Source organism: Passer montanus, unplaced genomic scaffold (assembly GCF_014805655.1).
Source record: "Passer montanus isolate IOZ18808 unplaced genomic scaffold, ASM1480565v1 scaffold4, whole genome shotgun sequence".
In the NCBI taxonomy this organism is placed as follows: Eukaryota; Metazoa; Chordata; class Aves; order Passeriformes; family Passeridae; genus Passer; species Passer montanus.
The window spans coordinates 7,084,700-7,373,057 of NW_024368818.1; the positions used below are offsets into that span (position 1 = coordinate 7,084,700).

The following is a 288,358-nucleotide window of genomic DNA, read 5'->3' on the forward strand; positions in this document are numbered from 1 at the left end:
CCTTTCCCATGGCTGATAGTGAGGGTTTGCTAGTGTTATGTAGTGGAAAAGGTGCAAAGCTTGGTATGGCTGCTGTTTGTTATACACCAGCACTCCAGGTCTCTGTGTAACTGTGTGTGTTGGGATATGTACTGATTACATTTAGGAAACAAGTACTGAGACTTCATGGGATTTCACTAGAGTTACACCGGGCTGTACACCATTAAACATGTCAGAGTATGTCCCTTATCATAAGGAGAAGGTAGTTTTAAGTATGCAAAAGAAATTACTACTTTACTTCATCTGCTAATACTGGATTTATAAAATGCATTAAGTAAGCCTTAAGCCTTTCATAAGTGGTTTGTGGCATCCATAGAATCAGAGGCGAAGAAGGGCAGGAGATAATTTTATCTAGCTGATCCAAAGAGAAAATCAGGTACATTTGTGGCATTGGCATTCCTAGATCTGTTTTTCCTCATGAAACATTTGGTTTCTTATCTTTAATCTGATTTGTTCATGATTCAAGTTCAGTATTTCTTGTCTGTTACAGATCTGTGAAACATGATTTCGTTCTTCAGAGGCTGCTTTTGCGTATCTGAGGACTGCAGTTAGGCTGTCTCCAAATTCTTGTCTTCAGGTTAAACTGTGCATTTTCTTTCAATGTTTTCCTGTAGGTTATTATTTTCTATTCTTCTCATTCTTTTGTGCTATAGAGTCTCTCTGGTTCATTAAGATAGGATGTGATGGAGTCTCGAGAGTGGATATGATATCTCAGAGAGTTGTTATCACTGTGTCTGACAGGAGAGGTTGCTGCCATTCTTGGTGGAATATCCTCCTAGTCACACACACACACACACACACCCCCACACACCCCCACACCCCCCCAGTGCAGTCCCTCTTTTCAGGAGACTATGACATAGTGAAGCCCATGACTCCCTGCTATCTTCAGATCCTCTCCTGCTCTCAAGTCAACAGTTTGCTATTATAGCAAATTACACCCAAGTCTGTGTTCTTGCTCTTATTGTTATTGACTTCATTTCCTTTTTATAGACCTGTTTTATTTTCATTTTGATGAGATGATTTTGAGTTCTACTTCTGCTTTTACATTATTTTTTGCAACCTCTTGAGTCATGTGCAAAATTAAGGAGCAATGCTGTATTGCAACAACTAGCAGCGGGTGCCACATCCATGTTCACCCTGCAATATCTGTGTGCCCTGACTAAACTGTTCCCCTGCTGTCACCTGGACTGTTGCTGATGGACTGCTGCAACTTCTGATCCCATTTTTCTTGCTACAGGTGTGTCTGCTGTGGGCACCTCAAGTACCAAATGCAATAGGAAGGGTTGCTTTAGTGGAGTCAGAAACTAGTATCATCTGTAAAAGGTGAGATGGAAATGAATTGTTATCCAGGATTATATTCTGGTTTTCCATAGGAAAAAAATGGCCTGAAATTCAGACATTGCAGTTATGCCTTTCTCATTCAGGTCATCTGCTTGGCTGGGTGCCTTCCCAGCCTCTTGCACATTCAGAGCACTGAGGGGGCAGAGGGAGAAACCGGAGAGGCCTTGATGTTGTGAAAGCACTGCTCAGCAATTTGTGGAACTTTGGTGTCCTATCAGCATTGTTTTCGTCACAGATCTAGTTCACAGCACCAAACAAGCTGTGCCCTCTGCTACTGGCAGATAGTGGCAGGGCCACTGCTCAGCAGGAGTTCTGAGAGGCTTGGTTGAAATTATGTGCCATGAGTTCTTGCTGTGATTTACAGTCAGGTTGGTTGAATTTAAAAGTATATACTACTGGTCATTCCTGAAAACTCTGAAGAACATAATATCAGGGTTTTAAAAGCCCTGAACAAATTGATAGGCTTTAGAAGGCAGAGAGGAAAGAGAATTTGGCTATTATTTCTTTTAACAAACAGCACATGGCTTCTTGAGAGGTTCCTGTTCATCAGCTCCCCACTTTTATTGAAGTGTAATCTTCTGTGGAAAGCTTTTGAATTATTTTCTCTTCAGTGCAAAATTACTTTGGCTAGTATTAGAACAGAAACAGATGATATGGAATTCATCTGACATCAGTGTGAGGAGTTCTCGTCTCTGTCTATAGCTGTCAGCAAGACTGTGGGTAAATAGCATTTTATACTTCCTATCAAATAAAAAAACTTTTAAAAACTTTGTTTTAAAGTAGAAAAAAAAGAGAATAGCATCCTCTAAGGAAATCTTAATCCACAGGACCTTGATCTTCAGAGCTCACAAACATGAACTTTGTGCTCTGAAGGTTTTGACAGACACAGCTTCCTCTGACAGCTGCTGAATCTATTGTCTGTTTGGACCAAGTGAATTTCCTCCCAAGCCTTTGCACATGCCCTGCCCCAACCTGGGATTTGGGTTGCTTAGGGCATCTAGAAAATTCTCTCCGATTCCAGCTCCTTTTGCATCCCTAGGATCCCATCCACTTCAGTTGGACACATCATCCTTGATGTGCTCTTTGTCCATGAACACAGTTTTAAATGATTTATCACTACACAGTCTTTTATTTTTAGTTTCCGTGCAAAGCTTCCAAATCAAATCTTGATGGGAACTTCTGTCTGTGATGATTTTATTGTCTTCATTTCCACTAATGAAAACCAAGTAGAGTCTTGCTTAAACTGTGTGGTTGTCTTCCTTAGTGTATTTTTTACACAAATCAAACATGAATACAGGTAGAGGAGAACAGTAATATAATTCTGGCATATTAAATAATTAACTTTAAAAAGATCAGTGAGTCTCTTCCTAACAAAACAGCACTGCTAGAAAGCTGAGATTGTTTTTTAATGTTGGGAAGTGAGGACATGCAAGAGGATTGTGAGGACTCACAAGATGTTGTGAGCTGGGTGATGCAGTTGGCACAACATAAGGATGGGATGCCATCCTGTGGGGCTGGACAAGCTTGAGAACCTCATGAGGTTCAACAAGTCTAAGTGCTACTTCTGGGTCAGGGCAATCCCAGGCATGAGAACAGACTCGGAAAAGAAGTCACAGAGGGCAGCCTACCCAAGAAGGATGTGGTGGTGCTGGTGGATGAAAAGCTGGATGCAATATGTCATTGTGTGCTCACATCCCAGAAAACCAGTTGTATCCTGGGATGTATCAAAAACAGCGGGGCCAGCAGGGTGAGGGAGGTGATTCTGCCCCTCTGCTCTGTTCTGGTTTTTATCATCATGTGATTCCTCACTTCTGATGCTGCTGGCCCTGTGGTGTTTCATGTGTCTGCATTATGTGGGCAATAAAATTGTGATGTTTCACTTTCTTAAATTACCCCGTATGCATTACATCTTCGTGCAACTCCCGGTTGATGTGTTTTCTCTTCTCAGAAGATTTGTGGCTATGCAGTTTTCATTGCATGTTTTTGGGTTTTGTTTTGCTGGGTTTTGTTTTCCCCTGTAACACACTGACTGCATTATGTCTTTCAGGGTGCCAACCAGAGTGCTTCTCCTGCGTGGCACTGTGCTTAGCTACTCTGTATATGACTGGCTGTCAATTAAGTAGACTGGTAGTGCCTGATCCTGGGGAGTTCTTGGAGACCTGTGCTGCTCCCTTTCCTAAGGGCTGGGGTCTGGAGAGAGGGTTTGTTTATTGGAGATGGGCTGCGTGGTTATTGTCTCGCCCTCCTGAAAGGAGTCTGCTGTACAAGAGGACAGGTCTTGGGGAATAATATAAAAACTATCACTCTCACTTTCTCAGGAACTGTGTTTCAGTTCTGTTTTCTCAGAAACTGTGTTTCACATCTGGATCAGCTTATTAAGGATATTTACTAATGAAGCCCCAGTAAGGTGACACAGCAGCCAATTATTTTTTTGCACTGAGTTCCCACTTGTTTAATGACTGACAGCAGGACCTTTTAAAACTGCAGGCCTGACAACTTTGTAATAATCAGTTATTTCAGTTTAGTTTTTAACAGCATGTTTAAATCCCAACCTGAATCCCCAAATATAATCACATTACAGACCAATTATCCTGCTCGCTGAGTCACTTTGTCAGTTTGACAGCATGCCTGGCAGAAAATTTCGAATCCTTTCAATTCTTTGATTAAAGAAATGAATTAATTCAGAGTTTTATTTTGTTTGGAGATATGGAAGTCTGACTCTCCCACTGATTCATAGTCACCATTTGAAGCTGGAGAGTTCTCTTTTGTGGTAAATGTAGAGAGTAGTCACAATTCTGGGCAAAATCTTTGTTTTTTCCATGCTGTGGTGCAGATCCCTGTATTTGAAGGCTTACTCCCTGATTTTTTGCTTGTATTGACCAGAGGTTGACTGTATTTCATTCTAGCAGACATGAATGGCCAATGAGACAGGTAGTCATGAAGAGGGAGTGGATCCATACAAAGGATGTCTTCCTGATGTATTATCATTTAAAACAAATATACAAAGAATATAAAGATGTGTAGAGAGAGTTTGGAGCAGGGAAAGAATCCTTTTGAACAAGCAGGTGTTCAAGTTGGAAGTTAGCAAATATTCATAGTGTTTGATCTTCAGAATATTTGGTTGGCTTAGAAAAGTTGGGTATCTGCAGCCTGCAGTGAAGACAGTGACCTGTTAAAATCATACTATCATAGTTCTCTGTTTGGTATATCTTTCTACTCATAATGGGAAGGGAATAGTATTAGTTTTGGCATTTTGAAACCATTTCTCAATACCACAAACACATTATGATATTTACAAATATTGCACTGCTATCTGCATGTTGCAGACCAAATCAGCTGTTGCCCAGTCACATCATTAGGGCATGCATGTCACACAGAGTTAACAAAACCCCACCCACAGCAGAGGAAAGTTCATAATTTTCATTCCTGTGCTGCTGAAGAGGAATTACATACAGGAAGGTTAGAGCTGGGGCAGGGTTCCACTTCGCAGTGTGCAATCCCCACTGGGCAGGTGTGGGCAGCACATGTGTTTGATGGGAGGGATGATAATGCACTCAAAATTAGGGAAAGGGAAATTATTAGAGAGCTATGTAAGGGCAATACAGGAATGTAATGGGTTACAATCAAAAGAACTAAATTGTGAAGTGGATCCAGTGACTTCTAGGCTCATGAAAGAAAAGGAGAGAAGTTTAACATCTGCACTAAGAGGAAGGCAATGATACCATGGCGTCATTCCTGAGTTAGGAAGACTCTCAAATAACTGATGATGCCTGCACTAAGAGGAATGATACCATGGCATCATTCCTGAGTTAGGAAGACTCTCAAATAACTGATGATGCAAAAGAGATATGAATTAATTTTAGCTTTTAACTTTATAAAAATAATAATTTTGACCAGACTCTAAACACAACTAAGTTTTCAAAGGGGAGAATAGTTGTCAGTAGTAAGGAAAGAAGAGGTAGAACAAAATATTCAGTAACTTACATGTGTGTCAGTGTCTAAAAAATCAGCAAGAAACTATCTGGATGCTGTAGAATATTTGTGGGAGATGTGAAAATGCCATTAATAAATATTTACAGGTACATTGAAATATGGCATGTGTAAAGCTGCCTAGACCTATATTCCATAGCTTTGTTCCTGTTCTCAAGGACTTTTGGGGGGGTTGGGGGAAGAAGCAAGCAAGCTTTCAAAGAGAATACATTTTTTTTATGTTCTCCTTATGAGAATCTTCACAATTCCTTTGAAAGTTACCTTTCCATCTCAGCAAATTGTCAGTATTTCTACTTTGAGTTTTCTGTCATTATGCAGTCTAAATAAAATTCATCTTTGAAAAATTTCTTTCAGATAGAGCTTTACTGCCAAGAAAGAGAGTATAATTTTCACTTTTCTCTTGGGGGTTTGTGCAGCAGAAAGGTTGTTTTGAAGTGCACAAAACCTGCTCTTTGTGCTGGGTAATTTTGCACCCTCCAGTGGCCATGAAGCTTCTTTTTTAGTCCCAAATTCCCTGAAGTAGACAGAACACATTGCTGCAGAAAGTAAAATGTTCAGATTCTGAAAGCTATCTGTGTGCTTTTTGCCTATAATCAAATAATCCACAGCTGTTTCCAAAAGGATATATTCCATTAACTCTGTGCTTTTATGAAAATTTTCTTCTTCTTTCCACTGTACTCTACCACTGCTGGGGAAAAAAAAGGTAAATCTCACATGTGACATTCTGTTTATGTTTAATAACTGCCATAAGTAGGCCAGACTCCTGCAGCATTTTCTGGTCACCTTTGGCAAGTTTTGTAGTATCACAGAAAAATGGCCCTTGGGAATTAAAAATAATGAGCTGTGGTTCCATATCTGCATCTCTTCCTTCTGTTGGAACAAGCCTTCCTGAGAGGAGAAAGTGCTGACACTGTTTGTGTGTTCTTACATCAGCAAGAGGTAGCAAAATTCTGAGTACCTCAGTGGTTGCCTGGGTTTGTTCCCAGCTAAATCACAGGCCTGCTTGATTTTGTTTGTCCATATGTGGAAAGAAATATCTTTCAAATGTCCATCAGCATCCCCTGGAGGAGACCCTGATATGTGACTGTGGAACTGTAGATGTATTTTGAGCAAGACCCCTTATCTCTCTTGAATTCAGTTTTTACATTGAACAATTTACCTTTTGTCTTCTGAGAAGCCACCAAAGGCAGTGCTACCCATGCTGGCAGCTAATCCTCAGCCTTCAATTAATCTGTAATGAGTCAGAATTTGCTTGGAATTTACTTCTCCAATTTCACTAAGAAATATTTTAAAAAGTGTAGGGTTTTTGCTACTCAGCAGTGAGATGCAAAGAGTAGAATACATCTCAGCTTAAGTTGGGGGGGTGATTTGCCACCAGTATGGGGAAGATGTCTAAACTCCTGTTACAGTCAGCAGAGTGAGCAGAGCTGAGAGTGATTCAGCTCCTCAGAGTGGGTGGTGTTCTTGGGATGAGTCAGTGGATTCCAGGCCTGGTCTGTCCTGTCCTGCCTGGCTCTCCATGGGCTGTGGTGGAAGTTGGACACCTGCCTCACACAGACATCCTGCGTTGTAGAAACCCAAATCCAAGAAAGGTGGATTGTAGCCTGTATGTTTATGTAGAAAATGGCTGTCATTACTTTTTACTCCTATATAGGAGTTATATCCTTTGGAATGTAACCTCTCCTGGGAGTCTTGCAGTGCATCCAAACACTATTGAATTTTCTTGTGCTGAGATATCAGGCAAATTGTGTCTTATTAAAGGTGGGAATGTTTAATATGTTTCACAAATTGCATGTTAGATGTTTGGTAATATATTTTAATGTCCTAATGAGGGATAGGGTATGCAGGGAGGACTCAGCTCTCCTCTGTCTAGAGCCACAGGATCTTAACTGAGGTCAGTTCCCAAAAAATGAGGGTAAGTTTTCATATAGACCAGTAGTTGTATTTCAGAAGTCAAAGGAATTTGATAAGGTCTCAAAGGACTTGCAGAAGAAAAATGTTTTTCTAAAAACAGACTAAAGAAAACCTAGAGACCTGCACTCTTTTAACCCATACCTTGGAACTGGGAAAAAAACAAGTAAACCACTAATGGTTGATGTATACAGGTAAGAAAAAAAACCAAACAAAAAGGATTTTGAAAATTCCTCAAGACCGTTTTTTTGTTTGAATGGCCTACAGAGAAAGCAGTAGATATATTTGGAATTTTTATGATTCTGTAACTCATGTATGATACTTCCATAATCAACCTAGGAGGATAATGAAACCCTGGAAATGTTGGTACATTCCACTATTCAATTCACATCTTTGGTATAGCACTGCAATCCAGATGATCAGTGTGATGCTGTTAAATGTCATGTGGTTGTTAGGTTTAGGAAATTTGGTTTTTATAGCTTTAGCACAATCCTGAAAATGTGAAGAACAGCAAGGAGGTTATTTTGGCAGAATGGGAATTACTTTGAGTTTGTATTTAAATCCACAATCAAGATGAAGGACCTCTTAAAAATATTTTGCTCAAGATGAAATGAGGCATTGTAGCAACACGTGGTGCTTCTGAAGTGTAGTTTTGCTGCCTTTCACATAAAAACAAGATGGTAAAATAGAAGAGGTGATAGAAAATAATGAAGGATGTAGTTTGGACAGAAGCAGTCAGATGCTTCTTCTCATTCTCTCCCTGTCCTTAATGAAAAGAACATGATTTTTTTTTTTTTCCTTTCCCCAATTAGGTCAAATTTAAACATGCCAGTTGCGTTCTGCTGGTTCCAGTTCTCAAGTTCTTCTTGCACAAATGGTGGTATGTATTCCCCTAGGTCACAGCAGTTGCCTCTCCCTCTGACTGGATAAGCCCCTGTATTTAATTTTTTGCAGACTTTTATGAACCATTTTATTTAATGATTTCAATTGTTAAGGTTTGTTTGTTTTGTTTGTTTTTTTTCTTTCCCTGGGACAGGCCGTTGAACAGGTGAGATCTCTTGCTTCACACCATTGTGGGTAATATGGGACTTTCAAATCATCAGAAATCCCAGGGGATAATAGCTCTGGTCTCTGTACCCATGCTGAGTGCAGCAAAGAGGAGCTGCTGGTGTGGAGCTCTGAGCTCTTATGCTGACAGTGAACCTGTTATTTCAGACAGGACATGTATCTTTGGAGGATCTCTGTTCCTTGTGGCTCATGTTTCTGGATGCACTGCAGGAGCATCAGGAAATGGAAAATTTAGTAAAAGTAACATACAGCTGTAAAGGTCAAGAGTTTGATTACAGATCCTTGACAGCTTACATTTGCAAAAAGGGCTCTATTTTTAAAAAATTATTGCTTGAGGGGCTGAGAAGAGTCCCTGTCTCCAGACTAAACAGCCCACAAAGTGGCATCTGTCCTCCAAAGTTCCCCAAGCAAAGAGTAGCACAGATATTTCCCTAAGCTTCAGAAGATTATATGATTGTTTTGCAGATCTTGACTGCCACTGTGATTGCAATTGCAGCAGAAGAAGTTTCCTCTGTTGTTCTGTTTTGTTTGTTTGTTTTTTTGTTTTTTGGTTTTTTTAATAACTTTATTCTGGTGGAATGGCTCAAGACTTTAGGAATGACAAGCAGTGGGATTTCTGACTTTGTTAATTCCTGGTAATATTGATTTCAGACCTCTAACTCAGTTTTCTGTTAGCATGATGAGTTTATTGTCTAATAGCTATTTCTTTGCTGGAAAAAAAATGTTATTTGCAGAACAGAGAAAATAATACACTATTTTATTACTACCTGGGTCTCCAATGGGATGAGATGAGAAATGCTGTGATTACACAGAGCAAGAGCAGTTTCTGTCCCAAATACACCATAATCTATGGAAAAGAAAAGACTCTCAACCTGTTATTGAGAGATGGGAAACTGAGGTGCAATCCTTCTGTTTTCTTTTGTTTTGTTTGTTTTTCTTTTTTTTCTTTTTGGTTCTTTTTTTTTAATAACTTCATTCTCGTGGAATGGCTCAAGACTTTAGGAATGATAGGCAGTGGGATTTCTGACTTTGTTCATTCCTGGTAATATCGATTTCAGACCTCTAACTCAGTTTTCTGTTAGCATTAAGATTTAAGGGAGAAATCGGTCATTTATGTGGTGGTACAGGATGAGCCACCTAAAGAAAATGACCACTTCCAGGTTCATTTTCCATCATTAAGCACTTCCCACAGTGCTGTTGGACACAGGCTTGAAAATGATGCTGTTTTACTCTGTAATTTGGAAGCCAGAAGGAACTGTAGTTATCCAGTTGACTGATGTCCAGCTTTTATCTGAAATTTGCTAATAAAACACCCTTGTTTTCCTGACTGCCTGTAGTCTGCTAATGCTTGCTCCTACCTGTGGCAGAGCCTTGATTAATGGCACTGGTGCTGATAATGCTTCTGTGCTAGGAAGTCCTGCCAACATGAAGAGAAGCTAATCCTGAAAGAGACACAAGGCACAAAAGGGGAAGCTGCTCCAGGCATGCTGGCAAAATTGATCAGAGGGGACAATGGAGGAGCTCTGCTGGCCCTGGAAATATGCTGGGTGAGGTTGCTGAGGGTGCTTGGAGAAAGTACAAAAATGTTTTTTGGAAAAAAGGAAATAAGGAAAACAAAACATTGGAAGAGCAATTGAGAGAAGAAGCTGGGAGCAAATATTTTCCCTCTTATTTTCACCCCAATCAATTTGAAGATTAGGAGAGACAAAAGAGTTTTCAAGAGGTCTGAGTCATCCCTTCTAATGTGGGGGAGAAATATTCTGCAGAGTCCTCTCTCCTCTTTAGGGTGTGCTGCTGGGAATCAGTCTGTCTTACTGAGGTACTTTAGGCCTTGCAGAGAAAATTGGAATTGCATTACATCTACTTGCTGCCTTAGTACAAGCAGAAAAAAAATGTGTTGGGGGTAGTTGCTGAGCTTGCAAGCACCCACTTCTGGTGATTTTGGTTTCAAAGGTGGCATGTATTACCACTGAATAATTAAAGTTTATCCTAATTAATCTGGACCTACAGATCATAGTGTCTCTGAAATACATTTTCTCCATTAATTAGTGATTTTAACAGCGTGGTTAGGTACGAAAAGTCTGCATTTCCCTGGCAGGGGATTTGCTCCAGCTTCCTTTAATGTGCTTTTCTGAAAGAAAATCAAATTTGATTTTCTTTTTAAAAAATCCTCATTTGGCCAATCATTCTTTGTGAAACTGTACTACAAGAAGTTTCTTTGGATGATTAAATTGAGGATACAAAAAGAAATAACTCAAACACGTTCAACCCAAGGAGATGGAGATGACTTTTTCACCAGCCTTTTAACCAAGCTGGTATGGCTTACCCAACACATGGGCAGCAGCTCAGCCATAAAGATTTCCTGACAAGTCCAAGGACTATACTGGCTCTTGACTTGGCTTTTTCTGTGCTGTCAGGACAACATCACCCAGCAAGGACTTGTGCTTATTGATTAATTACGTTTTTCTATTGAGGAACCTCAGCACAATTTGACCCCTAAGGAAATGTATTCCTCCTGTGCAAAGGAGTGACTCAGGTTTTTGTAGCTGTTGGGCCTGACTAAAAGTATATTACTCACTTTGTATGAAAATTAATGCTGGAGACATATGACTCTGTAATGGCTGCTCTGCCATTTTCTGCAGCCAATTTTGTGGTCTTTGTCTCTCTCTCTACCATTATTAATCTTGTATTTTTTAAGGGATTTCCAACTCACTTATTGAAATTTACATCAACTTAATGTTCAACCTTCAAGATGTTGCCTAATTTTCTTAGAAGAATTACCCAGGAGTATAAAAAGATGCAGATTCCTTAGTCAAAAGCAGGTTCTCCTGAGACACAACATTTCTTCCTCTTGGCATTATCTGAGTTTGCATGAAAAGCCTTGGGGAAGGAGGGAAACCCTTTGTTGCAGTCTAGATGTCCTCTTACAGTAGACACCCTATGTACAAAATAAGATTATGCTCGGCCTAAACAGCTTAAAGCCCAAAGAAAATGAGGCCCAAACTGATGAAATAAGTTGGGGGAAACTGACATTTATGGATAACAGGACAAATGCTTCCTGCCCAGCTGTAGATCTTAAGTTGGACAGGGTGCTGGGCCATCTTTTCCACACCTTTATTTTGCTAAGAAAGGTTGAACCAGGTGATCCTCAAGGTCCCTTCCCAACCTGGTGTTCTGTGATTTTATGACTTTTCAGCCCAAGGAAATTACACTGACACTGGAATGGTTTTATGTTCTTTCTCCCCATTGCAGTTACTGGGACATGGCATCTGGAACTGCTACAAGGAGCAGAAAGGAAGATCCATAATAAAGGCATCAGTTTAGGTTTAAAACAGGTTCTGTACCGAAGTGGAAGACACAAGATGATGCTAAGTACTTTTTAGACCTATTACCTTATTACAGATGACAGAGGCGCATTTAGATAAAGCTGTATAGGCAGACAAGCAATATTTACAGAAGAAGGGCAGTTGGGTGCTTAGGCAGTAGTTGTTTTTTGTCAGGCCATTGTGATGAAATGGCAAAAATATCTGCATAATGCGACTCTGGTAGATGTAGTACAAGTGTACAAATACAAGACACAGATACTAGCAAGATGATGAAATTATTGCTCCTCCTCGGTGTCTTGTTCTTGTAAAACCAGATGTGAGACCTGAAAGCACCATGAGAACAGCAAATGGTGCTGTTCATATAATCAATTTTCTATTTTTTTTTTTTAACTATAGTTGAAAATAATTCCAGAGAGAAGAATGAGAGGTGATTTTTTCCCTAATGTTGAGATACTGCCCCCACAGTATCACCGTTGCAGGCTGGTCCTGGGAAGCTTTCAAAAGATGTCCTTACCCCTTCAAACACTAAGGAGAAACCTCACCTGAAAAATCAGCTGCATAGATAACATAGTTTAGGCAGAAAATCTCTCACTTTGCTAAAATGTTCTGGGTAGAGTGCACTACTGGAATGGTTGTGAAAGGTCCAGGTGGCTGTAAACCTCCCTGGACAGGTGATTTTTCCTCTTCTTCAGTGAGGCCACCTTCACACCTCGGCAGGGGATGGGGTTGGGTCCTTCATGGACACCCAAGGGGACCTGCTGTGAGTATGGGCAAAGTGGCATGGATGCTGTGGTGTCCCCACTCCTCTTTCCTGTGAGTAGACAGACTATTCCTACATCAGCTGCAGAATCCCACAGAAGGAAGAGAGCTGCTCTCCACGGAAATGTCCCTGCAAGCACTGCAGTGAAGCTGAGCAGAAGGAAGTCTCCAGTGCAGCAGTAAGTGTTAGAAATTGTGTATCCCAAGTCATGGCTGGGGATGAATGCTATTTTTGCTAGAAAATCAAACAAGAAAATATAAAATATGAAGGGATAGAAAAGAAAACAGGGAGAAACATTAATACCAAAGAAATGACAACTGACACTGGTTTGCATCAGTAGAGATTACAGCCCTTCTTTTACTAATGGACTTTCCAGAGGTAAAGAGTTACATCAATTTATCTTGAAATGACACTTGCCAAAGAGCAAAGTGTCCATTATAATCTCATTTAATAAACTGCTAGGCCACCTAAATATGCTTTCTGTCTGAATTATCCACTGGAAATATGTGCTTTAGCAATTCATTAAACTTCCTTCTAATTATCTGGATACAGGCAGCACTCTGCTATGGCCCTGCAGAACCACGGCACAAGAAATTTTGTTCTTTTGCTCAAAGTACATGTTTGTTACTGAAAAGGGGCACAGAAAGGTCAGAGGGATGTACCCTTCCTTGGATTTACTGGAATTGTTACTTGCTCAGAATTAGCCATTACTTCAGTACAGATTTTATTACAGGTCAAAGACCCACTTGTGGAAGCAAAACCAAATCTCCTACTAAAATAAAAAATAAGAGATAAAATCAGATACAGTATTTCTACTTCAAGGAAAATATAAATAAGTACTTCATTAAAGATGTTCTAGAGGAAATAAGCTGGCTTGGAAGAGTTCTGAACTTTGGGGACATTTGCTCAATGCGGAGCCAAGTTCAAACTTTGCAGTTTTTCTGAAGGGAATGTGGTGGTCTCAGAGGATGAGAATGCTGATAAGCACCAGACATCTCCTAGGCTGCAGCATCTCACGATGCAGTTTAGAGTGGAGTCCAACCCTTGCTGCTTTTAGGGAAGAAACAAACTTCCCAGGGGACTTTTGGGGCTGACCTCTGTAACAGAGGTAGTTTGTTTGAAATGCTCAGTGCCTAGAGGTGGGTTCCTGATGTCTGACATGAACATTTTTCAAAACTTTGAATACTGCATTTTCCCAGGTGTGACAGCAATGTCCAAAGGCTTCTAATGCACCAGGGCAAACCTTGGAATGAAAATGGCACGATCCAAATATTCTGTGTCTTCTTCCAGTGCTATTGGGAGAAACAACAGGAAGATGTCCAAGGTGTTTTTCATCCTGCTCTATTTCATTACTCACATTTATTCTCTCACTCCAGGAAGGGTGCTGCAGGTGTTGTGACAGCTGGGGGACAGGAGTCTGACCTCTAAGAAGTGCACTGTCACCTCACTTAGCACGTGAAGAGGATGCTGCTAATGTGTGTGCTCGAGTTGCAGCAAAGATTAGAGCTTGGACCTTCCTTCTGCTCCCTGCTCGCACAAGTGCCAAATGCCACAGGAGCCCTGGTCCATTACTGTGGTTTTTATGTATGAAGTCTGTCACCAGAACAGACAGTAAAAGTGAGACAGAGCCCCTGTGATAGAACAGGGGCTATCAGCTGTCTGCTTAAAACCAACATGCCAGTATCATCACAGGAATGCTCCTGTTGTGCATGCATTGGTGCATGTCTGAGCTGTGGAGAGACCCTCATGGTTTGTATTTCACTCACTGGAGTGTAAATTACTCAATAAATCACTGAATTGCCTTTACTACCTGCTCCCTTACCAAGGATTTTAGCTTGAGGATATCCCCTGATGCATTTCTTTACTGTAGTGAAACTCCATACTAGGACTTTCTGAGGAGGAAAGCTGTTGTTTTGGGTCAAACAAGACCACCATCCCTCCCCTTATCCAACAAAACATGTACCAGGTGAGCCCTGGGAGTTATTTTATTGCTAGTCCTCACCCCCCAGATGCTCATACCCATCCATATGTGAACAACTGGTGTTACTTCATTAACAGCTGTTGCTGCACATCACCTGTGTCTTTTGGGGAAGTGTGGCTGGGAATATCTTTACATGCAGTTTTGAGCACTGTGCTTGTTCTGCCCAGTGCATGGGGAAAGGTGGGTGCTGCTGGCTATTTTCCACCACAGATGCCTAAAGGCAAAACATGTATGTAGTGAGGGATGTAAGATTAAACATCTCAACCAGCTCTTGCTGGTGCATCAGGGTGAGTAATTGCGCAAGAAGCAAGATGATTATGGAAGAGCCTTGGCTTTCCATCTGTTCCATTCAGGTTTTCCTGAGAGAAGAGTGGTCACATGCTGGTGTGAGTGCACAGGAAGTGAGTGCTTGACACTTTGTGGTGGGCTGTGACAAACTCTGAGGTTCACTGCTGCAGACTAGTGACACACACAGTAGAAAATCTGGTATTAGTCAAATGATGAATTTGAAGGAGTCATGGACAGGGATATCTCTTCCAGCATTTCACTGTTAGATATCCTCTGCCTGGAAAATGGGATAGTTGTTGTTCAAGAGGATCTGCCAGGCATTTAGATTCAACCCAATCAAATGTTTTTTTATGATGGGGGGGGACTAAGACCTGAGTGGGAAGATCATTAAATGACTTTGAAGAGTAGTTTTCTTGCAGGAGCCTCCCTGTTGACAGAAACTCTTTCATGTTTAATGCCATGTAAAGTGCTGTGTACAGCAACTTGCTTAAGTGAATGAATAATGAGTAATATGAAAGTGATATAATAGTGCAAAGATAACATAAAAACCCTTGAGACAATCATGACAAGAATTCCACCTTTTTGTCTCAGTGTATTTCAGAGTGCCCTAGGGGAACCTTTTTTCCAGAAGAAAAGCCGAGTTATGCATTTTCCGGCAATATCCAATTGTAGAGAGAGTTGCCTGTAACAAAAATTGAGCTGCCTCCAGAGTGCCTTTATCTCTTAAAATTGGAAATCATCCATGAGGATGTGTGACCTTGTTGCCAGATCACATATTCACTGTTTCTCTTTTGATTTTAAATCTGGTACTCTCCTAATATAATAGGTGGCTCTGTGGCAGTTACCAGTTAGGTGTTGAATAAGAAAAGCATATGGAAACTGACCAAGCTGGCAATAAAATTATAACTGCTTGGACTTTCAAACCTCTGTTTTCAAAAACTTGGCAGAAAGGGTTAAATATGCTTGCAAATGTACCTATTGTGAGGCTTTTCCTGGCTGCATGCCAAGTGGCAAGCAGTTCCTTTAGATGCATAAGGGCACACGATGGTACAATTAATGCTTCAGAAACCTCTGGAACACCTGAGATCCCAGCAGGGATTAAGCCTTGGCTCACTGGTGGTACTGAGGACCATTCACAGGCTTCCTAAGCAAGCAGTCTTCCTTATCAGAGAGAATACTGCAGCAAACAAATTTCAAATACATGATTATGGGCAAAGTCTATGAACTTTACAGAGTTGAGGATATTCTCCTTCCCTCCTCCTATGTCTTTCTCAGATTTCTGCATCCTTTTTGCAGTCCTGGGACTGAGGAAAGTGTTTGTTGAAATCTTTGCAATTCTCTCTGGAACTCTCCTAGTTCTCCCTGTTAGTTTCTTTCCTCCTTGAGTCCTTCCTGCAGATGTGCACCATAATGCTCTCCAACCAACCAGTTCCTGCATAATGCCCTGTGAGGTCCAGGTTTGTGGCTAATCCCTGCCCCATACTTGTTATGTCCTCACCCTCCAGGTATTGCCTACAGCCCCAGGAAGCAGCACAAAATACAAACTCCAGAGAAGAGCTGGGCAAGGGGTTTGGATGCTGAAGGAAATGCTGGTGGGTTCAGGAAAAATATCTGTGCAATGGTACTACATTGTAATGCATGAGAAGTACTGCAGCCTTTGAAACAAAAATCCTTGGAGTGCCTCTTCTGCACGGGACACCTGGAGACATGCTGAGAAGGCTGGAAGGAGAGGCATGGAGCTGGGACCACAAGCTGCATGGTATATTTGAACTTATTTGTGGATGGATGGATGGCTGGATGTCTGATAGTGATCCCTGGACATCCTAAGCATTATAATGGAAATAGGATGAAGAGTTCCCCTTCCTCTCCTTTGAAACTACATTTTCTGTGAGGGCAGATGATCCCTCTTCTACTTCAATGTTCAGCCTTACCAACAGGTGTGGGAATCCCCTCTGCTCCCTCACAGGAATTTTGTAGGTTATAAATTTGTTACAAAGCTTGATCAAAATAATTACAAAGACCCTTCTTCTGTGAAGTGCTGTAGCCATGGGACTGGGTACCCTTGACATAATAAGACAAAAAAAAAAGTACACTTCTCTTGGTGCATGGACAGATTCAAGGTTTAATGCTGTGTAGATGCTGGCTTAGGGTGTGGAGTCAGGCTTACTCACAGCAGAACAATCTCATGTCATTGAGAGCTGTGTCATCCCACTTTCCCTGGGGTTCCTCCACCTTTGTTTGGAGCCCACAGATGGCCCCAGAGGTGCAGTTGCTGCTCCATGGGCCGAAGTGACCCCACGAAAGTCCCCAGCCCTCCAGGTTGGTCCCGTTGGAGCAGGCGAACCTCACGTTGTTGACAGCCGTGTTGTCACCCAGGTACCGCCACCTTTCCACGCGCAGCGAGAACGACACCAGCTTGTTGCTGGGGCAGAACTGGGCCGTGGTCCAGTTACCCCACCTGCCAGAGGAAAAAACAACTTATCAAGGCTTGTCCAGCCCCTGCAGTGCTGCAACCAACACTGTGAGCTGCCCTGGCAGTCCTGGGGCATGGAACGTACACAGGGATAGCAGGTCTGCGGGAGCACTGTTTCATTCTCCGTCCCCATCATCCCCTGGATGCCCAGCCACCACCATCTCCGGTCTGCCCTGCTCCTGCAGACCCCCTTGGCAATTTCAGGCACTTGCTATGTCCCTGTTACTTAATGTGCTTTCCAAAGTAAGCATTTGAGGAAAAGGAGAAAGTATAGCTTTAAGATCTGTAATTTCTGGTCTTTCCTTCATTTTCCAAAGCACTTCCCTGGGACCAGACCTTTACCCAGAAACCTTCACACTTTGTGGCCAGGGGGAACTCACCCACCTCCTCAAGAGGGATGTTGAGCCACCTTCACAGGGGGTGTGGCTGCCTACAGAGAAACCATTGCACTGGTTTCCCTTCAAGCTCCCCAGAAGCTGCTGCCCTGGAAGAGGATGAGGAGGATGAGAAGGAAGGCTACTCACCACCCCACGGAGGACTCGATTACTGTGCCGTCTGTGCAGTGCAGGCGGACGCCGTTCAGAGCCGTGTCATCACCAAACATCCAAAATCCCTGGAAGGGCTGGACCTTGGAAGAGGGGAAGAGAAAGGGAGAGGTCACAATTTCTAAAGAGGTGATGAGGTATGGCAGGAGGCTTTGGGGACAGAGCAAGAACATCAGTGCAGCTGAGCAGGGCTGGGAGGCAGCTCCATGACATTTCTCAGGAAGCCCATTTTGCTGTTGCCCACCTCTGATTTTCTCCAAGCTGTGGAGCGGGCGCTCTGGAATCAGGAATGCCTGGTGGGCTGTCCCAAGCCATGCCCACCCTCTCACCACGTGCTGTGATACCCAGAGCTGGGGTGCTGGCAGGTGGGATTTGCCCCTGGAACAGGCTCTGCTGTACCAACCCCAGGAATTTTGTTACCGAAGAGACCCCTCTGCTCAGAAATCACCTACTGGCAGGAGCCCGGAGAGATACTCTGCACTAGAGATTTCTTGCTGAGAAGCCTGCACTCTGAAGATACAACACAAACTGCTGTGATGGGGCAAAGTGCTGTGGGCAGCCCTGCTAAGATCAGAACAAAATAACATTGTCTCACAGCAGGGTTTGTTCCCCATGCTGAAGAAGGAGTCAAAGCTTACCTTCAATTCAAATCCCTTTGCGTAGCCTCTGGGGCAGAATTGCTTGTGTCCCCACGAGCCCCATGGACCTCCATTTGGCACCCTGAGGACAGACTCATACTGCCGTGCCTCCGCGCCCCGGAGGCAGCAGGAGCCCAGCAGGCAGAGGATGCCTGGGATGAGCAGCTGCATGGCAGGGAACCGGCTCACCTCGGCGCCTCTCTGCATGGAGAGGCTGGCACAGGGGAATTTATTGGCTGGGAGAGTGGGTGGGAGTCCTGGGAAGTGTCAACAAAGTTCCCGGGCGCGCTCCTTGTTGCTATGTACTGCTCCTGCTGCCTGCCTGCCCTCTCGGGAGGCCTCCTGGGGTGCCCCGGCTGGGGACTCGCAGGGCTCTGAAAACTTGAGGATGCAAAGGAAGGAAAGTTATTCCAGGCTTCAATTACCAAAGGATGGAATGGCCAGCTTCTGCAAGAGCCACGTAGTGCAGGTGAAGGGGGAAATGTTGCTTTCAGCTGAAACTCTCTGATGTTACCCCTTGGTAGAATGGTAAAGGTCCTCAGGTACTGACAGCACCCAAGAGGAGCCAGTGAAGACAGAGATGTCTTACTGTGTACTGCATCTCATAGGCAGCAGGAACATGTCTGAAAGAAAAGAAACACAAAGGAAGGGCTGTGTGAGCAGGGTCCTGCTCAGGAGAATGGGTAGCTCATGGATATTTTGCCACTCCTGGTGGCATAGAATTTTCTAAGCTTGGGGTGTTGACTGGATTTCTTCATAAGAGTGGCTGGAAGCACAAGCAAGAAAATGGGCTGTTGCCAGAGGTCTGTGTCCAGTGAAGATCTGTGAATAAGTGATATTATCAGCCCCCTCCATGAACCACATTGGCTGCGTGGTCAGGCTTTCGGGATGTGTGGAAAGCTAGGGTTGGGTAGTGCCAGAGATACCTACAACTGTACATGGATCTTAAAGTAAGCACTGAAGAGCAACAAGGTGGAGAAGGAAACTCCAGGATGACTGATGCCAAAAAAATAGAGATGTTTCACAGTTTGTAGTTACATTCACAGAGCTGAATCTTTCTCTGTTTGAGTCCCACTTATTGACAGGGCCTGTTTTCTCTGTCTTCTGCTTTCACACATCCTCTCCTGTTTCCTCTCCAACAGTCTGAGCTCCAGCCCCAGCAGTCCTGCCACTGCAGGTGACAGAAGGGAGATCCTGGTTGCAAAAAGAGCCTGCTAAGCTGAATTTTGTTGTTCCTTTTGGCTGTGTAGGGAGGAGGTGGCAGAGACGGTGACACTGGGTCGGTGGTTCTGGGATATTGCGGCAGGAAGCAGTGAAAACTATTCACACCAGTAATTAAATGCCTGTGGGAGAAAGTGAACACTGGGTGCATTTCTATAACTTCACGATGGGGAGCAAGAAAACAAACAAGGAACTAATCTCAGCTTTATATTTCCTCTCCTGTCTCTCATTAATTTTTAACTCTTCCAGAGTGATAAATCTTTGTGGATCAAAGAACTTCCCCTTTGCTTCTCTCTCACCTCTTTCCCTACAGAAAACTTTCCCAGCTCTAGGAGGGAGGAATGGACTGAAATAAAAATTATGGGATCAGTATCAGCAGCTGAATTTGTGCTGCTGGAGTGCAGGGCCAATGAGTACTTTTGGGTAGGCCTGCTGATACACTGAACTTCCCTGAGCATCCAGTGATGTCTCTAACATCCCTGCTAGTTAATATTTTATCATCTGGGCAAGCTCTTGCTCTTCACCCACTGCTTCTTTTTCAGGTTTCTAGTCAGGCAGAAAAGTACCAGCTTGCAAGCCTAGGGTGGGAGAGTTTTTAATTATGTAACTTGGGAAAGCTGGAGTTTGAACTCTGTCTGGCAACTTCTCTGCTGGTAAGCTCTGGCAGCTAGTGGTAGGGTCATATGTGACATGTCCTTTCTTCTTTTGATCAAGCTATTGGAAGGCCATGATAGCATTAGACTCAGCAACTGAAGACATGATGGCCAGTGCAGAGTGAAGATCAGGTCTCTAATTTTGCAAGCATATAAACCAAAAGGAAATATCTTTTGTTTTCTTTTTTTTTTTTGACAACTTAAGTCCTCCATGCTATGACAAAAAATAACAGAGTTACAATGAAGACAAAATATTTGAAAACAGTACAAGCACTCAAAGGAATCAGAAATCAGCAGAACAGCAAGAGGTGGTCACATAGCCAAAACATCAAGATTAAAGAATGAAGTGCTTGCAGTAGCCTTATTGACATTGCATGTATGCATTTACATTGTAGATAGCTAAGTGCAGGTTAGGTGAATCCCCCTTTCCCTAGAGCAGAAGGTATCTTGTAATTTACTGCCCATTTATAAGATGATGGGGCTCTCCAGGAGCTGTGTTCTCAGCTGACCTTCTCTAGCAACATAAACATTCTTAGATGGTGGTGAGAAACAGCCACTTTGCATTGCGTGTGGGCTGAAAACATTCCTGGAATGGCCTTTGTAATGTCATTGGAGACAAAACCAGTTAAACTCTTCCCACACCTATAAACTAAAGATAGTTCTTTGATAAAAGACCTAGTATCAAGAATTCTTCAGTGCTGCCAAGGGCATCAGTCAGCCTTTGAAGCTGACTGACACTGTACTCCTGCTGCTGTCATGTCAGTTTAAAAACAGATGCAGTGCCTCAAAAGGTCTCTGCTCCCCATGTCCCTCCATGGGTTGCAGGGACACAGCTGCTTCCCCATGGGCTGCACCTCAGCCTGCAGGGGAATCTCAGCTCCAGTGTCTGGAGCACCTCCTGCCCCTCCTCTGCGCTGACCTCCATGTCAGCAGGGCTGTTTCTCTCACATGTTCTTACTCCTCTCTCCAGCTGCTGTGCAGGATTTTTACCCTTCCTTGAATATGTTTTAGAGAGGTGCCACCAGCATCGCTGGTGGGCTCAGCTGTGGTGAATGTGTCCTGGGGCAGGCTGGCATTGGCTCTGTCTGACATGGGTGCACCACTGGCATCTTCTCACAGAAGCCACCCCTGTGGTTTCCCAGCAAGGACTTCACCACAGCACAGAGATGCAGCACACACTGGCAGATCTCACTGTAGTATCTAAGCTGGAATAAGACACATGTAGTTACTCCCATCACCTTTGGAGCAAAGTTTTAAAATTGACCTCATGTTTGCCCCTGTTTAACTTTCCAGTAATTTTAAATGACACATCCATCACTGCTATGATCTTAGCTCTTCCAGTTTAGAGACAGATCTCCTGAGTACTTATTATCAGTCTTAGTCATTCGTTGCTATTCACTCTGTGGCTTTTTTAGTCTCTCTTCTGAAGTAATTTTGATTTCTACCTAATCTTTCTTAAGAACCCTAACCCCCAAGAATGGTTGGAGCCATTTGAACACAGTTTCTTCCCCTAGAAGCATTGGGCAAATAAATAATTTTAAAATGGTCATATCTGCTGTAATCTTTTATAATTTCAGCTGGCCATACAAATTTTCTAACAAGATCCTGAATCTTTGATGTGAAGAAACATTAATAGCATTTATTCCCTTTGCCATTTGTCTCTCAAAGTACTTTTTGTCTGCCATTTTTCCACATGCAATCTACCACCAGATATGTTACTTCTGTTTTTTCCATCTGGCTGCAATATTAGCACTCACTGTCTCCTGCAGCCTCCTTTACCTTATGGTATAACACTGACAATTTTCTTTTACCCTTTCCCAACTAAAAGTTAATTACTTGCATTTCCTGGTTCTGTACTTCCAGCACCACAACCCTCAGGCTGCTCCTGCTGCCAGTCAGTCTACAAACCCATGGGTTTCCTTTGAAGACTGCCTTTGGGTGGGAAGAATGGAGAAGGACCCTGTGCAGGGTCTGTATCTGTGGTTTTTCAGAGAGCAAGGGGAACAGAGAGCCAGGAGCTGCTCCAAGCACTCCTGAGGACCTGGAAACAGAGACCTACAGCATTGTCTCAGCCCTGAGATACAGAGAGAGATGGGCGTTCTGCTGATGGTGCCCACAGCCAGCCTGGAGAGATTACTAGGAGAGCTTTTCTGGGGATCTGAAGAGAGGATGCAGGGGGGTGTGCAAAAGTGAGTTAAAATTAATTGATAATTAAGTGCTTCTCTTTGTGTATGGAATCTGCCAAGAAATTTCTTCCAGGTGGAGCCCTGGGAACTTTATCACTGGCAAAGTTTTGTTGGTATTTCATTCCAAGCAAAGCCATATCTCTCCTGGCATGATGTACTGCTGCCAGCTCTTGCTGACTTTGAAGACTGAAAATAAACAAATTTGACAAAAGACTTTTTTGGTGGGGAAAATAATCTTCAAATCTTGACTGGATATGACCTTCAGAATCTTTATCTTTCTTTTCAGTTGTCCCTCCTCTGAGCAGGGCTCAAGGTTCTTTGAAAAAGCCATGTCTGCTGAGATGTTGTTTGGGACTAAATTGGTGTAAAACTAGATATATGGCAGTGTTACTGCCATAACTGTGACAGCAAAATTCTTCTCTGGACTTGTCCTCTGAGTTAATTCTGAACACATTTCTTGCCTGATTTATGCTCTTCCTCACAGTTTACAGAGTCACTTCTCTACTTTAATCAATTTCCAGACATTATCTCATCCCTTCTCTTTCCTAAACCACACAGATTTATCCTTTTGAGCTCTTCCTTTGCACTTCCTTCTGGTATTTTCTGTGTTGTCTGGGAGCTTTGGATATTTGAATAGCTAAATCCCCATTACTCTTGTCTTCAAAGTCTCAAGATTCTTCTTTAATAACATCCCTCCAGTCTAAAACCTGAGTTTCAGATATTCTTGTAGCTGTTATACTCCAAGGGCCCAATTGCTGATTGCAAACAGAGGGGAAGAAAAAAACCCAGAACACCTCATAAGAAAAATACCTCAGTCACAAATGAATTCTTGTGAGACAGGGTACTGAAAGTGCAGGGGCAGTAGGTAGATCATGGGAAAGGAGAGATTCTTTACTGTCATTGCAAATCCCTTGGTACAACCAAGGAGGAGCAACCCCTTTGTTAGCCCAGGAGCCTCCAGGGGCACAGCAGGGACAGGGCTGTGCTGCTGAGCCCCATTTTCCTGAGCACAGGAACTGAGCCAGCACAAGCTTTGCACATGAACAGTTCATCCTGAGCCTATGGAAAGAGCAGTCCCTGCGTAGCTCCTGGCTTTGGGAATGAGAGAATTTATACTGCAGGAGCTGGCAGCTCTTTTGAGCTGATAGGAGAAACAGACAGACTGGTCCTAAGTTACATCCTCAGCTGGCCAAGCAAAGGTGCACACCACAGGTTAATACAGCTTCTGTGGTCACTGCTGCTGACTGCTCCTGTGTCATCTGAGAGCAGCTGGCAGGGTGGGGACAGCCCCTGCTCAGTGCAGCAGCAGGACAGGAAAGTGGCAGTGGTTGCTGAGGACCTGGGAGAGTCGGGCAGCTCTTTTGAGCTGACAGGAGAAACAGACTGACTGGTCCTAAGTTACATCCTCAGCTGGCCAAGCAAAGGTGCAGCCAGAGAGCTTTTCTTGTTTAATGGCCCTGTTTATGATCCCATGTCTTTTGCCTTTTGGCCCCTGCCTTCAGCAGTGTCCTGCTTTGGTGGTCCCCCCAGCTCATTGATTGTCTTTGCCCCAGCCACTGCACGCACTGTGCTCTTCCACCTTTCAGCTCCTCCCTGGGACACGCTGGCACATGGGAGGTGATCTTGATTTGGTGGCTGTGTGACACACCCACAGCATAGGGACACACATTTATGACTTGCTATGGCTCTGACTTCTAAATGAAGCAGATGACATGCATTATGTATTGCCTTTCCACTCTCAGATGGGGAACAAGTAATAATCTGAGTTTAGCTTTGTTTCCTTCTCTCTTGTGCCTGACTAAATCCAATTTCCACAGAAAAGTTTCATGAAGAATGAGCAGAGTGGCCTCTGAGAAGAAATTCATGAGCAGGGAAATGCCAGGCCAAGTCATTATTAATGGTGGTCTCTAAAATAAACAACAAGCTTATTAACTTTGCAGGCCATGGCAAGCTGGAATAGGCTGCAAGTACTTTGGAAGACACAGCTTGAGCTTGACAAATGGTCTTGTCAAATTGGAGAAATAGTTTGAGAAAAATAGGATGCAATTCCATTGTAGGGACAAGGGTGAGCTCCCACCTTCTGCAGAAATAAGCAGCTGCATGAAGAAAACCACCTGCACTGACATCACTCTGCAGAGAAGGGTCCGGGGGTCATAAAGGACCAAAGGCAATGTGTGAATCAGCAGTGTCAGGTGGTCTCTGTGCTGAGAAATAGGAACCAAATTACAGCCTACAAGAGAAATGGAGTGAGTTTTCTTCTCAGCAAGTGTGAGCCCCCAGCAGGGCTGCTCTGCTCAGCTGAGGGCACTGAACTTCCAGCAGGATGTGGCCTGGCTGGATAGAGTCCAACAAAAAGGAACAAAAATGGTCAGCAGTCTGGAAAACTTGATCTGTGCATAACGAGACTGGGAGCTGGGACTGTGTAACTGGGCTGTAGGGATTCTTGGGAATGGCCTGCAGCCAGTGGGAGCATGTGGGAAGGACAACTCAGGGAGCTCAGGGGAGAAAATCTACCCAGGGTTTTCTGTCTTGTCCCTCGCTGGGCTCCCTCCACTTCAGTCAGGGGTCTGCAGCCAGTGCTGCCGTGGGAGCATGTGGGAAGGACAACGCAGGGAGCTCAGGGGAGAAAATCTACCCAGGGTTTTCTGTCTTGTCCCTCGCTGGGCTCCCTCCATGCCATGTAGAGCCAGGCTGGGTGGCAGCTGTAAGGGACCAGGGGGGAGGCTGGTGGCTGTGCAGACACTCCTGTTCAAGGGGAGATGCAGGGAATAGGTTGGGGAGGTAGGCATTGCTCCAAGAATTAGAAACCATATCCCAGTGGGAGCGCAGTCACCTGGGGTCTGCAGGGAGCTTAGCAAGTCCCCAGGCATTGCAAACAGCTCACAGCTGCTGCAGGAGAGGGACAGCATAAGAGCCTGCAACAGCCCAGAATAGTGCTGTACAGTGGGAGGGAATGGTCTGGATTCTGTCTGTCTGAGACAAAGACTAGTGGCTGAGTACTGCAGCAGGCTAAGGTTGGCCAAGGGATATCCTTAATAAAGATAATTAAGCCTAGGGAGGCTGCAAGATTATCCCTGGAGGATTTTCTGGGAAAGTTTGAGCAGAAATACATCTGTTGTTCCTAATGTGCAGTGATTGCTTTGGAGCAGGAAGGCACCAGAAGATCTCCTGAGCAATTTGCTCTAGACCAATTTGCTCTAGCAATTGCTCTAGCAATTTTTCCAGACCAGTTTGCTCTAATCAAACAACTAATTCTGCAAGCCAAGAGCCCATGGTGACCTTCAGCTGCTGAGCTGTGGCAGAGCCCCCAGGAGCTGCTCTCTGCTGGGCACGTGTGTTCTCCTGGGACTGGTGGGCACCCAGGTGGGAACAGCCTCATGGGGAGCAGTGCAGCTCTCATGGGCATGGCCAGTGTGCACCACAGGGACTCTGCAGCCACGGCACTCAGCTGAGGTATTGGTTGCTGGAGGTGAGAGTGTCACTGTGGTGTTTTCTGAAAAATCCCTTCACCAGGATTTCTTCTCCTGGGAAGCTGAGAAGCCTCAGAGAGGAATGTGAATAATAATTATCTGATTGCTTCTCCTTGTGTTTTGCTGCTTTGGAATGTGGTGGGCGATTCTTTCATTGGTTTCATGTGAATTGTTTTAATTTAATGGCAAATCATGGTCCAGCTGTGGCAAGGCTCTGAGTCAGTCCAAGTTTTTATTATTCATTCTTGTTAAGCCTTCTGATGTATCCTTTTCCTTTAGTATAGTTTTAGTAGAGCATTCTTTAATATAGTATCATAAAATAATAAATCAACCTTCTGAGAGCATGGAGTCAGATTCATCTCTTCCGTCGTCCTGGGACCCTCACAAACACCACAGTGAGAGTAAATGCACAGGGATGGGAGAGGGATGCCAGTTCTCCCTCTCAGCCATGCAGGATCATGTCACACTTGCCTGTAGGCTTGCTGGGAGCAGCTTTCCCTGGGGCCTTGCTCAGCTGCTTGCCTCGGCCCCTGCACCACTGTGCTCCCAGGTACCCAAGCCTCCATCGGTGCCTCAGAGAGGGGAGTGTGAAATATCAAGTGACAGGAGGCTGCACAAGTGAATGGGTGAAGGCTGCTGCCACAAACATCATTACAAAGTGTCTATTTTCTCTGTATTTCCAGGATAAAATTGGGAAAACACCGAGAAAGGGGCAAAAGCAGCCTAACAGCTGGGATCTATTTACACAAACTGTTAAAAGAGAACATAAGTAACCAGGGCCACATATACATTACAGCACATGCTGTGTTTATTAGATTAAGTATATGAAAATATCTGTTAAATCACATATTATTGCATGTGTTATGTTTTACTGTGAGGATAAGTCCATCCTGAATTTCCCATCCCCTCTGCAACTGGCCAGCAGACTGGAAGTCCTAAATAATTTCAACATTTATTAATACAAGCTGGACTAGAGCTGCAGATAAGAAACTGTGGGACATCAAATTCCTGCTGCCTGGGGAGTCCTTTTCCTGACCAGCAATGTGAGCCTAGCAAAGGGTAAATGTCCCCCAAGCAGCACTGAAGAAAACAAAGAAATAAATCCTGCCTAGCACTGATATAAAAGGAATATCATGGAGCAAATTTTCTGGGATACTTGGCACTTTCCTCCAGCTACAGCATTGTTCATGGAGCTGGTTGAGCCCAAGTGAGCCTGCCTGAGCACTGGCACAGATCTGGCTTGGGTTGTGGTTAGGAAACACCCCTTCAGACTGGTACCAGCTCTTTTTTAATTGAGCTGACTGTTTTCTGAGTATTTCTTTCTCATCCAAGCTTTAAAGCTGAAGTCCTGGACTTGTCTTCTGCCTTGCTCTTGTCTCCCCTGTCATTGACTTCTTGTCTCCAGGCTACAGCAGAGTGTTCATTTCTTGCAGCAACACAGAATGTAAGAAGCTCCCAGCATCACAGGAGGGAAGAGCCCAGGCTTGTTTTGAATTAATTTATGCACAAAGGCTTCCTTTTGTCTGAGGTACTTTTAGCTAATAGATCCCTCACTGGCCAGAGCCAAGGTCTAATTACATGATAAAATTGTGCAGATGTGGCCACAGAAGAGACCCATGATGTTAATAGAGTGTTTTTCCACAGTGACTTGACCCAGTATGGAGAGAAAATTGTGGTGGTATTTGTTCGAAAATTTTTTTTGTTTGTTTTTTAATTTTTGTAACTGCATCTCATGTGGGGATACAGTTAAAATAAAAAAGACATCAGTCTCACTGGTGAAGCTACTGTGGCCAAGCTGGTTGGACTTGAATTTCAAGGAACCCATGGGCTTTGCTCTTCTATACCTGACTGTGGGTGAAAAAGGGACAAAACGACCAAAGCACTGAGGAAATTCCCCAAAGCAAGTGTTACTCAAGTGAAGTGTGCAGATACCATTTGTAGTGTTCAAAGCCCTTCAAAGACCGAGTGCAATCCTGCTCGGAGGAATAGGTAAAGATGAGGGAAACAGAGGCTGACTCTAGGGCATTTTTGTGAAAGATTTTCTTAAGAAATGTCCATACATTTTCAAGAGGGGGAAAAAAATCCATATTCCACCTGCATAAAATTACTGAAAAACTGGACATTCTGAGGGAAATCTAGATATGAGATATTTTTTGGCATGTAGCCTGGGAACGGTGAGCTGCTACAGCCACTGCAGGTGGTGGTACAGTGGAAAGTCATGTCCTGGGATCAAGGAGGGTTTTCAGGGCGATTTAAAGACATGTGGAAAGCTGGCATAAAACACTACTGGCAGCAAAGAAGGCTTTTACCTTTAGTACAAATTCAATGCATCCACTAAAGTGATAGGGAGGATTTCCCCTGGTTGCCCAAGGGTCTCATCCTTAGGAACAGGGATGACGAAAATGTGCTTTGTGCTCCTGCTCCCTGGAAGCAACAGGAGAAAAGGAGACCAAGCCCCTGGGTGTGCTGTATCTGTGAGCTCTGACCTGGTGCCAGCGCAGCCACTGCTCCTTGACAGAGCTGAGCAGGTCTGCAATGACCTGTCCTGGCTGCCACTGACACCAGGCTCTGGAAGGGTGGGCAAGCTTCAGACAGCATTTTCCATCAGCAGCTTCCCTCCGCTCCCTGCACTGCCTGGCAGCCCTAATGGGGAGCCCTGTGGGGGCTTCCAGCAGTTCTGAAGACGGGTGGAACCTGGGGTAACCCCAAATGAACAGAGGATTAAGTACTTGGTGAACAAACCCTTCTGCCAAGGAATGCTTCTGTGCAAGCACAGTTTCCCTGCAAGCAGTGTATAGCTGCATTTTCCTCCCCTGGGGGAAATAAGTCACAAAGTTTTATCTGAGCACAAAAGAACAGGGACCATAGCATAGAAAATAGCAGAGAGGGAGATTTTTCATCAAGGCACTCACTTTTTTATCCTGAAATAAGCAAGCAAGCAAGAACCCCAGAGAGAAGCGGAAGGACCAGGTGTGTTTGCTCAGGCAGGGTGACACACCAGCAGCCAGGGACACCCAGACCTGCTGCTTGAGTGCAGCCCACACAAACCTGAAGCAGTGAAGAGAACCACTGAGAAAGGGCTTTAACCTGCAGGTGATGCCATAAAAAGAGTAACAAGAAGCTGTCTGCTTTCTCCTCTCCCTCTGCTATTCCTGAGGTCCTTCCTCAAGGGGGCAGGGACCACCCTGCAAGTGCTCTGGTATTCCCTCAGCCCTTGTGCTCAACCCGAGGGTCTCTCCCCTGTCCAGGATGTTATGAGGGATGAACACTGGGAGAAGAGGTGGACACAGCAGTGTCAGGGTTTCAAGGACATGCCAAAACCAGCATGACTGGCAAGTGCATTTAGGCACACTCTTTGGAGCAGTGAGATAACGAGGCAGAGCCCAGCATGGTCATGATGAGTCTTCCAAAAGAAGGAGCTCTTGTGGCTATCTGAAAACCTGCCTGTGGGAGCAAAGAGAAAGAGTTGGCTGGACTTCCTGTAGGAAGGTACGGATCAGCTGCAGTGGCAGGCTTTGGTGGGGACCAAACAATATTATACTTGCTAAAGAATTTAACCCTTTCTTATTACATGCACATAAATTTACAAACATGTATAAAGATGAGGTGTCATTACACCGTGGTCTCTGTGAGAAGTTCTCAGGACAGGTGATTTTTGTGGATACTGCCATAGAAATTTCAAGCCTATTCAGAGACTGCCAGCTCCCATGAGTGTGGGGCTTACCTCTGCTCTGAGGGGGCTCTGGAGAGGAAGGGAACAGGAGCTTTGTGCCCATTGGCTCAGCTAGGAGGAGAGTGATACAAACCAGCATGGATTCAGTGCAAGTTACAGTGGGTAGGGATGAGGGAAAGTGGCTTCTGATAAAAATTAAATTATATTTATAAATTGTTTGAGTCTTTCAGATGCAGTAGAGGATTCTGCATCAGCGAGGAGGAGGGAGGCAAGGAGCAGAGCAGCAGAGAGGAGGAAACTGTGGAGGGGAGGAATGACAGCTGTCCTGACCAGGTTCCTTTCCAAAGATTTTCAGTGGGTTGTAGCTTTGCCACATTGGAAAGGCTTGTGGTGAAACTTGTGCTGTGTACTTGTCTGTTCAACTTGGGGTTCAGCCTTTCTTGGAAGGAGAATTTTGCAATGTTGTAAAATATCAAAATTTCAGCAACAGGTGTTTTTGGAACAATGTGAAGTCTGGCAGTGTATCCATCATATGAATTCCCTCTCCACAATACTTTGTCATCTCTAATTGGCATGAACATTGAATGCAACAAAAAAAAATAATAAATTAAAAAAAAAAAAAATCACCTCTGCAGATGAGCCTTGGCAACAATTGCATTAATTGGATGGCAATTCCATCCCAGCTAAGTAAACTCCAGCCCTGAGCAGAGGAGGAGTTTTGCTGCAACAATGGTTGCACAGCTTCACTGGTCTTGCTGGAGGACAGAAAGGAGACACACAGCCTCCCCTGTTCCTGAAATCTACTTCAGCTGTACACAGACAGTATAACTTCAGAACTTCCCAAATAAAATACAGAGGGGCCAGAAATCAGACATGGGGAACATGGAAGAAAATAGGCATACATGGAACAGGAGGTGGGAGCTGGGGTGAGGGAAAAGCATTGCCTTTTCTAGGATGCAGGATTCTCTCATGTCCAACATCCCTTCCATAGCAATTTTTTTCCATCCCCAACAACTGGCTGCGAGCCAGCATCTCAGGTAAGGAGATAGGGGAGCTATAGTATGCCATTGGAAGAGAAGCTTCCCCTTACCCAGCAAGCACTTTGGTGCCAGCCAATATTGCCTTCTCCAGGTGGGCTTCCATGAATTCACAAAGCTGGGGGAAGAGGTGGGAGAGGGCCCTGTGTTCCACAGTGCACTGCAAGCATGTGAATGATACCCTCTCCTGGACAGTGTCTCCCTTGCCTTCTGCCCATGGCTGTTCTGGCCTCTCCTTGCTTTGTCCGTGTTCAGCACCTTGATGCCAGGACAGAGAGCTCTGCTTCCCCTGTCTGTCTTTCCAACACCTTTTCTACCTCCTCAGGACTTTGCTGCTCTCTGTAAGCCTCAACATCACCCATGACAGCATGAGCTAGTGGGATGTGGCACACATGCTCCATTTAGTGCTACAATTTTAATCATGCTGGGATAATTGTTCCTCTTTTTCTTCCCAAGGCTTTGGGCAGGGGACACAGCAGACAGTGTTGCAAAGGGGACTGGATGTCAGCACCAGGATCAGGTGCAGGGAGTCAGGGTCTAGATATGGTGAGTCTGGGATGCCAGGTCACCCAGAGAGGGCCTGGACACCTAAACCTGTGTCCTGATGGTGAATGCTGCCTTGGCCATCTCTGTCATGACTCCCTTGGTGGTTCAAGGTCGATTATTTCACTTACTCATAAATGAATTCCTCATAATGGATTGTTGTCTGAATTGTTTGCAATGAGGCACTATGGTCTCAAGTTTAGACCAGCATTTTCTACAAGCAGTTGTATCTTTGCCTTGAATTATTATACCCAATGTAATACTCAAAACTTTGAAATATAGTCAAAGAAATCTAGCACTCAGAGTAAATGGGTGCTACTGTCTTTAGTCTGTGCACCTTGGTGCCTGGACTATTGCATGCAGAAATGTCACTCCCTTGTTTCACAAGGAAAGCTAATGTTGGTGGAGTCCTTGGATACCTCAGTGAAGAACACTATGGAAACTCACCAAGCAAGCAGGACCTTTCTAGATCAGGGTTTTAACAGAGTGTAAATAATAAATGGCTGGTGGCCCAAGCAGCTACCATTGTTTGTAGGTGGTGACCAATTCTTGCTCTTGACAGCTGTGATGGAAGTTGGGTGAGGGACATAGGTCTGGATCAGTGTGTTTGCAGGAGCTGAAGTCAAGCATGCAGCAGGCTCAAAACCACAGCAGAAATACCTATTCATAACTCAGCAGGACTAGCCTTCATGTTTCCACTCCAAACTACTCCCAGGTACAGGATATCTTGGGTTAACCTGTGCCTAACCAGTGTTTCCTCCATATTCATCTGTTCCTGACAGAGACCCCAGAGCAGCCCCTCAGGCAAAGCTGCTGCACTGTGGCAGGACCAGGGCTGCCTCCCAAGTCATCACTTCACTGGTCAGTGGTGAGGGCATTGGGACCTGGATTTGAAGGCTGATAATTGAAGATCTGAGCTTTTAAGGTGCTGCAAGATCAACTGCAGCAAAGCTCATTAGCACTTGGTGAGCTTTAGGAATACAAATGAAATCCAGAACATTATTGCAGTGCTTAAAGGCTTTGCAGCATGATTGCCAGAGGTGGGTAGCTAACTATAGACAACAGGACCTTTCCACAGTAAATTCCCTGGATCAGCATGACTGTCTGTAAAGAGTTCTTGTGGGAGACAAAAGACTCTTGCTTGAGTCTTTTCTCAGAGTGCAAACATTCAGATTGCAGTGGCCAGCAGTAATTGCACATGGAGGTTCCCAATGACCATCATTCATTTCTACCTTGCTCTGGAACTGGAAGGGGATTGTAATTCCATGTATGGATTTCCTGGAAGAATATGGACTCTCCTCCATGGGTAATGGCCTCAAGACTTTTTTTGTCAAAACAGGAGGCATAGTCTACACCATCACGTTGCCTGGCTCTGGGCATAGATCAGGGTGTTTGTCAGCATGCAGCTTGAAGTGATGGCTGCAATATTTTCAACCAACACCTGAATTGCCTTAGGAGATAAGAACTCTTGAAGTAAGAGAAAGGTGTTTACATATATTAAACATTTTCAGACATTTTGACATCAAAGAAAGGTATGCTCTCTTCTTTCTTGTCATCCTCCCTTTCACCTGTTTTCAGGATCTCTTAATAAATTATTTTATTTAAAAAATAAAGGGAACTTTGAATGATCTGGTACTTATCAAAATAATCTGCCAATATTCAGCTTTATTTTCAGAGCTTTTTGCAGTTTCTTTTTTTCTTTCTCTCTCTTCTTTCTCCCTCCCTCCCCCAACCCTCAGTAGAGCTTAATCTCTTTTTTTTGTCTTGGCATTCTTGAGCCCCAGTTTCAAGGGGGTGGAACAGGCCTGTGGCTGTGGTTAAGGATAGGTTTCCTGAGAACTTTTCCCATTGAATTTTCAGAATAGGTTGCTAAAGTTTTCATATGTGAAGTGATCTTTAGTTGAAGATTTGCAGTGGGTGTAAATTGGCATTTGGTCTCTGGTTGTCAGTAAATCTGCACTGCAGGAGGGTCTGCCTCTCCATTTCTTTGTGGAGCTTTTTGTTAATTAGCAATTTGAATCAATAGTAAAAAATATTGAAAGCCTGTAAAAACACATATCAAGCCATGTTCCACAGGAGACAATTCTAGGTCTAAAATTACTTGATATTTTTATTTATTTTATTGCACAGTAGAATAGAGAGTTTGCTTATTAAATTTATAGACTGTAATTGCTGCTTTAAAAACAATAATGTATGCTCAGCCTACTAGATAACTGTCTAAATTTTCAAGGTAAAGTTTTATATGAAAGCTGGAGGTTGTGGACAAGTGGGAAATCACTTGAAAATAACTTCACAACTAGGGGAGCACCACCTCTACATGCAGGTCATCTTTACATCCCATTATTTCAACTAAGGGGAGAAATTATCTCTCCTTATATCTGAGAAATGTCTATTCTTATGTTATTTGCTTTAAAGCTTCTCTCTCAGCTCATGTATCTAGGAAATCCCAGCTCTGTTTAATTTCTGATATCTCTCACTTATATTTTTTCCTGCCATTCAATTTTCTATTTATATGAGTCAATTTAGCAAATGAGAAAATGAGGACCAGATAGCACATAATTTGATTACTCATTTTCTCTTAAACATTTACCCTTATTACTGAAAACTAATTCTCATTCATCACTACCGTTTTTAGCCTGAAAAAGCCTAAACAGAGTCTGAGGTTGTAAGAGTAGTTCAGATGGGATTGTGCCTTGGTGTAGTCAGTGGTGATGAACAGATGATTTCAGGGAGAGATTCATGTGAAGATATCTGCTCCTATCTATTGTTGTTGTGTTGTTTCTCAGCAGCTGTGAAGGGAGCCCACTGCAGTTATTTCAGATGGAGACATCTGCACTGATGTCTGTGTTCCTTCAGAATCTCACCTCTTCTTTCTAAATAATGCAACCCTTTGCTTATTCATATTTTCATGGAATTGAATAGATTCTTTATTGCCCTTTTAAGTTTTTTTGTCACTTTTTTTGGCACTGTGATTTCTGGGTTTGCTGATGTACCATTTCCATGAGATAGTGTGTTTTTGCAGGATGCAGTTAGCTGTGGAGTGTCTTATCTACATCCCAAGCTGCAGGTGAGGAAGGTTTGGCAGAGCCAGGCTTACAATGGATTTATACCCAATTGTGATGGTCAGTTTTGGCATCAGAGCTGCTGAGGAACATGGCTACTGAGAGCTGATGGGTGGCAACCAGTGCCTTGGTAACAGTGTGGGAGGAGTGTAGAATGGCCTAGAGCACACAGAAGCACACAATCATTCATCAAAACCATCACCCTGTATTTATTGACTTCTCTTTTAGGGAATGCTGTTTACTTCTCCTATCTGGAGTTCCTGGGCACCTGCTGCCTTCAATCCTTCCTACAGCTCACTCAAAAGAGTACAACATCTCAAATGATCTCCTTCCTTTGTGCAGCAACAGGTTTACATGAATATGAGAAACTGAGAATATGAGAAAGACCACACAAAACTGCCAAATGAAGTTTGTATTGCTAAGTGTGTGGTATCTTCAGCTGTAAAAATTAGAAATTAATGAATTTTCAAGAGCAGCTAATACAAAATTTTTTCAATAACATCATAAAATAAGCAAATTTTGTATGGTAAATATTTCTGTATGTCATAGACAATTTTTTTCTATGTTCCATATAGATTTTAAATATGTCATAACATCACAATAATAATTTTATAAAATCAATATATTGATTAGTATTATGTTAATCTGCTTGTGAAAAAAATTAGAAGTTTCTATAAAAACTAAAAAGTAGTGGCAAAAATTTTATGCTCCTCTGCCTGCAAAAATAATTCTATTAAACTGGATGAATAATGAAAGGATGAAATACCCTGCATAATCATATTTTTGCTGTAGTCATGTTTCATTAATCAAATTCATCAGTTTTCCAATTTTCTTTAAAAATATTCTGACATTTTAAAGGATATTAAAATACAGGAGAGGGAGCAAGAAAGAGGGGTGGATGTGTCAGTAAGAGATCTGGATCTCACCATTGTAGACTTTTTTTGATTTTGGTAGTCTGTGTAAGCTGGTCTTTGGAAACTGATTGAGGCATCCAAGCAAAACTGACACTGTTAAGTGGTAGCAGAATCAGTGTCCGCTCTGCACGTGTTCAGTGCTAGTTAAGTGAAAATCAAGCCCAAGGCGTCTCACATTTGGCAGCCCAGCTGTTAACCAAACATGGGTGTTTCCCATAAATGGGAAAATGATCCTTCCCAGGTCCTGGACTGATAGTTCTTTAATAGTTCTCTTCTTGGGCTTGGGTTTTCTCTTGGACCTGTGAGTTCTGCACAGGAGTAATTTCTCATGGCCAAATCTCTGAAGGTGGCCTCACCTCCTGCCTCGTCCTGCTCCCCTGCACACGGTGGGCTCACTGTGCCCCAGGATCCTCCTCTGGTGATGAGAAAAGGCAGGAATCTTATGATTTGAGCAGAGTCTGAGGGGGGGGAGGATGGGTCCTGCCAGGCTGTGGACCTGCATCACTGCTGCTAGAGGTGAAGTGATCAAGGGTGATGGTTTAGGGCCAGCAAAGGAGAAATGAGAGGGAATCCTGCTCCTTTTGTAGCTTCAACTATGTCCCAGGCACTTCCTTCTGACTTCTTCTGCTCCTTTCCATCCATTTGCTGCCAAGAGCAGGTCTGAGTGTCCTCGGCTGCCACTGTGTGACCCTGCCTGAACAAACACACCTGGTTTGCCAGATGTGATTGCACAGTCCTTGTGGGAGAAAACACATCTCCTCTGGATTTTGACATCCCTTTGGAGAAGCAAAACAAAAGTTCTGATTTAAAAAGGAAAACAGGTTGTGCTTTCATCACGTGCTGTGCTCTTTTAGTGCCTTTCACTAAAAGGATCACCCAACTTCCCATCATCTTAATTTGCATATATTGCCACCTGTACAGACCACTGACAAGTGTAAGGGGAATGCAGAGTCAAGAATGGGAAAAGCAATATCACCCTTTAGTGGGTCAGGAACAGACGGAGCAGAACAGGAATTGGAAGAGAAGCCTAGAAGAGGGAAATTCTTTGTCTTCTGTTAGTTCAAGGTTTGGCACCTCATCTTGCTTTAACATCCTGAGGATCAAGATACTTCTCTGAAATATATTCTCTCTTCTTTGCTTGTTGAACTGGGAGAAAGCTTCTGCCAGATGCTGCAAGAACAACTAAGGGTTTTCTGAAGCATCGGTTAATTCTATGCTAAGGGAATCTCAGCTCCAGGGTTTAAATTCACCTCTCTCTGCATCGTGACATCCTCGAAGATGGTGCACTCAGGCTCAGTGTGACCTTTCTACTTTTCCCCAGTGGCACTTAGCCCTGAGAATCACTGTGGGCATCCCAGCACATATGACTTTGGTTAAGCTTGTTGCAAAAGCAAAGCAAACAGTTTTTTATTGAGATTATAAGTCTCTTGAAAAGAAGAATATTAAAACCATAAATTACCTAATTTGTTGAGATTCCCAGGAATTCTATTCAGCAGAAGGTATTGGGAGACACAGGGCTTGAGTTTACTTTCTCTTTGTTCCAGACCACGTGCCTTACATTTCTTCATCTAGTCTGACCTTCCTTGCCAAACAGCAAGAGGTAAAATGGTTATGGCAATTACTCTCAGAAGGCAAACATTCCCATGGCCAAATATCTGCGTAGCCAGGAGCAGAAAATGATATTAAGCTTATACCATGAGCACAGCAAGGAGCACGTAGGTGTTCCCATAGCCCTTCAGTGGTGGTGGATACACCTATGGCCACAGTATGTGCTGAGCTCCCAGAGGATCTCCTCATGGGCACTGTGAGCAGGGCAGCAAGTGCTGTGTCACTGCCTGGGTGGAAACTATTGTTCCAGTGGTGTTTGTCAACGGGCTGGTAGGAAAGGCAAGCAGCCTTGGACGGGCACTGCGAGCAGGGCAGCAAGTGCTGTGTCAAAACTATTGTTCCAGTGGTGTTTGTCAACGGGCTGGTAGGAAAGGCAAGCAGCCTTGGAAGGATATAAATTCCCCAGTCCATCCACCAGCTCTCCTTCAGCAGCTGCAGAGCACGAGGGATGAGGTTCCTCCTGCTAGCTACACTCGTCCTGCTCCTGCTCTGCCCCCCGGGCACAGGGGTGCGTGATTACACCTCTGTCCTCTCTGTGCCCAATGGAGGCCACTGGGGCAAGTGGGGCAGCCGGCAGTTTTGCCATCATGGCTATGCCAATGGATTTGCACTGAAGGTAAAATTCTCTCCATTCCCTACTGTCTCCTGCCTCTAAGGATTTTCTGCAGCTTTTTCCTCTTCTTCAGTATGAGACTCTGTACATAAAGCTATGAGTGTTCTGGCAAGTGTTGCCACTGTAGCTACACCAGAAAAGTCTGCATGTGGCTGATGTTGCTGGGAGAAGTCATGTGGGTGTGAAAATCTGGATTCTGGGAGAGAGGAATTCACCACCAGTGTCTCTCCTGAGACTCTGAGACACTGCCTTACCTGAGTTGGGTCAGAAATAGTCAGAAAACACAAAGAATATGTTACAAGGGTTAGGTGGTTTCCCAGTCACGCCCATCTTTTCCAATGTGCTTTCCAAGACATTTTCTCTTTCCCATTACAGAAAGGAGTGGGGCTTCTTATGACAGGCATGTAAAGGACTTTTCCTGGGTCTTTTTCCCCTTGCCATTGCCTCTGTCCCTGTGTGACTTCCATTGCAGGTGGAGCCTGACCAGTTTGGAAGGGATGACACGGCTCTGAATGGCATACGCCTGCACTGTCAGGATGACTCAATAACCATCGAGTCCTTGGTGGGGGAGTAAGTGACACTGTGGTTTCTCTCCTGTTTGTCATGCACCAGCTCACAAAACACCCATGGGTGTCACTATTTGCAAGGGTCTCTTCTCTCTGACTTGCTGTATACATAGTGCTGTAGTATAGTGAATTAAACAAGTGGTTAGGGGTTGTTTCTCATTAATTTTGAGGGTTATTAAACAGGGTTACCTCACTTTACTACTTTTTGTTTGCCCTTGGATTTTCTGCAGAGCACTGTGAACACCTGACTAATGGTCCCAGGGTTAGAGTCTTTCTTTGGAAGGGTTTCTAACCACGCATTTAGAAACTTCCAGGTCCAAGCCCTGGCCATGCTGCAGGGAACAGCACTGCACCTCTGGCTGCTCTCCCGGCTGCCTGCTGTGTACCTGTTACACATGTCAGGGGTGCATCATAAAACATGTGCTCAGGCTGCCCTCAGAGTTTCCACCAGAACCATAACTATCCAGTCTCAGGCTTCCTGGTGTTTTTCTGATGAGATATCAATGAAGAGAAAAGTACATCTTTGGAAGGCAAGGAAAACAAAAGGAGAAAGTAAGGGGCCCCCGACTGCAGCAGGATGCTGTGTCAGAGAAGTGTTAATCAGAGCAGCATGACAAAGAGAAGGAGCATTTCCCAGAAGCTCACAGAGCCCAGACGTTTTTTCATTTGCTTTTTGTCAGGTGGGGTTCCTGGACCAGCTTTCAAGTTTGCCCTGGAGGCTACCTGATCTCCTTTTCACTGAGAACAGAGAAGTCCCAAGGAGCGGGTGATGACACAGCAGCCAACAACATCCAGTTCAGATGCTCAGACGAAGCTGTGCTGGTAGGTGATGGACTGTCGTGGGGCAGCTTTGGCCCATGGACCAACAGCTGCAAGATATGTGGTCTCCAGACCAAGGTAGAGCCCCCACAGGGACTCCAGGACGACACAGCACTCAATGATGTAAAGTTCTTCTGCTGCAAATGAGCACTTGCTCCACCTTCATCACCACCTACACATCCCATATCCCACAGCAAGTGAAGTATCAGTAAAGCTTTGCTCTAGCTTTGTCCTGGGACATGCCCATGATATTTTGACTGCTTGCATCTTGCTGTTCTGGCCAATGCCTTAGATGATGATGTCTTTTACAGCTACTGCTTCGTTAGCATAGCCAAATCATTGTATCCTGTACTCTGGTATGTTGCTGTGAAAATGCTCAATCTCTAGCAATTGCTCAGAGCTGAGAGACTCTCAACTTTCTTTTTCTCTGACTGGCCAGTTTGTTTGAGGTTTGGTCTGCCCATTTTTCCCTTATTTGAAGTAATACTTGGTCTGTTGATATGACAAACATATCTCTATATAAAAAAACCCAAGAATGGGTATTTGAGTCTGTCTGAAGCTTCTGGCCAAAGCCAAAATGACTAATGAGAGCCAAGCAGGGTGAAACAGAAGTTTGAGTGAGCTCATGAGAAACATCAAAGGTTTGCTGTCATTGCCCACCCCTAGCCTAAATTGCCTCAAGATTTGTACATGTTTTTTGCAAGCAATCTGTTAGCTCCTGTCTGAGCTCCTGCCTTAGGAACCATGGCTAGAAAGTGTGTTTACACTGTGCATTCATCTGTGTGGCACTGAACAGCCTGGGTGGGTTGTAGTTCCCCAGGCCTCCCTAGCTGCTGCTTTGCAGTGTGCTCTGCTGGCTCACCTGGCTGCTAGTGCAAAACATTTTCATGGGACTTGGATTTTTTTTGTTGCCTCTGGGCTTCATGCTTTATATAGAACGGGGGAGAATCCAAACTAAAAATAAACTCTATGCCAGTCATCCATTTTTTATGCTCCAATTTGCTGGGTAAGCTGGAAGTTATTATGTTGTCCTGATATGCTAGATGTAAAGATTTTACTCTCAGTTCAGGGTAAAATAATGTTTGGAGATCATTATCACTCTCAATCAAGCCACCAAGCCTCTCTGGCAAGAGCTTGAGAAGACTTGCTGCCTCTCTGGGCACCTTTTAGGAAATGTAGCTGTCGCTTTTTCCTCAAAGCAATGGATTTTGCATCTTTGTGTTCTTGAAAAAGGTAGGGCCATGATGTTGGCATTCTCCAGGTGACTGCTGGGGTTGGGCTGTGGGGATGTTGTGTCCGGGACCAGAGCCATGTGGAGCAGCTCAGAGCTGATGGTGGAGGCTCTTTCTGCCAGTTCACATCCTCTCCTTAGCACACACATGGTGGTCATCACCATTTTGGCTTTTCAGGCATACAAAATTTTTCATACTGTTGCTTACCTCAAAAAGTACTTGAATAATAACTGAAGCACTTCAGCAAAGCTTCTGTAGTGCAAGAAGAATCTCAGAAAAATTCCTGCATCTGAATGATGTTAGTTAAAAAAAATAAATTCATATGAAATTTTCTAATCAGACCTTCTGCTGCAAATTTTCATAGTTCTGACTTGTTTAATCTCAGGATTTGACTTATTTCTTAACATTTGGTATTTCTAAATTATCCTTTAACTGCTTTCTGTCTTCCTCTTGATTGCAGACATTTTAAGTGCACAAATGCTTTATTAAAGTGTCGTGGATTGGCCGGAAATGTGTTTCTAGGAAAGTCTAAGTCCGGCCAATCAGTGGCCAAATTCAAAATTGGCATTTGATGTGGCCACTAAGAGTCTGGATACGCCTAGCAAAACAAACTCCCCCCCAGCCAAAAAAAAAAAAAAACCCAACAAAAACAAACAACACCAAAATCACAACCTTTTTTTAACAAGGGGAACCAGACTAAAATAAAACTAAATTCTGATGCTATCACAGTTAACTGGAGTTAGCAGTGTCCACACCATATCTTAACTACCAAAATGACTATTTTCAAGCCCCGCAAGAGGACATATTTTAGTTTGCATCTGGCTGCTTGGCTTTCATTTTCCTGTGAAACAGGAATAATTTCAGCTTGCAAGCTGACATCCAGTATAATTAGTGAGGCAATATTTGAGGACATAAAAGCAAAAATAGCTGCACTGATCTAGGCAAAACAGGCTTAATTTGATGAAAGTGAGCAGGAATCGTGGTGACACGATTATCTGCATCATCTTCCAAAGCCTGGGGAATCCCCTTGCCGAGGCAGAGGCAGCTCCATGCACTTCACAGAAGTCTTAGAGGGCCAACTACTGGTCACCTTCCACCAGAGCACGCTGGACAAGCAAAAACCATCAAGTATTAATACTACGACACTGTGTGATCAGTGCCACCAGCAAATCTCACAACAGGACATTGCAAGGGCTTTTGCTTTAGCATGTAAGTTGTGCTTTTGTGAAAGATATACTGAGTGAACCTGTTTTATGTGCAGCCAATTATGTGGGGGAAAAAAGGTCAGGTAGTTCATCATCTCCATGTAGAGGAGGTTTCTAAGAGAGTTAATTTTGGAATGACCAATGCCACTTGAAAGGGCTTGAAAGAAGGAATGGCATTTCTTTTGAGTGACTTGTTCAAGAAGCAATATCTGTTTTCTTATATATGTGATCCACATGTAAATATAGATGATGGAAAACTGGAGCTTCATATTGTGCATTTCTTCTCCAGAGGATAATTCAGGCTGGAAGACTCTGATCATCTGCTCTTTCTTTGCAAATGAATGATTCAGTTAAATTTTGAGGTTTCACTGTGGGAAGAATTATTCACAGTGCCAGCAAACTGACCTTCTGTGCTTTCTGTTATGTCAGGTGTAACACAGCTTCCTAACAGAGTGTGAATAGACACTCCAAATGAGAGCTGTTCCAAGAAATGTTTGGAAAACAGAATACCATCTCCTCCTCACATACTTTCTCATGTACTTATCAGCAACTTGAAAACTGAATGGCTATTTTTTAATAATCTGAATATTGATGGACCAGCTGGGTCTCCTCTGATGGTCCACTTGCAAAACATGGGTCGTACACAAACTAGAAAGTAGGTCTCAGGCATTTACTTCACTCAGAGTGGAGAAATCACTCTTATACCAGAAATAAAGTTATAAAACCATCATCTGAGTGTGCTGGAGCTGTTGTGGCTGAAAATGTGCATAGCTGGAATCTGTGAGTGGCTACATCTGCATGACTCAAAAAAGTGACTGTGTGTCTCTGGCACATGTACAAGTCAGGAAGATGTTGCTAAGGAGCTAACACATAGTCCCTGTGGAATGTTGGTGGGACTAGTGGCAACACCAAGGACCAAGCAAGAATTTTCCCTGAATCTACGGATGACGTGGCAATTTTGGATCTGGAGCATGAGTAGGCTTGGGGAAGGCAAGGAGGAGTTTCCACTGATCCATGCATACGTGGTACAGCTCCCAGGCAGACTGGCAGAAGCAGCAGGCCTGGAGCTTTCCCCAAGTCATTTTTAAAAGCCAATTCTATTGAATAAGACTGAATCAGACCAAGACCAGTCCTGCTGTTAGCAGTGCTCCAGTGAGCCAAGCTTTGAGTCTGCCTCTGGGAAAGATGACCATAGAAATCCTAGCCTTCATGGCCATATTGTTCCTGTTGCACAAGGAAAATAGATATTTCATACATCAAAAGTTCTTTGAAGCTTAAGTTGTTAGTTTTTGTGAGATCCAGGGGAAACATCTGAAGATGCTTTAGCTACATTTCCTTGATAATACTATACATGATGAGTGCACCATGCAGCTCATGCTCAACCTGTCATAGCACGGTTTTCCAACCCCATAAAACCAATCCTAACTAACTAGTGTGATTGCCAATGAAGAAACAACTAAAACCAGGTGGTTTTGAATTTTCTGAGTATCATTACTTGGAAATGCTGTTGCAGAATGTGAGGAGCAAAGAACATTAACCTATGGATCATGAAAAGAAAAACATCAGGACTCTGGAGAGGTGATTCATGAAGGATTGAATTCTGGCTTCCATGCTCCCCCACAACACTGTGGGCATGACTTTGTCCTGCAGGTGTGAATATCTGTGGTATTGAGCTTGAACAATTTTTGTCTGAGGAGCTGTTGTGTGTTTTGTACCTGCCTCCTCTGTCTTCATCTCTGCAGAAAGGGAGCTCAAGGCAGTCCAGGCTCCAGCAAGTAATGTTGGAAGCTGCTGTCCTAGCAGGAGGAAGGAGTAGCTGGCTCAGTGAAAGCTGGGGGAAGCACATGAGCTGTCTGGCAATGCATAAACACGATTAGCAGCAAGGCAGCAACACCAGATATATAGAATACATATTGCTCCTGGGCAGGTAATGTAGAATATTTCTTAGAGACTTTTGCATTTGCTGTGTGTTTCCTGAGCTTTCCATGTTCTACTGGAGCAAAACTTGGTAGACATCAGTCACTTCATAACCCCATTCTACACAGACTGACTCTGTCCTGCTTGCTAAGGCTTGGTGGCTTTGGCACCCTACCTGGGTGACATTTGGCTCCACTAGCACCTGGGCCTCTCCAACAGAGAGGCTTTTTTGAAATCTCCAACAGAGATTTCTTTTTTGGTCACTCAAAACCAGTTCAACAGTAGCAATGAGGTAGTGGTAGTTTGGTGCATTCCTTAATGAACATAAATGAGCAGAATGGACACCAATGACCTCTTTAGCGCTGTGTAGAGAAGGGAATAAGTGACAGTGCCACAGGAACATGTGCAGGAGTTTATTAATTCAGTTTGTGAAAAAGAACATTTTCAAAGGGAACAGGACAGCATGAGAGGTCGGGTTACTGTGTGAGTCATTTCAGGATCAGGTCCTGACAGGCCCAAGACATCCTCTTTGTGTTTCTGCTGTTCTCTTTCTCAGGGGGAGCCACTGTCCATTAATGACTTAGAAGTCCAGGGACAAAACTGTGCATAACTGGCTTCATTGCAATCCAGAAAGGGCCACTCTTACCCTAAAGGAGTCTCTTCATGCATTCAAAAATAATTTAACCAATTTCACTTTTGCAAGTAGTAGAAGTAGATTAAAAAAATTGATTCCCCAATCTGATGTTGTGTCTAAAATGACCTTCAATCCTTGCACCAGCTTTTTTTTTTTAATGTCAGTGAACTTTTTATAGTGAGATAACCAAAGCTAATTTAAAAAGCAACTTTCTCTCTCAGCTTTTTCCACTTGTCAAATAAGACCACCTTTAGTAATTCTAGTTTATTGCTATAGAATCCACAACATGGCTAGAAGTGCTGTCAACTGAAAACATGAAATAGATGCTAAAAGTTGATTTGAACATGTTCTTTTCTGAGGAGAAAAGACAAAAATAAATTCTGTCTCTTGATAGCTACAGTGTTTGTACTTCACTGTGACAGCAACCTCTGTGTGCTTGCTGGGAAAACCAGTGTCAAGGGGACAAAGCTTTCCTAATTTTAAAGGAGACTTCCATCTCAGGAAAAGTAGTACCTAAATGAAGAAAATATCACTTCTATATCTATTTTTTTTTTCAAACAAATAGCTGGGAACACACCAGTGTTTATGGAAAAAATGTAACTGGGTTTCTCTTCTGGGTCATGCTAGTGAAGTTGCACATCTCTGAAGTAGGGGAGAAGTAAGAAAGACATAAATTTAGAAATCATTACTGTATAAACAACCTGATGAAAAATTTCCTTTCAAGTCCAACCAAATGACTGCAACTTTCCATGTGAGACTATAACACCCATGCTATGGTGCTAAGTAGTTATCCAGCAGTACCTGCTGAGCCTCACTCCTATTAGAGGTGTAAGAAATCCACTGGTGTCCTCCTGGGCTTTAAAACCCAGCTGGAAGTTTATCAATGGGTTACCTCAGAGGTGGCTCACCTTGAATGAGATACAATGTCACACTCTTGCTTGTTAAGCAGGTTTTTATATAAGTGTTATGGTTTCCATAGAAACATAACTAAATCTTTCCTCCAGCATAATCCCCAAAAGCTTTCACAGACCTGGAAAATACACAGTGAATAGTCAAACCATTTTTTATGCTGACAAAAAGAATGCCACAGTTGTCACCCAGTCAAGTTTCTCACATGGGGCAAAATAAGTTTAAATCCCACACAGCAGAATTGCCTTGCAGCATTCAGACATTTTCTGGAATCCCATTTCCCTGCAAGTTCAGTTTTAAAAACCTCTAGAGAAACCTTACAGAACTGTGTGAGCTATAGGTGGGAAAGACCTTAATTGTGTTCCCAAAGCATGTCAGTGAGTGCAAAACCCACGAGAACAGAAACAATAATTATGCTGATGATTCTTCCCCAGGCCTGTATTGTCTCCAGTGGGACATTTTCAAGTGTTCTTCATGACGAGTTTTAAACTTTCTCTTTCATAGCTGGGACTACCAGCATGTAGCAGGGATTCTCTGGGCACAAGGATTTCCCCCTAACAGTCTCTTTCCTCTTGTGTAGTTTCACCCCACTTCTCTTAGCAGTTTAGGACCCCATTCACTGTCTTAGGTCATGGCTGAAGGCTTCCTTTAGCTCGGGGAAAAGGAGGTTCAGGAGGGACGTTATTGTTCTCTGAAAGAAGGTTATAGCCAAGCAGGTATCAGTCATTTTCCTCTTGTCCTGTCCCTGGCAGCCAGGGACAGGACAAGAGGAAATATCCTCAAGTTGTGCCAGGTCCTCAAGTTGTGTTCAGGTTCAACATCAGGAAGAATTTTTCCAAAGGGTGGTCAGGCACTGGAACAGGCTACCCAGGGAGGTGGTGGAGTCACCAGTCCTGGAAATGTTCAAGTAATGACTGGATGTGGCTCTTAGCACTGTGGTTATTTGGGTGATGGTGTTTGGTCAAAGGCTGGACTTGATCTTGGAGGTCTTTTCCAATCTTAATGATCCTGCTAATTCACTAGCAGGATGCCTTCTTACAGATCTGTGTTTAATCCTGGCTGCTCTTTTAGAGTCTTCAAGAATGTGAGCAGAGCAAGTTGAAATAAAATCCTAACAAAACAATAATGATTCATCTAATTAACACTGTATGCAGTTATTTTTTTTTAAATTTAAATAATGTGCTGCTGCAATTCATGTAAGCAACTGAACAGAAGTTTAATGCAGGTGCATGGATAGTTTTGTCACTTTCAACACTTAAAATTAAACAGAAGCAGGTGTTGGGCTGAATTTTCTTGCTAGAATGATTTATTATGAATGACAGATATATGAACTGCAGTGCCCTCAGGTGGAACTTACCTGAGTGAATATGGACACCTGTAATTTATAGTCCTGTATTTATCAGTGACAATGTCCTCATCTTCTGCTTCTGTTATAAAAACAGGTCTGATGTTTAGCAATAACCTAACCCTGTTTCTTCTCTGTTTAAAGGGTAAAATGCAGTTCTTTCAGCTTGCAGTTAGGTTATACAATCCAGGCAGAGAAAGAAAAATCTTCCAAGGAGCTGATTGGGCTGCTGGCTGTGGGTGACCAATGGGTGTTAATGGCTTGGTCACAGCCCCCCAGACACTGGGGGCTCTCTGTGCACGCCGTCCCTTCTGCAGAGCAGATGGCCTTGTCCACAGCCAGGAGCCAGCGGGTATCAAGGGCTGGACACAAAATTCCCAGACTCCGCATCATCTCCACTTCATGTGGGAGCATGGAACAGTTGTCAGCTCTCATTACATTCCTGTGGGTGAGCTCAGTGCCTTCCCAGCTGGGCTAAAGCAGGACTGGCTGGTGGAGACCTGAGGAATGGCAGCTGCTCTGGGGACTCTCTGCTTTCACAAGGCAAAATCTGTCCCTGGTTCACTGGCTGTCCTGCACACTTTCCTTGGGGCAGAGCAGACAGGGAGGGAGAAGGGCTGGCCCTTTCATGCCCCTGGCATGGGCAGAGAAGGAGGGGCTGAGCAGCTCTAGTTAGAGCTGTCCTCCTTCATCCTGGGGGTGACACCCAGCTCATGAGGACTTGAGAGGGGACACAAACACTGTCTTGAAGCTAAAACAGACTGAGAAACAGCTGTGAGATGAGCTGTGAGATTATTGTTTCATGTCCCCATACTTGCCTCCAAGAGTTACTTCCTGAAACTTTGGGTTTTTATTTTTTTTAAATCAATTAATTTAAACTGCAGTTCAAGATAGCTTAATGTCAGAAAGTCCCTGGCAGGCTGGCAGTTGATACAGATTTGCTCTGGCAAGGCCAGAGGTATCCTAGGAGCTGGCTGGGAACTCTGCAGGGATGATCTACACATCTCTGCCAGGGTTATGTCCCAGTCAAACTGTTGAGCCTCCAGGTGAAGGGACTGATGGAGGAGCTGAACCCACTACACAGCATCAGGTAGGATGAAGGGAAACTGTCCCTTGAGGCAAGACCCCAAGCCCTGTGTTGCATGGAGGGAGGGATGGCAAAGAGCAATCCCTGAATGAGTAGAGGATGGGGACTCCTGTGGTGGGACCGATTGGATGCTTGTGAGCTATTGCAGCAGGAAAAAAGCTCCTTCATCACCTGTGCAGGACCTCAGCAGGTGAGACCAGAGGTTGTATTGGGGTAGAAGTCTAAGGTGGTTGAGCCTGATCCGTACTCTGGAGCAGTGTGAGCCTCTGAAGTGGTGTTTATCACTTCCAAAGAGCTTCCTGCTGCTCTGCTCCTGCTCCTTTGCACTGGGCTCTCCTAAGAAGAAGCTAATCTGGATGCATGTCCCTGAGCTGCAGGTATCAGAAGGTAGCTGTGGGTAGCACTCTTAGATGTGTTATGTGTGTTCCCACTGGGAGAAACCATCCTGTGCTCAAATAGCCTAGAGTCTATGAATACAGGAAAAACATGGATAGGCAATGGTGGGTAGTGAAGCAGTGTCTTTGATGATGTCCAAAAAAGCAGTGGAAGAAATTATGGCATAAAAACTGCAGGAAAATCAGGAGTGAATAGACAATTATAGTTTAAACTCCTCTTCCCAAGGAGACCTGTGAGGTTTTTTGCATAGATATTGATAGCATTCAGTATGCATTGTCCTTTGAGGGACTAAGCTTCATGACATGAATAAAGAGCAGTAATACAATGAAGTAATTTAATTAGAGCATTATTTCATACAACAACATGACAAGTGTCCTGTTTCCATTTGCCCTGGAAGCTGTGTCCTTGATGTCAGCACTGACAGTGATGCTGCAGGAGCAGCATCAGACTGGTGGTGATATGGAGAGCCAGACTCTCTGCAGTGCTGGAATGGATGCACCAGCTAGGAATGGCACTGCCCGACAGCATCACCTCTGGATGCAGGCAAATGCAGGCCACAGCCATGGATTTTGATGGCTTTGTGATATGTCTGATGAAAAGTGGGTCTCTGAGACATTCTTATGAACCTTTCTCCCAATTTCTGCTAGAAACCATGAAATAAGAGGAGCCCCTGTCATGTAGGATATGTACCCCAATTAAACAAGGAACAGAAAGCTCAGCAGGATAGAAAGTGTTTCTCTAGCATTACTGCAGGATTGTGCAGTAATGGAATTGTGAGAGAAAGGAAAAAACATCACAAACTCCACAAGCAGAAGTTAAATTCGTATGAAAGACCAGAGGCATGCAAATGCCAATGTCTCCCTCTCAAGTTTTAGAAGATAAAGCTATTAATCAGGTAAACTGCAAGTCAGATCTCATGCTTTGGCTGATCCAAATGGCCAAAGTTGGATGACACTTAATTTCATCTGAGGTGAAGCAATGACACCAGCTCTCCCAAGATATAGGACTGCAGACATAGTCCAGATCTGCTGAGGAGTCCTAGTCAGATTCTTCAGATGTGAAAGGAGTGGAGCAGCAAGGGAAAGTCTTGATCCACCTTAGAAGGGAAGTTCACTGTCCCTATGACAAAACAGACCACGTGCCTGCAGCACTTGTCAGCTTCCTTAAAGACCCTAGACACACTGGGGCACACCTAACATATCAAGAACTTCCAGAGTGTTAAGGATGCATACTTTCCATTCTTGTAGCAACATTAACCCCAAAGAAGTCCAATTTCTGCTTAGATTAAAGGACCCTAGGAATCCAACATCTTGGGAAAGAACTGTTTAGAGCCACATTACAGCAGCTTAGATGACTATTTACTGTGATGTTGCAGTCTGAAGTGAATATCGCTTTTATGACCAAATTTTGATTTGGCACCAAGTGCCTCTTTGCTAAACACCTGTGAGCCAAGGACAAGTTTGCGTTAGAGCTTGATTTGGGGATGCCTTAAAGCCTGGATACTTTTTCTGGACTTCTACTGAGGAGAAGTGGTGCTCTGCTCTTTCCACAGCCTCTTTCTGTCAGTCACCATGAGGGTACCAAGTGCTTCCTACAGCATTTTTTTCTTGTGGACCATGATAATCAGCTCCAGGTGATCTTCAAATGAAGTCCTGATTGGTTTATTCACAGTCCTTTTAGGCACTTGCAGAAAAGGAATAATTTACCCATCACTGGAGTTTGAGATATGCCATCCATGTGCTCACTCACCCTGCAACCTCTTTATCTCTCGGAGCTGTGAATCATGCTGATGATGGCTGGGTGCCAGCACAGGCAGCAGTCCAGCCATTAGTCACCCTGTGGAGCACTGAGGCCATAAGATTCATCTGAACTCACCAAGGTACAGCAAAAACAAAGGGTCTCCAAAGGCAGAAGTCTCCTTCTGCATGCTGTTGCAGGGAAGGAGGAGAACGCATTGTTGGGAAGGGCAAGACACCTCCTGAAAACCTGCCTTACCTGCAGGAGCATCTCTGTGATGTCTTGGCTCTTCCAGCTTCTGCCTTCACCCCCCACTAAGGGCGTTTTGAGGAGAGGAGCATTGGGTCCCCAATGACAACAGCTGTCCCCTTGTAAACCAATCCATTTGTCAGCAGTGACTCCGAGCAGAGAGCACACTTGTGACCTGTGAGCTGCCTTGTCAGTGTGCAAACGCCACCTGTCTAAATGGACTGGAGAAAAGCAGCAAACATCTAACTTCCCAGCCCAGAGTGAGATTCCGCTCTGTTGTGCTTCCAGCTAGGGCTGGAGGATCATGAAAGAGGATGTGCAAACAGTATTCTTCAAAATCCCTGATCTGTCTTGAAGCGGTTTGCTGTGTTTTAGCTGACAGCATGAGCCACATGCTATCACAGACACCGACCATGTACAAAGTGCATGACCCCTGCAGCAGCCATCCTGCTGGGCTCACCAGTTGGGCAATACCTAGGGAAGTTCTGCAGCAGTTTCTCCTCAATACTGTATATTATACTGGGTACTACCACACTGTGTGTATGTGCAGCAGGGGATTCCATCAGGGATGACGTGCTGCAGATTGCTACGGTTGTCTGTCAATACAGAGCTCTTCTGCAGAAGGATGCTGATATGAAATAGGCCTGGAAGATGGGGCTGCAGGAAAGAGGTTGAAGGAATGCAAATTGTGTGGAAATACGTGACTTGGATGTGATGAGGCCTGATAAGCACTAGGCAAGGATTTTATAGACTGTGCTCTACACTCAGCTCTGCAAAATGCACTGTCACTTACATGTCATTAATACACTGGGTACTCTTTCAGTGCTTCACTTCTCACCTCGTTCTCCCTTAAATGAGGATCCATTTCCTCTTCTGGCCATTCCAGCCAAAAACGATAGCAAGGGAGATCTGCATTAACACTCGGCATCTGCTGCTGGTCTCCACTGAGTGTCCCAGCTCCTCTCCTGCTCCTCCAGACAGCTCTGGCTGCTGAACCACACTGGTGCTCTCCTGTCCTGTCCTACTGCAGGATTGCTGCTCTTCACCTTTGCTCCTCACGTTTTCCGTGATCTGCTCTGCTCAGACTTCCCTGCACAGCAAGGCCAGAAGGAAAATCCCTGCCATAGATCAGATATCAAGGCATGGCCCCCCTATCAAAGGTGAAGTTGTGGAGCAACCAAAACCTTTGGGAATACTCTGTCTGTGTTTCACAGCCCTGCTCCTCAGTTGCTGGTGTTCTACCAGACATAATCCCATCCAGGAATTGTAATAGCATGTAGGAATATGTATCTTTTAACAGATCAAACTTTAATTTATCTTAGTAAACAATTGTGCTCATCTTGTTTTAAGTTAAATATTTGGCTCAAAGAACTTAACTGCACAAATATAACAAAATCTTACAAGAAAGCTGGAAAGAAACTCTTTACAAGGGCATGTGGTGAGAGGACAACAAGTAATGGATTTAAAATGAAAGAGGGCAGGTTTAGATTAGATGTTAGGAAGGAATTCTTCACTATGAGGGTGGTAGTCATCTAAGCCAGGATCTTCTGCTGTCCTGTTAGTCTCTGAAGGTGCTTTTGGGGAAGAATATGCTTTAGCCTAAAGCATGGGCTTTATAAAGGATGCAGAAAGGCTGCTGAAAAAACAGAAAGCACAAAAAAACCCCACAAACCACCCAAAAAAAAAAGTAATATGTAGAGAAAATGCTGAAATGCGGGAGCTTCAAAGGTTTTGGGATATTCTGGCTGCTGGAAATAAAACAAACATTGTTTGACTGTGACCTGGAAAACCCTGATAGGAAGCAAATATCAGTTAGTGAAAGGCTCGTTAAGCTCAGGGCAGAGGAAGGTATGATGAGTTACAGTAGCTGGTTGCTCAAGATGGAAAATTTGAGTTGGAAAAAATAAGGTGCTGATACGATCTTGACATGAATAGCTGTTAGAGCAGGCAGACGGGGAAAGAGCAGGGTCTCCACCTCTGGAGGACTCCCAACATCCGCAGGATATTCCTCTGGAAGACTCTGACTGAACAGAGATTGCCAGATTTGGGAGGAGAACAAGAATATCCTGTACTAGCTGTGACATCTCTGGTGAGGTGAGGGAATCCACTGTTCCCAAAAGGACTTAAACTCTCTGGATCAGTGACTAAAAGGAGTGGGATCTCATTTCATCTTGCTGCAGCCATCAGTTGTTGCGTTGGAAGTCCCCAGTTTAGACACACACATCAAGCAGAGGCACATGCAGAAAGGCAGGTGTACTGCCTGTCACTGCACTGAGCTTGACATCTATGGGAGCTACAGAAATGCAAAAATCTACTTATTAAATTAAACCAGTACCACTAAGGTGTTAATAGATAGACTGGTCAGTTTTCCAGAAGGATGATTTGCTGCCAGAGGTGCCATTTTCCTTTAAAATGAACCATTGTGTGCCAGTAAGCCTTGTACAACAAATACCAAGAAGTGGTTTGAGTGGAAGATGCAGAAAATAGGGCAGCCTAATCAGAGGCAGGCTGAAATCAATCTCCTGCTGTCCCTGACCCAGAGACTCTCTGTGCTGGGATCTCTGCTGCATAAAGACAAGGCACGTCCTTGCCTTTGCACTGCAAGGAAGGTCATCAGGGATTTACAGGAACAACACAGGAGAATCTGAGTCCTTACATTTGCATTCTGAGATTCACCACAGCATTAACCTCTACCCTAGTAGAATGAACTAGTTCCAGCTTTATGCTACAGGTTCCCCTGCTGTACCAAATTCAGGTAAGGGATTAAATTACCTGTGCAAAAACACATATCTCTGCATTCAGACATTGATTTGGTGCTTGCCTTAATTTTCACACTAACAAGATAAATGCAATAATTTTAGTGTATGAAAGAAATAGTAAAATTTGCAGGACCATAATGAACAAACCCTTTTGAAGTGGCCTGACTTTCTCTCAGGAAAAGCTATTTTTGTCTGATTTTTTATGAAAATAATAAACGTATTTTTGGTGGCCAGCCACTTCAGAAAATAAACTGCCAGTGTTATGCTGAGCTGATCTATTAGTATGGATACCAAGAGGCACTCTGCTCTTCATTTACATTGCGAAGGAATGGTTTCACATGCTAATGCCCTCTTTCCATCAGTGTCCTACACATGGAATCATAACAGCATCTTGCAGTGTTGCCTGGGTGCTTGCAATTGTGCAAAATCTCAGCAGAAATCCACTGTAAGTCCTTACCTTTCCCTGCTGAAAAGTGGGCAGCTTTTTAGAAAAGACCCCAAACTACCTCTGAGCACAGCAACCCCTGGAAGATGCACTATTTGAGTTCAATAATATTATTTTTTGTAGGGTTCATGTCAATTTTAAAGAGCATTTTAAAAACGCGGAACAGTTATTTCCATAATTACAGCTACACCAGCTTAATTTACAAACTCCTATAAATCTGTTGACACATGGTAATAGTGGTATTTAATCTTTGTTCTAATATCAGATTTATACTGGTTTGGTACACTCAGTGCCTTTCATTGCCAATTTCATCCCAAATGCCCTTCATTTTTCAAAGGTGGGTAAAGGAAAAATTTGTCTAAGCTGTGAATGTCTGGAAATGCACCATGGTGCAGGCTTTATTCTGGGAGAATGAAACAATTGTGTCAAAAGGGAAGGGAAGGGAAGGGAAGGGAAGGGAAGGGAAGGGAAGGGAAGGGAAGGGAAGGGAAGGGAAGGGAAGGGAAGGGAAGGGAAGGGAAGGGAAGGGAAGGGAAGGGAAGGGAAGGGAAGGGAAGGGAAGGGAAGGGAAGGGAGATGACACTTAATTGACAACTGCTCAGAAACTTAGACTGGTCATAAAATGCTGAGGCTCAACTATACAAAACCACACACTCCTTGTCCCCTGTGATCCAGAGCAGTTAATCATTCTTAGACACCCTTGAGAATCTGGGCCTGAAATTCTGATTTGAGAAACAAAAAACTGAAAATGTACTCTTTTTTGCATCACAGTTTGCCCATGGAGGAACCAACAGATGCACTTTTGTTAGCAACAGAGTGCAGACAGATCTCTTGGTACTGAGAGCCATAAGTCAACTGCTTCTGTTCTTGATGCTGCAGTTATTCACACTCTTCAAACTATCAGTTTTCTCAAAACAGATCAAATTATAACCTCTAAAATTCAATCCCCAAATAAACTTATTTTTAAAATACTAGCAACCATCACCACATAGCAATGCTTTCCCTCTTACAAGCAACAATCCTTTTATCAAGAGGAGCAAAAAGGTAAAGTATACATGGCCTTTCTGCCCATAATGAAATTCTTCATTAGTCCAGAGCACCCACAGAGCCCTACTGGAGCCATGGGTGATGCTGGGTTTCGGACTGGTGAGCCTGGTGTTCTGGTGAGTTTGGCTCCCCAGGATGCACAGAGAGCCCCAGGATCAGCAGGAAGTCAGGAGCAGGGGTGGGTGATTGGATGTGTAGCACAGTCCTGGGATGCTTCTTGTCCCCTGGACCCACTCCAGGCAAACCTGGCCCTGCTGCAGTGGCAAGGGAAGCCTGGGTGCAGCCCTGTATTTGCATGGGTCTGACACCCACTGTCAGCAGAAGTCAGAGGTCTCCAGCCTTGGGCTGAAGCAGGGTTAGTGAAACCTTGCTGAGAGTAATAGGAGCAATAATGAAAAAAATCATACATCTAAGAAATTAAATACATGGTCTGAAATATTTTGAATGTAATTAAATTGCACTTAGAGTTTTCCCTTACATCAATCAAGCCAGCTATTAAATATTTTTTATGTGAACCTTAGGAAGATTTGATGCTATAAACCATTAAACTCAGATATTATAATTTCCCCCATGGCCAGTATGAACATTGTATTAATCATGCAGCACCCACTGCAAGCTATTTCTACCGCACTGCTTTTGTCCAGTATCCTAAACTATTACCATCCATCTACTACATGAATTTCCTGTAATGGATTGTAAGAAGTCCTCTGTGCAGCACGCTGACTGAGTGATCAGAAGAATTGGATTTTTTCCTTCCTTTTCAACATTTTCTTGCATTATCTTTAGTGACTCATATGGTTCAGTTTTTTCCAGGTGTGCTTTAGGGAAAAACAAAAATAACCCATCTCCAGCACAGGCTCAGCCTCTTAGGAGAAACTGCAAGTTTTTTGTTATTACTATAAACAAGATTTTCGGTTGCAGAAGATCCAGTTAGAGCCATTACTGTTCCCTGTATCCTCTGGGCAGGAAGTCTCTTCTCAGGCTATTAATTGCTTGCTATTTTTTTCCTATGGAAAAACAATAAACAAAAAAACCAAAGGATCCTCATTGGTAATGCTGTTCATATTACAGATTAAATTGCCAGAGGAAATATATAGTTAGACATATTAAAATTTTCCTGTGAATCTATACATAAACATACAGATTTTCATTCCTGTCAGCGCAGCCGTTTGCAGGTCTGCATTAAACAAAGAATTTCAATGCTGTGCTGTAAAAGCGTCACTCAGCAGCTCTGTTGCTTCTGGGTCTGATGGTAATAGATTGTCTAAGAAATCTGGACACGTTCATTTTGCCAAGGGATCGTGTGTTGCTGGAGGTAATGCACATCAGATGAGATGTCACACTCTCAGAAGAAGTGCAGAGGCGTTTAAGACAAGCCAAATTCTCGGCTGTTTATATTCTTCTTTACCAATCAGGGTATCAGGATGCAGACTGAATTTATAAATACTGGAATGGGATTTGTTGCATGACAGAGGCTCTTGGAGAGAGACATACAGGTTAGACCTTTTGCCTTATTATGCCTCAAAGAAAAGTGATTATCTGTGTTCACAGTTTAAATTAAATAAATATGTTTGGTTGTGGAGTGATAGAGAGATTTCAGAAGAAGAGTGCTCCAGACAGCACGTGCTGAGGGTTGTCGGGGGGAAGCAGAGAACAGCAGCCAGCTGTGTTTTGTGCTGCACAGGTTTCTGAACGCTTCAGAGCAGCCCTGAGAAACTATGCAAGTTTTAGAAACAACTGTCTCCGATGAACACTAGTTCTTGGCTCCTATTTGAAAGCCGGTTTTGGGTCACTGGCAACTTCCCTGAATAAAGAGTGATGAGAAAAAAATCCCTCTGTTGGGGATTAAATGAGAGCCAGAGACATGGCTGTAGTTTCCTTGTGGCTGTGGAGGCACTGGTGGAGCAGGGAGGGAGGATTATGGTGGGGTGTTGTACTGCGTTTAGCTGGGGACAGCAAGAGCAGCAGCACGAAGACAGAGTCTAATGGCATCTCCTTAGCTTTGTGCCTTTCAGTCCTTTTGCCTATCACGGTTTGACTAATCCTTTAAATATATTTTGCGTTCATTTCTCAAATAACCAGCAGACATATGGTGCTAATGAGAACTAGAGAGGGTTTGTTTTTTTAATGAGCAAGAGCAGCTGGTAAGCAGAACATAAAATTAAAAATGGAGGGAAAAAAATAAGCTCAAGGGGATAGATAAGGTTATTAATCACAGCAGAATTCCTCAGCTCTCTCTGATGAGAAGCATCAGGTGGAGTGGGACACCAGTGACCTTGAGACAAGTATGTGACAGCCTTTTGCACTAGGTGAAAAATAAGTGACTGTCTGATACATTCAGCTCTGTCACAGCTCTCCACAGCAGCAGAGATGCTCTGCCCTGTCCCTGTGCAGGCAGCCTGGCTGGTGGCAGCCCCTCCAGCTGCCCCAGACTGTCACAGCATGGTCCTTCATTCGGGAGGGAAGCCTGAGACACTTTGTGGGTGCCATCTGCAGAGGCCCAGGTGAACACAGACCAGCAGTGACACATCTGAAAGGGAAATAATTGGAAAGTGGAAAAAATTGCTCCAGTACATTCAAGGGGTAAATTTGCCATTTCTGAGTGGTGCTGCATTGCTGGGAGGATTTGTGGCAGATGCTCACAGCTTTCTTTAAATGAAACCCACTTCATTTTCTGCTATTTAAACATGTCATCCTAAGCAATACAGAACAATAAGGGACTTTCCCAGGATGCACCTCTGTCTGACTGAGAGGCTCAAAGTAACACAAAGAGCCCTCCTGCCCAGCAGCCCAAGATTTCTGCTGCACCACACTGCTGTTTTTTAAAATCAAGCCTATTTCATTTAATGACTTGAGGCAGACAGAGCCCAGCTCACAGCTTCAGTGCTAACTTACATTCACCAGGACGCATACGCTTTTCAATACTGCTGAGTCAATCTGCCCTTTCCACTCAACAGAACTTCTCTGGATTATCTTGAAGCCTGCTCCTGCCAGAAGCCTCCTGCTCACATGGTTACTGCTGGCCTGCTGTCCTGCTCCATGCTGGACAGCACCTGAGTCACAGGCACTATCCATTCTGTGATGTGGGGAGCCCCAGGCTCTCAGGGGCCCTGAGCACCTCCAGCTGCACTGCTTCCATGGCTGGGGTCATCCCTGTCTATCAGAGCCCGTGCCTTTTCCAGAGAAACATGTGGTTTTTGTAGGTATGTCTGACTCTTAAAGTCAAGTTGTCCTCTGCTCTTTGCACGTGCCTGGACATGAAAGACAGAAATGATCTGGTCTAGTTCTAGATGTCTGTGTGAGAGCCAGTCTGTTCCTGCAATCCAAGGATAGAGGAAGAAGGTGGGATTTTTCTCTCCTGATACAGACACAGCAGTCTGGACACATTAGTAGCTTTAGAGACCTCTCCCTGCTGTGGCCATGCCAAGGACAAAGGACAGTCCTATCCCTCCCTATGCTTACTGGAGTACACTTTGATCCAGTAACTGTGGGGCAGAAACACAATTGTGGTCAGCAGGCTAAGGACATTTATGGACACCAGTGTTGCTTTCAGTGTTGGTCCTTTTGGTGCTTACAGTGGTGGGGAGGGACAGGCATGGCCCTCTAGCTAACCTTTATTTGAAAGGATTCAGTTTATATCCCCTGAGACACACTTTGTGATGTGCAGAAATAGTGTGTGGCTGCAGTGTGCATTCTTGATCTGATCTGCAGCCCTGGTGTGGATGTACCTTAAGAGCATTTAACAGACTGCAGTATGAACATTACCCACTGCTGGCTTCTGTGACATTATTGATCTTATAATTATTATGCTGAGGGATGATGATTTATACAAAGAAAAAGCAGCCTCTTTTCCGAAAAGGATCATTGGTAAATTACAAATCCCTCAAATTTTTCCCAGAACATGGCCTTAATTTTCAGAGTCAAATGCATGCTGCAGTAAAACGACCTCTCTGAGCAGGAGTCTGTGCCATGCCTTTTCCTCCTTGAGCAGTGCTGTCACTTTTTACTCCTCTGAGGTGTACTGAAGGTTGCTTTTTCTTATAATTGAGCAGAATGTAAGGTAGAAGACCAGCCACTGTAACAAAGGATTATGACTTCTTTACAAGATGAAATCATAAGAATCTGGCTATATAGGAGAAAGTTCTTGTTTAAGCATGTAATTTGAACAAGTAGCAAAGAGATTCCTTGCAGCTGAATGACACTAAGTGGCTTCTTCCATTTAATAAATATAAAAAAATCTGTCTAGATTGGTTGTATGAGTAATGGAAGCACTCAAACCCTTTAGGGACACTTTTGCTGTCTTGCAGGCTTGGATTCCTTTTGCGCCTAAGATGAGAAGAACTGAAAAGGCAACAGTGGGAGATGATTGCTGCTGCAAGCAGCAGTGAAGAATGAGTGCAGATGTATTAGGTTTTACCCCCTACATGATAACAGCCTTTCTAGGAACAAAGAGATTCTGTGTTCCGTGGGATTTGGTGGAAAAGATGGGTGTGAAACTTCAGGGACATAGCTGAACATGCTGGGTTCAGAGACAGAGGAAATCACTCCAAATCCATTTTCTTCTTATATCAACCTGTAAAGCCTTTGGTGGACATAAGCATCAGGCATGCTGTGGCAGCCCAGCTCTGTGCCTAGAAAATGCTCTCCTGCTGCATGCTCAGTCCCAGCAATCTCTTCAGGAAAAGACTCCACGTGCCTCACTCTCACCAGGACCGACAAGTGCTATTTGAGCTGTTTGTGCTGTGAGATTCCCACAAGCCCATTGTGGGGGATGCACATTTTCAAGATCTGGCTAAAGGCAGCCCTCTCTTGTTCACTCCCCTAAGGTAATCATAGCGCTATTTCTTGCCACATGCTGTGCTGAGAGGGAAGGGTCCCGTGGTGTGCCTGAATGCTGCGCAGTGTAAAGCAGCACAGCGCTCCCTCTGCCTCTCCCAGACCCCCCTCAATCTCTCAGAAGGGAGAAAGGGCTCACGTAAGAGGGATGTTTATGCTGATGTTATTCAAATGAGCAATGAACAAATAAAATGGTATTTAGGCGTTGCCTTTGCTTCTCAATACATTTCTTCAGGCAAAATTACCCGCAGGGTACTTAAACCTCCTTGGGGGGTCTGCAGCTCTTGACAATGTTTTCTTTCCTGCCTGCTACATTTTTAGGGGGAAAAAAAAATTTCTTTATTGTACTCGCACAGCCCACAAACTTGCTGAGACACAGATGTGAAATTCTTGTCTTAGAAAGAGCAAGGAGGAAAAAAGAAATCTGAAAATAAGGAAAAATGTCAAGGGAGACATTTGCAATTATACAAAGTTATTCCTTCTGATTTAAATATTTCTGTAACTTATTCTGAAATCAGTGCTTGTAAGTAAGAATAAAAACTCTTTGTATGGAACAGCTGCTGTATAACAGGTTTGTGCAGAATAGAAATATTTCAGGGTGAAAAAATCCACACTCAGAGGAAACAGAATGGCTCAAACTATGGGCAAGTGTATGGAGGCTGCTATGAAGAGCTTAGCATTTGGAAATTCACCCTGGTCAGTAGAAATGGAAACTAATTTCCAGCTAACATATTTTCTGAGGCCATTTGTTAGAACCTGTTAAGCTGATATGACCTCTCTTTCCAATCTCAAGAGGGCAAATGCTTCTATTTCCTATTTACAGGGTGTTAATCACCAGAGCAAAAAGCAGTCTTAGCCATTAGACTGGGGGAAAAAAAAGCCTAGCCACAGAAGTAGGTACAGTTCCTGCAAGGCAGGGCAATAGAATTTTGTAGGAAATTTGCACAGCCATGAATCACTCATTGGAGAACGGTTTTCACTGTAGTCAAACTTCCATGAGTTTATGCAAGTACATGGCTTAGTTGACTTTGTGTGAGAGTCAAATCAGTAAATGAGAGGTGTCACAAAGCACAGTCAGGAGAGGGGTTGCCTATTTGACTTTTGAATCCACTTTGGTGTGAGGGATGCAGGAAAGGCATTGAGCCTCACCACCTGAGCCAAGGACAGAGCACTCATCAAGGGCAGGTGACTGATTTGACTGATTACAGGATAGAAAGGCAGGAGAATAATATTGACAGATCACATCAATTTAAGGAAATGAAATTATTCCAGGAGAACTTTGCTGTTACTGATTAAGAACCGAAGGGCTGCTGAGCATGGACTTATCTCAGTCATGTTAATTTCTCCAGCATAGTGGACTAGTTGAACTCTTCAATAAAAACCTCACTACTAAAATCCAGAACAGATTAGATGACAACCGTAATCTATCAACCATGATCATTTCAGCATATTTTGGAACCAGGAAATTTTAGCTAACTGTGACTGGGAGCTATCTGAGTTGGTGAGGAGGTCCATCTTTGCCGGTGGAGAAAAGCTCCTTTCTATCCTGCTGCAGCATGATTAATATATCCCCCCAAATTATATCTCCCTCTCAGGAGATCAGTTGGAAAGTGTTGGCTGGGAGCAAGTCTATAGACCTGCAGGTCAGCTTCTGACTTAACCCTGCAAGTCAGAAATGGCAGAGCAGGCAGAATTACAGCTGTGACTCATCTGGTGATGTTCTGGAAGAAAGCCTGTTGTGAGAGGGCTTGGTGGCTGTCAGCCCCTGTGAACTGCAGGACCACCAGGACCTGGAAGTGTGAAACATCTCTCTCTGAGTTCACAGAATCATAGAACATGCTGAGCTGGACAGGAACCCATCAGTATTCCCAGAGTCCAACTTCTGGCCCTGCACAGGACCACCCATCTCACACCAGGTGCCTGAGAGCGCTGTCCAAATGTTCCCTGAACTCTGTCAGGCTGGTGCTGTGACCACCTCCCTGGGGAGCTTCTTCCAGTGCTCATCCCCCTTCTGGGTGGAGAACCTTTTCCTGTCTAATCTACACTTTCCCTGACACAGTCTTAGGCCATTCCCTCAGGTCCTGGTGCTGGTCATGAGAGTGAAGAGATCCATGCCTGCTCCTCCTCTCCCCCTCACGAGGAAGTTGCAGCCTGCAAGGAGGTGTCTCCCCAGTCTCCTCTTCTCCAGGCTGAACAGACAAAGTAACCTCAGCAGCTCCTCATAAGGCTTCCTCTCAATGCCCCTCACCACCATCATTGCCCTCCTTTGGACACTCTCCCATAGTTTAATGTCTTTTTTACATGGTGGCACCCAGAGCTGCCCCAGCACTGGAGGTGAGGCTGCCCCAGAGCAGAGCAGAGCAGGACAATCCCCTCCCGTGCCCACCTGGCCATGCTGTGCCTGGTCTCCCCAGGACAGGGCTGGCCCTCCTGGCTGCCCAGCTCCAGTGAGAAAATGTCCATGCCAGATATGGCTGCACTCACAGGCAGTGTGTGAGGTCAGTGGCACATCCCATCTTGATGTCAGTGCCATGTTTTCAATTGTTGTGAGGCACATGTAATGCAGAGCACAGAAATCTGTGAGACTGTCCAAGACTTCACTAGAATGACTCCCTTCTCCTGTGGAGACTCAAGCTGGTAGCTTCAGATCAAGCAAGAGGTTTGTACATGTCAGATCACTTGGTTTCACTCCAAATTGATGGTATAAACATGCCAAACTCTCTTTGCATGCAGCACTTGGGAGAATACCACAACCTGAAAGTTCAAGGATCTACAAAGATTTAGACATAGTGGTTGCTATTCCTCTTTTCCCACTGAGAAGGTGCTTTTTATTCCATAGTGCTCTCATTGCCTTGACCCTGACCCAACTGAGACCGTGGGCAGCCTGTGCTGTACTTGCTACTTGAGCCTTACCATCAGTGGTTCTCATTTATTTGGTGGCCTACTTCCAGCTGTTTTTACCTGCAGCATAGGAGAACTGGCCCATACCTCTTCCCTGCCTAAGATGAAGCCCTGTGTGTGCACTGAAGGGCAGTGGGCCATGCTCCCCTAGTGACTCCCAGCTGGCTGACAGCTTCCCATCCTCCCTGTGTGCTCCTGCTAGGAGGTGACACTGCAGACACCACCGCACAGTCCCCTGGCAAGGCCCAACCTGAACAGGATGAGACTGATATCAGCTAGTTGTGTTAGTTTCTTTCCTGAGCAAGGAGGAAGACACACCTTCCTTTCTTTGCAAACTGACTGTACATGCTGTAAATTATTTCCATCGTACTCGTTGTCTGTATTACCTGCATTAATCCACTACAGCGTGGGATGAAAATGTGCCCCTGAGACTAAGCATGCACGTAACTTTGACTACCAGCTGCCAACATGGATGCAAAGTTGTCTCTTCAAACTACTCATAAAACCCTGTGGATAGTGACACTAAGTAGCTCTCTTTTATGCAATGCAGGCATTACTTTTTTTTTTTTTTAGTGTGTTGACACATCATTATATTTCTCAACAAGGCAAATTAGAGCAATGATATGAAGTTTTGTCTTGAGAGCCTGAGGATTTTTTATGGTTCTGGGAGCCTGCATTAAGACAGACTGTAGAATGGGGTGTAAATATTATAATGATGAGTTATTTCTTCCTGCTTGCTAAGAAGCAGCAGAACAACTGGTAGAAGCCAGCATATCCCATATGGATTACTTCTATTATATTTTAAGAACTGCTGCATGCACTAATTGCTTTTAGTTCATAGGGACCAAAGATAATGTTATGAATACTCAAAGGAGAACTTATGTTTTGTACATGACAGCTATGGCTAAGCATCTCCTTTCTCCTGCTCTTGCTGTGAAGACACCCAGGTGGGATCTTCCTTTTCTGTTTCTTTTTTTCTGTTGCCAGTTTTGATGTCACTGTGAAGATGTGCAATAGTCTTGAAACACTTGTTCCAGGGTCTATCTGCATGACAACTTGTCCCAGAGGCGCCTACAAGGATGGATTGTCCATGTCCTTCTGATTGGGGGCAGATGGGGTGTGTGCTGCCAGAGTCACTGTGGTACAGCCTGCACAGCCCTTTCGTCTCCTCAACCCCAAGAGCTATGGGTATCATTTTGTCTGTGAGAGCACAGCCTTTATAAAGAAAGAGGACTGGGATTGGGGAGGAGTGCAGCCACCATGCCATGTTACCCGTTTTGGGCACAACTTCTCCCTGCTAGCACCTGCTTCAGCCCATCTACTCTGACTAGCCAACAGGCATCCAGACAGACTTACTGTGCCACTCCCTACAGAAGGGACACTTCCACATGAAAGCTGACTAAGAAAATGTAGAAATTAATATTCCACAGGACCCCCTCATTCCCTGTGTAGAAACCTACTTGGTTTCCCTATCTTGTTTCAAAGAGGTGTAATTAAATAAAAAAATAAACAGGGCTGGAGCTCCTGAGGCCTCCTGCAAGTTCACTGTGCCATGGACATTTGTAGTATAAACTTGCACACTGCTAGTTGCTGGCATTTGCTTGGGCTGCCCCCCACCTCCTTGGCAGGGACAGGGGTGGGTGAGCACAACTGCACCCTGATTTTCCGATGGAGAAAGCCTGACCACAGCAGCAGGTCACAGTGCTGTGTGCTCTTAGCTCAGAAAGAAACTGGAAAAAATCTCCTTATATACATTTAACAACATATAGGCTTAGCAGAAATTTCTGTTCAATAGGTGCTACTGTTATCTCATCCAACCTTCTGCAAACCACATCATTCTGCTTTGCACCCAGCAGTTTGTGTTTGATCACAGTAGGACTTGTCTTTTGCCACACATAATGTTCAAAAAAGCCATCCAGCCTTTGTGACACTACAAAGGGGGAGAGAACATACCATTTTTCATGGTCATGTGTTCTGTTGGTTAACCATCTTTGTTCTCATAATTGCATGCCTTATTTCTAATTTAAATACATCTGACTTCAGTTTCTAGCTGCTGCAACTAATGTTTTTCTCTGCAAGATGAAGAAAGAATGTAGTATTGAACATCTCTGCAGTAAGGTCACTCTCCAGCCTCTTCTTTGGTAAAACAACCACAATGAGTGCCTTAAGCCTTATGACATATTTTCCATAGTCCTCAAATAATTTTAATTTAATATTTTTAAAAATATCAATTTTTTGGTCAGGTCCTTGAGTTGACCAAATTATTCCAGTAACAATTGCTGTAAACAAGAATGATCTGAGCTGCCAGCCACTGCCTGCTCCTTTGATGTGCTCCTGCCATCCCCAGTGAGACCTCACAGCTCTCAAGCTTGTCTGTTTTGACCCCTTGTCCCTGGTGTTTCAAAAACCATGGATGCTGCATCTCTTGCTCCAGGTACAGAGCTTGATATTTGACTGTTCCCAACACTTCATTTTGAGTTTCAGTTGCTGTATTTTAAGGAAAAGCCAGATAAACATCTGAAGAATGAAATCTCGTTTGAAATCCTTGAAATCTGGGTTTCTCTCTGTTTTCTCTACTTTAATTAGTGGACTATAAAGGCTCTTCTTTGTTAATTTGCTTTCTAATTCCTCAAATGTACCCTCACAACTGGGAGGTCAGAGCCATCAAGAGGAGTGAAAAATTATTTTGTGGGAGCCCTGGTGCTGTCCCTGGGGTTTCAGCATTCCTTGACAAGAGTCCCAATTCATCCAGCTTGAGGAGGACTGAAATCTGTGTCTCCCCCTCCCTGGGTGATTGCTCTGATCACCAGCTTTTTCTACCACCTTCAGCATAAAAACAAGGAATGAGGCAGTGTTGTGTACCCAGCAGAAAGGCAACAACTTGGGAGCAGAAGTCTGTTTTAGAAGATGCATCTCAGGCTCCCTTAGGTACAATGGTAGAAAGGCAATAAACTTAAATTTGTTCCAGACCTGACCTTAACATTTGAATCTCAGGAGGCTAGTCCAGGTTTGAATCCTTAGTTGGGTGTCCAGAGGTGCTATTTAAGCCCTCTCACACAGCTGGAATCAAGATCCCATGTTTGTCACACCCCCAAAAAAATGTGGTATTGAAGGACCTGAGATGCGCACACTGTGAGTGCAAATTACGCTTTCTTAAAGAGTATTTTCTTTTTAAATGGAGAATGCGTAGTGGACAATATTGGATTAAATTCCCCCAAATAGTAAGCATTTTCTCAATACAACTGTTAGTGATAATAAATCCCTAATTAATGGTAAATATAATTGCAAACCCAGCTTCTAAATTCTTCTCTTGCGGGCATCAGCATCACTCTGGGGAAAAGGTAGTTTAATGTTGTAAAAGTACAAAATTTGGGGTATAGTTATTTGATCTTCAGTTTGAAATTACTTCTTTGATCTTTTGGTTGAAAAATAGGCAACTGCTCCAATTGGGAAAAAGGAAGGGTCCATGATTGAATAAATAATGGCCAACAGCACACAGAATTCAAGCATTCATGCATTAAAGTATAATACTGTGCACACTGGCATGTCTCATAAACACCTTTGGATAGAATGCCAAGTCAGCTCACAGCAGTCCCTGAAAGATGAACCATTTGTGTCGTGTGTCTTTTGATTAAAATAGCTTTGTTTCATAATTTGATTGCATAATGTAAAAGAGATCTGAAGTTTAGGAGCCGTATTTAATGAAGAAAGGAAAAAAAATGCAAACTATATTTCTAGATCACAGGATGTTAATGCACCAGGTATCAGCTGTGGGTGCAAATTTTTTGTATTTAGAGAAGTTCAATAGGAAGGTTTTTCCTTCGGGTGCTGTGCAACTTTTGATTGCCTTCCCCTTACAGTTCTATGATTATTTTTTTTAAATCTAGGCAGTTAATATCAAGACACAAAACACTGGTTCCCTGTCTTTCTCTTAGAAGCATTTTCTAGTGTTGTACACATTTCTGACTCAGCCAAGGTCTTCTCAATGAAAAGCTAAAATGAGTCTGCATTGAATTAATTAGTTCAAAGCAGCCTGCACTGTTTTCTTACAGCTGTGAATGGGCACTAGGGCTGGTTACCAAACCTGGGTGAAAATGTGTCTGATGTAAATGGGATTGCTTATAAGGATTTGACTGACTTGAAGCAAATCTATTTAGTTTCTGCAAGTTTTGTGCTCTTTTCCTCTTTGGAAGGGAAAGTTTAGACACTCTTGAGCATTGCCTTTACTTTCCAAGCAGTACAACTGGGCATTTAATGATCTGCAGAATATGATGCATGAGAAGAAAACAGTCACTGACACAGAACATTTATAAGAATGCTTCTAACAGAAAATCATAACATAAAATTCCATGTTTCATTTCACGTCTTGTAATTCTGGAATATCCATCTCACCATGGTCTGCCTGGCTCTTCACTCCTGACAACTTCCTAAGTGCACCCAGGGGCAGAACTAAATAAAAGCCAAAATAATTCCAAGCAAATAGATATTTGCCTTCAGCATTGCTTTTCTTTCTCCAAAATGAAAGCATTTACTTAAAAATTCTCATTGAAACCAAAGACAAAACTTCTGTTATTACCTGTCATTCAGAAGAGAATTTCTTCAGCTCCTACTAGAAATCAGAAGAGTATATAATGGCTATTGAATGCATATTGCTATTTCTGTCAAGTTGGTGGGACCAGAAGGACCTTTGATCTGGCCTAGAGTGGAAGTTATTGTATTTGTATTTAATTTAAAGTTGCATTGAACAGATCAAGAATTGTGGGTAGTTTTATTGCATTTCTGTAGACAAAGAAATTTAGATCCCATCTGCTGGGTGTTTATAATCTTGCATGAAACACAATAAATTGCTGTAGCATGCTTTAAAAGAACATATCTGTTCTTTGTACAGATAGAAAAGAAAGTAAGAAAATATATTCTTGAAGAATATTTGCTTATTTTGTATGCATAAGTCACTGTTCATTCTTGTCCTTCCCCTTGTGTCATGCAGAGCATGTTTGGCTTCACATGACCTACACAGTCCAAAAATCCATTGACACACATCACAGATGATCAGCTGGCTAAAAGTGACTCAGAAGCAATGGATTCTATGGATTGCTTCAAAACTTCTAAGAAAAGGTCCAGATTCATTAGGAACATTTAATTTTTGGTGATGAAAGACCATTTTTTCTGGGGAAATCTTCCTCAGCTGCTGCATTTAGGTTACAGCAGGCTGGATCCATATTCCCTTAGTATTTCCTCATTTGAATGGATTGTGGTTTGTTTGCTCCTTTTGGCTTCTCTGCCCAGAACAGGGTCTTTGTCTGTCTCCTTCTCATGAGATGAAGGTTTGCAGGCCAGCAGCCCCAGACCACCTGCACTGAAGCTGTGTCTTCAGATTGTCAAACGTTTAAATACCATTTTTTCCCAATAAATTCTATCATAAGCAGATGGAATTTACGGTTTAGTCTCCAGGGTCAGATGCATAAGAGCAAACTGTGCCCAAGCTTTGTAGACTCTTTCAAAAAACTGGTCTTGCTTTTACCTCAGAGCTGTATAGACTGTGGCTCAGCTATAGAGCACGTGTACACAATTCAATGCCTCATTTCCCTCCTCCTTCATGAGTCCTCTGGGGAATACAGTGCACTTCTGCAGATGGCTTCTTCCTCAACATGTCTCCTGCATCCCATCTCCTCCCTTCTTTGCTGTTTCCACAAATGAAATAACCTCATTTCGGCAAAAGTGGATCCCTCAGCTTTTCTCTCCTTCTCAGCTTCCATTTGTTGAATAACTCTCATCAAGTGACTTGCTCCCTACCAGAACAGTCTATTAGTGACTAGTCAGTGAAAATCCACTTCTTAGCAAATTATATGCTGAACCAAGACTTCCACCCCCATTGTCCCCACCCCCAAAATGTAGGGTGTCTTTAATGGTCAGTCTCCAAAGTTCATTAGCTTTTCTCTGCTGGTCATATCCAGGTGCAAGCACTACTCCTGCCATATTCTGGGGATTTTCCTCTGTGTGAGGCACCCCACTGAGAACACACAGCATCCCCTGAAAATACTACCATGTAAAATGCCAAGAATTCAGAAATTTCCTCAGTTTTGGTAACTTAAGTGCTCTGTGCATGAAGTCCAGTGTGTTTTAAGCAGCTAGGTCAAACCAGTCCTTCAAGACTGTATGAAGTGTCCCATCCTTTAAAGCTTTTTCTTTCTGAGGAGGAATGATAGCAGTTTTCAATTTTTAATCTTTGTGGCAGTTTTCAGTGAAATAAGTGTGACTGTACTTCTGACTTTTCCTAAATCTGCCTTCAATCCTCTTTTAGTAAACATATGTCAAAACCAGCTGAGGCTGTGTTAGGTACAACATTTACTTTTCTTCATTTACCTGTAACAGGACTGACTGCTGTAACATTCTTGATTTGTACATGACTGCTAACTTTCATTCTGCAAAGGGCAAGATCTGGCCAAACGATGCTCTTGTACCTTCCCACTGGCAAGCTTGGTCACCAAATACCTGCTTGTTTTGTATATGCCAGGTTAATTTGCTGTACATATATGACTTTGCTTCAAAATCCCTACAAAATACAAGTTCCTTTTACTACACAGGCATAATTCTCTTATTTTTCAGTGCCATCCATTAACAAGCTACTAATAATAAGTAAATTAATAATCAATTTGGGAAAACCACAAAGAAAAGTAAGCAGCATAAGAATGGGTGATGCTTCCCAGCAATCACAGCTTTTTCGTACCACACAGGCTTTCTTGTCTTTTTTCCCCAAGTCAACTGCCAGAACTATTTCAGACAGATGCCCCTGATCAGTAACATCAGTAATCTCTTATGTTTCCTACAGATATCTTCTTCTTGACACAGAGATTATAAAAGCAGTACTCTCAAAGAAATTGGAAACCTTGTATTCTGCAAAAGCTCAGTTCTTCATCTTCTCCTAGGAAATAGAGTATACTCTAAGTCTCTACTCCAGATATAGCAAAAAGACGAGAAGGTGCCAGATAAATTTATTTTCTGCACTACCCAATGTTATTTCTATATCTATATATTTATAAATCCTCCTTTGTTAGTATCTGCAAAATGTAAAAAGTGAACAGAAGTGGTGTGAGCTATGTTTTGTTCTTGTCAGGTGTAGCTCTGAGAAAGATGTGATAGAGATAGTGGTCACCAACAGTAGATGAACAAGAGGCTTGGATTCCCTTGGATATCTGCCAGTGGATATTGGCTGATGCTCTTTGGACAACACACCTGTGTAAACAACTTACTTCTTGCAGCAAGTGCTCTGAGGCTGTTGACACCCACAAAGTTGTCAGGATCTCGACTGCACATCTCTTGTGAGGGGTGGCTCTTGTAACCAACGCTGTGTGGAAGCATTGGTTCATAGTGCCACCTACAGAATCAACACTTCCACTTGATGATGAATCGGATTGCCTCTCACTCCTTTCTCTGTTAAGACTTTCAATTTCATATCACATTATAAAAAAATTGTGAAACAGAAGCCTCAAACTTTAAGTGTTAAATTACCAAAGATTTTCAAGTGGGCAATTACACAGTGCAACAGGGTATTTTTAAGCATCTCCCTTTAATCTAGCCTGTGATGAGGATATTCCTACCCTGGAAAGCAGAGTGAAATTGAACTCAATTTCAAGAGGAAGGAAGAAAGATCTGGAATATTAAGAAAAAAACTCCTGAGAGAGCTGTGTGGACATTGAATGACATAGGAAAATATGTAACTAATTAGGCCTACAAATATGGAATCTAGTTTTCATATTGAAGGATATTTTTATTTTGAAAAATAGGAATTTGATTAATACACCTGTTTTCAAAAATGATAATACACCTTTAATGAATGGAATCCTATGTGTAGGATAGTAATATGTGTAAAGAGATGATATGTGCACCTGGAGAGCTGCATTCTAGAGCTTCAGTCTAAGGCATATTCAAGACAAAAGCTTCAGGCACCAGGCTATACCTTGAAGGAGTGAGACCTGTCATTGGCACAAAATGAAAGCTGTTATAAAGAGAGCTGTCCAAACAATATATTTGGATGAAGAAGCCTTCTGGAATGGTTCACGTTCTTTAAGGTTAATATATATACATGTGTAAATTAAGACAAGTAAACTGGACAGCATGGGGAAATTTAGACTCCAGAATGTCCAAATAATATATTGGGATGAAGAAACCTTCTGGAATGGCTTACTTTCTTTAGGGTTAATGTATATACATGTAAATTAAGACAAGTAAACTGGACAGCATGGGGAAATTTAGACTCCAGACCTCTCAGGACACCTCTTGTGTTAATTTATGCTCACAAAACTGAAGGTTGGTGGGAGGAATATAGAGATTCATCAACTGAGTTTGAGAAATCCACTGACATCACCAACAGGACATTCATATTTTTCCCTTGTGTGACCAGTTATTTTTGTATCAAGCAGGAAAGAGGGCGATGCATGTTAGAGAATTATTTTAGTTTCAGACCTGTTCTCACAGCGACTGTTTTCAGTGAAAAATTACAGGTAATTGCACAGCATCAAACGTGCTCTATGTATGGTGAGGCAACACTAATTGCTTCTTGTTCCAGGTCAGGCCAGGTGCTGGAAAAGAGGTAAGCTCTGGTTTATTTTTATTTGCTCTCTCCCAGAACACACCACATCCTGGAGTTAGTCCTCTCATGTTTGAGTCCTGGGTACCTGTGCCAAGGACATTTGCCTGCCTCTGGTGTGTATGAGGACAAAGCCCTGGGAAAACAAATTGACTGCATCTAAAGAGAAATAATTGAAAGGAACAATATATGAAGTCATAGTATACAAGAGTTTGAGCGTTCCTGCTATGCCAAACATTAGAGTTGGAGAAAATTTTAAAAGTGATTGTGGAAGCTCTAGCAGTGAATTAATCGGTGTATGATTCCCCATTGAGAGTAGTACTTGAGTGGGAAATTATTTAAAACAGGTGGAACAGAGTAGGTGTTATCAGTCTGACTGTCATTCTGTTCTGTTTGGGGAATCTTACTGGTCCCTAAGGAAAGAGAAATCACATTCCTTGACTCATGCTGTGCTGGTAAGGGATGATATGTTCAAATTACTGGGAGCATGTGTTGTATTCTGTAGATAGCAGAGGGAAGGAAGAGCTCCCGTAATCAGCATCCCACTTTCCGAAGTATGTATTTGTACAAACTGGGCTGAAAATTTATGAAATAAAAAAGAAAGAACAAATAACTGAGAGAGAACTTTTTTAGCCCCTCTGTGAGTAGCTACAAGCTGCATTTTTCTGGGTTAACAATTCTTGCACCTTTTATGCATGATCTTTGTAATAATGAAGGCCAAGATGAATTCCTTGTGGTTGAACTACTTGACTTCATGTATGACAAGGTGTAAGATCAAAATACAGAAGGAAAAACTGAATTTAAAATACCCTTTTATTGCTACAAAGCAGACTGAAGTTGTATATCTTTTCTCATGTTTGGCCTTTAGCTTTTGATGCTCTTTAGATTTATGGCAAAGTGCTGAGTGAAAATGATAAATGGGATATAGATACTGGGAAATGGAAATGTTGCTTGCCAGCCTGAATAATACAAGCAGCCATTCAGTCACTGGAACATATTCCATGTTTAAATGTACTTTCTGATGCTTTTTTCTAGCCCTACACCTATTTTTTTCATGCTTCTTTCAGAGATATTATCTTACCATGAGATAGGTGCTGTAAGTAGCAAACCAGAAGCTCAGTTGTGGAAATTACTTTCTATTGCTCCCCTGCAGATGTGTACCTCTCTGTAAGAAAGCATTGCAACCTATTTGTAACAAAACCTCGGAGCATGAAAGTGAGGATGGCTTTGCTGCGGAATAGTCAGATCATTAACATAGAGAGGAGTCATAAACTATACTTTTATTGAACTAACTTTTGTGTTTGTACAATTTACCCAGTAAATTGGACACCTATTATTAACCCAGCAGCTGGGTAAATGTGTGATAATGCAATATAAACTGAGAGCTCCTTGGTGCAAAGACTAGGCATTCTTCTAGTCCTAGGTTAAGTCCCATGATGCTTTGAAGTCATCGAAATAAAATTTTAAAATTCAACTCAATCGTATATCTTTTAAAGATGGAGTGCCCTAACATGACAAGGATAGCCATAGCTTTGAGTGAGGAAGTCTGGGATCAAGTCTGCTTTCTGTTTGAGCCAGAATACAGTTGCAGTGAAGGTCAACCACATCTTTAAGTCATGTCAGGGGGTAGGTTTTTCTCATCTGTCTCATTGAAACTGCTCCAATCTAGGTCAGAACTTAAATACTCTGGGGCCAGAGAACAAACGAGAATATAAAACTCGCTAAACTTCATACACTGGGTACTCAACTGAGGGAAAGGGAACGATAATTTGTATTCACCCTGTTTTTGAGAGATATGTCTTCACACAAGACAAAACATCCCATAACATCTGTGGGTGAACATTCCATAATGTCTGTCTTCAGAAAGCTGATTCTCAGCACAGCTGTTTCTCATAGTTCGTAAAGGAAGAAGTCTGGTGCTAATCTCAGACAATAAAAAATAGTTAGATCAGTTATGTGGTATTCAGATGATTATATCCCAAACTTCCTGTGTATTTTAGATACCAAAGGCCCTGAAATCTTAGGGTGTTTGGGAAAGAAAAGGTATTATAAAAAGTTTTAGTTTTTTCTTTTTCTTCCTTAGCGTTGATTCTCATCAAGTGCTCAGTTACTTCCACACTCCTAGAAACATATTTTTTTTTCATTTTAAAACAACATCTAGAGAATATGGATATTTCCAAAACATTTTCCTTTTCCTAGAGGTAAAAAGGGCATGGACAGAGTGAGGGAAATGTGAAGAAATTTCCCATACCCACAATGCACATCAGTTTGAATATAATTCATGGAATCATAGAATGATTTGGGTTGGAAGGGACCTTAAAGATCATCTAGTTCTAACTCCTCTGTCATGGGTGAGGACACTAGACCAGATTGCCCCATCCAACATGGTTTTGAGCATTCCCAGGGACAGGGCATTCACAAGTTTTCTGGGCAACTTATTCCAGTACCTCACCATCCTTAGTAGTGTAAAGATAGTAAAGATTTTCTTCTTAAAAGAAAACCATATTGGTAAAACCAAAAAGCACAATTTCGGTAAGTAACTTACTGATAGCATCTTCTCCTTTCCTCCCTTTCCTCAGAGTTAAGGATTCCACAAACTCATAGATTATGTTAGAAGACTACAATCAGGAATGCCAAACTACACTTAAAAACAATGACATGAGTTGCAATTAGTGATTAATGGGCTCCTTTTATTTGCCTTCAGTTTTTCTTTTGTGAGTTCCTTTGAAAAGAACTTTGCTGAAAATGAGTTGACCAATGGCTCCTCAGATTCCATAAGAGAAACTCCAACACTTTAGCTAACGGAGAATTTTCATTATTTCTCTCAAAATACCATGGTGATGAACACTGGGGAAATGGCTATTAATCATTGTCAGCTTCAGCAGCAATAGAATTTATTTTTATCAGGCATTTAACCATATGAAGACAAGAACAACAAAGGAAAAATTTCATCAGGACAAACTGTTTAGTCTTTCACATCGTTTCTCACACAAAGTCTTGGGCTTTCCCTGGTCTGACAGAGGGGTGTTTGGCTTGGGGAATCGCTAGTGATGGCTGTGCCTGCGTGCAAGGTGGGTTATCAGTGAGCAGTGTCAGTGCTGGAGTGAGGATAGTGCCTGGGAAATGTGAATCTTACAGACAAGAGGGTGGCAAAGCCTCTTCTTTCCAAGGGAAGGCAGGGGGAGACTGGCTGGGTGGCTGGAGAGCAATAGGGATGAATTGTTTCAACACAATTGCCCTAAGGAGAGGACTGAATGTCTTTCAAAGGAAAGGACAAAACAAGGCAATTTGCATATCAAAGGAATCCAGTAATGAAGACTGATCTTAATGTGATAACTTAATAAATGTGAGAAAGGTGGGTGTGGGGTTGTCCAGTGGGACGCAAAGATCTGAGAGAAATGATCATTTGTGTCCCATAACAGTCGCCTCCATGACTGGCAGTTTGGAGGGCTGACACACCTACAGCTTCCCCCAAATCCCTGACTGTATCCCTTCTCCCACTGCACACACAGTCTTCTTCCTTGTTCGTGAGAATAACCAAGTTCTACCCAAACTTACCACACCTGCAAATACCCCTGAACTGGTGATATTTTCAGGATATTTTTCACTGTGCACCCACCAGAAACATTCAATAATAAGTTTCTTGTATGATTTGATTTTCATCAAGCTTTGATCAAATCTTCATGGAGAAGTCTGGATTAGAGGTGCAGTGAGGAGAATCACAGGCTCTATCTATCCATTCTGTCCCCAGCCTGTAACGCTGCAGGGGATTGTTGTGGCCAAAGTGTAAGACCCAGTGCAACACCACTCATGTTTTCTGTGCAGCAGCAGCACTGTGACATATTCAGAAAAAAATACTGCTCTAAGGAAAGCTAAGAAGTCATCTTATTCAGCCTCCTCCCCCAGAAAGTGTGTGTTGCTGTGTCTAAAACCTTGCCTGGCTTCTGGAGTTTCAGCCTACTCTTAAAAATCTTCACTGATGGAGACCCTGGTGTCTCCCTAGAGAGCCTCTTCTGGTGCTTAACTAGAGCTAGACATTTCTTGCCTTGCTGCAGCCATGGGTCTACCCACTCTCCACACAGGTGTGGTGGAATAGCCCATGGTCGTGGCACCCAGCCCCAGGTCTGCAGTCACAGCCTAGCTGCAGACCAGCCATGGCTTGGCAATGCAGGAGAGTAAGTTGTTTAAAATCACACTTAAAAGACCCCTAATCCTCCTCTCTGAACTAATGAGTAGTCCAAGTGAGTTGCTTAGCTGCTGTGAGCTCTGTCACCTCATTCCAGCATGGATGACTAAGCAAAGAGTATGGTAAAAGTTTAAAATACTAGAACATATTTTTACCCTAATTTAGGCATGAGCACATCGTGATTTCCAGCCTGTGAGCAGCTGCTGACATTGGGTCAAGGCACACTGGCTATGTTATTTACTGTGATCCTTAATTTCTGAGTTTGCATGGGAATGACAGGCAGGTTTTGTGACAGAGGCCCTGCCTCTCGTGGGCTGAGCCCACCTTGTTGTGCATCTGACTAACACAAGGCTTATTGGTGACTGCAAGGCATTACCTTTTGCCTTTCCTCAGCTGCTTGTTCTTCTTAAACTTGATCCTTACAGCAAACCATTCCCTCATCCCACATTACCACTAAATTTGTTTAAGCCCAGACAACAAGTATGACCTTTTAAAGTATTATGTTAGTCAAAATATGATTAATTAGGGTTGAGTTCTTTTAATTCTGAATAGTTTAAATACTTATAAATTAAAATTTAAATAATTATAGTCTTCTCCGGATATTTTAAAGAAAGAGCTATCAAGTAGAAAGTTGAATTTTCAATGCCTCATTTAGCATGCTGAAAAGAAGGGAAAGAAGAATATTAAAATATTTTATATCAGAGGTCTAAAACTGAAAAGAAAGACCTAGCATTCTGATTACTAATTAAGTTCTCATTTAACACAAATAAAACATGCAGGTTTGTAAGAAAATTTGACAAAAAGAAAGCCTGCAGAGATACGTATTTTTTTGTGCTATAATTATATTGGTATTTCTATATTATTATAGCCATTATCTTGCCAGTACCCAAGACAAAAAGCCACTATTAAATCCTCTGAACTGGATAGTGGCTGCATATGTATGTCTGTATGTGTGTAAAAGTGTGAAGAGTTGTAAAAATATTGAATGGGGTTCTGAAAATAGTCTAAATTTATGCAACCACTTAACTGCAGCTACTGCAGCTTGAGTTTCACTTTGTGTCTGTGAGAAATCCAACACAGACCCACTTGAGAAGAACCGTACTCAAGTCATGCATGGCTACCTACCCTTGAGTTTGCAGGAATTTCACTAAGCCACGTGCCAAGAGTGAGCAGGTGAATTACTGGCCGCAAACCCAAAGCCTGATCTAGATATTGAATCCTACAGTTCTTTAAGGATGCTGTTTTGGCTCACAGCCCTTCACCCCCTGACTGTGAGCAATGGATCTCCTGAGAGTTTCTTCAGCACTGCTCTTAGCTGCAGGAAATGAACAACAGAGCACGAGTCTGGCAGAGCAAAGTCTGACAGTGCTCACTGTCCCTTGCCTGCAAAATGTGTGCAGCCACAGACAGGTGAAGCCTGTGGACTGCAGAAGCAGCCCAGTCATGCCAGTCAACCCCACTGCTTCCAACAGGGCTGTCCCAAGGTTGCTTTCCTTCGTGTTCCTCTTCAGCAGCCTCCATCATTCTCATTATGTTGACTTTTATTAGTGTAGAAATGTTTAATTTACTGAAGAGGATAATAATTATTTGCATGTGAGGCATGCATACATTTTTAAGAATGGAGTAAGAGTCATTCTTAACAAATACACTTGGATTTTTCTGAAAAGGCCATTTTTCTATTCACATTTAGATGCATTAAATTTCTTATGGAGAGCACCATCATAAGTTGCAATGACATGAATTAGGGATGAGGACTTTTTTAAACTGTAGAGTTGAATAGGACTGATCAATTATTTGACTGGAAGTTAAAACTAACTGGAGTTTGAAGATTAATTTGAAAATGGTATATGTATTCTATTTTCAGGCACCTTTATGCATTCAAAGTGTGAACAAAAACAGGACAATCAACGGGAAAAGCAGCAGCTTGGGAAGATAACTTTTTATGACATTAGCATTTTGTTTTCAGAATGAAGTTGAGAGCAAACCTCTTCAGCTTTAGTTGGAGAGTTTGTGCATTTGACCAAGCCAGATCTCACTTACAGAAAATTCTCCACAGCAGCAGGCTAGCTTTACTGAAGTTGCAGAAAGGACTCCCCCTTTTCAAACCTTTTCTGTCCATCTCTGACAAAGAAATCAGTCAAGCTGTGCTGATCATTCTGCACATCAGGAGAGCAGGGAAGGCCTGTAGTGAGCAGGGCGTCAGTGTTACTGAGCGATGGTCTAATATTGGCCATGGGGGTCAGTGTCACAGGGAGGCCCAGGGAGGTTCACACCCTCACACAGACACTGCAATAGCACATCACAACATCACAGAACCACAAATGGTTTGGATTGGAAGGAACCAAGAAAGATCATTCAGTTCCAACCCCTCTGCCACGGGCAGGGACACCTTCCACTAGAGCCGGTTTCTCAAAGAAGGTCATTCAGTTCCAACCCCTCTGCCATGGGCAGGGACACCTTCCACTAGAGCCGGTTTCTCAAATGCCCTTGGACACTTCCAAGAATAAGATGTCCACAGCTTTTTTTTTCATCTTGCTTGAAAATCAGACTAAAAAAGTGCTATTGCTGTATCAAGCAAAGGTCTCAATCAGGTTTTCAGATGGAGAAGATTCCATTTTAGGAGTTGTTCTTCTTTAACGCTCAAATTAACAATACTTTGGTCATATGTGGCTAGCAGTTGGTAGATATCTCCACTTTGAAATCCATGGTATTTGCCTTCTAATCTGTTCTCATTAATTAGCTTCAAAAGCCAGAGCCAGCCTGTCTGTGTGATCAAGTAACCCTTGTCACACCGATGTCTGTGCCTTCTTTGCTCCTCTCTCCAACCACCTCCTGTGCCAAAATTTGCTTTATAAAATGCTACTGCTGGGTGGAATAGCTACAGAGCAGTTTCCTAATTGGTACCACAGTTCATGCCAGGCACAGCCCTGTGCACCATGGGGGACTTCTCCCACATCAGATAAAGACTATCCCCCTTGATGTCATCCATATTTTGTTAATGTGTCATCAAAGAAGCCAAGAAACAGCATATTTTCTCTGTTTCTTGGGGCATTAACACACCCAAGAGACAGAGAAAAGTGTTATTCTGGAGACTAGCCCATGGTTGTGGAGTTCATAAAAGGAAAATTAGAGTGAGAGGTGAATGCTGAGATTTGCTGCCATGAGCTCACAAAATGTGTTTTCATGTGAAGGCCTCCTGGAAGGACCAGGTGCCTGAGAGTATTTTCCAAGAGCTTCTCGAGCTCTGTCAGGCTGGTGCTGTGACCACTTCCTTGGGGAGCTGTTCCAGGGCTCATCCCCTTTCTGGGTGAAGAACTTTTCCCCAATACCCAACCTAAACCTCCCCTGACACAGCTTCAGGCCATTGCCTTGCGTCCTGTCACTGTCACCACAGAGGAGAGATCAGTGCCTGCCCCTCCTCTCCCCCTGGTGAGGAGGTTGCAGACTGCAGTGAGGTCTCTCCTCAGCCTCTTCTCCAGGCTGTGTGAACTAAATGACCTCAACAGCTTCTCATAAGTCTTCCCCTCCAAACCTTTCATCATCCTTTGTATACCCTCTAATGGCTTAATAGCTTTTTTATATTATGGTGCCCAAAACTGCACACAGGCACAAGAGGGGCCGGAAAAAAGAGGAGAACCAACTATGAAGACTAGAGGAAGTAAAAAGGAACAGTGAGAAGGGAAAACCATGGTGGAGAGAATAGTTCATCAATTTTTGTCCAGGGAAGAAGAATTCCCCCAGCACAGAGTGAAACCAGATTGTAATGAATGGCAGCTCATGTGCATTCACCAGCAGGACAGACCCAGACTGTGGTGAGGCTGTGACCATTTCCCACTGGTCTCATACCCTGGCAAAGAGTGTTTCAGATGTTTACAGCAAGGCAGTGAATTGTCAAAGGCTACCTGGGGACTTTTCACACTCGGTTAGATTTACTGCATGCAGAGTATGCAGGACATCTGCTTTCACCTGGCATCCTCTTTCTCAAAAGCATGACATCAGCCTAATGCATGATTGTGACCTGCACGGTGTCTCCCTCACTATTAATGTTTCCCTCAGTATTAGTGCATTTCCTTTTTTAGCTCAGTGCCTGTATAGTTTGCTGATTTCTCTTGGTCACTGCTTGGATTTTTTTTTCAGTATCTGTGACAAAACCCAGATACAGGTGAAAGCAGCCTGTACAAAACGCAGCCAAGCACAAAGGAGGAAAAACCACATCTCTCCTCAGTGGCAGGGAGCTTCTCTGTGATTCACTGTGCTGCTGCTGAGCTCACAGCTCTCTGCTGGCTTTTTAACTGCTGCAGGCAAAAGCCAGATCAATCTGTTTTAGGTGTTTGTTTCATTGTTATTCTGCACTGTCAGTCACAAAGGCAAGGGACACTCACCCAGAGACAAACAGATGATGGCAATTTTTGTTGTGCCAGATGGGGGTGTGCAATTCAACACTGAGAGGAACTGCCAACCAGAAAGGCCATCATAAATCACAGTATCCACATTTTCCATATGATTAAGGTCTGTCAGGTCTCTGCCAGGCATAAATATCCACAAGCATGCTATCATTTGAATTTTGGAGCACTTTTCTGCACAAGGAGTTACCATTTTACACCTGAGTACTCCTTGGAGACTAAACCATGTTATCTGCCTGACTGAGGCATGAAGGAAAACCCCACAGGATTTTGGCACATGTGAACCATACCTCCTGTTCTTCCAGGAAATCTCAGCTGGCTAGAACAAATTAAAATTCTGCCATTGCTGCAGCAATTTATGAAGTAAAAAACTACCTTTGTCTTTAAAATACCAACAAGCATCAGCAGAATATTTTTTACACCATAATCCTACAGTGTGAAAGTCAATCTGACTTCCTTTTGACCCAGATGTAATGGCCTTAATTTGTTCTTCACGTTGTCATTGTACAAGAGCAATCTTGCTCTCACAGTTTGCCTGCAGCTGACACTTGGGGAAAGGTGAGATATCTGTGCCCTAGGGCTTGGAGTCAATGGGCTGCCGTCTGAATCCTGCAAAAGACAGATCTCTTTGGTATGGCCCAACATTAAAGATGAGCTGAGTTCACCCACCATTATGACTTTCCCATGACTCTCTGTGCCTGAGTCTTCCTCCAGCAGCTCTGCAGCACAGGAAGATGACAATGGATATGACACGACCATGCAGCACATCTGGCCCTAAAAAATACTAAAGATGTGACCTCCCTGGGAGGGGCCAGTTGCCAAGTTCACCCACCATTATGACTTTCCCACGACTCTCTGTGCCTGAGTCTTCCTCCAGCAGCTCTGCAGCACAGGAAGATGACAATGGATATGACACGACCATGCACCACATCTGGCCCTAAAAAATATTTGAGTTCTAGGTAGGGTTTTTGTCAAATAGGAAATACCTCCAGATCTATTATGATCCCAGATCTTATCCTCTCTCAATACCAATCACAAAAATTCTGGGAGTCTTTGCAGTGTTTGTATTAAACTCCTTATGTGTGGAGGATTGGGTAGTTATATTTGTAATGCTATTTAACATTTTTGGAGGCATTATACTAACTTTTTCAGGTTCTAATTTAGTATGTTACTGCAGAAGATATAATTTTGTATTACCTAATAAACATACTTATTAAAATCTATTTGGTTGAGGGAACCAAAATCCAGTCTGTGAGCTGCAATAAAAGTTTGCAGAGGAACTTCCACTGTTTTCATGAAAGAGGCATGTAAAGATGAAGTGAAGCAGCTTGTCTTTGAATTGTGGCTGGGGAGTAGGATCATCTCATACAATTACGGCTGTCTCTGGTGTAAGTCACCCTAGGTTCCTTTCAGAGTCATTTGAGAGAAGTAGGTATTTTCAAGAAGTGAATCACTTGACCTATTTGTAGCCATCTATTTTAGGACGAAATGATCATCCCCCCCACCCTCCGAGTGCCTATTTCTGTGCATTGACTGTAAAGAGCAGTGAAGGCACTAGCTGAAGGGTAAAACATTGCAGGTTTTTGCTTTTGGCCAAATGAATTAGTGGATTTTTAGCTTTTATCTTTACTTATTCTTGGCTCAGTCCTCAATGTTATAGTAATGGGTAGTTTTGGGACAATACAATCACACCAAGGACTGCTCTTTTTCCGCTCCTTTTGTCCCTGCCTTTCATATTTTCATTTTCTGCTTCTCTTTTCTCTTTGTTGTCTGTCTGTATCTCTTCCTTTTCCCTGCAGCAGTTTCTAGTCCCTCCTTGTTCCCTGAAATTGTGTTAAATGAAATAATGAATACAATTCCTTAAAATATTATGAAGACTTTTAAGGTAGTATGCCTGTAGGAGTAATGCAAAGTGAGAGAGTTCATAATTTAGAACTCCTATGCTGCTCAGGTTTCAAGGTTATCTTGCCAGTTAGTTAGATCTGATTATCTTCCCAGTCAGAGGGATGGAAATACACATTGTAAAATAAAAGCCTAAGCTGTTCAGAACCTGGGCATTGCAGGACCAGACTATTGCACCAAATATGCTGCTTTCAGACAAACTTATTCCAGGGAAGAGATGCTCAGTGTGTTTGCTCCATAATGTCAATTCCTGAAGACCATATTTCACTTGTGTTTTTACAGTTGCTACAGCTTGGGTACATTTCTTCCTTTCCCCTTTGCTGAGCTGACTGCAGTGAGGCTGGCAGTGCAAACCTTGCAGCAGGACACTCAGGTTTGCAGCAGCTGCAGGGTGGGGGCGGTGGCTGGAAGGTGATGGATGCTGGGGCTGGCGTTGGTGTTCATGCATCCCAGGAGCCCAGTGAAAGCAGGGACAGCTCTGCTTGTCCCACCCAGTCCTGGCTCCAAACTGCATTCCCAGCCCTGGGCTGTGATGCCAAGGTGACTAGTGATCCCCCTAATATTTTTGGAGTGGGATCTCCTCTCTCCACTAACTCTACTCACTTCTCCAGGATGGAAGATGACAATTTCTGCCTCTGATTTTTTTATTGCAAGCATAGTGTCTTGCTGCTTTTCTCATTTCCAACCAAATTATGCAAAACCTAGCATAAAAAGATTTATTACCTCATCTTTACAAAATTCTGTTTGTTTCATGTCTATGCTTCAGTTGATCCCTGTAGTGCCTGATTTTCTTCCTGTTAGTCATCTTTGTTAGCTGGAAAAAAAGCACTCAATCTTCATAAATTCCAGTCCTCTAAAATAATAAAACTCTATTATTTGTGTTGTCTTTGATGCAGAGTCATAGGCATGTATTATGCACGTTGCTCTCTCATCAACAGTAAAGGAACCCAAAGTATTTCAGAAGAAGAAATTAAGAAAACAAATGTTGCAGCCCTTTATAACTTCTCTTTAAAGTTAAAGAAAATTAAGGAAGAGTTGCAAAGTTGGTTTACAGTGAACTCATTTCTGTTCCGGAATTTGCTAGCAAAATTAATTTTCCATTGCTACATTTTTTAAATGTGGAATTATTGACAGATACTCAGCTTCTGGTTAGGCTCATAGAAGATGTCTACAGGAAACAGAGATTTCCTTTGAGTGGCTTCTTGTTTCATGGAAAGCAAGAACTGGTATCTTTGAATAAAATCTAAAGAGGAAAAGAGAAGTTGACTCAAGATTGACAAGTTTAAATTGGTGGAACTTTCCCTTTGATAAAATATAGATGAGTATTTTACCTATCTGTTTCTAATTTGTCCCTTGATGTCTCTCTGCCTCTCTGCCCGTCTCTCATACTTATATTTCTGATCCACCAGAGGTGAGACTTCCCTCAGTACAGACCTTTCACACTATTTAAAATCCAATTACCCTGAAAATCCTTCTCTTCCCAGCCATGTCTCAAGTGTTCAGGTTATGATGAAATTGCTCTGCTTGATTGTAACAGGTACACTTATCTTACTAATAAGAGTTTTTGCTTGTGTTTTATCTCTCTGTACACTTATACAAGTCTGCTTGAACCAAAATGTTACTTTTTTAATATTTAATGAGCTGTATTTTTTAATATAAATAACAGTGAAGAGAACAGGACAGGAGAAGATGGGAAGGAAGAAGAGAACAAATAATTTTGAAACTTAAAATATTTAAAACCCACTGGCAGCTGTGGACAAGGAGGAAGCTACCATAGACAGTAGCACAGTGCTTCTGTTACTTATTCTCAGATTTGCTCAAAGAAGTTGTTTATTTAGGAACTTACTGGTTCTTACTAATGTTCAGATTCTTGGTTTTAATACCAGTCACAATAAATTCAGTGCTTCTTTTTCATGTCTTTATAATTTTTTAATATGACTTCATATTTTTATCTTTCATTTTCAAATCGTGTCTGCATTAAGTAATTTTAATGCTTTCGTAGTAAGTAAAAATTAAATCTAAAAATTAATTTTTAATTAATTAAAATTATTTTTAAATTAACTTTTTAAAAATTAAAAATTCTGCTATACGATTAACTGAATGGGGTAACACTCTAATGCCATACACTTCCTCTGAGTTTTCATCTGCAAGGAGTTCAAGATGCTTCTCAAAATCCAGGGAAGTGTTTGGCATTTGAGGTAGTATGGATGTTTTAATGTTAACCTGCTTCTTTCTGCTGCAGCACATTTGCTTTGTGTTGCCTTTATGTCCAACCAACAAAACAATTGCTTTTTAATGTTTTTGACACTTTGTTCATGTTGAGTCATGTAAAGCATTGAACTGTTGTCAGGGGATGGAAAAGATCACACTTGAAGACAAAACATGTGCATGAGGGAAAAATCAAATCATCAATTTGAGATTATGCAGCAGGACTACATTTTACCTCATGGCAAAAACAGGACAAGATACTTCACAGAAACTTTGTACTGTGCATAGATTAGTACTAAAAATAGTTTGAACCAACTGTGTTAGCACTTTCACCTTTCTGGAATCAAATTCCCATTGCTTTGCAGAAGCATCTGTGGTTTAGCTTTAGCTGAATCTTATTACTGAAGAATGAAGTGAAAAACTGATTGTATAGAAAGCTATACCAGTGACCTGAACTACAGCAGTCTCTCTAAAACCAGGCACTTGGCTGCACCACTGCAGTGAGAGCTAAGATTTACTGTGTCTTTTTAAAAGAAATATTCCAAAAATATGGTTTACTTATTGGTCTTGCTAGGAAAATGTTTGATTCTTTCAGGATTTAATGGTACTTTTCTGTAAAAATAATTTGCATATTTATCTATCTACAGAGAAAAGTTTTTTTAAACATAACTCCACTAGCAGCAAATGTTGGTAGATAGAATTTATTTCTGCATCACTACAAGCAGCCAAATTCCCATTATGTCAGTATGTGCCTTGCTTGTGGATTTTTTTCTTGTAAAAGATTTTGAGATTGATTCACTCAGAGCTGGATTCAAAGAAGTCCTGAGGATTTCTACAAGGTGCTGAGCACTTCAGCCTAAATCAGCAGGGGTAAAAACTAGAGGATTTGGCACACACTGCTCTCAACTCCCCACTGAAACCACTATTTGTTTGAGCTTATTCACATTACATATTTGCTTTGCAATTGCTTGCAAATCACCTTGAGAAATTTGGAATGAAACATGCTGCAAAAATGAAATATTCATGTTATGGCAAGCACATTGCAACACCCTCACCCCCATCCCCTTCCCAAGGTGTGTGATTCCCTCACAGTAGCCTACCTTTTATTGACCTTTTTTTGCATAAAATATATTGATATGAAAGAGAACTTGAGAATCCACTAAGAGTCTTCCATAGAGAAAAGGATTAGTCTTTCCTTTCTATATTTTCCGTCTTTTGTTTGTTCATCTCCTCCCATTCCCCCTCAACAGAACATTTTAGAAAAGTTCCAACTCAGAATCTGAAGCTGAAATTCCACACACGCATATATATATTTGTTTCGAGTTATGTCACTATTACAAAATACATTTATTTAATAACTCCTAGTGCAGAGCTTCCCTATTAGTATTCACACTAATCTCTGCATAGGAACATTCCTCTGGGAACTGACTGTCTGTTTTGCAAAGAGCACAAGAAACCGTGGAATAAGAAATGGTGGTATCCTGATGCTCAGTATCATCAGCAAGAGCGACAGTGCTGAGTAGCAGAGGCACTCATATCTGAAAGCTGTGTTCCTTCACCAAAACTAATTTGACAGGAAAATAATTTACCTTTATATTTGCCTGTAGCCTTGTTTTAAGGAGCCAAGTGAAAGCGAAGAATGAAGTTAAATAATCAATTAAGTTTTTGAGTGCTGAAACTTAAGTCACCATATTTTGTATGCTTCAAATATTTCTCTAGAATATTAGGAATGTTTTAACACAAGTATCCACAGCAGGATAGCTGAACATCTGAAAGGGAAAGGCTTCTGAACACTATTAAGTACATAAAACTGCTATGCACTATTAGGCAGAGACAGATTGAAGTTCATGTTGAAGATACATGTGATGAAAGAGGCTGGGACAGTCATTGTAAGCAGCCACATACATTACATTTCACTGCTTGAAGAAGTTGCTTTCACAACAAGATAATTTGCCACCTCTTGGAGAAATAGAGTAGATTTTATTACAGTAGATTTTATCTGGATGCTCAGTAGGATCTTTCATTTGGACAGCATTTTGGCTGACTCACTGTTCGTGAATAATATCCTGTAGGTAGATATGGTAGATAATTTTTCATTTGCTCAGGCACTATCTTAATGGTTTATTATTATCTACATCTATAGGTATAAACATGATCTTTCTTTCCCTCTCCTGTTGCTGAAACTATATAAAAGTAAAACCTCTTTATTCCTTTCTGGTTTTCATGGAAGCAAGTCTTTAGGAAAACTAAAATAATTAAATGAAGCTTCCAAGAGAAACTCTTCCCAGTCCTTACATGATAGAAAGTTTCACTTTTCAACAAATCTGGGTAAAATATAGTGGGATTTCCTGTCATTAAAATAAAATAGAAAAAGGTAATCTAATGAGACAAGATGTCAGTGTGAATTAATCTTAGACCAGTTGGTAAGGTGGTATTGCCACATTGGTGGCAATAATTTACATTTTGGAACTTTTAAATAGGAAAATATCTGGTGGAAAGGGTCAGTTTGTGAAGTAACAGAAGTGTGCTGTGTTTGTGGCAAGGGCCGGCTGGCCCAGACAAGAGAAGAGGAGCTGCAGTACCACACTCTGGGCTTGGCCTTTCTGGCAGAGCTGCTGTCCTGCTCCCATCCAGGTCCTGCTGAGCTACTGCAGCAAGCCCTCCTTACACAAGCTCTGCTCGTCACCTCCCAGATGCTGTACAGCACTGCTTGCCTACAAAACTGCTCCAACAGATCAGGTTCAAACCTAGTCAGACCTGGTCAGTACTTTGTGCTTACCCTGATTTTCCAGGACTTGCCTGCTAACTCCTTGCCTTTGCTTCCCGAGCCGCTTTCCTGGTGCTTCTGGGAACCACAGGGCTGCCTAGAGTGTGCTCGGTGAGAGACCACCAAAGGGAATTTCTACAGGCAGGCCAGAGGACTGGGAGAGACAAAGGGGCACCCTGTCTCATGGGCATCAAATCTGCCTCTCCTCAGGAGAAAAGGCAATCCTAGAAGATAGCTCAGGAAATTTGAGAGTCCTGGTTTCATTCAGCCTCTGTCCAGAGCATAAGAAGCTCTTAAAGCTGTTTCTATTTTGAATCCTCATGTTGTATGAAGAGTGGAAGGAGCTTCTCCAGAAGTCTGGAAAACATGTCTATTTGAACTCCTGCTGTGATACAGAGGGTGCTTGAAAGCCAATTTGGTTTAATTTCATATGTATGTGCCTACAAACCATTGTATTTTCTTTGGGTTAGACTTGCTGATGCCACTGATATCCTTACAAAAAAACTGCTTATAGCAGGAAGTATGTCTGGGATAAATACCTTTGCAAGAGTAGAAACAAACTGGCTTTCTGTAGGGAGCTGTTATATAAACAGTGGCTTGACAAAGCTGCCAGGACTGCTGGGGTGAGGTAGCTCAAGACCATAAGAGATGCTCATCAGCATCTTCTTGTTTTAGTGGTTTAAATGAATTTCAGTGGGGTTTAGAGGTAACTCTGAGGCAGAACTTATGCTGCCTCCACTACCTGGTGTCCTCAGGGTAAAATACTCAGGACACAGAAGAAATGCTGATCAAGAAAAGGTTCAGTTTACCTCACCCAGTGCTGAATTCAGTAAATCTGCCTGAGTAAGTGGAATGGAAATAGGAGATTTTAAGTTCTGTGGTACAGTTTTTATTTTGCAGTTTATAAGTTTTTAGGTCTGAATGTTTAGCCAGCTGAATGTAAATTCTAGACAATTAGTTAAAATTGTATGCCATTACTTCTCCCTGAGATTTGCAATCTTAGTTTGATCTACTCATCTGAGTCAAAGCACTGTTATTTGGGCATTCTTATTTTTCTCACTCCATCAGACATTTTCATCACCTTTTTTTTTTTTTGCTGTGTGAAATATTGATGATGTCAATATACCTTATATTTTTGCACAGCCCTGACATCTAGTTTTGATTCTATTTTGGCAAGTCAATATAGTGAAATCCCTGAATTTACAAATGGATCTGATGCTGTTCATTCATGTTGCCAGCCAAGATCCTGAATAAAGTTGTCTTGAAGTTGAATTAGGCAACAAGGACTTCCTCATTCTGGAATTGATCTGCTAGGTGGTGTGAGTCTTGTGGTATGTCACCAGTGCTTTGTTTGCTTTTCTCATCCATAAGAAAGAAGTCCTAATAGTGTGCTGAGGGTCACAGATTAAAGATATTTTATGAGCATTAAGACACAGATTCTTCTGCTTTCATTACATAACATCTCATCTCGCAGTGTAAAACAGATTCATTACTGCTTCAGTAACATGGTGGACTCAAACATAACCTGATGACTAGAACACCAACAACTTAGACCAGTGTGAATTGCTGCACCACAAACTATATTTCTGAGTAGTTGAAATATAGAATTGATTTGTTCTTCAAGCCAGCTGTAATTCAACAGATCATTAATGACGAATGGCAGAACGCCCCAGCCATCCTTCCAGGCACTGCTCCAGATGGAAGTCATTGGATAAAGAACAGGAAGGTTTGGCAGAATGTGAAAGAAGAATAAATTCGCTGCACATCATTCATTTTGCCTGACTGCAATAAAGTAATTGTAACACAATGTTGTCACAGGATAACGCTCTCCTGCTGCTTTAGAAATGCTTTGCAAAACAGGTGTTTACTTTCTCTGTGGGGACACATTGATCCCGTGACAACAATCTTTTCTATTAAAAGAAAATTCAGTACTTATAGGTTCAGTAGTACTATAAAAAAGATTATTACAAAAAGCCATATAATGTAATAGGTGAAATGATACGAACTATATATGTGATATATGTGATATGTGCAGCTAACATCTAAGAGGGATTAGTTCAAATACTTTCTTTTAGCAGCTTTGCAACCAATATTTTCTCAACAATGGCAGATAGGACAATGCAATGCACTATGATGAAGTTGCTTTTGTTATTTTAATCTTCCAAGGCTTTGTGAGCTGTAGAAAAACAGCATTTGTGAATAAAAATAATATCAAAACTCCAGCATATGTCTGATGAGAAATGCATAGTTAATAACAAATAAATAAAAATCATGAATAATTACCAATAAACTAACACACTCTAAATAATGGAAATTAAAGACCGTGTATTTTCTGTCAGGACTGAACTCAATTTTGTGAATTTTGCTCATTAGCACTAAGACAAAAATGTGAAAATAAATAAAAAAAGAGAAAACATTTGTGATTTTCATAATCTTTTCCTTAGAATCACAGAGATGCAGAATCATTTAGTTTGGGAAAGATCTCTAAGGTCATCAAGTCTGACCTTTGACTGATCATAACCTTGTCAACTAAACCACAGCTCTAATCCATCATCTCCAGTCCAATACTTAACCACCCTTTCTGTGAAAAAAAAACCAACTTCCTGATCTTCAGCCTGGATCTTTCCTGTCACAACTTTAGGCTATGTTCCCTTGTCCTGTCATTTGTTACCTGGGAGAAGAGCCTGACCCCACCTGGCTGCACCCTCCTGTCAGGCAGCTGCAGAGAGTGATGAGGTCCCCCTGAGCCTCCTTTTCTCCAGGCTGAACACCCCCAGCTCCCTCAGCTGCTCCTCACAGCGCTTGTGCTCCAGACCCTTCCCCAGCTCCGTTGCCCTTCCCTGGACACGCTCCAGCCCCTCCATGTCTTTCCTGCAGTGAGGGGCCCAGAGCTGAGCACAGGATTGGAGCTGTGGCCTCAGCAGTGCTGGGTACAGGGGGACGGTCACTGCCCTGCTCCTGCTGCCACACCAGGGCTGACCCAGGCCAGGATGCCATCGGCCTTCTTGGCCACCTGGGCACACCCTGGATCATGCTCAGCCAGCTGTCTAATGAGAAGAGTAATTATGCATTAGAAATTGTAAAATAATTAAAAGTACTCAATTTTTTTTCTGAAGTGCCTGTAATGTGGGACACATACATTTGCACTCTCTTGTAGTATGAGAGAAAAGTTGCATTGGCATTCTTTTAGTGAACCTTATTAATTTTACAGACATTCTGCTATTCACCCAATAATGTGCCAACTACAAGTTGGGGCTGATGAGACATGTATAAAATAAGAATATTTGTTCTCTTATATGCAGTAAATGTCTGTGTCTATGGGCTCTCACAGGCATTTGACTGCCAGATGAAGCAGCCCCTGTGGTATTTAGCTTTTGCCAAGGCTGTGTCTGGATCAAGAGAAATGAAATGAGAATAATTAACTGGGGACTGAATGACTTGTTTGCTCACCAGACTCACCTCCAGGATCTGCATCATCTTGAATCTTCTGCTGTCTATTTCTATTTAGCTCAAGACAACTTATGATGGCGTTTGGTAGTTTTCCAGTTGGTTGCTCTATTCAGTTCTGTGCACTTCATGTTATGAATCCCAAAGAGAGTTGCAGTATGCACACTACTGATATCTTCAGTAACTGCATTGGGCAGGTATGAGGCTTACTTTCACAGGCTTTAAAGGTTGTATCTAATCAGACTAGCCAACATGGTCTGGTTTTACTCAAAGGTCTGCTTCATCTGAGGAAAAGAATACTTGAAGAACCTAATGGCATTTTTTGCTGAGCTGTGAACTTCACTATCTAGATGTTGAAGGAAAATATCTTTCATGTTCTTGAAAAGAGTTGGTTTGGTACACAAGTACATTTGGTTTTGATGTCCTGACCTCAGGAATAGTCATTGAGGCAGACAATTTTCTTTTCCACTACAGGATCACTATATTATAGACATAATGGAATATGGCCATGAGGAGTATTAGGAAAGTAATTTTTAAAGCTACAAGGGTAACTCAGAAGCACTGTCAAATGCTACCAATAACTTGCATTGGGAAGTGCTACTTTAAACTTCAAGAAAAAGAGGATACTGAAGACCTAAAAGGTGTCATTTTTGTCATGTTGAAACCTTTCTCCTTAGTGCTGAATAAAATGCAGCATGCCTCCAAGCAAGTTGCTTAGCCTACAGCTGAAGTGCTGCACATGGAACCAGTTGACACTTTGGTATTTTTGCAGTTTAGAACTTATAAATATGTATTTGCATTTTCCATGCTAAACTATGTGGCTCTTACCCAGTTGTCACTGTCACTGCATCAGCCAGGAAACCAGTGGTAGTTTACTTCACTGAGGACTGTATGAAATGGTCTATGAGAAGGAAGTACATTTAATAGAAACTGAAGCACGTGAAGAATGCTAACATCTTAACACAGAGTACCCTGTGCTAGGGATGATGCTTAGCACCAATGGGCACCTTCCAGACCCCTTAGTTCCTGAGTGCCCTCAATGGTGGGAGCTTGGCCTGCAGGCCAGCAAGGGCTTGTGCAGCAGATCTCAAAAACCTGAGAAAAGGAGGATTTCTTTGGAGGGAAGAACAAAAAAAGGCAGAGTGACTGTTTCACCTCCCTAGACTCAGATGAATATTGTTAATCACTCGAGGAGGAAACACAGAGAAGAACAACAGATCTGAAGGTTCATGTGTGAATTACTTGAATGTGAAGTCATGCCTGATTCATGTCCTAGGGCTGCCGAGGGAATCACCAGGACTGCAAAAAGAAAGTCTGTGCATCCCAAGTGTAATACTTCCCATGGCAACAGAAGGTAGTATGGAACACTCTGGCTTTAGTAGACATCCTTTCAAACGACAGGTTTCAATCATCAAACTCCATATCTATTTCTATTAAAAAAAATTTAAAAAAAGACACTATGTGAGTCAAGGGAAACAAGGATGACACACTGAAAGCAATGTCCTGGCAAAGGTTGTTGTGCCCCAGTTAAAAGCAGCATGTTCAGCCATAGACCTGTGCCCCCTCTGAGAGCAGACACCGGCTTGTGCTGCCTGGGGCTATGCTCAAAAGCTCCTTCACACCTGTGGAAATCTCCCTAGTCTCTTCAGTGAGTCCTTGTTTAGGCTGCATTCAGACATTTAAAAGGATAAGGTTGTAAAACATGTCATAATACAGTGAAAAGGTAGAGTAAAAACTATCTTAAAATCATTGCCTTTTAAAATAAGGGGTTTTTTAACAAAGGGAAAGTAATGACAAGCTGTCTGCATTGATGGCAGGACGAACCACTTCAGCTGAGATCACATTTCCTTGGTGCATTTTTGCTGAGGAGAATTACATGGGGTTATCACTACTGGAATGATTCTCGAAAGGCATCTTTAAACTGACAGCATGGGTAGGGAAAGTTGGGAAGGAGAAACACCTTGTGTGTCATCCGGGACCGAAGCTCCTCTGCTTTGGGTCCTCCAGCCCAGTCCTTTCTCCCCTTGCCAGGGCTCTAGCGAGAGAATGAATTTAGTTTCTTTGCTGTTTTGGACACCACATACAGTGCTAACGGGCGCAGTGCTTGCACAAAGACGACAACTTTTGATTCTGAAAGCTGATGGCCGGCATCCTGTCTCCCCAGTTTTTAAAATGATTTTTTTCTTAAGCTTCAGCTCCCTAATGCAATTTCAAAAGTTCGCTGGCGGGGAGGGCTGGCAGGGAGCGCGTACCGGCTTTCCCTGCCGCTGGAGCTGCCAGGGAGCTGTCCAGCACCGCGGCGGGACTGCCGGCGGGGCCAGGGCGGCATCCACGGGAGGGCCCCGGGATCGTCCCCATTCCCCGCGCCGGCCCCGCCGCTCCCCGCGGAGCCGTGCGCGGGTACCGGGCCACCTCCCGCTTCCCTCAGCCCAGCGCCAAAGCTCCAAGGCGCAGAGCAGAGCGCCTTGCCCCCCTCCCGGGATCCGGCAGCGGCGGGAGCGCGGGCTCTGCCCTGCCCTGGGTCCGCCCCGCCGGGCGCTGGGGGCATCTCCGCGGCGCGGGGCAGCGGGGCCGGCGGGGCCGCGGAGAGCGGAGCCGAGCGCGACAGGCGGCGAGCGGGGCGGGCGAGGCGAGAGGAGGAGGAGGAGGAGGAGGGGGAAAGGGCTCCAAACAACACGTGATCCCCGCGGAGCAGCGAGGGAGCCGGGGGAGGGGAGAGCGGGGCGGGCGGCCGAGGCAGAGGAGGGCAGCAGCCACCGCGGTTGCCGCCGCCGCCGCTTTAAAGGCTCCCGGCGCGGCGCGGCGCGGCACCCGCGCTCCCGGCCCGGCGCGGAGAGCCGCGGAGAGCCCGCCGCCGCCCCGCGCCCGGCCCGCGGCACCATGTCCCGCCGCAAGATCTCGTCGGAGTCCTTCAGCTCGCTGGGCTCGGACTGCCCGGAGACGAGCCCCGAGGAGGAGGGCGAGTGTCCCCTGTCCCGCCTCTGCTGGAACGGCAGCCGCAGCCCCCCCGGCCCCGCTGACATCCCCTTCGCCGCCGCCGCCGCGGCCAGCGCCGGGGCGCGCCGCGCTCCGCGCCGCCGGCGGGTCAACCTGGACTCGCTGGGCGAGAGCATCCGCCGCCTGACGGCCCCCGCGGTGAGTGCCCCGCACAGCCCCGCACAGCCCCGCGGGCTCGGGTCCCTGTCGGGAAAGAGGCAGCCGTGCCCGCGCCCCCCTCCCGGCCAGTGCCGCCGGGTCGCCGGAGCCCGCTGCCTCTCCGTGCCCGCTCCGGCTGCCGCCTGCCAGCCTCGCAGACCTGCGGGAGCACAGCTCCCGGCAGCCCGGTGCTGGAAATAGGGTCGGGAGTCGCGCTTAGGCGCAGCTGCCGCTTTGGCTGGGTTTATCGTTTCTGCCGAGTCCCTTTCTGAATGAAAACAGAGCAATAAAGTGCTTATCACTGGTACTAGCAACGTTATTAATTTTTTTAATATATAAAAAGTTAGATCTGTATGATGCGTGGCGTGCACATTGTTCCTGAACAATGCGGGGATGTGAACTTATTCCCTTTGTAGGGCTTCTCTGTACTGAACAGGGTAAAGCAAAACAAAGTTCCGCCTATGTGCTTGGAAATATTTCAGCAACAGATTTCCCTGTGCCTCATGGATGCGCAGACCTTACTTACAGATCAGTTTCTTTAAAGCAGACTTTGAAATCCACGACTTAATGATTGCCTGGAGAACTGCACCTGTAGCTGAGAGTCAGGGACCCACTGTCTGTATGCTGTTAACATCAGGGGCGAGTTCAGGTAGAGCCTGTAACATATGCTGGTATTATTTTGTAAGACTGAAATCAGTGTCTGAGGAGTTCTCATAAAAAATGAAGGTTTTTCTCCAGCATTTTGTGTTATGCTGCTGTACATACGTCTGTGATCACCACTAAAATTTCCTCCTAAAGTTTCAGCTGCAACTGAATGTTTGTTTGGGCTCTGATGTAGTTTAATGTATTAAAGTATAAAACATGAATGGCAACAAGTTGTCTTAATGTGCAGGGCAACTATATCTGCTATTGCAGCACCAGATAATCTTTTTTCATATTATTAGGCAGCTCTGGAAATTCCTTATGAGTCTCCTCATCATTAACTCTCAGTTTGCATTGGTTTTAATACACTCTTTTCTGTTTGGAGTTCAAGTGCTGGACAGGAGTAGACAGGGTGTTTAAGGGGAGAAGTTTTAGTGCATTAAATAGCTAATAGTCATCCAGTGGCAGTTAAGACTTTTCCTTCCCATTGATTTTTTCCCTCTCCACTGGGAATCTGGTCTTGTAATGCTGATATTAATAGACAATATTTCAGGTGACCTGTCTTGTTTTAGTATATTAAAAAAAATGAGAAGCTCTTTAATTTGATAGTAGTGCAATGGTATAATTAGAGCACGTTACCCCAAATATTTGAAGTATTCAGAAGTAGTTCAGCACAGTATTTTGAGATAACCTTAGTATTTGTGTTTTTTAAGCTTTGACTGTTACTTCCTTTATTGTGTTGTTACAAGAGACAGTTACAGTTTTATGTATAAGTTGTTGAATTTGTTTTCAAAATAAACACATTCTTTGAATTAAGACATGAATAAAACTCTGATAGATCCAAGTCCTCTTTCTTCCCTGCGCACAGAGAAATTTTATTTAAGAATGCAAAAATTTAGTCTAACTTGGTTTTGATGTCCCAAACAACAGCTTTCATGGTTTCCCTGGGAAGTAATTATAGCAACCCTTGTTGCTAAAAAATAGGTTATTTAAAAATTTTAATGTGATACACATTACTTAAAATTTTCCTTTATATCTTTTCATCGTAACTACAGCTTCATTCATTCCATCTTACACATTTTGGCATAAATTAATGTCATTAAGGCAAAGAAGTCTTATTGTTCTAGTCTTGGTTTAAGAAAAGAACCAGGTCCCCTGCCTTTTCATTTTTCACTCAGAGAAACCACTGTTCAGATGCTTTGTTATTTTGGTGCTTTCTTACTGAGCTGTGTGATACTGAATAGATGCCTTCATGCAACAAGTCAAGTTGCCATATGTCTAACACTTTGGATCTGATTATTTTTTCACATCTACTGATATAAATTAGGAATAACTTTAATTAGAAGTAAAAAAACCAAACCACTTTGCCTGTAAAATTGATTTAATAGGATTCATTTATGTTGTTTGTTACATTAGAAGGCAATTCTGAAGGGAGCACTGACAGATGTTCTTTCTAAATAAAAAGCTCTAATACTTTTTTATAGACGTAGATAGATCCTCGTTCTGTAATACTGTAGATAGGGGTCTCTGTTTAGTACATAAACATATTTAAGTGCCTATAGATGTATATATTGTGTATCTAGCCTGTGAGGTGTAACAAATGCAGTAGTTATTTGTCCTCATCCTAACTTTCAAAGTTGAAGGATGCTACAGGTTCCTGATGTTTATACTTAGCCGTAGTTTTTTGTGCTTTCCTTCAGCTATTTCCTCCTTCAATAACTAGGATGGAATACTCAGTAAAACCTTGTTTTGTATTTTCAGTGAAGAAAAATTCTCTGTGTGTATTTAATATTATTGTGTATCTACCCTGTGAGGTGTAACGTTGTCTCTTCAAACATGAATGCAGTAGTTATTTGTCCTCATCCTAACTTTCAAAGTTGAAGGATGCTACAGGTTCCTGATGTTTATACTTAGCCGTAGTTTTTTGTGCTTTCCTTCAGCTATTTCCTCCTTCAATAACTAGGATGGAATACTCAGTAAAACCTTATTTTGTATTTTCACTGAAGAAAAATTCTCTGTGTGTATTTAATACTACTGTACCATGCAGAGAGTTCTAAGTGGTAGCAGGAGCTACTGGGAGCTGCTCTGGGCATGTGGGGAGCCTTGAACAGAGCAGGAAGGAGCATCCAAGGGGCAAAAGAGTGTTGGACACCCAAGAGGGGTGTCCATAGGGCAGAGGAGGCAAGAGGGCTGTGCAAACAGGCTTCATCTTAGGAGTGGTAGTGCAGAAATGTGTACGAAATGTTTCTCCTGTGCAATTCATTCATGAGTTACTACAGCTGTACTGTCAATTGTACAAGATTCTGTAGAAAGAAATGCAGTAATGAGGTATTCAAGATATATTACACTAAAATACAGAGAAAAGTTACTGCATTTTTTTATCACTTGTAATCTTGGTCTCAATTTTAGCTGAGTATGACTTTGCACAAACATTACATTTTGTGGAACTGTGGGAAAATATCAAAAAGTGAACCTTGCTGTGTTGCAGCATTGAATCCACCCCATTCTCCTTGCTCCCGGACAGCAGCTTCTGGCACTTTCCAACAGGCATGATATTCCACCCTTTCTCTTATATTGATTATTGGAGATTTTTTCCTGCAGTAGTTATACTAGAGGATGTAGGGACCTGATTCATCAGCACAGGTTCATTTTATTTTCGTGTTGGATCGTAAATGTTCCCCAACACGCCTGGATGGGTGAAGGATTGCTGCTGTTTGTCTGGAATGTGCTCACTGCAAACCCGCTCTTTTCTGAGCGCCAGAACTAGAAGCATGGTGGGGCTCACCTCCCACCAAAACAGCTGTGTATTTTGGGGAAAAGTGTGTGGTGATGAGACCTCCATGCACATCCCGCTGCTGGCATTCGTGAGTAAGCTGTGCTGGGGAAGCAGGGTGCACAGGGCAGGGAGGCAGAGCAGCAAGAGTGCAAGGAGAGGCAGCTCTTTTGTCTCAGCTGCACTCAGCAAACTGTGCATGTCCTGAACATCTCATCAAGCTGCTGCCCTGCTGCCTCCCCCAGTACCAGTCTGCTATGTAGCCAGGTGCCCTGACATCAGAAGGGTGGAGGCACAGCCTGGAGCCCAGCTCTGGGGTTGGGGAGCTGTGCTCAGCACCTGGGTGTGCAGATGATGGTTGGTGGGACCAAACTTTGCTGTCCAGTACAATAAACCCCAGGCTTTGCACACAGCTCTTGTGGCTCCATCGGCTCTCGAGGTCCTGGCAGCAGTGCTCCCTGCGTGCTGCCCTGTGACTGTCCCTGCCCTCTCACAGCCTATGATCCCTGTGATGTTCCCACAAGGCTGAGTAATTGTGAAGGCAGCTCCTATCCGTTCTGACATGTTCCTAAATCATGTTCCTGACAGAACACAGATGTCCCTCTGTCCTCCTGAACCGCTGTTGAATGGTCTTTGGTTATGCACTCTGATCAGAGAAATCTGGAGCCAGATCCAGCTGCTCCCAAAACAAACAGTTGCCCTTGTCACCAGGCTGGGTTCAATTTTTTGGAGATAAATAATAAAATGTTGGGAACTTAATAGGGACATTGATTTATGACCTTGTTTCTAAGAAATAACTTGGTAATTATATGCACATCACAAGCAAATTTAATGATACATTCTACTTTTGGTTCTAGCTTTGTTATTGAGTTCCATTTTAAAGGATGAATTTTACACCCACAAAGACATACATTTTGATTAGTTACAAGTAGGGAACATGATACTATATGCTATTCATTATCAAAATAATATTTTCTGCCCTTAAGAGCTCTGCTATAGAAGAACGGCATCCTGGCACCAGTTGACATAGCTTGATTCTTTAAAAGTGCAGTTTAGTATGTTACTGAATTCTAGTTCCTTGCAGCAATTTTCACATTTGCTCCAGTTCTATCTTGACTTGTATCCAATACCAGGCTGAAAATAGAATCAAAATCAGAAAAACATAATTTGTCACTGATTTGAAAAGTCAAATACTCTGCTCCCATCTAAGAGGCATAGGCTGTCCCTAAAGGAGCTGAGAGTGACCGGGCATGCATTCACAGGAATCTATGTAAGCACTGCACTGATCTTTCTGAAACACAAATTACAGCACAACACAACATTAAACTAACACTTCCATTTCATTTTATTTTCAGAAAGACCAATGTAACGCATTGCTTACAAAACTGTTAAGTGAAAATCTCTTCTGTTATACTTTTCTGTTCATTTAGAATTATTTCTGCTATTCTTTAAACGTCCAGTTCAAAACACATTAATGTAAGAACACTTTGTTTCCTGTGTTATTTAGGAAGCTGCTACTGGCTGCTGCCAAATAGTTTGAATTTAAGAACTGTCTTTTTGAATACAGCCCTTTCCCTGCCAGTGGAAGAAAAGTGAATGTAAAGGCAGTCATTTATGTTAATATGTAGGCTATGACTTATGTCACAGAACTGCTGTAACTTCAAATTGCTTAATTGCAAGTGAATCCTCCAGTGAGCGGAGGTGGGGTTTTGGCAGAGAAGTTGCAGTGTAGCAGCTGACATCAAACGTAGCTCCATCATAAACCTCTACCACTTAGTGTCCATGAATACTACTCCTTTTACTGGCTGTTTACTTCTACTCCCTTAACAAGCTGCTGCCACTAGCAGGAGAGGTAGTAAATTGATTTTTGCATAAGATTTTGGAAAAAATTTGCACATGTATTCTGAGCTTTTAATGACTTACATTAACACATTGTGTATAGCTAAGCTCTGCTGTTGTAGAAATTACTTCTGCTGTCTTTCTGAATGAAATAAAGTAATGTCAAATGATACCCATATCAGTGCTGTGATGAGCTTATTCACTTAGTAGCCCAGGCTGGGTGAGCTTTTTACATGAGTAACATCCTTCTCAAGAATGTGGGTGTGAAGCATGAAAATGGTGAAGAGAGGCACATTCTATGAGAAACGTCTAATTTCTCATTTCAGCAGGCAAACAGAATGATTTTTTTTGGAAATTATAATAAAACCAGACATTTTCTGAGTATCTTTCAACTTAACATAGACAAAAGTCAGTTATACAGAAGGTCACGCAAGCAGTCTGTAGTCAATCAATCTGTTATTTCATAGCCTGAAATAGAGTTGTGATGTCTAAAACAGGAGCATTCAGGAAAATATCATCAATATGAGCATCACAGTGAGTTTTAGTTGTTTGTCTTGTTCAGCAGTTTAACATCTGATGCAAAGAAAATTCAGATTCAGCAAATAAAATACTAAAAAATTATCTGCACCCAAGGGCCTGCAGCATTGTATTGACCTTGATGAAATTTTATTGAGTGTGTGTTTAAGTATTTGACGTCTAATGCTTAGACCAGTCATGGTAATATTGGCTTTCTTAATGTTTGTGTTGTTCCAGGCTGAATCTTAACTTCCCTACAGTGCTTGGAGAAAACGTGTCTTGGAAACATTCATAGGTTGCAGACAGGTTTGCTGCCTGGAAGCAGCAAGCCTATCCCTGCTGGGGAATAGGTTTTGTCACAGGCAGATTGGACCCGCTGGCTGACAGAGCAGAGCGTGGCAGCACTAGTGGTGATCCCACAAAATTGATCTAAATTGCTTTGCACTTCTCTGCCTCTCCCCTGGCCAGAGTGTGCAGGTTCAAGTAGAGAAAGACGTGAGGGAGACGAGACAAGAATGTCATGATCATTAATATATGTCCCTACAAAAGCAGTGAGCCCTCATGGCTGCATCAAAACGAGCATGAATGGTCTTAATTTGAAACTGTTTGAGCAGAGCCAGTTAACACCTCACAGCAGTTGGTTGTACTCTGATAAAATGCAAAATGTTAATACAGGGGAAAGCCTTCTGTTAACTTCTACCTCTTGTGCTAGTGTTAAAGGCTGCTATGAAGTGCTTTGAGTAAAAGAAGTTATTCTGTCTTGTATTCAGATTCTTTCTACATGTGTCTGTTTGCCAACTCAAACTAAGTTTTAGAATGAATATGAAAAACATCTGTGGTTTGTCCATAGGTTTCAAAGGGATAAATACCTATGCAGAGCTGCATATGAAATTAGGTCCGGTTACACTGGGGAAATTGGATCTTCTTCCCTCTCAGCAGAAAAAAATCCTTAAAAAGGACCGATCTATAAAGCTTTTCATTTCCTATCAGTCTGCTGGAGTAGCACTGATGATTTTATGTAGTAGATATCAGTTGCATTAAAAGATGAACAGGTAGCATTAGCAATAGATCATCTGTTATAATCCTACTGAACACGTTCTCTCTGCAGCACAGAACAGTTTTTCTGTCCATTTCAGACCAGACTGAAATTCAGAGATTAACAAATGTCTGAATTTCAGCAAATCACAGCTGGTGTTATAAGGGATAGCACCCTGAGATATTTATCCTTCCCTGTCAAGGAGTTAGGCTAGATGATCTAATAGGCAATTTCCATCCGTAATGTCTGTGATTCTTCTAGCTGAAAGGCAGCTGGGGATGCAGAACTTACAATGTCTAGTCATTATTTAGCTCTGCTTTATTTCTTCACCGCGTTTGCCTTGTCACCATGAAGTAGTATTGGGCAAAATTCTTAATCTCAGTGCTGTTTATTAAATGAAGGCAATTCTCTGATGTGCACCAGCATTTCTCTGTGAAGAGGACCCCAGTTTGTGTGAAATGAGGAGCAGAATGCTCTCAGGTTTGCCTGCCAGTCGCGCTGAGCTCGGGCGCTGCACCCTCACACGGTCCCGTCTGGATCATCGTGAGCTGTTGCAGGCAGCTTGTTCTGCCTCCAGCTGTCAGTCACCCTGCCCTGGATCCCCAGACAGTCCACTCCTGGGGATTATGCATCTTCCTCTCCTGATACCAAATCAGCTGCTAGTTATGGAGGTCTGCAGGCAGGAGGTGTTTTTATCTAAAGTACAAACATCTGGGATTGGGAAGCTGGTCTTCAGGAAGAAGAGCTATTTTTAGCTCAAATAGAAGCAGTTAAAAAAATAGGTGCACCTTAAAATGTTCAGAATCTAGAAAGCAGACCTGTATTTTTTCCTGATTATATTATCAAAAGCACTATTAAAAATCTAAAGATTATTTCTTTTTTAAAATTTCAGATGGTTGCTTATGTTGTGACTGTTTCTCCATTTCTGATTTCTGTCTGTTCCCTATCATTCCATTTTTCAGCTATTGGGAATGGGACAAGGAGAGTGCTGGCTGTGCAGGACCTGCTAGGGAGTTTTCCTCCTTTCTGCATCAGAACTTTGCTGAATGCCGAAGGAGCCTTCCTTTTCTTTTTCAGTTCTGCTTTTCTCTAGCCACAGCAATTTCAATGCTTATCTCTCCCCTCCTGGCACTTGGGAGTGTTGATAAATGTTTGTCTTCAACTGGAGCCTTGATTCTTTGTTTACAACCTCTTTAATTCAATATTTTGCTGACAAGAAGGACAGGGAGGGAACAATTTTTCACTGCTTACATGATCATGGGGTAAATATTAAAAATACCCAGACAGAAAATGACTGTTTTGCCATTTATCTTCTTTCAGATGGGCCAGATGCACACCTGCTTGTGTGTGCCTAGAGATCTGCAGTCACCTAAGCACAAAGACTTGACTAAAATTGGTTTTGAAATATGAAAAAGCAAATGTTTTTCATTAATGAATGATCACCGGCAGTGAATCTGGCTATTAAAATCATACACATCTGCTGAGTTTGTGATTGAACACTTGAAATTTGAAGGATTTAAAACTTTCAGTATCACAGTGCTGATTTGGCTGAGGTCCACAGGCTCTCCTGCATGCAGGGGTACAGATTCCTCTGGGAAGGACTTTGCAACTCCCCAGGGCACAACATTGTGGGAGAGCCCCCTGACCCAATGGACATATTTGAAGAAATTCTGATAGAAGCAAAATGATTTCTAGCAGAGCCTGTTATGCTCTTCAATGCTTCAGTTTCCATATTTAAAATTTTAAGCTCTCAAGTTTTTGACAGCAGGACTGCTGAAGCCCTTCTGAAGCTCAGCTAGGAGCCACTTAGCTTTTCTGAGGAAAAAATCTTTGAAACATTGTTAGGGTTAAGGAGGAACCCTCTGTGTACCTGGCTTCTCGCTTGGCAGTGTTTTATACAGCCCCTTTCTTCCCTGATTCCATCTGGGTATCTTAGGATGCAACAGGAATGGCACGGAGAATTTGAAACTACATTTATGTAAATTCAGACTGAGTCATCTGGGATACTGTGTGCAGTTCTGTCACCTCAGTGTGGGGTTTGTGTGTCCTTACCTAAACATTTTAAGATGTCAAAGTCTGTAGCAATCAATCAATGTCTCTTCTAGACAAAAGAAAGAAATGGGTATTTATAAAGACTGAGTCCTCAGGCACGTATTAGTTGCCAACCAGAGGATGAAATGAATCACTGTGGGTGCCTGCAGTTGGGCAGATGAGCCCTAGCGTTTATTTCCAAAGGTGTTGCAATCAAATGAAAGACATTTCAGAGGAAACAGAAAATGGCTAGAGAATAGGCTAAAATCTCTGTCCTCTGAGAAGATTGGAAAGTTTATATTTGATTGCCTTAGGAAAGACACTTCTAAGAAGGGATGCAGTTAAAGAGGAAGTTTTTTCCCCTTTGCCTTGAAAACTGAGGCAATGAACTGCAAGAACAGAAAACTGAACTCAGAAAAAGAAAAAAAGCCCCACAGTTTAAACTAGAATCCTTTTCTGAAAGAACTTGTCTGAGTTTAAAAACCAGGAATATTTTGATTTCATTTAGACAAATGTCTTCATAAAGATTTTCTCCAGTTAGTCATAAAAGGAGTTTTTTTAGGAACTATTACTCCTCTATCTTCTTGAACCAGTTTTGCACTACTGGAGAGCAGGATGCTAGCAGGAAGGGCACATTTCTCTAGGAGAGCATCTTGTAAACAGTGGTGGCTGGCAGAGTGACAGTGGCTGTCGTGGCAGGGCTGCCACCACCGGGATTGCTGCCTGGTGGTGCCAAAGGCCGGGCACTCTGGTCACAGAGCAGTGAGGTGCCGGGGGAAGAGCTGTTGTAGATAGTGAGGGAGGATGCAAAGTCCAGAACCTGAACTCCATGTCGAAAGGAAGGAGAGAAAAATAGAGATAAGTTTGGAGAGTAAAGGGTGGAAATTTTCAAGATGGAGAAGGCTGGAGGTTGGTTACTGTTAACAGCATAACTAAGGTCCCAGTTCCACCTGTGATTCATCAGGTACAGAGAAGGTAAAGTGTCCTGTGAAGAAGTGGGAGAGATGACCTCCCTCCCTTCAGATGGGGCAGCAGATCCAGCAGAGCCTCAGCCCTCAGAAGGTTCCAGGAGAGGAGGGTGGTAGGTATCAGAAGCTCTCTCCTGAGGAGACGTGTGCCAGCCTGCCGTGCTGTCGCGGGAGGTTTGCCGCTTGCCAAGAGCTCGCACACAAGCATTGCAAAGAGGCTGCCAAAGCTTGTTTGTCTCCTGGGCTGTGACCACTGCTGCTCATCCATGTGGGCACCCGTGATGCTGCCAGGAGGGCTCTTGAGGAGTCAGGAGTGACTGCACGGCTCTGGGTGCAAGGGTGAAGGGCGCAGGGGCGCAGCTGGGGTCTCCTCAGCCCTGCTGGTGGAGGGGAAGGCTCTGGCTGGTGCAGGCACATCCAGCAGGCAGTCTGTAGCTGTGATGGTGGTGTTGCTGGCAGGGCTGTCATCTCCAGGGATGTGGGGTATGCTCTGAGGAGCAAGGACTGCTGAGCAAGAATCTGACAAAGTGAGCTGAGGTCATCTCTAATTGGCTGCACAACCTTGTGAAGGCGGCTTTAAATGATGCTTATTGGGGAAGGGGCTTCATTCTGTGGAGAAAAGGGTGAGCAGAAAAATGCAGTCTACAGCTGAACTGAGCAGGGTGTGTAGGAAAGATGGAGCCAGGCTTTTCTTGTGGCTACAGAGTGGAAGAAGGATGAGAGGCAAAAAAATTGGGAGTTGGGAGTTGAAAATCAGAATGATGGAAAGAAATGAGTTGTCATGAGGGTGTTCAGATGCTGGCACAGGTTTCCCAGAGAGGTTTTGAGATTGCCATCCTTGGGGAAATTCAAAACTTGTCTGAAGAATGACCTGAGCAACCAGATTTAACTCAAATTACTATGAGGAGGATGTTGGTCTAGGAGACATCCAGAGGTTCTTTCAAACCTATATGACTCATTGATTCAGTAATTTTTTACAAATTATTCTGACACATTAGGGTTAGCCGTGGCCTGATATCTGAATTCAGAGTTATTTTAGGGAAGTCCTCTATTCTCTGCCATGCAAGAGATCAGTCTGAGTATCTCCAGTGTTGCCTCATACCTTATATGTCATCATTCCATATGGAGCTTGGATGTGATCTGGTATGGAAATCCTTGGATTAATTTACAGTTAGGAATAACAAGAATTTGTTTTACTTTGATTTGTCCTTAGGCATGTGAACAGATGTGACTACTCCACTTGTGATGCATACAAATATTAGTCAATCATCATAATCAGAAGGAATTGTTGACATTTAATTGTTTAGGTAATAGTCCCCGGCTTATATTTACATGAAATCCTTTAATTTTAAGTAGGCATGAAACTTTACAATCTCTTCAGTAAATCAGTGGCACTGAGCACCTAAATGGCATTACAGTGGAGGAGGTGGGTGGTTAAAGGCTGTCTTTTACCTCCTTGAGTGGTAAAACTCTGCTTCTGGGAGAGGTCATGCATGCCATGCTGCTAGGAGAAGGTTTAGCTATTTTGCCTCCATCCAGTCTTGTTACTGGAAAAAAAAAAAAAAAGAAGAAAAAAGAAAAAAAAAAGAGGTGGAAATGTTATTCTGCTCATTCTCTGTCTCATGAGCAATGCATTATCAGTAGTGGAAAAGGCAGTGCACCAAACTGCCCTTGTAGGCAGCTTTAAACAGGTGTCATATCTCTTCTCACTGTTTTGTTTAGACATGGCCCTGGTTACAGAATTACATTTGTAGCAAAATGACATTCACCAGTGATGAAATGCAGCAAGCTGAGAAGGTGAGCATAGTGACTGTCTAACGATGCACAGCAACATGCCATAATAATTCTTGTCTGAGATAAAGAAAGACTTTGTGACTCCTTGGATCAGTTTTCATTCTGGCTCTGAGCGCATTATATTGAGTTCTGTTTATGACCCGTGTTTTAATTGTAAATCCTATTTTTGTCTGTACTTAAATTTCTAAGATTCTATAGGAGTTGCCAGTGGAAAGTGGTGTGAGTTCATGGGGTTTTTTAGAATTGTTTGACAACAGCGAGGAAACTGATTTAGCTTTCAGGAGAGAAAGTTAACATGGGAATTTTTTTTTCCACTCAGCACTGCAGGAGAAGGGACATTTACCATTAAAATAAGTTCAGGACTAGGAAACTGCTTGTATTGTCAAATCTTGAGGTAGTCAAAATTATTATTCCCTGGTTTAGGAGTGCAGGATATGTTCCAGGCATGAGAAGGACAAAGACAATCTGGGGACGATTGCTCAGGTGTTCTAAGCTACAAAACTTCTTGAGAAGACAAGAAGCTGTTTTTCTTCCTCTCTGCTGTGATACCAAGCATTGCTGCATTCCATATGCTTGCAATAAAAGCACTTTGGGACAACCAGAATGAGATTTAATTTAGCAATCAAACATTTCTATTATTCCCTATTTCATGTCAGAGGAGTTGCTGGTGGAATACTGATACTCTGCGTGTAGGGAGTGGGGCTGAGGGAAATGGTGTATGGAGATGGGAAATGGCAGCTCTTACTTCTTTGCTTAAAGCTATTCTGCTTTGCTTTGTTGCTGCTGTGAGAAAATACATCTCTTCTGTATGTAAAGAGTGGATTTTTCTGCCTCCTGAGCACAGGAAAGCCTCTGAGTCTTGGTGAGAACATGCCATTAAATATACTTGCAGCCCATCAGGCCTAAAGACTCCAACATGTGCTGTACCACTGAGAAGGAGATGTTTTTTTGATATGTGATGGTTTCACTCATGTGGTGCTTCCATTGTGTTTTACAAGAGAACATGCAACTTTTAAAGCCTTTTGGCTCAGGTAACTTCGTTCCCACAGAGAAGTAAAGTGATTTCCTGATAGTAAGTTAACAAGAAAAGGTTTGCATCTATTTTGAGCTGCTTTTTATTTTTTTGTTCATAGGATCATAGACTAATTGGGTTGGAAGGGACCTTTAGAGGCCATCTAGTCCAACCTTCCTGGAATGAGCAGGGAAGCTAAATCAGGTTGCCCAAAGAGAGCCCCATCCCCCTGGAATGAGCAGGGGCATCTTCAGCTAAATCAGGTTGCCCAAAGAGAGCCCCATCCAACTTGACCTTGAATGTTTCCAGGAATGGGTCACCTACCACCTCACTGGACAATCTGTTCCTGTTTCACCACCGTTGCTATAAAAATCTTCTTTCTCATATCTAGTCTAATTCTATCCTCTTCTAGTTTTAAACTATTGCCCTTGTCCTACTGCAACAGGCCCTGCTAAAAAGCTTGTCTCCATCTTTCCTATAAGCCCTCTTATGCTCTTTTTGAGTGCATGCATTTAAATTTTAATTTTTACAATTTAATTAATTTAATTTTTTTAATACAAAAGTGTAGATGATTTCTTACAGTTTTGTATTTGAAAATAAATTTTCTGCAGTTGTACAAACCTAGTGTAGCCTGGTATACATTTTTTTTTCTTCCTGCTGTCATCTGGACAGATGACTCCTTCTGCAAACTCATGAGCAAGAGTTTGAGCAAGTGGTGAGCTCAGCTCTTGAACTGCTAAATCTGTAGGTCAGTAACCAAAATTTGAGACTTTCAAAGGTGATTGTGGTTTTAGAATGAGGTTCCTATAATTAAGGGGCATTTTGACTATTACTTTCCAAAACAATTAGATACCTATTCCAAAAGGCAGGAAAAGACCAAACATCTCTAAAATTTCAGTGTGTGTTGTTGTGAGTCTGATCAAAATGTCCATGTCTTCTTTTGATAAAGAAGAAAAAGTTACAACTCTCATTTCTGTATGTCAGTCTGAATTCTGGCACCAGGTCAAAATAGACAGGTGAAGAACCTCAGATTTGATGCAAGCTAGTAATTTTTGAGGAATAACATTTTGTCGTAAGTGACTTGGAAAATTCAAGAGAGAAAATTACATGGATATCACATGTCCTTTATTTGCCCAAAGATCTCTCATGAATTCATTCAAAATTATAGTAGCCTCAGCAACAGCAATACTAAGAAAATAAACATTTATATACATAAGTATTTTGGTGAACACTGTAGTAGTGGTAATAGTGCAAATAAAGACAATTATGCACATATGTAGTTTGGTGAATACCTATTAAAGTGAAATAGCATAGAAGTGCTTGAAGCATGTAATGATTTTCTTCCAATGAACTTGACTTTTCTGGTAATCTGAAAGATGACTGAAGAGTTATAGCTTGTCAGGAAAATAAGCCGAAATAAATTGCATCTTTATAATATTTTTTATTAGAAAATGCTCTAGGGAGCATATAGAGTTTAAAAACTCAGTCCCTTTTCCTGGTGATACTTTCATCACAAAATAATGGCATTTTCTTGCAGACTATTTCAAATTAATTATTTTAAATTAGTGAGATAGTTGGTGGGTGATAGTTTTTGAGAACTGTTTTTGAGAGTGAAGTGGCTCCTTTGTTATGTGCAACTAGTCTTATAAGCAGTATTAATTATGCCACATTGTAAAATTCTTCCTTATTTAAATGGTGAAGTAAGATACAAGGAATGAATAATAATATTTAATATCTGTTGTTGTGATGGGCATATGGCAGGTGGAAGATAAAGAGGAGTAAAACTGAAGAAAAATAGTGCATGAAAAGATCTGTTAAATGAACTGTGCTCCAATTCCCTAATCTCACAATTTTTGAAATTATTCTTCCATAGCCTCAGACCATTCGGCAGACTCTTCAAAAGACACTGCAGTATTTTGAGCATCAAGTTATTGGGTAAGTGTTAATGTGAGGTAGTGAAAGGTGCATGGTGATGCTTTGCTCCGTGCTTTCCAATTCACAGCCTACCATGATAAGCTTTTCAGTTTAATTTTTAACTTTTTCTCTCAAATTCTTAGAGATGCTTTGGAATAGCAATACATAATCTGGGTGTAAATGGTAAACTGCTGTTCAGTCCTATTTCTGTACAATCCCATCAGATGGTGACTGCTTAATGAACTGTAATGTCTCTTATGAAAAGACAATAGCAAATCCTTTTCAGTCATAGAATATCAGGTCAGAAAGGGACCTCAAAGCTCATCTAGTCCAACCTTTCTTGACAGAAGCATGGTCTAGACAAGATGGCTCTGCACTCTGTCCAGCTGAATCTTGAAATTGCCCATCATGGGGCAGTTAATACTTAATCCTTTGAAAGACACTTCTGAAAGACATTTGTTGACTTTGCATTTGTATAAGGAGTTGTTATGACTTTTTTTTTGTTTCTGTAGTTACAGAGATGCAGAGAAGAATTTTCACAATATATCAAACAGATGCTCCTATACAGACTGCTCTGGCAATGAAGAAACTGAAGATGTCTCAGGAATTCTCCAGTGTACGGCTAATGTGCTTGGTATGTGTTTTTTCAAGGGACTTTATTTCCTTTAGTTGCAAGGAAAGTTTACTGACCATCCTAATGCCAACAATGAAACCAGAAATTTTTGCTCCAACCACAGAAATTTAGAATATAGGCAGAAGCATACCGGTGCACTGTTACTATATTTGTCTCCTTTTCTATATACATTTTGAGTTTTTAAGGCAAGCCAGACGTGATTGTCAGTGGAGGCAGTGAATGTGTATTGTGCAATACCCAGTGATTTAATAAGTTTCAAAGGCTTTTGGCAAGCGAACTTGCTTCTGTGCAGGCCTTGGAATTATCTCTAGTGTTTTTATAGGGGTTCTGCAGAACAACAGACACTTTTGTCATTTGTGGGCCTGGTGGATAGAGGGCATGAGAAACAGCAGCAGGGTGTACCTGGAAACTTAGATTTTCTTCAGCAAGAAGCACAACACTGAAATCTGACTGTGCACGATAATTGAAGATAAGTTTTAACTTCCTATGTCAGGGGAATATGGTGAGGGGATAGTCTGCTCATGTTCTGGTCTTTATCATTGTATCCTGCTGACTTAAAATACTTCTGGAGGATATGCATTGTGCATCTGTCTTTCTTACTGCAAACTGTTAAGCAGACTTAGTATGCTCTGTGAAACAGCAGACATGATGTAGTTTAGAGATGACTGTGTTTCACTGATACTCAGAATGCCTTTTTTTTTTTTTGCTATCTACTGCCTTATTCTGTAAAATGCGGGGTGCTGTCAAGGATGTTCTGTATGCCTTTAACTGCTGCTAGAAAGAGGTGGCATTTTGTATTTTGCATGTGTGGTCATGGAGAGAATTTAGAGAGAATTTAGAACAGATTAAATTCTAAATGTGTCCAGTGTTAGTTACCTTTTTTTTAAAAATTCTAAAATATTTGCATGCTAGCTCTCTAAAACAAATGCTATGAGTGATAAGGCAGAACTCATGCAAAGCAGAGACTTTTCATGTTATCAGGTGCATATTAATATTATAAAAAGCCAGACTAGACATTCAGTACTTGTTTCACCGTGACACAATGTATGTGTAATACAAAAAAGTTATGAATAGTTTTTCACCTTCATAGTGTTTTTAAAGCAATATGTTAGTCCCAGCACCTCGGCATGGCTAAGTAACGTGCAACATGTTTCTTTAGTGTTATCCTCACAATGCATGTTTATTGGGGGCAGATTGGGACCAAAGTATAGGGATAACATCTAAGCATTTCTATCTTGAGGAACTATTAAAGTGGGCTTTGTTGAAAATTAGGTTGCAGAGAGTTTTTCTTGGACAAGTTCGCCTCCTAAAGAAAGAATTCTTAGTAAAAAAACCCACTTCAGTATGAGCAAAACACTGAGATAATTTAAAAGCAATCTTTCTCCCTATGCAGGATAAGAACCTAAGGGAATGAGCAGTAAACCCAGCTTCTTTATTTTAATTGTAGCTCCTGTCACAACAAGGAAAAAATTAATGGAGGCTGTGTAATTAATTCTCACATACACAGTTATTTTTCTTGTTGAATAAGGACTGGTAAGAGCTGCCTCTGTGAAAGAGGGACATAACCACTGGGGTGTGTACCTGGAGCACGTGGCATTGCTGAGGCAGGAGGCAAGCATGAATCTGACTGTGGTAAAGGCTAGAGAAACTGTTGAACCAAATCTGGCTCTTGGTTTATGTATACGAGCAGTAAGAGGCACTTGCTGTCTAGGGCTGGAAAAAAATGTTTCCTTAAAGATGCTTAGAAGCATCTTCCTCCTCTCTGACCTTAGATACTGCCAACATGATTCACCTCTTGCAATCTCCTAACCACCTCTAAAAAAGTCCTTTGGCATTCCTTATTCATCACAAGAGTGCAAATGCTGAGATCACTGGTAAGCTTGGAAGCCTGTGAGCAGATGCTTCACACTGTGGTCCTGGTGTTTACACTGCTCACAAGGAAGCGCTGACTGCAAGCTGTTCACTCAGCTCGGTGCATGTGATTTATCATGTATGAATGCTGCAATTTTCCGACTGTCAAGTCAGCACTAAGGTGTGTTACCATCTTCCTGCAGCACAAGGACCTGATTCTCCTTGTCTCCTTGCTGAGTTTTCTGCTACAAGTCTAGACATCAATAGAAGTCTCCCTGCTTTAAACTACTGTAATTGAAGGAACCCATGGCCGCACGTTCACATGCTGTAAACTGTTTGTGGTACCAGATCAATCCCACTGTTTTCCTTTACAATGACAGCTTCTGAGGCTGTAGTATGTCATTTAACTTTTGATCCTTTCAAAGACAGCCCAGACAGCTTCATGATGGACTCAGCTTTCATTAATTGGTGCATGCATACTTCTACAGTGTCCTTCATAAGCATGTAGAAACAGAGAATCCTTTAGGCTGAAAAAGATATTTAAGATCATCAAGTCCAATTTAATGCAGCACTGCCAAGTACACCACTAAACTGTGTTCAGAGGAGATTGACAGTGTTGGTTTGAACCTATTTTAGAAATAATGATAAGAGAAAGATGTTCATGATGAAGTATGTTGTGTGGATTACTACCACATTTCTTTCTTAGGTGTCTATAAACTTATACTGAGGTATGTTAGAGAGAAAAGTTGTATCTGAAGTGATTCCTTGTTTGACCTTGGGCAAGTTTTTATTCTTTCTGTGCCTCAATTTCCCATCTGTATAATGGAGATAACAGGATTTTTTAAATCCTTTAAACCATATGTCAGTGCTATTCACATTTCAACCTTCTTAAAGTAAAGACATTTTCATACCCTTTGTACATTCAGCATTTTGAACAATGACAGCAAATCTCATTTGGGACTGCTTTTGTCCTCATGATTTAAAATAATTTGATTTCAAGCAAGATTAGAGTGTGCATTTTTACTTAAATGCTTCCAGAATAAAGCAGAAGACCTTCATGTAGCTGCAAATTAAAACTTCGGCAACAGGAAATTATGGATGAAATTTTTTTTTGTTGTTTTGTAACTGCTATGGTAAGGAATTTTTTCCAGGATATAAAGCCTTCATGACCTATCTCCTGTTTATTTTTTTGGCAGATATTCAAAGAAGGTCTGTGCTACTGAGTTTTACAGTAGAGAAATGTCCAATTTTCCTTTTTGAACCCCACTCAGTATTCCAATATATCACATGATATTTCTCACATCCCAAATGCAGAAGTCAGATAAAAATTTTACAACCTTCACCTCACGTCCTCCAAACAGACACTGCAAACAATTATGTAGCCTTTGTGAATGTGAACTATTTTTCACTCTTCAGTCCTTTACAGGGCAAAAAAAAGAAAGGGACTTCATTAAGGCAGTTACCTATCTTTTAAATGGCATTGATATTTCTTTTGGAGCCTCTTTGCATCTTGCTGAGGAACTGTGTAATCTGTCCTCACTTTGATAGTAAAACTAATGAAAAGTATCTTAAATCCGTAAAGTCTTACAAAATGAGCTGTTATACAAAGTCTGCAAAGCAGCAGTAACTGTTCATACCCAGTCTCTAATGACATGGAAGAAATGTAGTCTTTGAAAGCCCATTTGTGTATTTTAAACTGCAAATCTAAGTTACATGTACTGGAGCACCATGTTAGATAAACTCTATAAATTACACTTGGTCACACAGTCTGAAGTTACAAATAACACTTGTATCAGATCATGGTTTCAGCAGAAAGGCCTGGAGAAGTAATTTTACCTATCTGACTTTCCATTGCTTAAGGTACAGAAAAAAATTCTCCTCCATTTTTTTAATTCAAGCAAATAATTTATACAACATAATTATTTTTTGTCTCATAAAAATTTGGCTTAAAAATGCACAGCACATATGAATGGCTAAGTCAGCTCTGCATGTGGACTCGAGTGTATTGCAAGAATTTTTCCTATTAGGCATTTGTAACTTGAGGGGTAATAATGCTCTTTCTTTTGATTTTGTTTCAGAGAGTGGTGTGAAGAATTTGCTTGTCTTTCCATCTATCTGGGCATCTTCTGTTTGGAGTATGATAAAGTGCAGTGGCAATTCCTTAGGGATTCCCTAACAACCTGGTGATAAGTTGTATGGAATCCTGGCCCAGAGCCCTGCCCTGTCAGGGAGATAAATTGTGTTTCTGGATTCAGCCTCCCTAAGTCACCAAGGAGGAGGTGGAATCCATTGTTAGTGTAAGGTTTTAGAGAGTTCTTGCTCTGGGTGACATTTGCTTGTCACTACCAAAGAGAACATGTGCTGCAGGCTGCTTTATATAGGGCAAATCACTTTATGCCTAAATATATCTTGCAGGGCTGATCCTTCATTTAGTACAAACGGCATAATTCCATAAAAGTCATTTGTTCTCTGTACATTTGTCAAAGTTAAAGATCTGTGTTTCCTTTATGAAACTAAGAAAATCTTATATGAGGCAATGGCATGAAGCTGTATCAGGGCAAGTTTAGGGTGGATATTAGGAAAAGGTTAATCACCCCGAAGGTGGCTGAGAGCTTCACTGAGGTGAAGGCTATTCAATTTTTATTCCTCCACTGCTGAGCACTTGGGAAGTGGTCACAGCACCAAACCTGACAGAATTCCAAGAAGCACTAGGACTTCTCAGGTATATGGTGTGGTTATTGGGGATGTCCTGTGCAGGTCCAGGAGGTGGATTTTGATGATCCTTGTAGGTCCCTTCCAATTCAGAATATTCTATGCTTCTATGATCCTCTGTTGTTAAAGAGGAATATATTTGGGATCTTTCTGATAACTATTAAATAACTGCTGAGAAATACTATATTTGAAAAGGCATGAAATAATTGAAAAGGAGGTGCCAAGACAGATCTTAGCCTACCTGCTAGCCAGCTTAGACTGAGTGTAGTGTTTGGAAAATAAAAACAAAGGTTCGGTAGACTGACTGCTTGGGGGGTGTCTGGGAACTGTAAATGCTTAGATATTGAAAGTATGTAAATTTTTATCACTTCCCTTTGCACTAAGAACTGCGGCTAGTCATTAGGATGCAACTAATTTAGGATACACAGCCTGATTTATAATTAAAGTTGTTGGTTTACAAATGGCGTAAAAGGGAATGTTACATGGCCCAGAGGATTGGCAATACTAATGGATTCTAATAATACTTTATCCTGGGGGGTCTAAGCTATACTCACAGGGCTCCTGTTATTTAGCAGATGTTACAGTGCACTGGCAACACAAAAGTAATCTAAACAAAAAGCACATAATTCATGTGATTTCAGTTCTGAGATGAGTACATCTCAATTAGAAAAGGACAAATGTTTATACCAAATGGCCTTAGACGTCCCACTCTTCTCAAATCAGAGCTATTTATTGTTAGAAAGCAGATGAACTCCCAGCAGATAATGAGCGGTTTGGAATTATGATGTGCAATAGCATCTTGTGGAAGTCTATTTATAAAGAACATTTTCTGGCCATGATTCATTGACTAAATGTAGGTGTTTGTCATTATCTGAGGCGCTGTGAGGTGTCTTGTGGCCTCTGTCCAACCTTCAGAAGTGTGTAGGTCTCCCTTAGGTCCCTCACCTTGGCAGATACAGTAACTATCTGTTGGTTCTTTGGTAGATATCTTGGATGCCTCATGAAGACTCAAGGAGCATTAGATTTCTATGTTTAGTCAGATGAGTTGATCCCTTTATATATGTGAGGAATTAAGAGAGATGATTTTGCATTTCATGGGAAGAGTTTTTAGATTTCATTGCAATTTTATTCGTTCCAGGAAGTGCAGTTCTGCTCCCTATGTTTATTCAAAGACACATATATTTATTTTAATTAAAAAAAACAAATGAAAAAAATCCTTATTACTGTTTAATCTCTAGAGTTAGCATGAAACAAACCTGGTCTGCCTAATTTTTAGGAACTACCCATCTAATGACTGCAGCTTTCATGTAATGAGCCCTGTGGAAATATAAGAAGTGAGCCTCCCAGGTGGTGGTGGGGGACATAAAATCATGATAGTCTTGCTTCACATAGCTTGGCTTTGCTTGCAGAATTGGTTGCTACTGAGAGCACTGAATGGGGCCGAAAACCTCTTCCACTGCCTGTTCTTAATATCTCATGTGAGCTTCGTGTGTCAACAGTTTTGAGCAGAATATTTTATATTTATGTTAAGAACTGGCAATCAGCTCCTCATCAAAAGGCAGTAATTACAATGGCATTTCTATCACTGGTCAAAGGACAAGGAAAGATACCACCTCATTAAAAGTGGATAAAAGAAATATTATAGGTGAACAAATGTCGGGAGTTCTTTTTTTAACAGTAGTTCTCATTTATATTCTGTGAAATCTTGAAAGATATGCAGGCCCTGCATGTCACTGTAAGAGAAGTGTTGTATAGATTTTTCAGTTGTGTCACAACCATATGTAAAGGTGTAAAATGATGTTACTGTATTTATATATTACCAAAAAGGTAATATAAAAATGCTATCTGGATTCCCAAGATAAATTCACAATCATAATGAAGTAAAATCTAAGTAATTTATACAGGAATTAGATGCTGGTACTAGGCTCACTTACAAGCCAAATGATTCATCTACTGTACCTTCAGCATTAGTCTGTACAAAAGAAAACCTTTTTTATTCAGAGACTAAACATTGCTTTCCCTACCACGTGAAATAATTCCTTGGAATTCTGAACTGCCACCTGTCTTTCTGTCCACAGGTCTGTTTAAAGAAAATATGTTACTGATGCCAAAAATTTGATAATCCAAAAACATTTAAGAGACACTTGCTATAACTGAAGGTGGCAAATTCTGCTTCTGTTCACAGTATGAGGTCTGGAATTGCATATTTAATTGTTCCAGCCACTTAAGGTTTGATATTTACAGATTCTGAATGGTATCTCAGAAAAAAATGTATTTTTCAATGCCATATGAGTCAGATGCTGGCCACTCTGCAGTCATTGTCTTCATTATTTACTTTTAGGAAAAACTGGATGGCTTATAACTCCTTCTGCATGTTGTACCAGTTAATGAATTGCATTGATTTTTTTTCCACATCACATAATATTTTTTTATCACATCAGATTTTTTATCTTCTGATTGCTTCTCAAGAGCCTATGATTTGTGATTTTCTTTATGGGAACAGATTTTACCTAATTTCTCCACTTCATAATGTTCAAAATACTTAAAAATATTGTATTAATTCCTTGACATTTTGTAGTGTGTTTTCAGTTTACATTAACTGCTGAAAAGAAAGTGAAGACCTTTTGCTAGAATGTTATTAAGGATGAAGTCATCTATTTCTGCTCCAGTTCAGTGAAATATTTAATTTGTACTTTGAACCTGTGCTTAAAGACTGGTAATTTTGGATCTGGATAGGAAATATAGGATCCCTTCTCTTAATGTGTCTTTCAGACACATTTTCAAAGGATAATAATTTTTCACAAATCCAAAAGTGCTTTTTGTGGAGGTCTATAGCAATATTTTCATTCTGTCGTTGCTTTGCCTCAATTTTCAATGTGCATATTTAATTTCTCTCCAATATGGACTAGAATAAAAGTGACATTGTAAGGAAAAGCAACAAAAAGAATCTAGTAAGAAAAAAACATTAAAGTTACGATGTGATTTGTCTTCCTGACGTCAGTAGATCCCTCTCTAGGAGGAAAACAAAAAACATTGAGACTAATGCATTTTTAGGGCTTCATTCACTATATTACTAGAAGTTTTGTAAAGAGCAGAAGCTCAAAATAACAAGTTACTTCAGTTGGGGAGTAGCAGAGATTGGTGGGATGATTTTTGGTTAATTTTGTATTACTACCACTTAGTGGAGTGTCTTGGTGAAGCCAGGAAAGACCTTTTCCTCCACATTAATTGCAAACCAGTGCTCATTAGGAAGCTGTGTTGGCGTCATACATGAGGTGATACAGGAGTTCAGTGGCCTCTGCATTTGGAAGTGCTGGGCCCTCATACAGATATCAAATATGTTTCTTTTTTCCTGGGAAGCTGAATGAAAATTTTGCTCAGAGGTCCACAGTGAAAAAGAAAAAATGGAGATGCTGGCTTTTAAGAATGGAATAGCAAATTGTCAGTTTTGATGAACAGAAGGTGACTCACATTTTCAGTGCCATATTCACTGTAAAATCAAAGAGAAAAACAATTGTTCAACAACTGAATGTGAGATGATTTTGAAAAGATTGTACTTTTTATATAGATGCATAATCTGAAGGTTATAAGAAGATTATTTTAATTTTGTTTGTATTTTCTCAGCATAAAAACAAACCCCAGGAAGTACCATATATGTTGAAATTGGAAATCATACTGAATGCAATAGTTAAAGATAACAACTAGCCTGTGGAAGTCTCTAAATGTAAGAAAGCATGCACTACACAGACAGTGAGTTCTGGGATTATTTTTTTTAGCGTGAAGGTTTTTCTACTTGCAATAAAACTATCTCCCAGTCTGGTACTGTCCTGGATTTATCAGGGATAGAGTTAATTTCTCCTCAGTAGCTGGTACTTTGCTGTGTTTTGGATTCAATATGAGAATAATGTTGATAATGTCCTCGTGTTTTGGTTGTTGCTAAGTAGTGTTTATCCTGAGCCCAGGACGTTTTTGTGTCACATGCTCTGCCAATGAGGAGGGGCACAAGAAAGCTGGGAGGGAGCACAGCTGAGACCCAAACTGGCCAAAGGGACATTCCACACCATTAGAATGTCACTCCCAGTTTATAAGATGGGGGAGTGACCTGAACGAGGACAGGGACTGGCATTGGTGGTGAGCACTTGCATTGGGCATCACGTGTTGGTTTTTTTTCTTTTGTCATAATTATTACTATTTCCTATTATTATTATTATTATTATTATTACAACAATATTTTCCTTTTGCTTCAATTATTAAACTGTTCTTATCTCAACCTACAAGTTTTCCTTCTGATTCTCCTCCCCATTCCACCGGGATGGAGGGCTGAGCAAGTGGCTGTGTGGTGTTTACTTGCCAGCTGGGCTTAAACCACGACAGCTATGTAGAAATATAGGTAGGGAGAAAATCTACAGAGGACTTGCAAAAGATTAGGATCATTTATATGGTAACAAATGAAAAGGTTATACTGAAGTATATACAGAATTAGTGCTAGGTGAGCATCTGTTCATAATGTTTTTCAGTAAGAGAGGCAGGAATAATTCAGTAAAAACACATATTGAATATTTTGTGCAGCTTTACACAAAGGCATCACTGAAGACAATAGCTTTGCAGAGAAATACAGAAAAAATAGTCTGTGTGTGTTTGTGTAACAAGGAATTTATTAAATAAGTATTTTTTATTCAAAGATAAACATCATGCTTCATGCAAAAATTATTGTTTTGTTGGTAAGGCTAAGGAAGAAACTTCCTTGATAGAAACATTATGATTTTTGGTTCTGAAGGTTGCTTGACTTAGTTTAATTGTCTTAGTATATCATAATGTTTGTTCTTGTAGTGAAAATTCATGACTAACATAGACCAGCAGTTTGGTTGAGTTTGGTCATATCTATTTTTCTATTAGAGTTGATCTGATTTTCTGCTGGTACTGTGTGTAACTCAATTCAAAGCTCAAATGTTTTTAAAAGTAGTGGGATGTCCTCAAGCCAGGTTTAATTCATGTTGCTTGGAGTCAGTATATTGCACCCAGACTGAACTGCCTGTTCTCTGGGGTGGACAACCAGACCAATCTAAGACAATCAGCAAAACCTCAGGCCAATTACTGAGGCAGAGTTCCCAGTAGTGATAATGAGGTGAGGCTTGCATATGTGGCAGCAGAGTCCAGGAGTGATCAGTTCTGCAAACCTCATTTGCAGTCAGTGGCGCCAGGGCAGCTGCTCCACTGTCTTTGTATAATGCACTTGAAAGGCAGTTCACCTGTGCTGTCTTTTGGGTGGCTTTGTGGGATGTATTTGGCCATTTGCATGAATAGCCCAGGGGTTTCTGGTGCTGCTCTGTTCCCCTCTGCAATCTTACAGCCTTGGGTGTCCCTGCCAGACTGCTTACTTTTACACACAGACTTCTAAAGTTGCTCACATTTCACTATAAAGAGCAATGAGATTTAAAAGTATGAATATCTGTTTGTGCATACATATTAATATGATGATTTCTTAACATATTAATATGATGATTTCTTAGCTATTTGCTATTAATATCCAGTTATGAAATTATTAATATGGGCTAGAATTTAATTCTTTTTGGGTTATAGTGAGTATTTCTGGTAAGCTATTACAATACCATGTTATGCAGGCGTAATGGTAATGAGTCAGGATTTGGCACACAGTCTTCTGAGTCAGGATATTAGGGGGCATTGTGTACCAGAGGTACTTTCTTTTGGCTTAGCTGCAGAGCTGACCATCTGTGGTCATAAAAGATCCTGGGAATATTTTTGTAATAACCTAGTTTAGTGACCAGATTTCTTTATGAGTAATGCCATTTGAATGAACTTTCCCAAATTATAGCTATTACTTCTTCTATAAAATATGTTTTGTCATGTTCTTATGTTGTCATATTTATATATGTAATTTTATGGATTTTAATTTGCTATTAGTAATGTAAAGCTGGGGAGCACTGAAATCCCTTGTGAATATATGCCTGTACACATAGCCAATGCAGACAGTGCCTTGAGATTATAAAAGGTTATTGTCTGCAAACAACATGACTTCTGTCCCCTGTTATACCTCAGGTATAAAAGTCACTAACCACTCTGTTCTGCCCAAATTGAAAGCCTAGAAGCAGTCTAAACAATGAGAAGTTCAGTGATCCTCTGGGATCACCAGTGTTATAAAGCATGCTGAATACACATTAAAATAAAGGGCCTGTTATGCTCTCAGGAAAGAATTAACTGCCCTTCATTTCTGTTCAAATTCAAGAGAAATTTTAAGGTGTTCCACTAGTTGACTGACAGGTAATTCTGTATGATTTCAATGTAGTGAAGAAATGATGTTGTTAATTCCCAGATTAATTTCCTTTGAACACTCTGGATAATTGTAATTCACAGACAGCTGATATACACTTCCTTTTGTTCTGTTACATCTTAAAACAATACAAACACCTGGTTAATTTTGTAACGGTGAGGAAAAGGAAACAGGCCCACTAATAACTGGCTGGGACAGCAAGCTGAAACAATGAGGACTTTAAAAAAAATGGCTTCTAGGGTTATTCCCAACCACCACAGAAACCTATGGATGGGTATCTAGTGAAAAAGCTGCTCTCACTGTTTTGGAAAAATCCTGGAAAATCCTGGGCAAATAGGGAAAATGTGACACAGTAACAATGCTATGTTGTTGATATCAGTGTCTCATTGTCCTGTAGGTCTGAAGTTTGAGGAAATGCAAGAAAAGTTTGGGGAGGAATTCTTCAATATCTGCTTTGAGGAGAATGAAAGAGTTCTTCGAGCTGTAGGTGGGACCCTTCAAGACTTCTTCAATGGCTTTGATGCTTTGCTGGAGCATATTAGAACTTCATTTGGAAGACAGGCCACCTTGGAATCTCCTTCTTTCCTATGCAAAGAACTTCCTGAAGGCAATCTCATGCTTCATTATTTTCACCCCCATCAGATTGTGGGATTTGCAATGACAGGAATGATAAAAGCAGCAGCAAAGAAGATTTACCGCTTGGAAGTAGAAGTAGAACAGGTCACAAATGATAAGTTGTGTTCAGAGGGGACAAACCCAGGGAACTGCAGTTGTTTGACTTTCCTTATCAAAGAACATGAAAATGCAAATACCACAAAAGTACTTCCACCAGGAACTTCCCAGTCCCCCTTAGACCTGAGGATTAGTATCAGCACCTTCTGCAGAGCTTTCCCCTTTCACCTGATGTTTGATCCAAACATGCTCCTTCTCCAGCTTGGAGAAGGTCTTAGGAAGCAGCTCAGATGTGACACTCATAAAACGCTGAAATTCCAAGAGTGCTTTGACATAGTCTCTCCTAAAATCAGTGCCACTTTTGAACGAGTTCTCCTGAGGTTATCTACACCCTTTGTCATCCGGACCAAACTTGAGGATTCTGATTCTGAAAGTAAAGATAAGGTAAGAATGTTAATTTGGAAGTGGATGTGCTTATATGTGTTTGGTGGGAGAGGATTTTTTGCTCAGAAAAAAGCAGCTCAAGTCCTGTGTACTTTGGAAAGCCCACTCACGCCTTGCAAACAGGGGCTAAGTGATATTCCCTAGCCAAGTGAGTATTTTTCTAGATTATTTATAAGCTTTGCCTCTGAAGTTGTAGCAAATCATGACATTTCCATTCAGAAAATTCTGCACAGTGGGGCTGAATAGTACAGCTTGAATAAAAGGGTGAGGAATTATACAAAATACCTGTATCTTATCCTTAATATCACTCCAGCTATATTATGATAAGAATAGTTTTTAAGCCATTTACTAGGGCCCAGCTTGAAGTGTTTATTCTGAAAGTTTCTCACCGTGGGTTTCTCATTGCTATCTTACTATATCTTATTTCCCTATTTTGGAATGCTGCTTTCCTTTAGGTTTCTTTTTACCTCTCATCCTGCACTCAAAAAAAACAGAGCTGTAAGTGCAACTGAGTATCACTTAAGCCAGTTTTATTGTGTTCCAAGTCATTCAAATAGGCTCTTGTCTTCCTGCGCTGCATCTTTCCTCCATGCTTTAGGAGAGAGCTATCTTAACCAGTGAGCTCTGTGTTGAGTTCAATGCATACAGCTGAGTAAACTGAGAACATGTCTTTAGTGTGGAGTTCTTCAGTGGTTGGATGGAATTTATCTCAATGCCTATCCTTGAATTACAGGAAAGTTTTTTGGTGTGAAGTAGGGTTCCGGGTTTTATGCACCAAGGTACTTGTACTTAATGCTAACATTAAAACTTGCTTAAAGGCTTGAAAGTCTGTGTGTGGGTGCCTTGGAAATACTGCTGCCCTAAGTGGAACTGGATGATCTTTAAGGTCCCTTCCAACCCAAACCATTCTGTGGTTCTATGATGCTGTGATAATTCAAAATATAGTTGCTTCTTACAACAGCTGTATTTCCAGCTTTTCTTTGGCACTATACTTTGGCACCAGAAAGCATATGTCTGGTGTATTTTCCTCTGGAAATAACATGTTCCCCCAAGAGAAACAAACTGGTGCTTTTCATTTTGTATTAGTTGATGTAATTCAACCTTCTTAAAACCAAAATGGAGTTTATTTTTCAGAGTCTGTCCTCAGTGTCACCCTAACTTTTAATTGCAAGAAGGAAATGAGGTGTGAAAGGAGTGGAGGTGTTGGTTCTGAGCTACCTTATGACACACTTGTTTCTCCTTTGAAAGAGTCTGGTTTCATGATACTTCAGGCAGAACACACCTATCCCTGTCAGAAACCTTCCCCTCTCCCAGGACAGTCACAGCCCTTTGACTGGCTTCTGCTCTTCATCAATCTGCTGTAGATCGCTCTGAAGAGGAAGAAGGTTTAGGTGGGGGAAGGAACCTTTCAAAGTTTTTTTTCCCTATTTAAGTTAAACACACGAAATATTCTCTTACCTGGACAGGTTTCACATGCTTAAGGCTTGCTTTTAGGAGAAGTGGCAGGAGTGGGGCTTGTTGGAGGCAGGATTTTAGATTAGGCAGTCCTAACACCAGAGAAGCAGGTGGAAGAGGATGGCAGCAAAGGACATCCTTTGCCTGCCAGCAGTTGGGAGAAAAATTGGATCTTGAAGAGTGAGGCGTGAGTGAGGCAAAAGTGTGATGGTGAGGTGCAAGGGGAACTGTTGTGCTTCAGGCATAGGAATTACTTTGAGAACATCAGTTTATCTGAAGAGGTATTTTCTTCTGTCTCACACATTTGATAAGCACTTTCAAAATTTTTTTGCTTGTGAATAGTTAAAATAAGCTCAGCATATGATGCATTTTGCTAGATATTCGCTTTAAAAAAAAAAAAAGAAGTTGCACAGATTCATAGGCTGTGGTTGACTTGCTTACATAGATTTTGAGAGGAGCGACATAGCAATACAGTTTATGTCATGTCATTATCCATAAAAGTCCTTTATGGATAAAAAAAGTAGACTGGGCCTTGGGAACTGCATGCTGTATTATTTTCCCATAGCTCGTGTCACTCATTTTGGAATTCTTTTCAATTTGCCAGGACTTGTTTGGAAGTTGAATATTAGGCAGGTAGATCACTGGCTGTAAGCATGACCCTGCTTAAAAATTGCCAGTAACTGACTTAGACATTTCCCTATTTCTCTGCCACACACCTCTATTCAGTTCACAGTGGAATCACATCCCACTTAGAGCTATTTATCCTTTAAAAAAAAAATAAAAAATCTGACTCTGCACTAACTGACACTTTTCAGGCTTGGTTACCTTCAATGGCAGCTGTAAGCATGTGACCCAGACAACTCTGCTGCAGTGTTGAACCTGTTCAGATGTCTTATTGCATTAAAAAACCCCAAAAATTCAAAGGCTTTGTAATGAACAGAGGCTGTTCCAGCCTCTCGTCTAAAGATGTTTATTTTCATTTCAATGCATAAATCATATATTTTTTTCAGACTGGCAGTGAGAAAGACAAAATAAGAAAACAGTTTTCATTTAGTCCTGACACCAGTGTTCAGATGAAAGCAAGTCACAAATCACAATCTTTTCCTAACTAAACACCTACACGCAAAAACAAAAAAAAACCCAACCCCACCTGTCCTGGCTTTCAGGGTGTTGAATACTTGTCCAGTTTAATTAAAGTCTCATTTGTGTGTTTCAATTTACTGGTATTTGAATAATTGGAATAAATAATACTATGCTAAATTTCTGGCATAAGGCCTGTAAGGTCTGGGTGATAGGTAGCAGAGCTGTATTGCACCTTTGCAGAAGCACAGCCTCATGCATTAATATCTCAGCAAAATTTTGTTAATTTTTTATGTCACCAGCTATTCCTTGGAGCTCACAGCATTTACAGGATCCCATTGTTTTAGGGACTAAGCAGAAAAAAAAAAAAAAAGGACTCTCCACCTGAAGAACATGGACACCTAGACTTAAACATGATTTCCAACACCATGTTTCCTGTTTTCTCATGCAGCTAAATGCTTGTTATTGGCTTTTTTCTTATGGTATGGTACTACCCAGATGTTGAAGGGCCCTGTTGCTCTACTTCTTATACAAACATTCTGTTGTTTTTCACATTTCACTCTAATTTTTGGTTTTGTGTGTATGTGTGTGTTTAACCAGAGACCTTAACTAGCATCCAGTTAGATTTTCCAAATTTTGGATATTGTCCCAAAATATCAGGGACAATATTTGCTGTTTAACCTCTCTAAGGAAACTCATTCTACATCCCTCTCTATGGGAGCAATTATTTATTGCAACAATTAAGCATAAATTTATTGAGACAGTTTACCATTTGGGATTGATCTCTTACAGCTTCACACACGGTTAATACGACTGTACTGCACATAAGTTCAGTGAATGTTAGTGGAGTCACATGTGGGATAAGAAGTTAAATTAAGAGGGCTGAGTCTGAACTTGTGTGATGGAGTGTTCTGAAATCCATGCCAAGCCCATCCACTGAGGTGAAGGTGCTGGCATGGGAGGGAGAGATAATCCAGCAGTGAGGGTGCTGCAGGGCAGGTTGGTGTCCCCCACCATTTCCTGACCAGACAGGGGCTGGAAGCTCCCAACAGGTACATCCTGAGCACAGTCATTTTCAGACTGTAGTGATGAGCAAGGCCATCTGTGGCATGATATAAATACTCATCTCCTTGACAGTACACTGAGGTGCCTGGAGCTGCTTCAATTTTTAGCTGAATGGGAACACAAGGAATGACTCTCCTGCTTTCACTCTTCTGGCACGTTCTCCTCACGTGCCCCTGGTGAGCCCTCAGTGCTGGACAATTGAGAGGAGATGGGGCTGCCCTTGCAGGGACCCACTGTCCTCAAGACCTCGATCCAGACCCTGCCCTCCTGGTCCATGGATTGACAGGATGAGCCCTGCCAGCACTTTGTGTGCCCACCAGTTTTTGAGCCCACATTTCTGAAACTGAGTTTCAGGTTCCCTGCCATATGCTGTGCATCTGTATTTTCCCTGTATTGCTGCTCTTCAGCTCAGACTAAAAGCCCTTTTTCACATTTGAAATAAATCAGTTTTTTAAGGATACTTGCTGGCCTTTGACTTAGGCATCTGGGCGCTTTAGAAATTACCTAAGAATAAAGCTGGCACCTTAAACTGCATTACTGGAGGTGTCCAGACTTTTTTTTCTGATGAAATGTAATTGCTTTAAATATTTTATTAAAAGCATAACTTCCCAGTTAACAGTTCAGCAAAATGTCTTCTGGCAAAAAAATACTTTTATTTATATATGAGTTAAATTTTTTTTCAGTAATTTTAGACATAAAGTACTTTTATGAAGGAAAAAAGTTTACCTTACAAATTCTAATACAATGTTTAAAATATGAAACACTGGGTTTGATAAAAATGACCCTCTGAAATATTTATATTGGCAGAAATTCCAAATGCTGCATATAATTCAGATTTTTGAATGGCTTGAAACTCTGTCAGGGGAGGTTTAGGTTGGATGTTGGGAAAAGGTGCTTCACCCAGAAGGTGGCGGGGCACTGGAACACCCTTCCCAGGAGTGGTCACAGCACCAGCCTGACAGAGTTCAAGAAGCACTCGTACAAACACTCTCAGGCACATGGTGTGACTCTTGGGGCTGTCCTGTGCAGGGCCAGGAGTTGGACTTTGATCATCCTTGTGGGTCTCTTCCAACTCAGAATATTCAGTGATTCAATGACGAAAAGTCCATGCAGACCAGCATGCTGACTCTCACAGTGACCAAGAGAGAACCCTTCGTGAAACAGGTAAGACAAAGTTCAAGGCTGCAGTGTTCCTCTCTGTGAAATACTTTCCGCCCTTTTAGCTCTCACGGGAGGAAAGCACATCCTCTTGCAGTGGTATCCAGGATGTGGCATGGAATAGCCACCTCAGCACCAAACCTCCATGATTTTTTCTAGCACCTTTTGAACCAGGAGAAGTTCATACTGTCAGCTTCTGTGGCATCCTGTGGACATACGGTCTACTGTTTATTAGCATCTGTGAATGTGAGACCCCTCTGGCAACTTTCAGCCAGATGTGGACATTGAATATGGAGTAAAACAGCTGGCAAAGAAGCCTGCTTGCCCCTTGCTTCAGCAAAGCACTTTCCCAGTGTGTTTTCCCAAGTGTGTTTGTTGATCACTGGAAACTGTAAAAAAGTAGTGCTTTTTAAGTGCTGGAAGTATGCTGTCCCCCTTTTTATACTGAAAGTCAATTCTTTATCTCCTTCTTCTGTATTTTTAGTCTGGACCAACTGAATGAGACAAGCCGTCCTGACACTCGCAGATTAGTTTAAAACCCAGTGTACACAATCTTGTGTTTTTCTTTTGCTCTGTAACTGTTTTTCCTCTTCTCCTAATAAAATTAAAATGAAATGGCCTGAAAGTCATTCCGGCATAAGGGACATCTGTCACATATGATCTAGGAATTCTAATTTTTTTCCTAGACCTGATTTAATCATAGTCAGTCAGCTTTTGACACTAAGCTCCCGTTGCTTTGCAGGCTCATGGAGCTCTTGGAATCAAATTTGTGTCTTCTGTTTCTGCTAATGCTATTATCCCACCCATTTGCTTGTCAAAATGTGTATGGACTTTGATGGTTTTCGAGATGAATTGGGTTGGCTGGCTTGACTACTTCTAGAGATTGTGGTGGGTTATGAGAAACAATAGATGACATGACTTTCTTATCTCACAAACAGTTGTGCATTGGAGAACTTCAGTAACATTGTGAAATGGGCCCAAAATTGTTAATAATTCTACTTTAAGACAGGCCAATGAAAATACCATTTTGAAACTGTTTTCAGTGATAGGACTGAAAAAGTGTAGCAATCTAAAGTTAAAATACATCCTTCTCATTTACACTCGCTGTAAAACAAAGAAGCTGTTTGCATGTTCTTTTGTCAAGTGAAGTGGCTGTTAAAACAATGTGACTCCGTGGTAAACTCTTCCCTATTATGATTTGTATAATGTTTTGATAAGGAGGCTGGTTGGACATGAAAATGTCCATGCTTCTCTATTTGCTGCAAAACTTTTGCATGGTTTCTAAACTACACTATGTCATAACTGGAACAAAATGCATTTAATTAATTTTTTGCATTACAAGATGAGAATACTTAGACACAACTCAGTTTGATTTTCAGGAATGCGTTTTTTCCTCTTTGTTCCACTGACTAAAATTAATTGTTGGTTATTCAAAATACATTTTCATGCTTTTCCTCATTTGCTTATCTGAGTTCTTAAATGACTGTGCTTTTCATGGCATCTAATCTGATTGGGTTTGATGTCAGTAAAAAGCCCTTTTCCTTGGGATCCTTGAATTAAAGTAGGCACATTCACTCACTCTTTGCCTTTCTCCTTCCTGCCTGGCACTTGCAATGTGACAATGCATGAAGTAAGGCTAGGGTTTTATTGATGTGTTTCTTTGCAGAGGCTGGGTGGACTTAGAAAGAAGGGGAAAAGCTGGAGTGTCTCCCTGTGGATGGAGTGGGCTTTGTGCAGGAGCTGTCTCAAGCACATAGGTGGGAAGGCAGAGCCTGTGAGAGCACCTGGGTGTGCCTCTGAGCATAAACATTGGGTTTATTGCTCTCAGGGGCAGTGAATGCAAGTGTGGCACTACTTGCATTGTCAGCTTTCAGTGGTAAGCAAACTGAAACTTCTACCCAGCAATTGCCAAACCTTCTGCCAGCCCTACTCCTGGAATGTACTCCATGCCTGAAGGCAAGCCTGAGTTACCCCAGGTCACTTGCAGAAAGTGCCAAAGAGCCCGAACAAAAGAGGAAGCTTATCACTTTCTCCCTCCACCTTAAATTTTGTGTTCAGACCTCAAATTAGGACCATAGGATTCCCTGCCTGCTTGGTTTTGAGTGTGGCTTAGTAGTTTTGGACCAGTTTTTGACTACTTAGCTTGTTTCTTCCAATCATGTCTCATAAATATCTAGTCTTTTGAATTTAAATTATAGTTGACAGCATGGTTTGACTCTAAATACTAATTTATTCATGCGTGCTGGGCATGCATCTTGTTGTGAATTTTTCATGCTTTATTTCCATGGAAGCAAAAGTCTGAAGTTTTGAGTCTGTCTATGAAACAAAAGCTTTGCTGGTGTTTTGCTGGGCCGTGAACCCAGATGGAATAGGCAGTTAACAGAAAATTACTTTGCTTGAGACTTGTACCTGCATTTGAGCTATTTATATTTTGGGAATGTAGCTGAATCAGACATTGTAGATTGTGAAGGTCATAAAACTCTAATCAGGGGAATACTACTAGGAAATAACACTTAGCTGATTTTGCCTTAGGAATCAGTAGTATGAAAGAGTGAGATAATAGTGATTTGCAGAAGTCAGGATTCCAAAGCAACTGCTGCTTTGCTGGTACCTAACTAGGTATTTCTGCTTTCCCTGAGCAGTATTGGAGATAAGTTTGACTAGGTAATGTTTTGCTGCCTTTTACTCTTGCCAAGGATGTGTGGTACTCACCCTGCTCTACTCCAAGGTCTTCCTGGAGACTGGCAGTGTCAGTAGCAGCAGATCACCTGTAGCCAGGCAGGTGGGCCATGCCAGTAGTGCTGATCATTGTTTCAGCTTGTGCTCTGCAGTGCTGAAGAGGCTGAGGAGGCCGGAGCACTCACTCAGAAAGCATGAGCCTTTGCAATTCTTTACAACGTTGAGGACGGAGTCACAGTTCAAGTGTACAGCCCAGCCAGGCAGACCCAGTGGCTGGGTAACTGGATTTGCTCCTCTGGGAATATTCCTTTACCACTTGAGGGTTTTTAGTGCATGCTGAGGCAGAATTTACCTCTCTAAGCAATGTATTAGATGTAGAAGTTACATAAACCACAAAGGTACTGCTTAGAGGGAGCACAGGGATGAGCCCAGCTTCTTCTGCCTGTGCTAAGCAATCACAAAGAAAAAAATAGAGATTTGTAATGTGCTGTTGTGAGGATTCCCCAAATTTTGTAGTTTGATTCATTCTTTATTTTTTTGAATATGCCTTTTATAACCATGTATATTCACATTCTCTCCATCCAGAACATCTAAGATGCATTTCCTTTAAAAAAGCATATAGTACCCCCCTCATATTGTCATGATTAAAGAGAGTGAAACAACTTAACCCATATAAATAATATTTATATTATTTGTTCCTGTCACTAACCTTTGGCTTTTATACTTAGACTATCTGAGAAAAGAATTAAATGTTCTTTTTCCACAGGCACAGGACAAGCATGCAAGATATTCCTAACACATAATTTTCCTCTTAAAAAAGAAAAAAAAATTTCCCTTTTGCGGATTGCAAACAAATAATAAACATTTGGTACTTCGACACCTCAGCAAGATGTAAACAATTTAAAATTTGGTCCTGGATGAAGGCATATTGAAATATCATTTTCAACATTTTGAATAATGTAATTTCTGTCTGCCTTGTGAGTTTTATATATTAGGGTTTATTCTTTTTCTTTCTTTCTTTCTAAGAACAGAAATCAATCTTCTTGTTCACACTAGACAGCAGCTTTTTCTATAATGATTCTCATTCTGCTGTGGGCTCACTGGAAGAGCATCATTTATGCAACCATCACAGGAATGAAAACATACTTAATTTTCATTTTCACATTACCTTTCTCTTTTTTTGACACTTTAGAGATTTATCCTTTTTTCCCCTTTCTTAGAAGGGGCTGTTATGGAGTTATTGTGTGATCTTCATAGAAACAATTTCAGCTATTATTTTCTGTGTCTATATGACAACATCTTCGTAGGAATATACCAGTGGAGTGGCTGTAGTGGATTTCTGTCAGCACTGGTGTTGGTAGGATCTGATCATGTCATGTCTCAGTACTTCAGTCTTGTACTTCTCTCCTCAAATGCTGAACTGGTAGCTTTAAAAATGTCTGTTCTGATGAAGATGCAGGTCAAAAGGATTTGACTTGAGACAGTACAGATAATATGTTGAAGCATTTAAAAAAAAGATGGCTTACATTGACAGGTTTCAAAGATAACCGTCTCTGAAGATTCATAAAATAAAAGCTTAGAGCATAAAAATATTTGGCCTGTGATGTGTTTGGGAGAGTCTGAAGAATGACCCGGAATTTACAAACAGTCTATTACTAAATCAATTTCTTAAGCAGGTATTTTAATGGGCAGAGACACTCAAACTGAGATAACTTCAAAGTACTCGTTCATGGCTGTTGAACAGAGATATGCCTATGCCAAAGTGAAGTCATGCCCCATGGCTAGAGGAAGACAGTAAAATGGGGCAGACTTGTTTTCCTTTCTGTCTGTGATGGGGTAGGCCCTCTCAGCACCTCGGCTCATGGTGCTGTTCTGGCTTCGTTCGAGCAGGGAAGTTCAGTGGTGGTGAGGCATGGGCTGCCGGATGGGCACCAGGTGCGGATCAGGGGATGCATTTATGTTCCCTCCTTCCGCTGGTGTTAGGGGTCTTTGCAGCTTAATTCTCCTTTTGATCCCACCCCTCTAGAAGCAGTGTTGTTTTATTTTAGTTGTCCAGTAGCTTCTTCTTATCAGGACAACCTGGCTTAGAAAGGGATGATATTAAAACTGATCTCATACAATACAGCACAGGCTGATTTTTTCTATTCATATAACACTTTCCAGTGAATGCTAAATTAATTCTATTTTAAGTGGTTAACTTAATAGAATTGTTACTTTTTTTTTTTTTTTTTAATAAAACTGTTGGCATTTTCTGCTTGGCTACCTTAAAGGCACCCAGCAGAGGGAATGTTTGAATGGATTAACAGAGCCTGGGGATTGTTTTGGCTGTGCTTGCTGTGGCAAGCTCAGAGTCCTTTGCTGTGCAGACTTTTGGATGACTCCCCTGTTGAAGTACATTCTGCCTCCATGGTCATTGCACCTGGTAGAAATCAGGCAAAAGTAATCAAGAGCTCCGGTATTCTCAGAGTTCTGTTACTGCCAGTAAAGGAGAACTACCAAGAAAAGAACAGATGAGGCTGTGTTAATTCCAGCTCCACTAAGACCCAAGGGGACAAATACCAGTGCTTGGCAGGTATTAAAGGAGATACTTCATATTGAAAGAACTTTGATTTTTCAGCTTCACTGGATTGTATTGAGTTTTTCATTTTAAGGGAAAAATTGCTAAAAAATATTGTCTAAAGCAGTGATGTGAGTGCCGTGCAGACAAGCAGTGTTGTTTAATTTCCATGTGAAAGAGGCATGGAACATATCATTAAAAGAGCATCAAATTTTCTCACTCATCTCAGAGGACTGCTGATTCAGTCTATTTCCTCTTTGCTCAGGAAGGCTTCAAATTCAGTTATTGGAGAACTTCTGTTCTGTGTCTTGAACATTCAGTTTCTGGCATTTGTTCCTGGGAATAGGAGCATAAAATAACAGAGAATATTTTCTGTCAGCCAAAAATGCAGAGACCTCTGAGAGGTTTCCTAGCTATGTTCAGCAGCATCAGAGGGTCCTGAAAGGCTTTTGGAACCATTTTGGGTGATGGGGAACTCCACAGAGAATTCCAAGGACATGGGAATAACACTAACAAATACATAAACAGTATTTAAAAATAACTCACTTACTGTTCCAATTCTGTTTTTTTCCCATGGTGTTATATAATTATATGGGGGCTCACTGAATGTGTTGAACACACCAGGGTGCCACACTGGACTAGCAGGACTTGAAGAACCATCCTAGCAACCCAATGTTTGCACTGTCCAGAAATTACACATTTTTTTAGTAGAACATTACCAATTCATTCTGTGAGTATTGGTGTACTCAGGTGTGCAGTTGGGTTAAAACAAAGAATATAAAGATGACAGCATAAAACCAAGGAGAGCTACCAGTGGCTGTGGTCATGACCTTGTGACCCCTAACTGATAACTCAAATGAAATTATGATTCTAAACTAAGTGTATTGTGCTGCTTCTGTGGGACCAAAACCTGGTACCTTTGCTCAGGGTAACAGATGTTACATCTTGATTTGCCTTACTAGTTATCATCAGCCCAGTTTCAACAGGATTGCTTTGGAAGAAGGTATTTATTTTGAGTAAGGAGAAGAAAATAAAAGTCTCATTTGGCTTGAGAGATCTGGGGATGTTCAGCCTGGAGCAAAGAAGGCTCCGGGGAGACTTTATAACACCTTCTAGTACCTTTTTAGGGTTTACAAAAGAGGTGGAGAGGGATTTTTTACAAGGGCATGTAGAGATAGGACAAGGGGGAATGGCTTTAAAGTGAAAAGAGAATAGGTTTAGAATAGATGTTCATTCCTGTGAGGGTGGTGGGGCACAGGTTTCCCAGGAAAGCTGTGGATGCTCCATTGCTAGAAGTGTTCAAGACCATGTTCAATGTGGCTCTGAGCAACTTGGTCTAGTGAAGATATCCCTGTCCATGGCAGATAATTAGATAGTCTTAGGGCCCCTTCCAACCCAAAAATTTTGATGATGATGATGATGATGATGATGATGATGAAGGGCAGAAAATACATTTGGTGACTGCTCCTGCAAATGCCTTGGGTATGAAACTTTTGGTAACAGAAGTGATCCATATGGCATGTTCTGGGAATTAGACTTTTTTTTGTTTCTAAATAGGAGCCGTTAATGTCGTCAATGCTGTATTGCTGATTTTTTTTAGTTTAAGAGAGATGCAATCATAAATAATCCTCGTATTTTCTTTTTTAGAAAAAAAAGCCTTTTTGTCTAAAAAAGGAATTTACTATTCAACAAATTGTGACTTAAAATGTTGTATAAGCTTCGTATTTTTGAATGTGTTAATTTGATTGACATTTTAAGACTTCTTTCTATAGCCACTGTAAAAGTAGAGATTGTAGCATTAATTATGGGAAATGTCCAAAAAAATCACCAATTAATAATCAGAAGTGACTAACATGTTGTTTTTCATCTAAGCCAAAGTACAGCTCTAGAACTGAGGTGAAAGAGCTGATTGATCATCCACCCAAATGTTTATTTCTGGATTTGTTTTAAGCTACAAATGGCTTTTGTAGGCTAAACCAAAGGCTCCATTCCCTAGGAGATCTTACAGTGAAGTTGTCAAATGCTGCTCTGAGTAATTACTGGATAAGGATATAAGTTACATGTGAAGTCAAGTAGAATTTGACCAAAGAATATCTAAGAAAACAGGGCAGATCCAAAATACTGTTTTAAGAGGTTTTCATGGAAATATTTGTTATAATAGATCTTAATATACCTTAATAAGCAGGAGTTGTTTTGCAAATTCATAATATACAAGGAATTAACATGCAGTCTGCTAAGGGAAGCAACACCTGAGTGAGGTGTTTGAGATGATGAAATGACAAATTTCATCTGTTGGCTTTTTTGTGGCATGGCTAAAAATGTTCTCTACGAAATATCCTATCAGCAAAGCTCTTGGCATTGAATCTTCACTCAAAGAAGGTGCCTCTGTGGGAAGAGTCTTGCTGAGTGAAACTTGGAAGGACGTGTTAGCCCATTGCTCCAGCACATGGAGCTCACCATAGGCAGGGCTGGCCAGGAGTATAATGGGCACACAAAGAGCTCTAAAATACAGCCTGTGGTATTTTGATGGAATTTGTGGGTGAGCTCCATCCACCTCTAGTGTTGTGTAGCCAGTAAATGAGGAGCCAAGTCACGGCTGGTCGTGTGATGTGATGCCCCAAGCATGCTGATGCCAGGGGCTGTTGGCCAAGCAGTGCTGCAGCTTTCCCCAACAGTGGGTCAACAGCCTAATCATATCACCAGGAAAGCAGCCTCAGGAGGTCCTTGGGCATGGAAGTTGTCCAGATTTCTTCTAGAGTGTGAATGGCTAGTTAGGAGCTAATGATCTTACAGAAGTGCGTCTGCCTCCAGACTGATTCCGTCGAGGAAGGGATGTTGTACATCTGGGTGAGCTCTTGTTTCTCAGCTGGAAGCTCCATTTCAGACCTCAGGCTTCTTCCATATCTCATCTGAGTGAGGACCACTGCTGCATGCCTGAGTCCTGCAGAAGTGCTCTTGCTTTTTGAAGTTGTTTCAGATACCCTTTTGTTCCATTCAGCTTGTCCCAGTCTCGTTGCAGGTGAGCATCACTGAGTCAGATCAGTCAAATTCTGTATTAGACAACAACTAGCACTACTTTCTCCCAAAACAAAGAGCTGTGATGAAGAATAATATGTTTTAAAATTATGTAGCAAATTAACTGTATCAATGAGCAGTTAAATGAGCTGACTAAATGCAAAGAGCACAGCTGTCTTTTTCTCTGACCGTTTCACTCATTTTCGTACTCTCTGCTGTTCATAACCAGCAAAGAGCACAGCTGTCTTCTCTGACCGTTTCACTCATTTTCGTACTCTCTGCTGTTCATAACCAGCTCTCTAAACCAGGGCCCTAGCTCTTCACTTGCTATGAAGACTGGATGAAAAAGTATTCTGGGACATGTACCTCTCTGTTTGACCTTCTGTTATTCCCTTCATTTCACGAGCAGTTTGGAGCAAAGGGAATCCTCATGCCCTCTCTGTAGGCAAGGCTTACATGTGTAATATGCTTCTCCTTGAACACAGAGGTTCTTCAGGGTTTGCAGGTCCTAGCCTGGTGAGAAGACTCAACCCTTTAACTGTGATAGCCCTGTTATTTGAAAAGAATTGTGCCAGTCAGTGATCCAAAGTATTGGAAACACCACTGCAAATTTTCATGCCCTTGAATAGTCTTCTCAGGAGCCGATACTCAGGAGTCTTCTTTAAGCAGGTGCAAGTGAATTTTCCTGCCGAGGGTCCTTTCCTGAATGGAGACTTTTTTGTAACACTTTCCCCAGCTATGCAGTATTCAAATTTATGACAGAAATAGCTGGTTGCCAGATCAGAAATGCCTTAAGCTTCCCTCTGTTAATTGCTTTATCCAGTGGGTTGTGCAGGCAGTGTTAGTGGTTGCTGCTCAAGCAGAGCTTTCGCCCATGACTGGGGAAGCAGAGGGATTACACGCGAAGGAAAAACAGATTCCATTTCCTATCAGGCTGAAGAGTTATTAGCATTTTTAGAGAATCTGCATGTGTTTCTGAATTGTGTCTGCTGAAGTGAAAGTTGTACAGATGATCAGTGTTTGATGATGTGTTGCAGAATTAGAAAAAAAGATATAGTTTTTGATCCCTGCATAGATTAAAAAGCATGAGGCTTACTTCTTTGAAAGAAGTGATGTGTGAATCACTAAAAAATGCCTTGAGTGTTTAAGCTTAACAGATCTTTTCCTGCATAATTCCTCAAGCATTTGTATTTGTATGTAGTCATCTACCAAAAGGCTGCCTGGTGCTTTCCCACTTAAGTTAACGGAAATAAGGCGTTCTGCTGAACAGGACTGATATCCCATGGCAGATTGTAAAGGCCATTAGTAAACCCATCTTCCCCTTAGCAGAATTAAGACTGAGAAATTAATTTAATTTATAGGTTTATTCCCTTTGAAGAAATGTATCGGTAAAGGGTATTTGTCAATCTGCTACTGCAGATCTGTGAGAAGAATCTAATAATATAACTTTCTGTTCTTGTTCGTGAAAGTGATCTAGATTTAAAATAACCTCTCCCAGAGGAGTGGGAGTGGAAGGTTTGTTTTAAACTGGGGTCAGAAACATCTTGAAAAGTTTACCTGAGTGTCCTAGTTACTGGGACCCATTTACTGTTAATACGTTTGTTACAGATATATTTTTGGAAAACATAGGGACTTGAAAAAAAGCTAAAAAGCTGTAGGAAACAAATGAGTTCTTACACAGGCAAACAACAAGCTGAGACAGCCAGAGAGAGTCTTGCACTTGACCCTGCACTTGCACATGAACTTGGTGCACAAGAGCTTAAAAGTGCTGATTTTTGTTGGAGGAAATGTCCCGTCTCCATTGAATGCAATGGGATTTGTTCAAATTATTGAAAAAAAGGCAGGCAGTATTTTACCTAAGATGAAAACAGACAAAAATATATTCCTTCAAGTACCTTTTGTTGGAATTACTGACAACCATGCTATATAAATAAAATCAAATTGTTAGTCAGAAAGTCTGATTTTCTGTTACCTTGCATTTTGTTTAAGAGAGAATGAACAATTCTATACCAGCCTTTCTTATCTGCTTGGCACTGGAGTCTGAAAAGGAGAATATCTTTTTACTTATACGATTTAATGCAAATTGTTGAAAATCCACCAATGCACTTACTTACAAGAGTATTAGTTTGCTCAATTTCTTTTTTTATTTCTCATTGAAGAGTTTTCATTTTCTATTTAAAGATTTTTGCTAAGTAAATAGGATCACATGAGTAAAATCACCAGCACATATTTTGGCTATATCACTGTTGATATTTAAAAATTCGGAATTTTTTAACTTCTGAATTTGTTATTATATCTTAATTGATTTAAAATATGGCATGTATTCATGTCTGCATTCAGAAATGCATAATGTGTGCAGTCCTTGTTTATACCATTGGCTTCAGTTGATCACAACATGTACCTTTTAACACAGTGCACCTTCTGTAGACACTCTGGCAGCAGATGGAAAAACAGTAGTGAGGCCATAGATATCATTATTTACATGCTTGTGTTGGGAATAACACTGAGAAAGGAAAAGTGAACATAGATTTTAGGAGTTCACATTGCAACAGTGTGTGGTGTACCTGTGTCCTGTCAGGCATTTGCAAAATTTCCCTTTGAAGAGTTTGCCTGTCAATGTCAAATGGAACAGTTCCTTCCTCCATCTTACCAAATAAAATCTTTTTTATTTCCCATTCATGTAGGACATGGAAAGCAATTTGATATGCACTGCATTAAAAGTCTTAGGTGAAAAATAATATTATCGCTCAGTAATTTAGATTTTTGTTCAGGACAGTAGGCATTGGAGGAAGCACCCATGAGGGGTAGAATTGCTCTTGAATTGCCATTAGTACTAATTTGACATCACTGGTTGGGGATGCTACTGGTACTGGCTGGGAAATTCCCCTAATGCTTTTACTACATAGTTTTAATTAGAGTTATAAAATTTTCTTCTCTCTTATTTTTCAGAATATGTCTTGAATCATCAATAGTCCAGTTAGTGTGTGATTTTCTTGTATAATTAAGTGTTCAAAGTCTGTACAGCATTCTGTGTAAATCAGTAAGAGACTGTATATATTGGACAATGCACAGGACTAAATAGAGTCAATCTACTACAACTCTATCTTCAAATCTGAACCAAGATGTGAACAAATACAGTTTGTATGAAAAGGAAGTTCTGAATCCTTTTTATACATCTAGCAGTCTTGCCATCTGCTCCAGGACTGGAGGGAGAAAAGCACTATGCTTTTGGGCTCACTCCTGAAGCTCAGCACCAAAGCTCCCTGTCCTGTAAGGCAGCAGGTGTGATGAGCTGTTTTAATGTGAAATATTTTTCTTTTCCATTCCTTATGTCCGCAAAGAGGCTGGTCTGCCACAAACCACCTCATTGTACTATGTTACTTAGGAGTTTCACTGTCCCTTTAACTAAAAGAAGTTGTCAATGCTGGAAGTAGGAAGGGACAGAGCCACAGAGAAAAAATATTTTAAAAGGTCTAAATTTTTCTCATATAACTTGATGACTAGAGTGTAGTTATAACATTTGACATTTTCTGTGTTTTTTTCAGTTATGATGTGACTGTCTAAATATTATTTGTTTATTAATGGACTCTTTCACAGGAGAGATAAGCTATAGTAATAAATACAATACTGGGATTTGAGCAAGTTGATGTGTTTGGCCATTTCAAATATCCAAAAAGAACAAAATGTTTTCTTTGTTTTGGTATGAAAATGTTGGCTAAATACAACATCACATGATAAGCCATGCTATGTGTTGATACAAGGCCAACCAGCAGTCCTAATATCATTTTCACAGTCCAAACCATTTATAGTTTGTTCTCAGATCCAGTCAACAAACTTGAGCTGAATCCATCTGCATGAACAACAGAAAGCTCTTCCAATTAAAAGCCCTTAAGAATACCTAAGAAAATTATACCATTTAAACCAAGTTGTTTGTTTGTTTTTTTTAATAGGTAAGATTTAATGGCAAATGAGTATTATCAGGAAAAAAGCTGTTGTAAGACAATGCTAGAATGCAGGGAAGCACAAATGTAAAGCAGTAACAAATAGAAAAGAGGTTCACCCTGAGGAAGACATGGCAATGCAGCACTCATTCTGGACACTCAGGGTTGCAGTGGCAGCTCTTCAGAGTCTTTAGAGCTGAATCTGTCAGGAGAAAAGGCAATAGAAAACTCAACAAAAATGTTATAAACATGTGTTGACTATCTTTTGAAACCAAGGCAAAACTGGCCTCGGTATTCTGAATTGGAGGTTTGCATGCAAGGGAGAGCCTTCAGAACCAGAAAGGGCATCTGGGATGCTGGTCAGCGTCGCAGTCTGTGTGCCATGCCGTGCTCTGCTCTGCTCTGAGGCACTAAACACAGGGAGGGGCACATGTGTGCACCTTTTTTTTCCTGCCCCTTTTACAATTTAGCTCTGCATCTAATGTCTACATATGCTGCTTTTTAGATTTACCACTTCTGCAATATATAATTATTACCATAACCCATGTTTAGATTGGGTCTTGGTGTTTTCGTAGAATATTATATCTTTTGATGGGGATGAAGGAGATGAGGAAACAGAAATACATTTTTTTATTGGATTAAGGTGGTTTAAATTTCAGTTTACACTGAGGATGCAAAGGGTCTGGGTTAATTCTAACTCCTTCCAGGATTTATGGAAAGGGACCTGCTGGGATATAGCCCCCATGTACTCCTCTTCTGGTTGGTCTGTGTTGTTTTCATGGTGAAGTTGAGTCTTAGAGGCACACACAAAAATTCTGCTTTATAGCTATTAGCAGGATAAGTATGCAGTGCTGCAACCAAAATCTGTCTTTTAATTCTTTGTTCAATTTTGATTGCTTTAATGAAATAAAGAATATTTATGAGTGATAATAATGACTGCATGAAGCACAATCCATTTCAGACTGAGTAAAAAGGAGGAAGTGGAATTTAACATAAAAGTTTGACCTTCATATTTGGCAAAGAAAAAACCCTCAAACTTAATATGGACTTTATACTTCGAGGCAGGATCATCTTTTTTCTCTCTTATATAGGACAACCAAGTACCAGTCTAATTAATTAGTTTCCTGGGCACAGTAAAATGTAAAAAATAAACTTAACTGATAAAACCACATCTCTGCCAGAATCAAGGAATGTATAATTCATGGACTTTGTTCTTCAGAATTTCTGTCTATATAACAAAAATGATAATTAACAGGCACACCCCAAAATTTGTAAATAGTGGGCACACAAGCTGTTTCTAGGCTGCTGGGTCAGGAGGCAGTGTTCCTGGGTGCTCAGTGAAGTGGCTCTCTCTGGGGAAGGCTGTGAGGGTGGTGCTGCTCTGCTGAATGTGCCTATTCTGATTTCATTTCACCACACACTCACCTGCATTTGAATCTGTTTTTATAAGGCTAGTTATAACTCCCTCATGCCCTCATCGAAGGGGCTTTGTAGCCTTGAAAAAAATTTTAAAATTTAAAAAAAGAAAAAAAATTAAATTTTTTTTTCCTTTTTCTTCCTTTTTCTTCCTGTTTTCTTCCTTATACCTTCACATTTTTAGAGCACTACCTTGCTTTAAATAATATCAGTTAATGTTGTAAGTGTTTTCCCTCCCTTCTAGGAGGTAAAACACAGGGCAATCTTTCTATGGAAATCTTTATGAGTTTAATTGTATTTAATGTTTGGTAAAGTCACTTTATTTCTCTTTTTCAGAAAAAAACCCGAAATAAACTGTTTTAAAAGTTCATTACAAATAATACCTCCTTTTCATATCTCGAGTTTTGGTTTAGAGTCACTCTAGCAAATTAGAGACTGATGGGACACATTAGAGACATTAGCCATGTTTCAGATAGGCTCTGTCTAGTAAAATGGGCATTGGTCCCATTTGTAATTAACAAGGACATAATTTGGAAAGAATAAATTAATTGCTCACAGCTATCAGGTAAGTAAACTATCTAAAGAATTGTAGCTATGTTGAGCTCATTTCTTCATTGTTTTAGCTATATTGAACTATTTTAATACCTCTGTCTAGTCTTGCTAATACACCAATCTGTAACTTACTCAATTTTCAATATTCTAGGTAGTTCCATTTTCCATTTCATCCTCTGTAACAATTCTTTTTGGGTTTTTTCCAGTTCTTCTGACTTTACTAAACCAAATTTTTATTGTGTTGACTGTTTTTCATTATAATCCTAGTAACTGCATATTTTAGGGCCCTAAAGGCTCCAGTTTCCTGTGATTGCAGCTAAATTTTTCATAAAATGAACGAGTCCCTATTAAAATTGTTCAGATTTTATTTTTTCACCAGTTCTTCTATTTACAAGAATGTTCCAATACGTTACTCCCCTGATGGTTGGAGTCACTCTACTCCTGTTTAAATGTATTTGTTGTTATCTTGTGTGTATTTATTGTTGTGCAGAGTGTTGAAGGTACTGTTAAGGCACACTAATCTAGGTCCTGGTGGCTTCGTACAAGGTACAGATATAGATGACCATGCCCTAGGCAGAGGAGGACTTCATTAATGTAAAAGACTCTCAGGTGACATATGAGACCAGTGGGAATGGTCATGTTCGTCATGTTCTTTCTTCCCTTCAGCTTAATCATAGCTTAGCTTATAATATTCTTCTGTCCCAACCCAGTAAGCCTGTTGAAACTCTGAGGTTTGAGGTGACATGTATGGAAAGCTGATGCTCACTGCATGAGTTTGCATGTCTTGGTGCTTTATTTTAATTGTGTGATGATTATGTTGGTTCTCTGGCTGCTGTGTTTTTTGAAAGCCATGTTCCATACATAGGGCTTTTTATGAATAAGAATTAGCTTAAACATGTTGCCCTGCCATTTTACATCTACGACATTCAGGGTGGCTCAGAACTAAAAATATTTGATTTGACGTGCTTTGAATGTGTGCTGAAAATCCCACACTGCATTTGTGTCACAAATTATCAACAAAATGTAAGAATTAGAGTAGACCCATTTTCAAATAATAATGAAAACAAATTTTTGTGAATAAACCCAATCCATATTTGAAAAACAAATTCCTGATTTTGTACCAGAATTATTCTACTCATTTCAGAGCAATTACTCTGGTTTACATAAAATGTACGTAATACTAAGGTCAAACTTTTAATGCAGGTCTAAATCTGTCTCAGGAAATACTGCTGACTGAATGTCACATAACTTTTGTTTTGGTGTTTCCAAGGAAACACAGCTTGCTTCCACTGCCATGTGTGGAAGATATGTATTTTTTCTCGTCGTATAGGTCTCTGGATTGCTTTAAAATTTCCTTCTGTGATTACTGCATATTTCACTCTGCATCTGCAGCGTCTTTGCATTGAATTGGACCAGGCTTCTATTCTAATCTTGATTTACTCAGGCGCCACACAGATTCAGCTGTCTTCCAGCCACAGTACATTGTAGCTGATCTTACATTTCAGGCTTTTGTTACTGGTTGGTTGGTTTTTTCCCCCATCACTAAATGCTTCCATCACTCAAGCTCTTTTGCTCCTACACACTTCTGCAAAACGGTTCCTATGGTGACATGGCTAAATACCTCTCTGTGTGCCTTGCATTGCCCTCTGTCATCTTTGCCTTCAGAAAAAAAGGTGGCATCCCATCCACACTGCTTTTATAACAAAGCTAAATTAACCTTTTTGGTATTTTTTTTCTACAGAGCATTTTCAGTAACATTTTTTATTCATAGAGGTTCTTAATGAAATAGCAGTGTGCATGAACTTCCAGTTCTTGTTCACTCTCTGTGGCTTTGCCCATATTTCTTCACCTCTGTAGAACTTACTTTCATAATTGCTCTCTGCCTGCAATGCCTGACGTCTCTAATGCAAAGGGCACCCTCCAGGAGATGGCCATGCTCTTGACTTTTAAAGTGCTTCAAAGGTTTCATTACAATTTCACTGAATGGCTTCAAGTTTGTGAATGTTGCACTCATGCATATTTATGTTTTACTGTTTTACAGTAAAAAGGTACATGGATCAGCTGCAGGATGTTCAGAATCAGCTTCATGGGAAGGTTTCCAAAAGGGCACAGGTGTTGTTCATAGGGTGTGCACTGTGCCAACCTAACAGTTCACGTGCACACCCTTTGGGAGATGCAAAGGGGCTTGGACAACTTTTGCTGAGTGTGACACCTTAGAATTATTGTGAAGTAAATCATGCCCTGCAGCACAGGTTATAGTAGATTGCAGCTGCTTTCTTCATGGTGTATTTTTACTGTAGCCATTCCTATACCTGACTGGGTTCCAAATCTAGTGTTTCTGTGACTTTGTGTGAATTTTCTGACTATTCCTCCAGCAACATGCCAGTTTTGTCTGCCTATAGCTTGTTAAATACAAATATGCCATAGCTCTGGGAATTATTACAGGGTACTTTGGTTTCTTGCATGGAAAGTTTACCTCTGCTGTATTTACCCCAATGTGAGATTTTACATTTTCTTTTCAATTGTTATTCTTAAAGCAAAATATTCTGGCAAGGTCGTCTTTATTTATGCAGTCAATGGAAGTCTGATATTTTTTATTATTTCCATGATTCAGAAGTGAGCATAGGGAAAATCTTCTCCAGAAATACTGGAGGGTTTTCAAAATTCTGAAAGATTGTCATTGATTTGGTATTTTCAGCAGGATCTTTGCTTTAAAAAAGGCTATTAACCTAACTTCTTTGCAAGGAGTTAAAAGCTTGAAAGTCACAAAGGTCCTTACTGCATCTTCAGTAATATGCATAAGAGTTCTCAGTTTTTAATTTTATACTTCTAGTAAGTTGTGGGGGTTGTTGCTTATAAAGGTTGTAAATAAATTGCTCACATCTGAGTGCTATTTTTTTTTGTGATATGGTAGAAATTGGAAAGCTAGAGCTTTGCATTGTTAACTATCAAAAATACAAATAGTGTTTCTGTATTGTAGGAAAAGTAGCTCAGTAACTTGCTGTTGAGCAAATACAACATAACTGTGCTCCCAAAAAGTGAGAAATATGCCTGAAAATACATTATTGGGAATAGGTAGATTTTATCTTATCTATCTATACATCTACCTCTTTCTGTCTCTCTCTCATCTATATCAATATATCTATCTTGTATGTTTTATCTTTTTTTTTTTGTTTGTTTGGGTTTTTTTTTTTGTTCCAGAATGGTGGGTAATTGTAGTAAGTGCTAAGCCATCTCTTCACACTCAGTTCCTGTGTTTTCACCCAGCAGTGCACATAGTATCTGTGGTCTGGAATTGTCTGTCCAGACAATAGCAACACAGGCCATATATCTGATGAAATGTGCTACCAGCTGTCTGATAAACACGTTTTTAAAGGGTCTCTGCATCTGTTAATTTGGATGAGCTGACAGAATGGCATAACCACATGCCTGATACAGATGGTAAGTTCCAAATTTGTGCTCTTATGCACAAAAGTACTGGAAATCACCAATGTAAGGGCTGTTATTTCCTACTACATTAGGATTGATGTGCTTTAACCATGAAGACTTTCTCTTTGTTTGGTGGGGATTTTTAATGGTCCAAACCATTTTGGTGCAAATTCTCTAATGTCATGACAACCTGAGGGAGATACTGGAAATGGAAAATTTCAGCCTGAATGGTTCAAATATGACAAATTTATGAGCAATGGAAAATGGGATCTGTTAATGGGAAATGTTTGTCACCTTTAGTAGTGAAACAGGCTCATAATATTGCTTATGATGCAGACAGAGCAGCTTTTAGTCACTGTTTTTTAACCTTCTCAGCATGTGAAGGGTAATGCATTTGAAATGATTAGTTGGTTTTAGCTCATGACAGTCAACAGTTCATTACAGGTGTAATTATTAAAATAGAAGATGGCCTTTGCCATCTGCTTAAGTTAGATTTACAAGAAAAACACTTTCCCCACAGAGTAAGGATCATTATGTGTTGGCAACTTGATTACCTGTGAACATTTATACTAAAAATTCTTCACTTAACCCCCCACCCCCACACTCTACCTCATAAAAGAACCCCCAGCAGCAACAAAACATCACAGGTGTGCATGTGTTGTGTGTATGTAGTGTATTCACTGAGATGCCTTAATTCTCTGAAGATACTCAGTGAGCCCCACACCTGAGCCAGTGGTGGCTTTGTCAATGCCCTGAGCTTTGTGTCCCTCTGGGATAGGAAACGTGGGTTAGAAGATGATAATGAAGAGAAAAGAAGGCAAATAAACAGAGGCCAGAGGTGATGATGACTCCATCTCTAATGCTCTTTTCCTGTGGAATTGTGGATTTTAAGAAATACCCAAGACCCAGAAGCAATAAGTCTGTTGTGTGATGCTAAGTAATGTTACAGTGTTTGCGATGGGTCCTTTGGGCCCCTTTGAATTATGCAGCTATCACACAAGTCTCTGTAGCTGTGAGATCTATATTCCTGGCAGTCTTGAACCACTGTGAGGTTCCTGGGATTCCTTCTCTTCCAATGAGGTTAACGTCAAAGTTGCCTTAAATCTCTTCTACCAGGAAGATGCCTGAAGATGCCTGAGTTACTGAGACATAAAGATTACCAGGCATTTGTGTTTTCAGCTTGCATTACCATTTTTCAGGGAATATAATGGTCTGAAGAACAGCGAGACGTATTTCTGACTCATTTGTCTGTACCATGTCTGGCTGATTTAACCCAGGATGTTGTCTCTCTCAGTGACTGGCAGGATATAACTGGAGGCAGTTAAAAGAGGGAATGCATACTTAGTTGGTGGGGAATTTTTTCTGACTTCCTGTCTAGTGTGAAGTGTGAAGGCAGTCTTTTATGGGTTAACTTGGGATGTTTTATTATCCATGTAAAGTACTAAATGTTTCCTAGTGATTACAAAATCCTTTGCTTGGATGAATCTTTCCAATAGTTGAACAAGGTTATTTTTTCAGTGTTAATTAAAAAAAAAATATTCCCTATCCTGCTTTTAACTCTCTTTCTTCTTTCATTGAATGTCGCCATTCCCATTCATTACGACAGGATCATTAAACTTAAAAGCTCAGTACCTTTAATGTCTATATTACAGATCCCCTCCAGCCTTTCTGGCTGCTGACTTTATAGTTGTTAACTCTTAAGTTTTGCCATCCCTGTATTGCTGTGGGAGTTTTTTGGTGGTTTTTTTTTTTTTTTTTTTTTTTTTTTTTTTTTTAGATAATTGAGGAAAAAACAAATGCAATTCCTTTAAATATCATCACCTTAACATACCTCCTCTGAAAAACTGGTCACTCTGTGTTCTCTATTCCTTCCCTTGCCTCTGAAATGACAGAATACAAGCTAATCCAATGGATGTATTTTCTTTCTATCTTCTTATGAAAACCTTTGCCACAAGCTTTCTAAGTGTTGTACATGCTGTCACCTTTTGCTGAGTGTTCCTTTCAATAGGATTCCATTCTTCGGAGTGAAATACTTTGGAAACATTGTCCTATTTGTATTCTTGTATGTGTATCAAGGTGTGAAATAGTTCTATTTCAGTAATTTCATAATAAACTGGTTAGGACTGAGCAAATGTTTTGCTCGCCTGCAGTTCACATGGTCAAGCATGAAGCTTTTTACCTGACTGAGCTGCTAGGAAAACAGGAAGAAAACAATGCAATGTCTTCTTGAACTTGAACCAGCTGAACACTGGTGTCATAAGAGCTCACAGACCCCCTTATTCAATAACTTCCCCAGCTGGTGGCTGTGACTATGTGGTGATTAAATCAATTGTTTTCTAGTACCAGCTCTTCTGACATCTTTTTCAGACTATCCCTCCTTAATCAGAGCTTCTTAGCATCCTGTGTATGAAGAGAATTATGATAAAGACATCATCTTACCTCCATGGAAATGTCCTTAGTCTCCTTAGTGAAGAGTTTTATATGTTTGACACCATGTGTTGGTGTGGTAGACCTGTGAATTCATTGCTTCTTCCACAAACGGAAGTGTAAGAGGGTAAAGAAACTCACCTGAGTGATTTGGAAAGCTGCCTACCATCTGGACCTACCTTGCTGTTGGTATGATGGTGGCAAGAAGCCTTATTATGTCTAAGCTTGCCTGGGTCTCCTGTAGGGCTGCAGCAGGTGGAACTGACGTGCAGCATGTGCTCAAAAAACTCCACTGCTTCAAAAATGGCAATTCATACATTTCGGAAAATTAACTATGTGATGGGATTGTCACCCCCAGGGAACTCTGCAAAATCAAGTGGCAGATCTGTAATGACCTCTGAAGCAAGCTAATGAAAGGGATAGAAAAATGCCATGAACACTTTATATTCACTTTGCTTTAGTGAAATACATGGTGACACTGTCTTGGTTTAAGTCTGAGATTCATAACCATGCAAAAAAAGCATATGATACTGATGACAGACTGTAAGTTCTGTTCTATAAATAATTTTTTAAAAACTTAGATAGTTTATGTTTACTGTAAAATATACCTGTATGTGGGCTGGAAAAATAATTTTCTGTGTCTCAATGCCTTGCTAAAGGGCTGACATATTAAATATTGAATACCAGTTTTATAATAGATTTTATTGTAATTCAGGAATTGCAGAGCTAACTGGCTGTGAGGACATAACACCAATGCAGTTTATTATTTGCAACCACATGACATGGGTGTGACAAATTGATACCTGAGGTGAGACCAAACTTTCAGTGCAATGGCAATCCAACAGCATTTTCAATAGCTGTTTAGAATAAAGACTAGACTGATACTTGATATGACTCCAGTGCACTTTGGATGGTTGTGAAAATCCTATGTGTAGTCTTAGGTAGTAAAACAAATAGAAATCTGTGATCACAGAAATGTAATGTTTTCTGAAGCAGTTACGTATTTGTGATAGGCAGCACCTGCTAGTGGCAACTGGCAGTGTGGTTATTTGAGAAACAGAAATGACTCAAGCCTGGTCCTCTGCTATGGCAGATCTCAGCTTCATGGACATTTAAACCTGGGTAAAGTGACATTCAGTCTGTCAGGAGCGTGCTGCATTCATTTAGTATTTGCAAGATGACTGCTTGAGTTTCTAGGCAAGGAGGAATTGGGGTCATGACAATTTCATAGCTGGTTTCCAAGTTTAGCTTTACATACATATGCTGGGAAATTGGCATAAATTTGCACTGGCATAATGCAAGAGGCCTGAACTGCATGTCAGAAAGGGCATGTTAGACAGATTAGCACACATGCAATTAGCTCCCGAAATTATTCAAGAATTTTACTTTATATAAACATAGTCACGAGAGCTGACTGTATCTACACTAGCAAGTATTGTTGAGTGCTAGGAACAGACCTGGAGGGCAAAACAGCAACTGTGAACTACTCAGCACTGACATTATTTGTATTTCTGTGGGTTTTATTGTGGATAGGCTCTGTGGGCTCTCTCATCTGGTCCTGTGGGCTGGCTACCCTTTGGAATGTGAAGGTCAGAAGGGAAACTCCTGAAGAATGTTCTGCTCTCTAAGCATACTCTGCCAGGCTTTACTTCTGAAGTGAGATCTCGATCAAAATTAAAATACTATAATATATAAGGAGTGTCTGAATCTACAATTTTACTGAGACAATTAAGTGTTTCAATCATAATTATTATGCTATGACCTACATAAACTGTTCATTCTTTTCTGTGCAGCCTCCAAGTTGAAAAGTTGCAGCTAGTTAGTTCAAATGAACCCTGATCTTTAAAGAAGACCTTTGAGTAGATAGTTTTGAATCCTGAAAACAACTCATTGGAGTATCTACAAATAGGAAAAATATTAAATCTCAGCTTTACCACTGTTCTATTACTGTTCTAGACATTTGTCTGTCTGTCTGCTAAACATACAGGCTTTTCAGTTACCTTCTTGGGACACACACATCTCCCCAGGCATTGCACAGGAAAACAGATACCTGGGGCTCAATTCAGTTTTCTACTCTGAATTAATTTTGTGTGCCTGAGATGCCCTACAGCACATAAGAAGGTCTCTTAGGGCTGGTGGAAGTGTGGGAGACCTGTGCTCTTTTGGAGCAGAAGTAGGAAGCCAAGAGCAATGCCACAGAACACGTCAAAGGCTGTTAATGCAAATGTGTCAGCCAGTAAATTTAATACCCACATTTTATGCTTTGTTGCACCATGCTTATTAGATGTGGAAATTGTTATTTGTGTGTAACCCCCAAACTCATACAGTTAGCATTGCCAAAAGCAGTGATGCTCCACTGTGAATTGGTAAGACACACAATTGTATCATAAAATAACACCTCATGATGATGACAGCTCACCATGCATTTGAATGAGTAGTTAGCAGGGATATGTCATATTCATGACTCTAGAAGTGTCCTTTTCCATTCACTATTAGTGGACAGTACCTGGTTTTCTTTTGTGTTGTTTCGTTTTTTTTTGTGGTTTGGGTCTTTTTTTAAGGAAAATTCTTCTCCATTAGTTTATTCCACATTTACTAAGTAGTAAGTTTACAAAGTCTTACTTCTGCACAGCAGCACAGTTCTAGTGCAAGATTCTGAATCTCATCTATGTATTTTATTGCCTTTTTTTCTGGTTGTCAGCAGTTTAGTGTTTTAAGAAAGTATTTATTCCATTATAAATCTATGTTTTGATATAATAACATTGCAATTCCTTTAAAATTAGACTATGTGTATTCCCTTTCTAACACATTTATGTCCTAATTCAACCAATGGACTTCATGATCTTGGAGGTCTATTCCAAACTTAATGATTCTGTGATTGTTTGATAAAATGTTTGGCTTTTTAGAAATTTTTAAAACATGCTGGATCTTTAAATGTGCTTTGTAAGAGAAGAACATCCATTCATTAACTTCAGTTGGCTTTCCCTCAGTCTAGTATTGATTTTAGTCAAGTACTGCTACCCATCAGTGGACCAGTTAGATTTAAGGATTTAAGTGCATTCTTGAAGGTTGGAATATGCTTGAAATGGTTCTTTGAAAAGAGATAAACTGCCAAAAATACACCAGATTTCAAGGATTTGACCACAAATAATGCTAGTTCCTGGCAAAAGATGTATTTGGTACAGAAAGGAGGTGTATTTACTCTTTCCTCAACTGGACAGATCACAACACGTTTAAATTATTTCCTGCAGAAAAGATAATACAATTTTTTGTTATGAGTAGCAAATGATAAGCTTAAATTCCTAGTCAATCTTAGTTATTAATGACAGAATCAAATACTGCTGCATGTTTGAAAACTGTCTGCCCGGCGTGTTTCATTTTTCCAGAGCAACTGGAATTAGACACTTATTTGCAGCATACTTCACTTTCAGAGCAAATCCTAATGATGGTGACATTTTAAAAAATATATTTTTGCAATAATGCCATTACAAAGCCATTTAGGCTTGAGATGAGTAGAAGAGGTTATTGTTTCCTGTAGAAATATCAAATTTCTTCTGGAGGAGAAAACTGGAATGCATTTGTTAAATGTACCATAAAAGCACAGTTACCCAAAGTTTTTAATTTTCCTATTTAGCGGTCCAGTTTGATGAATTGTCATGATTAGCTCTGAGGAAATTAATTTTAAAATTAGGTGGGACTCAAAAAGAGAAAAATAGTGACATGCTTGGGAGTCGTTACAGACTGAAACACATGAAGAATTAGATGTGTCAGCTAGGAAGAGGCTCATTTATTTAGTTTGTTTTATTTACCTCACACCCAGGATCATGATAACTGGTTCATTAGTGGATTCAGAAGCAGAGAATCATTGCCTAACCCATGCACTGGCCCAAATCTCCCTGTGTTGTGGTGTGTCCCAGACCCACGGAAGGTTTCCTCGGCTGGCACGGGAGCAGTGCCAGCAAGGCAGTGGGCAGGCAGCACATGCCAGCAGATAGCAAATTGGGCTCTGCCAGCCCTGACCTGCTCTTAGCTGCTGGAGAGGACTAAAATCACAGGCCTGATCTGGAAAGAGAATCACTCAGAGGCCTGGCTGCTGCAGATGCCGCTGGGCATGGTACAGACCCCTGCAGCTGGTTTAGGGTCAGCGGGGAGATGCTCGGGGAAGCCGCGTGTATCACACTGCTGTGTGACACCTTGCCCTGTTTGGCACTTGTGCAGAAAGGCTGCTGCAGGGCTGTTTAAGTTGTCTAAATACTTTTATTTATTTTTTTTTTTTTTTTTTAGCTTTTTCTTGGTTCCTTCTGGCAGTAATAATTGAGGTAACAGAGATAATGACTTTATGTAGCTCACTTCTCAAGCTGCACATTTTGAAGAAAGGAGGGAAAATGTGTGTTGGTGAAAAACAGCCTCCTGGTTCAGTTCTGTAAATCAGTAACAACAGAACAATTAAGGGAGTTTGCAATAGAATCAGAATGTACACTTTAATGTAGACCCTTCATGCACTCTGGTCTGCAAATGGCAGGCTACTGGCAGACATTCTCCATGTTGTCATGCCTTTTAGCTCCTTAATTTGGCTATTCAGTTTGAACTACAAGTGCCTGTATTTTTAAGTCCAGAGAGACTACAAGTCTCTGGATTTTCAAGCCTCTTGACTAATGGAATAGATGGCTTCATCTTTGTCCTATGACAAAAAGGCATGCTAGAGGGTATGCCAAATCAACTTCATTTTTTAATTTACGAGGCGCATGTTGCTGGATGACAGCTAGTGTGAAATTGGACATGGTTGGCTTACAGTAATGATATAATTTCTTATTTTTGCTTTATTATATCTGCTAAGTACAAATTTACGTGTAGAGTTCAGTCAAGAGGGAAAAAAGTCAAAAATATTATCATCCTACAGAAAAAGTTGGGTTTTTTTTAACAGTTCTTTTTCTTCATTAGTCCTTTTTTAAAGAGACTTATTTTAAGAAAATATAACTAGTTCTTTTATATGGCTCCAGAGATTGTATTTTATAATTATCCTTCGAACATTTATAATCTTTTAATAGCTGTTTTTTTCCTCAAAAACATGATAATAATTGCTAGATTAAAAAAAAGAGCAGTTTGATCAAGCTTAAATGCTGGCTTGATCTTATTTCTGTGGAAGTCAGGGAGACTTCTTCAGTAAGAAGAAAGTTGGAATTTGCTTCATGATTGTTTTTCTTCTTCTGCCAAATCCTCTTTCACTCATCCAAGACAGCAAAGAGTTCTGCTTTCAGTCACAGTGCTGTAAATCTGGCCTAACTGCATTGACTCAATGGGCTTATTTTTGTAGAGATCAGTATAAGTGAAAGAAGGATTTATCTCAGTTGGATTCAAGCTTCTTGTTAGTGAGTCAATGTACTATATAATTGGTGCTGTCAATAAGATTTTCTCAGTATTGATTTCTTTTCCAGTATGGAAACAGATGGAATATATCACAGGGTCTAACTGATATGAATGTACAGTATCTTGCAAAAAAAAAAGAAAGAATTTTTATTTGGCTGGGGCTTTTAATCTTTTATCCTGAGATTTAAAAATAGCGATAAAGTGACATGTATCATTATCCACTGCTCATTTTTTGTTGTTCAACTTTCCTAGAAGTTGCTGACAGAATTGTAACTGTTTGAAGGGTTGGATCCTAAAGTAGGAAGTGCACAAGGTGCTGCTTATTATTTATAGCACCCACAAGGTGCTATGGATAGAATATCAGAAAAATCATACTTTGAATGTTAGTCAATTCAAATTTAATGAAAGAGAAGGCTACATAGATAGCAACAAAATCTAACAAAATTCACATGCTCATAGCTTCACTGAGAATCAGCTTTTAGCTTGGAAAAGTTATAGTTGAGACAAAAAAATGTTCTCTAATATAGCTATTAGAAAGCAGGAAGGATAGGATCTTTTCCAGACAGATAGGAGAGCCTTAATACAAAATCTTAGAAAGAGCCTTATATTGTTTAACTTTGTGGAAAAACTGTTTTGAGTGGTTGCTTTGGTAATCTGGGAGCTCTTAGGCAATCTCAGTTATTATATTTTAGTGCCAAGATTTCTTTGGCATGAATTTTTATATGGCCTTTGACATATTTATTTTTGCTACAGTTTTTCTAAACCAGCAGGGACCATGCTTAGACTGTGCTTAGAAATCTGGAATATGTTCAAGCAATAAAAGAGGGAAAAAGATAATTTTGTTCTTTTAAGTTCTGATATACAAAATAGTTAAAGGGGTCATTGATTTCTGTGTTTGGTCCCTCCTTTCTATTTTGGCAGATTTACATATATGTATAGATATTTTAACTATCTGTTTTTCACCTGTGTATGTGTTACAAGAATTCATAAATTAGTATATATGTCCTGTCTGATATGTTGTTTGTGAAGCAAGAGCCATTACACCATGTCATTTAGAGATTATAACACATTCAGGAAGTTTAAATTACTCATCTTTACAAAAGGAATACAAAATTAAATTCTGATTCGAGCACACCATTTCAAACCACCTTGGCCCTCATTCGGGTTCCGATAATCTAATGTTAGATTCATTACCATCTAAAATTATTGCAATCTGCTGCCTTTTGTTTTGATTCAATGTCCATAATTGTTCCACGTGATGTCAGTAATTACTGAGGCTGCTTTAGGAAGATACGCAAAGACATGGCAAGAAAAGATGATCAAGCCAAGTTTAGATTTGCTATATGGTTGTACATGTGCGTCAGAACCTACATTTTAGTGGTGTATCTGTTTACACTTGGTGTTGCATAGGTTCCAGAAAAGGAGGAATTATGCTAGAAGATAAGGAAAACAAATTAAATATAGTCTTGAATCATTCAAGATTGAAAGGAATGACTCCTGGCTGTATGAGGATGAAACTTCTGTTGTATTGAATCATTTTTTACTTTGGTTTCTTTTGAAGAGAATAAATGCTCTTTCCTTTGTACAACCTACTCCCCTTCCATACAAAACAGAATAAAACAAACAGTCATACCTGCTGAAAATGAACTTCACTGACCCCAAATTACATTGCAGTTTATAGAATTTGAAACACAAAAATATTTACTCTCAATATGTTTACTATAGTAATATGTTCTGCTAAGTTTTTCTTCTTTTTTGTAAATCAATAAGGCTGTTTTTACATGCTTTGTGAGTGGGTAGGGGAAGAGGAAGGATGAAGCAAACTTAGTTTCTAATGTTTGCTTTCATATACCTTATTATGAACATTTAATAATGTAACACTACATCACAATCTGATCCATCATAAAAAAAGTTACAGCTTTGAGGCAGCCTGAATCCACTAAAGGGACATCACTGTGGGTAATGTTGTGTTTCAGTTGTGTTTGGCAATGTTAAAAAAAAGTGGATATGAGAACTAAGACATGCAGGTGCTATTTGAAAGATATTTTTCATCCCATAATTTTATTTCTCTTAAAAATTCCAGTCTTGGTTGGCAGAATTTTGAGAATTTTGATAATTTCCTCACTTTGTTCATTTGTCTGTGGTTTTTTTTTTCTTTTTTCTTTTTTCTTTTTTTTCCATCAGGTTGTTATCTACCTTTCTTTTAGAAGCTTGTATTCTTTTAGAGACAGATGGGGCTTATTTAGAGTAAATCAAAACAGAATCTCTGGCTAGACATACAATAGATTCAGCAGATTTTGTGTGTTTTAGTTTCTGATACATCCAATTAAAGGACTTTTTATGTTCTGTGGTTGCCATTAGAAAGAAATAGCAGAAACCTGTAAAATGTTAGAGTTCTCAAACAAATATTATTGGACTACTTAACATGAAAAATGACTTAGGAAAATCAAATTGAAACCTATGAAAAAAACCTGTTGGTTTTGGCTTTGCATGAAGAAATGAATCAGGTTTGATGCCAGTAAATTGTCAGTTTGTGGAAGCAGTTGTAAATCAAGTACTGCTTTATTATATTGCTGCACATTTTGAATAAACTGGATTACTGCAGTGGGAATTATTTTACATTTATACTACTGAAAATGAGAACATGATGTTTCCTGAAATCACTAGCCAAAGTTTATGACAAAAGACAGAATTTACTAAGGAGAAGAAATAAAGAAGAGAAAAAAAAATCAGTGTTACAATCAGATTTTATTACAATAAATAGCCTTGTACTCTTACTTAGTTCTTACTCTTATTTTGTTAGATTTAAGAGCTAGCATTTATTTCATATGATATGGAAGAACAAGAATTGAAGTAGTCTAGAGACAAGTACGATGTCTGAACTGTGTTAGAAAGATTCCTTTCTAGACTAAAGATGTTTTTTCCAGATGATACAAATAGCAGATTGCTGTTGATTACCAGTAAGTATGATGGGAGTAGAAGATCCTTGGAAATTGGCCCCAGATCACCTGGAAAATTCAGTAACCAAAGAGATGAAACCAGATTCTCTGGAGACATTTAAACTTTTTTACTCCCACTGTAAAACAAAGATTAATGACAGTCATCCCATCAAAGAGTTTTCCATCTCTTTATAAGAAAGAGAAAGGAATTAGTGGCTAAGTAAAAAACAGATTACAGAACACCAAGAATTAGCTGTGTGGAAACAAAGCCTAGAGCTTCTCACAGCAAAGCTGCTTAAATGGGAGAGAAGTTCTTCTTTTGCTGAATCTGAGCTCCCAGGGGGATTTTGTTGTTAGCATCCCATGTGGGGGTGTTTGGCTTTCTAGCTAGGTCAGTTTGGAATCCTGATCTCTTCCATCTCACCTCAAGCGGCAGCTGCTTAGACTTCTTTAAGATATCTCTTGGAAAAAAAATGCTCCACAACACAGCAAAACCAAACAAATGTCCAAAATCACTTGAACAACCCCCATAAAAGCAAACATGTTTCCTGGGCACAAAGTACATCAGCAGCCCTGGTGTTGGTCAACAGCAGTCAGAGGGCAGGAGAATAGAAGGACCATAGATTAGACTAACACAGCAAATCTAGTGCTGTAATTGTAGTGTTATCACAGTGCCAGGAAAAAGTGCATTATTAACTTCCTTTTGCAAAGAGCACCTCCTATTCCAAGGCTAATGTATGAATAAGCATAGGTAAATCATTACTTCTGTGCAAGGAATTGAGCCTGGCTAATCAGAAAATGTGTGAAGCTGATACTGTTTGGCAAATACAGGCTGCTCATGGAGAAAAAAATGCTCCACAACACAACAGCAAAACCAAACAAACGTCCAAAATCACTTGAAAAACCCCCATAAAAGCAAACATGTTTCCTGGGCACAAAGTACATCAGCAGCCCTGGTGATTCTGTCTGGTGTTGGTCAACAGCAGTCAGAGGGCAGGAGAATAGAAGGACCATAGATTAGACTAACACAGCAAATCTAGTGCTGTAATTGTAGTGTTATCACAGTGCCAGGAAAAAGTGCATTATTAACTTCCTTTTGCAAAGAGCACCTCCTATTCCAAGGCTAATGTATGAATAAGCATAGGTAAATCATTACTTCTGTGCAAGGAATTGAGCCTGGCTAATCAGAAAATGTGTGAAGCTGATACTGTTTGGCAAATACAGGCTGCTCATGGAATTGGTTGTTTAATGAGAGTAATTGCACAGCTGCATCAGCGTGAGAAAACACAGTGTGTCGCATTTGCTGGTCTAACTAAGAAAAAATATGGTCTGACTTTACCTGGGGAGGTGTACAGAAGTCAAAATGAAGATAAAGAGGGGGAAATCACTTCGGCATTACGTAGCCTAACTAAAGAAATCAGTCTCTGTTAGCAGAATGCCAGCTAGGTTTGAAAATGAATATTCATTGGAAAGGTATGCCCACAATTCATCTGAATTGGATTTTTTGGCATCTGCTGGCTGGCATCAGGACAGAGATTTTTCTGTTCTTCGTGTCCCAGATCTGATGGTATTGATATATCTGAAAATATAATTTCTTCATCTCTTTATAGTAAGAGATATTCCTACAAGTTATGCAACCTTACCACCTTTTTTCACTGAAAGTACCTGTTTCAATAAAATCTTAATTTCTGTATTTTATCACTTTATTTAATCATGGATTGAAGAGTTTTAAATTTGAGTCCACATGGATACATACTTTGTTTTATCGTTTGGCTTAAGTAATGTATACCTCTGAAATACGTCTCTTTCCTTGAATTATCATTTTCTGACACAAAAACATATTTTGCTTGGGTGTTTTTGACTAGCTACCTTCAGTGTCTTCTGTAGCTTTAAGAATGCATCTTCCAGTCTTACCTTAGGGAGGAATTGTTTTTGAGGGTGACTGAAGAGCTTGCTAAAAATCAGCTTCATTGGAACTGTGTGGCTACAACAGCTCTGAACATGAAACTGTCACCAACTATGAAAAACAGTCATGTTTAAAATACATTCCTCAGATATACTGCCAGTTTGAAGTCTCACTCCAGAAGAAAAAAAAAATCAGGTTGTTTCACTGATTAATTTTACTGTTAGGTTTATTTCTGGAAGATTTATTCTGTTGGAAACTAAAATATTTGGATCAATCTTGCTTCTCCAAAATGTTTTATTTCTTGTGTGATCTGATTTTAATACAAAATCAGAAATTTTAAGCTCTATAATGAGAATGTCCTGATAAAACACATTAAATGTTAAGGTACTGTGAGACAGCAATGTTGTTGTAATTTCTTCTTGTGTGAATCAGAGACAGTTTTCCTGATGTTGTTGATTTACACGTGTGAAACTGATTTGATTGATCTTTGCAGAATTTAGGCATCTGGTGATTTGAAGTGAGCAAGACAGCATATGGAAGCTGATCTCTGGAAAGCTGTTACAGAATGAGCACTGATTTCATTTTTCTCCTGACTTCAATAATTAACTGCTTTTGTGGAACATGAACATTAAGATGTTGTGAACCTTTGCAATCAGCAGAGAATATATGTTATATATATGGTCATCCATATTCAAACAGTATATAATTTCAGGGCATGAGAGAAAGCTGCAGTGGAGCTCTCTACATAGTTGAGTTGGTTGTTTATCAATTTATTTCACTGTGTCAGGATTTTTACTCTGGGGGCTTCAAAGCAATTGAAATGCCTTGGTAATCTGTGATCATTTAACATGCTTCAGTTAGGTTATTGTGTATGAAATACAATGGTGTTTTCAATTGACTGAGGAGCCATCAACCAAAGCAGAAGGGAAAGAAAGAAGTTTAATTCTTCCATCTTTTCACAAGTCACTAATACATCATAATGACTTTTCATAAACAATATCTTATTTTCTTGCCTGTTGAGCAAAGGGTGTTATTTCCTTTCACAAACATGTGTGGGAAGAAATTGGGGAAAATGGCTAGTTACACTGTTTAGCTATGACTGACAAATCACAAATGTCATCAGAGAGTTGTTTGTGCCAGACTTTCCATTTATTTCCACTGATGCAACATGCACTTGTACGTATTGGAAGATATGACCTAGAATGTTTTGTGCGCTGCAATAAAAGGTGAACAAATATTAATCATTTGAGAAAGGAGGGATTTTCCACTTGTGACCCTGTGTCCTGGAGTGTGCTGCTCTCAAAAACAGCCTCTCCATTAATTCCAAATGACTTCAGAATAGGCCTTTTCATTGCTCCTGCTCAAGAGCATCCCTTCTGGAGAGCCATGCGTTTTGAAAGCAATTGGAAAATTTATTTAAACAAAAGATGTCATACTATCCTGTGAGAAAATTTGTGTCTTAACACAGAAATAGGCAATCATCAGTCTGCTTTTCTGTGTCATTTCTTCTTACCTGAAGCTGGGTAATCATCATAATTTTCTCTCATTTCATTGACACATATAAGAATAGTTTCTTATTTTTAAGAAATCAACTGATCTGTGAATAATGCCATTGATTCAAATCAAGACTGTCGCAGTGTGATTAAGGACTGCTAAATTTTACTGTCTTAAAAAAATTATTATTATGGATTATTGTGCAAGAACAGAGTATTTTAGAGAATTAGTTTAATTTATTTTAAATTTATAGATAAATCACATGATTACATTTGAGAAGTTAAATATTCTGTATTCTCAGTATGTCAACCAGTGTTTTATGTCATAGAATCATCAGCCTGATAATGCAATAACATTTAATATTCCTTTAATTGTTCTCCATAGTCTTAATACTTTATTAAAATTTTATGAAAAATAATGCAATTACAAAAATTAAGCATTCTGGAGGACATCATGTCTGGTCTAATATTGCAAGTTCTATATGAAAACTAGGGAGAGATTCCTTGATTTTGTGTTTGTGTTAATTTGAGTATATAAACTGCTAATCTTCAGAGAATAGTGGATTTCCAGTGTAAATGTGTAGTAAAAATCTACATGTTATAGGATATTACAGCACTTCAGCAATATCTGATATCAGTGCAAAATAATTTCCATGTAACACACAGCTGTGTGTGACTACACCAGTTCTTACTGCTTGTTGAATCCAAGTAGATCCTGACTTGTGCAGAAGGAAGAGAGCATTTATGAGAGCCTGTGCTTGTAAATGAAGTACAGGAGTCAATGACAGGCCAGGTAAACCCAAATAAATGAAAATGCAGAACAGCTACTGAAGACACATATATTACAGATGCTCAATAAAACTTAGCCCACTGTTTTAGCTGAAAAGGCTGCAGATTTACAGGTAAAACCTGAAGATAAGGTGGACTTATTTCCGCAAAGAGAATGTTTTCTTTCTGGCTCTTCTCATGGGACCATTTTCGTGGGAGACTTTAGGCAGGCCTCCCTCCTCAGCTGCATATGGGAGAGAAAGTTGTGGGTCAAGATAAGGACAGGGAGAGATCACTCATCAGTTACTGCTAGGGCCAAAACAGACTTGACCTGGGGAAATTAGTTTAATTTACTACTAATCAAATCAGAGTAGGATAATGATAAGTATAACCAAATCTTAAAACCTTCCCTGCTGCTTCTTCCTGGGCTTAACCTCTCTTGAATTCCCTGCCTCTTCCCCTCCTTCTGACTCCTGCAAAGTGAGTAAATATCTGAAGGGTGAAATTTTGAAAGGCATCTAGATATTAAAACTGACTTTTGAAATACAGATTTTAGTCTTAAAGTCTTTAATAGTCAAAAGAATAGTAGGAGTCAAAATTCTGAAAATGGGGAGGTTCATCAAGTGCTCTGCTCTTTAGGGAATTCACATGTCCAAATTAGCTGCAGGTCAGTATTTGCATTGGTTATGAGTTGGTTAGAGTTGATCCTGTGGATGTGTGTACAGACAGCTTTTCATTAGCTCCACTCAGCCTCTCAGCCTGTCCTGAGTAAGCTGGCCGTGCTGTGCCTGAGCAAATATTTTCTGCTCCTCGGCCGGGTGCTTGAGCTGAGGCAGAGCACTGCTGGGGCAGCCCTGCTAGGGCTGGCTTGTGATCTGCCTATGGCAGACAGTCCTGAGAAGCTCTGCAAAGCTCCCCTGAGGTATCCAGGGACAGGAATCTGCAATCTGAGTGAGGAGCTTTGTGAGGCAGCAGTTCTCAGTATTTTTAGACTGATCTCTTCTGTTGTCCTTCTTTGCTGTAAAGGCTGTGTCTCCCAATTCCACCCACACTCCCGTTTGCCCCATTCCACCATGCTCCCTCCAGGCTTTGGCAGCCCCCATGCAACAATGGGCAGCATCTTATTTCTTGTCAGCCTGTGTCATTGCAGCAACTTGCTTAACTGCTTGCTTCAATTTGTGCAAGAAAAGTCAGGGCAATAGAACTGACTATGCTTTGGTTTCAAAATATCACCTTCAACATTTTTTTTCCATTTTCTTTACTACTATATCAAGGAAAAATCAGTTAGGTGCAGTGAAGAAAAGGGAAGCTACACAGATACTTTATTATGCACAGAAATGTGAATATTCACTACATCTGACTGTTCCTTCTCACACTATGTCCTACTTATAATTAAGTTAAAGGCATTTTAATGTTTTCATTTACTTTCTATTTCTTGATAGGTTGTAAAATAAGTACTTTGTGTAAAATGACACCCTTAACCTGAGGCTACTAAACTGGGCCAATGCATTCTTCCCAAATTTATTAACGCAGCATGTAAGAGACTCCTTAAGGAGACTGTCTTTTACTGGTAGCTCTCAAATATGCTACTTACAGCAGGTTATGGATGAAAGGTCTCCTAATGATGTGGTGGATTATGTTGAACACACTAAAAGAAATTCAACCTTTTTAAGAAATAGAGAGAAAATATAATTTTAAAGGTCTGGTGCAGTTCTCAGGAAAATCAGCTTGATATATTTACAATTACTTCAGTGAGAGTTAGAATGGGCCTTTCTTATTATATGTAACTTAAGAATTATTGGACTGGGAAAAGAAGAAATTTCTTTTCCTCATGTTCTGAAAGTTTATACTGCACCAGGAGACCAGAATTGATTAATCCCAATATCAAATTCTAATGATAGAGTCTTTTATCAAAGCTGCAAAAGTACGTGATATATGGGGTAATAAAAATCAAAACAAAGTAAAAATACCAACACAGGGCTCCAATTCTCATCAGCTTCCTTGGTGTGGTGCTGGCAGGAATTTATATACTTAAGATGAATAGGGAAAGAGTCAGATTCTCTAAGTCCTAAAGGTGAAAAATTCTGCAAGCTAGCTGGTGAATGGGCTAAGAGATCTTTTAATCACAGGAACTTTAAGATGCCTAGGTTGGTGGTGAAATGTCATATCTCCTAATGGTTGCTATATATATCTGTTCTCACAGATCAAAGGGGAAAGCTGCTTCTGCTGCTCCTTGCCTACTGTTTTCATGAATAAACATATGCACTTATTTAACCACTTCACTGCTTTTTGCTAAGAACCAATTTCCACAAAGAAACAAGTGAGCCTGAATCTGAGAAAGAAAAGTATTTAGCAAGAAATGTCACATGAGTAAGAGGACTTTCTGCTAGTAGATCATCATCTCAGGCAGCTGGGACAGATCTTGTTCAAAGGACAAGCTCCTGTTAGGAGGTGAATACTGCTAGTGGAAGGATTAGGTGAAAGACTGATTCATGCACCCTCACAAATCTTGGGGTGAAGACAGTGGGAACTAATCCAGAAAGTTACACTGTGGAAAATGGCAACATCTCCCCTCCTTCCCCTGTCTACTGACACATTCCTCTGTAATCTTGCTTGGTTGACATTGACAGAAATAAATAAAAAATACCTGTCTTTAACAAACTGACAGATAATATTTGTCAATTATAAAGATTTTCACAGGCATGAGATAATTAGAGATTTGATTATATAAATATATATAGCATTTATTTTTTAATCACATGTTTAACAAAAATAGAAATTAATCTCTTTCATAGAGAATATTAAATAGGGGAAATTTCCCTTATACTTTGATTGATCTGTTGTAATTAAACTGTAGTGGGATCATAAGTACCAACATGCATTTTGCTTTGGTTGAAATGTGAAATTAATGCAAGCATGTGGCTTGGAGCATGGTTATTGCTACCATCACTTTCATAGTTCACAGATCTTGAGCTTGTTGCCCAGAGTGGCTGTGGATGCCCCATCCCTGCAATTCTCCAAGGCCAGGCTGGATGGGGCCCTGAATAAGATGGTCTAGAGGAAGATGTCCCTGCCTGTGGTGGCAGGGGCGGAGTTGGGACTTGATGATCTTTACTGCCCCTTGCAGCCTAAGCTATTCTAGCATTCTGTGGTTCTAAACAAATGCATGCCTCTGAAAGTTGTTTCCACTCCTCTGCTCCTGACCAAAGCAGACTTTTTTAACACTGATACTGCACGTTTTTAACTCTGTCTTGTTGGAGTAAGATGGGCATCTGAGTATCTGCACAGAGTATCCTGGCTTTTAATAAGGTAGAAGAGACATGTCTTGTTGAAACATAAAACTCTAGCATGCTAATCAAGGTGTGTGCAACCTGAAAGCAATCTTAGGGGATGAAATAGATTTTGCAGTAAAATGAAAACCACAAAATCATAGAACATCTTGAGTTGAAAGGGACCCATAATGTTCTGCAAGTCCTGCTCCCTGCTTCTGACAGGACTATCTAAAACTACACCATATGGCCAAGACCATTGTCCAGATGCACATTGATTGATAGGTGTTTTAGGTAAAATGTTTTCTGGATGTTGTCAGGGTACTGCAGGGGCCAGGGCCCCCTGGGTGCCGGGAGCTGTGGGAGTCTGCAGGATGGAGAGGCAGCACCTGGCAGCCAGGACATGTCCCAGGCACCCAGACTGGGAACGTGGGGGCAGCCCACCACCAGCACTGGCATCTCCCTGGGGTTGGGGATGGGGAAAGACCAATATTGGGCTGGAACTCGGGCCCTTGGATGGGCCCATGGCCAGGGAGGCAGAGCAGGGCTGTGAGAGCTTCGCTGAGGCAGGACTGACAGCCCAAGGGCAAGGGTGATGGACAGCCAGGGGTGTCCTGGGAGGCTGGACAGGGACGTCAGGCCAATGGTGCCTTTGGGACTCACACAGGTCGTGTTTAAGTATGTGAAGATAATTATTAATGGAAAAAACCATTCAATCTGTTCTCGGTGTGTTGATGTTCAAAGGGATTTTGAAATTCTCTTGGGAACACTGGTGAGTTTTTTCTTGTGGTATTGCCCATACCATGTTCTGCCTGTCTGCTGTCTTGAGTTCATCCACTCCTCTGCTTGAGAGCACCTGTAAGGGAAACTGGCCAAGGAGAACATTGGGTTGAATTCTGACTCTTTGCTGTCTTGTGAAGAGAGATGTTCCTTTGAAGGAATCCTTTTCCCATTGTTTTTATTCCACAGGGCTAGATTTATCTTGGACTTATCCCAGTAGCAGTCAGGAGTACCTTCTTAAAAGCAATTTCTGTGTCTTGAAGCAAGAAAAGATAAATTGTAAATTGTCGTGACCTTTTTCAGGTGGAATCCACTGTTGCCTTTTGTTTATCTAGTTGGTTTGGAAGACTGATGTGTTAAGGATAGAGTCATCTCCTTTACCTCTTCCTCTTTCCCCCTTTCACTTGTCCTTACAGGTCATGCTTGTCCATGCTTTTGATATGTCATGCATACCTATGCTCCTTGTGGGGCAGATCCTATCTAACCCTAATTTGTTTGCTTTTAATCTGCTTTACTTACTCTTTTCATACCAAGAAATTATTTTAGAGGTCCAAGTTTACAACTGAAAGTTATTAATGTTTCTCTCTTTATCACTTTCTCTCTCTTTTACATTATAGAAAATACGTATTCCCACCAAAATTTTGGATTTCTTAAAGGTACAATATTTTTGCTGCCAGTCTGGGTTTATGAGGTATCTGTGACATATAGAAAATGTTACATTTGGTCACTTTGCTCTGAAGACTGTTGCATGTTATGAAACACTCCAGGGTTTGCTATAAATAACGAGAAATTTTTAACAGTCATTTTGCTGCTGTGTGGAATAATATTCTTTTGACAATGCAGTGAGCTGGAAATACAAATGTGTAAGCAAATGCTGAGAGTTACAATTTCACAAGAACCCAAGCATGTCCTGAGTTGTGCTGAGCAAACATTATCTAGTTTATTCAATTGTATCAGGCATCGATTGAAAAGCTATTTTTCATTTCTGTGGAGATTGTATGTATTTCTCTTGGGGTGCTTTTTAAATAAAACATGGGTGTAATGGAAGATGGTATTTTTTTATTTCTGTCTACAGAAAAAATAGCAAATCAGGATTTCAGTAAAATAGCAAATCGGGATTTTTTCTTATTTTCATGAATCTTTCTCCACAGCTAGTTCTGCTGGCTGTGGCTCTGACTTACCCCACTCTACCAGCAGAGCAGGAGTATTGAGAGGTTTTAATAGCTGTTTCTTTTTCTGTCTTAAAGGTCAAAGTCGTGCTTTACCTGTCTGATGGTCAGCCAGCCACAGAGCAGCACTAATTTTACAGGTTTTCCAAGTCTTCATTTTATTGAATTGAGGCTTGGAGCATTTAAAATAGAAATTTGTTAGACCAATAGAGATCTCGTATTTCCCTTAATGTACTTAACATATTGGCATTTAGGTACCTTTCCATGCACAGCATACATTCACTCCTATAGGAATCAATAGGAGGTAGACTTAACCAGTACAGGTGTGTTTCTCCAAGCCTTGTGCTCCCTTCACAACAGAGAAATGTAAGTGTGTCTACACATGGGGCATGACTCATTTGACCATGACTTAGATGTCTCACTTAGATCATACAACTTTTATTCCAGAAGCACCTGTTTCTGTTGTTGCCTGTAGAAAGAGTCATAAATTGACTGAAGCAATTAATTCCACACTGACACTACATTAATTATCTCAGAAGTAACTTGTGTAGTTTTTGTTTGAATGCAAAATGATACCTTACTATGTCTCCCCTTCCTGTTTCCATCTAAATTTGTGTTAAGTCACTGGTTCATTCCCCTGCTTTCCAGACAGATTGATCACCTTTGACAGATCTCACAAATCAAATGCATAATCCAACTCCTCACCATAATCCAATTCCTCACCAATTCTGTTTTCTTTCTCACTCTTCCTATGAATACAAGAATATCCCATGCTAAACTATTCTTTTCCAATTTGAGTCTTTTCATTTCATAGACTGAGGTTGGAGGAACCTCTGGAGGTCATCTGGTTCAACCCTCTGCTCAAGCAGAGTCACCTAGAGTCAGTTTCCCAGGACCACATCCATGTGGCTTTTGAGTATCTTCAAGGATGGAAACCACAATCTCTGCAGGCAGCCTGTAGCACTGCTTGGTCACCCTACATAAAACAAATGTTCTCTGATGTTCAGAGGGAGCCTCCTTTGGGTAGGTTATGTCTGTGGCCTCTGGTCCTGGGCACCAGTGAAGAGAGTCTTGTTCTGTCATCCCTGATCCCTTCAGGTACATGGATAAGATCATCCTGAGCCTTCTCATCTCCAGGTTAAACAGAGTCCCAGTTCTCTCAGCCTTTCTTCATAGGAAAGAATGTCCCAGGTTCCTATCATATTTTCAGGATGCTCTCCAGCATGTCCATGTGTCTCCTGTACTGTGGATCCCAGAACTGGACACGGTCCTCCAGGTGTGGCCTCACCAGTTCTGAGAGAAGGGAAGGATCACTTCCCTCCACCAGCTGCAACACTCCTCCTTCCAGAACCCAGAGTACTTCTAGCCTTTGATGGATCATGTTCAGTATGGTGTCCACCAGGATCACTCACTAGGGCCTTGCCTTCAAAGCTTTTGCTACAGGATTTGTGTTTGACTTCTTTACATTGGCATTAAGTATGTTTTTCATATACCCACACTCAGATTTTTCTTCTTTGGGGTAAACCATAAAATGTTTTCAAATTTTTTTTGTGGGTCATATTTTTTAGACCTTTCATTGCCTTCATTGCTTTTCACCAGACTCTCTAATTGAACCACCTCTTTGTTATACTTTAAAAGGAGTAAATTTGCACTTCTGGGGTCTGAAAGTTGGTGGTCACAGTGTAAGGATTACTTCCTGTGTTTTGCAATCTGTATTTTTTGCTTACATAGTCCTGTATAGCGTTTTCTTTATAAATGACAGCATTACATGTTGGCTTACATTCATTTGTTCTACTGTGTGCACTCTGGGCCATCTTAGGAACAGTTAACCTGCATGTACTTTTTGTATTTGATTATTTCTATCTAAACATATTTATTACCTTTATTTTGAATTCCAGCTTTAGCCCATTTTTCCAATTTAAGAGATTTTTTTTTTAAATTCCAGTGTTGTCCGTCATGCTTTCAGCCTTTCTAGACATGTCATGGAAACATAGCAAGTAATTGTGTTTCTTTCTGCAAGTGTACTGTTGCCTTTTCCAGTGTTCACAAAATCCCTAAGCCTCTAACTCCTCAAATGTTAGGAAATACCTTACTGTAAATGTTCCTGAGACACTGCCATGTATCCTACAGGACATTCAGAGAAGTCCAGTTGTTTTAAAATTTAGGTTTGCAGCTGGACTTCCTTTCTGAAAGTCACCCTCTACTCTTTGTACCTGGAAGTGACAATGGTGATGGTGTTCAGGTTCAAGCTGATTTTGCCCCAGTCTTTCCATCCTCTAAATAACTATGAGCCTGATAAGGAAGCAGCTTTGTTTTATCTTACTGAATTAGTCCATTGTATGAAATCAAGCATGGATGTGCAACTGTGTATGATAGTGTGGCCTAGCACTGTAAGTTTCTAACCTAATCCCAATAAACAAAACTAAAAAAAGAGAAGACTATAATCACAGTTTGGGAGGGTTTATGCACTGATCAAAATCAAAGGAGCAGCTCCATTGAAATTTCTGGATTGCAGAGGCTGCAGAAAAGGCCTGGCCAATTAGAAGGAAAATCCTTTTTAACCACCCAGTTATTTCTCAGGGATACCATCCTGTATTTCTTTAATCTTTTTCAGGGGATGTGTACACCTTCTCTCAGTCACTATTCCAAAACACACATCTTTGTACGGAGTAGTATCCTCCCTCAGTGCAACCAGTGAAACTTTTCCCTGTGCTTTTCGTTAAAGATCAGGCAGTGGATTTGGCATTTGATTCATAAGCTTTTTGGTCCTAGGCTGGCTTGCATCCAGAGTACGCAGAGGGTGTGCAGAGGATTGGATATTGTGTACCTAATGAAGTAGCTGGTGGTGCACTACTCAGTAGGAGACTCTCCATGTTCCCGAAAAGCAGTTTTAGAATCTGTCAGTATTTCTGAGCTGGGTCTTTGGGGAGAGAGGCTGAAAGAGTTCCTTAGAATCAGGAACTGTTTGCTCCCTTTCTTTCAGTGGTAGGTTTTTTGGTTTTCATCCCAGAGCTACTTAGGCTGCACTGTCATTTCACTGCAACATAGGACCGTAAAATATGATATATAATTGCTCTTTTCAAAATGTTCTCTTGCACTACTGTAAATCAGAATTTCCTCTGAAAATGGTAGAATTATTCTCATTTTATTCAGTGAGAATATAATTAAAGAGACAGGAATGCAATGAATTGTAGCAGTAATGATATACAATTCATCACAGAAATGTTTCTATCTTTCCCCACTTACAAGGAAGATGGATGATGCCATCCTGATTGCCTGTAGGCTAATGGTCCAGGTGTAAAGCTGTCCAGCTTTGGGGAGGTACCCAGAAGTGTGACTTACTATGGCAAGCTTAGGCAAACCTGATACCCTATAGCATCAGCTATATTTTTAGATAAAAAGAAGAATATAAGAAGCACAAGAAATCAAAGAAAAGAGATGGAGGTCATCCTGGATCACAGTTGCAGACTGAAGTCTGCTAGAAAGTGTCTGAATCATCTCTGAAACTTCTTTGGAAAGGAAAGGGCTTTGCAAAAGCTGATAAGAGTGATGCAGTCTTAACTCTTGTCTGCTGTTGTTCTTTACAAGACCTAAGTGTTTTGCTCCAGGAAAGCTGAGGCAGTTTTTTTTCCTGCTGTCCTGTTCCCTGATTTGGCAACTTGAAGAGACTGGCAGGCCATTTTCTAAAACATCCATCAGTCATCAAGAGAGAGCAGGAAAACTGAATCACTAATATAACATGAGAGAAGTGGTAGGAAACATCAACAATTTCTGTTAAGCAGAGCACGTGATAATTTAGGGGATAAAGCTGAAATATCACTGAACCTTTGACAGTTTTAGGAAGCTAATCAGTTGTGTATGAAGAATACCTTTGCAAAAATTTCTCAAAATGCTCTGGAAACACTCAGCCTTGTTCAAGCAAGGGGCAGTTCACTTGATTATTATTAGTTAGGCATTTTACAGGATAGCCTGTCTTTTATTGCTTTTCACACATGAGTCTCAAAGTGTGTTACAGGGTGGTCAATAGCATTGTTCCTGCTGCGCTGAAAGGCCACATAAGAAGTCAGGATTGATAATTTGCCTGGGGTTACCCAGAAGCTGAGCAGAGGACTCCAGAGTGCCTGTTTAGTACGTTATTTACACAGTCAGTGTTTCCTGAGAAAAGTCCACCTGGGGAAGGTTGGCACAATATGTTAACGCAGACAGTGATCACATCAAAGAGTTTAACACCTCAAATTGACAGAGGCGAAGTGGGAGCACAGGGGGATGCATTGGTTTTCTTCTAGTCTCACAGCAGGTTAACAGGAGAAACACACCTCCAAGCCAGCCTTGCCTAGCTGACATACAGCTCAACCCCAGGCCAGGCTGGCTCAGCCAGGGTCTGTGGTCACACTCTCTCCTCCTGAGCTGAAAACACCCTGTTTTCACCTGGAGATGGAAGAGGCAAGTGGTAATATGAGACACTTTTATTTTGCACAAGAGTGAAATTCTACAAACAGAAAACTTTCTGACACAGTGGAACGAAATAGGAAGAGAATTTAGAAATGCTGTACTGTTTATTTCATACTTGGCAACTTGTACTTTGGCGTTAAAACAATTTTGCATGTGCCCTTTTGAAAGCATGAGGCTGCATGCATGAAGAAAGCATCCTGTTTCCCAGGGAGCCATGTTTCAAAAGTAGAAAAAGAACACTTAGCCATGGAGCATTAAATCAGCTCATGTAGTTAGCTGACTACCTTTCTCAGAGAGATGAATGTCCCAGAGTGAAGCTGAGGAAGCAAGGCTTAGGAATGTAAATATTAGTAGGTGTGCAGGAACATAAATTAGAAAATTTGACAATTTTAATGACTTGCATTTATTTTCACTTGCTGAGTTCCCTGGCTGATATCAGAAGCTGAAAGTTAGGTTGCTAACAGAGAAGGTAGAGGGCAATAGGGACAGGATAGGCTCAATTCCCATGTTGCCATAGAGTTTGCAATGACAGCATTATGTAAAAAAAAATATTATGTAAACGTTATGTAAAAACAATTGATAGAAAAGGAGCTCCCTAAAATCTCCCCCAGACATGGAAGTACCATGAGAATTGCCTGTCACATCAGCAGGAGCTTTCAGACCACTGGACACTTAAATCACATCATTATAACAGACACCACTGGATTCCCTGATGGAGGTTCTTCTATTTTACTTGGTAGGATTATGGATGGAAGGAGGATTAAATGATAAGTGAATCATGTGACAGCAAGCGAATGCCTACATGATGAAAGAAATGGTGACTGGAGGAGGCCTTTTCATTTTAAGATATTGTGTGGAATGGAAAACACACATACAAGGCATTATGGTGCCAAATACTGCTTAGGTGCACAAGGTTTTTGTGTTGTGCCTGTACTGAGTATGAGATCCTTAGGGTAAGGTCTGTGGGTATTTTAGATCACATAGCACAGTATTGCCCTGGTCTTTGTGCAGACCTGGAATGGAAGCATTAATGGGGTTGTTTTTAACGTTTTTTAATGTTTCTTTGTGATTCATGAAACATTGCATGTTTCAATATGGCAAGCTGTATTTAAAAAGAGATACAGCTTTGTCTGATTTAGTTTAGTTTTCAGCGTCCATTTCAGCGTGATAGTTTTGTGCTTGACTGCCATCATGGAGCAAGAGGTTACAATCCACCGCCTCAGTGATATCAACCCTTGGACAGTGCTCAAAATATCTAGACATCTGACAGGCAAATACAAAAACTATAAACCAGTGTGATGAACCACCTGATGCTCCTTCCCTACTGTATCTTCTGCTATCTCGCAAATACAAATTGGATGAAGATCTGTTACCAAGAAATCTGCAGATTCTAACTGAGTGTCAGCCTTCGACTCTGCTGCATGTATTAGAAGGAAAACAGGAAACAGGAGGAATAGTATGATATTTCCATGCCATTTGTTATTTTATAGAACTGGTTTTCACATCTTTTTTTTTTTTTTAATTCCTCTATAAAATGGCTACAATTGACTTGTATTAGATATTTTGCTGAAAAAGAACAGAAGGAACTTAGTTTCACTAATCTGCTTTCAGACAGTTGCAATTTCTCTTCACTTTTTTGCTTTTTGTAATTTATAGCTAAGTAACAGAGAAAGAACAACTCTAAAATTTGCTCGTTTGTCCAGGTACATTCCAGGAACATTATTTAGACGGCACTCTGAGAATACATATTATTGCTTCCTTATTTAATTGGGTACAAACAAAATCCAACATTTGATTTGGGAATTCTTCTGTGTCAGTTTAGGTTATTTTCTGACTCAATTTGATGAGCAAGCTGTGAGTCTCATTACTTGAGTAGGTGAGTGCAAGAGGCTTCTGTATAAAAGGCTACAGTTAATTGTTTTAGCTGAAAAAATGGAGAAAGTAGAATGAGAATCCACATCTATAAGCTGATTTTTCCACGTGTTTAAACTTTTTTTTTTTTGTTTTACAGGTGATGGAAATTAAAGGACAAATGATTCATGTGCCAGAATCAAACTCTATATTGTTTCTGGGTTCCCCCTGTGTGGACAAGCTGGATGAGCTGATGGGCCGAGGCCTCCATCTTTCGGACATTCCTATCCATGATGCTACTCGTGATGTCATACTGGTTGGGGAGCAAGCAAAGGCACAGGATGGCTTGAAAAAACGAATGGATAAGCTGAAGGCAACGCTAGAATGTACACACCAAGCCCTGGAAGAGGAGAAGAAGAAGACAGTAGATCTCCTTATTTCCATTTTCCCTGAAGAGGTGGCTCAGCAGTTGTGGCAGGGGCAGCAGGTTCAGGCCAGGAAGTTTGATGATGTCACCATGCTCTTCTCGGACATTGTTGGCTTCACTGCCATCTGTGCTCAGTGCACACCCATGCAGGTCATCAGCATGCTCAACGAGCTCTACACGCGCTTCGACCACCAGTGTGGATTCCTTGACATCTACAAGGTAACAGCTCGAGTCCTAACCTAGCAAAAGATAACTGAAATGAAGGCAGGAAAAATCCCAGTGGCTTTCTTCCTAAATTGCAGGCCTTCCTCAGAAAAATATGAAGGCAGTATTTTTGTTTTATATGTAAAAAACCCAGATTGGAAATACGACCATTGAAACTCAAATGCTTCAATATGAAACGGTCGTCATGGTACTCCCATGGGTATATAGGCCTCTTATTCCCATTTTCCTATAGAAATACACATCTCCTGTATTATATCCTGGTTTCCTTTAGATGACACCTCAGCCACAGCATTCTAACAATGAAGAAGTGCACAGTGATGAATCCTAACCCAGGCTTCAGCTCCTGGGAGGCACTCACTTTCATCTTGAATGGTTTAGGTTTAGGGTTCAGGCATTTATCTTTCCCTTGAAAGAACTAAAATTTTCCATAAGGAGTGGAGCATTCACTAAAAAATGTTACTATAAGGAACTTCTTCTTCCACTGAAAAACAGGAAGAGGACAGCAGATGTCTATGCATAGTAAATGTAAGGAATGGGACATGGTGCTGGTGTGCCATTTCCCCAAAGGAAATGTCACACATGTTGGTCCCATTGGAGAACTCATCTTCACGTCTCTTAAATGGATTTGGTGTTCAGTATGTATTTGAGAGAAAAAAGGTGGAGGTAGAATTTAATAAATGCACTGAAGATATTATCCTGTGAAACTTACCAACTCCTTTGTGTATGGAATGCCTTTAATTTTGTGATAGAAGAAATAGAGCGAGTCCCTTTTTATATGTTAATTCACAAGAGAAAAGAGATGTGGTTGTGAAATTACATATTGACTTTTTTACATGCCTGAGGTTTGCAAACTAACAATTTTCAAACTGTTTAATATAGTATTTGTTGATAGGCTGTGGAGAAAAAGGTCTCAAAAATGTCCTGCTCCTCTCATTTCTAGCCTTTAGTGCACTTTAAAAGGAATTGAAAAATAATTACTACCCATCTAAATAATATTCATGGCTGAAAAGCTACAACATGTACCACAGATAGAACTGAAAATGGTATAGCTAAAGGTTGGTAGGGCAGTTTACCAAAGTAAACAAGAGCACTGTAAAGAAGTTTTGGGCTCCTGGTTTAGGGGCTTGTTCTACTAATGCTCAGACGCAAAGGCCAGCTTGGGACATGAATGCAGTGGAAGGTACCAGCCCTAATTTGAAAACTGTTGAGGTGGTGCTGTCAGAAAAGATGGTGAGTGTGATCTCAGTTTGTGTTAATCTAATGTTGCTGCACTGGATTATGCCACAGCTTCAAGAACAGGACTTGAAGAACTTCTAACCCAGAGTCAGGAGAATACCTAGCGACCCTGCTTCACATGCTGTGGGTTCACATGGGTGTGCTCACTGTGTTCCCAGGTGATTAATTTCAGCTGTTTTGAAGCATTCAGAATATCCTTTGTTGAAAATTATGGTTGCATGGGAATATGATATAAAGTATGCAAAACTCTATGATCTGACTGCAAAGAAGGTTGGTTGAATCCTGTGAGAACACTAAGAAGGAATATTTATGCATAGGAATGATCACCACCAGAACAATTATGATTTTATAAGTTATTGTCAGTTAGTGAATTTTAGATACTTAATCACCACTATTTATACCCAGGCCTCCTCAAAGATATACTCGTGTAACTAGGCTACAGAAATTTATCATGTGACCTAAATACATAATTTTTTAAATTTGCTTGTTTTTAAGCAGCATGGCAAGAATAATATGCAAAGATTATTGGTTTGATGATGTCAAATGATGTCCACCAATGATTATTGGTGGACGCATCTGAATACCAAATTCACCATTTTGTAAACAGAAATTAAGTAAAATATTATAAATTCCATGCTGTAAATTATTTACCCAGCTTTACTGTTACAGAATTTTGTATTCAGAACCTCACTGCTTCTAATCCGGCAGTGAATGTAATATTTTCATTTGTCTCATGCTATTCATCCAGGGATGTTTATAGAGAAATATGGCACAGAAAGAACAAAGATTCTCACATTTAACTAATCAGACATAGAGGGCAAGTATAATAAGCTCTTGGGTACAGACTGAAAATGCTTGGAGAGAGCAGAAGGGTGATGAGTTAGACTTTGAAATGTCTTTAAAATTAAAGTAGCTATAACTGATGAGGTAGGGAAAGCTTATCCAGTGGATGGAGGCACAGGTAAGAATGACACAGACAGATGATGGGCTCAGAAGATTAATTTCACAGCAGCATTTTGAATGGATAGCAACGATGACAGATTACATTTGTCCAGGCTGAGGGAGAACATTGCCCTAATTGAGATGCACGGTGGTATGAGCCTGGGTGACAGTTTTAGCAATCTAGAAGAATCTGTGTTTTAGAGAGTGAAACCTAGGAGAGAATCTGCTGACACATGGCCTTGGTGAAAAGATTAGGAGGGACATGTTCATGATAATCATAGGAGGAGGTGAAAGAAGTGAGACTTGGTGATGCATTTGGAAACTGGGGTTGCTGACTATGAGAGCTAATTATATTTGGCTTGGAGTTGAGGAGTGGGAGAAAAAGTCAAGCAGGGAGTGCAGTTCAGGTCAGTGTAGCTGCAGATGCTTGGCAAGCTGGTGTTTGTGGACATGCAAGTAAAAGCATGGACTCCAGGAGCAGAAGTCATGGGAGAGATAGCTCAGTAAATTTTGAAAGCTGTGGCTTTGGGTAAAATATGTACTTGTTGGCCTGTTTTGACCTGTTTTTCTCTGCCTCTGAGTTCCTGTTGTTTATCAGCCAAGTACTGGGAAATGAGGCTTCAGTTAAGCCATCTCTTTATCAAGTAAGCTATTTAGATATGCTGCAGCCTTGTCTTCTGGCATTTAAACTTAACCCTGCAGTCTGAAATCTTCCCTGCTTAAGATTCCCACAGCTTCTCTTTCTCCTTCATGCAATATGTATTTGACGTGGCTCATTTACAATATTTGTTTCTTGTTGAGTCCTTCTGCCTTTGTAGGCCTGCTTTCTCAGCTCTTTTCCCCTCAGTTTCATTTCTGAAAGATTTCCTGTTTGCACCCTTTAACTGTGTAAAGGCAGCATTTATTTTGCATGTTCTTTTGGCTGCATGGCTAAGTAGTGTCAAGCCAAACAGAGCAGAGCCAGGCCTAATCCTGTAGGTGTTAGTTTCTTTGTCCTTTCTCTAAACAGGGCCAAATTTGTCCTTGGAGACATTGCAGATTTTCTCTGACACTGTACTTCACTTTCTCTGAAGTCCTAAGTTCCATTTGCCTTGTCTAATCAGAGAGTCCTAAATGTTTTTTTAAATGAACTGTGGTCAGCTGCCAGAATTTCTTTGCTATACATCTTCATTGTAAATATTTTAATTGCATGTTTATTGATTATTTATATAAGACAATATAGTTACATGCATTCATTTTACAGTCAGGATCCACAACTTTGTTGTGTGGACTCCTGCTTTCTTTTTGGTTTCATTATTTTGCTAAAGTGGCACTCTCTCTGAGTGGTACCACACACAGCTTCCTTGGACTTTTATTCCTGGCAACATGATACACTTAGTGTGTTACATCTTTATTTTCTGATTTCATATGCCTAACACTGTATATAGCCTTAATGTTTGCTTGTTGTAAAGACCCAAGAGTAAAAAATGATGGGAAATCTGGACTTTCCTGCAATCATTCAAGACTGATACTCACCAGTTTTGAAAAATGTTTATATTTAGGTTGTGATATGATGCTTTGATGAATGTAATTTTAAACTCCCATTTTCTGAGAATATCACTTTACATTTCTGTACTGGTAGTTTAAGTTGCAGAAATCTGTACTAATTTTTCAGAAAATACCAGTACATTCTCAGTGCCATGACTGTCTCCTCTTGAGAACTAATACATCTTGTACTCAAATACAAGTATTTGTACATATTGTACTTAAAGAAATGTTCTCAACCTTACTGTCAGTGTTATAATGACAAATAAAGAATACTTCAATAAGCAGGGTCATGAGCTTCAGATTATTCTGAAGTTTTCCAGGCTTTATGTTTCATAAGTTAAAAAACATAGTCTCCAAGTTTTCAGGTAAAATCTGTGGCCACTATTTTAGCTCAGGCCTTATGTTTCATAAGTTAAAAAACTTACAGGGGACCATAGTCCCCAGGTTTTCAGGTAAAATCTGTGGCCACTATTTTAGCCATCTTTCCATCCAGTTTTAACCTTTTAAGTTCTGTGCAAATACATGGCCTTTTTGAGAAGTTTTGAAATTCTAAACTTCAGCTTAGGCATTTGCAAAATGCAGGAAATGCAATTAAGATATAAAAAAAATGATAGCGATACTCTTACGTGAGCAATAAACACATAAAATATTACAAGATACCTTTTTTTAAAAATGGAATGGTGCTTCTGAGGATTACCAGGGCACTAGGTGTTGCTTCTTCCTGATAGCTTAAAGTCAGTGGATTTTGAATGCATAATAGATGAAAATGGGCAATAGAAATAATGTCCATAGCCCAGAAGCTCACTCTCTGCAGTGCCACCTGGCCTGGTAGAGCTGCCTTCAGCACACTGCTCTCTTTGGGTCCCACCACAGAGGGTTTCTGAACCTTCTTTCTCCTCTTTGAGCTGGCTATGACACTTTCTCCTCCTTGAAATCTTTGTCTGTACGTGGACTCGCTGGCACACTGGTATGTCTCACTCCAGTATGAAGTTAGAGCAAAGCCGGGGCAGCTGTCTCTTTGGGGAACTCAGAAGTGTTCTTGGACTAAGGGAAAAAAAGAAAAACCCAAGGAAAAAAAAAAGGAAACACAAAATATTCCATGGATTTTCCCTGAAGATCTGGTGTAACACCACCCAAGAACTCAAGAATATTTAAAGACTTCCCATTACTTTAAGCATGTATTTTTCTCCAGCCTTGTGGACGATTTACACTTTCTGTCTTCAGGGAGATCTGCAAATGAAGCAAACAGACGCTCAGGCTCCAGAAGAGTTATTCTTTGCTTTATAAACATACAGCTCTGCACAAAGCACTAAAACATCTGTGCATGTTCTCCTGCAATACATCACCCAACAATCCTCTAAAGAGCCTAGGACTTCTGTTTCTGTATATAACTACTTGTCTACTTCTTCAGTAATGCCATACTTGTATATAATACCTTCTTTTTTTTTTCTGTTTTTGGTCTCTCTCCTTTCACTTTTCTCTCATCTGGAATGCACATGTTTGTTTGTAACTGCCCTGGTCCATTTCTCTCAAGCTGCATGGGAGTCTTACAGTCTGTGTCCAGCTTACAGGTCCTGTGAGCACTTTCCAAGTCCTCAGTTTGTATGTGAAGCCTGGCTATAAGCTTTAACTTGAATAGGATCAAGAAGGGTGTCCTCCCTGCTCCTAAATGAGGAGCAAGCCCACGTACTGTGGTGAGACAGGAACCGTGGCTAAGGGCATTCCCTCTTGCAGCCAGCACACAGATGCTATGTCCCTGATGCTATGTCCTTTGTTTTATTCTGTCCAGTTTTTCCACCTTCTAAATTTTAGTACCTCTGAGGGACTGGAGAAAATTAATTTCACTTTCCATCTGCTTTGGCTCTTTTCATTTTTAAGCAGTCTAGCTGGACTTTCATGTACCAAGATACAACATTTTAATTCATGAAAACAGCATTCATAACTGTCCCTTAATTTATTAAATTATTTAAATGAACATGGAGGACACTTAAGTAAGTTTATATAAACTAGATGACGTAGGAATTTCAGGACACATAAATTTAAGCCTGTATAACCTTGAGGAAGATGTTATGGTTCACTAGGAGTTTAAATACTGGGGATACCTTTGGCAAATTAAGACCACACTTACATCGGGAGAAGGACAGTCATATTAAACTGAAATGTGTGTCTTGGGTCATACATGATTATTTTAATATTTTCTTATTTTCTTAAACAGTTCTGCGCATTGGTATTGCAATAAGGCAGAATGCCAGCCAGGAAGTTTTCTGTTCATCAGAGATCATTTGATCTGATTTTTGCAGTTTCATATTTGCCTACAGAAGAGAGAAATCATTTATACACTCTGAACTTTGTATTCCATGGCTGCTGTGTTCAAACCTAATATTGGTGACATGTAGACTGCAAGTCTTCTGACATGACTCTTCTAACTACTGAAAAAAACCCCTCTTTTAAAATACTAGGTAGTAATTCTACATGGCAAATACTGTTTGCCTTTTTTCTTCTGTAAAGGAAGTAGCACTCTGAATTACAGTGTAGATGAAAGAGTTTCTCCATATATTGCTGAAAGATCTGTGCTTAAGACTGCTAAGTATGTGCTTTAGAAAGAGTTCAAACACAGCTCTTGCTGCAAAATGCTCCTGAACTTGCCACTATGTAGCATCATTAAATTCACTAAAAATAAGATGCCCTCAGGCCTGGTAAGAGCAATTGCTTCTTAATTAGGCTCCTGGGAAAGGAGCTTGGTTTTATAGGAAGTCACGTCTTTTAAAAAATGAGCTTTACAAGAGGAACAAAGTTCTAAACTTCATAGGTGGACGCCTGTAATCCATCTCTTCTCACATGGGAGGAGGTTTCCTGAAGAGTTTCCAAAAGCAGAATGTTATGTCATAAAAGTGTTACAAACATACTTTGAAACTTGGGTGCAAGATTTCACTGCCTAGGAATTGATTTTGAAAACATTAGAGACAGAAGCTAAGAGAGTGAAACACTAAGTTAAAACTGAAGGACATTCTTTGAAAACAAGTGCATTCTCACATCCTACCTTGAAAACTTTATAATCCTTTCCAAAGCAGAAAGTTTTTTATAATACACCAGAGATCTGGAAATCTATAAATAGAGCTTTAATTCTGACTGATATTGTTAAGCTTCATCAGTGTGGCAAAATTCAACTGTTTCAAAGTTTTGCTGGCAAATCTTTGCAGCAGAAAAAACTTAGAGAAAACTTGAACATGTAAACAGAATTAGACCTTAGTTTGTATCCACAAACAGCAAAACACCAAACAGGTTTTGTTTAATTTGAAAAAGGACAGTATTCATTCTTTGCAGTGTAGACAGAAATGTGGAACTAGACCTACCTCAGGATCAAGAGTACCTAATCCAAGATCGGAGGAGGCTTTTCTGAACTGCTCTTACACCACCTCCAGAGAAAGAGAACACACACTTAATGTCTCAGGGAAATAATTTTATCTGGTTTCCCCCCAGCATGTTTATTTGTTATTTCTTTCCTTAGAATCTGTGTTTTAGGTTAAATGACTTGTTCAAGTCTTTGTACCATAAGCAGCCCAAAATACTTCACATCTGCTCTCCCTGCCCTTAGTGATTAATAACACCCCATGACCTGCATGCCAAAATATGCATGGCAAGACCCAGGACTTTTTGAGCAAAGCGGGATCTTGCTGTTGTGGTGACAAATGGTGCTGTAGCCCTAGCAGTCAGCACACTCATGCAGTTCTTCTCCTGGCTTGGGGTACTCTGTGGGAGCAGGAACATGCCCGCTGTGGTGCATTTTCAAAGGCACAGAGCTCCCCTAGAGCCCTCCGGGAGTTTCGCAAACTAAGCCTGTGGCCCACATAAAGCTGTTTTTCAGGAAATGCTCAGAAAAGCAAGCTGATGACAACATGGGAGGGGTCTTGCATATCAAATGACAGTCTGGGCATGGATGCAGGCAATTAAGCAAAGATACACACATTTGCATCCTGCTGTACTAAATGGGAAAAAAAGAGGTTTACAGGATTTAGGGTGGAATATGTCATGCCTTGAAAATTCATTTTTCTCTTCCATTACTATAGAAAGAGTATAGATGAGTAGCCTGAATTGAAGCTTCATTTTTCTGTGACTGACACTTGATAATATGAGTTCCATTGTGAATGAGAACATTGTAAGGTTATGCCTGATCTGCAGAGATACTGTGAGAACAATTTGGGTAGCAGGATTTCATTTTTGTGTGACTGACGCTTGATAATATGAGTTCCATTGTGAATGTAAGGTTATGCCTGATCAGCAGAGATACTGTGAGAACAATTTGGGTAGCAGGAAATATGGCAGATGTAAATAACATCTTGAAGTAGTATATGGATATCAAATGAATTGTTCCTGTGATAAGTGCTGAGATTGCTGGCTTAAAACTAATATGGAGAGAATCTCCATTTTCTTCACTTTTTGTCCCATACCAGTTAAGAACTGTCCTGTTTGCTGCTGGACTAGAAGTCATGGACAGGAATAATGAAGCCCAAATGATAAGTCTGAAGCACCATGTTGCTGTATACCACAGCCTTTCCCTTATTCTCCTGCTGTACAGCTTAGAGCAGAAAACAGATGAAAGAAAAGCCTTTGGGAGATACTAATAACTTCAAAGGTTTCCTTTAAGTTAGACTTGCAAGAATTTCATCTTAAGGCTGAATTTGACTGTATTCCTTTAGAGGGAAGACATTTCAGCTTTCATAAAAGAAATACATAGTTTTGAGGTACTGCGTAGTTCAGTCTTGCAGATGGAATGAAATATGGATAAACAGGATAATGAATATTTTGTGAAAGTATAGGTCTTTACAGTAGTTCCTGATAATTTCCATTGGCGTGTCCATTCACATCCTGAATTTTTGCCTCATGCTGGGATGAAACTTCTAAAACCATCTCCTTTAATATTTGTATGCTACCATGGAAATGCAGCCTGGGTATGCAGGAAGCTGAGATGTGCTCCAGCAAGTCTTGGCTGAGGACTACGTATAGAACTTTGACTTTGCTCCTTAAGAAATGAAATCCAGGTGTTCAAATCAAAATAATATGCTAGAAGGCATTGATTTTGCTGTTAAGGTCATCGTAAGAATCACTTAAGGTTCATACCTCCAGTAAATGCTGTTCTGGATTAATCTCAAAGACTGGAAAGGAAACTTTCCAGATCTGTGGAGTGTAGAAAGTTTTTACACTGGTTCATCTGACAATCTAGAGATCAGCTTTCCTAAAGGACTATTTGATTTTGCAGAACTTTCTATGTCCTTCTTTTAAAATTGATCTGCCTCTGTGACCTTCCAGGTTCAATCTGCCCTTCTGCCTCTTCACATAGCCTTGTTAATTCTTCCTTTTCTACAGTTTTGAGATAGAGGTGGAACTATGCTACTTTTAGCATAGAGTTAATAATTTAGACTTATTCTCACAGTCAAGAGAGGAAAGTTTGATTTTATAGGGTAAGTGTGAATTTTTTGAAGTGTTAGACTTTTTTTTTCTGAAGGAGGTTCTTAGAACAGGTCATGTAACTGCAAGAGTTCCCATTCAGTTCATTGACTATGAAGAGAATTGAGTGAATAGCTCATATTCAAATAGTCAAATTCTAATATTCAATATTAGTCATATTTCTGGTTAGGTGAACTGAATCTCATCCGTCTAGATTACAGCTGCTACATCTTACCAACTTGTAGTCTGTATGATGCAGCTGCAGCTGAAATACTGCTTTTTCCCTGCTAGTGTAATCTACTTTTCATGTGTTTTATGTTTTTTGAATAATGTTATAGTTTGATGCCATGTTATGGTTAATGCACAGAGTGTATTTTAACTGGACTGATGGAATTTTTTCTGCATTTTAATTTCTCTCATACAATGAGCATCCACTCAAGTTATTTCTTCCTACCTTCTTTGATTTTTGTTCAAGTGCCACTGGAGTAACTCCCATCGCCACTGAGCATGGATATTCTGTTGTCTCTCAATAGAGTCCCTTAGAATGCTATAGTGATTAATTCAGAGTTTAAATTTCTGTACATTATACAGATGAATATGATTATTGTTGTCAAAACACCTCAGCATTGCTCAGTCCCATTGAAACACATAGTAACTAAATTAATAGCTATATTTGAGAACAGGGCACACCATATAGTTAAAGCTTGGACTACCTTAGAAATATACCTTGCCAAAATAGTGTGTTTTAATGGTCTGTATTTGATAGTACTGAATGTGGTTGCTTGAAGAAGTAAAATATGCTTTGTGAGCTACTTATGAAATGTCAGGCACACAGAGCAAGCTTCTTTCTAGCATTTTCATTTCAAGATTTACCCCCTAAAATAAAAAAGATTATATTACTTATCCCCATATTTGCTGAAGCATCTATGAAAATCTTCACTGTCTGCAGATGCTTGATTGCTTTAAAAAGCTTCTTTTTATTTAAGACCCTGTTGTCAGTGTTTCACAGGTTTCCCTGTTTCCTTATCCATAAGGATGCTGACTTCATTTTTTCTCTTGCTCTCTCACCCTCCACCATTGTGGAGTGCCCACTTGTATGCCATGAAACCATCTCTGCTCCAGTGTGGACAAGCTCAGCTCGCCCAGCCCGTTTTCCCAGGTGCTCCAGCCCCCACCGTCTTACTGGCCCTAATGACTTGGACCCAGTTTATCAATCGCTTGCACTGAGGACCCCCAAAGTGGATGTGGTTTCTGGGTCTAACAAGTGCCGAGTGGGGGGTGATTGGCACTTCCCTGGCCTCTGTTCATACCTCCAGAATGTCATTGGCCATCTTTGTTCCCAGGACTGATGGCTTGACCTCCCCCAGGGTCTCTCCCAAAGAGCCACTCTTCAGGAAGTTGGCTGTATCAGTTCCAGAGAAATTCTTTCCCAGGGACAGGACTTTGCACATGTCCTTACTGAATTTCATAAGCTTCCAATTCATTCTGTCTGTGCAAGTCACTCAGGATGGCAGCCCAGCCCTAGAGCAAATTGACAATTGACCTGTCTCCCTCGTTTGGTATCAACTGTAGGCTGATGCAGGTGCAAATAATGTTATTTTCAGGAAGAACACTCCAAGGATTTTATTATAAAAGACAGATATATTTTAAAATTCTAGATTTTTTTTTTACATGCTGTATTTTGAAAAGTGTTAACTGCTCAGTAGACATTTTATACACTGATAGCGCTGTGTCTGTATTTTTGTGGGAGAAGGTAAACATGCATAGGAAACGGGCAAAAGGAGAGGCAGGTTAAGATAGAAAATAATGCTCTTCAATGCAGGTTAAAAAATGACCCACAAACAAACTAGAAAAGTTAGTTTTCTCAGAAAGAATAGTTAAGTGATGAACAGAAGAGCATTAAACTGCAATTAGCTAAAGCATTACCCCTTTCCTTGCTCATTAATTCTGGTTGTTTCACAGCTCTTTAAGAGGAAACAGATATAATTGCAACTACTGTTTGTTGTTATTTCAGTTTTATAAAATTAAGTTTTATAGAGTATCTCCCAGCAGTAGGATAGTTTCAGGCTATTGGCAGATTACTCATATGTGATAAGAAACCATTTAGTAATGATCCTCTCTTCAGCTAAACATAGCATATACACTTTGTACACTGTGTCTGTAAACAGGGTGTGGAGCATAGAGAAATTGTTTAATATTCCAAGTTTCCTTGCCAACTTAAAATTACAGTGATTATGAACACATACTTACTTAAGCAGAAATAAATATTTCTGGTGATTAAAATAGCAGAAAGGGGGGAGACCACAAGCAGGATTGGATGCATATGGAAACTCAATTCAATTGGAAGAAACATCTGTTACTCTATAAAAAGAAGGGTAAGAAATCAAGACATGGCTAAAGAATATCTAAGTCTGGTTATTCTATCTAGATTTTATGTGCATGATATGCTTATATAGAGTACCCATATATGTCAGTGGAAAATACACACAAAAGTTTGAGCAGCATAATATATTTTTCCCCTTTTCTTGAGGAAGGGAAGCCTTGAACAAACATTTGATATGCAATTCTTACATATTTGCTTTCCAGAGTAATCCTATATTCTGGTCAGCTGTGCGTAGCCGGAGTATTCTATAGTCCTTTATCCTGAACTGAAAGTCAGTCTTACTTTTTATTTCCAATCTATTTTGAAAAAAAACCCCACTGTTGAACAGGCTATAAGGGACAGTGACATAAATTATTTTAGGTTACATGGGTACTAAATATTACCGACCTTATGAGTGATATAATAAATATGTATGCAGCCCTGTGAGTATTTTAGAGATGAAAACAATAGTACATAAGTACCCTTCAGAGGAACGTGAAGGATCTACAAAAGACATGCTGTTTAATGTAGGTTTTCTTCCTGAAAAAAGACAGCAACTTTTGAATATTCAGACCCATTTTTGGTAGGTATTAAATTTTGATTGTAAACAAAGAAGTCTGATTGATATGAGTAGAATTTTACCCATTAAAAACACACAAACTGCACTCAGACTTATTTGTGACTCTTACCTGAAAAAAATAATAGTGAGTACTCCATTATAATAGTTCTAATACAAATTGTATATTAGGTTTTCACAGGAAACCTGCTGAGAGGGACAGGACTAAAACTAGAGCCAGTTCTCCCTCCAGCTACTTCTTTCAATGTATTTAATATTTTTGATTGCAGTAGAAATTTCAGGTTAGAATTGCCACAGAGTGACCCCGCAATTATATTTTTTATATTTATTTCCATGGTGTGCTTTGAAAAAGGTTCTGAGTAGGACTCATTAGAATTGAATGTTTGAATTCCTGAGTATTGTAGGTGAAAAATCTTCAGCCTGCCATTTCAGGTTTCACGTACAAAATGGTATCTCTGCCCCATGTATGTCATGCTGTGAAATGAAGTTTGACACTTCAGTTCTTTCGTTACCTCTACAAGTTCAGAAAGTTAATGACTGGTGCATATTCATGAATTCAGGATGAAGGATGCAAAGCAGGGGTGTTACTTCAGTGCACCACATTTTCCATTAAAAACTGTCACTGGAACAGTACCCTGACTTTATATCTAGGACTATAATTTGGCTAAAACTTCCAGTTTCTCAGTTTAATAGCAAGACACAACACGAGGTTTAGCTACTGATAGTTGGAAGAGAGCTGTTGGAGCTGCCCAGGGATCAGATTACTAATCTCTTTTCTCTGGACACTTTAGAATTTGAGGAATTACATTCTGACTTCAGTGCTACCAAATTGATCTGCAAATCATATTCCATCTCAAACGGTTATGAATTAAGGATAAATGACTGTAAGACAATTACTGTAGGGTTCACCCTCTGTGAAAATTACTGTTCATATCTAAAGCAGACATACAGTATCTACGGAGGACTAACAGAAGCTGGCTATAAAGAAAATGACTTCTTGAAGGCAGAAGGTGCTTGCTTCCTGCTGCAATTGCCTGCATTATCACTCTTCAGTATTCAGCAGTGTTGGGATAACTGTCTAAAAAGTTTTCCTGAACTGTAGAGTACACACAACCACTTCAACAAATTTTTTAACTTTAATATAGGATTTTTTGAGGGCCTGCCTGGAAAACATTTGGACAGTTCAGTGACTTGAGAGTTACAGAAGGCTTTAGAGGAGGCTTTTGAATAGCAGTGTAAGTAGCTGCAGTGTTTCCTGGATTCTTCATTTGTTAATTGAGAATAAAAATTATATTATGCAGTTTTTAGAAATTTGTCTAATTTTGAAATCCAAGTTCAACTTCTCTTTTATGGTACTGTGTATTAATTCCCAATTAATGTAAACTCCAGTGAAGCTGGCTATGGTAAGTGTAAATCAGTGAAAAGGGATGAAAAGTTCGTAACAGTAGGCCAGGCAATGAGTATCTAGAACTATTAGGAGCAGTAAGAAACTATAATTTAACTAGAAAAAATATATACTAAGTCTTATTAATGGTAAACTGTTGATCACATGCAAAAACAGCTTTAATATTCAGAACGGAATATATTTCATTTTTTTTAAAGAAGCAGGATAAGGCATTCCAGTCTTAAAAGACTGAAAGCAAAATATCTTTTCCTGCATATGTGTCTAGGAAGAATATAAAAATAGAATATACTACCACTAATACATCTTAACAGTCACATTACAAAGTCAAAAACTCAGAATCTAGTTTATCACATGGTAGAGATTTCCTCTGGAGTTTTATTGCTTTATATCATCTCGAAGAGTATGAAATAGATCTGAGTGCAGCAATTTTTAGACACTTTGAGTAGTGCCTGCCTTTTAATCATATTGATTGAATATTTATGGGGTAAGTTGCTCTCTGGTGAGCACAGCTTCGGGATCTTCCCAGATGATACTTTGAAGCAAGCTATAAGCAGTACTCTGTATTTCTATTCCAATTGCTACTCCTCAGCTGAGACAAGAGAAATTCCCTTCTTCCCTGTGTGCATCTGATTCATTCAAGAGCCCAGGCTGAAATTCTGAAGTGTGATGTGTCACTCTTATTGCAGTCTCTATTTTAATGTCCTCATATACCCTTGTGAAGTTGAGTGAAGCCAAGTGAAGATTCTGCATCTCGGTCAGGGCAATCCGCAGTATTAATACACACTGGTGGATGAATGGATTGAGAACATCCCTCTGAAGAAGGACTTGGGAATCGTGGTAGATGAAAAATTAGACATGAGCCAGCAATATGTACTTGCAGCCAAAGACAGCCACCCATACTCTGGGATGCATCAAAAAAAAAGTGACCAGCAGGTCAAGGCAGGTGATTCCTGCTCTGCTCTGGTGAGACCCCACCTGCAGTACTGCATCCAGCTCTGGTGTCCTAAGCAAAAAAAGGACATGGATCTCTTGGAGGGAGTCCAGAGGAGGGCCACAAAAATGACCAGAGGACTGGAGCACCTCTTCTCTGAAGACAGGCTGAGAGAGTTGGGTTGTTCCACCAAGAAGAGAGATCTTGTAGTGACCTTTGATGTATAAATGGGGCTTATAAGAAAGATGGAGGGAGACATTTTACCAAGGCCTGTTGACAACAGTCATTGGTTATGAACCAAAAGTGACTGTATGTGATATAAGGAAGAAATTCTTCACAATGAAGGTGTTGAGACACTGAAACAGGCTGCCCAGAGGAGCTGTGGATGTCCCATCCCTGGAAGTGTTCAAGACCAGGTTGGATGGGGCTTTGTACAGCCTGGTCTAGTGGAAGGTGTCTCTGTCCATGGCAGGAGAGCTGAAATGAGATAATCTTGAAATGTCCTAACCAAAACCATTCTATGATTTTATGACTTCACTCAAGTGGACCAAATGAAAATGCCATGGACAATCTGAATTAGAAGAACTCCTGGAACTTTCAGAAGATTGGTCAAATCTGATTTTGAAGAAGGATGGAACCAAGGTTAAAGTTTGGTGAAGGTACTCATAATAAAAATTTCAGCTTAAATGCTTAGCTAGGGAAAATCCTAGAAGTGACTGAAAACAGGGTTAAAGAATGATAAATTTTTAGACAGGCCTGTCAGTACTCATCACATCCAGTTTAAACTACCAGGTCAGTATAAGTGGTCATAGTCCTTCCCCTGCTTCTCCAGTATTGCTGTCAGATGAACTCCACAGGAACAAGCACTTTAAAGAGTAATGGCATTATTATAGTTTTATTTTTATATAAAGATTAATATGAGGCAGATTCTGTCCCATTTTTCTGGTAGAACAGTACATTCAGTGTGTGGAATTTAGCTGTTAAATAACAGCTATGGAAATTTCCAAGGGGGAAGAAGCTAACAAAATAAGCAGTTTTGTCTGAACACTGCAGGAACAGTATATGATCCCACATCTATGCAACCAACTTTAGTGGAAAAGCAATTCTGAAATTAGGTCATTCAACAAGGAGCAGAATTTGTATTTAATTTTTGTATTTGACATCATAGACTCAGCTCTTTCTGTAGTAACCCCTTTGAGTCTATTCCTACTGGTGTTTATTCATGATTTTAAAGAATGACAATGGGTTTCTGCTAATGCTTCCTTCCAATTTAGAGCATTTTTAAACATCTATTTCTTCCAGACTGTCCTTTCAATTTGTAATACTTCTTCTCACTGATTGTTTTTTTCTTTTTGCCCAGTTTGTACATTTTTCACCAGCCATTGATATATTCTTGCCCATACATTTATCTTTGGAAAAACAAACTCCTAAACTGCAGGGCATTGGTCGTGTCTGCTTCTTGTGGATAGACATCCTGAGATATGGCAAACAGGCCGACAGCAGTATTGATTGCTCCTACATATTTTGTTTTATGTACAAGTACTATTAGGAGCTTTCAGAGATGTTGAAGGAGCTCCAATGGCTGTCTCAGCTCAAGAGAAACCCTCAGCTTCTTATCTATATTTACATCCTCCTGTACAATTAGCCAGAAGGGTTAAGTTGGCAATCTTCACAATGGGCTTGCAGCAGATTAAGTTTGGTGGTGGGTAGTATTTGCTCATCCTGTTCTAAGTTCATGCTCTGAGTACATTTACATGTGATGCTTACTATTTCAGGTACTGTTTGTATTGAGATACTATTTCCAGTTTATCAAGACTGGAAATTAATCTGAGAAGATCCAGGCCTACTACTTAGATTAGATTAGATTCTTAGATTCTCTGTAGAGAGAAGAATCAGCTATATTTATTCTCTGAATAACTTCTTTCTCAGTGCCTGCTTTCTTCTCACCCTAGTCTTTGCTGATGCATTTTCTGGCATTCCTGTAGTGTTGTGTGCAGGGTGAAAGCTAGATTAGTTATGTCACAAAACCTAAACTAATCCTTGACGTCTGCTTGGGCTCATGTTAATGGATTTTGTATAAGAATGTTACAGATGTGTGGGCAAACAGACTGCAAAACACAATGCTGTAAATAAAGCTGCAGGCCTTGAGGGCTGCAGTGTTTCTCAGGCTGCCTTTATCGAGAGCCAGAGGGCTTCTGCAATTTATTTTGCTCCCACTTCCTCCTGGGGGCCAGCTCTTTTTAAAGCAAATCAGGATAAGAGAGCAGTAAGGCCTGCCTGGATAGACCAGAGGGGTCTGTTGGTCTACCCTCATGCCTGCAGGTAGGGAATGCAGAGTAAGACAGCCTGCATGGTAGACAGAGACATCAATTTTTATTTGAAAAGGAGGGACAAAGGTGCAGGCAGGAGTCTGTAGCAATGGCATCTATTTGTAAATTATACCAGGAAGAGCTATCCGCTAATGAGAAGTTAGATAGTCTTCACTGATTTTTATGGTGATGTTTTGCTTTTTCTAGTTCTCTTCCTGATATAATTTTCTAGCATATCAAATGCTAATTATGAATTATAATTATGTGGCACTACTATTACCCAACAGCAAACTCAGCCAGGATCTTATGAAATGAAGCTGCAAGTGATTTCTCATTTAGGAAAATGCAATTTTCTGTGTTTCTGCTGTGGGAGAATGTTGTCGTATCTCAGCTAATGCCGTACACTGTTCTAGACAATCTTTGGTTATTAGGTGATAAACCACTGTGCTGTTGCTTGTGGGTTTTCACTGTACCTGTTTGCAGACTCAGGTAATTATGCTCTTTTGTCTAATTGCTTATTTATGGATGTTTTGCTCACATGTTTTAAGCACTGCTATTTGATTGCAGCCCTAATGGCAGGGTTCCTCTCTCATTATCACACCATAACACCGCGTTTGTCTGATTGCTGCAGGTGGAAACAATAGGTGATGCGTACTGCGTTGCAGCAGGGCTCCATAAGAAAAGCCTTAGTCATGCCAAAGCCATTGCCCTGATGGCACTGAAGATGATGGAGCTTTCAGAAGAGGTTCTCACTCCAGATGGAAGCCCGATTAAGGTAACCCCTTTGCTCTTTTTTCTCAGCTAGTCAGTGGTACACGACCTGCTTCATTTCCTTGTGTTTTGTACCAGAGAGTTGACACCTGCATCACTGTGTCTGCAGCTCTGATGGCCACAGGCCTCTTCTCCAAATCAGTATAAACCTGCATAAAAGAAGAATCTGGGGACTGCCTGCTCTTTCTCACTGTTAATGTGCTTCCTTCCCATGCTATGCTGTTTCCATCCCCTACTTTGGTACGGGGGAAAAAAAAACATGTGTCCTTTTGTAACATTTTAGAGTTCCTCTGCTGTTATTCTTCTTTTGGTCCTATACCAACATATTCAAAAGAATATCATCCTGAAAAAATATGTTGGACTATGCATCTTGAAGAAAATTCTGTTAAAGCTTCGTATGAACATTCATTGAACACAAAATAAGCATTAGAAGACTGAAGTTACCAGAAGATATATAATTTTCAGTTTTGATATAAAACTATTTCAAACACATGTTAATTTAATTCTACTAAAATATATATTTTTTGATTGATTTTATTTGCTTTTCCAATAACTGTAGACAATTATATCTGCTAACTACCCTGGTATGTGCTGGAAGAGCTGTCTTCCAGAGCCTCTTCATATTTTCACTTTCGAGTCATTGTTTCAATTGTAGGGTAATTTTGAAGGTGTATGTTTTACTCCAAGACTTTCTTTTTGTGACTGTTCTCATTACCACACATTATTTTTCACAAAATTCTTCTTATTTTCACTGTCTGCATAAGAAAACCTGTAAAAGAAAGACATGAAGACATTGCAGAGGAAATAGGTGTATAATAAAATTGGAAATAACCAAATATTTTCAAAAAGTGCTAATAAACCTCCTTTGGAATTCAGAAGAAAAAAAGTTTATCATACTTAAACTGAAAGTAGAGGTACTGAGAAGCTTATAATAATTTCTTCTTCAGTTTTAGGTGTAATAGATTTCAGGGCAGGAGGGATGGTGATATTGTAGAATGTTGTTACCGTTGTACCTCACCTGGAAGCTGTGCTTAAAAATGAAGCTTATCTTTCATAGAAGCATATTCTGATTTGTTTTAAAGTTTATTAAGATTAGGGTTCCTCTCATGTGGATATATTTACCCTGTAAACTACTGCACTTAAGGACTTTTGGAGAAGTCTACTTTAGTTTGTCCTAATTTAGATGTCTGCTCTAGGATGAGATGAATCATTCCCTAAAAATGTGTGCTTTTTCAGTTGTCTGTAAGGGAGATCTATGTACTTAACCTAAATGTGGATGTCTGTTCTGTGGGCTTCTACACTCTGTCACATGAGTCCTCCTACAAGTGGCAAGGAATGCATAGTTTTTCCTCGTGGCTCTGTCAATGATCATCACATTTAAGAATATACTCATTTCTAAATTCAGTTGGCATGACTTTTGCCTTCCAGACAATTGGCAAGAGTGATCCCTATTTTTGTTAGTCAGCAGTTTTTCACTTAAAAAAAAAAAAAGGAAGGGGCCTATTGTGCCATTAGCAAATATTCCATGTGCATTAAAATGTCTTAAAGCAGCATCAGGGGAAGTTCAGATTGGATTTAAGGAAGATGTGGTCAAGCACAGGTTTTCAGGAAAGTGGTCATGGCCCAAGCCTGTATATGTTTAAGTGCAAGCTCTTAAATATTTGGCTTAACTTTTAGGTTGCCCTGTGTGAAGGTTTATGGAATAGATGTATTTTCTAAATTACTTCGATGGATGTATTTTGTTGTCATCTCAAGGCTGAATTCACCAGAATGCAAGGATTTACTTTTTGTGGTTCTTGAAATGTTCATCCCTGTGATAGCAGTGAATATCTTATTAAGTGACACTTCAAGTCTCAAAAAGTTAGGATGAAAAAGTAAATGAATACATTTTAAAAAATTACCATATCACATAAACAGGAATTTAGGATAAGATTTTCACCTATCTAGTACATTAGTAGATGACGAAATGAGGCTTGTTATCTGGGTACACTGTAATCATATGAAGGTGTTCATTGTAGTGATCACAAAAATAACTTCTTTGTAGAACCATGTAGACTTCATGAAAAATCTGCCCCTGAGAGCAATGCTAGTGTGGGCAGTGAGCAGTGATGTGTTGGAACCCTGGATGCTGAGAATTTTAAACTTTCTGTGCTGAAAGGCAATGTGTTGGAGCCCTGGATGCTGAGAATTTTAAACTTTCTGTGCTGAAAGGCACAGACCCACAAGAGAGCACTGCATTTCACCTGAGGCTGTGGAGAAGGCTTCCAAAATTGATTAATAGCACTGGGATTAAAGGTGTGTAGTTAGTTAAAAGTGTATAATATCTCAGGGTGGAAAACCTAGAGTTTGGGGTTTTAGAATATAGAAATATGACGATGCAGTTTTTAGGATGGAGGCAGGTTGTTCATCTTCTTCCTTCTTCATGGGTTTGGGTGATGTTTTGTAACTGGGGAGAAAAGTCCTCATTCATTTAACCCAATAACTTATCCCTTCGAGGGATAAGTTATTGGGTTAAAAGGGAAAATAATCTAGGTGGCATTTCTTAATTGGACAGTTTAGTCTTAAAAGACCTTGTAACAAGAGATAGTTAGCCATTTTGTGTCTTGCTAATGAAAGGCTGCAGAACTCGTGGTTGTGAGGCTGTTTCACTGATAAGAAACAATAAACACCTGAGTCCAAACATGAACTACCGTCTCAAGTGCCTTCAGTCCTGACCTCGACAGAGGCAAAAAAAACAAGCAGAGAACCCACATGATGGACCTCAGGATGGTGGCCAGGTGTACAAAGCAGGTCTGGTTTGTATCGAGGTGATCTCCCTGCTCTGAGTCAGAGTCATAGCACGCTGATGAGAGCACCGTGGTGTGCAGCTGACACCTCCTCAGGCATTCAGCACTTCCAGCAGAGCCAGAGGCAGCACAAGTGCATGAGCAGGATGGGGACTCTGTGCCAGCACTCCTCATACCTGTGTGAGCAGCCTGGGATTCGAAGGGTAATGAGGAACTGTTATTTTGCAGAAAGAGAGAGCGAGCTGTATTATAGCAGAACACACAAATCCTATCATCAGTGTTGTAACACAGCCTGCCTTCTTAGAAATAAATATTTGTGACAGAAAATGGGCTGATCATTCCCCTGTGAGTGATGGAGGAGGCTTCAGGTCCCTTTGTGATTTTTTTAGACTCAGTTCTACTAGAGGCAAAATCCCATTACTTTAGAATGAGCTAAGGCCTTAGTACAAAAGAGGGACTTTTGCTTCAGTCACTGCATGTAGAATTTGATATACGTTTTTATCCTTTCAGCATAAAATTTTACTTTGGAAGCATTCCTTTGATTTATATTCTGTACAGCTATTTATATGTAGTAATTTATGACTTTAGTCTGAAAATATTGATTTAAAATTGCCTCCTACATTTAAGTGAGTGTTACTTGAGTATAGGATGTGCTTCATACGTTACTACTTTTTTTTAGATAAAGTGGAATTACATTAATTTTAATAGCTAGAGATAATACTGTAAGAGGAATTCTCCAGGGCACTGACTTTCAGTGAAAGGTTGCAGTGCAGATATGGAATTCCTAGAGAATATTATTACTTGGATAACTTTTTATCATGCTTCAAAGCTTCCTAATTAATCAATGTGTAGTGTATATCCAAAGAAAGAGAAAGACCTCCTTTTCAGTTTTTTTTCAAAAGGGCTGCTGTGGCAGAACATACCTAGTTTCCACTAATGAGATTTCCCAAGAGAAAATTACCTGCTGTTTTTGTGGTGTATGAAGGTTTATGTAATAGGGTCATGAAGAGATAAGAACTGGAAATTCAGAGGAAAAGTAAACGATTTACATGAAGCTGCTGAAATTAACTACAGTTATTTAGATTAATTGTGTGCAGGTGTTCTTGTCTAAAACATAATGGTTGAGCCCTACCACAGCAATTCAAAACGCATTGCAAGATGTTTTTCTACAGCAGAAAAATGTCATCTGTATTTGAAATTATTTATCTTACCATAACATGAGAATTATACCCGTAAATACTGTAATCCCAAGCCGAAGCAAATACATGGCCCTACCTTTCTTTTTGCTCATTTTCTAATGACTAGTTTGTGAAATACTCTAAACAGAGTAGTGCAGAACATTTCTAGCTGATACTGGCTTCAATGTGATTAATTTATTCTCAGGTCAGGTAGATGGGACCTTGCATTTGCATGGCACATAATCTGGTACTTGGCTCAGTTATTTCTTTATTATCTCTTGGAGCTTCTAACCTTCAGATGTACATTGCCAAAGCTATTTTATTATTGGATTTGTAGGCTGCACTCAAGCAGTGTAGGCATTAACATCATCTAATTTCAAACACTGACAGTGTGAACAGGTATGGCTAAACTTGTTATTGTAGTTCCCTCTTAAATGAAGAGGGTAAATTTAGTCTGTATTCATCTGAAATGCTTGCAGTGTCTACTGTATAATGAAATATATGAATTAATATTTGTCAGGTAGGTCCTGCCTCAAGAGTGAACAGGTTAATGACTTCTCAGGATGGATGATCCCATTGGAAAGAGCTGAACTGAAACAGAGGTTCACAACTTTGATCAGTCACAGCTTTTCCATTTGAATTTTAGATGTGATCCAGATTTTCTGTGCTTCAACTTTCCATGTATAGGTGAGAAATAAAGCTTTATGGGTAGAATCATTAGTTTAGCATGTCTAAGATGTATGAGCTTACAGCCATGCAGCTGCATTAATTTTGGTTTATGTTGTCTATTTAAATACCTGTGATTGTGATGACTGAAACAATGAAAGCCTGAATTTGATAAAACTCTAATCTCTGCTTGCCAATGGTAATTTTGACTAGCATGAACTCAGACTTGTCAATAAGAGCACAGAAGTGCCAAAAGAGCTCTGTAGAGTGTAATGATTTATGGCCGCAGTGAGTAACACACTTTTCTAAATAACATGGACAGGAGCAATGAATTTTGGAGTGCATACCATCTTTCCCTGGTTCATTAAGTATTCCCCATTATATTTCAGTGATATGCCATTTGGGTCCAGGACCCACGTAAGAAGTGCCAACATTTATTTGTATAAATGGGATTTCTATTTTTTTTAAGTGAAGGGGCCATTCCCAAAAACAATGAGACAACAATGCAGGTGTTGTCTCTGTAATCCTTATCGGTGTTTCTTGCCTTGCTATTACTCAGGTTGTGGTGTGCTGGTTTTATAACAATTTAATGGTTCTATCCAAATGCACATCTTTAGGTGAGAGCTGCAGGTGTTGTCTCTGTAATCCTTACCGGTGTTTCTTGCCTTGCTTATTATTTAGGTTGTGATGTGCTGGTTTTATAACAATTTAATGGTTCTATCCAAATGCACATCTTTAGGTAAGCAGCAAAAGGTTGTCTGGTTTGTTTTAAGTTGTGAAGGGCTGAGTGCTGATGCAGGCACTCAGCCCTGTGTGAAAAGCTGCTGCGATCCTGCGATGCTCCTTGCTCCATCTGTGGTCTCCTAGCAACTTTGCCTTGTACCTAATGTCTACATCACTCTCTGGAAGGTATATAAAATCCTACTTCAGCCTGCAGAACTGGAAATTAGAAATATCCTTGTGTTTAAAGAAAAAATCAGAAACAGTTCCACAAAATAAACCTTTGCAATAAGAGACTTTCCAGAGCCTGTAGTTTCACAGGTTTACCAGCATTAGAGCATCACGACAGTTTTGGGGAGCATTCAGAGCTGTATGTCAGGGAAGCTTGGTACTTTTTCTTGACAGCATTGCTTGGGAGATGGTGAGACAAAGTCAGCCCTGGTGATGATTCCCTGGACGTGGGAGAGTTCATGATTGCACTTCCTCAGTTTGGCCCAGTGCCTTTGGAAATGTAAAACGAGAGGAGCTGATTGAAGCACATTTCCCCAGGAATGTGGGAAATTGCAAGTTTTGTTAGACTACTCTAAGGGAAAATTCACTTTCCTCAGCCCTCCAGTCATTTTTACTCGACTGCTTCCTTTTGTGTGATTTTAATAATGATCTTTAAAAGCCCCAAGCCACCCCCATTACTTGCAACTTCTTTTCTTTTGAAGGGACTTTGTCAAATACAGTCGTATGTTGTACCCACTGTAGGACAGTGTTACTGCATGCGTTGCAGTAACAGGGCAAAGTGGGGTTTATATGAATAGTGGGTGCACAGCAGCAGCTTTGTGTAAGAAAGTGGTCTGAAAAATTAGACTGGCACTTAGTCTGCTGAAGAGGGAAGGTTCCCAAAAGGTTGTTAATTTTTTCAGATGGCACATTCTTTCAGATGGAACATTTTAGTTCTTAGGTAGATTTTCAAAGTTATGAGGACTTGATTCTGCACAACATAAGGATCAGCCTGCCCAGGCAAGGGTGTGATATTGGGATTGGCAACCTAGTGTAAGCCAAACTTGAGTAAACTAGAAAGCTAGGGAGATTTTTTTTTTTAAATGACTGCTGGGAGAGAGATCTAAAAGACAAGCATGGAGCTAATTAATAACGTGAGGATCAGCTGAGAAGAGGTTTTGGCGTTAGACCTGGCCATTCTCCTCTCAGGCTATGTGTTATCTGACATTTCATTTCTGGCAAGTAGGAAGCACAAGTGCCTTTCTATCTCTACTTGACCCTGTGGCAGAGATAAAACATGCTTGTAGAAACCAGGGTGGTTACCCAGGGCACCTTGTGACCTTTCCCACTGTTATTAGTTCACAGTGATTACTACGTGTTCACAGCTCTTTGACTCACAGTATGTAGATCTAGCTGTTCATGGGAACACCTCTGTGATTCAGTCATACTTCTGTTCCTTAAGGGAGACTAAACCTTGTTGCGATGGCTGCACCTAGCTTGTAGCTTTGTCCGGTGCCTCACGGTGAGCAGGTACTTTCATTTCCTTCTCTAGGTGCTATAACTACGTGCACAGGGAAAACCAGCAAGGATTTCAAGGTTTAGATCCCTGCGGGGAGCACAGGATATGCAGCTGGGTTGTGGGGTTAGCTTTAAGGTCACGGTGTGACATCTCTCACGGTTCAGCAGTCATTCCAGGCACAAACGCCTCCAACTAACACTCCGGATGTCTGGCTAGTAGTAGAAATGGTTGGGAATTTTCCACAGAAAACACTTTTTGGCTGAGAACACTTTATGATAAAAATAAAGTACTGGGCATATCTACCAGCTTTTGTTAAATTGCTGATCAAAACTCACTTCAGAGTACTAAATACCAATAGTTACTGGGACAATGACCTGGGGGGGAAAAAACCCCAGAACTTTAAAAGAGTAAAGCATTAAACTTGTAGTCTTTATGAGGAAAAAGAGCTCTGCATTCTCATTTATCTAGGATGGAAGGTATCCTATGATGCAGTTTTGCCCCTGGGCTTGGGTTGGGACATTTTTTGCAGCTGCCAGAACTTCACATTCTGGCTTTGACTGTTACAGTCAGTGGAGGACTCCATGCTGAAGCTGAAATGTTCTGTTGTTATTATTGTACATTGACTCTTTATTCAGACAAAACCAAGCAATAATTACAATAGAAATGCAGCCCTCCAGGTGAATAAATAATTAAATCTGTGGTGCGTACAGCATTTGAAAAGGTTGATATTGTTGCATCTTTATGAAGGGAAGAGTAGACAAAAATCTAAATTTAGAATTGCAGCATGTACAATGATGTTATGTGTTTCTATATAATAGAGATATAAAATTTGAAATAATTCATGAATATTTAAAGAATTGGGCTAGGGAATCCAGGGTAGTGGAGTGCTGAAATTTTATTTCTCCTAAGTCCTAAATATATGTTCTCTTTTTCCATTGGTATGTTTCCTGTCATGTAAAAATTAAAAAGTCTGGTTTCCACTATACTACAAGAGTATTTTTTCTTATCTCCTGAGATAAGAAGAGATGAAAAACATTACACAAAAGTTGAAAAAAGTAGTGATATGAGAATTCACAAACCTGCAAGAGCTCACAGAAGAGAAGCAGTAATACACTGAGAAACACCAGAGACTATGCATAAAGATAGTGCTTGATTGGCTTTTATGCAGTAAGCATGACCAGAAAATGCTAGCCTTGAATTGCTACCTCGCTGGGTTAATAGGCACAGGTGATCCCAGAGGTCTCAGAAGGAGATGCAGAGATGAAAATGCCATGCCCTTTAAAGCTGTAGAGGTGGTTGCTACCTCAGTGTCTGTTTCCAGCTGCTGAGATGCTGTCAGGAAGCTGCTGCCCTGTGCTGCATTGCTCGAACATCTGCCTCTCCCTTCAGTGACTGAGCTGTCAGCCCCTGCTTTGTGCTCTGCCTGCTTGAAAATAAGGAAGCCTATTCTGTCCAGTGGTGATGATATTTATTTGCTGTTGTAATCTCAGTTATGTACATTGTCTTTTATAAACTGGATGATACATTGCTTTGGAACTACCATTGATTCACTGATACCCAGTTTCTGTGTCTTCCAAGGGTCCCAACAGTTTAGTCACCTAACCCAAATGGTTTTCTTTATCTGGAGTCACAGTGTGCCATAAATGTTATGTTTTGGCAGTGAATAGGGTAACTCTACTTCATCCTTTGGTCTGACCCTCCTCTAGAAGAAAGAGATGGTATTATACCTGCAGCAGCCTTTCAGTGTGCAAAAGCAACACATCCTCCTGGATAATGCAGCTTGTCATCTGGGCTAGATGACAGTGCTAACATAGCTCCTTCTTTCATCCAGATGCAGCCTGGAGAAAAAGATTTAAGAAAGAACCTTGTCCCATCTACTCCTTCCCCTCTATCCCTTGTCTGCTACTGTATGAGTAGTTTTGGATAAGGTGCAGCTGGAAATACAAAAAGTAAAAAAAAAAAAAACCCACAAAAATTCAGCTGAGCTGCCTGCAGTGTTTTATACTGTATGGCTTCTGTTACACATTTGAAGGGTGTTGATCTCCTGTCCACAACCTATTAGTTCTCTTGTCCCTTTAATGTAATTTTTCCGGGAGGATTATCTCACTGGTAGAAAGAGGCAAAGCCTTTTTACATTGCAAGGAAGATCACCTCAGTTTTCCTTTTCTTTCCTGACCCTGATTACAAGCAGAGCCTTGCCTTGAGTCCCAGAGGAGCTGCCTGTGGGTTGTCTCATGGAAATCAGTGTCTTTGTCAGCCCCACTGGGCAATCCTGTAGAAATGTTAACCTTTATGCATTGGCTCGATACTCTGGCATCCACAGCTACAGCATTTTTAGGAGCAGCTGGCAGCATCTGTTCTGCAAGTTTAAGAAGAAGAAAGTGCATTTGTTAATGGCAGTTCACTGCTTGGCTTCCCCCATTCTCTCCAACATGCACAGTTCAGAGAGGAAAAGTCAAAGTCTGCAGTTTTAAGCACCAGTTAAAAAACCCTGTGGCTTAACTGTTGTCATTATTCTGAGCTAAACAGTGAGTCACTGCACTGTGCTATATTTGAGTGAACGGTTCAGATGAGGGGTGGGTGCTGGAGGCTTGTACTTGGCCTTCTGTTTGGAGCTGACAAGTTCAGCAACATTGTTCAGCAGTTTCAGAATAGTTTAGTTCCCTGAGGAAGAATGCATTTCCTGTCATAAATAAATCCATAAACTAAATGTTTCATGGTATTTCAGCTTCCTTTCATATGAGACATAGAGCATTTTGGAAAAAATGCCAGTACTTCCAAGGGATTTGCAACTGCCTTTTTTGTTTAAATACCTTCTTTAAATCTAAACTAGGTAAAAGTAATTCAATGCAAATAATCCTCTTCAGAGACTTTATGTTGAATAATTTGAACATTTTTTTGAGCATAAACATCTCCATATTTATATTGGATTCTGATTTTGCTTTAGTATTTTAAAAAGAGAGGAGAAGAGAAGCAAAAATATTAGTTTTGAATGAAGGAGGAGGGAAAACAAGGCTCAGATAATCGGAGGATGTTCAGTCCTACTATGTGACCTATTTGATTGCATCAATAAAAAGAAAGGGGAAAGTAGTATAAGGAAAAGTGGATTAGAATGTACAAGGATTTCTCCACCTGGCAGAGCTTGGAGGGGTTGAAGTGATCCTTATCCTAAAGGAAAACATGATTTTTGAAGCTTTGATGCTTCATTCCAGGAAAAGAATCAACCCTGAGAAGGAAGATGGGAAGAGATACATTTCTGAGATCTCATCTTACCCTCCTGCAAAATCTCCATGCCATAAAGCAAAAGCTCTGGATAATTTCTTACTGAGATATAGTTTTCCTAGATGAATTAGACAATTATTGACATTTAGCTAAATATTCTAATAATTTCACCATTATTTTAATATCTAAAATGACAAAAACTGATTAGAATGAAGTTATCAAAAATCACAAAATCATAGAACATCTTTAAGGTTGGAAAGGATTTCACAAGATCAGCTGATTCAACTTTTTGTGCCCAGATGACATTATTTACCACCCTGTCCAATGACAGCTTGAACACCTCCACTGATGGGGTCTTCACCACATCCCTGGGGATGTTGTTCCGGTGATTGATTGTTCTCACAAAAAATTATTGCTTATGATGAGATGAAGCCTCTCCAGGTGCAAGTTGTACCTGTCACCTCTTGTCATGTCCACGTGTCCTCTGTGACTTTCTGTCTTATTTGTACCTGCCCTTGAAGTACTGGAATCCTGTGATGAGTTTCTTCCCTTAGGTGTCTCTTCTGCAGGGAGAAAAGGCCCCACTCCTTCAGGCTTCCCTCACAGGGCAGGCTCTCCAGCCTCATGATCATCTTTGCGGTTTTCCTTTGGACACTCCAGTTTGTCTGTGTCTTTGCTGAGCAGAGGGGCCAGCTGGGCACGGTGCCCTGGTGCAGCCTGACAAAGGCTGGGCAGAGTGGGATGATGACATCTCCATCCCTGCCACGACGCCCCTGCAAATGCAGCCCAGGATCCAGCGTGCCTTTGCTGCTGCAGCAGTGCAGGACCCTTCTCAGCAAGGCTGCTTCCCAGCCACACAGATCCAGATTTCACTGAGCTCTTTAGTTATTCTGGCCCAGGTAACGTGCTGATAGGTTTACATTGTTAAAATTCAATGTTCGTCTGGGAGACATAAATGTTCTTTACAACAGCGTGTATTTTCACTTTTCTGTAGACATAGTGACACCTCTTACAAAAATTTAAATGGAAAGCGAGTAATTAAATCCCTGTGTGCCTTTCTGAAAATTTGTCTTTTCTATCATCTCTTTAGAATACCTGTTTTTCTTTCTGTGACAACTTACTTTGTAGTAGGTCCATTTGTGCTGCATTTTAAAAAATGGATGAAAAAAATTTGTAAAAATCTTTACCAGAAGAAAAAGAGTCCTAAAAATAGGGAGATTTTTTTAAACTGCCATACAGTTCTTTGGGAAAGGAATTAACTGCTGTTGTTACTGCTTTACTACTGTCATTTCAGCATAGTGGCGCCCACTCTATAGCCACAAACAACACTTTACAGAATTAGAGTTATTGTTTCCTTTGGCAACATCAATATGATTTACTTAAAAGAAGCAGACTTTTACAAAACCTTAAATTGAAGAAGTCTTTTTTTTTCTTGAATGATCTATGACAGTGACAACAAATATATAATATGAAATTGCACATATATTTCCCTGTAATTCCAATAAGTGTTTCTGTGAGATTTTTTAATAAATGCTATGACCTCAAGGTGTTATGATAGTCAGAAAATAATTGAGCTTTGTGATCTGGAAATCAGGCATCTGGGAGCATTTCAAGTAGGACAATGAAAAACACTATACACTCCAAACTTTAAAGTAAATAGTACACTCAAAAATTTGTATTTATAGTCCCTGGTTATAGGACTTTGATCTTTTATTTGTTATTTCAGTTTGCATCTGTGTATATTTTTTCATCTTTCCCAGTTGACAGGCCATCTTGCTTATAATGTTTTGAAAATGTGATCACCTCACAGCACACTGGTTGCTTGAGCTTAGAGAACAGCTTCATTGTTCAGATGTCTTTTTGACCAAAATGCCTATTTATTTAGTCAAATATGCTCCAGTGTTATAGATAATTTCAAACCTGGTTTAGCTAACTACACATTTGTAAATGTAAGTGCTTTGGGAGCTGAGCTCAGGTCCTTTTATTTGAGTAGAAAATCTTTTGCATTTAGCTGCCTTTGTTCAGACTTGGATTTTCTGAGGAGAAACTGTCATTTCTGACCATCATTTCACAGATACTGAAAGAGATATGAGTATAGAAAGAGTGAACAGTTTCTTCGCTATGTTACAAGTCTATTTGTCTTCAAGAATTTGCTCATGGTGATTATTCTTAGCTTATATTTACCAAGACAACATGAAAATTAGTGACCCTTTTCCTATATAAACTGTGAAACACTAATTTAATTTCATTACATGCTAATTTTAGCATGGGCAAGGTATTTTTTGTAGGATGCAGACTGTTTCATTATTTCTAACTCCAAAATATCAGTCTCCTTTCACTTTGAGTAATGACTTTTTCAAAGATAAAATTAAAGATGACATGGAGTTCAAACTTAGGGGGTTTATTTCTGTATGTGTTTATCACAAAACTTCACATCTCTTAGAAAACTATTTGATGTTCAAATTTACAGTCTCACTTTTCTTAAACTTCAGTGAGAAAAAAGCACTATTGCATCCTGTTTGGCTCTCCCTGGAATCTTTTCTCTATCATAACTAGGAAAAAAATCTTCAAAGGCTGCAGTGAGTCCTTCACTTAACCCCATTTGTCTCCAGGGTACCATCCATTGCATACTGGGCTCTCTGTTATGTCTGCTTCCAAGGCCACAGTACTGGGCTAGATGCTCTTTTGGTCTGATTCAGTACAGTTGTTCTTACATTCTTATCTAATTTATTGCCTGTTCTTAGTCACAGATCTCTGCAGCTAAATGTCAACTCCTTTTTCTGAAGGACTGACATATTTAATAGCAAGGATAGCTCAGATTACAAAAGCAACAAAAATTCTGTCTGCTATGACTGAGATCATGGTATGTGTTTCAGTGTGGTTACCCTACAGATTTTTATAGAATAGAATCATGGAATTATGGAATTGTTTTGGTAGGGAAAGACCTTTAAGATCATCAAGTCCAACCATTATCCCAGCACTGCCAAGTCCACCACTAGACCATGTCTTTGTGGTTTGTTTATACATTCCCATTTCCTCCTCAACAGACTCATAAGAAGCTTATGAAATTGCTAGTCATAAAAATATTGAGGACACTATAACATTATTCTTCTGTTCTCAGAGCTTTCATTACTTTTGAACATTTGCCAAAGAATTTTTAGCCTTTTTGTTTTTCATGAGCTCTTCCTTGATGTTTGCCATTTGTTGCATTGTGTATATTGGATACCTAAATTATGTGATGTTCTGCTCTCTGGACAGAAGAAAAGCTTTTGAGACATGAGAATGAATGGCAAATAGCTAAATAATAAAGCCTACTCTTGTTCACACACGAAGGCTATTGTTTACAGGAGATGAGATTAATTTTGCTAAGATCTGTTCCCTTGTGAACACATTGAATAAGTTTTTTGGTCTGGCTGTTGATGACTAAAAAGAAATGAACAGCCATTCAGAATCAGTGTGATTGTTTGCAAATGTACCTTTTGCAGAATGGAGAAAGGCTGTTCCCGCAGCAGAACTATCTCTCCAGTTATGTCTTTGCAAATTTGGGGAGCCACACTCTACAAACAGCAATCTATAAGACAGTCCAGTTTCCAGTCTGGTTTTCAGTGGGGCTAAGCATTGCCCCACTATCCACTACCACAGTGGGTAGTGGTAGTGTAGGGTTCCCCTTCCCTTCACTTAGAAGTGTGAGGTAGGTGCATGTCATGCTTGTTGCTGGTTTTGACAGTTCTGTAATAAGAGCCACCTGGAGTTTATTTTTTTAATTTGTTTTTTGGTGAAATATTTTGCTCATATTAAACCAAGCTTTATTGTCAATGCATTATTTTATGGATTTTTTAAATAGATTAAGATTTCTGGTAAGACAAAAAGTTATTAAGAGTAGCCAGTGTTTAAGGGGAGTGGGGAAAACCAAGCTTAGCCTTTAAGGCTTACATTAGAAAAAGGTGAATGTCCCACACTCCATATGAGGGAGTACCATTAAGCCCCAAATAGAGTAATGGCTGTTCTTGAGCCTGCCATTGTTTTGTCATTTCAGTTTTGTTTCTCAGAAAAGATGTTTAAAAAATGCAATGTGTATGAAACTGAATGTTTTTTCTTGCTAACCCTAACAGCAAGAATCATCAATGCACAGCCCACATAACACTAATATTAAAATGAAATCTAAGCTTTAAACAATGTTTTGCAAGAGGACTCAAAAAGTATTTTTGAGAATTTAGAAAGTGAGAAATAAATACATGTTTTAGAATCTCTTGTATGCTTAGTGGGCATCTGAATCCCAACAAATTACGTTGTAAATGCCTGTTTGGAGCTATGACCAAATTGCACCAGATGACTGCTTTTAGTTTGGTCTTCTGAAGATCAGAAAGCCATATGGAACCCCAATGGCTTCCTGAAAGTTCTCCTGTGTATACATTCCTTCTGTCCTCCACAGAAATGGAAAAGGAACAAAAAGCCAATAGAAAAAACAACTCTGAACAGCAAATCTGCATGCATAAGAGCTGAAAAGCAAGTTTACAGGCTGTAGAGAGGACTGAAATTTGTGGAATTTTCTGAGAGGCCCGTAATACCAGTTTTTCTGTTGCTTTCTTTCCAAGAACACCAGCAAAGAGCAAATATTAGCTGGAATTGTGGCTTCCTCAGTAGGATGTTTGTCCATGCATATGTGAATATGGGGTTGCCCTCTATGTAAAGCATTTACTTGAATGTACTCTGTTTGCAAACATTGCTAAGCCCATCTCCTGATGTGTCTTCGACTCTCATGACAGTGTTATGAATAATCCAGATGCAACTATTTCCTGAGCGTATTGACAATTTAGTTGGACAAGGTTCCAAAATGACAGTGTGACTCGTATTCTCTCATTAGTTTGGATTAACAGAACTTGATACCTTAATAGCCCAGTGCTATTGGAAGAATTAAAGTTTTCCCATGGATACTGTGACACATCTGGAGTTATTACAGGTGCATGAAAAACAGATGTGCATATTTTTCTGTTACTGCCATGTTTCACTCTGGGCTTAGTATACCAAAACTTAGCTGTCACTGGACCCCTTGCTCCAGGCTCCTCCCCTTCTGTTTCTTTTGTCTTGTCTTGAATTTTGCTTTTTAGTAATTTTCTATAAGTGAGATTCTTCTTTGCTCTGTGTGGTTATGCTCAGACATATTAGTTATGGCCTTTAGGGTTTGGTAGCTACAGCATTTAGGATCACTGTGGCTTAGTATGGATGAACATGCATTGTTGTCCCTGCCACGAATGCCTTGGGGAAAGTCTGTGTTTTATCTTGTGTCACAGCCTTAACTGCCACAGGTCTCTCTTCCCTTCCCAATTGCTGTTCTCCTTAAACCCAGGCATCCTGAGCATCCCACAGCGTACTGTCCGCTCACCAGCTTGTCCTACACCGCCTTTGACCCAAATCCTTTGCCAGGCATCTTTTGAGTCAGTGGGAGTTCACTAACAAGGTTTGAACAGTGCTCTGTGTATACTCCAGATCTGCTGCAGCGTGCTGTCAGCTGTGGGTGTCAGCACAGGGCTAACTGGGTGGAAAAGCAGGGAGCTAAATCATGTGCTTTGATGCTACCTTCTGTTTTAAACTCTCTAGGACTGCACTGAGGTGGCATCAGAAGCACCACTTGTGACCTCCACAGAAATGGCACATTTTCAAAACCGTTACTTTCAGAAATCATTTCTGGGGAGGGTTTCCAGATGTCTCCAGGTTGAGCAGAACTGATTCCATTCTTATGAAAAATATTTAAAAATTCATTGTAGGCTAATTGTATAATGAATTACTTTATTTAAATAAAATCAAGGATATGTAGAGGGAAAAAGGAACTCGAATTGTGGAGTTAGAGATTAGGTTTATCATCACCTTGTACTTACAGCCAGGAGGGCAGACCAAGGAAAGGGGGGATGCACTCAAGTAAGCTGCCATCAATTAGTGCCTGAATAAAGGTTACAGCAAAGCCTGCCTTCAGTCCCATGAACATTTGAGGAATCCACTCAGCGCATAGCTGTGAAAAATCTGCTGCAAAGAAAGATGGCCAGAAATATGCTGGAACTCAGGGACAGGCAAATATCAGAGTTTCCTGTTCTGGTTTGCTCCAGTTAGTTTGTGCAGCCATAACAATCTAGTGAGAACATCACAGAATGTGGAACCTTCCAGCAGAAGGTGATGTGTTCTTACCTTGGAAGACTCAGAGGTGGTTGGAAGCAAGGAAGGCTGGAAAGCTATTACTCTTCATTTGTCATGTTCTGACAATGTTTTATGGGTGTAGAGCACTGCCATGGTTTGTGTCAGGACAGTCCTCCTTGGACTGACCCAGCAGCAGTGCTGTGATTCTATGGCTGTATTGGGTCCAATCTGAACAAGGTTATCTTAACACTGCTTGGAGTCTATGTGCCTCACTGAAATGTGCAGTGCAGGTTATAGCTTTAAAGGTGTTCCAGATTTATAAATAGCCTTTCTTAGTGTGGCAGAAATTAGAGATACAAAGAATTTGTGTTTGCTTGGCAACATTTCCCCATGATTAATGTGGAAGTGTACTTTCTTATTAGCAGGTTCTTCACATATAAGCATAATTTGTAAAAAAATCTTCATGTCTGTTGAGATACATTGTTCTATGATTTAGACAGATGTGAATAAAATGCACACTTTAGAGGAGATCTGCTTCTGTTTGCTCAAATTTGCATATTAAATTCAGCTGCATGAATTTGGATGGTTTTTGATTTGAAGAAAGCTTCTATTTATTTCTATAGAAAATAATGGATTTATTTCAGAGAAAAGGAAAAGAGTTTTCATTACTCTTCCCACAATTCTACCATAGGGAATGGTGTCTTTGGAAAATGTAGTCTGAACATTATTCATCTTTCCCATGGGGATTACTGGAAGTAAATTAGGATTCTCTGAATTTGCTTACAAACCAAGATCAATTTCTAAGTAACACGAAATGAAGAAAAATTGTGGTGATTTATCAGACCCAGTCCACTGTAGTAGCTGCTTTATAATGAGCTTTGAGACACACCATAATGTAGTCTTTTGTTGCAAGTATCTTTTGTACACACACTGCCTACCTTTTATGAACTAATTGGAATTTAACATGCTACAGCTTTGAAGTATATGAAGCCAAACCCTTAATGTGGGAAGCTTCTGGGATTGAAACACTTTTGCAATGAGAAATCTTAAATATGTTTTGACTAATTTCATTCAAGGATCATCTACATCATTTTTATGTAAGTGAATCTCTTAATTTCATGTGCCTTACCACTCTAATTAAAATTTACATTTCAGTCCTTATAACATTTCTAAGAGAGCTATAACATTTTTACTTGGTAATATATTTATTGTTATAGAATGTCAGTCACTGATTAGAATTTTAGCAATTAAATTTTTAAATTAATGATCACAGATTTGAAAGGTCAGTGTAACTTAGTTCGTTTTGCTGTTGCCCCTGTCACTCATGGCACAATAATTGTTCCAGCTCTTCAAGTAGATAAGTGCAACAGAAAATGATAGTTGGATTAATGGAGTTGGTGCTGAGTGCCTTGCATCTACACTTGATGTTTTTGAGATTTTTACTTGAAGTGATTTTGTTCCTCATACTAAATGTCTCTACCATACTAAATGCCTCCAGAGATCTGAAATATCAAATGTTGATTTACAAGCTGATATGCCCATAAAAGTTTGTCTGAGCTTTGGTGTACATCTTGAGAAGAGCTACTGCTTTACTTTCCTTTAACAGGGTTCTACTTCATGCAGAACAAACCATTTTGTAAAGTGAAGCAATGTAGAGTAAATAGGAGCAGTTGGGGCAGGTGCTTCAAAACCACGTAGAATGGTTTAAAAGCACAACCACTATGTTGTACTTTGGAGGTTGCTGCCCTTTAGTGAGGTGGTTCTTCCTGTCATTCTCATGGAGGCCGAATGTGCAACTGCCAAAGTATTTCCTGTGAAAGGGTTTGTTTTGATAGTTATCCGCAGGAAGCTTAGCTGTGATCATCTGTGACGAGGAGCAGACCAATGCCAAAATAACATGACTAGATATGATTGCCGTGTATTAACAGAACTGACAGTGCATCATATAAAAGGATGACTGTCTAAAAACTTATGTTTTCTAAAACTAATGTTTTCTGTCAAGCTTACACTGTTTTGCTATTCATGGTGTGTGCTTGATACTTCAAAGTATGTTGTTGACATTGGATCATCGATCATTGTATGATTATTACAAAATGAAAGTTAAATATCTGAGTTTATAGCATGAATAAAATTGGTTCAACACTGCTGCTGTCTACTTTTTTTTTAGTTTTAGTAAAATTCTAAAGACAATGTGAACCAAGTTACGCAATTTCTCTTTGAGCTGAAATTCAAAATTCTGGTTTTTAAGTGGTTTCAGAACATTAAAAAATATTTCTCCCACCCCATCTGTTCTTAAGGATGACAGGAAAACAGACTTTGCTGCAGTTATTTGAAACCCTCAAATGTAACACCACTTTTTAATTAGTTGTCCTTCTATGCAGTATGATGTTAGAGTTAAAAAAGATGTACATATGTTAATGCATCCTGTCCATCTTCCTGTCAACATCCTCACAATGTGTTTTCCAGTGTTTCAGTAGTGCCATAATGAAATGGTTAGCTTAGCACATTTATCTCAAAAACATATTACTGTCATACAGTATAGTCTATTTAGGCCTAAATAAGCTGGATATTCACCTATGTCTTCATTTAAATTGTTTATTTCTAGTTGTGTCCCCATGTGTCCCTCTTTGATATTAGCATCTTGCACATACTGGTAGATGATTATCACGCTTCCCCTATTGAGTAATAATTAGCCAAGCTGTAAGCATTTACAGATTTTTAGTTTCCCTCTAATTAAATCCTTTCTGAAGAGATTGTTGATCTTTTCAGAAATCACAGCTGTTGACAGAACCTAGGTTTTAATTTAATAGGCTTGGTGAGTTGACTAGAATTATGTAGGAAGGAACTATAGGTATCAGATGATGTTCATAACCCCAGATTACTTCTTTCATGTGACAAGATTGCATGCTATCTGAAGTTCATTTTAATCTTCACTCACAATTTCCCAGCCTTCTCTCTTTAATTGTGTGTTTTTAATTCAGAGTCTATTTCTAGATGCATTCAGTTTGCAGGATCTGTTTACTTGCATTGTTGTGTTGTTTATTGCAGATCATTAACAAATACAATAAATAAAAATAAGTTATGCTGAATTTTATTTATTACACACAACGTTGAGTGAGATTTCTTCTACTTTATTTCATTTATCCACAAATTTCAACTCAAGTTAAATACAAATAAAAATTATCAAATTTTCATGATTTAATATTCACAGACACACTTCCTCTCAGACACACTGATAAAGAACAAGGCACCAGAAAATAAAGGAATTCTTTTAGTGAAAACACATTCTGCATCAATTGGGAGGAAAGGAGTAAAGAACAAGACTTAGAACTAAGGGACTTGTCAAAAAAGGTTGCACCAAGAGAGATTCTTCGCCCACTTCTTGGCTGAAGAATTTGACTGGAAAAGTTTCAAATAAAGCATAATCAGTTGGGAGAAACAGCAGGAAAGAAGCAAGCAATGAGAATGCTGGATAAGCAAAATCCAGGGCTGCCCCTCAGCAGCCAAATGCACTCAGTTAGTGTCATTAAAGGTTGGCTGGAGAGCAGTGACAAACAAGAAGTTATAGATATGCCATACGATCATCTTCTACTGCCTCCCAAACTAGATTAGTTTTACATTTTCAAAAGAACATGCAATGATAATTGAGATTTAAAGTCTCTGGCTTTCTTTTCTGGTCTTACACAAAAAATAGCATAAATATGCTTAAATTGTGGTCTATATGTTCATGGATTATGGAAATTGAAATTAATTGATAAAAGCTGGTGAAGATGGGCAGAGATAATCTTGGCTAAGCATACTAATGTTTAATTTTTTGCAATTGCAAAATGCATAACCTACAGAAAAGGAAATACTATAACATATTCATTAATATTGCTATTTTTTATAGAAATTACAAGCCAAAAATAACGGTATGTGTTGCCATGCTTTGTTCTTTGTCAGTGTGTCTCTGTGAGAGGGATGAGTGTTAGGCACAGTGGGAGAGATCATTGAATGAAATGAAGGAAAGTTATTAGACTGAACATTGAAATCTTTCCTTCCCATAAGTGATTCACCTTCATCTGAGAGCAATTAGTCTCTGTTTGGGTTTTGTCATATTCTTGACATCATCAGGCCTTCATTTGCTGATTTTTTGAATAAGATCAAAATCTTTCTAGTCATGAAAGCACCAGAACATGCAAATTTATCCTGAATGGTCTTTAAATTGTAGTGCAGTAAAGAGTTTTCTCTGAAGCAATTTAAACAAACAGTGAAATAGTATCTCATTCTTATTCATGGTACATCTGGTGTTCAATAACGATCAGATATTGCTTGTAGATTTCCACCTTGAATCTAGGAATGGAAAATGTTACATTTTGTATGAGCTGCAGAGTGATTTTTCATATATTTCATTAACCATTTTATTTACAAGTGTCCTTTTCTAAACCTAGATTTTCAGTGAAGGTAACAGAGCTGTACAGAATACTCTTGAGTTCTGATCCTAGCTTTTGTTATGGTTTGTTTTGTGGTGTCAAGAAAGCTTGATTGACTTGCTGAAGCGCTGTCAATACAGGAATCAGGAGACTCACTAAATGCTTAGATAATTTGCTACAATCCTCAGTTCAGTGCAAACCAGCTGCCTTTCTCTTTGTGCTAATTCCCTTTGTTGTATGAAGAAGTTATTCACAACTGTCTGGATTTGCCTGTCTGAAAGACTTCAGAAAAATCATTTTATGTGAATGTGTATTTTGAACTCACTGAGGAAGGATTTCACTTTCCCTGCAAAGATCTGCGGCTTTGTGATGGTGAAGTACAAAGGCGATAAGGAGTATTAATAAACCCCTTCCCAATTATAGCCATGGTGAAGTCTCTTAGTCTCTTGTTTATAGGATCCATACAGTCACAGACCCTCATTTCCCTCTGTATGCAATCGCCACTGCCAGCTGTGGAGGTTTGCTCCAGGCATAAGAGTTGGGTAAATTTTTCAAAAATCATTGTCATCATCTTACATTGTCTTGTGTTCAGTCTATAGAAATTGCAGTTCTTAAAGTCAAACTGGTGAACAAGCAAAGGAACACAGCAGCATTATCATTTTAAAGTGAGGTGCTTAATTATTATCTAATACAGTGAGCTGTTCAAACATTGGCACTTATAAGGTATAAAATATCTGTATGTCCCAGCTGTCATATGGAAACTTTACTTTACAGGCATATTTATATTTATTTTTTATTTGAGCTTGAGAACAAGTTGTTATGTTGCGCATTTAGTATTCAAATCTCTATGATGGTAGCAGTGCCTTATGTTTCTTCACAAGGAAGCAAACTATATTCTAGCTATTAAAGCCTGCAATTCTATGTAATCTTTATGCACAGCTTGGGGTTTCTTTAGCCTTTTATCTTTTATGTGGTCATTCCTTGACTTAGTTTTTCAAAAGAGGGCATAAATTGACTTGTTTCAGGTATTTCTATCACAGAGTCACAGAATCACACAGAGTCATTTATGTTGGAAAAGACCTCTTGGATTGTTGAGTCCATCCAGCCTTTGGCTGATCACCACCTTGTCAACATGACTGTAGCACTAAGTGCAACATCCAGTCATTTCTTGAACAATTTAATTGGCTGTATTGTTAGACTGAGAAGTGCTGAAGGCAGCAGTCTGTCTGCTTTTCCCAATTTAAGAACAGGTACATTTTTAAAGCCTGAGCCACTGATTTTTTTTTTTTCTTTTGTCATGTATACAGTGTTCATATGGAGCAGGGAGTTTAATAATTTTTTTTTTTTTAATTATGTCTGCCTTGGTGCTGATTGCAAGAAGCTGGGGCATCCAGTAGAAACTACATGCTTAAAATGTATCTCCTCTTGGTGCAAAAAGTATCAACATACCTTGTGGTGGTAGAGGTTTATATGACATGGGCAACAATTTAGGTTTCATAAATAGTGTGGAAGCCATTGGGAAAACTGTGATACATCATTATTGTAGAGGCTAAGGTTGCTTCTAGTAGTAAAATGGTAAGATTGTTAGAGATCAGTGGTTTTATATAAAAGCTGCTGTGATCCTTGTTGATTGCTTCAAGCTCTTCCCAAAGCAGATCAATCTGGCTTTCATCGATGTCTAAGAACCTGTACTGTCAAAAGACAAAGCATGACTCTGCCATTGAAAGGTCATTTCATTTTACAGTCTCAAAGATGCAGGCTAGATTCAAAGACCATTACATTAAATCATCTGAAGAAATTTCTGCAGTTCTACAAAGAGAATGATCTTTTGATGGGGTCCCATCCATCAACACAAGTATTTTTGATGATTTATGCACAAGAATGTAGCTCATTTTACATAAAGGTAAATGTGTCAACTTTGCCTTTTAGGCTGAGAGTTGAATTCATCTCACCTTCTTTAGCTCTCTGTTTATGAGGTGTCCAGGTTAAATTTACAATTAAATATCCTTCTCTGTTCCACCAGGAGAGTTAGACAGCTTCAGGAGTGAGTGATTCAACCTCTCCTGTGTGCCAATTTTAAAATATGAAGAATTGCAGCCCTGAGGTTATTTACCTCCTGTGTTTAGCAGGAGTCTAGAAACCTAACTTAAATGATGCTGGCTAACGTCTAGGTTGTTGCAATTAGGTGAAATTTACCTTAAATTAGGAAAAGTATCAAAGGTTGATTCTTGAGGTTAAAACACTTAGGTCAAACTTTTTTTTTTCTTTTTTTTTTTGCATATAGTTTTTTTGTTCTCTTAAATATTTTGAGCATGTGTCATTTATCCCTGTTAAAGTATCACCCAATCCATTCAGTATATGTCATATGATGGCACTGGGAGACAAAGATGTCCTCCTACACTAGGGATCAAAGAGAACTTTCTGATGAATATTTTTCTTTTTTGGGTGTCAGTGGTGGGGAGGCTGGGAAAAATCCTCCACTGCTATGTGGGCTTGTGTGAGTGATTAGCTCTTTTTTAAGTGCCTGAACACACAGGTTCACATAGTAATTAAATTCCTACTGTGGAAATTACTATTTAAAGAAAACAATAAAAGGTGGTTTTGATTAAATGCCCCATCAACAATGAAATGCAATGTTTTATTGGTGAGTGAGAAGCAGCTCATGAAGCAGCTCATTAACTTTAATGTTTCTTGTTTGGAACCGTAGGGGAAGGATATAGGTTTTATTTTGCTGTTTAGCAGCTCTGAAAATTCTCATTTACGTCATTTAACACCCACCTCTCCACTCAGAACCCCCTCCAGTAAATAATTTCAGGTCATAAGTTTCCTTACAGTTGACCCAAATCCTCTTCTAACCTAGACACTGAGCAGTGCCATACTGAATTCACATGATCCCATTTGGATCAAAAATAACTTGCCCAGAGTAAACTTTCCCTTGATGCTAGAACTAATGAGTTCCCAAAACTAGTCTGAGTCTTCATTTTTGTTTTTACTTCATCTAATTCTATCTCATACTGCTGATGGAGACTCACAGGTGTATAATTTTTCAACATGAAAATTTTTAAAATACAGAGTTGTGAAGTAAAGGAAGCTGCAAGGAACCTCTGAAGGTTAACTAATCCAACCACTATTCAAAGCAGGGCTAGCCTAGATCATGGTGAAAGAACTTCAAGGGAAAGAGAGAAATAATTTCATCCTTCAAGTCTGGGGCTTCTTTATGTAGAAATGATTCATAGCTCCTTTTCCCACATTCAGTAGAAGGGACTGTATGCCAAGACCATAGCCCAGGGATGTACATATGCAAAATGCATCACATTGGTTATAATTTAATTGCTTCTCTTTTGCACAAACCACATGATTGCCTTACCCAATAGCTATTTAAAATAGATTTATTGATCCTAAGGCATTCATTCTTTATTAGTTTATTACTCTATTTTTCATTGTCCCTGTCTAATTTGCTGTGTATTTTGCTTCAGATGGGTTGAATAATTTTGTGAGTAAAAAATGTAGGAAATTCTGATTAGAAAAGAAGTTAAGTGTTTCTATAGAACACCTTGTGAAATTCAAGTGATCTAAATTTTCCTCTGAGCAGGTCTGTTCCTTGGCAACAATTCTGTAGTGAGCTGTACTGTCATATGTCCCTTTCCAGAAAGACACTGTGATATTTATAAATCTATCTAAGAATACAGATAACCCACACACTAAAGCATATGTCAGGACATAGCTGTCAGTCCTATCAACTTGCAGTCCTCTGAAGGAGCAGAAAGGCACATTGACTCACCAGTGTGTGGCCCTGATTTTAGACCTCTGAGCTCTGGAGAGTCTGTTTTACATTGAGACATTTTACAAGTAAATGTCCCTGTGTAAGGCATATGTTGGATTTAGAGATAGTGCTGCTGTAGAAGCTGCTAGAAGATATTAGAGCAGAAAACACCCTACAGAATTAGGCAGATTCTGTTTGAAATAATCTGGATGTGTGTCATGGACTAATAGCTAAGACACCCTGCAAGAGGTGACTTTTTCCTTTCTGAAGGACACTGCAAGGACAGAAGGGAGAAGCTCCATACTGAAACACAGAGTATCAATCAGTATTTTAGGCCAGAAAGTGAGGAGCTTTTGACTAAGAAATGTTACTGTACAGATAGCAATATACATTATTTTGGCTGATACCAAAAGTCCTGATCCAGCAGAATGCTTTCTATTGTATTTAATTGCTTTTCTGGCTTGGGCCATCCGTGTGCCTGGAACTGTTTTCATGCAGCTGCTGCCTTGTGCCAGCCCTGAGCTCTGCTCAGCTCAGCACAAAGTCTTGAGCAGCTGTCAGTCAGTCATGTTATAGAGGCTTGAAAAGCTCCAGGTTGGCTGAGTGGGGGATCACTTTTGCCCATGGTTGTTTTCCAAACTGTGTCAGCTACTTCCCAGCCTGTCCTCTCTCCTTCCCCTCTCTCTGTGTAAGGCAGACAGTTCTGAGAAAATGGATTGTGTGTCCTTCTGGATGCAGTTAACCTGTGAGACAACCTGAGACTTCTCTTTCTAGCATGGGAGTGTGTTTTTCAGAGTGTGAGAACTGTTTATTAAGGTCCTTCTTTCCATGTGGTGGTGCAAAGAAAGAATGCATGCTGAAATGTTACCGTCATTCATATTTGAAGAGGAACTGAATATCAAACACATTTTCTCTGCAAAAAGAATTTCTTTTGGCTCAGGAAATCCCTGAACTGAAAATTGCTGGTTGCAGAGAGAGAACTTTGGAAATGGGCATGTTTTTTCACCCTGTGCTCATCAGAAGAGAGGTTATGTGGTTACCTTTAGTGTGAGTTGGAAAGTCTGCTTGCATGTTTTAGTATCAACTATTCTTTACTAGAAGACAAAAAGAAAGGTACCCACAGACTCTTCTTCTTCCTACTTTGCCCTTCAATTTATTCAATAATCCCTTTATTAATGAGACCACAGAAAAATGGTTCAACTGTAATGTTTCTTGAAAGGAAAATTAAGCTGGATTTAAACTATTCCTCAAGCTTCTTATGTACATGGTGCTGTGCAAAAATATTTGCAGTCCTTTTCTTTTCAACTCAGAAATCATTCTTCACAATTATACCCTTATGCAATTCTCCATGCTGTTGCCTATTAGTCTCTTTTCTTCTGAATAAAGCATGAATTGTGCTTTTTAAAATAGATTTGTAAGCCCATAAGCATGACTTCAAATATTCTTGCACAGCACCATGTATATGTGAAGATTGAGGAATAATTTAAAACCCGCTTAATTTTCCTTTCAGGAAGCATTACAGCCTGAACCATTTTTCTGTGGTCTAATTAATAAAGGAATTATTTTTAAATAATGAAATGTCTCAGTTTTGAGTGAAGGGAAATAAGACTAATATATTCTATTGCTTATCAATATGCAAACTTATATTGGTCAAAACATTTTAGATTTGAGGTTTTCAAAAACATTCTTGAGTGGACAAGTACTACTTCTTAGACTGTCTTTCCACTTGCACTCTAATTTTTGCCTTGAAAATGATGTGGAGAAATGAGGAAAGATGAAGGAGAATACATTTTTCTAAAAGGTTTCAAAAGAGAAAAAACTCAAGAGCTTTGACCCTAATGAAAATGACTGGATTTTTTTTTTTTTGAGAGAGAGTGCTGATTAACAAAAAAAACTATTAAGAAGTAAAGCAGCAATGATGAAATTTACTTTAGGCATGCCACTGCATTCATTTACTGTTACTAAAATATTTTTGCCTCTTCCCCATAAAGTCAATTGTAGATGGGTTGTGAATTTTCAGTGTTGCATTTACTCTCATCTCAGTTGCAATAGGCTTTATTTTGATGTAAGAGTGCAGTTTTCAGTATGGTGCCTAAGAAGGCATTCAGAAAATTGCAAGTAAATGAAATTGCACAGAACATAAAAAAGAAACAAAACTCAACTAAGTAAAAACCCCAGCTCTTCTAGATATAAAAGAGGAAAATCATTCTTTGGCAATGGGGAGGTGTAAAGAAGTGGCATACAATTTTTTTAAGATTGGGGACATCAGAAGAATTCAGTAGCAGAATGTTCAGTTCAGAAAAAGAACAAATATTTTTGTGCTGTTCATGCTTGTTCCTGTTTGTTCTTGACTTTCCTCTTGCAGTCTAGTCTGGACTATCAGCTCTCATTGGTACCACTTCTGGCACATTTCCACTGGTCATTTTAGATGATGACCAGTGCTTCTCATCTTTCCTTATGAATCTTCTTCTTGATCACTACTAAACAAAATCCTTCTGGTCACTCAGGTATTAGACATTTCTGCTCTTTGTGCCTTATCCTGTAAGAAATATCCAAATACTGCTGCTTTCTTAATACAAGCTTTGGAAGCTTCTTTTGCTTTGCACATAGCCATGTCTTTCCTCTCACATTACATTGATCAATGCAGGCTGCTTTTCTTTTACACCTCTGACTCATCAGCTTTTCTCCACTTCACTACTACCACGGCTCTTGCAGGGATCAGATCTGTTCATCTTTTTTTCTCGTTTTTCATTGCACTCAGTTCAAGTTGTCCCTGTTCATCTAAAAGATCTCTCACAGGTCTCTCTGTATTTGTCCCACCTGTTCATGTCTCTTTTGCCATTGTGCCTTCTGGGATGATGCTTTAGAAATGTCTTTGGCTTTTGTGGATCTCTTCACTGTTCCTTACCTCTTGGAGGAATGGTATTTACTGGTTATTTTTTTTTCACAGCTGTCTTCTCTTTGTGATAGTTTCCAAAGATTCACCATTCCATTTGTGTGCATAATGCCTCTGAATTTTCCGGTTCAGCTATATGCTTCCCTGTTATCTTTAATTATTAATTAAATAATTAAGGACATACAAAGGAGCAGTTAGTACATATGAAAAGAATGCATTTTATTAAAAATGCTCCATTAAAGACAGTTAATAAATGTATAATTTGTACTACTCGTATATTAAAAGGAATAAACAGAGTTATGATAGAAAAAAATGCATCTTAGTGTTGTCACCTAATTTTCACTCTCTATGCTATTTTTAATATTTAATGTTTTGAGAGAGCACTGATAAGGGCTACATGTACAATACAGCTTGGGAACTATAACTATATTTGTGTAACTGTTGTTGTTCTAATTTATGTGGTCTAGGCAGATTTTCTTTACTGCAAAGGTAGTGTGAAAGGTTGATGTTCCCAGTAAGTGCCTTCTTGTTAATAATTTGATCAGACTTTTTTTTTTCCTTTGTAAAAAAGAGCCTGAAGCTGTTAACACAACAGTTTTCAACTCTATGGGGAAAAGACCAGAACAATGAATCTGCAAATGAAGTAAAATCTTGAAAAGACACTTTGAAATAAACATACTTCTCTAAAAAGTACTATAGGACCAATATAATGGTTATTCTTGGTATAATAAGGCACACTAAGGAGTAATTTATGGCAAGAGCATCAGTGTTTGCAAGCTCTTTTCTTGTAGAGAACTATATAATAAAGCAGATGTGGAGCTTTATGGTAAGCCATTCTTAGTGTAATTTAGCTCTAAGGTTTATTGAGAAAGCCTACATCAACTTTCTTCCACCCAATGAAAACTTCAGGTTTTGACTCTCTCTATGTAGTTTAACCTGTGTTTGTGGGACTATATCTACCTTTTTCATTGTAGGAGCAAGTGTTTTTTAAATACCTCTTAAGATAGATAGTACAGAAGAACACTCATGTCTGCCACTGAAGCACTGAGTGATAAAAAACTATTGGCAATATAAAAGAAAGCAATGAAAAGGAAAGAATGAAATTAACAAAACAACCAACAATAACTTCAGCTTTCACTGCATATATTGCAAAAGCAAATTTTATTTTCTTAGTATGTTTTTTGCTGTAATATTTTCCAACCTCTCAAATATATAGTCTTCTTGTGTTTTTAAAGGAAAACAAAGCAAATACTTTTCCTTACAGTTTCAATCTGGCCTTTACATGTGATGGAATGTACTGTGGAAGAGGTCACAGCACACAGTTAATTTGTGATTTTTAAATAAACAGGCAGAGTTGCAATGAAACAAATGGATTTCATTAGCTTTGTTCCTAAAATTGTGTGCAAAATTACTAACTCACCTCCCATCTCACAAGAACAAGACATTGTAAATAGGTTATTACTTATTAAAAGCTGACAGCATGCTGGCTGTTGTGTGAGCAAGACTTCCTGCTCCTAGTCTTTCACTGAGGGCAGATACTGACCTCACCTATAGGGAGAAGGACTGTTTACCCAATTCACGAGTGCAGGAGCACTTTTCTCCACTGGTAATGGACAGTGGAGTTTAAATGTGTGTTGTAGCAAAAGCAGGAAATCTTATTTCTCCTAAAGATGACCAAAATAACCCAAGTATTATGAGTTTGCACAGATGCTAGCAGGCAGACCAAGTTCATGGATGCTTCTAGCCCTATGGAATAGAGGATTTGAAGGATTTCTGTGTCTGGCTTCCAAACCATAGTAAAGGTTTGAAAGTTCAATTAAAGTGAGTGATTCTTATTTACAGATATTAAAAAAAAAAAAGAAAGAAAGAAGGAGAAAGAAAGAAACAAACCAAACAACCTAGTCTGTAATTAACATCGTTGTTGTGAAGACTGAGGGTTTTAGGCTGCCTGTGAAAATGTTGTAAGCAGTATCACACTGAATGCAGAACATGTCCTTAGGTTATGCAGGAGTTTACTGTATAGCAGATATAATTCTGAACCACCATTTTCTGTGACACATAAGACAGGAACAAAATTAGAAGAGTGCTTAGCTGCATGGTGAAAGTCTTGGGCATGTGGGAAGAACCATAGTCAGTGAAATAACGTGGGGTCCCACGTGTTCTTAAAACTTCATGGACACCAATGTTATCAAATGCTGGCATTTTCTTTACATAAAAAGGTGTAACAATGATTTATTTTTTAAATCTGTATTTGAGTCCATATTTTTTAATTAAAAAAACAGGGACTGCTAGACAAAAGCACAGTGCAATAACTGTGAATTAAGTAAGTAAAAGGACCATATTGAGTACAGTGTTAGGTAAATCACTTATTCATACCCCATCAGACTCTGTTAGTAGCTGATATTTATTTCCTTAACCTTAAGTTTTGCAGCAGTCCAGTTGCTCTGAGCAAGAGTGTGCTCAGAAGATATAAAATCTTCTTTTCAATTTTTTACTGTTATAAAGTTAACAAGAGAAGAAGACTTCCCTATCTGTAAAAAATTTTCTTGGCAAACACAATTTTTAGCTAAAATGTATGCAGAATAAATCTCTGATTATTCATTCTGAAGGAAACTTGGATGGTGACTATGAGCTGTACAGGTCTATGCAATTGCCAGATCTCAGACAGTTACAGGGAATGATGGCTGAAATAGTCATATGAGTTTTATAACTTGCTGGGAATTTTTTTCCTCCTTATTTTGAGGAGGATACAATTACCTTTAAAATCATTGGTGCCTCAGTCTTCAGCATTCTCACCACTGCAATATGACAAAGTGAGAAAGACCTTAGACCTTGAAGAGTTTGGAAGAAAAATATGGAGGAGATAAAAGTAACTTACACATTCACTCCACTTAACTACTCTTCCTGCCAGTTTGAGAAAAACTGGATGTTACTTTAAAGCCTGTGTCAGAAGCAGTGGCAAAAATAACCTCTGTAATATTTGTTTAATTAGATGGCTGATATTGCAGTAATTCTGGGTGATCCCATCCTATTCTGCTCATGATTTCTATTTTGACTGTCACGGTCTCCAGCAAATGAGCATAGAAGAAAATAGTTTTGTGAAAAGATAATAATCTTTTTATTCTTCATTCTTTTAACTGCGTCTGATCTAAGCTAGAGGAATAGAACAGTCTGGGTTTTTTTCCACTTCACTCTTTCTTCTTTCGTTTACTCTTTATTTGAAAGTGCTGCTTGTAGATGGGTGCTAATGCCATTACCCTTAGTGGCTCAGGAGAGGCAGCCTGACGTGGGTCTCATGTTTTTTTGCAGATGAGGATAGGCATTCACTCAGGTTCGGTGTTGGCCGGCGTGGTTGGTGTGAGAATGCCGCGCTATTGCCTCTTTGGGAACAACGTCACCCTGGCCAGCAAGTTCGAGTCAGGAAGTCACCCACGCCGCATCAACGTCAGTCCCACCACCTACCAGTAAGTCCTCTGCACCCTTTCCTATTGTTTTTGTTCCAGCCTGTTTTCAGTTCCATCCAGTAGCATGCTCTGTCCTCAACACATGTAATTCAGCAGAAAGTTGGTAGGGCATCAGGACAGAGGAAAGAGGTACTGCTTGGGGATGTCTGTCCTTTGTTTGCAGGTTAGTATCAGAATGTGCAAAGAAGTCATGCATTGGAGGCAAGGGGGCACAACAGAAAAGCCAGCCATTCCTGCTAAAAATAATATGTAAGAGAAGAAGTGGGAGATATCTCCCAAACTGACGTAGTTTTATGCACTATTCCAGCTTTTGACTGGGGATTTGGGTTCCACCAGCTAAACATAGTTCATGAAAGAAAGCACACTCCCATTGTCTCAGAAGGAAGTCTAGTTTTGCCAGTAAGGCCAAGCTTCCGAAGACATTTAATGCTTTCTTGAAGACAGAATTTCTTATTTCTGTAAAGACACTGTAGAGACACACTTGATAGAAGCATTCTCATAATGTAGGAAAAAAGATTGAAAATGGCAAAGCATTATCCCTGGTGTTTTGAAGAAATTATGCAAATGGAGAGAAGGCTTGATTAAATCTGGTTATGAGGAACAGCTCCTAAATAAAAAAGGTGTTCCTTATTGTTCAAATTTGCCAGTTTGACTATTAGAATTTCTACTGCTTTGAGTATAGTTGATGCACTCACTTTTTTTTTGGCAGGATATCTCAATCTTCCAGTGTTCTGCATCTGAAGTAATCTTCTGAAGTAATGTTTTGAGACTGTGTGGTAAATCTGTACACAGTTGCTCAAACAGTATTGCTTTTCTTTCTTTTTTTTTTCCTATTCAGTACTGTGAATCTCAAATCTTTTCCCCCATAGCCATCTATGTAAATAAAAATTTTTAATGGGATTTCTTCATCCAAGTATTGAAATGTCTGCTGTGCTAAAATATGAATAAATCAGAAATTAAAGTTAAAAGTAATTAAACTAGTGCATAAAGTGACATTCTTCTGAAGAGCCCATTCACTTGAGATCATATTTTGAGAATGAAGCAGGTGAAACAAATTGAACAAGAGGTAGAATAACAGAATAGGGTTTGTATCACAAAGTGAACAGAAATCGATTCATACAGCTGTCTGGTAACATGCAAGAGAAAGACAACCTATTATTTTCCAAATCTATCCAAATCCAATCTATTATTGTTTACAGAAAACATTTTCATTTAAATAAAAATAAATTCAATAAATATATAGGAAATTTCTGTTTGGAGCTTGGTATCATTTGAAAAGGAATTGGTTTTGGGACCTTCCATACACAGCATTCTACAGTGTTTGAGTCTTGGCCATCCGCTGTGGGATAGAAGGAAACCTCTAAAACCTTGTTTCAATAGTCACCATAGTTGTATTTATCATTTGTGTTCCAGTTACAGAAATCACACAGTAGCAGGGCTTTTGGTGTGTGGTTTGTGGTCTGGCAAAAGGTGACCAAATCCCTGTGAGAGGGAGCTGTGCTTTTCTTGAACAGGATCAGTTCTTATAAAGTGCTGTTTTCCAGCCTGAGATAGTCTCCAAGATACTCTGAAAGTGCAGTCCATACTTTTTCAGAAAAGAGATCTTGACAAACATGGCTCAGGGGACTGATTTCACTTGGGGATATGGTGTTGCTGGCTCATGGTTATGTCCCTGAGAGCAGAAACTGGTGAGCTAGACAGCTTTATGGAAATATAACTAGATAGTAGCTGTGGGACCTGTGGTGCACAGAACTCTCTTCATGCTGGGGCCAGAGTCACTTTCCGTGTACCAGTGCACGGTGCCGGTTGTGTTGATTTGGTTATGAGTGATACAGCACCTCCTCTGTGAGGCACAAATTTGTGGTCATTGTTGAACAGCCTGATCTAGCTGGAGATGTTTCTGTTCATTGCAAGACGGTTGGATCTAAAGGGTTTTAAAGGTCCCCTCCAACCCCATTGATTCTGTGGTTCTGTGGCTGTATTTTCTTTTTATCACAATGCTGATTAAAAGACAGTTATGAAAGTTAAACAGTTTGAGGGCTGTGTATGGAGCTGGTTAGAAATCTGTGTGTTTGTGCTGCCCATTTTCTGACTCTTAGTACATTGTGGCACAGAGAAGATGGCTTCTCTTTACTTGTGTCTCATCTGTGCCTGGCTGCCACTGGGCATATTGTACCATGGCAGGTCAAATGTGAGTCACCTTGGAGAGCATTCTTACTGAGTCCTAGGTACCACAACTTGAGTCAGATCTTCTCACCCTGCATATCTCTCAGGTTGTGTCAAAAACGGTTTCTTTCACTTCCCTTTAATCCTAGAAATCCAGTATGAATAGGACCTTTTTTTTCCTAAATGGCTGAACTTTCACCATATATTACCCTCATGTCTGTACTTACCTTGCACACAGTTATCAATGTAGACTTGCTTCAAAAAGGGAAGAAGGTGAAAAAAAAAAGTATTATGTAGTAATGCTGTAACATAAAATTGCAAAACAATACACAACAATATACAGAATTATTGGTATTTTTTATCTGCATTATTGTACTCCGTAACCAATCTGCTGTTAACATGTTGAACAAATTCAGTGCTTGATTCAGAGAACTTACAGTGGAAGTAACAGGCTAGACACTTGGTTACAGGTGAAGGAAGTAGAAATGGCAAGAAAATATAGGTTTGAATGAGATGCAGTTATCATTCGAAGTGAGTGGCTAAAAGTAGTGATGCTCAGGCTAGGAACAATTTTGTATTACAGGCTTGGGAAATTATATGAAAAGGTAAAATGAATATGCATGAGGCAACTTGAAAAGTTTATTTCAAACTATACCTTCTGGTATAGTTGGAAGCTTGAAAACAGGAAAGAAGTCAAGAAATGACACTGTTGACACAGTGGCCAGAAGAGACTACAATTACAAAATACTCAAAGGGGCAACATTATTTAGAGTTTCTGAACGTGATCTATGAGATTTGACATAATATCCTTGTGCTGTCCAAATCAAAACGTAGTGATCTGATGCATTCATATATAACTTATGTTAAATATAATTTGTATGAGTATATATTTGTTGTGTATAAATGAAATGATTCATCACAAACTGAAAATGCATTCATATTTGACTTTATATTCTATTAAATGCTTCTGCTTGATCACACTGTCCTGCTTTGCATTTGCTAATACTGCTGTTAATATTTCTATTATCTAACAACAAGTGTTTTCCAAAGTAGATTATTTTGCAGTCAGTATGAAAACAACAGAATTTTCAATTATATTAAACTACTGGCATTTATCATCACGTGTTTGTGTCTACCATGGCCCCTGATGGAAGCTGTGATATAAGTTTTATAAAGCATGCAGGTCTTGAAACATGTCCAGTACTTACCAGCTATCATTTTACAGTAAAGATTATGCATCCTAAAGTGCCATCAGCATTCAAATAATTATCACACCTCAGACTGCCTATTATTGGTTACAGACACTTTCCTTCAAGCCAGTAATCTGCCTAAGTAGGAATCAGAGTTTAAAATGGTAAGTACAAGGTGTGATGTTTGTTGCTTAGCAGCAGCAGTGAGCCTGGGGCAGCCTTGCTCCAGTTACACCTACCTGGGCAGAGCTCTGCTAGGTGTGAAACAACACCTTTTACAAAGGTGGACTTTGCATTTTTTGAATCTGAAATATCACTTCTGTTTGAAATATCCTGTTCTCTTGACTCAGACATGTCTTTGGACACAAGGATCACAGATCCCCATTTGCTTTGAATCATTGAGCATTGTGAAATTAAATCACTGGAATAGCATTGGTAAAACTAGTGAAAAATCTGGAAACTGGAGAGGAAGTTGAGCATCCCAGACTGGTCCCTGTATAAACATATAGACAGAAAAGAATAGGAAAATAAGCTTATTTAATTCATCTACATTATCCTGAATTGAATAGAATTATCGTATTTTCCATAGTCAGGAAGAAAGCACAGTAAGATTTATGAGACTGTTCAGCAAAGGAGAGAAAATAAATATTTTTTAGTTTTTTGTTTCAGACTTTAATTATGATTTTTATGAGATATAATATAATATACCCACATTTGTCTTGTTTTCCTAGTAGTGTTGCAGTGTAATGGTTTGGTATTTCCAAGAGTTTATCAAAAGCAAGTAAATGTAGTTGTTCCTGTTTGTCAAGTAACTCCTATTTAAGAATGATTTTTTTTTCCTCTTCTTTCTATCTCTAGTCTTTTGCAGCATGTATTTCTCTTGTGCACAGTGTGCCTCTGGCACTCACTGCTGGGTACAGATACTTTCCATTATCACATGTTGGGCAATGCGTCTGGGACCTGAGCTTAGGCAGAGATGAAGAGCCTGTATCCCACATCTTTATCTTGATTTAGAAGATGGGCAGCCCAGGTGTACCTCTTTATTGAGCTGGGCAAGGTCATTGTGTGTTTTAAAGGCTGCATAAATTGCTTCTCAGCCTTTAAAATTGATTAAAACCAATGTAGGTTTTTAATCATTCTTTCATAGAAAGTTCTTTCAAGAAGTTCTATGTAATTAAGAAGTATTTCTGTACCTCCCTCTTTACAGGGATTTTAGATTAAAACTAGGCTTTTCTTTAAACTCCTTATTGATTTTTATTTTTATCAAATTCTTTTTCCTACAGGTTATATCTATTTATATGTATTACTTCTCCTACAGGTTATATCTATCTCTACATCTATATTTTTCTGCCTCATATGGTCAAACCAATGGACTTGCTCTCCAAGAGCCTTTTCAGATTATTTCAGATTTTATTTCTCAGCATCCTTTAAAAAACTGTTTCTTTTTATGTTGGTCAGTTCACCACGTATGTTTTCAAGAGATATTGGTGAACAGACAATTTAATTTTGGATAGATTGGGAATACAACTTATTCATGGGCACAAAAAAATATTGCTAGTCTAATTTTAGAAGCACAGTCAAAATGCACTGTTTTTTCTTGGGTTTCTGCTCCCAGTGTCACCTGCCTCTCTGAGGCTGCACTCCCACAGTCTCTGTGTTTTGTGATGGTGGTCCTGGGGCCTCTGGTGTCTGTCTGTGCTGTGCTTTGTGACACTTTTTGTTCAAGGTTTGTATTTTTGTTCAAGGTTCACTTTTATCCAAGGTTCACTCTACGCAGGATAGCTGTGCTAGATCACTGCTCAGTAGTTAGTGCCTGTTACCTCACAGTTTCACACAGCTGATCTAAAGCTGAAACATGTTTAGGCAGAAGTCATCTGTTTGCCACACAGTTGTTAAACTACAAAAAGCTCAAGCCTGCAAAAATCCAGGCAGGACCTGAGGCCAGCCCTGTTACATCAGTGTAAAGCCTGAGGCCTTTTAGTAGCCAACCTGTGCACTGAGCCTCTGATGTCCCAAACCCAGTATTCTTTTTGCTTAGGTGGGTGACAGAAAAAGTCTTAAAGGTCAGAGATTGACACTCACCATGCTGAGCTGCATGTGGTATGAAATCTATTCCGTAAAAAATCATGGCTGGTCCTTTCATAACCTTTCTACAGTTGACCTGTATGAAGAAGGAACACTAATACTCTAACTTCCATAGTTCAAAAAGTAATAAATGCAATGTGCAATTAATTAGGTAGAGGTGTGGTCAAGGTCTTTTTTTTCCATTCTCCTTATGTGCAGGAACTGAGGGAGAAATTGAAACCTGCTTAAGTTTAGAACGAAGTGCACTGATTTTTAGCATTACAATAGCAATTTCATATGTTTATAGAAAGTGTTTTAAGAGCAGCCTTCCAAAATTTCTAATGAGTGCTGTAATAATGTATTATCTGCATTCATATGGAAACAATTGAGCTGGTTTATGTTATCAAGAGGATACCCAGTTGGTGAAGCAAGCAGCACTTGTTGCCACAGGGAAAGATGCAGCAGTCCAACAGGAGATAGTTGTCTCATAGCCTGTTTGGAAAGCTATTAAAATTAGATTTTCTTGATTATACCAATGAATGGGCTGATGTGAACAAGGTTAACAAAAGGTTTTGCAGTTCTTTTAGAGTTAGGGCATAAAGAACCTTTTCCTTTTGTTGATATTACTCCCTGTGATAGCATTTATGGAAGATTGACTTGGCCAATGTGCTTTTCATGGTGCATACTATGCTTAGGAGTGCAGGTATAGTCTCCTTTGTTGTAGAACATTGTATTTCTTTTGGAACTTTTGTTCAGTTTTGGTCTTAACAGGCCAGTTTTTCTAAAGAAAAGTTCACATTGAAGTTTAGTTCTGAGTGGGTGCTTTTGTGCTTTCATCCAGCAATCCAGAGAAAAGTACGAAAGCCTGATGTCTCCAAGAGACAGAGAGGAAAACTGTGGGCATGGAGGGAGTTAAGAATCATAATGAGCAGCATGCACTCAGTATAGAGGGCTTTGTAACAAATAATTCTGCAATAGCAAGTCTCGTTAGTTCACATGGGAGAGATGAGCAATCACCATTTCTTACTTCAAATTAGAGGGCTGGGCCATAAGAACCGTATGAAGTTTAATAAGGGCAAGTGCCAGATTCTGCACATGGGACCCTGCTTCTGTGTGTAGACCATGGAATGAGGCTGCAGAGAAGCACTATGGAAAGAAACCTGGGAGTCCTGGTCTGTGGCAAGTTGAACATGAGCCAGCAGTGCCCTGGCAGCCAGGAGGGCCAACCCTGTCCTGGGGGCATCAGGCACAGCATGACCAGCTGGGCAAAGGAGGGGATTGTCCTGCTCTGCTCTGCTCTGGGGCAGCCTCACCTCCAGTGCTGGGTGCCACCATATAAAAAAGACATTAAAGTATGGGAGAGTGTCCAAAGGAGGGTGAAAGGTCATGAGGGGAAGCTGTATGAGGAGTGGCTGAGGTCACTTAGTTTGTTCCACCTGGAGGAGACTGAGGGGAGACCTCATTGCAGTCTGCAGCTTCCTCATGAGTGGGAGCAGAGGGGCAGGCACTGATCTCTTCTTCAGTCTTGTGACTGAAGTCAAGAAGAAGGCATGAAGCTGAGTTGCGAGAGGTTTTGTCTGGATATCAGGAAAAGGTGCTACACCCAGAGGGTGGTTGGGCACTGGAACAGGCTCCTCAGGGAAGTGGTCACAGCACCAGCCTGAGAGAGTTCCAGAGGTGTTCGAACAACACACTCAGGCACAAAGGATGTGAAGCTTGGGGATGGTCCTGTGCAGGGCCAGAGCTGGACTTGATGTTCCTGATGGGTCTCTTCCAACTCAGGATATTCAGTGATTTTCTGGTTTTCTGAATATAGAAACTCTGATGAAGATGTGACTGTTTCTTGCCAAGATAGTTTAGTGATTCTCTGGTTTTCTGAATATAGAAACTCTGATGAAGATGTGACTGTTTCTTGCCAAGATAGTTTGAAATATAATTACTGTATCATTTCATCTATGTGAAGAAAGAGCTACAGCTTTTAAAAGCTTCTTCAAGATTCCCCCTAAGTATGATCCCAATTTCATTCGCACACAGACCTCCTGAATTTTTTTCTTAAATGAATGAACAGGAAAAAAAAAAAAGAAAAAAAATATAATTCTCAGAGACTATCCCTTTTTGTCAGAAAGCTAGAGCATTCTTAGCAAGGAAGGGACAGAACAAGAATTTTAAAAGATCTGGAAGATTTCAGGTTAGGAGGAGAAGTTGTCAAAGTTAATCAACTGCAAATCACTGTTTAAGAAATTCTTCCTCCCCTGAAACATCATTGAAGAAGACAAGCTGAGGGCAGACAACCTAATTCCAGGCAATTTATAGGAATTACTGAGTACCTTGACCCTCACAATTTGAGCTCTGAATTGTAAATTGTGTATCCAACAACTTGAGTGGAACCCAGAATTTTGAACCTGTGAAAAACCTACTATAAAAATATCCTTTGCAATAGTGCCCTGAAGGGAAATTCACAGAAGTGATTCAGAAAATACAGCTAAGATAAATGCTTTGAGATATTTTCAGACTAGTTGTTACATGAATATTCCTGAACTGCGGAGGTTGTGTAACTTCAGCTTAAGCTCTCTGAATATGGGACAATCTGGGGACATTTTTTATATAGTTAAAGCTGCAACATAATTTCCTGAAGGTGAAGGATAAGATTGTGCTCTCAGGGTAGATTGTTCTTTCAGGATTTTAGAACTGGCAGACTGTCCTGTTCACGAAGGAGTGCTCTGAGAGCAGTCCATGAGGTGAGGCAACCAACCTGAACTGAGTGCCACCACCCAGGAAATGTTCCAGAGCAGGAGGTTTTACACTGGATCTTCTCCTGAACCAGAGAGGAGGTGCAAAAAACATGGATTGCATGGGATGGAGTGGCTTGGTCAGCAGCTGGTGTCCAGCCAAGGTCAGCCCACCACAGCACAGCTCGGTGCTCATCCCTAAGGATGTGCACTATTCATTCACCTGCTTGGCACAAGGATCTTTTGGGGTTCTTTGTTCCCATAAAAAGGAATTCAGTAAACTTAGAAATGGCCATGGCCATCAACTGCTATTGATTTCTTTTTAAGATCACAGGTGGCCTAAAATTAAGAGGGAAGATTTTGCAGAAAAATATCCTTGCTGATATGCACTGAGAATTTGCAGATAACTTGTTTCTTCAGTATATACAAAAAGATGTAGGCAATCAGAGGCAATTTCTGAATTTTGATCTCACTCTGAGATTGGGAAGTCAAGTGTCAGGATCAACATATTATTTAAGGAATTTGAAGAACCTGTTCTTTAGGAGAAAGCTAACAAGAGGTCATTTTCATCATTATGAAAACCTTTTTAATAGTATTATTCTATAAGCCAGAAAACTTTCTTTTATTTTTTCTTTTATTTTTTTTTTTTTACTCTTAGAGTGTAAAGTAAGTAGGATTGAATGTAATCATAAGTAACTTCCATTAACATTTGATAACCAAGGTTTCCTGACATGCTTGCTTGAGAACCAAAATGTTATCGCAGTGGAGGTCAGGTGGACAATTTCTGAGGGTTGAGGCCGATTCAAGCATCTAATACAGGGATGTGGAGTCTATCACAAGCCACAGCAGTGGAGGAATCTTCAAAAGACAAATTATCAGTCCTGGATCACTTAATTGTAACCAAGTTACAATTCACAAAACAAGTGAAAATAAGATGGGTAATTAATATCTTGCACTTTTTTTTCTATGAGGAAATAGTATGAAATACCAACTAATGTTAGTGCCAGCTCTGACCTTAATCAAATAATGTAGATACACTTTACAGTTTTGGATTTGTGTAACTGTCATTAAAATTGCATGATGTTAGACTCTGATGAGGAAACCACGTAAGTAGGATTGAATGTAATCATAAGTAACTTCCATTAACATTTGATAACCAAGGTTTCCTGACATGCTTGCTTGAGAACTAAAATGTTATCCCAGTGGAGGTCAGGTGGACAATTTCTGAGGGTTGAGGCCGATTCAAGCATCTAATACAGGGATGTGGAGTCTATCACAAGCCACAGCAGTGGAGGAATCTTCAAAAGACAAATTATCAGTCCTGGATCACTTAATTGTAACCAAGTTACAATTCACAAAACAAGTGAAAATAAGATGGGTAATTAATATCTTGCACTTTTTTTTCTATGAGGAAATAGTATGAAATACCAACTAATGTTAGTGCCAGCTCTGACCTTAATCGAATAATGTAGATACACTTTACAGTTTTGGATTTGTGTAACTGTCATTAAAATTGCATGATGTTAGACTCTGATGAGGAAACCATTGATTTTTAGGAAGGCTGGATGCTCTGTAGTGAATAGTCAGTGTGGGGAAGAGTGGCTGCAGTGAAAGCTTACAGATTTAGCTCAGAAAATTCTAAGATTTCAGCTGTTACATGTAGAATTCTAAACTGGGAATCTGTAAAGAGTTATTTCAGAATGCTAAGCCTGTAGTTTGAACACACAAAATATTTACTGCAAACTTTGCAGAGATTAAAAGAGAAGCTTCTCTGTGGAGGCCTCCACAAACATTCCTGCAGTTTAGAAAAGATTGCAGTATTTTGGTCATAAAATTGACAATCTAAACCTTCAAACCACATGCAAAATAAAGTTCTCCACAGAAGTTCAAAGGCAAAAACTTTGTTGGCTTTATAACCAAGTGATTATTTAAGAGCTGGAAAGAAAATGCCTTTCTATGTCAATGAGCTTACACAGACTGTCTCATGCAAAACTAATGGAAAATACTGTGTAAAGGAAGTGCCATTGCATATACTGATAATCCTGCAAGATTCTCCTGGCAAGAGGATTCATTCATTCATTTGCTTTCCAAAAATCAACTTCACAGGCATTAAATAATCTACCTATTACAAAATTCCATGGAAACTTATAACATTCTTCCCAATTATGATTTTGAACTTCAAACTGATTGAGAGAAAGGATAAATATTGTTAGAGGGAAAAGAGGAAGAATGCTTTTATATATCCAATTGTGCTCAGAATTTACCATTTTCTCAAACTGCTCTTTTCAATGCTGCAAGGGATTGAATACCACTCAATTTACTTTGGAAACAAAAAGAAAATGTCTAGAGTTGTTTCCTTTATTTTACAAGTCCAGCTAGTTCTGGGGAAGATACTTGATAAAGAGACCTTAAATTTTCAGGTCTAACCAGACAGGGATTTCTACACCATGGCTAAGATGGCAAATGGCAGAAGGCAGTGTAGTGGGGTCTGTGGTTGTACCAGCTGAGGAGGCATGCCAGGAGATGGCTTTGTGGCTCCAGGGCACCTGGATTCCTTTCTGACCTAACCAAATAGCCTGGATTAAACCCATGGGTACTGTTGATAAATAGTGTCAATTTTATTCTGCTGTTGAAGTTGGATTTGCTGTATTTGAACCCAATTTATGAAAAACAGTGCTACTGAGGGTAAGAAGGGCACAAACTGACCTCTCTGCTTTTTATCTGGGAGAGCTCCCAAGCACTGCCACCTTCATACCAGCCCTCCAGCAGGAAACCTGGTGGTAGCCATCGTTCTGAAATGTTAATTTCTGCCAGACTGACCAGACTAAAGTGTTTTAGTTAAGTCAAATGATATGTTCTGGACAACATTCATTATGAATTTGGTTCTCTTTCTGGTATGTTACCTCCTGAATGCTGACACTGATTTTCAGAGAATGTTTTTTTTGAGCCATCCCTTCAGCTGATCCCAGTCAGCAGAGCTCCTTGAAGTTAATGATGTTCATATAGATCAGCTGAGGATCCTGACTTAGAATTTCTTTATATGCTACATGATAGTGTAAACTCATTTTTACTAGGTTGCACATAGGATCCACCTCTTCCAAAGAGGCATTTCTGGAACGTGTTTTACAGTGTTTTATATCCCTGTGTTTTGTTTTTCTCTAGGCTTCTGAAAAAGGAAGAAAATTTTATTTTTATCCCTCGTTCCCGTGAAGAGCTTCCAGAAAACTTTCCAAAGGAAATTCCTGGGATCTGTTACTTCCTGGAGGTCAGAAGTGGTCAGAAGCCGCCAAAACCTTCCATCACATCTGCCAGAGTGAGAAAGGTGTCTTACAACATCGGCACCATGTTCCTCCGGGAGACCAGCCTATGAGGCCTGCTGCAGATCAAAGACTTGTCAAAAAAGCACAAGCCCAGAACTGGGTCATGACAGGGGAGTTGGAGGTTCTTTGTGTTTCACTGCCTTCTGCTGAGCAGGCAGTAAAAAGCTCCATGTAATGTCAGGCAATAATCATTTTAAAAGGTGGGTAACTGCTGTCAGTAAACAAGGTGGAGATAGGGAAAAAAAATTAAACAATGTACTTCCACTTCCAGAGGAATTTCTTTCATAAACTTCAGTCTGGCCCCTCTATGGCAAACAAAACAACAAAACAAAACCCCAACTCTCAAATTAGAGGTTGGTCTGGTTTTGTGCAGAAAGGATGATGGTTCTCTGTAGATTTGCACCAGCTAAGCAGAATTGAGAGTCAGTTCTGATTATGCATTCCTATATTTAATGTGTTCTTCAGTAAGGTAATGATGTTTTTTAACTTTATGAACAAGCATTTCATACATATACTGTAGAGCTATTGTAACCTTCCTGGCAGGAGGAATTATGACTCAATACAAATATTGTAGGAATTTTACCTATTTTTATACATGTTTCACTTTCTGGATAATTACATTCCACATACTGTAAGCTGAGTGAGCTTAGATAGCTTTTCAGAAGAAGTTACTGTATATTTCATACATTCTACCTATCAAACCTTATTGTTATACAAGTGGGAAGAAGGCATTTTTTGACTTTTTTGGCAACAAAAAAAACCAAAACAATATTTACAGAATAAAACCCCCACTTTGATAAATCACTTTATCTGGTTTTTATGCTAAAGCTTTAGATGAGCACTGTCTTCTTATATAAAATAATGTTCAGTATTTGTCCTACAGTGTTGTATGTCCAGTCCTTCCAGGACAATGTAAACAAAGTGCAGAAGATCAATGTGTGGATAAACAGAAAAGTTCTCTTCAATGGGACTTGTTTTCCCTCTAAATTATCAGCCAAACTGATTTTCGGTAAAAGCCCTGAACTTCACTGAAAATTTGGTCTTGTGAAAACTTATTCTGAGGAATTCCAGCAGACACTGGAAGCTCTCTGGATACTAGTTTTCCACATTTTTTAATAGGACTTGTGTTCCTAGTCAAGATTGATTGTTGAAAATCCATTCTGTTAATAATGATTGCCCCTTTGGAAACTTCCTCTGTTGTTTGATTGGCCGAAGGTCCCCTGCTTTATCTAGTTAAGATCAAAAAAACACCAAAAAGAGAAAGGCAGTACTTTTCCAGCTTTTCCAGGTTTAATGAAAATGGCAGTTCAAGATTTTTGTTAGTCCAAGACAATTAAAAAAAACCCAAAAAACAATAACAACAGCAACCATAAAAAAAATCAAAAAAAAGGCCAATTTGCTGTTGAAAATTAATACAGTGTTATTGTCTTCAATTAATCCACTTCAAGCAAGATGTGTATTTGGAACATTTTCAGGCATTGTTTGTTTCTCAGGTTTTCTTTTTCACAAGTAGTGGTGGTCAGTTTTCCTGTGTGGGTGTGCTGCCTTTGGATCATACTGGGGTGGGTGATGTTGTGAGTTTGCAGATTAGTTGTTAGCTTGCTTGTTAGTTAAAATCTGTGCCGTGATTCCAAAGTGGCTTAGCTGCACATGGGCCTTTAATCACTTTAATCAAAGATAAGACTCAGCAGCAACTAGGAGGCATGAGATACTCTGCATTTCTCTAATTCAGAACAGAAATGAGTTTGCTTATGGATTTAGTAATCATAACATGAGGCACCTCTTGAAAATAAATAAATAACTTTCACCGCATTTCAAGATTGTCCAGCTGGATCTTTCTGTGAAGGGAATGACAGTTCTCTATTTGTCCCCTTTGACCAGTAGCCCCTGTGAGTCTGCATGGCACTGCTAGCCTGTGCTGAGAATGTTTCAGGATTCCTTTCCATGAAGCCTTTCTGGGTGAGAAAGGACTGTCTTGAACCTTTACCGATTTCAGCATGCAGACAATGTCTGAACTTATTATGCAGGGGTGAGTTCTTCCTAGCCTGAGGAGGGTAGATGCATGGGAATTAGCCCAGAAACCTATTTTATTACAAATTCCCTCACTTTCTAGTGGGATACTGATGTTAAAGATTTCTTCAATTGGTATTAGAGCATTCTTGGGATTAGAGGAGTTATTTTTTTATCTACCATGATAAACAGCATATGGAGTTCTGTGGCCTATCTGAAAAATTACTTTAAAAAACTGTTCAAGCTTGAGATTGTGAAATATCCATCCAAATTACAGATCTGAGAATTTCCTGCACAGGATGACAAGTTTTATCCTATAGCCATTAGTTTTCACATAGACAGGATGTAGCATGCATTTTTTTTACCCTGGGAACGCCAGTGAGATGTGTAAGAATCATAAATGGATCAAAGTTCATGTTTCACCACTGAAAGAGGAATGCCACTTCCCAGCTAATAAATCCATAGTTCTGAAGTCATTACTTAGTTCCCTAGAGTGAATTTTTTTCAAATAGCCTTTAGATTTAGATTTCAGTCTGACTTCTCTGGCACATCTTCATTGTTCAGTAGTTGCTGATGCCAGAATCCCAGCCTATCTGGCCAAGCTCTTTTTCTCTTCTCACCACCCACAGTCCTATGTGAAGAGTACAAACCTAGAGGTTTAGACCAAAAGCTTATAGTTCAATATCTTGTCTCACAGTTGCCAGTAAGTAATGTCTAGATTAATCTGCCTTTGATCTTGATCAATGGAAGCATTTTCATAGTGGATGATGGGTAAATGCTAGTTTTACTGCAAATTGGAGCAGCTATCAAAACCAGTTTGTATCACCATCCTCATCCTCTCAGAGACTTTCTGTTGTATAAAAAGATATAAAATCAGAGAGATCTATGTGTGAACTGAAAATTGATATCATCATGGATACATTGATAGTGTTTTCAAATAAGTCATCTCACTCCCCAAATCAGAGTACACTGACTGTATAAAAATATGCAGTCTTTGTTTTTCATAAGCTTATGTAAAGGTAACATATCTAGAACTGCAGTGCAGATGCTAGGTATTATGTTATTTGTGTTATGATGAGGGATGTTAATGAAAAAAGTGTGGGCTCTCTGGGGACTTTTTTTATGTCAATGTGAGGAAAGTGTAAAACAAATTCTCAGCACTTTCTAAATTAGTAGTTGCATCTGCTGCCTTTCATATTAGGTTGCAAGCTTATTTTGTTGGATACCTTTACAAAGTTAAATGACACTTATTATCCAGATTGATGTTGTCATGTCAGTTAGGTGGTAGTCAGACTGAACATTTCTCCAACAGCACTTACTTCTAATGATAAGGAAAAGGTTCTAATTTTCCTGACGTTGTCTTCATAAATAGAAAGGTTCTCAGAATTTTGTACCTTGAGATGATGAGGTGGAGAGGTTAGAGGTGCTGAAATGATTACAAAAATCATATACTCTAATTGGAATTTTCTTTCAACTTTTTACTTCCTATTAAACAGATGATCTTTGGCTCCTCTGGGTAAGAATTTACATTCTTGTGTTTCTTCACATAGCTGCAAGGAGCCACAACTGCTGTCTTGAGTTTCTGTGCAGAACAAATCCACCCTCTCTGAAGAGAGAAGGAGGAGATCTATTTTGTGTTGCAAGTACAAGGCACAAGGAAGGTGATGTGAGGACCCCCCCTAGCTGGGTTCATCGATCTCTTTGTGGCCAGTTGCTTTACAAAAATCAGGAGGCCAAAGTAAAGAGAGTGATTTCCTTAGAACACTTCTTACAGATCTTGTGTCAGATTTTTCCATCTGCTTGAAGCTCCCCATCACACAGACTTTTCTGTGATGCACTTCATACAGATCATGAACTCAGAGCAAAAGGAAATAGTGATGAAGTGGTAGGATGGTGGATAAACTTTGTTCTGCATCCCTCTGGTAAAATTTGCCATTCAAAGACAAAAGCCTCTGCATGGGAGAATTGCTACTAAGCCAGGACTCTCAAAGTGTGGTTTTCTTGCAGGATCCCAAAGGATATTTCATTTTTAATTCTAGAGAGCCAGTAGTCATTAACTGTGATTGTGGTTTTGGCTTCTCTGCTCATTCCCACATTCAGTTTCAGATCTGAGTCTGTTTTGAAGCCTGGAAACACGCCTCTGCAAACAGAAGACCAAAGCTCTTAAAACCTTGGAAATCTTGTATGGGAATTGCCTGTTTTGAATGCTTGTCATTGAGTCACTACCGATTGAGTCCATGGCAGTTCATGTGTGTGCACATGCCATTTCACAGTGCTGTCTCCTCTTGTGCTTACAGTGTTCCCTACCAAGCCCAGCAGTAGGATTGCTTATGTTTAACATTCATCTTTCATTTTTTCCTGTACAAAGCAAGCAGTGCAAAACCATGACATGCTGCATGCATTTAAAAGTATCAGCAGTGTGCTAAGATGTAAACTCTGATAACCAATTTCACATTGTATATTTCTTGCTCTGAATAGATCCTTCTCTCAGGCAATTTAAAAATGAATGAGGAAAAAAATAGCACCCAAAACTGCTGTATTGAATTGAAAATGAGTCTGAGACCTGCATGGGTTGTTGGGGCAAGTTGAATTGCTGGGTAGCTTTCTGATTCTTGAGCTGCCACAAGCTGTCACATGTACATCCTTCATGCAGACAGTCCTGTCAAGGAGTCTGTAATCCAGCAGCAGGGACATCTTCTGAGTTTTCCGCTTCTAGTCTGAGGCCACTGCCTCACCTCTGCTGAGTGCTCAGAGCTCATTGAGGAGAGCTAGCTCCCTGTCCTAATGCAGTCTCAGAGCTTCTGGCTTCCTTTCTGGATCCTGGCAATCTTTTGCAAAATTGTGCATGTGTAGTATTGGAAACAGCAGCGTGCTTAAATTAGCAACAAAACAAAAAGCTAAAAAAAGCGTGTCAAACTCAGAGACAGTTGGTTCCTTTCCCTTGAGGTAATACATTATTCATGATGCTGTACAGGATTGAGGGTGCCAGTGACAGGAGAGGCTATGGATGAATTGAAGATGCTGAGTGTGCAGTAGACTCAACAAGTAGGAGTTGATCGGCTTCTGCTACTGTTAATAATTCCATCATCTTGCATGGTATGCTCTGCTCTTGTCAGGGTTCTGCTCTCCAAAAGATTTCCACTTACCTTCCCTTAGCACACTGTGTGTGACATAGTGAATAATTCCCATTGTTGTTCTGATTACCATATATTGTTGACACAGCTGCTGACACCTAAAGAATAACTGGGGTTAAAGGGCTGATCTTACTCTTCTTGCAGCAAAAACAAAACTGTTACAGTGACACAGCAGGCACTCACATCCTTAGAGAGGGAAAAGGCTGCAGTGCAAGTTATCCCTCATGTATTTGGGTGAAGTCAGTGCAGTAACAGCCCATGGCATGCTTTTAGCTTTCACAAGCACCAAATTTATCTGTACAGATAGGAGTTACTCCTTAACCACGTTATTCATTTGCAATGCATGAGCAGGCTTACAACAAAAATCTGTGATGTGTTTAACCTCATATACATGATTGATCTTTTGTGGCTTGGCTGTTAATTGTGCTTGAAAGCAAGAGAGACAGTGAAACTGAGGAATGCAGCAATTAAGTCACAGGCAACAGATCATTCACCTCTGCAGATGCTAACTTGCTCCTGTGGCTAAGAAAGGTTGACCTCCAGTTATCTGTGGTCCAGGTTAGTGTCACTGTGTCACTGTAGCAACAAAATGGCCTCTGAAAACAGCATGAAGCATCTCAGTCTGCTTCCCTCTGGGCTGGGGTTCACATTAGAGAGCCTAATGCAACATGTGATGCAAAGTGGCAACTTTGCTGGCAGCCTTAACAGAAGGATCAGTAGAGGCAGATGTTAAACCAGCTGTTTGCTCCAGGGATTTTAGTTTCCAGAGGCAGAGTGAGGCTGAACGTGCTTTAATTCAGATACAAAGAAAAGAGAGGATTTCAGAGAAATAAGTGTCTTCCTTGGCTAGCAAGGAGGCAGTGGAATTAACATGAATCAAGAGGGACATGCTGATTACCTTGGCTGCAGCAGCGCCTTCAGCTCTCTGGCCCTCTTTGGCATTCCAACAATCAAAGTTTCTTTTGAAAACTGGAGGACAGGTAAGCACTTCAGGCACTTAGCCCCTCTGCTTTAGAAAGTGTTTGAGGCTGCCTAAATGTTTGAGTGTGCTTAACTTTCTCAGTGACCACGAATGGCAAATTTAGACTAGACATCTGTTTTTTAAGATGGCCAGGATAAGGGAGACTGATCCCACTGAATTACATTCTTTTCAGCCCAAGTGCTGTGTCTCAGATCTTCTGTTGTGCTGCTTTTCAGCATCTTGCACTGGCCAAAATAAATTGAATAGAAATAAGTGTCAGAGGGATAGATAAGCATATTCCAAGACAAGTAAAGTGTTACCACTGTAGCCATGGTGACTGTTGCGAACATGGGCTACTGCAGTTCTGCAAATCCCTCCTGGTGTCTGAAGCCTTTGCACATGATACCAGCACTGCCAGCCACAGCTCTGGGATGCCATTAGGAGTGTGATTTAGAAAAGGTTTTGAGCTTTGAGCCCCTAGCCCATAAAGCCTCTAGGCTTTATGCAAAATCTGTGTGCCACGTTCACTTGAACTGTATGCCAGAATGCCTGCATAAACATTATCCTGTAGTCAAGGTGGTAATAACACATACAGATTCTAAAGAACAGAGAGATAGCTGCCAGGTTATCACTAACACACATTTTTTGTGCTTTTCTGAATTTGTTGGCCCAGAATTAACTTTCTATTAACAGAAGGTGCCACACTGAGCTTCTTGTTTTCTAGGTAATTATTCCTTAGCAATACTCTCTAATGATTACTCTTGAAGCAATAAATAAAGCCATGCTAATCTCTTCTGTGTAGGCTCCTGTGCAACACCTATCACCTTAACAAACCACTTTTCAGTGGGACATTAAATGGCAGAATAACACCCTGACATGTACTGCTTGTCTTTCCATCCTCTTCCTCAAAGAAGAAGAGCATTTAATGGAATAATTTGATTTTTGAGGTGTTGTGTTTTTTTAGTTTTCTAAAAGTATATGTTGCTACTCACTTATATAAGTAAGAGCAAAATCAGAACTATGGACCAGAATTAGAAAAGAGTTTTGGATGTAAACAGTATTTTAGAAGACTGTCCACTAAGTAAGACTAGTCTCACATTCTAGAAACAACAGTAGGGGTAATAGATGTAAGATATACCCAGGAATGATAAATAGGAGTAATAAACCAGGCATGTGTATACAATGGATTACTTTTGTTTTATACACAACACTAAATAGATGCTTAAACTGATTAATAACCACAGAGGGAAAATACTGTTTAATCCATTTTGGCATTTGTTTATTACCAGTACATCCCTAAGGCATTATTTTTTCCTTCCCTAATGAGATTGGAACATACTGCTAAATCAATATCAGAGTTTCTGAACTTATTGCAAAAGAACAAGCTTAGGAATAAATAACCATCAAGGAGAGATTTTTTAGATGTGAGCCATTGCATGAGAAAACAGATCATATGGAAAAGAAAAAGGAGGTACTGACAGGTATATTTATTTTTGAAGTTTCTATGGCACTTCTATTTGATCAGAATCATTCTGAAACTGTACACTGAAAGCATGGCTTCCCAGTTTGGAATCTTTGCATTTCCTACAAAGAAGCAGGTAGTTTTTAAATTCACATTAAGGGTCATACTTCTCAATCCCATTTTCTCTGCTTAAACACAACCTCTTTCTGAAAGCTGAATCTTTGCTGAGTGATCCTGAGGTTCTAGATGCCTAAATAAGTTTTGGAAATGTGGGTTAGAAATACCCCTCTAAATTGAGTCCCACGTGCTTGTCAGTGTTTAAGTGTATAAACATTCCTCTCTGGAAACTTCTTGTAGGTCCTGCAAGTGTATAAATAAGAAGCATCTGAAGAAAGTGAAGTCTGTGTTTAAGAGAGGGCAGCTGTACATAGATGTGCTGCTGATGTTAGCTTTCATCTATTTGGAAGCTGGATGATGCAGAGATTATTCATACAAAGTGCAAGAAAGTGTTGCACATAGTGTCATGAACTCTGAGGGAGTAAAGTTGAATTTTAGAGTCTATAATCCTTGAAGTTTTAGTGGAATTGCATGAGAAATGCATGATTTTTGAGTTTTTTTATTTTAAGCAAGTGTTGAATCTCTATTTACAGAGAAAAATTGTGGGGGTTACAAGAAAATCTAGAAAGTCTAAATGCAAAATGCAATGAGTGTCCTGCTTTTTTGTATTATTTGGCTTGTCTGGAGGTAGGAATAAGAATTCCTCCACGAGTTTCAATACTGAATGCAACACGAGATGTGGAACAGGGCAAGTGAGGTACTTTGCCAGCTGGAAATTTGGAGGTGGTAATAAGAAAATATTTTAAAATATACTTTTAAAAAGTATATAGGGATAAATGTTTTCACTTTTTTAAAAAATGGAGACTGCTTTGCTCTGTAAGTGCATATTGTTTAGAAATACCTAAACAGAAGGAAAGCTTGGAATACTGGTGTATCATAATAAAAAGGTACAAAGTCTATGAGATAATCTGCAGTTGACACCCTTCCTTCAGAAACAGTCCTATATATGGAGTTTTCAAGTGCACATTCAACCAAGAGTCGTCTCTAGTAAATTTCCAAGGAAGTAGTATTTTATCCAGCAGCTTCTGCAGAAATGTCATGCAGATCGTGTTAGGTAAGGCCAAAATTTAACTCACTTGTTTGGAGCTTAGTAAGAGATACAGAACATCTCAAAGCCAATCTTTAAATGTGCTTACTGACAGGACAGCATTGTGCCTTTTACTGAGGTCTAAACAAAACCCATTCTAGATAAAACTCCCATCCTAATATATGACATTTATACTGCCTTGATAAAAATTAGGACTTCACTAAGTTTCACACATTAATGTCTTTGATGCAAGAATATTCCTTATTATTCTTATGTCTCATTGTGTCCAAGTTGCATTGGGGTCCTCTAGAGAACCAAGGGTTTGGGGAGTTGCTGTAAATATGAGTGAAATTCAGCTGGTCTGCATTTAGGCATCCAAAACTTATGTCTGGTCTGAGCTAGTCAGGTCAGTTCCCTCTACAGTCAGTGCAGACATACTGGCATTTCAAAGATTGAGCTGTCCTGGAGAAAGTCCTAGGGATGAGATAAACCACTGCTTGAGCTATGCTCTTCTCTTTCCTCCCCAGTGACCACTGTGTGGAGGTGGAGGTTTGGTTCAGATTAGCTGCTGTGCTGCAGGTGAGATAAATTCCACTGCTCTTAAGAGTGAGAAGATGTAAAGAATAGAACATATATACATATGAAGACAAAGACACTGGAGCAAGGGCCAGGCTTCAGTCAGAGATTCAAAAGGATGTGACAATAAAATTATTAGTATATAAGATTCTAGAAGTCTGGCTAGGTGGTTTATTTATAAGAACATTCCTTTCAAGTTATAACTAACAGTCTGTGATTGTTGCTAACTCCCCACTTTTGCTCTAAGATGGCACTAGTGTCTTATCTGATGTATTCACCAAGAGCCATCTCTCCAAACCATCATGTTGTTTACTGCTTGATTCCTTCTTGGCATAGCTACTTAATAAATTCATCCATCCCAGAAATGTATTTTTTTAACATTGAAATGATAAATTTTCCTCACCAGGTTTGTTTTTTTTTTTTTTTTTTTTTTTTTTTTTTTCCTTGAAACAGTGTGTAGGTCAGTGTTTGCAATCACTTGGGAAAGAAAGGGGAGCAGACGGTGAGGTGCTGGCTGGATGTTTCTCTCACTATGATTGTAGTTCCTAAAGTTTCTATCTGACCCCTCCTGGATCATACTTGTGTTGTGATGCACTTGGAGTACCCAGATTCTCTGGCAGGAACTGTGTCAGGCTCTGAACCAGAGAGGAGTGGGAAGAACCAGGGCTGCCACTCTGCCACACTGCTCCCATACGTCTCTCTTCTGTTTGCAATTTCCATCCTGATCCTCAGACATCTCTGGTGATTTTCACTGCACTCATGGTCCGTGGGAAAGTTCCTCTTGAGAGGAATCAGTAGTATGCAGTCCTCCACACTGTGGTCTGTTGCTCTCCAGAGAAAAGGATTAGAAATAGTATTGTCCTCAAGAGCTGAGAAAACTTGCAGATTTTCCATGCACAATAAACAGTTTCTATAATTACCAGGAAAACAAAACAGAGAGGCAGAGCTGTGCAGCAGGGCCAGCCCATCTCATACACACTGCTGTGATAATGAAATCCAAACCCTGTGGAATTGCGGGCACATTATTCTTACTTGCTTTAAAGGTCAGCTGAGAAGCTGATTTCTCAAACAGGCTCATAGCTCTGAGACAATGTAACACTAGTAATTTCTTAAAAAAAATTGCAGTTGTCAGAGAAACTGGATTAGTAGCTCATGGAGCTAAAAATAGACACTATGGGCTTGCCAGAGAGGGGTGAAATCAGTGACAGAGGTGAAGGTACATCAAAATATCATAACATCTGGAGAAAAAGCAACAAACAACTGAAAGCAAGTTAGCCATAAAATTACATTTAAAAGAATTGTAATCACAAAGAAGAAGAATGACAAGGTTTAGTCTTAATTCTGTTTTATTCATCTTCTAAATCCACCTTGCAGTTTCTGTTTTATCTGCTGAATCAGTTTGGCCACAGTCCCTCCAAAGTTAAGTACCACAAATTAAGCACTGAAAGTCATGTTAGAGCCATTATTTGAATACTGAAAAAGAAGTTTTTGGCTTGATGTTTCCATCTTCTTTGCAGGAGGGAGGAGGATATAATTTATTGCTAAATTTATTGAAATGAAAAATAAAAGCTAAACTGCCAAAACCCAAATCTAATAACAGAGCTACAGTGAAAGAAAATTTCCAAACCTCAGCAAATCTTTACTAAAAAGTGGGTAATTATTTTTCATTGCCTCAAACATTTACATTTTAAAGAATTCTCTTCTGTGCCATGATTTTGCAAGTTCATATTGCTTCTTGCTTGGATTTAACAAATGAAACAAAACAAACCACTTCTTTGTTCTTAATTCTTCTTCAATGACTTATTTTCTGCAGCAGGGCAATTTCACCACGCTATGTATAACCTGAAGGAGCAGCAATCCACTGCAGACAGGGAACCTCAGCCAGTTTGGTCAAGGTGAAAAGTTCTTCAAGGTACAGGCTGGGTCTCAGCTCAAGACAGGGTTGTCAGTAGTTGCATGCAGTTCCTCCTATGACTTAAGTAATTCTTTCAATTACATATTCACCTATGCATATCTCAGGAATAACCTACACCACTTTCTTTACAAACTCTTTCTGTAGTATGTGTCTTTTCTGCACACCCGTTACAAAATCTCTGCATTTCAGATCTGAGGCACTGGCAAGTGTAGGATATAAATAATAACTTATGTCAGCGAAGCAAATCACTGTGAAAAATACATGTAAAGTGTTTATGCTCATTGTCTTGTATATATGCTCTTTGGATGTCTTATAATGTTCTTTGCAAATTTTTGTTCTTGCAGAAGTCCTCATTGTAAAAGAGGTAAAGAGTAATCTTGATTTTTGGATTTAATTAGCATCAGTGCCATTTATCTGGCATTAAGTCTGTCCCATTATTACCAGGTTCAGTGGTGGAACAGAAATGTCAGGACAAGCAGCACCAGCAGTTATCTGCATCTATGTCCTACACATTATCTACACATTCCATGGCATACTTTGAATTTTGTGATATGACTGCTTAAATTTGTAGACATATGTTTAGGGATAAATAATACAAAATATGTGGACATTGTCTGATAGCTGTCTTGAGATATTATGGCTATATTGTCACCTACCCTTGGGATTACTCTAAACCAAATCATGCACCTTTAGCATCCATCCTTACTTCTGTGAAAAGTATGGCCGTCTTCTCATCCCTTTACTTTTTAAACTTCAGTTTCTTTAAGGCCCAGAGATTAATGACACAAGTATTTTCCAGCAAAGTATTATAAGAGAACAGTAACTGTGGTGTTTTTGTTTTTTTTTTTTTTTGTTGTTGTTTTTTTGGTTTTTTTTGGTTTTTTTTTTGTTTTTGTTTTGTTTTGTTTTTGTTTTTGTTTTTGTTTTTTTCCCCTGAATATCCTGTGCTCCACTGCTAGGACTGACTACATTCCTGCTTGAAATAAATTTCCCAGTTTACTAAAATTTGCTAAAGTTCTTCTTTGCAGGATCCCATAGTGCTTTGAAGAGGCTGTGTGTATCCTCTTTGTGCAAGTCACAGGTGCCACACATAAATATTAAGGTGTTCTCAGATCACCATCCTGGAGAGTCCAACCAATTATTTCATAGCCACAAATAATCCTCTTGCTCTCTTTGCCACTTTCCTCTGCCTCTATGGCCAATCTTAGAGAGGAAACTGATTGCTACTAAAAATAATCTACTGGTTTATATTTATATATTTCAGTGAGATTAGTTTGTAATAAGCAGAAACTTTTGCAAATCAAGCTTGTATTATTGGCATGAAGTTCACAGCCTGGGCCTACCAAGTTGTAGTTCAGTCTCTTCCCAAAGCCTTTGATAACAAATTGAACTTTGCATGCAGTTTCTCACCTAGAAGAAGAGATTATAATTTTCCAGTTGTCTGTGACTGTGGTTCTGATTCTCCCTTCTAATCAGGAGTCATGAAATTCAAGAAAGTGTGAATTGAAAGTAATTTTGGTACTTCATTAAACAATTTTTCCAGAAACCAGCTGAAATTGGTGATTTAACTGGTGATTCATTCAGGCTCTTCATTTCCTCTGAAAGGAAAGCTAAAGGACAATTAACTTTGCTGCCGTAGAGTTGTATCTTTCAGCTTTTCAGTGTTGCCAAAGTAAAATCTGAGGACTAATTCCTATCTAAGGTGATCACAAACATCTGTAGGAACAGAGCCAGAGATATGTAAAGGTAACTTGGATTATTGTAGGAAGGTGGATTTCACCTGAGTTCATGATGCTCAGTTCCGGGAGTGGGAATTTTAGGAAGGGTTACGAACCACCCATTGCTGGTGTGTCATTTACTGAGAGCAGACCAAAGGGACAGAACCATTTAGCAGAGTTTTAATTTCAGCTTTATGAGTGCTGAGAATTGCTGCTTGTCTTGTTTCAATCTTCTCTGTTCTGGGTGCTGGATAAAAGTATTTGGTCCTCCTAAAATGTGAAGACTGACCACCTCCAAGCCTGCACTCCTGTGGAAATGGACAAATATCCATCCCTTGGGTGCAAAGGCTTTTTGTGTAGTTCTGTAATACTGTTGTAGTGTTGTCTTACAGGGCTTATTTGAAGAGACTTGTACAAGCATTCTGCACTAATAAGATTACAACCTTGCACTATCAACAATGGTTGCTTAGCATTAAAATAATCTTGGATGCCATTAAAGAGTACTAGAGTTCTGTCAGGGTTTAGAGCACAGAGATGTTTGTAAACCTGAACATGTTTGTATGAAATTTCTCACAGACAAAGGATAATCTAATTAATGACAGTATTTCCATTTTAGTAATACACAGAGGAGGTAAGGCAGTGACCCTAGAGACTTCTGTCAACTTAATGATTAAGAGATTAACTTTAGTACTCTGTAAATCTGAACATTGTTTTAAAACATCGGCCTGCAATCAATTGGGAAGGGATGGGGAGGGTTAGAGTTTTGCTGTCAGAGGGAATGAACAGAAAAGCTCAGAAAGCCTATAAGCCAGGATCTTCCCACACTGAAATCAACGGATTAATTGCAAAATTGCATCTGATTACTTGTCCTGTAACTAGCTGTTCAGCAAAGGAATCCACCTGCCAACAGAAGCAGAGTCCATCCAAACTCTCACATGCTGCATTTAAATTTTTTTATTGGGATTTGTTTGGCAGACTTAGTGGTCTGGAAGTTCCAGTAAGTACCTCTAGTTGAAAGTTGCTATTTCAGTTATGATTGCTTCCCCAAACCAACTGAATTTATTACTAACCAAAGACTTACCTACTTGAAAAAAAAAACAAAACAAAAACAAACCGGTAAATTTGGTTTTGTCATTTGTGTCTTTTTTTTGATTGTGAGCAGTTGAAGTGCATGATGTATGTACTAACCAGGCCTGTGCTGTGGCATTGAACAAGTTATTCAGGGCTGCAGCACCAGTATAACACATTCAGAATTCAGTATTAATCCCTCCATGGGAACACGAGTCTATGTAAAAACTTGATGTGCCATATGTGTAGGCCATGGGAAAATTGTGTGTGCAGTGAACTATATACGGTCTTAAAAGCTTTAACATTTGTACTGCTCTTCCTATAACAGAATGTATGTCTTGATAGTTGTTGATCCTATGAGCTTCTGAAAAAAAAAAAGTAATCTAAAGTTTATTCTTCTTGTCTTAAAATTACTGTTTTGTGTCTAACTGTTTACACAGACCTGCATACAGCAAATGGTCTTTCTCTGTATGTTGCTGGGAAATGGAAAAGCAGATGCTATTTGTGAATCTTGCAGGCTTAGAGAGATCAGTGAATGCCTTTCCTGAATCTCCTCCTGATAAGCCACTTCCATTTACTAGCAATTGCAAACAGTGCCAATAGCCTGGGCCTTCTTTAAAGGAAACAAAACAGCCTTGTTCTGTTCCATTCTATTGATACTTCTTATTTTAATCTTTTTGCCTCCTTTTGAGTAGGCTTTGGTGATACAATTCTTCCAAAGTGTAACTGAGGACAGTTTGCCTTTTTTACCCCTCTTTTTTCAAAGCCACTGAAGGCCTCGAACAAGAAGAAGAAACTTTACAAAACTCATGCAGGTACGTTGTTAACAGGTAGCAGAAGGATAAAACAGCCTTCTCAGAGTATCCCAAACTATCTTTTAACAGTGTGCCTGCACTGTGTTGTGACTTCTTGCTTTCATAATGTGACCTGCTATTAATGGTGTTTGTTGCAATGAGGTCCTTTTAGTTTGTCCTAAAAGATTTTACTTGTTTGTTACCATACTAGAAACATAATGTACACTCTATAAGAAAAGCAATATACAATATACTATACATCTTCTATTTCAATGCCTCCAGCTTTAGGCTAGTATTCATATCAGTGTTTATAATCAAAATGCAGATTTTCATGTTCTTCACAGGACCAAGCAAAGTTTTGCCTTGTCTAAATACTAACAGTAACATTTCTATTCAACAAATACTCTTTTTTCTCATGCTTCTAGTTTCCTTGTGGTGGGCTCCATCCTACTGATTCCCCATTAATGCATTTGAAAGGGGAAAGCAATGAGCTATTTCAGTGCATGACCTTTGCACAGTACCTGATTCATAAAGATAAATAGATCCAAAATTTCATTTATGAGTTACTAGTGATCAGTAACAACAAAAATCCTTTGAAGTTCAGCTGAGGAAATTCTGAAGTTCTTGCATTGCTTATTCAGTTTTGCAGTTTCTTGAGTCATTATAATGGATATATTTTATTAAGCCTTTGCCATAGACACTGGCATCTTCATAGAAGTTGTTCTGATTTCTGCTCCCAGTTATATGTGAAAGCATACTGTAAAGAAATTATTTGGATTTTTAAAAAAATCATGCAAGTTTTCTTCACATCATTTCTTTATTTGACCTCATCTTCTGGTAGGGAGCTAACTTTAATTAATTTTTTTCATAACAGTAGTACAGTGTCCATAAAAATGTTCATCCAGTGAAACTCAAAAATATTTTGATCCTGATTGTGACCAGGATGCTTTATTTCAGAGCTAAGCCACTGAAGAGGTGATCAAAGAAGACAGAATATTAGGACAAATTAAGAAATTTTTGTGCATATGGTTAAAAAAGTGATATGATGGGGAAGTAATTGAGCTGGTTTTTTTCCTCATTAAAATTTGCTTATACACATTACAGCTGCTCATAAAATATTTATTTCTTCCTACACTGTCTTTCTTTTGAAGTCAAAAGATCTCCAAAGCAAAAAAAGTTACCTGACTTTGTACAAATTACATAGCAAATGCAATGCAGACACCAAATCCATCCAGGCTTTAGTAGTCCCAAAGGTAGCTAATACACTGGAAGTCATTGACAGAGCTTGTTCTTCTGAACATTGTAATAACACAGTGTGAAATGCACCGGTTCACTTACATTGTTGGCTGCTCAAGGTACCACCCAGACTGTATTTATTATTCTTCTCTCATTGCTTGGAAAGGAGGGGAAAAAAAGGAGAAAAAAGCTTAGGTCTGTGTCTCTGCATTACTCCAGTTCTCATATGGCAGACTGCATCTGGTAGTATGCTGCAGACTTGCTTTGCCATGACAGAGAAGATGGTTTGTCTCTTTTGTGGCACCTTTTTTTTTTCTCCCTATCTGGAATTTTTTGACATCTCTTCAACCATGTCAGTATAGCTTTTTTTGGCCTGCTCAAAGCCTGGAAATCCTGGATGAAAGGCAGCACTAAACAAGTGCAGAACAATTCTGTATCTCAGGTGAGAAGTTTTGTAAGGATATTTTATGTTTATTGCTAGGGGCAGACCAACTTTCCAAGTTCAGTGGGCTCACCTTATGCTGTAGAGCTGATGTGTAAAGGCACAACACATGTTGACACATTGCTCAGCTAATGCAGCCACATGGTCAGTGCAGTTCAGCATGGCAAATCCTGAGAATACGGAATTTGCAGCAATTGGAATTTCAGTTGTTTGAAGGAATACATGATATGTACCACCTGCTCTCTTGTGTGTCATGAAAACTATATAGAAATATAGGAAAATAAAAAGGAAAGGAAAAAAGAAACAAATGAGGGCAACTGTGAGGCAGAGCTCATTTATCAAATTTCACATTCCAGAGGCAGAACTAAAACCATTCAAATTCAGTGGTCAGTGCTGATCAGCCATCTCGTAGGAGTTCCACCTCAGTTTCCATAGGTAAATTTTATACTGAGCAGCTCTAATACTGCCACAGGGCAGGGGGTGTTTGACTTTTTAATAACCACTAAAAGTTTGGTTAAAGATTGGTTGCTGGAGTGCTCAATACCCACACACCCTGCTGGGTCTTGGCAAGTTGGACTCACTTTCCAGGTTTCCAAGGTTTTGTGGTGGGAACTTTGAATGTTCTTGTGAATCAGGACTGACCAGGGGTGGTCCTAAGCCTTCACAAACACAAATGTTCAGGACCAGTTGTACACACATCCTACACACATGCCTACGTATTTTATGAATCAGGTCTGTGATCAATGTTTTGAGCAGTTAGTGTGCTGCAGTTTCATGGGGTTACTCTCTCTTCGGTTTGCACTGTAAATAATACTGTACATCTGCTATTTTATGATACAAATGCCATGTGAGTTGCTTATTTTTAAAATGTTAAATCTGTTATGATTTATTTGCAATGCCATATTACAGTATTGGTTTAATATACAATGTATCTCAATGGCATGAGTGAAATTGCTTATATTTTGCAATGTCAAATATTTTATTTTTGTTTTTTAAAATGAATACATTTCATCCTATGCAGTTCCATAAATGTTTCTTAAGTGGCTCATTATGTCTGAAAATATTGCTTCCTCTCCAGTAGTGCAAGCATAAGAACTAGTACTCCTGATCAAAATCATCGGATATATCATCTAGCAATTTCAGATTAGAAATGTATGTACAAATATGTAAGCATTTATAGTTAATCAGAACATCTACTATATCTTCCTTGCTTTTCATGTAATGATACATTTTAATCATTTTGTATTCTTTTTATTTGTAATTATTTGTGATTCATACACAGTGTAAATAACATGTTTCATTATGCAAGTTTTCTAGGTATTCAAGACTACAAAAAGGTTTGTATATGAAAAGAAACTGAAAGTAGATTGGAATGACATAAAATAAAGTGGTGATGACTATGTTCTATTTATACTGTTCATTTCCAAGATGTCTGTTAAAGAAAAAACATTTTATTTGCCCTTTAATGTCCAACCAGTTATTTGAAGTATATTTACATCAATAAATCATGCAAAAGTCTATTAAAAGTCATGAAGAATCATTGAGATTTTCTTTTTTTTTTCTGTTTATGATTTACCTATGGAGAGCAGAATTTAAATATACTAAAATCCAATTCAATGGGAACAGTCCAAGAAGTCAGTGAAGGTATTTGTGGAAAAGAACTTTTTTCCCTCATACCTCGCCTTTTAGCCCAGATCCAAATTTATTTTCAAACAATAAACCAGTAAAATATGTTAGAACAAAATGCTAAATGCTTGAATACATTTTGTGTATTCCTTGATATGTAATCTTTGGTTTTCATGGACATGGCCATGCTAAAACCTTACTAAAGCCTTTGTTCTCGGCTGAAGTTCCGGCATTTTGAGGCAGAGCTTCTCAGGAAATTTAACAGATTGTTGGAAAAAAAAGTCTGCTGTGGGTGATACTACAACAGCTGATTTAAGTGATTGTTCAGTTCTTGGTTCTGTAGAACAAGAGAGCAGATCAGATTTTCTTCCTGGAGAACAGAGTGAGAGAACAGGTGACATTGCAGGGGAATCCCAACGCTCGCTCCTTGCTGCCAGTGCAGGAACAGAGGAAGCTGGCATGCTCTAGTGTCGTGAGCTTGACAAATGCTGCCTGTGTTGCCCACTTTTTCATTCCTTCTTAATCTTTTCTATATCCCCAAGTGAGACAATGACTCATTCTGCTCTGCTATTTTTTACAGAAGACCATTAACTAGAATTGGTTGCAATATATTTTCTGCAGAATGTGCTACTGGGAGAAAGTGGAATTTCAATCAATTCTATGTGTTGTTGGGGGGTTGATTCTGACATTTTTGTTCCAAATGTTCTTAGCTCTTATGTGGCTAAAGCTAAAGCTAAGGAAGGTCTAACCTCTCCTGAAATTTCAGGGAGTTTTGCTGGCTTTAAGACTGGTGAATATTTTCTAGGAAGGAGACTGATAATTTGCCTATTCCTGGCTTGAAAATTACTCCAGAAAATTATTCTGAAATTTTTAGATGGGAATTTTAATAACTCCAGTATGTGGAAGTCAATTCTTGTCCACATTATATTTGAGATTCTTGTGTGTTAACCAGGAAATTATGATAAAGACAGTTATCAGAGATTTATTAGCTGTGGGAGTTACTCTTTTATTAATAGAATGCTACATTTCGATATTTCACTTTCTCCAATAAAGTTCCTTTATGTGACTATATGAATGCAAGGAATGTAAGAAGTGCCTTCAGCTTAACACCCGTGTACATTACAGATAATTCCAGGACAGAAGTATATAAAAGGAATAAAAATTTGTGTAGACAAGGACAACAACATGTATGAAAGCTCTTGCTTATATTCCAGAAATGATACAGGAAAGAATTGCTCAGGTTTGAAAAGATATGACTATGATAAAAATCTCTGAATACTCTGTTGAAAAGGGATAGAAAATGATTATTCTGTGTTTCTTATAATGGCAGAATTAGAGGGCATTTAATGAGGTTGCAGGCAGCAGATTAAAAACAAGTAATGCAAGAGAAAGTGCTTTTTTTTCCCTTAGTGTGTGTAATCAAATTGTGGCTCTCAGTGCCAACAGAACATTTGACACTAAAATAGAAGCAATTAGAAAGGCTGATGGAGGGTAGATTCGTCGACTGATTTCAAACATGTTGAACTGCATGCTATTGTCAGCTCAGAAAGCCACTAATCCTTTGTTGCAGGAATCTGGGAGAGTGTCCCAGCCAGAGGTCTCATACTACTTTTTCATTCTCTCTTTGCATACCATTCTCTATGGATATCACTCCAGAAAATTTGCTGGATAGATGGGGCTTTCAAGAAAAAGCCTGGGTTTGTATTTTGATATGGGAGACACTGGAAGAAGAGAGTCCAAGGTGATCTGCAGGCTGGGGAAAGAATGGAGGGGAAGAGAACTTGAAAGCCACACCAGCATCTGGAGGTAGCATAATGCACTGGGAACTCGCTGCTAATATGCAGTCTGGACATCAAAGCTGGTCTGGGTAAAAGAGGCGGTCTTCACTGGGAGACAAATCAGAAAAGAGGATTTTTGCTGAAATCACTCAGCACAAACATGTTTCCTGTGATCTTTCACAGCACTTTTCCTATGCCTGTGGAAAAAAACCCCCTATGCCTGTGGAAAAAAACCCCAGAAGTATGGAACAAGGCAATAAAAAAATACCCAGCAATGGGCCAAGATCAATTTTACAAGAAAGACTTGGAGAGCTGTCATCATCTTGATGGGAAAACCACTCTTGTGTGTTGACTCTGCCTTGGTACCTGGGGCACAGACCTTGTAGGATGAAATCTGAGTAACAGCTTTAAGTGGAAAGGACTGTTTAAGTTTTCCTCACATGTAATATTCCTCCTTAATTTCAGTACAGAGGGAGGGAAAATTGATAAATATACCAAATAAAGAAGCTATTTTTGTAGGTCTGCACACCTGGTATATATGAGCAGATGAAACATACTTTAATTCTGTTTTACTGGCCTCCTAAGATGTGGGCATGGGTGAGATGCACTGGCTAAGTAGAGCAGAAACTGAAGTTGAGGACCACTTTGATTCAGTATTTTCATTGAAGATCTTAGCACAGAGGAGAAGTAATTACATCTGTTGATGGCACAAAACAGGGAGCTGTTCTGTTACCAACACAACAAGAGCCAAATGAAAGAAGGGAAGAATAGAGCAGCCTCCAGACCACATAAAAGAGAGGTAGGCTGAAAGGATAAGTAATGTCTGCCAGGATTAATTGCAGGTATTTGTGTAATAACTGGAAACTTGTAATTTAGAAGTGACAGTAGAAGAAAAAGAGATGGAAGGGTACTGAGAGAGAAGTGTATGATTATACCCACTAATGTCATGTGAAAAAGAGAGAGAACTGTTTCTGATAGATACAGGGAGATCTCAGTGGCATTGCATAAGGTACTTATGTGATCATATCTGGAATACTGTGTGTAATTCTGATTATTCAAATTCAGGATTTTTTTGTGACTGGCAGCAACATAAAGCCTAGGGGAAGTATAATTATTTAATTAGTCTGTTTCTTTTCAAGCAATCTATGCATCTTTTAAAGGGCATACACACAAAGTGTGCCTGATGTATTTTTGTGTCTTCAGGTAGAGAATCTGGCATCAAAAATGTTCAAAATACTCGCATTTCTGCCTGTTCAGTAGGCTAAGGAGGTACAAAGTGATACAGCTTAATAAAATAGCCAAGAAATAGAGGAGGCTGAGTTACCATCTGGTGTATCTCTTGACAGGTCCAGGCTGTGATCTTTAAAACAGTTTTTCTTGTTTTATGTGAGGCTAGAATGAACAAGTGAAGGCTTTTCAGCCATTGCCTGTGCTCCTGACTTTTCTTAAAAATGTGAGCAAGGAAGATAAAAAGCAATTTTTCCACAAGGCATCTTGGTTCAGCTTCCTAAACACAGATCTCTCCTGCACTTGAAATGCCCTGGTTCACCTTGTTTTCTCTGTAGCTCCTACATGGCTGAAGACCTTTTGAAGGTCCTGGGCCATATTCACCAATGCCACATTGACCTCTTAGATGCCATAAAACGGCAATGTATTGAGACAGCTAAATTAATTACATGGTGCTGAGTTTATAATTGATTTCCCAGCTAAAAGCATCACACTGCTTGAAGGAAAAACTAGCTAACCAGACAAAGATCACAGGTTGTTCATCTATCAGTGTATGTGATTACTTTTACTAGAGTATGTTCACAAATGATGAGACAAAGCTTTGCATATGGGCCAGAATATATTAAAATAATATTGAATAATGTCCTAACATGGTAATGTAATGACTGAATACTTTAACAAGCAAGTGAAACATAACTATGATATGATTTATTTAATTTGTCTCTTAAGACATCTCTTTAAATTCAGTGAAATAGACATAGTATTGTATAATTTGCATTTTTCCTCTCATAGCTATTTCTGAAAATAGACATTCTTTGGTCTGGCTGCTATGTCTTGTATAATATGCCTTATTGTAATTGCTTTTAGAAAAATCAATATAATCCTACAGCTTGTCCTATGGTGGCAGTGAAAGAACAAATACCACTTCTATTTCACTTGTCTGTCTGGAGCTGACTTGTTATTATGCTGCACATGAAAATGGTGGTATTGAGAACTTTGCAGAGCTGTGGGAAGCTGAGTGCAGTGCCCTTCTCCCTAAAGGACTCCTGATTGTGTAACTGGCAATCTACAATTCCCTGTCACAAAGTCCCATGGCTGGCAGGATGGGGCTGCTCAGCTCTGGTTTATAGATCTCAGATGGTCTCGCTGCAGTCACAGTGGCCTGGTGGTGAGTCAGGTAAGAGACAGACCTGTGGTCACACACCTGAGTCATTACAGGGCAGGTCATACAGCTTGTTACTGATATAAATTACTTGTTCAAATACGCCTGTGAAAACTTCCCAGTTTTAGGATTGAATGTTATACATTCCTTTCTTTCTTTAATCTTGCTTTCCTTTCAGGTACCTGCCTTGGGAAATGCTGTCCTGGATAATGAAATATGACAAAATGCTCAGCTTCACTTTTCACCTCCCTTTGTGTCCCAGATGCATATAGAGTTTCTGACCCTTCCAGTTGTTTCACGTCTGAAGACATCAGAGTGTCAGAGAATTTATTTTGATTTTTCATTTACATTTCAAAGCACTTTGTTATCAGAATTCCAATAAGCCATCTTGCGCTAGCTATCCAAGCTCTTAATGGGTGATTCCTCCAAATGGACTCAGAATTTCTCCAGCTCTCTTGCTAACACACAGAAACATTAAAAAATATTCAATGCATTGAGAAAATACTCTTCCTCACAAGAAGAAGCAGAGGGGCAGGCACTGATTTCTTCTCACTCTTGACCAGCAATAGGACCCAAGGGAACAGCCTGAAGCTGTGTCAGAGGAGGTTTTGGCTGAATATTAGGGAAAGGAGCTTCACCCAGAGGGTGTTTGGGCACCGGAACAGGCTCCTCAGGGAAGTGGTCACATCACCAAACCTGACAGAGCTCAAGGAGCATTTGAACAATGCTCTCAAGCACATGGTGTGACTCTTGGGGATGTCCTGTGCATGACTCAGTGATCTTTGTGAATATTCTATGACTCTATGATTGTTCAACAGCAGAAACATAGAAAAATGAGGCACGAGTGCCTAGTTTGGAGTGACAGCCATATCTTCCTCTCATCTGTCTGCTGGAAATACAACACAGCCAATAGGAAACTGACCGGGAGCGTCCTGGAGTGTGAGTAAGAGAACTTCCTGACATGCATGAAATTGGAGTTTAAGTTAGAATCTAGAACTGAGCTCAAATATTGAAATGAGTAGAAAACCATCTGAAATAGCAGTCTGGGGAAAAATGGAAGGTAAAAGGAGATGCAGAATAAGCTGGGTAGGAGTTGCTAAGGGCAAAAGAAGAAAAGAGATGATGCTGTCACCAGTAGAAAACTTCAGAAATCAATTATGAGGGGATGCTGAGCTTCTGTCTAAGTCAAGAAATAATAATTTTGCAGACCATTATATTATATAAATCTTCTGCTGAAACCCATCAATAACTGTAATACCAGTAATCTTGAATTTCATGATAAGCGTGAGTTTAAAATTAGTTTGAACATTGAAGAGTGTAGTTTATAAGGAGAAAAGAATTATTTCTTAACATCTGTGCTTGAATCCAAGGGAGGAAGACAATTTTTATTGCAATAAAGAGAAGATCATTGTTAGAAAAAGGAAGGCTTATTCCCCACTTTAGGCTCAGATTTATTATGTATTAGAATCAAGCAAAATTCTGTCTCAGAAAAAGCTATGAATTTCTCAGACACTCTGGAAAATCAAGAGCTAATCAATTTTAATAGTGTATAGCACATTATTGCATCCAGGAAGTGTAATACAGATTACTACTTGACTGAGTATTTGCTGTGTGCTCCTGGTCAAAAGGAACTTGTGTAAATGTCAGTGGCATTACTGGCCTGTGACACTGGAAGAGTGTGGTAAATCAATATTGTCTTAATTACATTTTCTTGAGGCAATTATATAGTAGTCAGAGAAGGATGGCATGCTTAGTTTAGCATAATATAAGAGCTTGACTAGTTAATCAGTAAATTCTTTGTCTGCAAGTCATTAAGAAACCCCAAAATCCTTGAGGTTTTCCCACAGTACTCCTTAGAATCAAGCAAAATTCTGTCTCAGAAAAAGCTATGAATTTCTCAGACACTCTGGAAAATCAAGAGCTAATCAATTTTAATAGTGTATAGCACATTATTGCATCCAGGAAGTGTAATACAGATTACTACTTGACTGAGTATTTGCCGTGTGCTCCTGGTCAAAAGGAACTTGTGTAAATGTCAGTGGCATTACTGATCTGTGACACTTGAAGAGTGGGTAAATCAATATTGTCTTAATTACATTTTCTTGATGCCTCAATATATGTCAGAGAAGGATGGCATGCTTAGTTTTAGCATAATATAAGAGCTTGACTAGTTAATCAGTAAATTCTTTGTCTGCAAGTCATTAAGAAACCCCAAAATCCTTGAGGTTTTCCCACAGTACTCCTGTACCTAGGGCATTCCTGGTGGAGATTGTCATGGGTGCTGTTCAGACCCACAGGTCACTGTGCTGGTGGTGCCATGTTTCCTTTTCTGGCACAGGCAATGTATGCCATGGCTATTCTGGCTTTGCAGCACCGATCTACATCTCCATCCCTGAGGACATCACAATTTCCTTGCAGAGCAATGACTGCAAGATAAAATCTTAAAAATACCCAGTTACCAACAGGAGCAATGCAGGAAGAGCAGAGGCAGCCCAGTGGCTCACCTTCTCCTAGGCAGCACTCTGCTGTGTGGCTCCTCCTGGGTACAAAAGCAGGCACTTAAACACTGAGATAAAGCCAAAACGCTTACAGAACAATAACTGCAAGATAAAATGTTTGTTGAATCTTAAAAATACCCAGTCGCCAACAGAAGCAATACAGGAGAAGTAGAGGCAGCCCAGTGGCTCACCTGCTCCTAGGCAGCATTCTTCTGTGTGGCTCCTCCTTGGTACAAAAGCAGGGACTTAAACACTGAGATAAAGCCAAAACGCTTCTTCCACTTCTCATTCCACTCCTCTCTAATAAATGGCTTATGGTATAGAATTTATTTGATTAAAGAACTAGTTCTCAGAGGCCAAAATACAGTGGTGTATTTCTCTACCATTCATGCATGAAAAGTGCAATATATTCTTTACAACTTCTGTTGTTAAAGAGTGCAGGCAGCTCAGCTCACTGCCCAGGTCACTGCCCCATGAGAACTTCTCTGCCTGACTCATAGCAGTAACCTTGCTCATTTTCTTCCCTTATGTAAATAATTAATGCCATGAAAATGCAATTCTCCTTTAATCTGTGTGCAGCAGTGTCACTCTGTACCGTTAGGAACTTAATTCCTTAATTAGGCTCCAATGTAGTCAATTTTGAAAAATGTGGCGTCTCACTCAGGAATGAATAGTTGAGTCAAATGACTCACTTTAGGCTTGTGAATTCTTACTCCCTCCCCACAGAGCCCAGTTGATGGTGTGGTGTAAATGAAGAAATGGACCTAGAAGAAAATGGTCTTAGAAAAAGAAATGTGGTAGGAAGGAAATATTTCTGTATAGGCTAGGGTAAAAATACCAGTTCTGAAAAAAGAGGAGAGAAGGCTCCAATTAATCAAAGTTAAAGTATGCAGAACTGTTCAGAGTTATTTTAATAGCATCTGCTTCAGAGGTTAAAAAGCAGGCAGGTGAAAAGGACAAGTATAGACAGTAAGTGAGGAAAAGCCTGTTCTGCAGAAAGACTTTTCCATAGTTTCATCAGACTGAGGAAAATTGATGGAGAGGATGACACAAAGACCAGGAATGCTGTCCCCCTGGTGAAACGTGCTTTTATCTTTTGTACAGGTTCATTATTTTTTAATTCAGCTTCATTTACCATTTCAAAAAGAAAACTGCTGTTCATAATTTAGCTTTGCTTTTCTGTATATAGTCCTGATTTGGTTGAACTGAATGTTCTTCAAATTTCTTTGTAGCAACTTCCATTAAATATATACATTATTTTTGTTTAAATGTTTGCTTCCTGATTATTTGCTGAACACGACTCATAACTGCATTTTTCTTCTCAGTTTTGCACATTTGCTATGAAGAATGCTGTAGATAATTCACTTTCACTGTGGTGAAAATACAAAGATTCATTTCTTGGCATCCCCAGGAACTGAGAAAATTTATGGGGAATTACTTGGGTGAAGTGAAAAAAGAAGAACTAGTGAATAAGATTCAAACAGATATGGCTTCAACCAGTGAACAATATAGCTGTAATGTGCCCAGAGCCCTCATGGATAATAAAGCTTTGAGGAACAAACCACATCTGTATGTGAAGAGATAAGGCAAGAGAGTTCCCATCACAACTGGCTGCTTTCAAAATGGCATTGCACGTTGGGAAGTGCCAAGGAGGAAATCGGTTTAAAGGCTTTGCATGCAATTTGTAGAGTTCAGTGCAACATTTCATCAAGTCTTGTCTGAAGGGTTGATTTGCCTAATGGCAAATTATCTTTAGCAAAATAAGGTCCAAAATACAAATTTAGTTGCTAACATATAGCAAGTGGTGTCAGAAGTTTTAGTGCCTTGGGAACAGACTCATTTTTCCCTCTAGCTCTGCCTGCAGACCATCAGGGAATTTGTCTGCTGTGGAACCATATCTGGGCTCTTTGCAATTCCTTCCCCTGACTGTTCTTTGCTTGCTCATCAGCAGGAGGTAGAGAAGCAGCCCTGGCTGGGTGGGTGGCTGCAGCAGCAGGTGATTTGAGCACAGCCCAAAGACAGCACATGCTTTGACATCCTCTTTGGTTCTTGCCCAAGAGAATCCATATCACTGAGTCTGGTCTTCATTTTATATAAAAAAATCTTTATCTAATACTTTATTATCAACACCTAATTTCTCTCTCAGTAGAAAAGGTCTTACACAAAACCCACAGGTTTCATTGAAAGCCACTAGCAAGGGCCTCTGCAAGTTCATGATAAGTTCTCTAGAAAGCACATGTATCAACACAAGACCTGTAGCTCTGCTGGATATTTTCTGCATCAACTTAACTGCAAGATGACACTGGATCTTTGAAAAAAATACCAAAACAACAAAACAAATACAAAAAATGTGGCAAGTCTGTGGTCTCAAGACAGGGTGCAGAACTCAAGTTTGTCAGCTGTTAAAACTGGAACATTTAATTGTCCTTCCCTGTGGGACCAAAGTAAACCCAGGCAGAGCCAGAAACCCTGGAAGGGAAATGATATTTCAGGCTTTTTATTGCAAAGAGATAGAATAATAAATAGTGGATATTAAAACCATGTACCAGGCACAGTTACATTAGCAGGTTTAATAACTTTCTGCAGATATTACCTTGTTGTAATTCGTAAAATGACCATGACTACATTAGCAGTGTGGGTGACTACTGTGTTGGTGAGATATAGCTACTGCTGGGCACATTTGCTGTCACCGTGGGCTCACAGATAATAAACATAATTACCTCCGTGGTACCAGCCAGTGCATCTGCTCACATAAATTATTTTGCCGCACTGTGACCCACCCCCATGTGGTGTGCTCTGCTGCTATGCTATGTCATGATCCCATTTCAGCAGGTTATTAGCTGCACTGTATCAAAGACATGGAGCTGTTGAACACAACTCCTAGAAGATTTTGGCCATCCATTTAATTCCAGAGAAGGAAAGATTAATTTATTACCAGAGCTTCAAGAGTGTCCTTGGGTTTTCATCTTGAAAATGTTGGGCAATTTTTTTCCCTACATCCTGTTGCAAAGGCATGCTTATGGAATCTGATTTACACTTCTAGATTTACACATATATCTGATTTGCACTTCCACCCCCTCTCCTGGGACAGTCTAGACAGCTTTACAAGATTGATAGACAGAAAAGTATCACAAAGGCTGCACTTTTCTGTCCAAAGCTGCTTGGATATTTAACACCTTTTGGCAGTAGCCCTGAATCTGGGGGTGTAAAAGCAGTTCTTTGAGATGGCACAAACCCTTGGAGAACCAGCACTGCATCAAACATACTCAGCTGGAAACTGTCTTGCACACAATGCATAATATCAACAAGCTGTTAGACAAATGTCAGGTTAGCTCATCTCTGGGAGTGTGTCTGGGTTTTGCAGCATCCTTTCTTCCTGCTTCCTAGTGTAACTCTCTTTCTTCAGATCCCTTGTCACCTAGGACCAACTGCAACACCATTTTCCAGAGCTGAGACACACAGATGCACCCTGCATTCAGTCTGAAGCAAAGCCTGGTTCTAAGCAACATAATCCTTGTTTCTGACAAGACAGGTAACAGCACATATTTATCTGACTTTCTATCTCTGTAGAATTAAGTCTTCAGAGAGATTGCAGGGCTGTCTTGATCATTCTCTGTCAGTGATCTGTGCCCTTTCAATCTCCAGTCTGATATCTATATCCTACCAGCATTCACTGAGTGCTTCCCAGGACTTACTTGCCAGTGGCATGAAACACAGGGAGAGCTTGTCTTCCTATATCTTTTGGCTACCTACATGAAGAATGTCTTGGTAGGATTCAATCAGGAAGGTTTGGATGTAACCCATGCTATGCCTGACTGGGCACCACCTCTGCAGAGTGCAAAGACCTGGCTAGAGGAAACACCACACTTGCCCTTGGAGGACTTCTAAGAAGAGTCATTTGCTTGAAACTGCCTGTTAGTCATCACAGAACATGCCCACAGTGTGTGCTTCTGTAGCAAACTACAGTCTTTCTACTCTTCCTCTTAGCTGTCATGGCATTTTATACACTTGATTTTTGCTTTGTGAGTCTTTTAACATTATATTAAGAGCACAAGGCTTCTCTGCTAGCTGCAAGAAGTAAAATATTCACTGGCATAAGCAGCCCAGGCACCTTCGGTGAAATGGCTGTCTGCATGTTTCTCAGAGTGGTCTGCCCTTATTGTTTAAATTGATAAGCAAAATCCTAGCTCTTCAGAAATTTTGCAGGTGTGAAATTATGCATAAACTATAGAACAAAAGAAACCAGGCAAATAAAATTGAAGGGGGAAGAAGCAGCACTTTATTATGCAGGGAAATAAGTGGCACTTTATATTGTCATTAAAACAGTGAAATATTTATTTGATTTTCTTTTGTGTCAGAAATTTAGTAGGCTCTGTCTGACAAAAGACTCAAGTATGAATCTCAGTCCTTATTCTGAAGTTCTGGTTACCAAATATATCTACCCTGGCAAGAGTTATGAGATTAAACTTGTAAGCCTGACTAAAAAATGAAAGTGGATCTTGCACAGTGGTTGAGTGATGGCAGTGATTTGCCTGAGTGCACACCCAGTGAGCTTAGTCACTGTTCCCTGGGGACTCCAGGGACTCCCCAGCATCCATGAGGCACAGGGCTGGTTTGGTTCAGTGCGCTGATGTGTGACACAGTGCTCAGCTGAGCTGCTGGCTTCTCTAGGAAGCATTTGACCAGTTTTGACAGCTGCTCTCCAGGGGAGTTTGAGCAGCCCTGCAGACTCCCCTGGGCAGCTGCTGCTGTGCACAGACAATGGACAGGCAGTGCTACAGTCCCAAAGTTGTCCTGAGGCCATTCCTGCAGCAGAATTGACCAAACTGAACACAAACAGGACAGCTGTATGGTCAGCAGAAACTGCTTCTGCAGATGCAGGAATGGTCACATAGGAAAGGGCTTTGTACCTACTGGAGATAGGAAAAGCTTTTGCACAGTTGAATAAAACCAGTGTCAGTAGACCTTGATTGTGTGGGTGTTGTTGTGTAGGACCGTGGCTCCTCTGGATATGAAAAATCCCCCAAAGGAGGGTGCTGCTGCAATGATCTTCACAGAGTCCCATCACTAACCAGGCAGCAGCTGGTCATCTGTCTGAGACATTCAATTTCCCTTCTGGGTATTATCCTATGTAGAGATCTCAATAAGTCTGTCTATCTAAAAAAAATTCTCTGTCATTGTCTGAACCACTATGGCAGAAGCCTTATCTTCACATTTGGAAAATGAATGAAACCATTATAAATAACTATAAAAATAACTGGTATCTTTCAGAAATATAGTAATAACCTTAGAATAACTTATTTTAAAAGCCTTGGTAAACAACAGTGGATGCTTTACTTCCCCACAGGCTCTTAAGGAATAGTGAAGACAGTTCCTTATTAAGTCTAACTATTAATGATACTTTTTATTTTCTTCTCAAGGAGACTGTTATTACTTAAAAATTTATCACCCTTCCAGCTGAAGAAAGGGAGTTTGACCATAATGGATAAAATAAGTTTGTATGAAAATAGTACCACAGATGTTAGCAGTTGTGCCACGGATGTAAATTGGCTTAGTTTAGTTCTGTATTAGCAATAAAGGTTGGCATACTGCACCAGTGTCCTAGAATCTCACCACCTGGCACAATGCTAAAAGATTTAAAAATACACAATCATATAGGTTTTCATTTCGAAAAAGAAGGAAATGAAAGAGAGAGAATTGGCAGAGAATCAATGTGAAAATTTTTTTATCTGCATAATTTTAATGTGTGGATGACCTGATAGATATGAAGATTTTCAGGTATTTTCTGTGGAAAAGAGCTCACAATAGCCCATAGTGCTGTGCTACCATTGCCTCTGCTGAGGGGGAGAACTGGAGACACCTCTCTGTTAGTCCAGGTTATCCATAGCTGCTGTGGAGTTTGTCAGGAATTTCAATGAATTTTAATGTCTTCACAAAAGGACATTCAAAGCTTCTTTAAGTTTTTCTTTAAAGCTATGAGTTTACTGTCAGCTTTCTTCTGTTTCTCCCACAGCTTCTTGTGGTTTGATGAGAAATACAAGGTTGGTTACCAAATCAGCCTTTTATTTACAGAGTCACCATTGCATTTCAGTTGACTCAGAGGTCTTTCCAATCAAAGACAAAATTCCTGTAATATCATTATGACAAAATACTATTTAGCCAAACAGCATAAACGACTTCACCCCAATTCCCTGACCTAACCTGATGACCTCAAGCACTGTGGCTGATCAGTGTCCTGTAAGTAATTTTTGCCTGCATGGGTCAAATCTGTAGCCTGAGGAAAAGCATTACAGAAAGGTAGAGCACTCCTATGTTGGCTGGGTAAAAAATATGTGATTTTTCTCAAATAGCCCAAGGCAAATGATTGGATGCAGCTTTGAGCAAAATGGTCTAGAAGAAGGTGTCCCTGCTCACAGCAGCATGGAACTAGATGATGTTTAAGATTCCTTCCAACACAAAGCATCTGTAACTCTATGATGCTTTGAAATCATCAATCTGTGAGCGGACCTGAATCACTGGTGCTGACTGTTGGCAACACAGTAATTTAAAAGATTTTAATAATGGACACAGTTTTGGTTTTGTTGTTTTGGTTTTTTTTTTCTAGCACATTTTGGTGACTTATACTGATATTTCAGGGGATGAAAGAAAATCTGCATTGCTAGAATTTAGAATCTGGGGATTTGACTTGCCCTTTTGTGCATGCACACAGATTTTCTGTGTATTGCTCCCAGCCCAAATGTTTTGATATAGCATTCCACTTGTGGTCAAATAATCCAGTGCTTGATGCACCACCCAGGGAGAGGCAGTGTGTGCCACAGATGAAGTAGCAATGGGGAATATGAGAGGTGTGTGAGGGGCTAGTGACTGCTCTTCAGCTACCCCCTCTTGCTGTTTGGGTGACATGCCAAATCCACCACTCTACTTCACACAAAGCACCATGATGCAGCTTGTCTTGTCCTTTCTCTCATTCCATTCTCTGTACAATGTGGTTGTTAAAAATCATTTCTACATACAAGCAGTGAGCACAGCCTTTTCAGTCTCTTCCACCAGTAGGTATGGCATAGATACAGCTTGATGGTATAGCCTGGAGTGGGAAGACAGCCTGGGTGCTTGTCCTCACCTGAGCAAAACATGCACAGGAACACATGTTTGGAAAAGCCACCCACAAAGGATGTACTTATGGGAAGGCAATGACCAGATTAACCAGCAATGCCAGAGCTGGAAATGCATCACAGGTTTCTGACAGCTCAAACAACAGAATTCCTATCCCTGGCTCTTGGCTTGACAGTGATCCTTGCTGCTGTGAAATCTGTGTGGGTTTCAAAACATTGTGGTACTAGGGATATTTGCTATTTAACATATTCCTCAACTTGACAGAGATAACTATTGTTGGACAAACAAAATAAAGAAACCTCAGGGGCCAAGAGAGCAGGATCATGCTGGAATTAGCTGTAAATGCAGAAATATGGGGTTTAGCTATAGTAATGACTAACCATTTCTCTACAAGTGAGGATTAATTTTGTTAATTCAGGGTTTTTCCTATTTTCTATTGAGTGAATGTAGATGGAGAGCTGTCTGTTTGCTAATTAGGATGAACTGACACCCCTCAAGGTTTAGGATTCCTTACCTGAGCCTGAGAGGTCCTGCTTTATGCAAAGTGGAAATACCCCTCTTTCACAACAGATCCTCAGTAAGTGACAGATAAGATGCTACTACTGCTGGAATTCATGTAGTCATTTCCTTTAGACGGTGAAATCTCATCAAATTTGCTGATATCACCAAACTGGGGGACAAGACAGTTTGCATGAGGTCAGGGCTTCTATTGAGATGATCATGGACAGCCTAGAGGAACATGTCAGTGGGATTCCCATGAAATGCACCAAAGCCGAATGCCAGCCCTGCCCCAGAGCAGGAAGAGTTGGCTGCAGTAATGCAGGACATGAGCCAGTAACAAGCCACAGAAACACTGAATGGTTGAGGTCCAAGGGACCTCTGAGGATCATCTGGTCCAACGCCCATGACCAAGCAGGGCCACCTGAAGCCAATGGCCCATGACCATATCCAGATGGCCTTTGAGTATTATCTCCAAGGCATATGACCCTGACACATAATGATGAGATCCTTCTGAGTCTTCTTCAAACTGAACATTCCCAACTCTCTCAGACTTTCCCCATATTTTAGATGTTCCACTTCCATAACCAACTTAGAGGTCCTTCATTGGACTGTCTCCAGTACATCCACCTCTCTCTTGTACTAAAATGTCCAGTTCTACAGATAAAGCCTCACCAGTGCTGAATAAAAGGGGAAGGATCTTCCAGTTGTCCAGCCTGTTGCGGTCTCTCTCCAAGACAGCATAACCCTCTGGCATATCAGCAAATTCTCCCACCTTTGTGTCACCAGAAACTTGCTGGTGACACATTTTGCCCCATCATTAGTGAAGTTATTGAATCATCTTGTGATTCTGTGCTCTTCTAAGAACTGTGGCTGACCACTGCATTCCTGCTCTCCCAAAGGAACACTTCACACTCCTCCACTTAACCACCTGTACTTTTTACACTGCCTTTGTCACAGTCCAAAGTCACCCATTTGGGTACTTTGAATTTGGGTACTTGAAGAGCACTTGCTAAATTGGAGAGTGTTTAAGGGTGGGCTGAAACCTGCCTTTTATCAATACAGAGAAGGGCTCTGCTGTATTTTTTTTTCCCACTGTGAGGATATACATACAAGTTTGTAGAGTTTCATGTTCATGCAAATACGCATTTGCTTGAAGAGCACTTGCTAAATTGGAGAGTGTTTAAGGGTGGGCTGAAACCTGCCTTTTATCCATACAGAGAAGGGCTCTGCTGTATTTTTTTTTCCCACTGTGAGGATATACATACAAGTTTGTAGAGTTTCATGTTCATGCAAATACATTTACCTGTGGGAGGGGAATGACTCATCTCTGGATTTTGAAAATGGATGTGATGACTGAATTGTTTTCTGAAGACAGGCTTTTACACCATCTGCAATGCTGTCATGTTACTGTGAACAGACCCAAAATGCAATCGGAACAACAATGTAAAACAGACTGATGTGAGAAATTCCATTGGCCACAATGAGGGAATTTTATTAATAGCAGTGAGAAATGCAGTTTATATGAAACATAAAGAAGCGTGGTACTGAGAGCCTTCTACCTGTTCCTAGAAGTTAGACACTTAGTTAGGTCTGAAAACTGAGGCTTTATCTTCTTTCTGTTATTCTTTCTGGCATTATTTCATGTAACCATTCAAATTTCATTCAACCTTGCAGAATCCTTGACCTCAATTGCACCTCTATCAATGCATTTGCACCACACTCAGAATTATCTCCTATAGGGAATGGATTTTATCAGTTTTCATTCTGCCAGCTTTCAGGTTTGCTAGCATATCTCTGTATTCTTGCATCACAAGACAGAGGAAACAGAAATTATCCATCTATCTTTTCAATCACATTCTTTTATTTAATACAGTTATTTCTCATCGCCTCTTATTAATCTCATTTCTAAAGGAAACAATTGCACTCTTTTCAATCTCCCCTTAAGTGTCTTTATGTATCCTTGATAATTATACCCTACTCTCAAGCCCTCTATAATTCTGTCTAATTTTTCTCAAGAAATGGTGGCTGGGGTTGTACAACTAGAAACACAACTGCATTAGTTTTGCACTATTCTCCTCAGCCCATTCTGACATATCATTTGCTTTTTTCTGTCACTGTGATGCATTAAGTAGGTGCTCCAGTGATTTACCTGTAATGATATACATATTTCTTACCTCAAGTGGCAAGACCAACAGATTTCTAATTCAACTGTTGGAGAACAAGTAGTCTGGCGGGATTTTTTGTACTTACCAACTTCACATTTCACTTGCCTATACAGTCTGTCCTGCTTTCTAAAATTCTTTGTCCTATTGTCATGTTCTGAATAGAATAAATAACTTTATCAGGTTTCATATTTTGTGGACAGATTTTTTAGGTAGAGTTCTGTCCATTCTTTTGTATCATTCTTGTTCTGTCATTATGCTTTTTTCTTGTGCATAGTGAAACTTCAATCTTTGCTTTTCTTTTGTTGGGGATATTATATTTCTCCTTAAGTAAACAGACCTACCATCTTCATCCATTTCCTATTTTCCACTGGGGTTCACTCACAAATAATACAACTCACAGATGGAGAAAGGAATAAAGGAAAAGGAGTTAAATGGATTTCCAGCTCAATCTCCTGCATTTTCAGATTATCATGTAAAAAATATTAATTTAAGAGTTGTTTATAAAAGCATCTGCTCTCCATTCCATCTCCCATCCCCCACACAAAAAGCAGAAAAGACCATATTTAAGTTTGTAACGCTTTTCAAAATTTGAAACTTCACCTGTAGTGTAAACAAAAATTCAGGAGAATTACATGATCATCATATGAAGAGTAGACCCATTCAAAAGGTCTTGCATTTAGTGCAGAAAATTTCTCAAAAATAATTTTCCACTATTTATGACTTTATCATCCGTGGTACAGCATAATCACATCAATATGACCTTAAGAGAAGGAGGGAAAGAAAAAAAATATTAAAGTATCTCTTAGTTATGAGGGTTTCATAATAGTACTATGTAGTATTTCTATATAGTATTTTAAGAACATAAAGCTCCAGTTGTATATATTTTAGGAAAAAATCATGTAAAGGTTTTGAAATTAACCCTTGGAGGTTTACTGTGGAGTACATATCCACCTGCCATATCCTCCCATGGAGGATGCCATGCTGAAGCAAGTTTGCTGGCAGGACTAATAACCTGTTATGAAATGGTAATAAATTAATTTCCTCAAATTGAGTCTCTTTTGTCTATGACAGTAATCAGTAAGGGAATTTCCTCTCTTTATAAAATCTCTAATCATAATTTTTTTTCGTCTATTTTCTCTTTCTGTCCTGATGAAGGCGGGGAGAATCTGAGTGGGGCTTTGGCAGCCAAAAAATGTCAAGGCCATCACAGAGCCCTCTCTGTAATCTCAGTCAAACACATACTTGCCAACAGAAAATATTTTTCACACTAGACATGGTCAGTTATTATATTCAAATGCAAAATCTTCATGCATTATCTCTTCCACAGCTAAAGGCATGATCTTCCCTATATTGCACTTTGCATCTTCATGCCTATGCCTGGTGTCAGCTAGCACAGGTCTTTCCCTAGAGATATTCTGAGATGTTTCTATCAGGGGTACGCTGCAGGAGGGAAAAGGACTTTGTCTTTTGACACCACTGGTGAGTCATGTGCAGCTGTGCAGCCATTTCTATTTTGAAGTTGCATCTGTACCACAAATTGCCAACCCAAATGACAGAAGCAGGGGGACTGGCTGATTGGGTCCATTAGTCAGTCTGAAAGAAACTTAACTTCCAAGGCCCCTGGATGTGATTCCTTTAATACAAAAATGAGTGAAGAAATTTTCTTTAGTTGTTCAGGCAGATGAAACACCACTAAAATTGGCTGCCTGTAGACTCACTTGCAGCTACTCAGTTTAGGATTTTTAATACCTTTTGTAAGTAACCTTTAAAAACAGTTGTTTGTTTGTTTGTTTGTTTGTTTGTTGAGGTTTTGATTTGGTTTTCTGTATTTGTATGTTTGTTTGGGTTTTTGTTTGGTTGCTTTTGTTTTTGTGGGGTTTTGTATGTTTGCTTGCTTTGGGTTTTTTTGTTTTTCTCACCAGTTTGCTTGCTTTGGGTTTTTTTTGTTTTTCTAAACAGTTCAAATTGTTTAGAAGCTCTAGATACTGAACAGGTCAGGGAGCTGGAAATGTTGATCAAGAAATACAGCAGAGTGTCTTTGCTCTCATTTATGTAGATAAGCTGACCAAGCTGAAAGCATACTTTCAGTAACAAATATTAAAACTGGAGCATGGAGTCCTGATTCTCCTGTTAGAAGCAGAGACTCAATTTCTTTTGCCTTAAAATTATATGAAACATCAATCTGGATCCAAATATTTAGAGGTCCTGACTTTCCCTATTGCAATTTTTGCTCATATCTGTTTCCTCAAAACCTCTTGAAAGCAGCCTGGCAGAATTGATTTAGCACCAAGAGAACCTGACGTTAGATTAGACCAGTTACAATGAAGAGGGATAAAGCAGAGGAAATAAAATCACAGAGATCCTCTGAGGAAGAGGCGATGTGTGCTGTGAAGCACAGACAGCTAACAGAACAAAAGGAGAATTCCAGCTGAACACAAAGCAGGCATGTAGAACTGTGATTGTGTTTGAAGCAGCTATATTATAATGTACTGAGATAAGGAGGTAAGAAAAACAATAAGACAAATAAGGTAGATGACAGTAAGCAATGAACACAAAAATCACTTTCTCTGCTATGAGCTGTTGAGGAAAAACTGAAAGCAGGGCCAAGGAAAGAAGGAAAGAGTTTAGATTAGTTTCCTAGAAAATATTTCTTTCTAAGTGAAATGTTAACAGTGGAACAGATACATTAATTGCCCTGCAATGGCTGTTTGTATTGAAAAAACCTGGTGTGTAGATTTTATTGGGTTGTCTCTGGAAAATAACATTATTTTTTCTCTTTTGCGTGCATTGTATAAATTAGATTCCAGCTACTGAGCTACGAGAAGCAAAATCCTGTTTAATATCATATTCAATCTGAGAGGAGCAAGCCTCCTGCCATATTGTATAGCAAGAAGGAGACTTGTGGAATGTATAATAACAGCAGGTATAAAATCTGGGGATAACTGAGAAGTTTCCCACATGCGAAGAATATACCTTTTTATCCACTCTAGGTACACTTGTCCCCTGGAGGGACTTTAAACCCATTCATTTTCCACTCAACACCCCCCATTTTGTAAGAGATTGATTTTGTTGCACAGAGACATCCCTCACAATCTCTTTCCTCACTCTCAGGCATAATTTATCTTTCTGTACTAGAGACCAAAAGCCACTCTCACCATGCTGGAAAGTATCTGGGAGTACTAAAAGTAGAGACAACTAACAAAGCATGCAGAAGCTCTACACGTTTTTCCTATTTGGAGGAGAAATCTGGCTTTAGATCGGAGCATACCAGGTTTCCAACGTGCCTACACACATGACCATCTGTTGGGTGGCACCGTGCCTGTTCTCCACAATGCAATAGAAGTTCCAAGGAGGAGCAGGCAGCAGCCAAAGTGGAGCTGACAAGGATAGCCTTCACACCAGAAGCACGGCCCTCAAAACAGGCTGTGACCATTGGCACTGTATGAATCTCCCTCTGTGATCCCTCAAGACTCTTTTCCTTGAGGGTCAGAGGTAGAGGCTGACAGAAGTTACCGGAGGCACCAGTGGGCATCTCCCTCCAATGCCTTCTGATGATGCCTTCTGAGCCAGTCTCTCTCTGGTGCCCCACTACGCCCTCTTTTCTCTTGGATACCTTGTAAGCAGCAGAGAATCAAAGAGAACCTCTTTTGCAGGTAATAAGGAAGTTGCAGCCCACTTTGTTGTAATTCTTTGCTCTTCAGATACTTCTGAATTCTTCCTAAGACTCCCTACCAAACAAGCAACCTATGGAAATGTTCACAGCGTGGAATGGAAGATACTCATTTTTACATATAGAAAGGCAACAAAAAAGTTGGAAATTTTTTTTCCTAAAAATTGGAAAGAGTAACTAATTAGTCATGCTTTTGGAATCTTTTGAGTTGGCTACCTGGCAGAGCTGCTTTCTCTGTACCTCACCCACTGGAGACATGAGCTGCACACTTGTGAGGCTGCTTGGCTGAGCGCTTGCTGGTAGGGAAACACCAGCTGACCAGAAGCTGAGGTTACCCCAGAATAACATGAATTATTTTGAAAGTGACAAACCCTGTGTTGTGGAATGGACATTGGGACACAGAGGTCCACCTACACCAGTGGAGAAATCAGTTTTTCTTTAATAATGAAGCATTTTTAATTAATTTACCTGATTTTTCTCTGAAAGTGTTACTTAACCTTACCTAGACTGGATAAGGAGGCTATGAAGATGAAATAAATAAAGTATGCCAATGGCTCAGTAACACGGAAGTCAGGAGCCTTATCCATTTGTGTTTGGAAGTTGATATCTCCTCAGTGATTACTCCAGTGGTTTGAAACATATAGGTCTGTTGAACTGGGAGGCCTTTTTTCCCTTTGTTTCCAAGTATATTCTTGTTCTGTCTTACTTGAAAATTATGTGAAAACTTTTTCTTGATTTATGAGAGTTCTTCCATAATTGAGAGAGCACAGAAGACAGACATATAAAGTAAAACAGTAAAATCCCCTTTGAAGTGAGTTTTCATGATAACAGTTATGCTTGCAATTCAATTCTTATTATGAGGGATTTTTTTGAAGTATTTCCTTTGAATTTCAATGTAGGGCATCCTTATATCGGAAGTATCAGTCAGGAAAGCTAAATATTTCTGAAATTCTCTATGATTCTGGTTTGCTGTATGAAACCAAGAAAGAAAACCCTTTCAAGGACTAATTTATTGGTATTGGCTCTTATGGAATAAACCATAAAATACAGTAGACAGATTTATTTCTGAACAGAGATAATTCTGCCACAATACAGACTTTCAAACCTTTGGTATGCTAGCTGGACTTTGATCTCACTGTCTTCTTATTGAAACAAATACTTTAAATAAATAATTTGCTGAGTCACTACAGTTCTGTTGCAAGACTGAGTTTAAAATGCTTATTCAGGGTGTAAAGGGATGGCTTTTTGGGGTTTTTTAGCTATCAATGAAAACTTGCTTCCCAGATGAGTGGCTGTCTCATCTACCTGCCTATCCTGTATCTCAAAAAAATATTAGAAATAATTTCTGAACCTTCTTAGGGTATGTATTGAACTGAAAAGAAGCAAGTATTCTGGTTAGTGAAAATGACACAATTCAACTTCACACACCAGGAGGTTCTTTCCCACAAATAACATTTCTTCTGTCAGTATTCGGTTTGACACAACTAGGGTTATGTCACAGCTGTGATGCACCGTGTGTCACCATGCTGTGGTATCCCATCATGGGGTTGTATTCCCATGCCTGGCCACTTATCTCTCTGTGACAATGCCACAGTGACCACCAGATTTTCTGGTGAACCTAGGCCTGGCTCAAACAGTACCCGGTTTGTGATGGGCCAGGGGGAAGACTGACACTCAGAGCCTTGTGTTTCTACACCAGTCATAAATACTTGTAGCTCACCACACTCATATATTCTCTTTTTTGACAAATTAATATTCTCAATTGCTCACCCTAGTTAACATGCACTGCCTACTGAAGCACTAACCCTTTCAGGGAAAAAAAAATCATGAGCTGCCACAACTAACAATGCACTTATGAGTTTATAATTTAAATTATGAAAGGCATCAACAAAAAAAAATTCTTCAATTATTTAATTGTTTCAGCTAGAAAAATAATTATAGCAATTTATTGAAGGTTCTTTAAAGCAGTGATTGCTTTTACAAAGTCTTCCAGTTGACTCAGAATAACTTGAAAGAAATTCACTGCAGTCTTTGCATGACAATTAGGGAGGGAGGCACTACAGCAAGGTAAAAATGGACTGTTCTGAATTTCTTTAGTAGCTCTTCTGAAGTGATTTGTGGTTGAAATAGAAGTGTGTGTGGTTTTTGTGTCTAACTTAAAAGTAGTATTATCTTGAGCACTAGTCAAACTGTGTGTCAGTCAAACCTGTGGCTAATCAACAAAATGATGCCAGGTACTAGAATCTTGTAGTATTGACAGCTTCATATCAGGTAATTGACTGAGACACATACAAAAATAGATGAAACTGGAGAATCAACACACCTTCCTCCCCCAAAATCCACACAGAAGAATGATTTTGCCTTACCAGTACTGATAATAACTTTGGATCTAGAAAGGCCTTTATTTTTCACAGTTCATTTTCCCTTTCCCCTATTCCTTTTTCCAGAAGTCCACAGTGTTAGTTGTGGCCATAATGAATTGGAGGTGCGGCTTTGATTTATTTTTGAAATTCTTAAATAATTCCTTTTTAACAGAGTACTGACCATTCTGGATTTAAGGGTAGGATTTAGATAAAAGTTAAGACATCTACAGATATATGACACAATGCCAGACTATTTTAGAAAAGCCATCAAAGCAACTGAGGATTTTCTAGTTCTGCCACATATGAGTGCTGCCCTCTAATTATAATGCAAAGACTCTCATTAACACCTTTAACCTCTGAGCCAGGCATTTAAGCTGCCAATAAAATCAAAGGAGATTTACTCAAGGCAGCCAATGGAGTGTAGAGAACTATTTACCTGTCCAAATGTAGGTGTTTGCTTGTAGAGGAGACAAATGGCTCTTCAGAGTCCATATCTGCTCCAGCCAGATCCCCATTGGCTGCCATCAAAGGTTAAATTTCCAGCTCATAGAGACACCTACATTTAAGTGCCTAAATCTTCAGATGCACTGTCTGAATCTGGTAACCTGCAGTGTGTCTGGCATTTATTTACACAATGCTGACATAAATCACTCTAAAAATCACTTTTCCCTGCCGTGTACACCATTTTTTTATTCTGAGCAAAAGCTAAGGAGGTGGTCAGTAGCAGTGGAAAGTCCCAGGCAGAGAATGGTTATTGTTGTGCTCAGAAATGTCTGTAAACCTTACAGAAGAGTCCCAGCTTCAAGCTGCTACCACTTACATAAACCCGAGATGTAGATCTATATATATGAAAAACCAAGGAATGAACAAAAGCAAGACAAAAACAAAAGGTGGGAGGAGAACAAATCTTAAATATTTTTTTCCACACTTGCAAGATTCTATTAATTGTTTGCACTTGCATTTATCTGAACAGTCTGCTGTCTTCATACATTTAAAAGCTGGAAAGATGTACATTTGTAGAAATACCCTGCTTTGCATCTGTTCTTCCCCTGGAATTCTTCTTTCACAGGTGAATAAATTATGTCTTTACTTGCTCATTTCTTATTTTCATGCTTTCTCCCTTCCAGTTGTAAAGCATTCAGTCACATTTTTTCCTTCCTTTTTAACCTTCCTTACTAGTCTGTCCCTTGGTCTCTTTTTTTCCCCCACCTACCCACAAGACTCACTTTAATTCTCCAAAAAGCAGAAGCACATCAGTTTGAATTCCAACTTTGCTTATCAATTTAACTTTCTCTTTCAGATCTATGATGCACCTAATTTAATTTTTTTGAAGAGAACTTGAAATTTTCCTGGTGCTATCTGCAAAAAGGCAATACAGGTTTCTTTCCCCTCAGCTGTCACCTTGTATTTTCCACTCCACATTGTAGCACTTCTTTTCTATTGTGTTGCAGTGTAATTGTTCCTCATTGATACAGTGAAAAGTGAAAGTATAATCATCCTGCTGACATTTCTCTTTTGGCTTCGTATTAAGTATTAATGTGAAATGGTGGTTACATGATGCAACATGTCTATGATATTTAAGGATGCTTAAATGCATGACCACAAAAGGAAAATTGCAACCTTTTAGAAATCTGAAGAACACTGTAAAGGATATTATTGCTCCAATGCCTGAAAAAGCACATTGTATTACGCATCTGCAGAAATAACGTTGTAAAATATGCTATTTGACTTACCCTGAAACACCAGAACATTTTCCTATGTATTACACAAGTACATGGTGAGATTTATGTATTTGTTTTTCAAAGAGCTCAATATACTTGATCATACATGACTGGATTGCAAAAAGCCTAGGAAATTGGCTCCCTGCATTCAGTTTTTTGCTCAGCTGCGTGTAACACATGGAAGAATGACTGTATCCCTGTCCTCTTCTCTAGCAGAAGAAATAGAGGTGGAGGGGGATGACGTTAGAGTGGGCATCAAGCTAGACAAGTCTAGCGTGTCCTAGGAAACTTGGAAGCAGTGTCTCCACCCCAATGTGCACAAAGTCAAGCAAAGACAGGAGCAGCTCTGTCCTCATGAGCAAGGGTCTCTTGGCACAACTTAAACACAAAAAACCAAAATGGACAAGATTTGGAAGCAGGAAGAGCTGACCCAAAAGGGATCTGGAGGCACTGTTCAGGAGTGCACAGTTAGGAAAGCCCAAGCCCACCTGGAATGGAAACTGTAAGGGACATGAAGATCAATAAGAAAAGCTTCTATAGGTACTTCAGTAGCAAAAGATGAAGGAAAATGTGAGCCTGATGCTGAAAGAAGCAGAAGGCCTGATGACACAGCACATGCAAATGCCAAGACACTCAATGCCTTGTTTGCTTTGGCCTTTATTGGTAATATTTACCTTCAGGAATCCCAGACCCCTGAAATAAGTGGGGAAGTCTGAAGAAAGAAATTAAGTTGGGGAAGATTTAACAAAATCTGACATAAGTGAGTTATTGGGATCTGGTGAGATACACCCAAAAGTGCTGTGGGAGCTGGCTGATGTGAGGCTACTCTCAATCACCTTTGAAAGATTGTAGTGATCACAGGAGGGTTTTTGGAATGGGCAGAAAGCAAATGCCACTCTGACATTCAAGAAAGACAAGAAATACTATCCTGGGAACTGCACACTGGCCAGCCTCTCCTCAATCCTGGGACATTCCTGGAGACTGTTTCCAGACTCATGGAAGGTGACTGGGAGTAGTCATCATGGAGACACAGAACAGATTGGGCCCTAGGAACATCATCATCTCCCACAGTGAAATTAGTAACTTAGTAGAAGAGGGGAAAAACGTGGACATTGCTTTGACATTAGCAAGGCTTTTGCTGTTTACCGTAACATCCTCACAAACCAACTGAGTCTGTGGTATATACAGAGCAGCTGGTTTCTGGCATTTAGGGAACAGAATTTGATTTATTACTTCTTACTGGGTATGTTCCCACTTAATGATTCACAGGATAGTAAAAGATCTAAGATTTTATCTCTCACCTGATGAAAAGCAAAGGTGTGACAACACATGCCAAATTATCTCAAGAAAGGTTTCTGATCCCAAATCAGATTGCTTTCCTTGCATTTAGTTTGCTGAAATGAGGATCTGGAGTAGTTTGGATTTGCCAGCTCTTGAAAACTGACTCATTTGAGAAAATGATTAGTTAGACTTTTCAGAGACTAAATGTAGGCCATCATCATTTTAGCCTGGGCCATGGATTAAGCTTCTGCTTATGCTTAGTTCTCTTTACTCTCTTATCATATTTTAAAGCATATGGCTGAAGTTATTCTGTGTCTTGGTAAATGTGTCATCCAAGAAACTGACACTTAAAATGTTAGTCAGATGGTGGTTTTCTATTTGACAAGTCGGGATATGACATTGTGAAGCTCTTGGTTTCTTAGATGCTGCTACGTATATGCAAAATATTGTAGTTTAATGGGAATTTCAATTGCCATCACCATGCATTGCATCAGAAAATATAAACAGATGGGTCACCTTGTGATAACTAGGAACAAAATAACAAATGGGGGAGTTATCCTAGTTCTATAGCTCTATAACTGAGGGCAGAAACTGGCTGTTAGGGCAGTTGCTGTCCAACTGCATTCCAATATCTGACTGTATGAGGTACTGTGTGGATTAAGAGCTACTGAAACTCACTTCTCATAGATAATGTCTTATATCCATCCCCCACTTACTCCCTCTGCAGCATTCCCAGGTTCTCTGTGTTCCCTGAATTCCCATGATACTGTCTAGATTATCTCGTGCCCAATATCTCTCTTGCTTCCCCTACTCCCAAATCCTTCCCTTGCTACTGTGTTCCAGTATGTTTTCTGTTTCCAAGGCAAGACAAAACAGGTCCCGTAGCTAGGCTGGAGTTACAAGTTCATTGACTGGCCATCTGGTACTCATGTCAGGTCACATCAGCTCTCAAAATAGATAAACACTCAATTCTACTTTTCTTTTCCCCATTTTTAACCATTTATTGATTTTCACAAGACTTGCTGGCTCTGGGCTCTCATGTGGTGCCTAGCCCAGTTTAACAGTAGTTGAAGTTAACCAACAGGTTTAGAGGTTACAAGTGGAGTGGGATTAGGTGTTGTATTCCTATATGGAATGGATCCCATAAATACAGTTTCCGTCAGGAGACCGGATAAGCAAAGCATAGGAAAGCAAAGAAGAAAACCAGAGCAGCTGTGCACTTTAAATCCTAGCTACTGGAAATCATTCTTTTCAAAGCAGAGAAGTCTGTTTTCTGTTTCATTTTTGACTTTGTCTGGTGCTATGGAAGAAAATACCATTGGTAGGATTCATCTCTTATGTGTTTAAACTTATTTGTCTATATCATTCCATAATTGGTGAAAAAAGTGGATATTGAAAGAAGATTAATTTTATTCAATCACAGGTCAAATGAATCCTAATCAATATTCACCTCTCATAGACTAAAATTAACTAACAGAAATCCCATCAAGTGAGACTAAAAATAGTTCAATCTTTTTAAATTTAAACATAAGAAAACCCTTTTTTTTCACTCTGAGTAATCAAACAGTAGAACAGGCTTTCCAGAGAGGTGTGGAGTCTCCATCCTTGGACACATTCAAATGCAACTGGACTTAGCCCTGAGCAATCTGCTCTAAGTGACCTTAGTTTGAGCATGAGGCACCTCTCAATTTCCACCATTCTGATTCTCTGATGCTGATTTTTTGTGCTACAAAATGCATGCCTAAGAAAATAGATTATATGGACAGATGTGCCTGCACCTTGCAATGCTTCTTTTGAATTCATTTATTTATTCTCCTGCCAGTGTTACTGCTTAGGCAGTGAAAGATCTATACGATTTATATGCATGAACTAATGTCATGCAAAGTTGACTGTCTTGAGAAGATGATGTTTACTGAAGATTTCCCAAGTGTTTTCACGGCTATCAGGAGTAGAGCACACAACATCCGTACAGGAGATGTTTAACCAACATTTTAAATCTGAAGCATTCATTGTTTTCTTTCCCTTAGCTTATCCAAGTTCTCCTGTGAAAGGGTTCAGGGGGAGGTGTATAACCAGCAGTAAATGAACACTGGGAATGCTTGCAAGGACTTGGCCTGCATGGGCTCATTTGACTCAGGCTGCATCCAAGGGTGGTGAGAGAGTTAATAAAGTCCTTGCAAGTGTGCTCTTTATCCTCCCTAAAAATCATACCTGCAGGAGGAGGGTCCCCAATGACCAGAATAAAGAATTGCACTCCTATTCAGAATGGGACAACAGATCACCCTCAGGAACTACAGGTTGTTCTGCCTTGCTTCAGTCTGTAGGAAAATCAGAGTGATATCTCCTGGAAGGCATTGCTGGGCAGATGGAAGGTAAGAAGATACTGGGAACAGTCGGCATTGATTTGCCAAGGATAACCAGTCTGTCTGTGAGGATGGCAAGACACTGGAACAGGATGGCTAGAGAGCTGTGGGTTCTTCATCCCTGAAAGTGTTCAAGACCAGTTTGGATGGAGCCCTGAGCAACCAGGTCTAGTGGAAGGTGCCCTTGCCCATGGAAGTGGGGATTGAAACTAAATGGAGGTCCTTTCCAACCCAAACCATTCTAGGTTTGCCACAATAAAATGGTTTTGTGATCTGACAAGATGACAGAACAGCCTGCTCTGTCAGTGAAAATAAAACTGAGGTTCTGATCACTTATTTGGACAAATGGCAACTGAAATAAAGAGGAGGCTACTGAAGAGCTTGTCTATTAGGAAACACTTGTTGGAGCATCTGTTTTTCATTATGGAACTAAATCTTCACATTTCCATGATCTGAGGCAGTCTGGAAAAGAGACACGATGGGGGTCTTTTGTTTGTATTTTGTTTTCATGGGTTTGTTTTATTTTACTTGTTTGTTGGGTTTTATTTTCAACTTTGGTTGTTTGGCCTTTTTTTGTTATAATAGAAAATAATAGAAAGTGTTTGGGTTCTTTTGTGATGAATTCTAAGTATGCTTAAGTATTCAAGCTGGTATAGCTTGAATACCACTTTTTTTTTTTTTTTTTTTTTTTTTTTTTTTTGGTAGCAGAAAGCATTGAAACCTGAGTTGATGCTCAGTCAGTGCTAGGAACAACTGCTGAGGAGAAAATTGCCATGATCTAGGCCCAGTAGATCTGCTGCTCTTCATAGCTCCTCCTGACACACCCACAGAGACAACTCTCATCTCTCCAGCTCAAAGACTTGGAAGCAGAAACAAAACTTTTCTTCTCATCCTCTCTTCTTCCACCTCATATAAACTAACATATCTAACCTAATCCCAGATAAATTGCTTATCTTCCTTTTCCATTCCTTGTGCCTTATGATTGAGATGTACATATACTCTAAACACTTTCCATTCCTTCAGGGAAATGGACATAATGGGATAAGTTCTTTATTTCCATAAGCAGATTGGATTGACTTGTGTGTAAAATAGCTTGAAGCCTTTCTCTAGTTCTCAAATGAAAGCACTGAATAAAGCCTCTGATCTTTGCTCATCACATTAAGTCTGTGCGTTGTTCAGAACTGGACCAACCAATTTGTTCTTAATTCAATTATATTTTTCCCCAGATCTTTCTACAAGATCCATTACTCCATTTTACTTTAATATTATTTTCAGTGGGACCTAATATGAAAGAAATCATTATAAAATTAAAACCTCTGCAGAAGAATTCTTTCCCAGTGCAACTCTTTCATTGGCAATGAATTAATTTGTTCCCACTTCAAAAGCTCTTCCATTATTCAGGTATTCCTTTTATATATGTACATATGTTCAATGCCATGAAAATAAAAACCCCAAACAATTGGACCAATGGAAAAAACCAGCCGAAGAATTAACAGGTGAAATAGACAACAGTGGAATTATCTGAAATGCTAAATGAATAAAGGCTCAGAGACCCACCCTGAAATCACAGCATGATTTTCTCATCTCTACTCCCATGGCTTACTAATATAGTATTGCTAGTACTAATAATAGCTCAGAGGGTGTGTACTGATTTGGCAAGGTTTGTTTGAATTTTTTTGACCAGCCTGGGGTTTTGTTTTTATTTAATCAAAACTGCAGTTTTTCTACTAATCAGCAAAGCTTTGTTTGCTTTGATTTCAGGAAAGGAGAGCAGAAGCCTTGGGGTACATTTCTGTATGTTCTTGCTCATTTGCATTTCTTTGTTTCTTTTGTCAGTTTTGCAGCAAAAATGACCTTGGCAAAATGTTTGCATCTTTCCTTGCATGGAGTCAACTTTGTACTTTCACACTGCAGAAATGAAAATAATTTGTGTAGGAGAGTGGAATAGAAGTACGGATGAAAGCCAGCATGTTTTTAATGAATGAAGACTCATCACAACTACATATTTTGTGAAATAATAAGCAGTTTCTTCTAGCATTTCCTTGATTCTACAGGCCAAATGTTACCACCAAAAGAGGGACTCACTGGTGTGAAGGAGCAGGATTTCCTAGAGGAAAGCAGTGTGACATCTGTAGAACATGACTACTGTACTCTGTGTTGCAACTGATACGTGCAAATCTTCCCACCTTCTGTCCAGTATTTATCTATTTCTTTCTGCCTGACCTTACCACCTTCCAGCAGCATAGATAGCAGAACTCTGTGGCTTTTTTCCCTGGTGTCTAACACAGTAGCTCATGTTTGTCTAGTACAGTAGCCATTGCTAAAAATTCCTAGCTACCACTAAAAATAGAAAGAGTAATGCATTATTTATAAAAGGTTGGAATCTTGAATAGTAGTAGTATTTCATTTTGGCCACTCACTGAACTAAACACTTCACGCCCTGACAAGTTACAATGTGGAGATAAAGGCATTCAAGTGTGAGGGAAAAAAAAGGGCTCTGAATATTTGTTGGGTCAGTACATAAACAACAATTCTAAATCTGGTGGGGTTTTTTTCACTGCTTGGAGATATAGAGATATGTTTTTCATAGGACAAATTCATCACATTAATTCTTCCTCCCTCCTGCGTCACAGTGTTATGAATGTGCCAGGCAGGTCTGCTAAAGAACTAATTACCATTTCCTTATGCTGATCAGTATTACCAGGGCAGAGGGGTCACCAAGTGATGGCTAGGAGATGGCATGTGATACCTAGAAAGTGGGCACTGCAGGACCTGTGCTTCCCTGAAGGTGCAGGGCAGCCCTAGGGCTCTGCTCAGAGGCATGCCTCTAGCTTTGTGTATCTCATTCTAGGTCGGATTTTCTCCTGTCTTTTATGGGTCATGATATTATTTCACACATTCACTGGTATCAAGGTCAGACTTCCAGAATAAATGTTTTGTTGTTTTGGTGGTTTTTTGTTGTTTTTGTTTTTTTTTTAAATGACCAGCAGGCCTTTGGCTTTGCATTCTCTTTTACTCCCATCTAAAAAGAAATCTGACTTTTCCAGTTCTCAGCTTTTCTGGTGAGTTCCTAAAAACCTGCTTTCTTCAAGCTAACATAGGAGTTTCTGAAAGGATCCAGCTCTTCAGCTGGAATAAGTCTGTATCTTATTAGAAGAGCCTGAGATGACTCTCCTTTGATTTTCCTTTTCCATTTCCCTGCACTTGTCCTTTAGAGAAACTGAGGGGACTGTGGAAATTACCCTGTCATCTCCAGTTGCCAAATTCAGGCAGAAACTTGCAGAAGTGAAGCTCTAAAGCCATGAACATTTATTGTGTTTTGAAACAGAAAGCTCCTTGCTGGCCTGGAGAGACTAAAAGGCAACAAAAGCACCTTCCAGGCTTCTAGCTCACGAATATTTTTGGGTGAGCTGGAGCTAAAAGCACAAGTCAAACAATAGATATGTGTCTAATCCAAGGGTAGAGCCTGGTGATTTACACCACAACTTAAACTTTTAAGTCACCCAGGAACAGTTATCATTTATATGGTGGTGGTAGATAAACCTTTTTTCTTTCTCTTCTGTTCTTCTCGTGACACTGAGAAGTTTCTCATATAGACATCTGGCAACTAAAGCTGTATTGTAAAGCTACACTGAATCAAGATGATAGGAGGCAGATGGTTTCCATGGCAACTCCAAAGCAAATTTTAGAGCAATTTCTCCCCACTCTGGTACATTGCAGTATAACACTTATCACCTGCTGGTTCAAAAACTCTATTTGTGGCCACTTGAACTGGCTAGGTGTGATGAGAAATAAAAATAAAAGTGATCCAAACTGGCTTCAGTCCACAATCTCATGCACAGAAGTATCCCAGACATAACTCCAAAGTTCAGCTCCTCTCCAGGTTTCTGGTGTTCCCTGATGAAGCAGTTGCCAGACTAAAGGAATGACAAACCCTCTGCCATGTCCTGGGTCACATCTACCATGGAAGAAGTTTCTGACCAGGATTTTGTGTTTGTTCATTGAGTTTCTGAAAGTCAAAAGGAATTTAAAGGTAGCATAAGATTCATCCCCTTCTGTCCATAGATCATGGTTAAAACATTAAAGTAAGCTTATCTAACAGCATTGCTGAAAAGACATCAAGTCAAGAGAGATGATAAAATCTTTATCTGCACCTTTACAGGTAAAATAAATAATCATCTGGACTTCAAGGAGCTTTAATGAAGCCTGGGATCCAAAAGTGCCTGTACGTTCTGGAGGCAAAATATGCTGTGTCTTATTCTGTTTGCTTGTAGGAAAAATTTGAAAGTATAAACACTACATGAGTTTAAATTGACATGCCTGCAGACATATTAGCAAACCCAACTTCTCTGACATGGATTAATACAATAGCATAAAATTCTGCTTGTCATGATTCTGATAAGGTCAATAAATTCTGTATATATAAAAGGCAAATGGTAAATGAGATCAATAAAAATCAATAAAAGGTAAAGGAGATCAATAAAGAAATCTTTGCATGGAAATTCCCTGCACAGTGTTGCACTTGGTATTGATAAAATGCCTTCTGAAGCCAGGAAATCCTTAGGAAAGACACTTGTAAAGGACTAACAACTTTCCTTCTTAAAAGTGTACAGCTAAACATAATCATGGCCATCTATTTTAGTTAAAAATTTTAATTAACAAGAATTAACTATGTATAATATCATTTATGCAACAAATGTAATAATATTTAAATAAGATTTATTCCTTCTATTTTTACTTGATTAAAAACTGTAAACCTGTGTAGTGTCCAGCTTTCCTGTTTACATTCAAGAGAGAAATAGTCTGCACCATCTAGAATAGGAAATGAAGCTCATAGACTAAGATCTGCTTTGTCTCTGTGTATAAAATAACCTCATGATGAGCTCTCACTGTTGAAAAGATTATTTATAAATTCTGTAAAATATTCACTCAGAATTTTTTGGTGCTTTTTGGCAGGATTTCACATTTTCTGCTAACCAGAACTTGACAGAATTGCATTGGAGGAAACAAACTAGCAGTGCTGCCAGGTCTGGGGTACTGAGCTAAGCTAAATATGTGTTGTGAGGTGCTAAAGATAGGATTTTTTTTTTCCCTTTCAAAGTACAAACAAACATTGCTGGAAACCCTGGGTACTGTGTGCCAACAGCTGAGTTTCTGTGTGACATATCCAAATGTGCACACATGTGGCTCTGAAATTTTAATTAATCTGCTCCAAAGTACACTTGTTCTCTCTCAGAAGAGTCAGAGAACAAAAGGCTGTGATGAAGATTTGAATTTGACTCTTCAATTCCCAGAGCTCTCTTTTCTTTTTTTTATTCTATGCAATGAGGAAGATATGTACAAATAGCTCTCACAGTCTCTGTTAACTTGATTCTATTGATGGAGTGGGATAAATTTTCCTCGGAACAAATTCTTCAGAGGAAAACTGCCTATACCAGATACTCCTGTTTTGATACATTTTGTAGAAAAAGTAATTTTATTATTCTCTTCTGTAGAGGAAAATACTATATTGCAATGCAGACATGAGCCAGTATGTGTTTTGTATGGACATCTGAAAATTAGTATTGAATAAAGAGAGGTCAGTTGAGGTAAATAAGGATTTTTATATGGAGTGTATTAATTAGTTGAAAGTTGTTCTTTGAAAGAGAAGACAAAGAAAAGTTGGATGGGAGAAAGATATAACTTAATAAAGATCACCTATTTTTTTATTAATAATCAAGTGATTATTATAGGACACGTATAATTCACTGATTACCTGTGGTAGTCCTCATTCAAGGATTTATACCCTGATCTTCTCTAGGATAACAGCCTCCTTATCTTACTTGGCTCAATTCCTTTTCTTCAGTCCTGCCATTTTGCTTCTCTAACATGCAATTTCTATCAAAACACATCTGACACTCTTTTGGACTGATTTACAGCAGTATAATTTACAGCACTTATGAGTATTGACCTTAGGAGTTGACAATATAACAACCATTATTTTTGTTGCCAACAAAGACTGAACAGGAGTATCCAGAAAAGAGCACAAACCTCTGCAAGGAAAGATAATTCCCTAGCATAGGTCTGCAGCAGGTTGGCCCTGTCTGTGGAAGAATCACACATCCCACAGTGATGGTTAGGTCACATTGGGCTGAGATTGCACTACACTAGGGGAACTTTCAAGGACTCCTTGGGGGTGCAATTCACTTAAGGGTGAGCTGCCTGTTCTCACTGACATCAGAGCAGCACCAACAAGATTAGCAATGTTTGAATCCCTTCACTGGGCTGACATGGAACTGCTGCTGGTACTTAACAAGAAGCCAAATACCTACTTGCAAATGTGGTTAATGGGCACTGACAACACATTCACACTTGGGTATCCCATCAAGCTGGTTGTAATGAAATGTTAATATGCTGGTGTCAGTGGGAAATGTACACATGTCCTCAAGAGGCTGTGTCCTTGTGACAGTGTGTCTAAGGGCTATGTGTGTCCCACTGTGGTGTTGCACCCAGTCGAACAAGCAGGGTGACGTGTTCGACTGCTCTGCTGCTACCCTTCTGCCTGGCAGGGCATGTCTAACTAAGCCTCCCTGTGACATGAGTGATGGCTGCCATCAAAGCACACGGTCACGGAGAGATGGGAATTGCTCCATGCCCTCTCAGACTTGAGTTAGCCATTAGAGAACTGAGCCTGACAATGCCTGAGTGACAAAACTAAAATAAGTCTCTCTCGGCAATCTATTCCCCTTGGTTTTAAATTTTTTTTCCCTTCCCTTCCAAGAAGAGTATTCCTTCAAGGTTTTTAAGGTTCTGGAAGTTGTCAAATGCCAAACTGAGGCTAGAAAGTAGTGCAGCATAATGGCAACCATTTGGAAAAGCAAACAGATTTGAGGACCCAAAGTCTCTGCTTCCAAGGCAGTTTCACCAGGTCTAATTGGATCTTGTCTGGCCCTGTGAGTTCAGAGCCCACCACTGGCCAGAGCACCACAGTGGGTCCTCTTCAGGTTTAGCTTCATCTAGATGAATCCATTCATGTTCTGTGAGGTCACCATGTGAAGATATTTGCTTCCAGACCACACTCTTGATTCAAACTACAATGCATTTAAAGTTACACAGTATTTCAGAGTCCTACTTGGGCTAACCTAGAAATAAACTACCATTCTGAGACAATCAGACCATTCTGAAGCATTTCTGGTGAGACAGTTAAATGTGAATAGTATCTAATATCATCAGACACATATGCCAGCTGTGATTGCAAACTAGAAGAAATTTAAACAATGGTGAGAAACACTCATTCCTCTTTTACCCTTATTTTCAAGGGAAATATTACTCACCATCAATATAATCTGTGCAGCTATCTAGTCAGGATAATATTCTTCAAGAAAACAGAGTGTGTTTTCAATTTTATACTTTTTCAATTTTTCAACTTTTATAGCCAATGCATACTTGAGACATAAGTGAAATCTTGTGAATAAACTGAAAAGCTATAATAAGTGAGATGCCAGAAAGCTGAATGTTAATAAACTGCCTGAGGTTTAAGTAAACACCAGAAAAATACTGCAACTCCCTATAGTGAAGAAGAATTAATAAAATGGTCATTCCCTGCAGGGAAGTATTTACTAGGTCAAATAAAGTACTGCACATTGCAGGAGGTTGGTAGGCTGCTTCTGATCCAGGGGCCCTCAGATGCTCTTAAAAGGATTGTCCTTTTTATTCTTGTGGTTATCAAGGTGCCATAACTATCCCCCACTTCTGGGCTTGTATCTGTTGTGCTTTTGAATGCTGGGTCAGAAGAGGTGTTGGTTTGGTGGTGAGGAAGAAAGGGATCCAGTGACAGGCATAGAAAATATATAAAGAAGAATTTCCCTTCTTCTGCTTTACTGATCTTTTGGCTGTTGTGGGAGGTTGACCCAGGCTGGAGGATGCCAGGTACTCACCACACTGCTCTATAAGTCACCCCCACAGCTGGATGGCGAGGGAGAAAATAAAGTGAAAAACCACTTCATGGGTCAAGATAAAGGCAGTGTAATGCAGCAAAAGCTAAGGCTGTGTGCAGAAGAGGAAAACAAAATATTCTCTACTCCCCATCAGCATGTAATGTCCAGCCACTTCCTTGGAAGTGGGACTTCAGTACACATAGGGCTTGCTCCAGGGGAGAAATACAATAACAATGGAATATAATAACATTGGTGCTTTCTAGCACCAATGCACAGCACAGCACTATGGGGGGCTGCTTTGGGGAAAATGTAGTCCATATTAGCCAGACCCAAAACAACTGTAAATATGTACAGCAAGACTGATCAGTGTCCAGCTTTTCTGAATTAGCCTTTGTCATCTTTCCAGTTTCCATCAACTCTCAGTTTTCAATAGCAGTTCGTGTAAATTTGCCATTTCAGGTGGTCTCTTGTTCTCCATGGCCTTAAAAATTCATGATAATTTAATAGATTCAGTTGACTTGACACAGTCCTTGCTGTGTAGTCCATTTTCATACAAGGGCTCGTGATAGTGCTTCCACTGGAGCTGAGCCATTAGCTGTGGGAGAAATTAAATCTAACATATTTAATCCATTGCAATCATCTGATGTGGGCAATGCTATTTTTTTCACATCCACAGCCACAAGCCTGAAATACTCTCTGATTCTTCTGCTAGCTGGAGCTACTGCCAAAGTAATGGAAGTAATAAAAAAATGTGATAAGCTTTTCAATAAACTGCATCTTCTGTGTGAGGAATACAAGGCACGGAATTACAGAAAATAAGTCTTGTTGAGCAAACTGTTTACCTATTTCTTGCTGTATTTTCAGTTTTAGTCAGTAAAACAGCAACAAATATAGCAAACTCACTGGAGTTTGTATTGACATAATGCAAGATTCTAAAAATGCTTATTATAATGAAACAGGTATTAAATGTTCAGAAATATTAATGAGAAAGTTCCAAAATACAGAAGTTTATGAAAACTGAAACAACAATCACAGAGTTACCAAAAGGATGACTTCATATGTTTTTTAAGAACAAATGGCTTTCAGTTTGAGAAAGATACTTTTCTGTATCTCACTGGACAGGGACAGATGGGATTTTCTGTAGAAACTCAGCCCTTCTGCAGGTCACCAAATGGAAAGGAGAAGAGATGCTTTTGGGTAGTTTAAGCACAGCTTTCTTAAGGACTGGAACAGCCCATAGGACATCTGGAACCTGACAAAGTGTAAGATCCATAACTTCCTCCAGCATGAAATGGCATCAGTTGCCAGACTGGCAATTGTACCAAGCAATTGCCAGACTGAAATGCATCAATCCTACCCTGATTCTGTCCTCATTACATACACTGACCTGGAGTTTGCTAATGACAGTCTCTGTGGCGTGAGTGCAGGGAAAGTTCCAACTCCCGGTAAATTCTGGGAGCTGTATCTGATCTGACTGTATGCTAAACAATAAACTGATATCAATATAATTGTCAAATACTCTGTACTATGCTTCCACAGAGAAAACAAAGTGTCTGTCTTTCAGAATTCAGTAAGACTATAAAAATGGATCCCACACTTACACCTTCTTTTCATAACTATATAAAGGTTTTTCTTCCTTGTTGATAGAATCTTAGATTACATTAAACACAAGGATGGAAGACTCTTAGATCTTTTAGGGATGGAGACAAGTCAGAATGACTTCTAGAACAGAAGCTAGTCCACAAAACTACTCTGCCAATTTATTCTGCCCAATGTCTGGAGTACACCATCATAAGTTGTTCAAGCTCACACTTTATTTAAACACAGAAAAGAAAAAAAAAATCAAAAACCCTAAAAGAAACTCTTAAGGACATTGAATAGTCATGGGGTAGTAGTGTGCAGTCACAAATTGAACTTTGTGGGGACAGACAAAAATGGAAAGAGAAGAGAAATCACCAAGACTGGTAACTGAGGACAGACAAAATTCAACCTTGGCAAAGGACACATATTTTGATTGTGCAAACTGAAAAGTTCACGCACATTACAAAGCTGTGGGTGAACTGATTAGTTGTAGCTATAAATACGTATATATTTATATGCAAGTACATATATATGCATGCGCACACTGGTATAAATTAACTTCCTAACCATCAGAGTACTCTGCAGTTTTCATGATGTGGTTGCCCTACCCAAAGATAAGTCTTAATTCTGATTATCATCTTGTTACTCTTTCTTATTCCTATAAAATTCTTCATCCTTCTAGTAGGGAGAAGTTTTAGACTTAACTGTGATTACTTCTACTCCAAATACAAAATTATGAGAGAAACATGACAGTCTTCCAAAGCTGAATATGCATACTTTTCTGATTTTCTGCAGGTTTAATACATAAGTACCACATAAATATTGTGTAATTTTTTTGTAATTTTCCAATTCCGTTACAGTAAACAAAAATATTTTTATAAATTTGGCTTTATCTTTCATAGGATTGCAATGTCCATTAACATGAGAATAAATGAACTGCGGATTATCTTTCTTCCTTGGTATATCTCATGAACTCAGTGGAGTTATACGAGAAATCACTTTATCCTCTATCTTCTTCGAAGTACATTTAAACACTCCTCTCCTCTCCTCTCCTCTCCTCTCCTCTCCTCTCCCCTTGGCACAAAATGAACAGTATATTCTATTCACAAATGTGAAAACAACCATAGTTTGTACTGTGTAGGGAAACTGAAATATGACTGTGTCAGATGTTTGGGATCAGACCATTTCAAGAAGATGCTGAAGGATCCATTCTTCCCTGACCTAAATAAGAGACTTAGGAGGAAAAGTGTTAAGTGGATTGTATAAAGGAAGTACTTCAGAAATTTCCCTTGGAAGACAGATGTTGTAACCCTAATATAGGACAATTTTGGTAATCCCTTCTCTTTTCCTGTTTTCTGAGGTCACTCACCATCTGCTTGAACTATTTGGCTGTGTGGCTTTACAAGTCAGCTCATTTCTCAGCTCAGGAGAAAAAAGTATCTTTGGAAGTTACCAGAGCAACCAGCTCTGAATTACAGAACAATGTCTAGGCAAGAGAGATAGTCTTTATTTATATTCTTTCTATTTTTAGAAAACATTGTGTCTTGTAAACTATGGATCTATTTTCTCTCATTAATTATGTGAAATTATAAATTTATTTTAACTACCATGAAAAAAAATAAAGACAAGTGAGACCATTGGCACCAAAAAAAGCAGCATCCAGAATATCCAAGCATGCACTGTGTGCACGGGGTAGGACTGCAATGTGCATTAATTAAACAGATGTCTATGCCTGCCTTGTCAGCTAGTCTTGATGCCCCCTCTTTTGGCTGACATTGTCAGTATATTGCACTTTTCACCTCAATACCTCTTCCCAGCTCATCACTTTTGCTATGCAGCCCCCCACCATTGCACCCCTACCCTTTCCCCCTGTCCAAGGAGTTTCCTGGTCCCTCTACCCTCTCAGGATTCTTACTCCAGTTCCAGCTACTTGTCTATTCCTTTTCTAGTTATCCTCCCTGTTCTCAACATGGTAAATATTCTCCCTAGCCCTATTGCTTCCTTTCTTCCCACAGCAGAAAAAGTCACTTTTACCCTTTTTCCATCTAACTTATTCACTTGAGTTGCCTTTGCCCCAAAGCCTATTTGTATCTGAACTGCCAATTAAAATCCAGTTTTCCGGACATTTTTTTTAATTTCATTTCTTCCTAATCTCTCTTTCCATTCATGATGCCAACACCCCTTGTCCTCTACTTCTCTTTCCATTTTCATTATCCCTCCTCTGTCTGTGACAGTATAATCTCTTTCCTCCTTCCAGCCTTTTTAAAAATTCCTAATGGTCTAAAAAAAGGAGACATCTTTCCTCTAAGTAATATTCTCTGATCGTTTCAGCAAGAGGGGACAGCTGAAGATGTGTAGCCCATCGAAATATAGTGGCAAGAAAAAGAGATAAAAGAAACCAACCAACAAGATTCTGCAAAGATGTTCATTTTGTGTATATTTATTTATTTATTTTTTAATACGTCTTTGAATTATATTTCTCGGAAAAAAAAGAAAAATGCATCATAAAAGAGAACAAAGTTTATAACTTAAGGATGTGAAAAAGTCAGGCAACCAACTAATCATGTCTATCTCTGGCCAGTATGACTTACCATCTTTTCCCAAAGCAGCAATTTGCAGCCTTGTGGTACTAAAGTCCTAGGCAGTAAGTGGGAAAAGGCAGTTTAACCAAGCACTGTTTGCTTTATTTAAATATTTGTGAAGTTTTATATTGTTTGTCATCTTACGTGTTCTTTCTTTTTCAGTGCATAAGTGTGAAAAACTGAAGCATATTATTGGTAGTGTAATAATAGATTACTTTTGCCACCTGGCACCAAGCTGAACACAGCATTTTCTATGCATCTAAATCACTCCCCAGTTAAGGCAGTGAACATATTAAAATATCCAGCTAAACTACTGAAGAATAGCACTAAATATTAGAAATGTGTAAACTTGGGCAGGAAATATTCAGAGTTTCAGTGCTTTCCATATTATTTTGCCATTTCTCTTGGCTTGAATTTTTAAATGACGGGTGAGTTCTGAGCTTTCCTTTTCCACCCCATCCAGGCACAATAAAAGGCCATGAAGGACAATATATTGTGCATGTTTTTGAGAATCCTACTGAAATATCTTGGAGGAGAAGAGGCTAAAATAGCAGAGAAATATACAGGAAAATTATATTGAGGACCGCTAGGAAAACTGATCTGGACAGGACCATAGGAAAATTTGGGTTCAAAGGGACCTGGCTCCTCCCCCCTGGTCAGGACTGTCTTTACATTAAGGTAAGGTTGTTCAAGACAACCTTAAAAGGTGATTGAAATCCTTGCATCTTTCAGCAGGGTATCAAAAGGGGTGATATTTGTCAATGCTTCAAGAAGTCATTGATCTCAGTGCTTCTGTGTGACAAAAAAGGGAAAATCCTGGAACAAATGAGGATGTTGGGTAGGATTTGAGAGATACAGCCTCAGTGCCTACAAACTGGGAGAAACCCAGAGTCAAATACTGTCTTTTTATCTGTTTGAGGGAGTGAATAGACAGGGCTGGGGCAGGCTGGACAAAGGCTGCCTTACATCATGAAGGAACCAATTGAAGTTTCTAACAGACCATGCTTCCTCTGGACATCCATCTTTTGTTTTGAAGGCAGTCAAAGCAATAGGAATGACTGATGTGTCTGTGCAAAACACAGTTTCAACTCTTTGCTGTGGAGGACAACTAACTTGTTTATTCTAAAATATGGTGGCTGCTTGCGGTACAGCCTGGCTGCTAAAAGCAGAAGAGAGGAAGAATCCCAATGTTAGATTCCTCAGAGGGAAACAATTTGTCCTCTGTCCTTTCCCAAGAAGCATCTTGCTCTAGAAGCCAAACTGAGCATGCTGTGGATCTCTGAATCCCCATTTAGAACCCCACATGTGGTGAGTGAGCTTTCCACGACTCTTCAGTCTGTGTTGGAGTAGTCTCTGTGATGAGAGAGCAGCCTGGTCCATGCACGCCATAACACATGGAAGCACATAATAAAATGGCAAGGATGCTTTGGCAGCAAACTGTGCGCAAGAGTTTGTCACAACAGTGTCTGCTATAAACATCAGGTGATATTTTGACAAAGAGACACAATGTGGTATGATCTCTCACAACACGAAGATAGGCTGGAATGCATGGGACAAATCCTACAGCAGTCAACCCTGCTCTCTCAGCAGAACTCACCACCCTGCTGAGCAGCCCAGCCCTTTCTGCACTGGAATCTGATTTTACCCCCTTCTCACCTGTGGTAGTTTCCCCTGAGGGAGGATCTGGTCATTCTTTGATTTTCTTATTCACAGATATATTTCCTTTAATTTTTTTGCCTTTTCCACTTCTAGAGAAATAGTGACTGCTTGCTGTCTGCTCATTGTGTTTTGCTTTCTGAATTGCATGGAATGTCTGCTTATGATTGGTGACTGGCATTTTTAAAAGATGAGACTAGTGCATGGAAAACAGTGAATTACTTCCAGCCCTGTCTCAGTGTAAATAACTGTTAATGTTAAACTTCATGAAATGTTTAGCAGATATGCTAGAAATTATCAATTAATTTGTTGTCATCTCACCACACAGAAGAAAAACATATTACTACACCATGAAAAACTATGTATAGA

At 40.1% G+C, this 288,358-nt stretch overlaps 3 protein-coding genes across 3 annotated transcripts; 2 read left to right on the top strand and 1 right to left on the bottom strand.

Annotated features, from left to right (window-relative positions):
- Positions 1–16,867: 16,867 nt before the first annotated feature.
- Positions 16,868–18,531, bottom strand: LOC120506755 (vitelline membrane outer layer protein 1-like). The gene is made up of 3 exons (XM_039718714.1): positions 18,361–18,531; positions 17,702–17,805; positions 16,868–17,162 (listed from the first exon to the last, which is right to left on the bottom strand). The coding sequence occupies exons 1-3, from the start codon at positions 18,529–18,531 to the stop codon at positions 16,868–16,870; spliced, it is 570 nt and encodes a 189-aa protein (XP_039574648.1).
- Positions 18,532–37,175: 18,644 nt separating this feature from the next.
- Positions 37,176–38,872, top strand: LOC120506760 (vitelline membrane outer layer protein 1-like). Its single transcript, XM_039718721.1, has 3 exons — positions 37,176–37,343; positions 37,813–37,910; positions 38,587–38,872. The coding sequence occupies exons 1-3, from the start codon at positions 37,176–37,178 to the stop codon at positions 38,870–38,872; spliced, it is 552 nt and encodes a 183-aa protein (XP_039574655.1).
- Positions 38,873–91,768: 52,896 nt separating this feature from the next.
- Positions 91,769–229,130, top strand: GUCY1A2 (guanylate cyclase 1 soluble subunit alpha 2). The gene is made up of 8 exons (XM_039718384.1): positions 91,769–92,059; positions 106,544–106,605; positions 107,097–107,218; positions 118,468–119,186; positions 168,115–168,600; positions 185,972–186,115; positions 216,703–216,857; positions 228,169–229,130. Exons 1-8 carry the CDS (start codon positions 91,805–91,807, stop codon positions 228,374–228,376), a joined length of 2,151 nt encoding a protein of 716 aa, XP_039574318.1. The 5' UTR covers positions 91,769–91,804; the 3' UTR covers positions 228,377–229,130.
- The last annotated feature ends 59,228 nt before the right edge of the window (positions 229,131–288,358 follow it).

Coding starts and splice junctions, on each gene's coding strand:
- LOC120506755 (XM_039718714.1), bottom strand. CDS start 18,531: ATGCAGCTGCTCATCCCAGGCATCCTCTGCCTGCTGGGCTCCTGCTGC. Junction 17,806..18,360: donor CAAAGGGATTTGAATTGAAG/GTAAGCTTTGAC, acceptor CCCTCTTCCAAG/GTCCAGCCCTTCCAGGGATT. Junction 17,163..17,701: donor ATCGAGTCCTCCGTGGGGTG/GTGAGTAGCCTT, acceptor TTCCTCTGGCAG/GTGGGGTAACTGGACCACGG.
- LOC120506760 (XM_039718721.1), top strand. CDS start 37,176: ATGAGGTTCCTCCTGCTAGCTACACTCGTCCTGCTCCTGCTCTGCCCC. Junction 37,344..37,812: donor CCAATGGATTTGCACTGAAG/GTAAAATTCTCT, acceptor CTTCCATTGCAG/GTGGAGCCTGACCAGTTTGG. Junction 37,911..38,586: donor ATCGAGTCCTTGGTGGGGGA/GTAAGTGACACT, acceptor GCTTTTTGTCAG/GTGGGGTTCCTGGACCAGCT.
- GUCY1A2 (XM_039718384.1), top strand. CDS start 91,805: ATGTCCCGCCGCAAGATCTCGTCGGAGTCCTTCAGCTCGCTGGGCTCG. Junction 107,219..118,467: donor GTGTACGGCTAATGTGCTTG/GTATGTGTTTTT, acceptor ATTGTCCTGTAG/GTCTGAAGTTTGAGGAAATG. Junction 119,187..168,114: donor ATTCTGAAAGTAAAGATAAG/GTAAGAATGTTA, acceptor TTTGTTTTACAG/GTGATGGAAATTAAAGGACA.